This window comes from Cololabis saira, chromosome 13, assembly GCF_033807715.1.
Source record: "Cololabis saira isolate AMF1-May2022 chromosome 13, fColSai1.1, whole genome shotgun sequence".
In the NCBI taxonomy this organism is placed as follows: Eukaryota; Metazoa; Chordata; class Actinopteri; order Beloniformes; family Belonidae; genus Cololabis; species Cololabis saira.
This window is the reverse complement of record NC_084599.1, coordinates 30,940,468-31,175,604: the sequence shown is the minus strand read 5'-3', so window position 1 is coordinate 31,175,604 and position 235,137 is coordinate 30,940,468. Positions and strand designations below refer to the sequence as shown.

Below are 235,137 nucleotides of genomic sequence, written 5' to 3'. Positions count from 1 at the left end.
AAAAGAACAAATAATATAAAAGGAAAACATTTACGACATGTTGGTTTTAAAGTCCCGGAATAATGAGTCTGTACAGAGGTGACCTAGGATGTGCGTTAAGAGGACGCATAAGGACAGAAGTGGGGTCTTTGCGTTAATGTAACATAAAGTGGGGTGGGGGGACAGTCTGTGGTAGACGGGGGAGAGGGGGGTCCGGGGCCTTGTTAACAAGGCCAGCTGCAGTCGGGAAGAAACTGCAATTTACGGTGCTTAATATTTTTTTGCTATAAAAAAAATGTTCATTGGATTTAACAATCATTCATGGATGTATTACATGTTCTATTTTAACGCAGTCAAAAAGGGCTTACTTATATCAACTGAAATACTTCAAACAAAGAAAACATCTTTAAAACTTTCTTATCTTTTAATAAGATTTGATGATTTATAAAAGAGACTTTCCTTATACTTCTGATAGAACAAAAAAGTAACAACATTTCCAAGGTAAAGTAAAATGTTGATTACCAGTAAATTTTCAGTCTTACATTTGTGATTGGTGGAAAAACAAAACAGAATACATAGATTCATCAGAGTCAGAGTCAGAGTCATTTTTATTGTCCCTCGAGGGGAAATTCATTTAGCAGTATGGGAAACAGTCATCATACAAATACAGACATACAATAAGAACAATTAAAACATTAAAACATGACATAGTAACCATAATAAATGAGTAAAAGCAGAAGTGCTTCCAGCAGTGCAGGCAGAATGATAAAAATGTATTAAAAATATTAAAATTCATGTGAATTGATCATTTTAACAGCGGTTGGTATAAAAGAAAATGTACACCTATTGCTATTGGCCTTGGGAAGCCTATAGCGCCGCCCAGAAGGGAGAAGGACAAACTCTTCTGACAGAGGGTGATCAGGACTGGTCACAAGATATCTTGTGCCTTATTCAGGACTCGACCTTCGTAAATGTCAGTCAGAGATGTAGCAGTATCATCATTAATGTGTATACTAGTCATATGCAAATGAAAATATAACATTACCACAAAATAAGTGTTCTACACAATGTGAAATGATTTGTCGCAAAGCGAAATGAGGCTAAAATACATTTTCAGGTCAAGAAAGTGTTATTATACCAATCATTTAGAGGATTTTCTTCTTCTAATTCCATAATACAACATTCCATAATAACTTATTTGACTGCAGTAGCTCATAATCCAGTCGGATGTTTAAATATTATTCAACATCTTAAATGCATTTTGAGACAAGAAAGAAAAATGTGTCTGCATTTCTACTTTTTTCTCTCCCCGTCTTTTTCCACCGACATATCTTCAAGGGTTAGATCTGATACTTCAGTACTACGATCTTTCTTCTGATGTTCTGATGAAGAAAATACAACAATAATGCATTTTTTTTAAAGTGAAATGTATTTTGAAGAAAAATGTATAATTACTACTACTACTACTACTACTACTACTACTACTACTGCTGCTACTAATACTACTACTACTACTACTACTAATAATAATAATTATAATAATAATAATAATAATAATACGACTAATACTACTGCTACTAATACTACTAATAGAATAGAATAGAATAGAATAGAATAGAATAGAATAGAATAGAAGACTTTATTGATCTCCCAGAGGAGAAATTCAATTGTGCAGCAGCCAAACACACACACGCTCAACGGTTTATACAAAAAATTAAAATAGAAATAACCAATAAATAGCTAAATAATAAAAAAGAGCAATATAAAATGTAGAAAAATGAGTAATGTACAAGAGAAAAAATAGTAAACACAAAAAAAACGGATAATATAATAATACATAAATATAATACTACTACTACTACTACTACTACTACTACTAATACTACTACTACTAATAATAATAATTATAATACTGTCATTTATTTGAAACAATTTTTTTTTTTGCTCTCGGGTTTTACAGTCTCATAAGATTTGCAATTGTAATTTGGAATTTTTTTAAATAGTTAAAACGCAACATTACACGTAAAATCAAAATAAATAAATAAAACTCAAATCAAGATCCTCAAATCTCCTCTCCGGACTCTTTACGTGGTAACACCACTTCAACTGCATGCACATCCGCCTTCGGAGATTATTTTCCAGCTCACGTCCCCCTTTTTCTTTCATCCGTTCACTTTTGCACCCGGTGCGTTTTTCGGGTTTTCCGACCAGTTTCTGGAGCCATGCGGGTGCTGCTGCTGCTGGCGCTGGCGGGCTTGTCCCTGGTTGTGCGCGGAGCCGACAAGAAGAAGCTGCAGATCGGCATCAAGAAACGCGTGGACAACTGCGCCGTGAAGTCCCGTAAGGGCGACGTGCTGCACATGCACTACACCGGCAAGCTGGAGGACGGCACCGAGTTCGACAGCAGCATCCCCCGGGACAGGCCCTTCACCTTCACGCTGGGCACCGGCCAGGTGATCAAGGGCTGGGACCAGGGCCTGCTGGGCATGTGCGAGGGCGAGAAGAGGAAGCTGGTGATCCCCGCGGAGCTGGGCTACGGAGACCGCGGAGCTCCGCCCAAGATCCCCGGCGGAGCCACGCTCATCTTCGAGGTGGAGCTGCTCAGCATCGACCGGAGGTCCGACCTCTGACCGAGACACACGGGGAGAGGATGATGGGCTTTATTGTAAGTTCTGGTTACCAAGTGTCGCTCATAATCAGAGGTGGTGGGTAGAGTAGCCAAAAATTGTACTCAAGTAAAAGTACTGTTACTTCCAGAGGTGTCAAGTAACGAAGTACAAATACTTCGTTACCTTACTTAAGTAGAAATGTATACTTCACTGGAGTAATTATTTTTCAGACGACTTTTTACTTTTACTCCTTACATTTTCACACAATTATCTGTACTTTTTACTCCTTACATTTTAAAAACAGCCTCGTTACTCTATTTCATTTCGGCCTTTAAAACTAAACTATCCAGTTAAATTGCTCCATCCCGATAGAGTGAATTTGGTTGTGGTTGTTTCAGATGTTCTTGTCCAGTTTTGTTCTTACATCCGTTCCCTCAGATTCCTGCAACTAAACTTGGATGTACATTCCAATAAAGGTTAGGATAAATGATAACATGCCTCTGAAGTTTGACTTTTTGCACCATTACAATACTTATAGGCAACTAGTCATCATATCTTCTGCTCTCTGAAACCCATGTTAATGCTCAATAGTACACATATATGGTTCTTTAATATATTTGCATTATACTAAGATGCATTCATTTTCAATGGCTTTTGTCCTTAATGGCTTTTTTCCCCCTTACATTACTTTTACTTTTATACTTTAAGTAGTTTTGAAACCAGTACTTTTATACTTTTACTTGAGTAAAGCTCTATACATTTTGTTGTAGCAGCATGCCCATTATACATTTGAAAAGAACAAACGACAAAAAAAACGGGCAAAAATGTATTACAACAGTTAGAAAAAAACAAAAACATTTCATACAGGACTGTCTCAGAAAATTAGAATATTGTGATTTTCTGTAATGCAATTACAAAAACAAAAATGTCATACATTCTGGATTCATTACAAATCAACTGAAATATTGCAAGCCTTTTATTATTTTAATATTGTTGATCATGGCTTACAGCTTAAGAAAACTCAAATATCCTATCTCAAAAAATTAGAATATTCTGGGAATCTTAAACTGTAAACCATAATCAGCAATATTTAAATAATAAAAGGCTTGCAATATTTCAGTTAATTTGTAATGAATCCAGAATGTATGACATCTTTGTTTTTTTTAATTGCATTACAGAAAATAAAGAACTTTATCACAATATTCTAATTTTCTGAGACAGTCCTGTATACTGCACATATTTATACTTGTATGTCTCCTCCTGGACCCACATACGCGCTCTCACACAAACACACATTCACATCCACACGCACACCCTCGCATACACATCCCAATACTAGCAATTAATCAACAAAAACAAAAAGAAAAACCCTCCCACCCCAGTGAGTGAGCTGCACCATCCCCTCCCCCTTTATAGTCAAGACTTCACAGCTCTGATGGCTTCTGACCAGAGTTTAAGGTCTTTTCTTTTGCTCCATGAGGCCGTGCAACAGAGAGCTCAAGGGTTAAAATATCCATCAGAAGATGCCACCAGTGATCCAGCGATAGAGTATGTGGTGGTTTCCATCATACTACCAATATTTCTTTAGCAGCAGATATTTGGATTCTTGAAGACAAATGGACTTCAGAGAGGCTGAAATTGAAGGTGGAAACAGTGCAACACACTGGAGATGCCAGCTGCTGTAGAACACTAAAGATGAAAATAACCTGGCTTGAGAACCAGAGTTAAAAGAGCTTATCCACACTTGTTTATTCTTACTCAGAGGTCTGCTGGGGTTGATCCCAGCTTGCTTTAGGGTAAAGGCAAGTTTTAGAAATTTCTTTTCAAGTGAAAAATACCTCAGAATTTTGAAGGAAACACAATTTTAGTCTCTTCAGTCATATCATTTCTTTGGTATTTTGAAAACCTACTGGAGCCCTTTAACTGCACGTAAACATTACTGTTATTCCACTTTGTAGATGCATTTATTTATTTATTTATTTATTTATTTCGTGCATGGTAGTGCATAGTTTGACAATATTACAGTAGTACATTTGTACACTTCAATCTACACACCCATGACCGAAAAGGAGCAGGATGAAGACAAGTCTTATTTTACCTGCCCCTTATTCAATACCAAAACAAAAAGAACAGTCAATGTAACCAATATTTACAATAAAATATACACTTAAATAGAAACCAACCACATATATCAATAGTACTGTTTAAGTCCCAGCCTATTCATGATCATATAACTTAAATATTTTATCTTTATACATTTTTTTGAACCTAAGTAAATTTGTACATAGATGCATTGTGAAACAAAAACAATCTGCATGTTGCCTGTGACAGAAGTCCTGCTTAGTACAAGGCAATGTGTTAAATCAGAATCAGAATCAGGTTTAATTGACAGTTTAGAAAAACAATGGATTTGACTTCGGATACACCGTCGGTGACACAGATGTTATTATGCGCCTGTTTGCGGTTTGCCTTTGAGGCTTCTCATGGATCAGACTGAGATATGTTTATCATCTGTTAAGTTATTGTTTTATCTCCTGTCTTTCAGGTTCCAGGAGGTGCTGCAGCATTAGGTGGAGACCGTTTGATGAAGGGTGGAGGGAAAATCTCAGAGTCAAGTCAACACTGAGCCATTCTCTCCTTTTTTTATTGGCTTCGATCATTGTGACCTGATGTATTGGACTTTGGTTGTTTTATGATACGAGAACTGACGGCTGGTGTGGTAAACACGAGGAGAGCTGACAGTCAGCAGCTAAGTCCAGCCCTGCAGAGCCCTGGTGATCACAGTGCCCTGCTGCTTCATCATTGGCATCTTTATTTTCATGTGTTTTCTAAGCAGGTTAATTGACATCTCTGTTTTTTTCTTTTACAATGAATTTACACTGTTAACCAGACCGAGGTCAGGATAGTGAAAGGTCATTTTTCTCAATGAGTATGTGATTTAAAAATAAAACATTGACCTCATGGTGACCCTTAAACTAGTGTTGTTTTTTTATTTTTTGCCACAAACATCTACTGTTTGATAATTCATGTTGGATTTTAGACATGATTACTATGTCCCGGTTGTGAGGATGTTTTATACATGGTTTGAATTAATCTTATACAGTTTATATAAGCACTAATTGTGAAGCAATTTAGAAAGTGTTTTTCAGGAACTAAACTTTTTTGTTATCTACTATCAATGTACTATATTTCATGTATTATACTGACATCTACATTTCCTTTGAGAATCAAAGTATTGCTAGAAAACATTTAGCCATCAAAGGCAGATAAAATATTTGAAATACGTAAGACTACAGTATATCCAAAATATATGTAAATAAGTCACTTTCTACAGCAATATATTTGTAAAAATCAGAAAGATATACAAACATTATTGTATTATGTCAACTTCACAATTGTTTGTCAATATTAGTAAAACAAGCAAACAGAAAATATAGGTGGCGAATAAAAGTTAAATTGAAAGAAATTAAAACGGAGCAGTTTGCTTGGTAGTCAACTGCAGCCAGTAGCAAAGTTCCACATTTCACACACTTACTTTAAAGGTTCAAAAGTTATGTATCTTTACAAACTTGTACAAACTTTTTTCTTCTTTTATTTGATTAGTTGTAATATTAATTTTTCTACATATACATTCCTTCTGCATATGTCATTTGTATATTAATAATAGACTATGTTGTTCATTATACTGAGTTATTGGTTTAAATGTTATGAGTAAAAATCACAAAATGTTTAATAATGGTTTCGAGTTTTCAAATCGTAATAGTTTTTGAAGTAAAGCATAATAAGCGGGTCAACTTCAACGCGTGTAAAACATTGACTGGTTCCTACGAACACGTGACCAGCGCTAGTATTTTTATGAATAGAGCGACCAACAGGCGGAACTAACATCAGCCGATGAAATGGTTCCACCCGGAACCATTAAGTGGACGGAAAGTGAACCAGAAGGAGCTGCATAGCTTTTTTGTTAAAACTTCAGCATGTCTGCTAAACTAAACGCTTTAACTAGTGATTCTTATACTGAAATTAGCCAATATAGAGATCAACACTTTAAGGTAAGTGACAGATTGACCTTCATCTCCGCCTGTGCTGGATTAGTTTAACGGGAAGGTGAAGGTTTATCTCGCCTGCTAAAAGCAGCTGCACGTTTTACCGCCGAGCGACCAAAGGTTTAATTTTAAAGTTTACGTGTTAAAATTGAATATTGACTTTTTAATCGAAGATAGTCTTTTTCTTCACGGTTTAGTGTTTGAACTGTGGTCAGTGATAAAGGAGATGATTATCAGACTGAACCGTTATCCTGGTAACAGACTTCCCTCTTTTTTTATTTATTTTATAAGAATATATCACGTGTGCATTCTAATTATCTATAAACTTAAATCCTAATTACTATCTCCAGGGTTATGCCTTTTTAGTGAATGGATGTTGCCCTTAGAGCGAAATTATCACAATATTCCTAATTACTTTCTTCCCTTTAATAAGCTTGCAGTTTGAGATGAATCAAAAGAACCTTAAAGCATCATTTGAAACATTTTTACCCTTTTCAGTTTTATTTGGCCATGCATTTAAAAATATTTTTTAAATTTCCAGAGACGTCTTTCTGGAGAAGTGTTGTCATTCATTACAGATGTATAGATATTTTGGGACTTTTCCTTCATTACAATTCTTCACACTTGGTTTCTACATCACACGTTGTGCATTTATTTTACTCATATGTTTAAATACCCTTATTGGGCTCTTAAGAACACCTGTGAAACATAATGGACTGAATATGTGTACTGCAATTATTTCTGAGGTTGGAGTTATGGTTGTGTACTTGGAGGCCCTTACAGTTTTTATATTTTTTATAAAAAAAAATTATACATATATTTTTTTTTTATTTGATCTCAAAACAGACGAACCCATATTTAAAAAAAATAAATAAATATATATATATATATATATATATATATATATATATATATATATATGAATAAATAAATATATAATTTATGAAACACTTTTTCGTTTTGATAAAGTCCTGTCAACGTAACAGAAGTTTATCGAAGAATTTCAATGTGAGTTTGATAAAGTGGCAAAGAAAGACTGAGAAAAAGGAAAAAAAAACACCTGAAGATGAATATAGGGTTTAATGAGTATATTTCTCATGCTGATAAATTAATACAGTACTTCACTTTTTTCCATACTGATGTAGCTGAAACTTCATATAATTTTATAGAAATAAACATCATTATTGTATGTGTTGCAAGTTACCATCAAGACTGGAGACATTTGTGGTTTAGATGCCTCATTAAATAATGTTTTTAAAGATGGGATGAGCTAAATTTATCTCTTTTTTAACTTTGCTTGTGTGCCAGGGTAACCGCTATGACCAGGAGAAGCTGCTGAAGCAGAGCAACACGTTATATGTGGGGAATCTGTCCTTCTACACCACTGAGGAGCAGGTAAGATCATCCCTTTAAACTCGGTATCAAGGTTTGTGACAAATGGTTTAATTATCAAATCCAACTTTAGACTATTTAATGACATTTATGAATTAAAAATGTAGCTCTGCATTACTTGATATTCTGATGATTGAAAAGGTTTGTTAAATCTAAGCTGGATGTCCCTTTGAATTTTGTATTCACAATTAGAGACCGTTCTTATTGGATGATGTTGAAGTTAATATCAATCACAAACATTTTAATGAGGATGCCCATTGTGGTGTTTTTGTTCTGGTAACTAATAAACAGGTACATGAGCTGTTTGCTAAATGTGGAGATGTCAAACGCATCATCATTGGTCTGGATAAAGTCAAGAAGACGGCCTGTGGATTCTGCTTTGTTGAGTATCCTTTCAAACATCTGGGACAAATTAGATTATTTCAACTCCATCCACAGAAACAAAACCACCGATACAGAATCGACAATGTGTCTCCCTTTGTGTATAATGACCTAAAGTGTATATATATTACTATGTGAGATTACTGAGATTTGTCAATTCTAAAGCCAGGATTTCCAGGGAAACAAAGGTGGCTCTCTTTTGAAACTAGGTAGATCACCATAACTTGCAGTAAAGTTTTAACCGTAGCACATTGAGTTCAGGCGACTTTTGTGTGGAAGAAGCATTAATGTCTGTTTTTATTTGAGCATGCACAGACTGAATACACCCCCAATGAGGGCTTCACAATCTGCATACCTTGACTGCTGCTGTACCAGATACTACACACGAACGGGTGCCGAAAATGCCATGCGCTTCGTTAATGGCACACGGCTGGACGACCGCATCATTAGGACAGACTGGGATGCAGGTTTTAAGGAGGGTCGGCAGTACGGCCGTGGAAAATCAGGAGGACAGGTAAGAGTTATGACTCAGAAACCTTGAACAATTAGTGACCATTTGATCGCATATTGAAAAAAATTATATTTTTTGCACTGCAGCACTTTTGGCAAATATTGAAGCACAGTATTGTGTGTCATTAGAGTAATGACTCACTGTATTCACATTTAAATAATCAGTGCTCATGACATTTTTAAACATAAAAAATATCTTTTATAATAAACTACAACCTTTGAAAAATAACATTCTTACAGTGTTTGAAATAAAAATTAAAGTGTGTTCTGTGCACAAACATGCAGTCATGTCCACTTTCATAGTGCTACAAAATTCTCTTCCTTGTGGATTGTAAATGTAAGTAGTGGAGTAGTTTAATAAATATGAAGGGGAAAAAAATACTGGTTTGCTGAATTTACCTCTAAAGAAACTTGATCACAGACGGAAAGGACCTGTAAAACTAAAACAATTGTGCCTTTGTTCAATCAAGCGTTAACTTGACTGAAGTGAAAACATTCCTGAAATGAGATATTGGCTGGAAAGATCTGCTTATTTCTCACTGAAAGTCTTCTCGGATAACTTTCTTTTTCTTTATGGACCTGTTTAGAACTGGTATAAATATTAGTCTTAAATTTGCTGATAAAATACAGGCAACTGTCTTGTCTCACACCTGACATTAGCATGTCTGTAAGCATCTCAAATGGCTGCTGCCTGCAAATAAGCACGGACATGAAATATGCCTACAAAGACTTCTTTATTTTGTTTTTATTGGGCCTTATGAATAGGGATGGGAATTGATAAGATTTTTTCGATTCCGATTCTCTTATCGATTCTGCTTTTCGATTCTTTATCGATTCTCTTATCGATTCTCATTTGGAAAAAAGGAGAAGAAACAATTTTAGTATCAACTTTGTTTTAATAAAACAAAGTTGATACTAAAATACTAAAAAGAAACAATTTTAGTATCAACTTTGTTTTAATAAAACAAAGTTGATACTAAAATTGTTTCTTTGTTTCAATTTCTTTGTTTCTCCGATCTTTTTTGTTCAAAGATATAAAACTTTTATATCTTTGAACAAAAAAAATATAAGTGAGGTCTTAAGATGCCCCCAGCCTTGGGCTCCTCGATGGTGCCAGGGGGTCCCCACAAAATGATTTGTAATATACAGTAAAATATGTATTTAATATAAAATAATAATAAAATAAATATTCTTCTGTAGAAATTAACGAAGAACAACAAATTATTTTGTAGCAATTACACAAGAATATCCAGTAACATGTTCAACACCACAAACTTAGTCACTGCTGGTAACATTCATCTATTCTGGCCTGATACTCTTCCCTGCCTTGATGAAAGGAGAATCTAGCGGTATATGCTCTTTAACTTCTCCATAGATGAGCTGATGCTGCAGCTGTCAGGAGCTCCGCTGTCCGCCGGAGCCTCGGAGCGCCCGGCTCATCCGCTTGGCGCAGCTCTTCTAATATAAAGCATGATTTATGGTTCCGCGTTAAATCGACGCAGAGCCTACGGCGTAGGGTACGCGGCGACGCGCGCCGTACGGTGCGTGTTGGTGCGTTGGTTTAACGCGGAACCATAAATCAGCCTTACCACACGCCGGCTGACTCTGCGCTCCCAGCTCATCAGTCGGCCGAGTCCTAACGAGTCCCTTTGTTGAAATGTCCACATTGCAAGTACTGTCGCCCTGTTGTCATCCTTTTTGGTAAAATGTAACCAAACTTTCGAGCGTTTATGCCTCTTTGTCCCCGTGTTTTCCTGCTGTGCGCGAATGCGCACGTGGCGCAACGTGCTTGGTGACGTCATTCACGCCCACTGGAATCGATAAGGGAATCGTTTGGGGAAAAAGGCAAACGATTCCAAGGAATTGAAACACTGGGAACCGGTTCTCAACAAGAACCGGTTCTCGATTCCCATCCCTACTTATGAAACAGATTAACTTGTCTGTATACAACTGTTATGGCAACTAGCACACGTATAAAAACATAGAAGATAACAAGAGGCCTCGGACAGACTGGAACACAAAAGGAATGGGTCAGGAAATTAAAAGAACTAAGGTTGGAAAAATCAAAACAACACAATCGAATCAATGACATTGTTGTTCTGTGTCTTTATTGGCTGTTTTGGCTCCTGATTGTTTTGCACTTAAATGTGACGATGGTGCATGAATGCTCTCCAATGTGGACGAGGACACATGTTTACATTCTAAAAGTATTGGGGAACACGTGGCTGAGCCTGAGACCCCCCCCCAATGTCTGTGACCTGATCTCACTGTGTTCTCAAATGCATCTTAGGTTCCATCTTAAATCTGTCTCCTTTTGATCAGATAACTCTGAGCAAATGTTAATACCAGGCATAAGCCACATCTATATTCTATAATTTTGTCATTTGTTTGCCTTAAGTTACAATCTATCAAAGATGCAACTTTTGCAAAACAAAAGTTAGACATTTTAATGGTGTCTTTAAGAAGAACGAGCCCTCTCCGTCGCTCCTCCAGAAGATTATTTCATTGTTTTTCTTTGCCATGGTATTTGTGAAGCAGTTAATCATATCTAAAGGGTTTAAAGGAATGATTTAAGAGTTTTATATGCTGTGCATATTACAAAACTGTGGAGTTCATATTTTCTATCACATTATGTAAATACATCTGACTTTTGCATTGCTTTCTGTGATAATTTAACGCTGGCAATGAACAACGATTCCCATAAGTTAAGAGTAAACTATGTATGGAAGAGACGAGTAAAAGATTGAAGCCCTGTCTTAAGGTCATGTGTGATGTTGAAGTGTCTCACAGTGGAGACTATATCAGCATCCTAGGAAATAAACTACCATAGCAATACAATGTACTGTAATAAATACTTTTGAATCATCTGAAAGTTATTAAATCAACTAAATTGAGTCAGGTTCTGAAATAATTATAATATAAATGGAAAACTTTTTATTCTTTTCCCCCCCCCTTTGCTCATCTCTGTGCATTTAATCTTTCCTGTGGCTGTTTCCTTCTTGTGTAGGTGAGAGATGAGTACAGACAGGATTACGACCCAGCCAGAGGCGGCTACGGCAAACTGGCTATCCAGCATCGATCCACAGAATCACGCAATACTTTTTAGACTGATACCCAGCAGCTTCACTAAGCCTCCCTCCTGGACTGGATTAATTCTTCAACAAGCGGCTATGTGGAACCAGAACATTGTTTTTTTTTTTTTATTTATTTCTTTTTTTCCCCCTCTTCTGAAAACAACAAAACGACCACTGCATCCAGATCTGGGACATAAAAGCCAAGCCTCCATAATAAAGAACAGTTACTGTAGTTACCATACATACTGTATACAAGCTAAAATATTGCCATCTTGTGGCGGGCTGGAAAGATTATAGTCAAATATGTTGACATTTGCTCTGTTTCTGTTATAAATTGTGTGTACTTTTCTTTTTAAATAAAGATTTGTTTTTAAAGTTATCCAAATGGTGCATCATTTTGACTGTGCCATTTCAGGTCTCAGAATTTACACAGTTTTATGAGGATCTCTGTGGGGACTTCTCTTATCTGCAGCTGAACACCTAAAACGTTACTTAGTAGTCAAACAGAATATAAAATGGTGAAGATTTGCTCAGATTTAAATTTTGCATATCCACACTAGTTTTTCTTTACAGTAGTTAGTGTTTTATTCATATGCTCTCATTTTCAAGTTGAACACAAGGTGGCAGAAGAGGAGGTAGTTCCTTCAAGTAATTTGAGGGAACCTGCTGCTGTGCAGTTTTTATGTGGATATTAAGTCACGATAAATTCTCTACCCCGGCACAATTGACACACCTTTCCTCTTTCCAGAGCTACTTGAGCTCAGAAACCTTCCCAGCATTTCCCTTGAGGATGTTCTACAGTGTCATTGTGAGGTTGAGATCTAGGATCTGACTGGGCCACTCAGGTTTTCCTTTGCTAAACCTTTATCTGATTGTTTTACTACCATACAGTACCTCTGATCATTATCTTGGTTATGAGACATAATCACTTTTAACACACTAAAATTATTTCTATAATACAATAAAATGTGGCCAAATAAATGTTTTCAGTAACGGGTAAGCATGAGTTTCAAATTCTTTTGAAACTGTCTATAATTTGATTTCTTATCTCAAGCAGAGCCGTTTATTGTGCAGACTAAACAGATGCACAACCCCCTGTGGCCGCTAGGGGTCGCTAAAGCTACAGGGACACGATGTTTGGGTGGAAATCAAATAAAACGACCTGTCTTCATTTGTGACTAAATAAGCACAGTCAAATACTTCACTGTACTTCACCATTACTGTTTTGGACCAAATGGGTTTTATAATAAGTTTATAAAGTCAGAATTTTTTTCCCGCTCTTCTAAATTATACATTTATAAAGTCAGATTTGCTGTGTCTGTTTCATCACAGTACACTAAACCTAAAAATAGTTTTTCTATGTAATTTTTTTTTGTGAAGTATAACCCCTATATGTTTGAGATATGTGAACATATTTTACTGTGTTCCAGTATCTGATGGTTCAGCAAAATGCTGGGATAGCTTACCGATCATAACATTTACTACCTGAGTTCAAGTAGACGAGCAAATTACATCCTTCTGGGTCTTTCATTCCGTCAGCACTCTGTGATCTCTCTGAATTTGCAATCCTGCATCCCAAATCGATCGAGTAATTTTGTCTCATATCTCTCATGTGACATTTTAACTAGAACCTTCTGTGGGCATGGCCTTTTCAGGATCCCATTTACACATTTCAGAGCACCCTCGTTGTTAGCTTCTATGATCAGCTCATAAACCCTTATGACCAGGATTGCTTTTTCATTGTGCTTTGCTTTTTCATGCACACATTTATGAACTGTTCTGCAGAAAATAATTCTCAGTTAAACACGTATGCAACACAGCGTTCCAGTTCCCATTGGATGGATTTGGACCATTGAGGAAATTCTTGAACTTTCACATAATTGCTTGTTTCTGACTTTTTCTTTCCCTCACAGTTCTCCCATTGCTATTTAAAAATACCACAATTAATTGGTTCATGAAGTAAAAGAAGAAACTTTCTAAATGTCCATCTGGGGTTTTCAAAACCTGTATTTAAAGTCTTGCTCTGGTAATGGATTAAAACCATTAAAAAAAATCTCAGATGTGGGTTTTTTTTCCCCAAGTTAAAAAGAAAAATAAAACCTTTTATGTCAAAAATGACTTGCATGTGACACGTTTTTGGTGCCTCATTTATTATTCTTGTTTCAAATGCACATTAGCCCTGTTTCTCCCACTGCCCTCACTGGTTCCAAAAGAAACCGCTTTTTGGAAGATTTAATTCACATGAGAGAGGTATTGATTCATCAGAACTCGACATCCTCCTCTTGATGCAACTTTGGTAATTCGTGTTGAACTGGATGTTTCTATCAAGTATTTTCTTACATTGGAAAAAAAATAAAAGGACAGCATGAATAAAACAAGTTCAGTTACATCTTAGAAAAATAGGCTGGACAAAGATGTAAAATGTCCCTCTGTTTACCACTGTGAAAAGGGTCTAAACCTCTCTGTAGAAAACTGGTCTGTATTTGACTTGGAAAAGGTTGTTTTGCTTAAACTTGGGTTTGAAAAAGTTTTCTTTCATTTTAAAATTCTGCTTTTATTCAGTATTATCATGCTTCTAGTGATACCATATTTGTCTTGCCAGCTTGCCTGTGGGTTGCAGCAGTTAGCGCTGTCACCTCACAGCGAGAAGATTACTGGTTTGAACCTCGGCTTGAGCCTTTCTGTGTGGAGTTTCCATGTTCTTCATGTGTTTTTTCTGAAAGCTCCAGGTTTATGAAATCTTTCTGTTTTGTGATGGGTTGCAGACTGGTTAAGGGTTGACCTCAGCATCAACTAAACAGCTACTAAGATAAACCGTGGCTTCCTGCAGGTAATACCTGAATAAAATTGGAGTGAGGAAAAAGACAAGAGACACAACAGAAGAATGATTTTGTCATTACTAGTGTTTTTTAACATTGGTTTCTTTGTAGGAATGGAAAAAGCACAGATGACTGTGGTTGGAGGATTTGGAAAAAAACAACATCAAAGTAATAAAAGTAAATGCAGCTAAAACCTTGGATAGACAAACACTTCATTTGCCTCTCTTCAGTGTCATGAGAAATATGAACCATATTTTATTTGCTCTAGGACCAAGCTGCAAGAATTTCAAACCAGCCAGTGACATGCAGATTTCCTGTTACAGAGGAGGAACTTATTACAGGGAAGTAATTCACTTGTTTATTGGTAATTTGGAAGCATACCTACAATGAAGAGTTGCAAAGTGCCAATAAAGATGCTAAATTAGCACACGGTGGCTTGACAATTTGTGGCCATGTGGGAAATTTTTGTGAAAAATGAGGTGCTTTACCTGGTTGCATGCTGAAGCTCGCTCTAAATGTGACCATAATTGTCATGCTGATTCAGACTAAGTAGTTTTATGCGATAAGGCTGAATCACTGATAAGGGTTTGACAGGTACCTGCTCTGAGTCGAGCCTTGAAAAATGTTTTCCCTTTCACCAAGATTCTGTTGGGTTTCATCATCTGCTGCTGCATCACATTTGTCATCCGATACACTTTGAAGGGTGATGCACAGAATTTTTAAAATTCTGAGAAAATGAGCACTGCTCTCTTGTGCCGAGCGCTTTCCTCCAGAGGACGAACCTCGGGCGTGTCTAAATGAACCATTCTTAGATTTGAAATGACGCACTCAAGATATGAAATATTTCAGTGAATTTCCATATGTGGACTGAATAAAGAACATGTTCATTTAGTAATTTGCACTTTCGTTTTGCAACTGCTGCCAGTACTGTAGCTCCTCTGAGTTTGATTCTCTGAGTTGGTACAGAACACTAAAATATTGGCTCATCACCAGATTAACTAGAGGTGTGTAACTCACTGAGAACATAACTGATAACTGCAGTTGGTCGTGTTTCTTGTGTTATTTTGCTGTTAGATGTCTGCGTTGAGTTCCTGTTTTATCTTGAAAGTGCTTTCTCCTGTTTCTCTGTTGGTTCGATCCTCGATGATCAACATCCGTGTCTCGTTGAGTGTTTGTATGTTTCCAGTATTATTCCCTCTAATCGGCCCTCTAGAAGAAGAATAGAAAAATTGTTTTTATTGTCATTGTACCAGTACAACGAATTTAGCAGTGCAAAATAATTTAACTTAAAAAGCATAAAAAAGAATAGTCTAGACCTTTAAAAGACACATTTAAAAGGACAGGATTACACACACACAGTAGCAGCTTAAGGAGACAAAACAAAAAACAGAGACCCTGCGCAAAGATAGGCAATTACACAGACATTGAAATTCAGCAGCACATTTGGAGATTATAAGAAAAGGTTGGTGTTGAGTGCACGTACCTTGCATGTCATTACTATAACACAGATGGAGGTTTATAGGTAAAGGTATTTGCGATGTTAAGCACTGTTATAGCCTTTGGATAAAAACAGCTTTTAAGTCTATTAAACGCTGACAAACTCTAGTTCCCTCTGGTTTAGCCACAGGCGTAAATATCGGCGGTGCAGCTGCACCGGGGCCCAGACATAAAAGTTGTTGTGAATGGAATAGTCCAATCACCTTAATAGGCGACCTGTCAGTCATGTTATGTGCATGATGACACGATGATGTCATGTGGCTTTTCGGCAAAAGTAAAGGGAAGAACAAAGTTCATGTGAAGCTTTCCCAAACAAATTAGATACGTTTTTTTTTATTTTACTGCAACCGAGGAAAAGGCCAGCGTCCCGCCGGAGGATAGTTTGCCAGCCACCTCCATGAACCCGTTGACCCGACCGCCGGGAGGAGGCTTCCCCTGCTGTGCTGGGTGAGTGTGGCCAGTCACAACGTTAGTTTCTAAAGTGCCTGTGCCTGTGTGTGCTTTTGTTTAGGGCAGTGGTGGGCACAAAAAAAACCCCAAAACTGCACCAGGGCCTATCACCACGATGTTACGCCGCTGAGTTCAACCATGGTTCTCTGTTGCTTTATTCCGTCTTGCTCCCTGCACCCTTCTGCTGTTACCTGTTTTCTTTCTTTTTTGGACTTTTGGCTGTTAAACATCTTTCTTTATGCAGTGTTTTTGGGTTCATGAAATATGTTGTATGTAACTCCTACCCCCCACTGTCCTGCATTTGGCTCTACTGTCCATGAACCTTGACAACATTATGAAATTGTCCCCTTTATGACATCACAATGTTATGGTCAGAGTCACTTTTGGCTTTCCTCAACTTTCCATCATTTGTTCGTGGAGTTTGAATTTCAGACGACTTATACTTCCTGAAAGGAGATGGATATGGTGTCCTGTCGTTTTAAAAAAAGGGCTAAAAACTCTGCTGTGAAAATAGCGCTTTTAAATCCATGCAATATACTTGCTGCTCAGAATGAGTACGCGAACGCATCATGGCCGAGTTGCAGTTCTCGCTCTGCCCGCGAGGGGCGCTGCTCCGGGTCAGAGCACCAGCTGACCACAGTGACTTGACGCAGAGGTCGGAAAATAGCGGGCTGTTTTGAAGAGAAGCTGGCTGAGCAGGTGAGCTGTTATCCTCACATTTATGATGGGACATTGCCACTACACAGTGACAAACATGAGTGTCAAAACAGCTGATGGCAAATTGGCACAGTTCTGGGAGCAGATATGGACACTGGTCGGAAGATACAGGGCAAACACAGTGGTGATGGTCCTGATGGGGTGTTTTGTCCACAAGATCAAACGTCTGAGCTGGATGGAGGCTCGTCAGTCATCGCTCGACCTTCACCAACTTTGCTCCAGATATTTCGGTAAGTGCATCTCCTGACAACATGGACACTCCAAGCTAGTAACTGGCTGCTACAGTTCATTAGCTCGTCCCTGTCGCCATGTAGCACAGGATGACAGCCAGCTGCTCTGCTGGGGTCTCGTACTCGCCGTGTGTGGTTTTGTACTGAATTAGCGGGACAATCCCATGTAACAAGTCATCAAAAGAAACTGAGGAAATCTGGAAACATTGCTGCTGTTTCTCATCATCAATTGCTGAATCGGCAAATTGAGGGTAACGACCTCTCCCCTCACCCCTCCCCCGATGGCTTTGGTTGAACGGCCTGACAAACCATCTCTGATAGCGCCGTTTTGTTTACCGAGATCACAACCAAAGCAATGCAGCGATCTCCTCTTCATCCAGTGTTGCCGTCTTGTTTATTTATCCGTTGTTCCATCAGCTGGTTTATTATATTACCACTAAATATGTTATTACTTTTCCAACTATGGCTCTGCATACTGCCCCCAGCTGGTAACCTCCGGTACTGCATGCTCTCCTTGTGCGGCGCTTGAGCGAGGTCCGTTCACGATGCAGCTGGTTGTGAGCGCCAACGCAGGCTCAAACAGCAAGTATATTCCAGCCTTCCTGACTGCTAAATGAGCAAAGACATGAAGAAAAATGATTTTCAGCTGCGTCCTTGTGTAAAACAAACATTTGTGCATTTGATTGTTATGGGAATGAGACATGCTGTGAGAAAACAGTGACTCCAGTCACTTTTGTATCATACCTCATTTGATTTGCTGTCTAGTCACTCAGCATGACTAATGTCTGAATGGCATTAAATGCCATTACTTTAACAGACTGATTCTGTTGATAAAATGTATCTCATTTCTGAAAAGAACAGAAAACACCACATGAACCGAGTAGGTAAATACGTAGAGTCTGGATAAAGGGGTTCATGCTTGAGTCATGTCCTGTTTTTATTTTTCCAGTGAAGGATTAAAAAACAAAAAAAAACAAACTGAATATCAACTCTGAAATGTACTTTCTGAGTACTGCCATTTTTAGCTGATCCAAAAATTCCATAGATCCATAAATAACGCATCACAACACATCTTCTGCTGGTTATATGAAAGCATCAGTTTAAAATTATTGTTCAATGTGTCATTCATTTAAAAAATTAAAGCACTATCAGAAGGCAAGCAGCACACTAAAAGCATGTGAGAAGCAAAGACAGTCAGGTCACGTCTTTGCCTTCCCAGGAAATAAGTGTCTCCTCACACACTTCAAAATGCATCTCGAATCAGAGGGCATTTACACGTGGATATACTCTATAATTATTGAATGTTAAGAGGGTATACTATAATGAGCTTATACCCTTCGAAACACCAGTTTTTTGTCAGACTTGCACTGGTTTATGAATCGAAGGGCAAAGGAACAAATGAGTGTCATTTCTGAAAAAGCAGCTCAGTGCTCTTCCAGTACATTTTGAAATGCCAATATTATAAAACACCACTCCGCAGGATTAACTGGCAGTGATCATCATATTAAATGGTTGATTTTTTTTAAATTTTTGTTTTTATTTCGTATTCTTGGAAGTGGTTTTCATAGACCCACAGTTGCTATGCAGGTCTGTATTCAGGTGGACGCGTGATCAGAACAAGCTATAAGGAAGTATTAGATGTTTAAGTTTATAAACAAAAGTACTAGAGAGATTGACATGGGTGCTGAGATTAATTTATTTAAGGTAATCCATGTCAGCAGCATCGTAAATATTCACCCAGGAATTTCTAAAAGAAATATAAATGTATTCCATCATGAGGATTTATGATTGCTTTGAAATTACATTTTTTTTACTTTGGCAGTTTTTTAGTTTGCATTTTATCTCCCAGCAACTGTCTTCATTATTGAATAAATAAAGAATAGCGAGGCCAAAACAATACTGCGTTCAGCGTAGAGGAGAGACTAGTATCTTCAAAACAGAGTTTCTCATTACATTCAATAATTCTGTTGCAATTTCATCCCTCCATGGAACTTGCTTTAAAGATGTATAAAACTTACTAGATATTCATTTGAAAACTTCTGAAGATAGTTTGTGGTAATGATGCACAAAAGGTCTTCTTCTGTGAAGTTAATGTTTAAACAAATGACAGAAAAATGTTGCCTCACAACTTGAGTCGTATTCAATCATCTTTTAAAGCCTTTAAAGGTCTAAACGGGGGTTTTATTTTGCCTTTCTTCGTGAATCCTAGGCAGTTAAAGCTTTTGTCGTTAACTATATTTTCTTTCTTCTAAACAGAAGAGAACACCAACTGGCATTTGCTTGTTTTCCTTGGCCTACTATATTGCTCTGTGGATATCAGTTATTTTAATGTTCAATGTGCTTTTAAGCTTCTTGGAGAAGCCAACATGCTGATTCTTTTGAGCCTGTTTTGAAAATGTATAAGCCTGTAAAAAAGTCACATCACCGTGCCTTGAAAAATGGCGACGCTGTACAAGCCATAGTGGTTTATTAATAACTGAGAATGAGATTGTTTTGGCATCTTCACATTGAATTTAGCAAACACATTTTTTTAAAATCATTAAAAAATAAATATTTTTTTCAAAGGGAGTGTCAAATGAAATCTTGAGTAAAGATGGAAGAAACCTACTGTTTTAGAGCCACACCACAATGGTAGCTATACCAGGGCAAACAATCAAGACAAAATAGTGTAGTCTGGAAAACAGAAATATGTCTGACTCCCTGCACTCTGAACATAAAGATGGCAACCTGCATCTTGAAGCATCAAGATTTTGGCTGCAGATACCTGACGCTCTGGCGGTGTGAGGTGGAGGCATTGCTAATGAAATCTCTTTCAGCACATCCCCAACACCTCGCTTAACTGATATTGTGCATCCAGGTCTTGACACCTCTTTATAGACTTTGCATCTGCACCGCTGATGATAATTTATTTTTTTTGTGCGTCTTCTCAATAACCTGCATGTAGTTGTTGTACCCATTTCTCAAAACATTCTCTTCCTCATACAATCATTGCACTGACCACTAGAGGGCACATTGAGCTGCACGTGGTCTGCTGCCACAAGACAAACAACTGAGTAGTTACACAAGAGCCAGATATGAGCTGGAGAGCAGTATTGGAGTTCTGTGTGCCCAGCGGCTTCATACTAAAAGCTTGTGTATTTATCCTGGTCTTGCTCAGAGTGTTGCTCAGAGTTTGAGTGATGTAACACACCCAGCATGTCTTCAAGACACCACTACTCACTTTTTTTCAGATAGACCTTGGAATGTACCATTGTTCGGAGATATTCAGCTTTATTCACTTCAGCTGTCAAGTGGTTGGACGTTTCTGGCCAATGTTTTACAATACAGTACACCTTTTCTTTTTCTCCCATTTTTGTATCCCAAAGAACATTTTGGGTTCTATTGTGAAGCAGCAGCATGAAGTTAAATACTAAAATGGCCTAACAATAATTTATAATTGTTGCATTGTATTGATTATTGTATCTGATGGTCTTAACGTTTTAAAGATGCATTTGAAAAGCAACCGGGAAATCTAGACCTTTTGTTTGACTTTTGTAGTTGCTAACCTCTCAAGTTTAAAACTAAAATCTACCTGCTGCTGAATATCCAAGAGGATTAAAAACAGTGTGCTAGGCAGTCAGAATACAAACTAATTAAAGGGTGATAACGGACACATCCAGTATAGAAATGAACAAGGTATGACCTTCAAACTAAAGCATAAATATTAACTTCTAAGCTGAAAACTGAATTTAAGACTGTGTGAGTGCCTCTTTGATACAGTTTTACATAATTCATAATATTAAAAAGTTGATTATTTTCAAATCAGTTGCTCTCAAAGTCTTCATCCAACATTTTGTTGTAGCTCAGAGAACCTGTCTGTCATATATTCTGGTCTAGTGACACCACGGAGGTCCCTCAGTGGTAAATGCCGGCTTCAACATTACTCTATACAAACCCCTAAATACCCTGCAGCTTTCTAAAGACCTTCACTTCATCCTTGGTGTTAAAAACTGCGATATATATGAATATCATGCTCACTCAGTAAGGATAAATGTCAGCTGAGTGAGACCTCTATCAGGGTGACATTTGGGCTCTGCCTTACCTCTAAAGTTTATGATCTCCTTAGGCTGAGGTCTAAGTTTTGCAGTCGTTTCAAAGCTGAAGAAACAATACTGTTAACACCAGTCTTTTTCTGGTACCCTTGCTCTGCTTTTAGTGGAATTATGAGCAGAAATAACGTTCACGCTTGAGCTCCTGTTGCTTGAACCCCAGAGCACCAGTTCCATTCAGTAATAATGTTAAGGCTAATTGAACACAGTTATAATTAAAAGCAGAAATTTTCAGTCGGTTTCAATTTTGCACAGTCCATTTCCTTCCTCCAATCGATCCGCCTTCTCCCCTATGACGACTCTCTTTAAAAACCAGGAGCTGCAGGGGCCAGATGCAAGAAGCAGGTAAATGCCACTGATGGCCACTCTCACTCTCTTTCTGAGCAAACACCAGCAAGCAATCTGTCACTTGAGAAAATATAGATAACTGGAACAGAGACACAAATTGATTTTTTTAATTTTTACATTCAATTTCACCTCATAGTTGAGACCAATTCACCTTCATTACAAAATATTTTCATGTAACTCGGAAATAAACACCTGAGATTTACAGTTTAATTTCAGCAACATCTCTGCACAATGCCCCTTATTACATGGGGCAGTTAATGGCACGCAGTCACTAAATGTTGTCAAATTAATAACAATTAGGCAAATTCCAATTGAAAAATGTGGATGGTAATATTAAAATGCAAAATTGTTAGTGGCTTTTTAAATATATTATCCCAAAGACCCACTCTTTTCATTGTGCATCAATAAAATCCCTTGAAAATGATCCCTCTATTATACTGTAACCCCTTCGAGAGGTTGAGCCCCCTCGTAGTCATGAAAATTAATACCCATATGTTTGCTAATGGGTAAAGCTATTTTGTTGTTTTTTTTCACGAGTATAACATCTTTCTGGAAACAGGAGGTGGTACATTAGCAACTTCCTCCAGAAACAACTGAATCTATCAGAACTCAAACACTTACTTTGTTAATTCAACCGTGGTATTATTTTTCTTAATTTCCCCCGCTCTTCTGCTCGTACGTGGAGTAAATTCGATCAGGCCTGAGCTGTTGATGGGATGCTACTTCTCAGCATGCTACCGTCCCCCTTAACGGCCCCTCAGGTTAGCCAGTGATGTCCAGACCAAGCCTACAACTGACAAATGGATGGCATCCAGCAGAGCCCGTCTACAGCTTCATGACAAACGCTGTCAGACTCCACCTGCTCAGGATGCCAGAACTATTTTTATCCTACCCATAAGGCTTGACAGGGCATTTGTATTTCTGTCAGCTGTTGTGGGTGTTCATGTGAATTCACCTGAGTTACTGTTTTTACTTCACTGCCTTGATTCAAAACAATGAGCTCTTACTCATTTTTGATGCCATATGTATCAATAATGGATAAAGTTGAACTACAGACACATCAGTGTTTTTTCCTGAAAGATGAACAACTGGGCTTAAGAAAGGTGATGTTTGCAGAGGTGTGGTATTTGACTATTTCTGGGATAAAGCGGAGGAATACTGATATCACTTTTACAGACTGTTGCTTTATCCTCTCCTGTCTGACCTTGTTTTAGAAACAGGTCTCATAAGTAACACCTTGAGGCTGAGTTTGTTTTCATTGCAGGGGTGACTGGGTAGGGACGTGAAGGGGTTCTCGGCCAAATCACACATTCTTTCCAGGCCAGAATATTTTACAACGGTCCAGCTTTGGTCTTGCATTGTTCGGCTTCAATAACGCAAGACTCAAGTGGCAATAATAATTAAAGCTGCAAGCAGCGATGAACGGGCCCTCGCACTCAAGGCCACCGCCCCCCATAAGCATATCAGAAAAGACACCACCCACGACTTCCTATGTCAAACCATTCAAAAGTTATAGCAGAAAAAAGGGACAACCAATCAGAAGAAGGGGCGGGGCTAATTCAGGCCAATGAAGGTCAAGGACTCCATACAGAATCTGATGACACCACCCACGACTCTCTATGTCAAACCATTCCAAAGTTATAGCAGAAAATCGGGACAACCAATCAGAAGAAGGGGCGGGGCTAATTCAGGCCAATGAAGGTCAAGGACTCCATAAAGAATCTGATGACACCACCCACGACTCTCTATGTTAAACCATTCCAAAGTTATAGCAGAAAATCGGGACAACCAATCAGAAGAAGGGGTGGGGCTAATTAAGGCCAACGAAGCTTAAGAACTCAGTACAAAGTCCCATGACACCACCCACGACTTCCTATGTCAAACCATTAATAGGTTATAGCAGAAAAAAGGGACAACCAATCAGAAGAAGAGGCGGGGCTAATTCTGGCCAATGAAGGTCAAGGACTCCATAAAGAATCTGATGACACCACCCACGACTCTCTATGTCAAACCATTCCAATGTTATAGCAGAAAATCGGGACAACCAATCAGAAGAAGGGGCGGGGCTAATTAAGGCCAACGAAGCTTAAGGACTCATTACAGAGTCCCATGACACCACCCACAACTTCCTATGTCAAACCATTCAAAAGTTATGGCAGATAAAAGTATTCTAGGGGGCGCTGTTGAGCCGTTAGGCCACGCCCATTAATGCAAACCATGAAATATCAAATTTATCGCCACGTCTGGCTTGCATGCAAAATTTGGTGACTTTTGGAGAACTATCAAATATGGACCAATCACATGAAGGGGGGGCGCGCCTTTTGGCGTCTAGCGTCGCCACGGTAACACTTTTGAAAGAGAAAAGTAATGCGTGGTGTCGCAGGATGTAGACGCACATTTTGATGTATAACACACCTGGGTGCACGTTACGGTTCGGGCTGAATTAACTGCCGAAGGAATGGCATAAATTTCGCCAAAATGACACAATTTATTCAAAATGGCCGACATCCTGTTCGGTTTCGGCCATGGCTCCAAGAGACTTTTCTTTAAGTTGTGCCATGATACAGGTATGTAGCGATTTTCGTGCATGTACGTCAAACCGTATTGTGGGGCTTGAGGCACAAAGTTTTCCGGGGGGCGCTGTTGAGCCATTTTGCCACGCCCATTAATGCAAACCATGAAATATCAAATTTATCGCCAGGCCTGACTTGCATGCCAAATTTGGTGACTTTTGGGAAACTATTAAATATGGACCAATCAGATGAAGGGGGGGCGCGCTTTTTGGCGTCTAGTGTCGCCACGGTAACAGTTTTGAAAGAGAAAAGTAATGTGTGTAGTCGCAGGATGGAGACGCACATTTTGATGTATAACACACCTGGGTGCATGTTACGGTTGGGGCCGTATTAATTCTCGAAGGAATGGCATATCTTGCTCCAAAATTACGTGATTAATTCAGAATGTTCAAAATGGCCGACTTCCTGTTCGGTTTCGGCCATGGCGCCAAGAGACTTTTCTTTAAGTTGCGACATGATACAGGTGTGTACCGATTTTCGTTCATGTACGTCAAACCGTATTATGGGGCTTGAGGCACAAAGTTTTTTCTGTCTGAACCAATCAGATGAAGGGTGGGCTTGCTTTTTGGCGTCTAGCGTCGCCACGGTAACGCTTTTGAAAGAGAAAAGTAATGCGTGTTGTCGCAGGATGGAGACGCACATTTTGATGTATAACACACCTGGGGGTACGTTACGGTTCGGGCCGTATTAACTGCCGAAGGAATGGCATGAATTTCGCCAAAATGACACGATTAATTCAAAATGGCCGACATCCTGTTCGGTTTCGGCCATGACTCCAAGAGACTTTTCTTTAAGTTGCGACATGATACAGGTGTGTACCGATTTTCGTGCATGTACGTCAAACCGTATCGTGGGGCTTGAGGCACAAAGTTTTCCGGGGGGCGCTGTTGAGCCATTTTGCCACGCCCATTAATGCAAACCATTAAATATCAAATTTTTCGCCAGGCCTGGTTTGCATGCAAAATTTGGTGACTTTTTGGGCACGTTTAGGGGGGCAAAAAGGCCTTCCTTTCGTCAGAAGAAAGAAAGAAAGAAAGAAAGAAAAATTCCTACAGATACAATAGGGCCTTCGCACTGAAGGTGCTCGGGCCCTAATTACCGTAATGATCATATATAAGGCGCACTGCCGCTTTTTGAGAAAATTAAAGGCTTTTAGGTGCACCTTATAGTGCGGAAAATACGGTACATGCATTTATCTGTAAGTGTGAAACTGAAGCCCGGTGTTGAATTCTGGATATCCTTGTCAGTAGTGTAACTGATCCTTCTTCCAACTTTAATGACAAAGATTGTGCAGAGTTCAGGTGTAGAAGGGTAAAACCCCCTCTTTCAGTCGTGTGTGTGTGTGTGTGTGTGTGCAGAAAGTGGAAAAACTCTTCTGGTTATAGTAGATGGTAATTCTTGTGAAAATGACCAAGTATCCCCATGGTTACGTAGCATGTAGATCCTCTTAAAACCTGAAGTAGTTATTTCTTGTATGATTCAATCCGTCTTTGACATGGTTTTCGTAGAACTTTGGCCCATTCCTCTTTACAGCAGTGCTTCAGTTCATTAAAGTGTTTGCGTATTTGTTCATGCTCAGCTCTGTTAAGGTCCTGTGACAGCGGTTCAGGGTTGAGGTCTGCAGGATTGGACTTTCACTAAGCAATTCCAAGGTCACGATTTTCTTTTCTTTTTTTTGTTTTCAACCATTTCAATGTGGATTTGCTGTTGTGATTTAGATCAGGGTTCCATTGCATGACTCAGCTTTAGACCAGATGGCTTCACATTTGCCTCTACAATATTCCCGTATGAAGAGTTAGTTAATGGTCGACTTGGTGACTGTAAGGTTTGCAGGTGTTGTGGCTTCTAATCAACATTGTCACTGCTCCACTGCCGTGTTTGACAGTGAGCATGAGGTGTTTCTGCTGAAACGTTGTGCTTTTGTTGTTGCCTGACATGGTACGGGACATTAAGGTTAAACAACTCCACTGTTGTTATTCAATAATATTCCATTTTGCAAACCTCTGTGCTTGTTTCGTGTTTGTTTCAACATGACGAGGCTTTTTCCTGCTGACCCTTTCAAACAAATCATATTGGTTCAGTCTTCCTGCAATTGTGCTGTCATGGATTTTTAGATTATGCTCAGTGAGGCTTGTGGGGTCTGAGAAGTAGCTCTGTTTAAAAAAAAAAAAAAAAGAAAATGTTATTTATTTGTGCTATGAGCACACATAGTCTAATCCTGGGGTAAATTTGCTGGGAGACTGGGAACAATGTCGTATGCTTTTCATTAGTAAATAATCTTTCTCCTTTTAGAATGTTGAGCGCCAGATTGTTTGGAAATGGTAAGCTCTTTTCAGATGTAGTGCAACAATTCTCTGTCAAAGACCATGCACTATTTTCCAAGTCTTAAAATTAAGTAAAATGAAACCTCAGATGGACAAAAACCCACACCCCCTGACTGCCAGGGGAGAGATATTTTAGCTTTATAATGAGTGGCATGCCATCCATCTTTGCTTTTCAGCAATTTCTCAATTTTACTAGTTATATGGGAATAATTGCCATGCTTGGCTAAATTAGAATCAGGTTAAAGTGCAGAAAAAAGTAGCAGTTCTGCAGATGATATGACTATGAGCTTATCTGTAATCACAGGACGCCAGCTCATTTTAGGAGTGAACCAAGCAACTGACCAAGACCAGTTCAAATTAGTGCCGAGCTGCAGATAATCAGGTTTACAGTTTTTCTTGATTGCCTAAGCATGATTTTCAAAACAGGGCCCGTGGTTTCAAAACACTACACACAATTAGCACAACAACACACCAAATTAGCAAAACACTACAGATCCTTTGCAAAATTAAACACGCTTGTAAAAACTATACACTTCTTTTTAAAAACCACACTTTGTTACCATATGAAACAAACACGTTTCACATTACTATACTCTGTTTGCACGAGTTACACTCTGCTGTGATAAACCTAAAACACTTTTAGCACTTCTACGTCCCTATGATTAGAGTAGGCTACTATCAACAAAGTACAAATATACAGTTTTTCTTGATCGTTTTGGCCCATTTTTCCATTCACAGTTTACTTTTTCAAAACAGCTCACACAAAGCCCTTAACAGAAGCTGAAATAACCAAAACACTTTATGTTTGCAGAATGACACCACTTTCTCAAAACTTGTCACACATCCATCAAAACCAAACTTTTCCATCAAAACCTAGAATTTCTTCTCAATTGAACATGTGTGTTTTCTCATTTATTTACTGTAACGATGGATAACAAAATTGAAACTACAGCTATCAATATCAACTTTTGTTCAACACCCTCATAGTATTGACTATTTTACAACTGACAACATACTACAATTTGGGTTTTGTATTGAGCACTCTAACTTAGTTATATAACTTAGAAATATACTGTCACAGAGTATTTACAGTAAAATCAGAAAATGTGTATACAGTAAAATATTGTAGATCTGTTTTTGTATTGCTGAGGTTCCTGTCAACACCATTGATTTACATTTGTTCTACTGTATACAAAATGTCAAGATTCTGATTTATTGCAGTACTTGTCATATGCACATACTGTAAGCAACCAAAATGACAGGGTTCAATATGCAGTACAACAAAGGTCAATTCTCAAAGAAAGTTCTGTAAATGAAACACAATCAAATGAAACCCTGTAAATATGAAAAAAATAAAAATACAGGAAAATGACGCATTGTCGACACGGGCCTGACGATCAGTCCACATGTCCTCGTCCACGTCCTCCTCGATCTATGCTTGGTGTCAACTTCAAGCTATTGACCTCTTTGATAAGTTGAAGACTACTTGCTTTGTTTTGCAAAGAGAGTTCACACAGGTGCTGATCATTTTTTAGAATTGAGAGAGCAGTTCCAATTGGCTGCTACAAAGTGTCTGCAATGTGTTGCCATGGTAAATCAGTTATGTTTTGTGTCTCTTTGTGAGAAGTGTGTTAACTGTTTTGAAAAGTGTATTACAGTAAAAGTCAAAGAAAATTGTGTGAAAGCAATGAGAAATAGTTAACCGATTCGCCAGAGAGGACTCTTGCTGTGCAAAGAAGGTGTGAGCATTAGATAAAGTTGACCCATGATGTGCAAAATGTGTCAAAGAAATCGAGAAAAACTGTAGTCTTTCTCTGACTCTTGTGCTTGGAGACCAATGAGCTCACCTGCTGCTTTCTATAGTGTAGATACACCTGATTGGTGTGTCTACATTTAAGCAAACAAGTGTTTGCACACCTGATGACTGTGTTGAACCAACTGGTTGGACGGTGTGCTAATTTGACAGTCAGTGCTTTGGTATTGCAAAGAAGTGACTTTATGATAGATTTTTGTGTCTAATGTACGTTTAGTGTGTTTAGTGTTTTGAAAATCACTGTGTGTAGAGTTTTGCAACAAGTGTGAGGTTGACAATGTGCTTATAGTTGTGCAAATATGGGCTGATGTTTTGCTTCTTGAGTGTAAGGTTTTGCTAATAGTGTACTACTTTTAATTTTAGTGTGTAAGCAATCGAAAAAAACTGTAATAATAATGAAGAACTAGTGATTTATTGCTGACACATTCCTTGATTTAGAGCGGCGACCTGTCCAGGGTGTAAAGTGCCTTTCGCCTGTAATGAGCTGGGATAGGATCCAGCACATCCCTGTGACCCTGTACAGGATTAACTGGGTATAGAAAATGGATGAATGGACATTCATTGCTTTTTGGTGAAGACATAATGGTCCACAAGCATGATGATTATCATGATTGACACTTTAAATTGTTGGGATTATTTTAAGACGGACCGACTGAAAGCATCTCATACTTCATTCTTATTCCTTCTTTCACAGGGAAGTTACAAGATTTCAGTCTTCAGCAAATCTACATTCATATTTGAATGTGAGACAACACAGATGATGTTTATTAAAAATAATGTGACCAACAAAACAGAGGAAATACTGAAAAGCTACACGAGGCCCTGGTGCAACAAGTTTATAAAGATTGTCATACGTCCTGTTTAGGTATTACTTATGACATATTACTTTACAGAAATGAAGTCGTCTCCTTTTCAGGTTCAATGAAATATTTTCTAGGTCCACTTGTCAGGGAACTCCTAAATCATCTGTCATTCAACCAATTAAAATGATTTTGTCCAGCAAAAGTATAGAATAACGACCAAGTGATGATAAAACCAAATATAAAAGGAAATAGCTTGGTGTCCAGTGTGTGTGTGTGTGTGTGTGTGTGTGTGTGTGTGTGTGTGTGTGTGTGTGTGTGTTTCAGGAGGTAATGCTGGTGTTTGCTGGACGTTTAGTGGAATTCTAATGCCAGCTCAGACTGGATTAATGGTTGACAAACAAAAGAGAAACAGGGTACTGTTGCGATAAGAAAACAAATAAATGAATAAAATTATGTATCTCTTTGTTTGTGTGTAAATGTATTTGCGTCGTTGACAGCACAAGGGGGCTTAAATATGAGAGCATCTTTTTTACATGTTAATGAGAAAAAAGATTTCAATATCAAAGTGAAGCAGTTGTCTGGGTAAATGAGGCAATTATTGTCACATGTTCCACTGAGACTCATTTGCATTATACGATAACTGGGACTAACAGCGGGTGAGGAAACGAATGAATACCGACGGCGGATGTTCTGTGAAACAGCAGCTCAATTCTGTTGCTCGAAGAGTTTAAAAAGATCTAGATAATGTTGTGTGGACACAGGTTCCAGCAGGTTAAACGTAATAAATAGTTACCTGCTGAATCTTTATTATCATTCCCTTTTTACAGAGCCATTTGATCCCTTTTTTGTAAAGTAAAAGGAGTCACTTGTAAGCTCTCTCGCTGCAGTGTTTACTGCAGGTTCAGTAGGAAGTTTGTTCTTTTATCAACATTAAACATTGTCATACATTACCTTTTCACCAGCACAAATTTACATCTCAAATACGGTGTAAAATTGATGTAGAATTAGAGATAAAAAAAAGAATAAATTTGGATTTTAATGGCTTTGTCACATTTGAACAAGACATCGAAGTGACAGCAGAATTAAATCTTCTACAATTTAGCCCTTTAAAGCCTGACATATAAAATATCACATTTAAAAAAAAATTTGAAGTCTTTATCATATATTAAATCAAAAACACTTCAGATTATCCACTGACACTAATTATTTTTCTCATCATTTTGAATACATTACACAATTATGACTGTGTTACAGACGTCTTAGAAATGTATGCCTCATTAGATACATCTGGCATTGGAGGGTTAGGTAAAGACGATATTACTGTGTGTATAACAGAGAGAAAAATAATGCTGAAACTGCTGTTGGAAGAGTGGAGATATAAATGAAAGGATAATCAGGTAATGGATGGATGTGGAATTGTGGGGAAACATAAACTACATCCAGAGGTTGACATAATTGCTGTGAAGTCATTTCATTCTTGAGCCAATGGACCAAATGAGACAAGAGGATGAGCCTGGGGAGTGATGCTTTCAGCCTGATGGAACACAATTACCTCTCCTGGAGGCTTAATAGCTCTTATTTGAGGAACCCTCTTCAAATAGACCACTGGCACAGTGATCAAAATGGGTGAAATTGTTACTATTGTTATAACGTGGATCAAACTATTGACCCTGGCACCTCATAACTGAAGTTGGTGCTTTAAAACATTATTAGCTCACGTCATGGGCAGTTCAAGGGGCGGGACCACATGAACGTTAGGCCCCTGTTGAAATCTGATTGAATTCCTGGATCGTCCCGACCTGTCACTCACAGGCCCCCGAGTCTCGCACTCAGCACGCACGCCGATTTTTCCCAGTGGCCAGTCGCGGTACTGCAACAAAAAAATCACATGGGGCCCAAAAAGCTTTTTTCCCATAGACCGCAATAGTAAAGGAAAAGCCTTTTTAAACATTACATTCAAAAGAACAATTAAAGCCTGTATGTTAAGGAAATATAACGAAAAAATTTGAGTTTGATTGACATACCCCTAGGCGGTGGTAATTTTATTTTAATGTTATTTTAATTTTATTTTATTTTAGTTGTTTTTATTCACTTAGTTGTTGTTTTTTTATTATTATTTTTAATTTATGTTATTTGTGAAAGGGGCAGATCAGATAAGATTCTTCTTCTTTCTGCTCCCTTTTCATTCACAAGTTAGGAACATTTGTATTTGTGTTTGTATTGAATTGTTTTGTTTTTTGAATGAAATAAAGAATAAAATGAATGAAATGAAATGAAAAGCCTCTAAAACTGTTCACAGGACACCTCCAGCTGTGATCAACGTTAATTACTAATCTTTGTATTCTATATTTTTAAGTCATGGACTTTATATCCGTCAAAAATGTTTTATAACGGCCAGAAAATACAAAGAAAAGTCTCTTTCTGGGCGTGACGTCACGGCTGTGTCCGTGCACTCCATGGATGTATTATATAAATACATATTATATAATTATATTAATACATTAATAATATATGTAATAATATACATGTAATAATATACATTAATTCATATATTATATTAATACATATTATATTAATACTCGTTCTCATTGCCCCGGGGCATGATGGGAGGTGACTCAACTGCGCATGCTCTATGGGCCCCACAACGCATAAGTAAACCCGGAAGTCAGGAACCTTTTCGGCGTATGCGCCAGGCGAGCAACTTCCATTGAAATGAACGGCGGCCATTTTCCGGTCCGGTATCCAGGTTAATATAATACATCCAAGGTCACTCATCAGTCTTTTGTACGAGAAGGATATCTCTTTATGGATGGATGCAATTCAATAACCAAACAGTTAGTGGGACTAATGCACCAAACAGCCAAATGTCCACTGTCAACAGTTAACAGTTTGTTAACAGTAAATAGATAAAGTGTAAATAAACCTTAGCAAAGAGGGGCTGTGAGCGAGGATGTTGGACAAATACTTGTCTCCTCTGTGAGAAATGTGGCCCTTTGATGATATCTTAGGAAAATCCCAGATCTAGTGCCGGGTCATTTCTTTTTTGAAGTTAAGTAAACTATATTACTGTTGATGAATAAAATCAAAGCAAAAGGCTTTTTATTTAACGCTTCTAAGGCACTGCAAATGCAGCATCGTTTTAAGTTGATACGAGGTGTAGATCAAAGGTAAAGGTGGGAGAGCTGGATAAATCTACTCTGAGCTGATTTTAGCGATGTTACAGAACTCTACAAATTCAAACAGCTCACTGAATGAATTATTTTCAAAGTCAAGTGGCAGTAATTAAAGAGGTGGTCGGCTTTTTTGAGTTGGCAGTGATTTTAGAGCCCTGAGTGGATGCTTTCGACAAAAGAGAAGTTGTTTCCAATATATGCACAAACCGGACCAGAGTTTTTTTTCTTTCTTTCAACCTTCATCTTTCTGGAGTTTTCATGTTGACTTTATGTTGAAATAAAAGTATGAATATGCATTACTTATTTTGAAAAGGCAACATTTCCTGTATGGTATTCAGAAGAGCTGGCTGAGATTAGATCCCCACTCTTTTTCATGAGGATGCAACTGTAAGAAACATGGACAGAATAGAAATGTGATGTGCCACAGGTGTGTGATTTGACACAATTTACGAAATAAGAAAAAAATATATATATTTTGTGTAAACCCCAAGATATGTACAAGGAATTATATTTCTCATTACAGGTATGTCATTCATCTTTTTGGCTGCTAAAATTTAATGAGCTGTTTAGCATCATTTTGAAAAAGTCTGCCAACTGGTAATTTAGATCCTGCTTACGTTTGAAGTCTCGATTAGACGCTTTGTATTTCAGATTTTTATCTGAAATGGTTCGTGACATGATGACATGTGTGCACTGTTGTGGCACCTATGGACAGAATTTGTCAGCGTCTGACTCGTGTGTGTGCTGCCAGCTGGAGAGGCTCTGGGCGGCCGGCAGCTGTCCGCTGTGTGAGTGTGTGCACCGTAGACGAGTGTGCACGTGTGTAAACTGCTGTCGCTCCTACACCCCCACCCTCCCCGTGAGGGTGATAATGCCCGCTGTTTCTCGCTGCAGTTCTTCTCGTATCATTTCAGAGTCATTGTTCCTCGCCATCCCTCCTTCCCTGCAAACGAACCGATGCCTGCTCTTATTTCTGCAACCAGTTATCATTCCTTACCCTGCATGGGTTGCTGAATATGATCACGCAGAGGCATCATCAGTGTTGGCAGAGCACTGCATCAGTGGGGAAATGAACCAGGCGCCATGTAGCTCATTCTGGCTTACTGCTAAGGTCTTGTTAGTGCTCATTTGAGGGGTACAGTACAGCAGGGAAATAGAGCCATGCAGAGTAGATTTATGCCAAAATAATCCTCTTTGCACCTGTATAATCATGCATATGGAAATGACATGTAAATCAGCTTTGTTTGCCCACATTATGCTTATTTTGTTGATGGAGTGAGATCGTGATGGATTCCCTGTTGCTTGTAAACTCCCCCAGATTACTGCAAAACATCCAATTATAAAGAGTTTGCTTTTTCCATAAGCAATACTGTCCCCAAATGCAAGGCAAAGGCATGAGTCACTTGCTCAAATGTAAAAATCATGTGTTTTGAGGCGCCCCTGACAAACAACAGCTCAAAACATGTAAATAGTCGGACAAGCAGTTCTTAATCACAGTCCGTATCTGTCCCCATAAGAGTAGTTCAGAAGAGAAACGTATATGATGTTTAAGAGGAATTGCATAATAAAACTAACTGTGGGGTAGGGTGCCGATGCCACCAGCTGTATTCAAACAATCCTAGATGGAGACCTTGATGGTGCAGAAAGAGGGTTGAGCAACTCTGCTGAAGGCCTTCACAGGGTTTTTTATTATCACAGTGGAAGAACCCATAGATGCTGACTGTGATGCACCCGAGGGGAATAAAATAATAACAACAATCTAATCCTGAAATGGCTGCTTGAGCAGAAGCCAGCTCAAGTCTGTTTAATAAAAAGTCCAGGCAGAAATCCTGCTCAGACTCACAGACTTTACGACACGTTTCTTCACAGTGTATTTGGTTTCACAGATGTCCCACTATCAAATCATCACGAGAATAAAGGCCCTGATGCAGGATTTTATATTAGACACTCTTACTGTTAGTCTAGATAGTTGTACACTTCCTTAATGGACTTAGTTTTATCAAATTGAACATATACTTTATGAACATGGGACCTTTCTCAATAAGCGGTCTTGTTTGTACTTGTTTGAACATTTTCATTTGCAGTAACTCCTCTCTTTACATCCTCTAGAGTTCTCTTTAAAAGATATAAAAAAGCACTTGCGAAGCATCTCTAAGAGACTTTACATTTCAGGAACTTCTATGTTTCGGCAAGTATGATAAATTTGTATATACTTTGCAGAAAATAATACAAATTCTCAATGCTGATTCTGATCAATGACACTGAGAATGCGATCCCTTGAGTCCACCCTGTGCTGGGAACAAATATTTGCCATTTCTGGTCGAAAATCCATCTCCTTTTCAAAGAGACCTTCAACAAGCAGCGTCAACGCATGACCTTGATAAGAAACAGCATGTATAGATCACAGATAAAGGGGTTGTTTTATGAACCCTTGCGGCGCTGAATCACTGCCACACCTATTCATGACCTTCATAAGGAACAACAGAAGCTCCTCTGGCTTCTCTGCCTCCAACGAGTCAACAGCAAAACCTTCATACTTTGGCTTTTTGCCGTCCGAGGTCTTTGTATCTGACTGACATCTGCAGCCAATGCATTTGTTCTGCTGTACAACTTGCTCTGAGGTTTGATTCATTGAGGGGGATCTTATTTTGAAATTCAAGCTTTTTCTCAATGAATACCAGCTGAGAAGCAGACACATTAAAAACTGTTAAGGTACTTTGTGCCAAACAACCTAATTGGCATTTCACTTCGCTCCAACACATCAAAATGACTGATGAGGTGTATCAGACTTGAATATTCATTAACCTGAGGTCTGGCTAAATATGCAGGCCGGGTTTGTGAGCGGTTAAAGGGCGACAGTTTCTCCAGTTCTCAAGAGGAGTCTTTATTTGGCTCAGTGCTTTCAGCTGTGAGGTCTGTAGGTCAAAGCCAGCCTTCACTTTTTTGCTCCTTTTAATTCATTTAGATTTTCTTTTTACAGCAGAATTCTTTATTTTCTTTCTTTCTCTTTTTTTTAAATATCAATTTTAAAATTGTACTTTCCTAGAACCCCAAGGACAAGCTCTCTCTTAGTATTAAGCATCATTTTGGATTCTTTTGTGCCCTTGAGAAAAGAATAACAGTACTTTTATGTACTGCAGTATGTATTATGTATATACAGACAAGTATATTCACTTTAGTTTTTTTTTTTGTTCCTTTTTTTGAGGGAGAACATTTAACAAATTATGTATTTTGCAAACCCAGTTTTCAAACATTTTTTGAAATAAAAACGTGTTTTGAGAACTGAGGAGACCAGAGGGCTGTTTCACAAAGTAGGATTCAGAAATCCAGGATAAGAGATAAATCCAGGCTTGACATAGCGCCATCAGTTCATCCTGGCTTCATCCGTTTCACAAAGGCCAAACCAGGCTCAGGAGGTTCCACTATGTCGAGCCAGGTGTAGGTAATCCTGGTGAATGTGTGTCCACAGATTTCCTCAAAAGACCATGAGATCATTCACTGATTCACTGATTCTACGGATAAACTGCGTGCGCCTTACTTCTCACAGAATGAGCAACATCTTTTGATGGAGGCTTGAGAAGAAATAAAGCACATACTAAACGCAAACAATAGCAGATGGCCTGAATGCGTAAATAGCCTAAAATACACATTTTCTAACCACTACTCCCTGGCTGAAATTTGCTTAGATTAACAACTTTAAACTTATAAAATGAACAGTGAAAGTCTATAATGTAATGTGTGAATCTGACAGCAGATGAATTCATGTTATCCAGGATAAGTTATGCATGTCTAAGATAGCTCACTGAGTAAAGTGGCCACCATTTACAGAAGCCACTGCCCTTGTGCAGGCAGCAAAGGTTTGAATCCTAACCTGTTACTTTTTCCGGCGTGTCTTCCTACCTCTCTCTCTATAACCATTTCCTGTCCCCTTACTTTGAATAAGGACCACTAGTGACAAAAAAACTAATTCATGTTCGTCTTTTTTGTTACACATATTATCAATATTTATCCAGTACGAACATGACTGGACCAAAGAGCAACAAGTCAAGATTAAACATTAGGAAATTTTGCAGACAAATATCTGGAGAAATGTTGACAACAATGTACAAATGACTTGTACTGACTTAGAAGGTGCCTGCTCACATATTTCATCCCCGTATTTATTTTATTTGTTTTAAAAAAAGCCTAATGTGTCTGGCAGGGGGGGTGGCCCACCATCCCCAGAATTCACGCCAGTTGAAGAGCTCGCCCTTGATATAAATAAAGGGAGGCACATTTTTGAAGGTGTGCACATATTCTTTTAATGCCAAATACACTCTTTTGATGGTGCAGCAAATAGTGACTTTGCTAAGTGACTTTGCTTTCCGGCATCCATGAACTCTCGCCCTTCTCAATATAAGTGCATCATCATTGACAACATCATTCAAAAAGGGAAGGACGACACATGTGTTTGGAGGTACCTGTAAGGCTTGTCTTGATTACACTTTTGCTTCTTTATCAGTCATTTCTCTAACCCCCTCAACACATACGACCTTTCTGACAAACAAGTCTTCAGAAACATGATCGAACGGTAACAATGCCCACATGGATAATTATAACATTGATAATGATAACCATCATAATATTAAAATAATATTAATACTTGACTGAAAGCCAAAATGAATCAGAGATATATTATTGCAGGCTGATTTTAAAACAAACAAACAAAAAAGTCCAAAACCGACAGATTAGAAAATGTAATCGGAGACGAAACACGTTGGTTTCTGATCGGATCAATTAAACAGGCTTAACTAAGTCTGGAGCAGGCTAGCTGCACAGGATATATCGCCATGGAAACGTATGTGCTACTCATTCTGTGAAGCCGAATCGAGGTTTAATTCAAACAGGATAACCATAAAAATCCTGGCTTAATCCGCTATCTTGGTTTGGTGAAACAGCCCTGAGTTCCAGGTGTGAAAGGAAAGTTGCCCCATTATTATTTGATACTGGACTCAAACTGCTCAACAGTTCTGGGTCTTTTTTTGTTTGTTTCATGATGCAGTAAATGTTTTCATTCAGTTAAAGGGATGGACTGCAAGGAGGCCACTTCAACACCTGGACTTTGAAGCTTATTTCCGATTTTCCGTATAAGATGCAGTATATAGTTAGGGTTGTCTTGCTGCCTCTAATTGATTTGCAAGCTGCCCATTCCACAAACGCTAATGTAAACTTCAGGGATGTAGGCTTTTTGAACCGAGCACTGATAACATGCTGGATGGTCCGGTGTGGCGTCCATGGTTTCCAGAGAGAATTTCAAGTTTCAATTCTGCTGACCACAGGACAGCCTTGCACTTCCTCAGTTTATATTAGGTCAGGCAGATGCAACGAGTCAAGCGTTCTGTTCACTCATTAGTCCTTCCTCAAAGGCAGAATAAGAGAATTAAAAATTATCAAGTGGCCTTTTTTAATACCCAAACTCACACAATCATTTAGGGTAAAATTTGTGAATTAAAATAATAAAAATGCCAGTGACATGATAATAAAAAGCTTTCACCAGAGAAAAAGAGGACAAATCAACCTTGTAGGACTCAACTCTCTAATTAAGCTGACATGGAATGACCCGTGTGTATTTGCATGCAAGGAAGCGCCCCACATTTTATCAAAGAACTTTCAAGGAAATGAACATGGACAAAAATTATTCATTAAAGTGTAAAAGGGTACAGACACACAAAGGAAACAAGAACACCTGGGAACAGCATTTGATTGTGCATTATCCTCATTTACAAAAATGCCTCTTAAGCAGTGAAAAAATAAATAAATAATATTTTAATAATAAATCTAAAGCACACTTCAGCCAAAAATGGGGTTTGCTTGTTGTGACTAAACTTGGATGTTTGACCTCCACTGTGCAGAGTGATGTATATGCAGACTATGACACTATAAGGGTGTTACAAGGAGCATTCATCTGCTGAAGGGTGGAAAGTTTTTCTGTGCTCGCCATAAATCTTGCTGTAACTCTATCCACCCTGGACGTCCCTGCACCAAACCACAGCTGGCGGCCTGTTATTCAAACAAAACCCGGTTTCACCTAGAGGACTGCTGATGAGCAGATATGTAAGGATGAAATTAAATTGTTTTGCCTCTATTTTAATTGCATTCATATGTATTTATTTTTTATTATTATTTGCAGCTTATTCATCCACTTATGAAAATGTGTTTTACTTTCCAGTTTACACTCTTCTGTGAAACTCCACATCATCGTGGTGGAGGGGTTTGTGAGTCCATATGATCCCAGGAGCTACAGTATGTTGTCTGGGGCAGTTGCCCCAGGTAGGTTTTCCCAAGGCAAATTGATCCCGGGGGATGGCCCAGAACCAGAGCGATTCAACCCCAAATGCATGAGAAAAAAACAAGAAGCCATATGTCCTTCACCCAGTTGCAGGTCTCCAGGGTCCCCCCCTGGAGCCAGGCTTGGGGGAGGGGGGTAGTTGGGAGCAGGGGTGTAGCACCAAATTCTGGGCCCTGTACACTCTCATTGTCAGTGGGCCCCTATCCATGCCCGCGAGGCGCGTGAGAGAAAAAAAAAAGAGGGGGGGGGGGGGGGGGGGAGTGTATTTATACAATCTACTACAATCAACTACAATCAGATCATATTATATTGATGAGTGGTTCTGAATTGATGCATTTGGCCTACTTGTGCTCAAACATTAGGCTACATCTGGGCTACATCTGGCAAAAATAGCAAAAATGTTTTAAGCCATTTTTCAGCCAGATTGAGAAGAATAGCTAATTGTTTTTCTATGTTCTCACCACCCAGACCTATCTCTTTCTCTCTCTATCTATCTGTGGCAAACATCAGAATCACAATCATTTTTGATTGATAGTGAGATCACAGTTATTTAACATGATTATTCATTGGCTTTGGTAACATCATGAATTTATTGAACATTGACAATAGCTTTTAAGCACAGCACCTCACCGCAATGCTAAGGCTTTTTACCAGGCAAAAATAATAAATTGCATTATTGCTCAATTAATATATTACTAGTGTGCACTTGAGCCTACAGTGATATTGGTATGTTATTTACATGTTGATATATGCAGCAATATTGCTAGATGGATCATTCATTAAATCTCAGCACGGAGTTTCATTTTATTTTCTGTAATGCAAAAATGTCATACATTCTGGATTCATTAAAAATCAACTGAAATATTGCAAGCCTTTTATTATTTTAATATTGCTGATTATGGCTTACAGCTTAAGAAAACTCAAATATCCTATCTCAAAACTTAGAATATTCTGAGAATCTTAAACTGTAAGCCTTAATCAGCAATATTAAAATAACAAAAGGCTTGCAATATTTCAGTTGATTTGTAATGAATCCAGAATGTATGACATTTTTGTTTTTTTTAATTGCATTACAGAAAATAAAGGACTTTATCACAATTTTCTGAGACAGTCCTGTAAAGTTGCTGGCGTGGTTGTGCGGAGCAGCAGAGAGCAGCGTCTCGCTGGTGCAGGAAACTGCTGGACGCAGATGGGTGACAGACACTGGCTGATTTATGGTTCCGCGTTGCACCAACGCAGATCTCACGGCATAGGATACGCGGGGCGCGAACATACCGTGCGCGTCGCCGCGTACCCTACGCCGTAGGCTACGCCGTCGATTTAACGCGGAACCATAAATGAGGCTTAACGCGCGCGCATTTGTCAGTTTTCTTTTCGTCTTTTCAACTGAGCATGCAAACACATAAACTGAGGGTGCAATGCTTATGCACCCTCGTAGAAACCGGGCCTGAATAAGCAGCAGCTGTCTGGAGTGGACTATGTTAACTTTAATTGGACTTTGCATGACAAGCTAACTTGGTTCACCTTTGGGAAATGAAGCAGTCAGCAGCTGCCTCCCCTCGTTCTGCTGTCTTTCTTTTTGTTTCCCCTCTTTCTTTTTCTGATAGCCCGATTTATGTTTTTTGGGCAGCATGATGTCCTGCACACAGGTCTCTGATCTGGGCGCACTGTCTGACCCATACCTGTTGCCGGTCGCTGTTGGGCGGACTAAACCATTTTGCCGGGCTCAGCCTGAACGAGCATGGGTTCACCTTCCTGTGAGCCCAACATTTGCAGGAGGAGCCAGATGGGTCGGATGCTGTGTTATATGCGGTGACAGTGGCAAGTGTGGGCATTGGCCTACGAAACTGTCTCTCCCGACGACTCCCTCTGAAGGTGTTTCAGACGTGTCTTACTGGGAGGAAACCCCAGGAAAGACCCAGGACAAGCTGGAGAGAAATGATCTCCTGGCTGGCCTGGGAACACCTTGGTATTTCCCCCAGAGGTGCTGGAAGAGGTGGTTTTGGAGAGGGAGGGTTGTGGATTTCGTGAAAATGGAGGGATGGACTCTATAGTTCACAATTTTTCAAATTTTAAGCAGAATGTTTGTGTATTGGTTCAGTGATTGACTTATGGCATTTCAGAATGTTTCCAAGTAACCCATAAGCCAAAGTTTCTGATTATTTGGCAGCCCAGTCACCAAGGACGATGTTTGCAGTTTCTTGAAACCAGGGACAAGTCTCATCTCAACGCCTGTCTTCGGCTGGTATGTATTTTACGAAGGTTTCCAACCTCATCACACTGTGAAGCTTTGTAAAGAGAAAGTGGTACTTCAAACAAGCTCGACTCTCCTGGATGACAGAGCGATGAGACAAATGCAGCCGTTTTCATGTCAGACCACTCTAAAAAGAAATAAAAGGGGAGACCAAGGCATTTTTCTGTGACTGTGTATGCAGCCTAGGGCACTATGGGTTACGGTGCTCTCTCACCTGTAAACATGGTTTCTGCAAACAGATTCAAACAGAAATTGATCCAAAAAACGATTAAAAAAACTATTAATCATTAGGTGTAAGCTTTGTCTCAATTTGTCTACTAGGTTTAACTTTTATTTCTGGTTTAATTTACAGCAATTTGTATGTTCTTTTACTTTTATTTGACTGCAAGTTACAGCCTCGAACATCATGACAGCCACATGCTCACACTGGGCTGTGTTGTCGAACTCAGCCAGTCTTTGGACTCTCTCCAGGAACTCTGAGCTTCTTTAGGATCTGAGTGAGAGAGGTATAGGGCTGGACCCAGATTGGCGACAGCCTCATAAAAGCCCATCCTCTTCATTTCCCTGTTCTGTTCTCTTGTCTCCATCACTTGACAGAGGGCAGACTGCGTGAGAGCATCCTTCCTCCTCAGTAGGTGCCGGCCAGCATCTACACACTGCTGCAGGCTCTGCTGCTGCAGCGCAGCGCACCGGAGCGGAGCTGGAGAAGAGAGGAGAGGAGAGGAGGAGGAGGAGGTGGAAGGACGGAACGCGGAGAGTACACTCTGCAGAATCCCGTCGCTTAAACATGTCTCTGGGGAGTAAAAGACTCGGTGGGATTATTGCACTCATCGCCTCAGCGCTTCTCGGGTCTTGTGGGGCAGATGGAGAAGGTGAGCAGCTCTGTGCACTTTTGGTGCTGCCTGAGTGGGATGTTGAATGTGTTGTTTGATGAAGCAGACCCTTATGATTCATTTCTATTGATTAACACTGCTTATGCATATCCTACTTTATTTTTGGCTGCTTTCTAAAAGAGTTGTTGTAAAAAACAAGAGTTTTAAGCAATTAAGTAATTAGGACTTGAAAAAAGTAATGAAATATGTTTTTTTTCTTCATTGTATTCTTGATGATTGCTTTTACATAACTAGAAATACTAAAACTAGTGCAAAATTACTGAAATATGTATTAAGGCTTATAATTCACAATTTGTTAATTAATATGTAGGATCAATCCTCACAGCAAAAAAAAGCAAAATATGAATTCTCAGAGCAGAATATCTGCAACTTTGGTTTGACAAATGACTTAATCATAGTTCTTGCTCATTTCTGAAAAGTGTACCATTAAGGACAATTTAGTGACATTTTTCATCAGTTAAATAGAGACGCCTACTTACACACGTCAGAGCCAACCAGCTGCAGATCTGCTTTGTGACCTGTTTTCTCCATATTTGCACAGAAATTAATCAAGAAGATTAGTTGTGAATTGCAAATCTAGGGACAGTTGGTTTGAGTCTGATTCAAGCACATCGGGGCATGTCGTTGGACGCGAGCGCTTGTCCCTCGTGGCTGGTGTCTGTCAAGCTTTTAGAGGAACCAAATCCCACAAGTTGTTTCTTTTATTTTTTCCTTTTCCAGCATTTGATGTTTTCTCAAAAGCAAAAAAGCGAACGAGTGAGACTGTGTAGCGTCCAAGGAGATGCTGGAAGGATTCTCACAGTGGGGATGCTACGCGGCTTGCTCCAGTTTTCTACTCAAGTATGATTTCTGGGGGGGTGGGAGGTCCAAAAAGTGGGTTCTTGAGTTATTTAAATGATTATTTTTTTTAAACTACTGAAAATAATTAACTTGGTAGTTTCTGCAACAAGTGTGATGGATCTCCAATTCCCTGCATTTATTGAGTTGAGAGCAAGGAAGCTTTCGCTCCTCTTGGGGAGTTTAATGAACAGTTTCAGGAGCTGCAACATTTGAAGATGCAGAGTACAATCTCACATCTGTGTTCCTCGTTTCACAGCCCTCAAATCTTAAATTGGCTCAGGGACATTCAGAAATTGATTTTGGAAATCTGGATGGAGGACAGGGAAAAGAAACATCAGCAGGCACTCTTCTCGTCTGTATTGATTGTTTGGAAAAGCTCTAAAAAGGGGAAGATATTATTGGCTGGCAATGACCCAAACTCAAACCCAGTAGGTTTATTGTGTTGGCTTAAACACAATCTCCCCAGATACTTGAAGAGAAAGGCCAACAAGAAACATGTTCAGTGATGATTTCTGTCATATGCATGCAGACGCACGCACGCATGCACACACACACACACACACACACACACACGCACACACACACTACTTGTACATTTGAATAATTACTATGGGTTCTTAAGGCTCTTAATGGACAGGACTCATCTTTGATCAAAGGCATTATTCATCTTCACCGAGACCCCGGATCCGTCACGTCTGTGGGGAAAAGCCCTCTTAAATGTCCTTTGCTCACTGCAGAAACCTTTGATCCTTTGCCTTTGCTATACCTTCATTAAAAAGTGTCCCCTCCATCTCTGTTTCAAGACTCAAAACTCCCCTGTATTCAGCAGCTTCTCCCATCTGTTTAGGTAAAAATGAGCTCAAATGTCACATAGAAATGGACTCTTCATGATGGGGAACAAATTATGACCACTTTTTCAACACATCTAAAACTGTTATCATATCACAAGCAATTACACTCTTATTTCTTTTTTAAACCTACCAACATGTAATGTTCTCTTGGCAGCCAACTCTACCAGTGGAGGAAGGCCAAGAGAACGACACGTAGATTGTTCTCATCCCCTTCTTTGTCCACTGCATCAGTGTCCTCCTGTCAGGTCTGTCACTGGACTGGCCACCCAATTATCCAGATGTGTACCACGGCTTCAACCTTATCATATCATATTGGTTGTAGTTCTTATCTTAATTGTTGTCAACCGTTAACTGGGTCCTGTTGACATTTAGGAGCGCTTCGATTATCTATCATTCCCGTGAACTCAGACAGATGTTTGCTCATATACCCCATAATCCCAGTGGGATCAGAACAGCTTCTCTGTACCTGCTGCAGCCCGGCTCATGGGGGCCTTAATTTATCCAAACTATCACTGGGGAAGACATTTAATGTCGTTTAATGGGAAAGTTGTGGCCACTTTTCAAGTTAGTGTGATAAAGGTTTTATTGTTAAAAGTAAGTGTATGACCTATAAACATGGCCCACTTGACCCGATATTAACATGTGGGAGAAATGTTGCCGTTTGTCAGTTAAACTGCTTCAAACTAGAAAAAAAATCATTTAGATCCCCCCTGTGGCTTTACAGTCCCAAACTTCTGATGACATAAGGAAGCAAAACAGAAAGAATTACCGGTACATGTGATCTCAAACTTCTTACTCAGTTGAGAGTTGTTGCATGTTTAGACCTGATGTTTGGGAGGACTTTTTTAGATACCAATACTAAAATTAAAGCTGCAAGCAGCGATGAACGGGCCCTCATACGTGCAATATTCACCAATAAAAGTCAAGGACTCAAAACTAAGTCTGATGACACCACCCATGACTCTTTATGTCAAACCATTCAAAAGTTATGGCAGAAAGTAGGAACTATCAAATATGGACCAATCAGATGATGGGGGGGCGCCCTTTTTGGCGTCTATCGTCGCCACGGTAACGCTTTTGACTGAGAAAAGTAATGCCCATCGTCGCAGGATGGAGATGCACATTTTGATGTTTAACACACCTGGGTCCACGTTACGGTTCGGGCCGCATTAACGGCCGAATAAATGTCATAAATTGCGCCAAAAAAACACGATGAATTCAAAATGGCCGACTTCCTGTTTGGTTTCGGCCATGGCGCCAAGAGACTTTTCTTTAAGTTGCGACATGATACAGGTGTGTACCGATTTTCGTGCATGTACCGGTACATAAAACCGTATTGTGGGGTTTGAGGCACAAAGTTTTCTAGGGGGCGCTGTTGAGCCATTATGCCACGCCCATTAATGCAAACCATTAAATATCAAATTTTTCTCCAATTTTGGTGACTTTTGGGGCACGTTTAGGGGGGAAAAAAGGCCCTCATTTCGTCGGAAGAAAAACTGGGATAAAAACAATTCCTACAGATACAATAGGGCCTTCGCACTGTCAGTGCTTGGGCCCTAACAAGAGGCTTCCCACGGTAACAGGATGCTAAAGCGTGACAGTCTTTTAATATGTTTGGGTGTTTTAATAATTCACTCACTTTTAAATCTTTTAGAAACTGTCTTGCAACAAAACTGTGACTCAAACTTGCCCTCTAATTCAGAAACAATTTTTACTGCACGGCAGAGGCTTGTCGCTGCAAGATTTTTGCCCACACGGGACTTTGGGGACCTTTATGCACTATGCTCTAAGGACTACAGGCCATCCCTGGTGTTTATACATAATGTGGGGAAAAAGCTTCCTGGTATTTCCTTTTCACATTAGTTGAATTCTTAGTTTGTTCTATGTTCTCTGTTTTTACCTGTTTTTTTTTTACCTGTAACTCTCTGGTGTGGGGCATGTGCTGCTGCTGGGTCTTGACTCCCATGTAAAAGAGGACAGTGATCTTAGTGGGAGTTTCCTGGTTAAAGCTTGCTTAGATAAATCAGATAATAAGTTATTTCTTGTGACTAGTAAGTCACTGCTATAAGGGATGTTGAAAGGCAGTGCAGCTGAAAACTAGACACATTTAAGACGAACTGATGTAACAACTGACATCCAGTGGGACGAGTTTCATTGACTGCACCAGTTCCTGTGCTGTAGGAGTGGGGAATGGGTCATTACTTGCCTACATTGTGAGAAAATCATTTATCCAACATAAACGTTTGAAAAAGGGACCCCTGCTGTCATTTTACTGGCTAGAACCGTCAATAAATCCACACTATCACGGTTTGAATCAGTGCCATCATTTCCATATTCATGATGATGATTAGCAGTCATGGTCGTACCCCCGCATACATCCTGCCAGTCTATTTTTTTATTTTTTGTTATTATCATTTCATTTTGCAAATAATGCTGCCCAACCACAAGCAGGGTACAGGTATTTTCAATTTCTCTTTTTCTTTAATGTAAAAGAAAACAAAGTTTTGCTTTTATTTTGTATGATTGTAGCAGCAGAAGCTGCATGATTACTTGACTTTCGCTCCATCTCTGGTAGTCAGTGTTGGCTGAGTAGATGTTTGATTATTTAAGAAACCAAAGCTGAGGGGGAGGGGCTTTAAGGTGATGTTATTTCCTCAGAGTGTGTGCTCGAAATTCATCTCCACCGGTTTGCAGCTAGACTGAGAATAAGTTGATAAAAAATATGCGAGAGGAGAGGAGTTGATTTAAAATTTGGCCTATCTCACTGCTTCATAACCACCCTGTCTCATCAGAATTTATTACTTTTCAATGAGCTGGTGCTTTGCACTGAAAGAACATAAGCCTCAGAATAAAGCCTATTTGATTTGAATGTGAGAGACGTGATGTCGGCAAACCCTTCCTGTCCTTCAGCCTTCATCGTGAGATGGTGGCATTTTAGAGAATGGGCTTAAGGATAGAGCAAACTGGCAGAGGATAAATTGTCCTCATTTTTTTGTCATGTGTTCAGTAGATGTGGAGTCATAAAGAGGTTCTGATTAAGTCAAGGTTACCTAAAGGTGGCAGCAGCTGGTGGTATGAGCATCGAGCTGCCAGTCATGAATCTAGATTTATTAATTCAGGGACAAATACTTTAGCGATAAAAGTGACAGAGAACTGCAGTCCATCCATCTGCCTTTGTGACCTGTGGGATTTTGTGTTTGCCCAAGGCCAGCTCCCATGAGCAAGTCTGCCTCTCTAAAAACAGATCCATTCATCAAATGGCCCTGTCATTATATCAGATGACTTGTTATCAGTCCAAGAATCACCCACATTCTGCTGCAGTCACAATTCACTGTCACTCACTGAGGAAGCAGTAAAGTAAGAACTTTGGACATCAGCTATTAGCGACCACATACTATGCATTGATGTGGGGTGAGACTTTGAAGTGTAAATTATGTTTGGGATGACCTGTGAAGACCTGGCAGCATTTCACTGTAGGTCCAGCATTCATCTGGCCCTGGATAGCTCATTGGGCTGAGCAGGTGTCTTACAGAGGCTATCGCCCTCGTGCAGGCAGCGCAGGTTTGAATCCTGGTCTGTTTCCCTTTGCTGCATGTCTTCCCCCTTCTAGCTACTAGTTCCCTGTCCACCTACTGTCTCAATAAAGGCCACTATAGTGCCACATATATCTTAAAATAAAAAATAATCTCAGCAATGTTGTTTTATGCATCAAAAGCCACTAAACTAAAATCAGGAGTATCTCATACGTACAAACCCAAATAAGAAAGTTGGGATGATGGGGAAAAAAAGGCAAATAAAGTTAAAATCCAGTCATTCTTTTACGTTGACTTATTTTCATGCAAGGCACTTCACAAGTTCTCCCCCCAGCAAGTTCCTTTCTTTTGGTAAAATACATCTATTTTGCATTTCAGGCCTGCAGTGCACTACAAACTTTATTTCTTGCATCTCATTAGTTTGATTCTTTTTAACTTATGTCTGTCTCTCATTTCTGCTCTTAAACAATTTTACTTTTTAATGCATTTAAAAAAATCTTTTTATGTAAAGCCCTTTGAATTGTCTTGTACGTGTGCTATACAAATAAACTCAACTTGCCTTGCAAGACATTAAAAAAAAAAAGTAATTGAAAGATTCAATGTTTTGTTTTCATTTGCATTGTCCATTTCACCCCACTTTTTTCTTATTTGGGGAAGTATACATACTAATTAATCCCAGAAATGCATTATATAAATATGCTTTCTCCACAAACTCATAAACGTAAAAGAACACTCATAAAAGAAACTGAACCACAAGGTGCACTTAGTTGCAGTTCTGTAACGTTCAGTCAGACCCCATGATTTTCATAAACATTTAATTTGCCCAGCTTTGCTTTCTTTGCTTCCCCGGCTGTATACTTAGCTGCTTCCTCTTCTTTCTCTAAAGAAGACTCCAGACACTCTTTCCGCCTCACCCATCCTGCCCCATTGCTTTGAACAGTTGAACCACAGAATTTAAGCTCCTGTTCCCTCTTAGGCAGTTTTTTCTTGTATCCTCACCAGTCCACCAGATTCCCCCTTTGTTTGGACCTGTATTGTATCCCGCTCCAACTGACCTTCATTCCTCCTCTGTTTGGCACATAAGTCTACCACTCCAGGTTTTCTTCCACTTACTTCCTACTCTCACTACAGATCTCAATGTCATCTACAAAAATCTAAAATCAAGACCATGGAGACTCCTGTCTGACCTCATTTGTCAACCTGTCCATCACCATGACGAACAATAAGGGGCTCGGGGCTGATCCTTGATGCACTCCCACTTTCACCTGAAACCCATCCGTTACGCCTGCTGCTGTCATGCTGCCCTCACACATGCCCTGTGCCACTCCAGACCACAGTTCCTCCCTCAGTCATGCTCTTTCTTTTCTCCCGTTTTTCTTCTTCTGCATCAACATTCTCAAAGCAAACATTGCACCAGTACTGCTCTCTTGGCATGCAACCTAACTGCTGCTGGTTAATTGTAACTTTTTCTTAAACTATTGCACTACTGCACAAGGCCAGATCTTCTGTGTATTCTTGAAAATCAGTGCCAGTACACCAGTAATGCTCTCCATCACTTCACCTAAATGACTCCAGAAATGATCTTTTTCTTCAAATTCACCCATCTTGTTGGGTGTCAGCACTGTCATGGTTCGTCATCACCCCTCCGAGTTCAAATCCTCCTCCAACGCTTCTCGGCTTTCTGGGTTTCCACGTGGTTTCCTGGACTCAGTATGGCCACCCTCCTTCTCTGCATCATAGCAGTGCACTCTCCATCCTTTCCTTGTTCCAATATTGTAAATTCCAACTTTCACTTCTACCCTGCTGCTTTTCCTCATCTCTTGCCATTTCCTTCTACTTTTTCTTCAAGCAACAGTCCCATAATTTCCACTGACACCCTGTCGGCTAACAATGCCAGTGGTGGCCGTTGTTAATAGAAGCTATACTTGGCTGCAGTTTTCAATTAAGGTTTGCAAACTCAATGTTCAAGTCAGCTGGGGGAAGTGAAAGTAAAGAAAAACTTTCCGCCCACTGCTCAGAGACTACAAACCAGAAACATTCCTGCTCGTCCATGTAGTTCCCCTGCCAGAAGAGGACAATCCTGCTCAGCCCAGCTCATCTCTCCTAAGCTCTTTACACTTCCCAACATCCATTGATCCCTCCCATGCGGCACCTTATGAAACTTAATGAAAGTTTTCCCTGAAACACATTGGAATTAGCATTAGCAGTAAGATCCACATGGAGTGTGCAGATTACTTAAGTGTAATCTTACATGCCGTGTTTAATTACATGCTTTGAAGTCAGTTATTCGGTTTGAAGCTGTGATCATTATTTGATTATCTTATGTTTAGTTGATTATAGCTTATCTCAATAAAAGATCTTTCATGCAACTACTCCACTGTAAACCTGGCACCTGCCAACATTATTTATACACATGACGTTGTACTGGGTCTTTAAACAATTAATAAACACACATGATCCTTTATATAATTGTCACCATGTGTGAAGAACCAAGCACAAACTTACACACAAGACTAAACTTAATGAATTCTATGGGACCTATTGTGCAGAAAACACACCCACCATCTTGTACCTGTTTCTCTGGCTTGAAATAATTTAGTTTCCCCTCCCACTCAAACTTGAGGTTTGTGTTTTGGGTGCTGGTGCTACTTCAAGAGAACCCAGTTGATGGAACTGATCGCAACAGGTTCTTCTCTAAGAAGTTTAACAAGTGTCAGCTAAAATACTTAACTATTGAGAAAGGCATTGGCATTGGAGCATTGTGGACATTACAGCCCTTTAAAGTCGATGTTGGGTCCAGCTCTATCTGCATATATAGGTTTCACTTATCATAACCCATTAATGTTCCGTCCAGAATGTTCAAACCAAACTATTCACCATGTATTTCATTCACATTATGCACAAAAGGTTAATCCATGATGATGCCTACTGTCCTTATATGTTGAGGTGAATTGTACAATCATATGCCACAAGTTAGATTTTGAGGTTAAGCAACATACAGATGAGTTTATTGTTTTAAGTCTGCATGTTTCTCTGGATGCAGCTCTGTCTTTCAGGCACAGAATGAACAGAAGATGACGTCCACAGTCATCCAACCGCCACTTCCTGTGGCTACATACACCTGCGACTGATGAACTAATCACTTGCCTCACAGTGGTTGCAAGCTAACCCAGTTAATCTATGTTGATATAAAAGCAGTGTCATTTCTTCTGTTTGCTCCTATTTTCTTCTTAAATGATAAAGGGAAGCGAGAGGCCAAATTCTTCCACACTTCCTCACACATAAATGTGTTTACAGGCAGTTATAGGATTAGGGTTTCCTTTCCCATTGTTTTTGGTTTGGTTTAGACCGGGGGTCGGCAACCCGCGGCTCTAGAGCCGCATGAGGCTCTTTAGCGCCGCCCTAGTGGCTCCCTGGAGCTTTTTAAAAAATGTTTGAAAATTGAAATAGATGGGGGAGGGAAATATATTTTTTGTTTTAACATGGTTTCTGTAGGAGGGCAAACATGACACAAACATTCTGAACGTTTTCCAATGCTGCAAAAATGTGTACAATAAGTATTACATTTCAACATTTCCGTTAACGAAGATTTGTATGGAAGAGTATTAGGGCCATGCAGGAGAAAAAATATTTGAGAGGGGAAGATTTTTTTTATTGTGCACTTCGAGAAAAAAGTCGAAATGTCGAGAAAAAAGTTTAAATGTCGAGAAAAAAGTCGAAATGTCGAGAAAAAAGTTGAAATTCCGAGAAAAAAGTCGAAATGATGAGAAAAAAGTTGAAATGTCGAGAAAAAAGTTGAAATTTCGAGATTAATGTTGGAATACAATGTCGAGAAAAAGTCGAAATGTTGAGAAAAAAGTCAAACTTTCATGAATAAAGTTGACATTTTGAGAAAAAAGGCGAAATTTCAACTTTATTCTTGAAATTGTATTTCAACATTAATTTAGACTTTTTTCTCGATATTTCGACTTTTTTCTCGAAGTGCAAAATAAAAAAAAATCTTCCCCCCTCAAATATGTTTTCTCCTGCGTGGCCCTGATTCAGCGTTTCTCGGAGAGAATCATTTGCATTCCCAGTTATAACTAATATAGATACTGTACATGCAGCATGTGTTTGCCTTCATTCTAAGGCTTATACAAGACTTTTCATTTTTTGTGGCTCCAGACATATTTGTTTTTTGTGTTTTTGGTCCAATATGGCTCTTTCAACATTTTAGGTTGCCGACCCCTGGTTTAGACCCACATGACCTTTGCCGTATACAGTGTGTACTGTCTAATGGTACGGCAGTAGTCATAAGAATGTATCACACCATAAAAGAGAGTATGCCCTGGTATTAGTGGAAGCTGGTTTCATAACCGTTGCAACCAGCTTCTGCTGTGTTGGCACATCGCAGGATGGTGTTTGTGTGTGTATGTAATATGCAAGATAGACTGATCATTTGTACACTGGAAATGTTCCTAGAAAAAAAAAAAAAAATCAACTCTGAGTCCGGTGCAAAACAAACTATAGGCAGAGGTCCATGGTGTTCAGTGCAGTACAGAACAGTGAGGAATGTTGACATCATTGTTTTCTCCAGCGAGTGGGGTTAAAACAGCATGGTGTGGAGGAGGAAAGATTTCCTCGGTCTGCTAGTGGAGCAGGACAGCGATGACTGAAACTGCTCTGTCTGAAGACAGTGCTGCGCAGTGGATTCTCTATGATTGACAGGAACATAGTCTCAGAGACCGTATAGGACAAAATGCAATCTCAACTCACACACGTCTGAAATCATGCATAAACTACTTTAATCACTTGCAAATACATGTAAAATCAACTCAAAATGCAAACAATGTAAATAAAGAGAGAATCAGTCAAAGCAGCAGCTATTATAAATAGTATTTTCACATCGCCGGAGGCTAGCAGCAGTGTGGCCTCTGTTTTGACAGAGAATAAAATGAAATAATACATATTTGTTTTTGTCTTCCTTTTTTTTTTTTTGCTGATAAGGAACAGTCTTGATAAAGTGGCATTTTTGTAAACGTGTCTGGTGCTTATTTGTTTCCAGCTCAGAAAGAGAGGAGGGGGGCTTGCTCTTGTGGAAAAGATCTTGCTCTTTTTCAGAACTTTGCATCAAGGAAAGAAAGTAGATTGCCAAAACTAGGAACATTATGTTAAGAACTGACTGATAAAATAATAAAAATACATTTAAAAAATAAATAAATAAAACAGGGCATTAGGCATTCTGTATTTCACTTGGAGGCTGTGAATTTTTGTCCAGCTGCTCAGTTATTACTCACAATTTTACTGATGGAGAGGACAAGTGTCTGGTCTTCAGTTTATCACCTCACAGCAAAACGTTTTGTGGTTTCAATCTTGTCTAGTGAAAGATCTCCGTGTTCTTTTATCTGCCGCACCAAGAGTAAAACCAGCGGAAAGAATCAAATGTCAAATCAAGCTTTATTATATCATGCACAATATTTTTCAGCCCAAGGTACATTTGTCTGAAACCACAGAGGTAAGAGAAAAATGCACACGAGAAAAGTTCCTATACTGCCTTTTTATAACCAAACACGAGGAGTTCTGTTTTTATGAGTGGGAGTCTCTAGCCTTATCTGTTTGGGCCAGATGCTAAGAAAGACACCTAAACATGTCAATTTTAAGGAATCTGTTTCTGTTTATTGTCTTTTCTTAAAGAAGAAAACTCAGCAAAAAAGTCTAAACAGTCAGGACTCTGGATTGTGTATACTAGTGGGTATCTGTCTGCAGTTCTTTCTTTTATTCGTGTGTGTGACTCTGTGATGGACTGACAGCCTGGTTAGGGTGTACGCTGCTCTACTCCCAGTAAGACCTTGGAGAGGCTCCAGCCCCCACTTTCACCCTGAATGATCAACGGACAGTTGATGGATGGATTTGAACAAACTGCAGCCCCGTTTATGAGAGTTATTACTGTCTTAACACTGTCCATTTATATTAATATGATAAACCCCTCTGGCACTTATGGGAGTCGTGAATCTGTCCAGTTATTTAGTTCAATTTCATTCAATTAAAAATACTCTAAATTAATTGCTGCAGTAGTCATTATTTAAGTCAAGTCTTTAACTTTTTCGTAGAAACAACAAAGTTATGGACACAACAATGTTCCAATAAAGTTTTCCATTTAAGTTGATTTGTTCCTTTTAATACATATCCTAAAATCTGTGCACACAAGTCATTCACAAAGGTATTTTGTCTTCCAGAGAAATTGTAGTGTTTTACATGATTGCATGAGACACTTTTATGAATCTTCAGCTCCCCTTCACCCATAGGGAGACCCAACACCGAGTGCCAGAGGCAATGGAAAGGAAAGGCAGCATAATAATTTCTTCATATCTGCTTTCCTGCTATTGTTATTTATTTATTTTTTTAGATATAGGTACAGATTGTTCTCATTTTTAATGTCTGTAAAGATAAGTATGCATTCTGTGCATGTCCTTCACCTAAAACCAAATGTGATCCATGAATAATATTCTCATCCATAACTCCAAATATGCTCCATTTATAGTGAATCATTTAAAATATTCACATATTACTAATGTTCTCATTATGCCTGTTTTTAAATGCATCAGAAAAAAACATGTATAAATTTAGTTTTCCCTGAAGAAATATGACATTGCTTTAATAAAATGTTGGTAATCATGTTCAGAGGTCCGTTTATCAACGTAAAATAATGAAAGTTTTCCATGGTGAGAGTCGGCAGTATTACTCGGCTGCCTGGTGTGCGACTAGAAGAATGGAGAAAAGCTGGAAAGAAGGAAGACACGTCTTGCATTTTTAACTGTCAACCTTGCAGCAGAGCTTTCAGTTGAGCTCTTGGGCTGCAGTCTTTCCAGGTGAACTTCCACCACCATGAAGCAGCGGTATAAACTTCATTTTAGATGACTCAGCGGAGTAGAAGAAAATCAAGGAGAGGTGGAAAGTCATCAGTGGTAGAGCCGGGTTAAAACTTTATCACACAGCTCCATTAAGTCCACATAAACATAATGTGCCCCGTCTTGCTGTCGTCAGGGAAGCATTCACAGCCCGATCTGCTTCTGCATTGTGACAGAACTGCAAGCAGCTGCATCTGCCGGAGTTGCTCTGGTGGACAGTTAACAGGCTGTGTAATATCAAAAGGAAACTGGTTTGTAACCTTTTCCCAACACCAACACACATCTTCCCGAGTTTGGAATATTTAGCTCATGAAATTGGAATATCTGTTTTTACAACTGATGTTGTTGATGTTGAACAAATAGCTGGCATTAACTTTCACTGGGCCACTTCACTGTGCAGGCTGGCAGAAATCATGTCATCTAAGCATTTATTATAGACAACCTGACCAGTCGACTCGGGACATTGCTGCAGTTACTGAGACACGCTGACACGCAGAGATGACATTTCTTCTCGCTCACTCAGGGAGACTCTTCATTTCACTAGAAGTGCGAAAAAAAAACTTTCAGCGATTACTGGAAAGTATGCATGGCTTGTTGCTTGTTACGGATACAAAACCTGTTTTTTTTTTGTTTTTTTTTTAAAGTAAGACAAGAGTTAGAGTAGACCAAGTACCAGATGATTCATCTGGTTTTTCCTGACATCTCATAATACTTCTGGTACACATTATACACAATGTTTATTTTACTATATATGTGAGATGAGACAAGATCTGCATTTGTGGCTGTTTTGACCCCTTTTTTATGTGAGTGAGTCTGTTTGAGGAATAAAACATTTAGGAAGGGAGTGTCACAAAGTCTCAAGTTTTATTGAAATTGAATCAGTAAATAACTTCTATTTTTTTTTTGTTTTGTCTCATTACAAGAATACTTTAAAAATATTTTGTGATATTGTCACAAAATAAATGCTTTAAAAAATAAAAATTGCACATTGAGCAAAAACATTAAACCATACTTCATCAGTCAGCGTTTTTGTGCCAAATTAAATCAAATAATATAAAAATGTTTGCATGTTCTCCTTGTGCTTGCGTGGGTTTTCTCCAGGTGCTCTGGCTTCCTCCCACCGTGTAAAAACATGTGTGTTAGGTTTATTAATGATTCCAAATTGCCCGTAGGTCTGTAAATGAGCGAGCCGGTATGGTTTGTCTGTACATCCCCTGCGATGGGCAACCTGCCTTTCACCTGTAATACGCTGGAATAGCTTCCAGCGCAGGACTAAGCTGGTGTAAAAGATGGATGGATGGAACATAAAATGTTCAACAATCTTTCCAGAATGATAAAGTACAAAGAAAAAAAAATACAGAAGCTGCAAGGAGCCCATTTTCCAATGCCCATCTTTTAAAAAACTAAACAATGTTTTGCAAATCGCAGATATAGCTTGTAGTAAATACTAAATATATCTCATCTTCAAGCACACAACACTGAGGAGACACCCACTTGATGCACTTGAATAAGAAAACATCTAACATTATTGACAAGCTAACAGAGAAATGGCAGAATAGTAATTCATGTTTTGGGGGTTTTCTGGAAACTATATATCAAATATTAAAAGCATAGCAGCAAACAGATTTATTTGATATACGTATTTACATAAACATATACAGTGCATGCACATTTTAGTGCTGAAATTGTTCAAATTAAGTTTTCAATGTGATGTAGCTATTATAGAATGGCAGGAAATTGGCAACAACCCACATCTCCACGCGCCAATTACGCTTGCTCTGTAATTTACCATGTTTACTGTTGCCTACTGTTGACTACTTTCCTCGATAGTAAGTTGCTTTTGGATAAGAACATCAGTGTACGGTAATAAAATAATTTAAATATTTAAATAAAAGTAGCAGTCAGTTTGGAAGCTGAATAGAAATTAGCAAATTTTGAAACACTTGCAGATAAGAGCGGAGTCGGATGCACCAAGGTGGATATGACAGGCAATTCAAAACTTCCAGCAGCCTCTGGTTTAAAATCTCGAGTGCTGAAAATCCTTCTGAGCTCCAAATGAAGTGCAACAATGTTGACAATGTAATCTCTGCTAAAGCCTTGTTAGCACCGGGAGATGGGAGGAGGCACTTCTGTAAGGATTGTTAATTATTTGAGTGGAGGCTTGCAGTAGTAGAAATCCACGAGAAAAGAGGATTTGGTTGACATTTAGACAATAATTATAGACATGAATGAACATTTGTAATTATCTGTCAGTTTAGCCTTCAAGGAGCACTACTAAGTGAGAAAAGAGGAAGTCTTCTCGGTGGAGGGTGAAATGCCTTGAAAAAAAGAAGTCCAGTTGTCTTTGATGTAAGCCTTTGAGGAGAACTATTACCTGGATGACTGGAAATCTGCACTTGGAAGTGGCACTTACAACTATTTAATTCACAAAAAATTGGGATTTTAAAATTTAAAAAAAGTCAGTCTTTAAAGCAGCACAACGTAACTTTCAGCTTTTCTGAGTTTGGCGGCATCTTGTGGACAAAATCGGTAGTGTTTTACCAGAAAGAACACTACGTTTCCCATGAGCACTAGCGCGTACAGCCGGAAAACTCCTGTCCCGTCGCTGCATTTGTTTTGATGAGAGGAGACGGGATGCTTTTCTGTTTCACCAAGTGAACAGACAGAACGCAAAAAAAAAGATGTTAAACTGCTGGAAAGGAAGTGGAATTTACTTGGATACCTTAAACAAGGAAGCCAGGGAGCGGTATATGCAGAAAATAATGATTATTAACGGTCTGGATCCATATGAAATCCCTAAGAGATCCCTGAATCCCTTAAGAGCCATGTGTTTCAATAAATTTGTATAATAGTACAACATACACTACATGTTTTGTATCCCTCTTACGTCTCTTTTCTTTTTTTTGACTGCTATATTATGTGGAAGAGGCTCCGAAGCGTGAGCAATATTTTTGTTTTTCTCGTGAGATTATTTTTTTCCTCTGCAGCTACAAATAGAGTTAATATTTTTTCCTCAACAAACTCGTTTTTTTATCTGAAGATTGGGGTTAATTGCTCCGCAGAGAGCTGGCCAGCAACTGCGTTTAGCTGGAGAGTGGTGGAATAAAACCCGTGTTTTGATCCGACGCCCGTCTGTGTGAGTGTTTGTGGTTTAAGGCTGTTTATGGTTCTGCGTTAAATCGACGCAGAGCCTACGGCGTAGGGTACGCGGCGACACGCACCGTACGTTGCGCGTCGCCACGTACCCTATGCCGTGGGTCTGCGTCGATTTAACGCAGAACCATAAATCATGCTTTACTGTGTGTTTGGTCGTTACAGCCGCGATCCAAAGCGAGCCGACGGCTCTTTCACTCTTTTACTTTGTTATATCAGATACTTGGCCTCCGGGGTTCTGCCTCCGAGCAGGAAACCGTTGAAAAGTTAAACCATTAGGGTCTTTTCCCCACGTCTGTTGTGTGGAGCTGCTGCAGCCATAACGCAGCAACAGCTTCTGCGGAGCTCTGAGCTCCACGCCCCGCCCATTTTCGTCTCGACTGCGAATCGGGAAGGAGGGGGAAGTGACGTATGCCGTAAAGCAGTCAAAGTCGTAACGATTTGTAGTTTTTTAGTGTGGCAGGGTTCCTACCATGCTCCTCAAAGTTACATAGTGCCAGTGAAGGTGATACAGACTCCCTCAGACCATGACAGAGGTGTCATTAAACCTGTTGGAAGTTGATGTACCATCACAATGACTCTGGAAATATGATATTAAGGTGGAAAAGTTACGTAGTGTCGCTTTAAGAGAAGACTGACTTAATTTCAGCCTTTTTTGGTTACCCTACGTCAACATGGGCAGTTCACTCGTGTGTGACATGCTCTTGCTTACAGTATTAAAATGGTTAATGGTTAATTAATTAATTAATAAATAAAAAAGTTAATGAGAGCTTTTCATGAAACCAAAAAATGATATGGGAATGATACACCTGTGGGCACCAGTTCAAAAGGGGGGTTAGTCCTACACTCCTGTATTTCTGTGTAAGCCTAAACAATACCTGAACGGAGCCTAAACGGCAAAGCCAAATATGTTTCACAATTATAGTATCTCAAAACTTATCGTGTGAGTTGTCTCATTGAAGTGTAATCAATAGCAAGTCTTCTGAAAGTTTTACTCCAGAGGAGTGTAACCTGTTCCTGCATCTGTGACATACATTATAATAATTCATGAATTCAAAATATGTCCTTCATTCCTTTTATGCAATGCAGCAGTGATTCATTCTTGGAATAAGGGGAAATATAGGAACTTGCTTTCCATGAGTCACTTATTCTTATTAAATTTTTACTCAACTCAGTTTCTTGTCCTTGGCATTTATAAATATGGAAGTGTGTTAAGTATAAAAATATTTCACTCAATGTTCTTCTCTTAATGAAAGCATGCTTTTGTATCCTGCAATAGCCACAACGACTACTTCCAACCTATAATTACTCTAGTTTGAGCTATTTGAGAGGCATGTTCCTTAGATAAGAACAAAAACCTTAGCCCCGTCACCAGGAGAACCATGAGGAATAACACTGGCGTCCTGGTGTACATGATGCAAGTTTAATTAAATGATACTAATCCAATCCCTGTCTTTTTTGCTGTGTGATTGTTCGACAGAGGTATGCGACAACCCGCTGGTTTCCAGTCTGCCACCATCTTCCTTTAGAAGCTCCTCTCAGCTGTCCAGCAGTCATGGACCAGGATTTGCAAAAGTCAACAGGAGAGAAGGTGAGGAATTATTCATTTATCTGCAGTGAGAGATTAATGCTCTTGATGATGTCAAAAATGATGACTGAGCCGATCAAGAAGGAGTCTATACTTTTAAATTAATTCACGAGTTTTTCATTAGAAAGAAATAAAAAATCATAATTCATTCGCCAGGCTTATGCCAACAATTATTTATTACATTCCTTTGTCAAAAAGTTGGAGTCTTTCGGGAGTTTGACACTTTCATTTATTTGATTATTTTTGGCTTGTCAGCTGGCGGCAATGATAGATTTCAAAGATAAAACCCAGCAGAATTTGGTTTTGGATGACCTCCATAATAATTTCCATTTGCAAAAATGCAACCCACCACTCTGATGCAAGTGATATTTACGTGATGCAGTTGTTTCCTTTCCAGAAGTTCACTTAGTAGATAAAACCATCAATGTAGAAGCATTGTTATAGCTCCATTTGAGTGTGCTGTTTATCTTCTGTGGCCACAACGTGCATTACATTGCAACTGGCCTTAGAGGCACAACAGTTTTTTCTTAAAGGAACATTTTTTACATTTACTGTCAAATATTGACAGAGTAAGGCCCATATGAACCAGAAAGCACCATAACCTTGCAGCTAAATAACAATATAATGCAAGTCAATATAATTTAAAAAAGCAACTAAAAGTGGAAAAGTTAGAGCCAGGATTTGCAGCAAATATGTATCTGTAAACACTGACGCCTTGCATGTGACGTTTTATGCAACACTGATGCCATTTTAGACCAAATAGAAGAAAATATGATCCAGAGCACTCTGAAGAAATATTCTTTCAAAAGTCAGTGGGTGAATGGTGATTCTACAATAAAAATGTATTTTTAGTCAAAGTCAAGTAAAAAGATTCAATTATATAGCACATTTAAGACAAGGGTTGTCCAAAGTGCTGTATGTAAATTACACAGATGGAAAACAATAAATGAAAAATTAAAAGCAATGCAAAAAACAAAAAAAAAAAAACAGTGCAAAATAGTAAAATGAAGAAAACAAATAATAAAAATGTAATAGAAAAACAGCAGCCCCACTTGCATGACAAATGCTTGCATGCTGGTCCCCAGTCTGGTGGCTGCCACCTCTGACACGAGATCTCAGTGCTCTGGCTGGAGGAGTGTGAGTTTTTAAAAGTTTGCACAACTGGGCTGGTGATACACTTTTAAGGGACTCAAAAACAAGTAATCATAGTTTGGTATGGATCCTGAAAGGGGCAGGGAGCCATAGTAAAGACGCCTTAACAGCAGTGATGTAAAGTCATTGTTGAGCTGCTGCATTTGCACGGCCTGTAAACAGTGAAGTGATGACTGATAGAAAAAATACACTTATCTTGATAAAATGTAATAAAAGTATGAATAGTGCTTTCAAAGTCCCGTGAAGGGAGCCAGGCCCGTTATCTTACTGAGGAGTATTAAGTGAGAAAAAAGCTGGTCTTGATCACTGAGCTAAAATGCTGATCAAATGTAAAAAGGTAACGCTGCGTTAACCATCTGGAAGGTTCGGGTTTCCAGATGGAATATGTTCTACTTTTTTTAAATGTGATTTTTAAATTAATTTCCATTTCAATGGTTAAAAAAAACAACAAACAACCTTCTTGAGAACTCAAAATGTTGGTCCACAAAGCAAAACGATGCAGATTAGTAATGAATGTTTCATAATTGTACAGGTACATTTTTTCATTCATTTCCACACTGGCATGCATCTTACATCTTCTTATGTCATGGCGTGATTCTGGGGGGGTCTACAGTCTACAGGACAGGGTTAACAGTTCTTGGCATGGCATGTGGATCCTCCTATATAATATCTTAGACATGTATTACTATTTTCAGCTTAATAACCCCTGATTATTACCTTAAACTTCTTTGGAGATGGCTACAGTACATATTTTCCGGTTTCATGCTTTCTGCTGAGGCTCGGTTTATAGCAAACTGAGCTATGTGAATAACCATAAATGGTTTCAATTTTTGCAATCACTGCTTCTAAATCAACCATGAGACTCTCAGTGGTAAATAGAAAGAGAACATCAGGGTCACTCTGTTGGCTCCGAAATTGAGTTATGTTTTTTTTTCTTCTTTCTTAACTTATTCCTACTTTAATTTCCCCAAAATAATCGAAGCTGGAAACAGTCTATGTTGTGGAAACAGGAATGGCTCAACAATTTCTTAAATATTAGGTTGAAAGGGCTTAATTTATGAATAATTTATGAATAATAATAATTTATGAAGTCCCTGATTGCTTAAAGTGCATGGTTTTTACTCTTGACTACCCTTTTACCTTACAGCAGTGACCTTTAACATTTTTAACTGGTATATTTGAAGTATGAGCAGTGGACAGGTTCAAGATGCGAGCAATCCATTACAAGGTTTTTGTGCCACTTTAAACTTTTAAAAAGAACCTTTTGGCGTGTCTGAACAGATTTAGGGAAAAGCGATGTACCATAATGCATGCTGTCTTTTTTCTTGAGCTGAGCTCCCACCTGAAATGTGCAGTCATGCAGTTTCCCCTGGTGCCCCTTTACAGAATCTAAATCCTAAATCTCAGTTAGAGTCTCAAAGTCAGACAAATGCCTCTATTATCACTGTAGAGACAGAAGGGCTGGTATTGATATGGATGGATAGGCTGATACAACAGCATTCACTGCCAACACTTTTTGTATAAATATATGCATTAGAGTTATATTATATGATCATATATCAAAGTATTTTATACACTTGCATATCAAAGATTCCTCGGAGCTGCCACCTTTCAAAAAGGGACATAAAACTCGGCTTTGATTCACCGGCCACTGTAAAGCTTCAAGACTGAGCTCTCGACTGGGTGCTGATAGTCTTTCACGAAGCCCATCACGTTGTTTTGCAGCTTTCTGTGAGGGACCAGTTTGATTTTTTTTTTTCCCATTGACAAAGCTCAGTAGTAGGATCCGGTGTCACGGCACAGAATTCTCACCTGATCAAATAATATCCAATACTTTTGAATAATCAATATTCTTGTGATGTAGGCTATGTGCAATTTTTTTCTAGTTAACTCGTGTAAGAAATTAATGTTCCTCACTGCCTTGGGTCTGCAGCTGGACCAGTTCCAGCATGTTGCAACATGTAGTATGTAGCATATGGTGTGTTAGGGTGTTCTTGATTGAGTCTACCACTGAAGTACATGTTTTTGTTAATATAAGTAAAATGATACCCAATACCGGGGCTGTTGCAGCAAGTCTTATTCCCTCAACGGCAAACACCCTACAGTGATGATGACTCATAATACATATCTTATTTCTTGTGAAAACCAGAATAGACAAGGTATTTGCAGCTCAGGAGAGGCTAATGGAAGCAAAATGTTTCTCGAAATGGCATGGTTTTTAAAAACAGCTGCAGTTTTGTAGCACATTTGTACACACATTTTATAAAAGCTTATTGTAGGCTGTTGAGGATTCTGCCACATTCTCTGTTTTATACCAAAATACATCAAATACCATATCTCAAGGCGTTTAAACTTGCATCTTTCTTTTTCCCTCCAAAGTTTTGCAAACATACTTTGATCTCGGTGTAATGAAGTTTTATAAATCACCGTTAAAAGTTGGAGCCAATCGTGTGCATCACAATGTAATTAGAAGCTCTGTCAAACATGAAGGAGGCAGATGTGAAGTAAAGGTTAAAATCCTTTACTGGCCCCACTATTTCCCATTTACTTTCATCCTGGCTGGCTGACTGGCCGTCATGAAGATGAGCAGTGGTTGGACTGTTCACACACGGTGGCCTTTTAATCCTGTTTAGGCATCACAGCGCTGTCTCGTCTCTGTGCCCTGTCCTGTTTCAAAGCACTCCGAACACATCCAACAGCAAAAATGGGGCAGAAACCGCCCTACACATGGTCAGGCCATGACAAATGCTTTACATGTTTTTGACATCCTAAAAAGCAGTGGAGGAGGGCTGGTAGCGGGAGCGGTGACAGAGATCAGCCTAGCAAGCAGAGGGCTCTGGCTTAAATGGCAAGAAGCAACATGAACTTTTGCTCATCACGTTGGCCACGTCTTTGCCACCGATAAGGAAAGGAAAACAGATTTATACAGTGAAAACTGAAAGATTTCCGATATCCTTACATTTTCTACACATGTTCCATGTTTTCAGAAAAATTAATTCATTCATCACGATTTTATTTTTAATGCATCTGCATTTGATCTGCATTTGAGCTTACAGATCTTACATCTACCATCCTTAACAACTTTCAGATCCAGATATTCTGATACAAATATATACATTTTTAGATATCTGTTCACCATAACCAGTGTGTGTGGAACACTGAGAAATACGATCCATATCTAATATTATCATCATTATATTAAAATGAAGTTTAAAATAATTTGATGGGGATGCTTTTCTGTAACAGATATTACAAGGTGAGTAAGAATATGGAGAAATGATCAGTTGTTATCATTCTATTTAATTTATTTTTTACATTTTTGCCAGAGTAGTTTGGATTTCCTGGTGAGCAGGAACATTTATAGATGAAAATCACCTGAAACATACTACAAAACTACCATTCAGACTCACACATCCACAATACGAATTATGACCAAGTGGATCATCTGCAGTGTGACCTGAAGTTAATACTGTTGAGATGCTTCCCACCAAATGTGCTCAAATTTGATTCTTACTTGAAGTATGGGAGGGGGAGGAGTCAGAACTTCACCCTTCTGTGGTTTCCCCCATAGACATAATAAAGTAGACACTGCATTGACTGCTGCTAATAGGAGCCAACGAGCCGCGTAGACAGGTCGTCCGGTCCATGGATGCCATCTTGGACAGGTCATCAGCTCCATTCACTCACCTGTTTAAAAGCAAGAAAATTAGCCGGATATGCAATCAATTTTACAGAAGTCATACATCATTGCCTTGATATAGGACGCTTAATTACATTGTTTTATATGTATATATGTATATATATATATATATATATATATATATATATATATATATATATATATATATATATATATATATACAGTATATGCAACAGCTACTTTAGCTTTAATTTGTTTTAATTTCATCTCCGATATCTCTCATGAGGTATTTGAACATGCATTTAATAGTCCAGTGTATCTCTTATGTATGCACAATGCTGATTGATTTGTGACAGCCAATGAAAGTTGCTATTTTCAGCTTAATTGTAAGTTTAGTCTCATTTGGTTTTGAAACGGTGACTCCGCAGTCTGTGAGCCTCATAGATGAAAAAAGTTTTTTGTTTTTATTGGGTTTTTCAGTGGGGTGGATTTCACACTTATGAAATCAGCAGAATCAGTATTTCACTGATTGTGGAAATTGTGAAAAATTGAAAAAGAATCATGAGGAGTTCATACAGGGAGGAAAGAAAGCCCAAATAAGCAATTGTAACAAAATGTAACAAAATATATACAAATATATACATGTATTCCATCTAAAACTTGTATTTTATCTTATGTAATCCATCTAGCTAACATATCTTGTATATTATTTTATGAAAAAGTTGTGAGCTAAAACCCCTGAAAGTGGACAGTTCAGTTCAGTGCAGAGCCTCTTTCCTGTGCTGCCACTCTGTAAGTTAAGAGAGGTGAGTTTGGGAATCTGGTGAAGCCTTATCTTAAACACTGACACAACCAAAGGCAATAAGTTGGAATGATGGTTATCAATGCCAAACTGTGTCTGCGCAATGTGTTCCCTGAGCAAGAAAACATCCTCAGTGCCAATCTCTTCTGGAGCGATGTGTATGACTGCCGATACATTTGTGGATTGCTTTGATGAAGCCTGGCAAATCACCCGCTCTGCTGCTCTCCCCACCCTCACTATGCCCTCTGATGGAATCACCAGCCTGCAATTATTTTTCAAGGCACGAAGGTGGTAGTCCTCAACAAATGATGTTGAGACGGCATAATTTATCAAGCTGCCGCGGTGCACGTCACATGGAAGCTTTCTGACAACCTGCCGGACAACAAGTCCTGCAATGTAGAGAAGAGCGTTGTCTACAAGGCCTCCAAATAGAGTGGTAAGGTAACTGTGGTCACATATGATGGCTGAAATGTCTGCAAATGGAGATGGAAGCTCCTCAGCAACTTCAGCAACATGGACCCTACCTGAGACTCTGATAGAATTAAACAGAAGCTCCAAGTGATCCTGGCTGAACCTGTATGTGAAAACACACTGCTTACACTGGAGCAGTTCAGGAATCATCAGCATGATGACGAAGCCAATAACAGGTAAGTACCTGTGAAATAAAATATTTAATTACTCTGATCATGGATAACAAGACTCCCCAAGTAAGCACCCTGCAATTTTGTTGATTCAAAGATGTAAAGTGACTTGGAACAGTATAATAAGAGAACTGGGGGAGCAACAAAAACAAGAATATGCAATATATACCGTTTTGAGAGCAGCATGAACTTAGTGTACTATAATACTGTGTAAATAGCATACACAGTAGACACATCTGGGCTCAGAAACAGAGTGAAAGATTAAAAAAAACTGCACAATTAAAAACATTGAAACAAGGGAAGATTGTATAGTTTTCATACCTTCTTGACACTCATCAGACCTGGAAAAACACTAAATACAAGTGAATTGAGGAAAAATCTTTGTAAAGTAGCATCATTTGAACTTTATTACCAGAGAACCGAGCATCATATGAATTCAGATAAGGGGACTGAGTGACCAAATATTCACTGGCTCTTGAAAAGAGATAGCTCTCTTCATCCAATTCAAAGCACCAGAGGGAGCTTTCATTCCTTTGCTATGAGGATTGTGTCCATTCATTATGTTAGAAGAGTCTGTCAATCTACTATAAAGAAATAACCCCTGTTCCATTGTCATGAACAAAAGAATAATGATAATAATAATTGTATTACCTCAATGAACTCTGCAGTTGCTTCACAGTATGAATAAATGAAATTAAATATTGTTTTCATTACCAGGGCAGTGAGAGATTAGGGGAGGAAGAAACATAAATAAAAGAGGTTTTATAAAATACAAATGCATTCAGACCCAGTATAGGGCGCCCAGGGGTGGAAGGACTTGATCAAATTCACAACGGGGAAAAATTTTTTTCTTTAAACTTTGACAAGGTGACTACAAACAGTTTTTCTTTTCGAGAAGTTAATTCACAAAAACATGGTTTTGAGGTTTAACAAAAATATAAAACTTGACGGGTTCTTAAAACAGTGGGAATGCACTTGAATTATAAACTAAACTTTTCTCCTGGGATGATAAGACTGGATTCTATCATGCAATTTGGTGTCTGAAATAAAATGATATCAAGGCAATGCATTCTATACCCTTCAAAAACAAAAAAATGAGATTAGGCAGGCTAAAAAAATCTTTTGAAAAATGAAAGTCTGGTTAAAGAGTGTGCAGAGGGTAATGAATTAGTAGCAGGTGCTCTGTGCACAAGCTGGTCAGGGAATTTATAATTTCCCTCTCTGAGCTGTGTGTCTAGTACTTTAGGAGTCCCAAAAAGGTTTTTGCTTGTTAAAAGACAAAGCCTCCCAGTCCACACATGCGGATTTCCATCTGAGGTGAGAGGTTGCTCTGTGACTTAATATACTAAAAACTGGGGAGTGAGAATGAACACTTCCAATGGAAAAGGGTTTTCGATATAATAATGTAATATGTAATGTAATAAAAAAAATAAAAAAATAAATCACATCTTTCATGTGATTTCACCATTTTTTACTCAGAACTATCTGACTCACTGTTATGCCACTGTAATTATAACTCAGCCCAATTTGGACTGGATGGAAAATATAGCTTACTGCCATCTTTGGGCCAAATGTTAATGGCAGCATTTAACATTTATAGGCAAATGTTAATGGCAGCATTTAACATGTAAACCATTTCTGTTTTTCAGTGGGCCATATTGATAATTGCACATTGAAACCCTTTTAATTATGCAGAAATAGGCTTGGAACCCAGACCCCCTCCTCGGTAGAGCCATTTTCAGGAAGTGCTAATTTAGATTTCAAAAGGAGGCTTAACATTAGCAGCAGACTGGAGGTTTAAATTAACAGCACAGAAAAAGCCATAGAATCTGGCATTGATCTTTGTGGGATGTTTACGTGCCACCTCTGCCTCTCCAGGTGGCAATTTAATGTCACAATTAAACACCTTTTCTGGTGAAATTGCACTGCGCTTCCACTCAAAGCCTTTTAATGTCAGATAGTCAGCCTCTTTATAAATATAAATGCATGGATAAATATTGCCTAATGTCGATAGCAAATTGAGCTAAAAGCCTCTCTTCTTAGCTTTTTGCCAATATTGCTTCTCCATCCCTCACTCAGTTTACTGAAAATACCCAGAGCTGCAAATCCATGACAGCTCGTTAAAAATGCTGCAACTGTCCTCCAAGCTACAGCCGGTTCTAAACCATCTACGCTCCATATGTTTAACCACTCACATTAATGCAATTCAGAGATGAACATGTAAAGTGATTTATTGAGACAGCGAGAACATCCCAGATGGAGATCCCCACTGCAGTTAGAAATATGGATATTTCTGGTTTATTCCCAGCCCTCCATAATGAGTATTCTATGTGCAAACTAAGCCTGGTCCATAAGAGCCACAATACCCATATACTGCAGGGGGTCTGTGATCATTTTCCAGAAAGGATTCAGTATAGCTTGACATTGTTGAAGTCGCTGTACATTTACGGTAAAACATTCCCTCAATAAGTGTTTTAGTCTGTTTTGGAGAGAACCGTTGGATAACTCACGCCACACTCTTCCACGAGTATTGCACCTGATTTTAACTGTGAACATCATTGTACATTACTCATGTTCATTCTAACCAAACCATTCAGAAACTCCTCATGTCCTGTAGGCATTGTTATTTTGGAAAGAAACCATCTTTTTGTGGAAGAAATGTAAACAAACCAGGCAAAATACCTCCGACAGAAGCACCATCGCTATATTGGTGGCTTTAAGCTACACATGCCCTCGCCCACTTGTTGAGGACTTTGTGAAGGATGACTCACTAATCATGACGAATGTGTATTTACATCTGTTATTTGGTTTATGCATTGCAACCGTCACCTGATGAGACGGTTGCATGCATTTGTAAATGCATTTCTTGTATATCTAAATATAGACATAACTTTAGTCATTTTAAATTTCTGTTGCTAGTGTAACATCAGTCAGTTGAACATTTTTTGTGCTTGCAGCTCTTTGCATCAGGTCCCAATAATTAACCTTCACACAGAATCACTGAGCTGTTTCTATTTTTGTACCAAAGCAGAATTAACTAAGACTGTTTTGCATTTGTAATCTGCTTTATAGCAGGATTAGATTTTAATTGCTTAATTGTACCATCGGCCTGGAAACTGTCCTCCTTAAAGAACATAGGTTTATTTAAATGTTTAGTAAAAAACAGTTGATTCAAATTGTTTACTACTTTAACTGCAAAAACGTCATAATTACTGTACACTTTTTGAGCAGTTAAAATATGTAATTAAACACTGTACATCAGTACTTTTAAGTACTTTAAGTTTTTACACATAAGGAAATAAAATACAATCATCACCCAACATGGATCATGTATCATCTATCATCTACATGTAACTTGCACCAAGTATAATCTCATGTGTGTTATGTATCACCTAACACAGTGGTTCCCAAACTTTTTCTGGTGGACCTCCCTTTGGTTTTTCTGAAAAGGAAAAAAATATTTTGCACCTCACCAACCTTTTTTGAACAATTGAACAATTGAAAGTAAATTGCAATTACAGGTTGCAATAAAATAAACAAACCACATTTACAGTGTAACTATTTCAAGTGCAACTGTTTTTAATTATTGTGTAACAGTATGCTTTGCCATCAGTGATTGTAAATACGGTATGTTCAGTGACAGGTTCCTGTTTTTTTTTCCCCTTTACTGTGTGACAGCAATCAACGTTGCTATCAATACATTTTTCAAAAAATGCCTGTCTATGCAAAATGTGTTTAAAAACATTAACACCTTCTGTCAAAGTAGCCCCGTCAAAAACCTGGCCATTATACTCAGAGGCAAAAATCCATAGGGGGCCTCCAAACTAATTAATCAACCTTATAGTAAATAATCTGAAAATAATGAAAAATGTGAGAGAAAAGCCTTTTTTTAGCACATTTGTATTGTTTCGAAATAAAATATTAAACAACATTGGGACAAAAGACAAAATTATTTCCATGAATGCACCTTAGTAACATATTTTCTAAATTTCTTGCCAATTAAATATATAACTTCGCATTCTTAGCTTGACAGTTAAGTTTAACTGGACACAGCTTTAATTTGAAAGCTGAAGAACATGTTATTTTCAGCCTAGTAAACAAGTTAATTGCAGGTGTCTTTACTGTGACACTCAACATTAGCAGGACAGACTGAGCTGAATTAGCTTCTGCATTGTCTGCACTTCTTACCACTTTCTTGGTGCTTTTTTTGCTCCTCCTGTTGTTTTTATTTTGTGTCTTACTGCCAAATGGATAGCTCCTCCTCATTTTGATAGACCGGCTCTCATCAGGTTTGTTTATGGAAGACACAGGAAGAGCAAGATGTACAGGCGGGGGCCCCTTTAGGGAGTTCTCCACTGGCAGACCACTGTCATTGCACATTCTCCTCATTGTCACTGCTCTGTTGCGAATCATAGTTGGTCGGCCCCTTGGGTCCTCCCTTTTGGTTCAGAGCCCCAAGCTTTTGCCTGGTGTGGAAGCGGTGCATCTGATTATGTTAGCAGTGTCCAAGCCCTCATTTTTTTCATTCATTCATAGTACACCCCCCCACTCTGGGAACCACTGAGTCCTAACATACATCATCCATTATGTATCATGTATCATGCATCATGTATCACTTGGTGTATGTATCATCCATCATGTATCATCTAACATGTATTATGCATCACCATCAGGTATCAAGTTTTGGTCTCTACCAATGTGTAATAGAGATACTTTTTTTAAGTACTCTGAAATGAAGAGCTGAGTGTCCAAGATCTGCTCTTTGTGGCAGAGCAAGTTGTGGTCAGTTAGAGTTGACAAATGTCCTTAATATGTCCATGTGAGTGTGTCTACGTCAGTCAGTTCAGCATTTAGAATTGAAAATGTGTGAATATACCAATTTACCTTTCACCTGAATGTTCAAAAAGACTAGAAAATAAGGAAAATAAAAGAAAACAGAGATAATGTTATGGAAACCCCAGTGGCCTTATTTCTTTGATGTTACATCTAAGTTGAGATGACTTGTTGTCCTGTATGATGCTGCAGCTTTGTTATTTTCTGGGTGCCTCAGAATACTTCTGACTAGTTCTTTGTAAAATTCCCTCTTAGACTCCGGCCCATTATGTTGCACTTTACCACTAAAATTCCCTAAGGCACGTGTCTCTGTGGGCTAGACCTAATTTTACTTTGCTGCAGTTACTAAAGTTAGTTTTACAGTAGCCTACCTGCTTTTAAGAGTCTCATGACAAGCTTACAGCGCTATTGACCTGCGCTTTTGAGGCCTTGTGTCCAATATTAATTAGGTGCTTTTCAGAATCTTAACATTTCTTTTTACTTTGGTGCTAAGTCTCCTTTGTTTATACATAACCACGTACTATCTCTCAGGTTGCCAGAAAAACAGTTTAAGCTCAACCTCAAGTGTATTCATACATTTTTAGTGTGTGACTTTTTGAATAACTTTTGGTTTGCTGAGTATACAACAGTTTTTATCATTTCCCACCAAGTCCTGTTTTGTTTATTGTTATTCTCCCCATTTTAGCATCTTCATCTTTGGTTCACATGGCACTAGGTGGAAAAACCAGTGCTAACAAAACTCTACATTTATCCCCCACACATACACAATTTGTACTAAAACAATTTTCCTGAAAAGTATTGTCACTTTTTGTATGCTGGCTGACTAACATGGTTGAGTTTGCAATTAAAACAGGAAAACTAGAAATAGCTTGTTGGAAATTTTGTTCTTTTAGTGTCTTATTAGCAAAAGAACAACTGAAGTTAATTCTTCAAATGGCCATGGCCCTGTTTAACTCCAGATAAGACTTAATGTTCTTTTGTTTGTTGCTACTAAAGAGAGCTGGTAAGTTGAATAATTTCCCTGTGCAGGCTCCATTATTTAGAGAACAGATCCTAATCAGAGCATATTTGTAATGCTGCAGCTAAATAATACTGTTTCCCCATACCTTCTTTTTACATGTAACCTGTTATACAGTTTCAAGACAAATTTGCTGGTACTCTTCCTTTAAAAGCAAGAAAATGATGATGATGGTCACTGAAAACTGAAACTGATAAAAGTATTAATAATTTGCTAAGAAATTTACTAATGAAAATCAGATATTGCTTTAGACTGGTTTTTCCACAGAAGCATGTGAAATAAATAAATAAGCTAACAAAGCTATCCTTGACAAATGAGTTGGTCCACTCAACTTTATGTTTTGTTGCACAAGCTTTTGAGGCAATCCCTGATAGCATGTGATTTCTGCAACTCTTGGTGAGACTTCTGCCCCTATAGACAAGTAATGTATTTTGGCTCACTCATGTGCAACTGGCTCTAGCTGTCTCGGGTTTGAAGGGTTACTCTGTATGGGTAGGGTTTCTCCAGGCTGCATATTTCAGCTCTCTCAAAAGACTTTCAATATAATTCACTTCAGAATAATCCGATGTTTGGTTCTTAGCTATTCTTGAGTGTTTTGGGTCATTGTCCTGTTGGAGGACCCATGACCTGCGACCGACACCGTGCTTTCTGACACTGGGCAGCACATTTGACTCCAGTCTCCCTTGACAGATTTGAGATTTCATTGTACCTGCACAGATTCAAAACACCCAGTGCTTGATGCAGCAAAATAACCCCAGAATATAACTAGGCTTCCTCCATGTTTGACAGTAACTATAGTTTCTTTGAATGGTTAATTATTGCATCTGTGAACATAGAGCAAATGTAACTTCCCAAACAGCTCCAGTTTTGTCTCATCTGTCCAAAGGACATTCTTCCAGAAGCTTTGTGACTTCTCAAGAGGCATTTTGACAAGTACCAGTCAGGCTTTTTTCATGACTTGTTTTCAACAGTGGAATCCTCCTCTGTCGTCCAATTTGGCTCAAATAGTGATGGATGGTGTGACACTGATGTACATTGACCTTGGAGTTCACTTTAAATCTCTTTGGTAACCAAAGAACCCAAATAAAAAAATTCCATTGGTGGTATCCGTCTTTTTAATTTGTCATCAATTTTCCTCTTGTGCTCTTATCCAGGGAGATTGGCTACAGTCTCATGATCCCTGAACCTCTGAATGAAATGTTCAACTTTTGTCACATAACATGAAGCTGCTTGGAGATGAGCTTCTAGTCTTAAATATACTGGTCCCCCTCAGATGCCCAGTGAAAGGTGGCATAGGCTCCAGCAGACACCCGTGACCCTGCACAGGAATAAATGGATATAAAGAAATGGATGGATGGGATGTTCAGTGTTGTAAACACCATGATACCAAAGAGCAGAGTGAAAACGCTTAACCTTTAAGTCAGACAGTATTGACTGAAAATTGAGGACAGATGTCACTGTGGTCCAGTTATTTTCAATCTTTCCTAGCTGTACTAATTTGTTCATGATTCTGCAGATGCACAACTCAAAAAATGTTCTGGATTTTCTTTTAAACGGTACCCATAAATTATTCCAATTGTGTATATCCTCAAAATAAAACAGCTCCTTCTCAGTGCTAACCATATAATTTGTCAAAAGTCCCCGATGTCACAAACCAACACAGATGGTCATCACTATTCAACAGCTCGCGTTAACATAGTGAAATAGAACGGGGACTCAGACCAATGTAACAAAGTGTGGCATTTAAAACCCAAACATAATATTTTATTTTATAATATTTTATGTGGTTATATCAGAGGAACTAAATCAGAAATAAGAGTGAAAATGAGTGTATGAAAACAAAAAAGTTAGATGTCAGATTCTAATATCGCTGCAACCGGTGAAAAGGGACCCAAACCCCAAAGCATATTGTGTGGATACTGTACCTGCAGAGATATCAGGGAGTTTAAGCAGAAGCATTGAAACACATGGGAGGACAATGGTAGAAAAAACAATCCTGGAGACGTGCAACAGCAGTGGAACATCAAATGCAGTACTGTTTTACCAGGCTAAAGTGAAATTATAAAAAGCTAGTGAGTTCTTAGTCTGTTTATTCACTTTTGTGGATCAAACCCTCAGACCAATCACTTCCACAGCTTCAGTGTTTCTCAAATATACTGGAATGCATTCATTTAAAGGCAAGGCAGGTATATTTCAGGAACAAGGCAATTTGATGTGCTTTACATGATAAAAACATGAAAAGTAACGAGAGTGGAGAGGGGGGGGGGGGGGGGGGGGGAGTGAGTCACAGCACAATGGCATGATAAACAAAAGTTGGACTGGCACAGTTACAGTTAAGTACTGAAATTAACATAGTTCAAATTTAAATTCAGAAAGGTTTAAATAATTCAATCAAAAAAACCTGTAAACAGCTGACTTTTTAACCTCGATTTAAAGGAACGGATGTTTTTTCCAGACCTGTGGAACATAAAAGCTGATTCTGGGGACACACAGTGGACCTGAACCAGAAAACCTGAGTGGTCTGGATGGTTGATATGGCAACAACAAGTCTCTGGTATATTTTGGTCCTAAACCATTCAGTGATTATAAACTAACAAAAGTCTCTTTTCTGAGAGACGGTGTAAGGACCTCAGAACTGGAGCGATGTGGTCCACTTTCTTAGTTCTAGTGAGAACTCGGGTAGCAGCATTCTGGATCAACTGTAGCTGTCTGATTGACTTTTGTGGCATCTCTTTAGGCAACGCATGGATGGACTTTTAAATGCTATTCTTTTGGTCCAGAAATAAATCTTTTTAGGAATTCAAGTTCACTGAGAACTCCTTTTTACAACAATCAAATGTCTTCACATGTCTGCATGTGTTAACATCTTGGGCTTGAGATATGTGGGCTGTTGAGAGATATGTTTAAAAAAGTTGGTGGAGCCTAAAGTAGACTTTTGTTCTCACAGATATGACAAAGGAGAGTTTTTTTTTCTTTTTTGTTTGTATACAATGTCTATATCCATAAAGTGTTTTCCACTACAAAAACGTTGCATATTGCAGCTTATCACAGTATGATATTGAGGTTTTCCAGCTAGTAAAACTAATAAACAGGTCCCTACTCTGATTTCAAATGTGTTTTGACACTGAAATGGCATTGAATCACTGCTGTGGGAACTGAACTTGTTATTTTTGAGGTTCTCTTTTTACGTCATTTTACGTCTCTGGTGCCATAAGAACATCCTAATCCATTGCTGAAACCGTATGTCCTTGGCCTGTGTCCTAGCACTGAGGCAGGAGGAGGCATCCAAAATTACACTACTTTAAATTTAGCCCAAATAAATTCATATATGATCAGCAGCTTTGACATTTATTCATTTGAAGGAAAGCACTCATTTGGAAGTCTTGGTGAAGTGGAGCAAATGGATATGCTGAATCTCACTTGTTATGCAAAAGATTGACCTGTGGAAAAAAAAAAGATTTTCTTTAGAAGGTCTGCTACATCAATACATTACATACAATACATACGTTCAGACTGCAGGCAAATCTGATATATATCTGATTCCTTCTCATATCCGATTTTCAGGGCTGACTGTCCACACTGTTTTTAGCAAGTGTCCATATCGGATATGGCTCTGTTCAGACTGGGCCACATCATTGACTGATCTGACGGGTTGCCGTAGCAACGACGTCGGAGCGGAGGCGTCACCCAGCGCGTGTATTGTGTGAAGTCATGTATTTTTTTTATATATAAAAAAATCCCAAAATATCTGTACCGTTTCTGATTGGGTCGGCACTGCGCATCATTTTTAGACATAACAATGAACGCATACCGCAAAAGTTGTGTCTCGGTGGAGGGACCCGGCGTACCAGCAAAATGAGAAACAGAGAAGAGAAGTGTTCAGAACAAAACCACCAGCAAACTAACAAACCAACCAACAAAGCTCAGAGTTAACAAAACGAACCAGCAACTGGCAGCCCCGCTCCATAACCTCTCCTCCTAGGAGGAGAGGGGCTGACGGGCTGCAGGTTCAGGATAACAGCGCGACTGAAGGCTGATTTATGGTTCTGCGTTACACCAACGCAGAGCCTACGGCGTAGGGGACGCGGCGACCGTACGTGGAAATGCAGTCTTTTTTTCTGCTATTAAAACATGATTTGTAATGTGAATTTGCAACACTCAAACTACAAATAATAGTTTTTGACGTGACATCAGAGATTGTACATGCTCTCTCTGTGAAAGGATGAGTAGCTCCACAACTGGAAATGGGCGGGTGGTTTGGAGCGTCTGGGACAGTCATATCCGATCTGAGTGTTTGGAGCTGTTCAGACTGCGACGCATTGCCCAAATGAGATATGGATCGGATAAAAATCGGATATTTGCCTGCAGTCTGAACGCGGCCTAAGTTAATGAAGCATTCTGCATACAATAGCACACCTTAGCCATGTTTATTTTTAAATCTGTTCTTATTGTAATGAATTAATCTCAGCTGCAGCGTCTCACCAACTAACAAAATACATATTGTTGAATATGGCCCAAAAGCTTATATGTCTATGGATATTTTTCAAAATATTCAAGAGGAAAGTTATATTTTTGTTCATTTTCAATCATATTGATTAGACTTAGTATCATATTTCGTTTTTTGGTATTCTGTATGATGTTTGAAATGTCCAATAAAGATAAGCCTTCGGCAAGTGCAGTCACTGAAAGCTCTCTTTAATCATTAATCACATTCATATCTCTTGGTTCCTATCTGACTTCAATAAACTGCCCAATAACAGACTTTTAGGCAGAATTCGTACATTCTAAAATAGCATTTTGGAAAAGGTGAAGAACAGAGTTGAATAAAAATACTAGATCTCTCAAACTAAAATACTGTAAAATGTTCCTGGTTCATGAAGGCCTCCAAAGCATTTTTAGATTGACAGGGAATTACATAATATAAAGTGTAAGGGGTGACAAACTCCTAAGCTCTGTCATTTCATTGTCTTTACGTTGTTATTTAGACTCATTTTAAGATTTGCAAAGAAAGCTGTAATAGTGATGTTGTACATGACCTCATCAACATTAAATACAGAAATATATTAACAAAGAGTTAACTTACTTTTATCGGAATTGTCTTGTTTTTATCGTATTTCTACTTTTATTGTAGTCTTTTATTTGTGTTATTATTGATGTTTTATTTTTTGTGAAGCCCCGGAAGTGACATTCCGTTGTTTGTGAAAGGTGCTATTTGAATAAAATGTACTTACTTACTTTAATTCTGGTTTAAACCACACCTCAACTGCTTATTGTTCCCAATTTAAAAAAAGTTAACACATTTTGACTTGTAGTTGATAGTTTCTAAAACATTTGTTATCCTTGAGAGAATAAAATGACAATTTTTTTTAAAGTGTGTACAATATAACACATTTTATTAATGTGTCTTTACAGTTTTCCATCTCCTGTCATCATCTTTGTTTAGTGAATAAAAGGACACTGAGCAGGCAACAACCACCACCACAAAAGATTAACAAATTCTATAGAATCCTATCATTTTCTCTGGTGTTAGTTCAGCCTTAAATCATTTTCACACATCAACATTGGAGGAAAGTCTGGACCTCAGCAAACTGACTGAACTGCAGTTCCTTATTCACACATACACAGCAGTCCGAGCTTTCTCACAAGTGGTAATATAAAGTGGAGCTAATAATGCTTTTTGGTACTTGTCCAGTCCACAACATTATTCAAATGGTTATCCACTTAAAAAAGCAGATATTTTTTCTCTGGCCCATTGTGTAATTTATTTTGTTCTAAGTCTTATATTTTGCTGAGCTCTAGAGATGTTTGCTCACTTGAATGTGATGGAACCAAATAGCAGTCGCTTGCAGTGCTCAAAAGCACTCATTATAAACAAAAAAAAAAGAAAAAAGGTGGGTAAAACTCAAAATGATTTGTCAACAACTCATGGCTCAGTTACTAATACAGATAAATGTACAAGACAGTAATAATCAGTTACTTTTGTTTTTTTACTTTTAGGGGTAAGCACATTCTCTATTACCAAATTCATTTTTTTCCCCTCAGCACAAAATATAATACATCTGTTCATACACAATAATGTAATTACATTGTGTACCCCATCCATCCATCCATCCATCCATCCATCCATCCATCCATCCATCCATCCATCCATCCATCCATCCATCCATCCATCCATCCATCCATCCATCCATCCATCCATCCATCCATCCATCCATCCATCCATCCATCCATCCATCCATCCATCCATCCATCCACTTCAACTTGCTTTTTGGCTCACCTCTTTATTCACCACAACAGACTGGTTAAGATTCATTATTTCTGCCTAACCTAACCCCCTTTGCTCCATGTCAGGGCCTAGAAATTCTGTCCATAATACGTATGAACAGAATTGCTGACAAAGGGCAGCCCTTACAGAGTCCAAAACCCACTGGAAATGATCCAACTTCCGACTGGCACTGGGAACCAAACTCTCAGGGCGTTTGTAAAGTAAAGGGACTGAATAACCTGCAACAAGAGACCCAGTACCCCATACTCCTGGAGCACCCCCTCCCCCCCAAAGGATACTATCAAATGCTTTCTCGAAGTCCACATAGTACATACAGACTAGCTGAACAAACTTCAACGCCACCTCCAGGACCCCATCGAGGGTCCAGAGCAGAACCCACATTGTTCCTCCTAAAACTGTGGTTCAACTATCGATTGGACATGGTGGTACATGGTATCCCAAAAGTAAAAGAATAACACATTTAACAACTCCAAAGTAGGGAAATTTCTAACAAAATTTCTAACTTCTAATTTCTAAATTTCTAACTTCAGTTTCTTACTATTAAGAAAGTTCCGAGTTGCTGCTGAGCCGCTGCTAACCTCCTCAAGAGACAGGTCAGTTACAAAACCCATGTGACATCTACAGAAAATCATTGTCGACGGGTGTCTTATTTTTGAAAGTTCATACACTTTTTGTACCTCTTTGCGGGTCTTTTTCCAGAACACTTATAGCACAAATAAAAAACAAGTTTAAACATTGAAAATTATTCACACACACTTTGTAGATTGGTGACTTTCACATCTATTTTTTCACAACTTGGCCTATATGCCTCTCACTGTGACCGTCTGTTTGCTACAAAAGTCCTGATCAGTTTATTTATTGCAGAAATATGGTCATTTGAATGTTCAGTAGAGTGGTGTCTCAATGCTCCTGCTGTGACTTTAGCATTAATTTACAAAGTGCTAAAAATGGTTTGTCTTCATTACAGTTAGCTACAGAGAGAAAATAAGAATAAAGTGAATTGTATCAAGACTGACAAGCATCCTTGTCCAAAACTGAAGAAAAAAAGATGGTAGATATGAACTGTTTTTCTACAAAGATTTCCATATGTGAATTCATCCCTCATCTTTCATGTGTTTAGAATCTCCTCAAGTTGTTGAGCAGTCATTAACCTCACAACCCTCTCCTCCCATTTAATCCTCTGCAGTCCTGTAGATGTCAATTGATCGGCTTTACTGTGCCCACTGCCTCTCCATCTTTTCTTTGCATTCCTCAATTGTTTCTTCCCTAGTCTAGCTGCTATGAGTAAAGGTCATTGTGGGCTCTTCAGTTGTGCGGCTCATGTCTATTACTGGTGTACGTATTAGTTCTGGCCTTTAGCTGCTGCCATAATGAGCAGAAAGCACAGCAAGGGAAGAGAAAATGACCCCAGACAGAGCCAATTCCACCAAAGCTTGGTTCAGCAATTTATATACATGTTGGTGTGCTCTGTTCAGAAATGCTGGTGTTTACATGTATACTACAGCAAAGCGCTGTAATATCCATTACACAAGAGCACGAAAGACATGCCAGTATGTCCTAATGACTTGAAAAATGACTTTACAGCTTTAACAGTGGTACAAAACTACTCCACATCATTATAATGTTTCAACCAAGTCGGCCAAGACACGGATACACATAAGCTCAACAGAAATGTGGACAAGCTTTGCCTTACCTACGTGCATACAAGTCAACATCCAGAGAAGTAGTGGAATAGCCCAGCTCGATCCTTGTCAAGACACAGGAGTTCAATTACATTTTTTTCATTTTTAACCCCAGTCTCAGTTTCTCCTCAGACAAAAAGATTATAATTTTAATATTTTTACACACACACACAGATACACACACACACATACACACACAGTAAGACAATCGTTTCCCCTCCTAACTTTCTGACATAAAATTAAACAGCACTTCAGCTGTGTTGGGTCAGTTAGGATAACCAAAATGGATTTCATCTGCTAAGTGCCAGAACAATGAGAGCATTTTTGTATTAATTTCCTCAAAAGTCAGAAGTTTAAATACATATTGAACAATCTGGAAAGGCCCAAATGAAGATGTTACAGCTTTCAAAAGTTCTGATAGGTCAAGCAACAACATTTGCACACCTGGATGTATTTAAGGCACACATCTAGGCAATGCAAGTTTATTTGAATAGCACAACTCAACAACAAGGTGATTCAAAGTGATTAACAGACACATTAGAAATAGGGGTGTCAAATTAGTTAATTAATTAATTACAGGCATATTTAGCGCCTTATGTTTTTTAATCGCTTAATCTATTTTTTATTTTCTCATTTTACTTTTTCTGTTCGTACGGAAGAGTATTAAGGCCAGACAGGAGAAAAAATAAAAATCATATTTTAGAGGAGGACGTTTTTTTTTTCATTATGCACTTTGAGAAAAAAGTTGAAATGTCGAGAAAAAAGTCGAAAAGTCGAGATTAATTTTGAAGTACAATTTCAAGAAAAAAGTCGAAATGTTGAGAAAAAAGTCAACATTTCGTGAATAAAGTCGAAATGTTGAGAAAAAAGTCGAAATGTCGAAATGTCGCAAAAAAAGTCGAAATGTTGAGAAAAAAGTCGAAATGTCAAGTGGAAAGTCGAAATGTTGAGAAAAAAGTTGAAATGTCGAGAATATTGTTGAAGTATAATTTCGAGAAAAAAGTCAAAATGTCGTGGAAATGTCGAGAAAAAAGTCAAAATTTCGCAAATAAAGTTGAAATGTTGAGAAAAAAGGGGAAATTTCAACTTTATTCACAAAATTTCGACTTTTTTCTCAAAATTGTATTTCAACATTAATCTTGACATTTCTAATTTTTTCTCGACATTTTGACTTTTTCTCAACATTACGACTTTTTTCTCGAAGTGCACAATAAAAAAAAAACTTCCCCTCTCAAATATTTTTTCTCTTGCATGGCCCTAATACTCCGTATGTTCGCGAGTTGCCTTTATTGTGAAATCTGGGTTTGTGCCATGGATGTATTATATTTGTGCGGTGGGCTTCTTGTGCTTGAGTTGTGGGTGGAAAACAATGGTCAGTCACACCTTGAAGTGGAGGCTGATTGGCTGTCCCTGTGTGTGGGCGTGGTTAGCTCCGCTGGTAGACTGGTAGAGGAGAAGAGAAGAGAGAAGAGAAAATGGAGGAGCATGTGAAAGTTGTCGGTCCAGTGAATGGGGAATTTACATCTCTAAAACGCCCTGACGACACCATTGATAAAGGTATCGTGATATGTGTTCTTTGTTTAAAGGACTTTACTCATCACCAAACCAGCTCAAGTTTAGCCACATAAATGCAAAGCATCCGGTCGCGAACGCAGCCGCAGCTAACGTTAGCAGCAACCATGTTGCCACAGCAACGCTCGAGGAGAGCACCGCGCGCATGCGCACGTATGCAAAAGAGAGGCTGGCGAATGTTGATGGCAAGTGGATGTAAATGGACTGCATCTGCTCAAGTCTTTATAAAGCCACTTTTTGTTGTTGTTATATATCAGTCTTTTGATCTGTCAAAATAATGTAATTAATTTAAAGGAAAACACCTCAAGTTGAGGGCTTTTCTCTGCAATTTTTATGTGAGATTAAAAAAGCGATTCATTATTTACAGATCTCAATTAATTGCTCAATTTTTTTTAATCGCTTGACAGCACTAATTAGAACACCATCACATAGTAGAACAAAAAGCATGATCTAAAATTTAAACAAAAAGAAAGAAAGAAAAAAGTGCAAAAGATAGGTGGTAGTTAAAATCGAATGAAGATTTGCAACTCAAGCTTAAAGAGTAAGATTTGGAACTGGATTTAGATAAACAATGACTACGTTTATATGCAGTCAAAATTCGGGTTAAGGTCAATATTCTGTTTACTGAAAAATTTGGAATAATCTGTTTACATGCGTGAGCAAACAGGGTTATCCCTGTATACATGGTAATTAATCATTTGGGATATCTCGATCAAACCAGCGATGCAAGAAGAACGTCATGACGCAATTCCCGTCATTTCCGCTTCTTCTTCCTGTATCCAAATTCAAAACAACAAAAAATAACAGCAGACAGCAGCACGCGGATAATGAACAGCCCAGTAGAAGTCGTTTTGTTTCTCGGCCCTGTAGTACGCCTTTATCAGCATCTATCCCCGATTCCCCGTACTTTCTACCGTCTACAAATGCCAAAATGTTCATATCTTTCATTACATTTATGAAGTGATTAGTTTCCTCCTGGTCTTGCGTTTCGCCATGTTTATAAGTACTTCCTGGACTCAAAAGAGCAAGATTCCTTGCGAAAAGAACATGCAACTTGGTTATTGCTAATATTCCGGTTAGAAAAGGGTTATTGACTGCATGTAAACGTAGTCAGTGTGTCAGCTGTTCTAAAGCTTTCTGGGAGTTAACTAAACAAACTGCCTTCTTATGTGACATTATACCTCAAAATGCAAAACAAATCATCCTATGCCAGACATTGTCAGTCTTTTTTTCTCTAAAGAACAGCAGAAACTTTGCACTTTGATCTGTTTTTTAGCTGTCTTATGACAAAATCCAAGCCGTTTGAACACAGCAGTGAGATATCATTTCAGTTTTTGTTTTTACTTAAAAAAAAAAAAACAAACAATAAATAGTGATAATAGTTTCAGTATATTTACTTACCCCCATTCAAAGTGGAACAATTCCAATGGAACCCATTGAGTGGGTTGTGCTGCTACAATAAATCAATATAAACATGATTGATTATACAAACCCCAATTCTAAATAAGTTGGAACAGTGCTTGAAATGCAAAGAAAACCAGAATGCAATGATTTGTAGAACTCACAATCCTATATGTTATTCACAATACAACATACATAATGTATCAGAGACAAGATAAGAACAAAGACAGTATTTCAGAGAGGCCGAGCCTCACAGACGTTAAAGCAGGTAGAGGTTCACCAATCTGCAACCAGCTGTGTCTAATTGGAGTTTCAGGAGTTGCACTGGTAGATGTTGTCATGTTTGCTGTTTAATATATTTTACTTTATGAGACGTTATCTATAGTGGGAGGAGCTATTGTAACTGTGTCATACAGTCTCCAGCTTCATTCAACGCCACAGTCATTCTGCATGTTCTCATTTCAGATGTTCTTTCTTCTCCCCTTCGCTCAAGCATTATCTGTAAGTTTATTCATCTTGTTTCATTGGGTTAGTAAACATTTGCATCAGTATTTGAATATTCATATAACTATATTGGTGAGCTCTCATTATATATATCATTGTATTTTGTTAATACTGTATAACTTTATTGTATTTTCTGGAGTTTTACAAAAGTCTCAGTGAACTTCCTGGATTAAATCATCCGTCTGCTGGACTTTTTGGGAATGTTTATGCAGAGTGGAACTATAAGCCCACGACACATGTAATGGTTGACACATCTGGAAAGGCATCATCAACACTGTAAAGCAGTGGTCCCCAACCCCCGGGCCGCGGCCCGGTACCGGGCCGTGGGTCATTTGGTACCGGGCCGCACAGAGAGAAAAAAAAAAAAAAAAAAAAAATTTATTAAAAAATAAATTTTGTAGAATCCCTGACTGATGATGGATGACTCTCAAACTGATGGTTCACAATGTTTTTATTCCTTGGATGTAAATACACTGCAAACACACCGTAAGAGCTATAAAGGAATAAAATAAAATAAAATAGTTAGTCTTTCTACATTCATATAAGTTTAACTTAAATACAGACCGACGCAGCTGCTCGCTCGGTTGGCAATAAAGCTACCGTTAACCACAATACATGAGCGACCAAACTCAAGCTGGACATAAATACGGTATAAAATTTGCACAAATCCTCATCAGCAGGTGCTTTTTGTGTCAGTTAGGCTCCACTTTAGCATTCCCGACACTAGTTTAGTCTTTCAGACACACTTTCTACAGCCATTAAACTTTTACCCTTAAATTCCGAAGCGCCGGATGTTTACGAGGTCTCGGTGAGACGCCTTCAAAATAAAAGCACTAAATATCAGTCTACTTAATATATAACAATAAAATAAAATCCTGGCTTTAAATAACGTTAATGAGAAAACAAACATAAAAACACATTTATAGAAACACTGATATTATAAGTAATTTACAATTTCCATTATTTCATTTTATTTCTTCAAAAATGATGTTTTTTTATTATTATTATTATTATTATTATTATTATTATTATTATTATTATTACTAACTTTTTAATGCCGGTCATTTTATTTAGTTTTTATCTGCTACCCCTTTTAGATTGGGCCGTGAAAATATTGTCAGACCAGTGTTTCCCCTAGAATTTTTTTCAGGCCCGGTGGTACCCACCGAAAAAATCCTAAACAGACGAGGCGCGTGGGACGGCATATTGGACATGTGACATGCAGCAATATAACAAAGTTTTACATTAAAAATCATTGTAGGCCTATATTGCTGAATGATATCACTTCAATGAAATAATAAGATTTAATCTAACCTTTAACCAAAGTGTCATGGGCCTGAAAGGTCTGACCCATATGAGCATTGAGCACATCTTTTCTATACATTTCAGAGGGATCTCTATGAAAACCCTCTGGTCCTCTTTTAACGGCTGCTTGTGCTGACGGCATATGTGACAAAACATCCCTATTCACAATTGAGATTATATCAGTTATAAATAATTTAAACATTGTAGAAGATTTTTTTTCCCGTTTTGTTATAACAGAGTTACATGCATTTGACTGGGGAAAAAATGAACCTTTAGTGGTTCTAGTGGAAAGACAATCTATTGTCTGTTATTTTCGTCATTATTGCTTACCAAAAAAAGAAGCTCAATCAGAACAAAAATGTAAGCTAAACAACAAATTGGAAATTTACCATGGGGAGTGTGGTACAACTAAGGGCTGTATTTATGGTTATTAAGCAATTTGGGATCCCAGCCAGATGTTTAAATGCGTTGTTTTTTACTGGGTCACCAGTCGGACCGGTTCAGGCTCATACATGGCTGGCGCTAGGACCCCGCGGACGCCTGGTGCGCTGTTTTTTCCCTCATGCAGCGTCTCATGCAAACACAAACACACGGACCTGGCAGAAACATTTCTTTATATCATGTTGTCTGTCACCCGCGATATTTTTTCTTTTTTTTTTTGGCTAGCTACAAACTCTATACATCCCATAATATATAATAATATGCCTGCGCTCTCAGCAGCGTTACTAGGAACGAAGCAGGTTGACTCCCGTTGCAGAACAGCTGCAGAGGCTCCTAAACGCAAATGATCATTGATTTTTTTTTTAGGCCTGGCGGGGGGTCTCGTTGGCCTGGCGGCCCCGCCAGGCCTATATAATGGTAGGGGAAACACTGCAGACATTAAACCGGTCCGCGGTTCAGAAAAGGTTGGGGACCACTGCTGTAAAGTACATAGAGGTTTTCGAGCGACATACGGTATGTTCCCTTTTGTAACATCTCTTGCAGGAAAGATGGATCATATTCTGGATCCGTCAGAACTAGGGCTGCAACGATTCGTCGACGTTGTCGACAAAAATCGATAATCAAAATTGTCGACGATGAATTCCATTGTCGACAATTGTCGCCAGACGTGTTTCTCCAATGGAGTGAGGCGTCTCACTTCAACACAATCTCTGTCGAGAGTCGCGCATGCACGACAGTGTCTCAGTGCAGCTGCGGGTAATAAAACTTCAAAAGTTTGGGAGCATTTTAGCCTCGATACGGTGAATAAAAAGATACTTGCAAGGTTTGCAAAGCCGACGTTGCTTTTCACCGAAGCTTGAAGAGAAAGCAAGTCGGAGTGCTGAACGAAATGGACTCGCCTTGGTAAGATATTAAGCGTATTTTGGTTTTAAAAGAAAGCTTTAACGTTATGCCTGACAAAGTATTAAATTAAGTCAGATATTTGGAGAAACTGCGTTTAGTGTCTGTGGCGCATTTTGGAAGAGAGACGCACGGGACCGCAGTCGGTCAGCAGCATTCTCTCCCTCCACAGCAATGTAATGGCCAAACGATTCATTTGTTAAATGAATCGTTTCATTCTAAACTTTGTTTATTTTTATGTTATTTATTAGTATTATTTGAGCCACTCACAGCTACTCTCGTTGCTACAACCTCAATCACATAATTGATGCAGCGCGAAAGGCGAAAAAAGGCTTGTGCGCTGATGACAATGATGGATTTGTATCTAACTTTCAGTCAGGTGCTTATGAACTGTCAATTATTCATCAAGCTCCACAATGATCATGTTAACATTAAATCAGATATTATTGTCTGGACTTTTCTCTTGCGGGACAGGAGAAGACACTAAATCAATGCATCTTTATTTTGCGCCGTGCGGGCATGAATTCATGAGTTGTGCGGGAGGGGCGGGAGTGGAACACACACGTTGCAGGCGGTGATGGTCAGAAATTCAGCGGGAGCAGCATGAAGAAAACAGCCCCGCTATAGCAGGGCTCTAGTACGGAGCCCCTCTGGTGACATTTGAAAAAAATAAAATAATGCGTGGCCACGCATTAATAACTCGTGGCCACGCATTGATTATCTCGTGGCCACGCATTATGTATCATGACATGACAATACTCTTGCTCTTCAATATAAATAGACTATAATTACCGTTATTAATGATGATGAATAACCATCCCACCAAGGAAGTTGCATCCACAAGTCCAGACAGTAGGTTATAATGCCATCCACGAGTTATTAATGCATGGCCACACATTAATAACTCGTGACCACGCATTGATTATCTCGTGGCCACGAGTTATTAATGCGTGGCCACGCATTATTTAATTTTTTTCAAATGTCACCAAAGGGGCTCCGTACTCTAGTACCCATCTTTCTTGTGTTTATTATCATTTGCCACATAATTAATGGAACCTCATACTAAATTAAAAAAAAAATTACTAATTATCCGATTAGTCGACTAATCGTTTCAATAGTCGGTGACTAGTCGACCTATTAAAATAGTCGTTAGTTGCAGCCCTAGTCAGAACCCGTGGTTTTGCAGGAGAACAGCAGGTACTGAAATGACCTGCCTGCAGTTCAAGACCCTTCACTAACAGAAAACTTTAGGTACATCTAGAAACAAAAAAATCTTACAACAAAGAACCAGGTATGCATCACCAAAATTCTCTCCTGAAACTCAGTCAACTGCTCTCATCACTTCCCAGACATTTTAAAGACAGTTGTCAAAAGAAGAGAGTAGGCTCAAGAACAGTAAACATCACCTTGTTCCAACTTGTTAAAAGCATGTTGGTGCCAATGAGCAAATATTTTCCATTCAATGGCAAAATGTCTCAGTTTCAACACGTGATATTTGTTTGATTAGGACTGCAATATGGGTTTGAAAATCATCGAATTGTGTATCTTTACATTTAACACATCACAGCAACTTTTTAGGATTTGGGGTTGTAGATACGACACAATTATCGTTATGATGAAGGTGGGGAGAGGACCCAAATGCAGGAGATCCAGCGGCAGGAGTTTCAAAGAAAAAATCCTTTAGTTAAAACACAAAGGACCGCACAGGCAGGAAAAAAAGAACTGACACAACTCTCAATTTCTATTCCAAATAAATTACAAAGGGGACCACGTGGGCCGCCGAACAGATGGACGAGCAGGGAAGCTGTGTGACAATAAAGTCTCACAGGGACTGATGAGACACAGGTGTGAGCTATCGGGACAGACTGGGCCGAGAGAAGACAAACAGAACCAAACACACAAAGAAACTTTCAAACAAAAAGAGGAAACAAAGCACACAGAAACACCATCAAACAATACTAAATCAAGACTGAGAAAACCCCCAAGAAACACAAGAAAATAAAACCAAAACGATAACAGTCACACCACTGCATGTGTCCTGACTAGCGTTGCTTGACATTTGTAATATTGATCAAAATTATCCCCATGTCAGCATGACATCACCTTGGCAACACAATCTTTTCAAGCTGCTTGTTTTATTGTGTGTGTGTGTGTCTATAGGGGAGAAATCTCTCCATCTGGTTCAGTAGATTTCTTTTGCCCTGACTCAACTTTTTTTTTTTACATTTCTTTTTTTTTATTAAACATGCAGGCCTACATGCACACATACGTTCCCCACAATTTGGTATGTTATCATCTTGCAGCAGATGTTTTCCATTACTTTGTATGTTTCTTCACAGTCTTTTTTTTTTTTCATTATTCACACACACACACACACACACACACACACACACACACACACACACGCGCGCACACACACACACACACACACACACACACACACACACACACACACACACACACACACACACACACACACACGTTTGTGACGGGGATGTTGGCAGCATCCAAAGTAGGAATGAAACTGCAGTTGGCTGACTTTGGCACTCCCTCTGAAAAGGTGAGCAACTGTATTGAGGCAGAACTCTTGTGTCTGTCCATCTCTGCTCATCTCTTTGCCCCTACCCTGCAGCCCACCGATACTCTGCAACAGGTTAACTTTTCACTAATAAACCTCAACACCCGGAGAACAAATGTCAATTGTTAGACATTACAGTAGAGAGTTCAGACCGTGTACATCCTGGGGGCTGTATTGTTGGCGTCTTTCCTGTTCCCATCTGGGCTGCTTGTTGAGGTTAATTTAAGACTGAGACCTTTCAAATCCAGCTATTTTGTTCCTTTCATGTATTTTTGCTGAACCATCAGTTTACAATCTCTTAAACATGTATTTCAATTTTTAAAAGCATCCTGTGCCAAGATGGTATCAGAACCTTGAACTCAAGACATTATGTGAGACTGCGACCAGTTGTGCATATTGTCATGGATTTTGCCTTTTGTGTAGAAAAATATTGTGGAAATAGAAATATTTTTTCTAACAAGCTCATCTACTGTTCTCTTTCTAAATCTGATGATTTATGATCTAGATTGATTTTTCTTCCCCTGTATGTATCTTTCGCTACAATCTCTTTTACGGAAATATTTTCTCATCTATTCCCTTTGCAGAGTCAGTGAACACTCCTCTTCTCCATCAGAAAAGCAACAGCTGTTTGAACTTAGTGTGAAATCACTGTAAACTAATCAGCCCCTTTTATAGAAGAGAAAGGAAGTTAAAAGTCACATCAACAAAATCTAAAATCTGTAAGCTACATTGATATGGCTTTTTATAATAGCGACTTCATTTGAAAGTAAATCATTGCATTTATAATCAGCTCCAGAAATTCTGGAGTCTCAACATATTTGAAATGTTTGTGGCGCCAAAACATACAACAACATATCAATGGCTCTTTTAATTCAATTCAATTGCAATTAACTTTACTGGTATTGCACCAATTCACAACAAAGTCATCTAAAGCCACTTTACACAGAAAGCACTCAAGGTTTACAGTTTAAGTGAAATACAATCCAGTAAAATCCAGTTTATATTTTCATTCATCCATAATCCATTTCATTCCAACTTTGTCCAAAGACAGACAATAATAATGACTTCCAAGAAGAGTAGGCATATCATCAGTGCAGCTTCGCCTAACTATGATGAGCTTTATCAAAAAGAAATGTTTTTTAAAAACAGAGCCAATCTCTGCTTCTTGAACAACTGGGAGTTGAGAGAAGTCTGATAACAAAAGGCTCTGCCTGCCATAGGAGCCACAAATAAACCTGCAGTTTGAGGATTAAGTGAGAACTAGATTTACTCGGCTTTTCCACCAAATGACTCTGGTCCATTAGATTGACTCTGTCAGTGCTTGCAGGATGTGAATAGCTGGATGCATTCAAGACTCCTTCAATTAAATCAGGAGAAGACAGAAATAATATTTGGTAATAAAATAGAAAGAATAAAAGTTGATACCCAGCCTGTGTCCGAAGCGCTCAAGATAAAAGAACACATCAAGGCTGAAACTAAAACAGCTTTTTATCACTTCAAACAATATCAAGAGTCAGAGATGTGATGTCCAGAGGAGATTTAGAGAGGCTCACCCATGCTTTCATCTCCAGCAGACTTGACTACTGTAATGCTCCCCTGTCAGGTCTTCCCCCCAAAAAATGATAAGACAACTTCAACTCACCCAGAACTCTGCAGTGAAAGTTCTGACAAGAACCAAGAAAACAGAGGACGTTAATCACGTGCTGAGACTGGCTCCCAGATACCTACAGAATAGACCCTAAAATGTTGTTGTTGGTTTACAAATCGATAAACAATATGGGTCCAGAATACAATTCTGATCTTCCTGCAGATTTAAGACCATGTAGGGCTCTGAGATCTTTAGGAGGCAGTGAGCCGAAAGAACCACAAGTTAGAACCAAACAGGGTGAAACGGCATTTAGCTAATATGCTGCACACAGATGGAATAAACTTCCTATTGATATTAAATTTGCTCCAACTCTTTTAAAGTTAAACTGAAAATGCTGCTGTTTTCCCATGCTTTATTCTTTGTTTTTTTTCCCAAATGTATTCTTTTTCTGATTTTCATTATGTCTTTTAAAGTTTTATTTGCATTCTTATGTTCTTTTTTCATCTTTCTTTCATCTCAATGTCTTTGAAAAGCACTTTGAGTTGCTTTTGTGTATAAAGTGTGCCACGAAAATAAGATTGCCTTGCCTTCCTCTGTAGGAATAACATGGCAGTATAAATTCCTTAAGATGAGCGAGAGCTATAGGCCCTTGAGGGCTTTATACTGTGAAGAGAAGAATTTAAAATTCCAGCCTGAACTTAACAGGAAGCCAGTGAAGCTAAAATTGTGGAAGTACAATCTCTCATGCTAATCCTCTTCAGAACTCTGGCGGCACCTTTTTGGACCAGCTGGAGGCAGTTCAGAGTAACTTGAGGATTTCCTACTACCAAGGAATTGCAGTAGCCTATTCCTTGGTAGAAATAATTCCTTGTTAATTGACACATACATGGCTACTTCTTTTGCATTGTTTTAAGACATGATTTTCCATCTTTTTTCAGTATTGTTTAGGTGAAAGACATGTTATACAAACATGTTTTATTTTTGACCAGGATTTATCCTTTAAATCACACATAAATCCAAGGTTCTTCACAGTAGTGCTAGATGCTGAAGTCATGCCATCACTTTTAGTTATTAATCACTAGACTATTCATGAATTTTTATTTATTTATTTATGCATTTTTGCATTTATTCATGTTTAGTTGTAAAGGTAATTTCCAAAAGGTAAGGTCCAATATATTTTTATAACACATTTGAAAACAACAAATTTGATCAATGGATAACAGAAATTGTGGATATGTTAAGCTAAAACTCCAATAAAATGAAGTTAACATGACTAAATACTCATGCAATCTAGAATTTATTTGCATTTGCGTTTTTTCATTCCGAACGGAATTATAAAACAGTTCCTTTTTGTAGAAACTTGCCCTCTGGTGTCATTCTTCCTTCAATGATTAATATATTTCTATTCACCTTCTCGTATATTTACATTCTTTCTTTTGTCTGCAACTGTCAGCTATCGTGCCGTTCTGATGGGACTTTTTTCTGCTATATGAACACGGTATAAGTTAATCTCCTACAGCTCTGAGTGTCCTCTACAGCTGTTGCAACAGCTGTTGCCATGACTAAACTGGAGCACGGTACTCCTGAGAGACATGATCATGTTTTGCAAATCACTGTGGAAAAGACAAATGTTTCAGCTCAGTGATTTCAATCATATCAGTGCGGACATGTAAATAAACAAGATTTTAAATGATTTTGAAGCCCATTGTGCTCACTTGTGGCATCTGTGGATGAACTGAACTAAGCAGTTTTATAAACTGTGAATTATGCATAACTGCTGTGGTGGATTCCCAACAGAATAGAAATATAGAACTAGCGATATGCAAAAAAAAAACATTAAAAATCTCAACACGAAGTATCTGCTGCAAACTATAAATTAAAGTTTTAAAGTTTAATTTCAAGAAGATTAAAATATAATGAACCACATTTTACTCTAGTGGTTTGGCTCTTGATCCTTGCTCTCTCTTTTTCCAGCCTCCTTTCTGTAACAAACACACACAAACTTACACACTAATGTAAACTGGAAATAGCATGACCTTACTGTAAAATCTAGTCTGAATACCAACCAAAACGACAAATACTATTTGCCTAATCATAACCACTTAAATACTCACGCTACTTGTACAGATTCAGACGTGGACGTTTCCTGGCAATAAAAAACACTTTTTGTCTTTGTCCATGTTTCAGGAGCTGGGGGCTGGTCTCCTCTGCACTCGGACAAATACCAGTGGTTGGAGGTTGATCTGGGAAGGCGAACACAAATCACCGCTGTTGCCACGCAGGGTCGCTATGGCAGCTCTGACTGGCTGATGGCCTACCTGTTGATGTTCAGTGACACAGGACACAACTGGAGACAACACCGACAGGAAGACAGCTTAGGGGTATGTCGTCCACTAATAAATAAACACCTTAAAAATGGGCATATTAATCTTGGGTTAACATCATATACAGTATGTGTATATGTGTGTGTGTATATATACCGTATTTTTTGGACTATAAGCCGCACCTGTATATAAGCCGCGCCCGCTCTATTTTTAAAAAAATATCAAAAAAAGATATACAAGCCGCACCTGTATATAAGCCGCATCCGCTCTATTTAAAAAAAAAAAGATATGCAAGCTGCAGATATTTATGTTGTTAGATTAGATATTTACTACATGTACAGAAGGATTTTGAACTGTAAATGATGTACATGTTTGTACCTAAATAGATCCTTTCCTAACAGTGTCTTTTAACACAGCAGCAACTTTGCTGATTAAAACGGGACAGAACCAAGAGAAAATAACCAGTATTTATTTATCTATTTATCTGTTTGAAATCTGCTTCTACCTACTTCTATCTGCTAAAGAAGAAGTAACGTATTCTTCTTTGCATTTATTTTGTCTTAGTTTTGATTCTAATTCCGGTTAGAGCGTCCCGAGCGGTGGAAGAAAAATCCACAGAATAGCCGCACCTTTGTATAAGCCGCACGGTTGAAAACCTATGAAAAAAGTAGCGGCTTATAGTCCAGAAAATATGGTGTATATATATATATGTATATATATATATATATATATATATAGATATCGTTCACTCTTGGAGGTATATGTCAAAGTCAACACAGGAGATACCTGCAGTAGTGATGGATCCTGCGGGAGACCTGTGGGGCTTCCAGATCCAGACCGTTACACTGTTGACAGCTAACCAACCAACACTGTAGTTGTGTAGAGGTCAACTGACTCCAGAAAACTCTGCTAAATGACAGTAGTAGTAGTAGTAGTAGTAGTAGTAGAAGAGAGCAGCAGTGACTGATGTAGCAATCCCAAGTGACAGCAGTCACAAGAGGAAGAAACACAAGAAGTACCAGCGGTTAAAGGAAGAGATGAAGAAGATGTGTAACCCTGCATTCACACTGAAAGCACCACGTGCATCATGGGCAGCCGGCTGCCATTCATTTTCTATAAAAACGCGTGTCGAGAGGCAGCGGGAGCAGCGAGAGCAACAGAGGCAGCGGAAGCAGCGAGAGCAGCAGAGGCAGCGGAGGCCTCGGGAGCAGCCGGAGCAGCGCGTCAATTTGAATTTGAAAAATCTGAACTTTATGCAAATGAGCAGCAGCGCTGCCGAGGCAACATCCAATCACAGACCGGGATTCCCGAAGCGAGAACCCTCAATGCAGATTGTACTTTCGTGTACACACAAACGTACACTCATTCAGATGCGTACATGAGCAGAGCTGTGCACTGACAAACTTATTTTATCAGGAATTAATATATTTCATCCAGCAAACTGACATTTTTGCTGGTTTGACTGCCGTTTTTACATGAACTGGTCATGTGAAACATGTAACTGATGGTTGAGGGGCTGGATGGTCCAAACGATTTTATTTGCTACATCGATCCAGCGCGAAATAATTAAAAACCGTGCTTATTAATCACAAAACACAGTTTAAACATCATGACCAAATCCGCTCCGACCCAGTGTGTCAGTGTTTACTGCAGACAGACTGCAGCTTCACTGGGACCAACGGTTCTGATGGTTGCTGTTGATCCAGGACCAACCTTGTTAAAGAGATCATCAAACTCACTCTTATCTGTGCGGAAATAACGCTAAAATATAAAGAAGGCTTCCCAAAGTGTGATCCTCTTTAAAGTGAAACTATAGAGGGATGGGTCAGGGTGGTAATCTAAAGGAGCAATGGCAAAGCAACATGTTTCAGAAACATGCAGTTTTGCTCAGGAGGAATGCCTAGTTTTGTTTTGACTTATTATAAAATAATATTTTATTATATATTTAAAATGTAATATTTTTTCAGCTTCACTGGGACTACTGGTTCTGTGATTGCTTAATACACAAAAGGATTATTGATTATTTCATTACTGACTCAGTTGAACCTTTCAATCTGGGCTGCTTTCAGAAATTACTTTTTGGAGGGTTTTGAAGACACAAACAGACAAAGAAAAATATAACCATTCAAGTGTTAAAATGTCATGTCAAATTTAGTCTATTTTTAAATGATGTATTAGTATTTTGCATATTTGGATATTCTGTTGCTGCAAAGCCTATCCTTTATATGAAAACAATATCTTAATTTCTAATTAGCCACTAGATTCATGTATTGTGTTGCATTTTAAGATACAAGTTGTATCCCTGCTGTTTCATTTAAAATTGTCAAGATAACTAAACTGGGGCTTTTAAGTTATAAAATAGATTTCAATTGATTGAATCCTCTTCGATTATGAACTTGCACATCTCTCTCAGTCAGTCTCACCTGTGAACCTTTTTTGGTCTCTTTCATTTCAGTCCAACTTTTTTCTTTGCAAAACTTCAGTGAAAATTACCTTTATTGTTGCGTTTGAAAAGAAAAAGATACATCTTCTTCTGTCTTTCTCTGACTCTTTTAATGTCCACCACGTCCACAGGTGCAGGTTGAAGAGGTAGCTATACCTTCTTACCCTCAAAACTAGGGCTGAACGATTTTTGAAAATAATCTAATTGCGATTTCTTTCCTCAATATTGCGATTGCGATTTAATATGCGATTATTTTTTTCAAGGTCCTGTTCTCATGTATTTTTCAACTACACAAGCAATAAATCAGTCTGTTTTATAATAAACAATGCCAGATTTATTTAAAGCACAGATTACAACAATAAAGAAAACAAATTTGTGCCTTTACCTGCACGTCTACACATGGGTCGTTCTCTCTGAACCCAAACCGGGTTAAACTTTAGCCAAAACGAGGCGTAGTTTAATAGAAAAACACAGAAAAACTCCCACAGGGAACAAAAACCCTTCCTCACAGGCAGTACTCGAAAGAAAATCAGGGGGGATGGTGGATTTTATCATATGGGGACAGATAATTTGTGCTGATTACAAATAATAAAATATATAACAAATAATAGCACTGACCTGCAGAAATACTGCAGGAATGGCATAGCAGCAGTTAAATGCAGCCTTCTGTAAGCTTTAAAATATCCACTGGACTTACATCAAATACATCAAAACACAACAATAAAAAACAGTTTTCTGAACTTATCAATATGACTCTGTCCTTCACAGGATAAGTCAAATGGATCACTGCAAAAACTCAAAATCTTAACAAGAATATTTGTCTTATTTCTAGTTAAAATGTCTCATTTTAGTCAAAAGAAATCTCATTACACTTAAAACAAGACTCATCACTGGAAAAAACAACAATTTTCACCTGTTTCAAGTAGATTTTCACTTGAAATAAGTAGAAAAATCTGCCAGTGGAACAAGATTTTTTTGCTTGTAATAAGAAGATAAATCTTATCCCACTGGCAGATTTTCCTACTTATTTCAGGTGAAAATTTACTTGAAACAGGTGAAAATTGTCAAATAAGTTATTTTTCTGGTGATGAGTCTAAATGTTGAAATAGCAGTAAAACCACATTCATTGATGAAATGACATAAGGGATGGAAAGGAGGGATGGCAGTTTTACAGGGGGGGATGATTTTGACCGTTTTTATTTCAGGGGGGGGTGATTTTGACCGTTTTTTATTTCATCCCTCTTCAACTTTAGTACTGCTCACAGGGAACTCAGAACATCTTCATAAATAACTCAAAAATCACAGAGAGAAAAAAAAAACACCAGCAAACTAACAAACAAACCAATAAAGCTTAACGAAACGAACCAGCAATTAACAACTCACAGCCGCTCTTTAACTTCTCCTGATGAGCTGAAAGGGCTGCAGCTGGTTTAAGGCTGATTTATGGTTCCGCGTTACACCAACGCAGAGCCATCGCCGTAAGGTACGCGGTACGCGCATCTTACGGAGCGCGTCGCCGCGTAACCTACGGCGTAAGCTCTGCGTCGATTTAACGCGGGACCATAAATCAGGCTTCACAGCGCAACTGTCCGCCCGGCTCGTGCTCTGCGCCGCACGCAGCTCCTCGCCACGCCGACTCCGCGTTCATATATTTAATACATTTATAAAGCCCATATATTTATAAAGCCCTGCCTGGCGGAGCCCCAACCCTGAGGCCACGGTAGATACAGTAGGTTACAGGCGGACACGCGGCACTGTTGACTTTTTTTCTCCGCCGGCAACGTGACCAGATCACGTGACTGGTCAAATCGCAGCCTTTGCGGTTAGAAAATCTCGTTTTATCACATCGCGATATTATCGCAAATGCAATTAATCGTTCAGCCCTACTCAAAACCCTAAAGTCCGTAGATCTGGGGACGTTGATAAGAGAATGCATGTATGAGCAAAATAGGTTTAGGGTTCAAAGGGCTAATATGCTTGTTCTCGGTAGGGGATTTGTGCTAATTATAAGCAATGAGAGCGCTGCGAATCTGAAGATGACTGACATTTATGAAGATGCACATGTTCTTACAATCAAATCCAAATCAGTATTTTAATACTATTCAATTCTATTTTAAATTGAATTTTATTGATGTGGCATATATTACAACATAAATTTGCCATGAGAGTTTCAGAACATGACCAAATATTAAAAGAATCACTGGCAAGTAAGAAACTCCCCTTGCAGGAGAACATCTTTAAGCCAAACAGTATCTTGGCTTAAGGGTAGAAATGTTCCCTTTTAAGAGGCATAAAAACCTTGATCAGGATCTGGATCGTACGAGGGGACCATCCTGTTGAAGACCAGCCGGATAGAGGAAGAAAGCAGGAGGGAGGAAGGGCAGAGAGGATGAAGAACAGAGAGACAGGGGAGGCATACATATATTGTCACTATTACATCAGATAAAATCCAGTTTTAGTAATTATCCGTTAGCTGGAGAACTGAGGTCGGGTTCACACTGTACAAATTTGGCAGTCCTATGAGATCAATCAAAGCTACACTGTACGATTTGGATCTGCATAATCTTGGCTAAGACATACAGAGCAGAGTGTGCAGTCTGTAGGATGTTGCCCTCTTGTGTTATAGGCCACGACCTGGTGCGGCGATGTTGCTTCATCAGTGTAAACAAACAAAAGTAAAAATAATGTGTGCCAAAAATGCGGTTAAGAACTAATCAGTGAAGTAGAATGTGTTCCTGGTCATGATTCAGAAGAAGAATCGAGCTTCTGATGTTAGTTTAGCAAAGATTTTTTTGATTTTTTTTTTCTTTCTTCCCCACAATTGCATATTTTTTCATCTTAGACAGCTAAATTTGCACCTTGTGAACCCACCATAAGAGTTGTACGTACTTATAGCATGATTGACATATGGTTAGTTGATGTACCACTTCTGTATTTACACAGTGGAGACTGCCTAGAAGATATCAGCCTTTAATAATTATTTTTTTTACATGAAGTTTGGCAGGCTCTGGCCTTATCACTCCACACAGATAATACTTACATATATTGGGAGTAATGAGCAACAGCTTAACTCCTCTGACATGATCCTTAGAGTTGGAGCCTAGAGGTGTTGGGCTGGTGGTGGGAATTTTGAGTGGCAGCAATCTTGATAGCTGTGAAGTGGTTGGCAAGGCCCCAAAGTGACAAAAAGAAAATACAGTGCGTACCTGGAATGAGCCATATAGGGGGATGTTTTTGAGCTAAACTGTTGCTCTTGTTGGCTGCCTGAACAACTTTGGGAGTCACCACGATTGCATTTACAGACCATCTGATATTGTAGCCTCATAAATGTTACAACAAATTATCAGAATGTACTTCCCTGGGATGTATGTGTCAGACGTGAAGGGATAAATAAAGTTGACATAGTGGTCTCTTGTCCAGGGTGTAAACTGACGTGCTACTTGAGCCAGTGAAATCAAATGAACACATTTTTTCTTTGGGGTTCTTTCGCCTTTTTGTTAATAATTGATGGAACAATGAAGAGAAGCGAGGCAAGGTTCTGCCAATGGCACAGAGCTTTGTTCAGCTAGTTTAACCTCTGTTGACACAAGGCTGCTGCTGTTGCCAGAAAGACTGTCTCTGTTAGCTGCAGAAAATGTCACAGCTTTGAATCCAGCAGCAGCAAACGCCAGCCCAAAAAAATCAGCCCAGACCAACATCATCAGACTCTCAGAAACTTTGTCAAATATGAGCCCGTCTTCACACATGGTGTCAGCTCAGTGTCTACTCTAGAACTTAAATGTGAAGGAGAAAGGGCTGAGTGTACTGCTTGCTTCATTTCTGCATATGCTTCCCATTTTATCTTTGTCTTGTAAACCCATTTTTCCAACGTTCAATCATTGTTTCTCTACAAATAGAAATACTTGTCAGTGACAAGCAAACCATTAATGTCAGGATCACAGCAAGGCAAGCACAAAAAAGAAGTAAGGCATCTCCTTTGTCCTTCATCAGAAAAAAGGTGCAGCCTGCAACTTGGGATTCATATTTGACAATATATAGGTTTCTCACAGCGTGAACCATTACAAAAAAAAAATGTGATGACTCCTTGCAAGTCTTTCTAGTCCTGATGCTTTGGAAGAAATAGTTACATAGTGTGCATCTTTCTACGGCTTAAAAACTGTCAAGCTGACACTCAACATAAAAGTTGATGCATCCAAATAAGCCGTCATTTGAAACTCCATGTATTAGTCAGGGTAGCTTAGCATCTATGTGACGGTAGACATTTCAAAGCAATAATATCTCCATTCATCATTACTTTCCAATGACTTTTGGAACTTTTTTCTTTAACTTTTGTCCAAGGTGAAAATACTTTGAGTGCTGTTTGTAGGTGCCCTTACCCCAGCCCTGTACTCAAGCAATTTAATTGTATATATACTGTAGTACTTCCACTCTATACTGTCTTTCAATGGGCTGACTCATAATTCACATTTTGAATGTGGTGATCGTTTTAGTAATACAGTATTAACCTAGAGAGTCCAACATTTGTTTTTTGGCAAAGATGTCCTTGTAAGGCCGATTGGCATCTCTCGTCTCAGTAAATTCCAGCAGTAAGCAACAGATCAGGAAGAGGTTCCATCTTCCCCAAGTCAAAAACAGCAGTTGTGGCAGAAAATAAAAATAAAAGGAGGCATTTGTCCGCTGAGATGTGTGGCAATGAAATCATCTTGGTTCCTCATACATTTTTTTTTACACAAAACTTAGCCTGCAGGTTTTCAAACACAGGTACCTGCAATAAAACAAAGTGATTAAATTCCTCCCAACTGTCGGTAGCAGCAGGATTACCCTCAACATGCTGGAGGCGGTGCATGCAGACTTATTTGTAGAATTTAGGTTACATCCAGTAATTACTTTATTATTTCCGCAGGGTAAGACTGACTGTATGCTCATGGGCTTCAACGTGCAGAGATGGAGTTATGTATCCTCATACCTAATTTGGTGGACGAAGTTTATGATCAACCCAATTTGTTAAAATCCATCTGTCACTTCTGATTTTTTTGCAGGTTGGTGATTTAATTTTCATGTATCCAGGTGAGAGTTGCAGCTCCAATTGTATCAGAACATTGGCGTGTAATCTTAACTGAAACTCAACACTGGTATTGAGTTCAGGTTCACCGATGCCTATCTCAGGTGGAACCATCATAGATAAATACTGATTCAACCTTTTCCTTCTGCAGACAAAAGCCAAATCATAGCAAGTACTTCAAGAGTCTTCTTTTTATCAGTTAATAAGTTTGGAGTGTATATTATTACTGTGTGGAAAAACTGAAAAACTCAAACAAAAGAAAATAACTGGGAAAAAAAATGATAGCGCTGACTCACTTTACAACATAGGGGGAGACACTTAATATGTACACTTCAGGTGTACAAATGATGTGTTGTCACCAAGGATAGAAATATTAAAAAAAAAAACCAACTTCTTAGCATAATTACCAAGGTGAGCAGATTTTACGTGCATTAAACATATCAATAAAAGCCTAAAAAACACGGGTGTTGCTTTTCATCTTTGGTAAGATTTACCTTTTTTTTTTCTCCATGTGCTTGCTAGAGTTGCCTTTTTAAAGGAGTTTGACGTGAGCATTTTCATGTAATTGTGTTGGATGGACTCAGTGTTTCTTCAGAGCTAAATTTGCTCTCTAGTTCATTCTTGTGTGCTCCTCCCTCCTTCTTCATCTCCTTGTAAACCTGCGTCTCCGTCCTGGACTGAAGGCTTGTCACAGGCTTCTCATATTTCAAATAGTGCTCAGGCGAGTAAATGAGATGCCGTTCTCCTCGGCGCCCTCAGCAGGAAACAGGGCCATTTGTTGAGCTTAACGCTCCGCTGCTCAGCCACCTCGGCCAGCTCAGCCCTTCAAAGCGCTGAAGACGGCCCGGAAATCACAATTATGCAATGCCAGGGAAGCCAATCTCACTCGCAAAGCCTCATCAGTACACATTCAGTATACTCAAACACACACAGGCAATGTCACACACGCCACTGAATAATGCAGATGCACACACGCAAAAGACATGCACTTGACTGCATGAGCACATAACTGCAAATGTAGCAAATGTAGCCTGTTGTGTGTGTGTGTGTGTCCTGCTTTGCTTACAGATGAGGATGTTGGTTCTTGTCTACTTGTGCCTGTCACTCAGAGAACCTCACTAGATCTTCACAAAAAGCAGATCAATTAGAAGGCATTCGTTTTTGGGAGAGGGTTTGCTATGGATACATAATAACACCCAGGGTTATTGATTATTGGACACTGATGGAGTAGTGGGAGAGACATCATCGGAGATAATCAGTTTAAAAATGCAGCAGGACTCAGGACTTTTAGGGAGACTTTTTCTCTACTGATTAAAGTAATGACAAATAGACTGGCCTCTATTTAATCTATTGATCTTAATGTGAGTCTGTCTGTATATTCTGCTTTTCTTTCTCAAGACGTTTACACATTTTTACATCTTAGTTTTATTAACCTTAACATCGGATGTTAAAAACAGTGCATACATACAAGAAAGGAAAAAAGCCTTTTTTTTAAAATAAAATAAGTAGACAATGTTCGATTATTTTGCTGGTTTTAAGGAATTGTTACCCCATTGGCAAAGACATTTTTGCTTAAAATAAGAACATTTTCACTACATTTATGGACTATTAGGTTTATTTCAAGAGGTGCGTTACATTTTTTTTACTGACTGTCATATCAAATTAAAGTTGGAAAACTTTTTTCCTTTTTATTTCAGGCTTTCCCTGGTAACACTAACGCCGACACCGTGGTCCAGTACAAACTGGAGCAGCCAGTGATTACTCGCTACCTTCGTCTGATCCCGCTCGACTGGAACCCCGCTGGGAGAATTGGACTCAGGCTGGAAATTTATGGCTGTGGATATTGTAAGTATTATTCCTGTGTTTGCAGCAGTTTTGGCCTGTGTTCAACAAAATCAACATACCTCCATAAAGAGGCTGAATAAATACATGAAATTTCAAGTGCTCAATTTGTTTGTATTTCAACAAAATTTGATACAATAAACGTTCTTCATTTTACAACAGCTTGGCATTCAGTAACATTCAGTGATTAGTCATTTATATTACTTTGAATGCAGGACTGAATTTGGCAGCATTTTAGTTAATTGTTTTATTGTACAACGCTTTTTACAACATTTTTTATCAGTTCCTCTACCTTGTTTACACAGCAGAGAAAATGAGACTGCTCATATTTGTAATATTTATCATAAGTATTGACAAAAGAAGTCTCATTTAACAACCAAGTATCTGAAATGCCTGCAGATGTTGATGGGGAAAATGTATTATCAGATCAGGAAATTAATAAGCTAAGGAAACCTGCAATTTCTCATGACTTTTTCTTTTATTTAGGGCCCACCACAATGTATCATTGTGTTCCTTGTGTTGATTAAGCATAGGTTTTACATCAGATGCTTTCTGACACAACCCTCCCCTTTAATCCAGGTTTGGGAACCAACAATACGAGAACATAAGCTTGTGGCCCTTTAGGGCCTGAGTTTTTGCTGTGTGTTTTCAATGTGAGGCTCTTTATTCTGGAAATAATCCAACTTTTGTGCATTAAATACTGCATTAATGATCCTTTTAAAAATTCATCATGCAAGGATTCAGAAAGAACCTTGTTAATGTTTCTTACCAAGTTGAATAAGCACTTTTGTATCGGGATCATTCGTTTCACACAAGTCTATCTCATTTAAAGTTGTGTACAATGTGTGTAGATATTGTTTACTGCATTCTGTTCTGTCCTAAAGCTTCTGATGTGACAAGTTTTGACGGCAACAGCAGCTTGGTCTTCAGACTGAGCGCCAGGCCGAGCAGGACAGCGATGGAGATCATTGCTCTAAAGTTTAAAACTCTGAAGAATTCAGGGACGCTGCTGCATGCAGAGGGACAGAGAGACCACAGCCTCAACCTGGTGCTGGAGAAAGGAAAGCTGCTGCTCTACCACCAGCAAGGTTAGGGTTAGCGACACTGACCTCCCACTCGCATTGTGCAGAACAAAAGTCCATGAGTGGTGGTTTAAAGCAATGGTATTCCAACCCTGGTCCTCGGGACCCCCTGTCCTGCATATTTTAGATGTTTCCCTGCACCAACGCACCTGATTCTAATTAATGGTCCTCATTAGCTTGTCACCAAGGTCTGCACAACTCTGTTGATGACACATGTACTTCATCACGGTGTGCTGAAGCAGGGTCGCATCTAAAACATGCAGGTCGCTGGCCTCCGAGGACCAGGGTTGGGAAACACTGGTTTAAAAGCATTTTTGGTTAATGTCTTATTGCAAAAAAAAAAAAAAAAAACTGCTGTGAAATAAAGTTTGTTTACTAAAAAAAAGTTACATTTGCACCTCCGTGCAATTCCATGCTAATCTTGTTTTTCCAGCATTTACCCCACTGAATCTGTGAATGTTGTGTCCCTTTCACCTCAAGACAGGTAAAAACATATTTATTTTGCCCTAAATGACAGCTTTAACCAAACTTAAAACAAGTTAATGCCATTTTGAATCCAAAACAACAGCCTGGTTCTCAATAATTCTCACCATTGCTGAGAAGCTGTCTGCAAACAGCTTCTTCTAATTCTTAAAATTTGAAGAAATACTCCTTGTGACGATCAGTTCAAATTACAATCACTTTTGCTCAGATTGCCCTTTAGTGTGATGTTGTTCTTGCCCTTTTCATCCGCAAATTACAATAAAGAAATTCCAAGAAAAGCTAAGAAAAATCAACGCTGAAACCCTTTGAACTCTAAATGAAAAGGTTATTATGGTCAAACTTGAGATTATTTATAAAAAAAGGAACTACAATGTAAATAGAACAATGTGACATTTCTCATTACAAAGAAAAATATGTATGCATTATACCAAGATCAGAACACATTTTTTCCCCAAAACAGGGCATTATTAGCTAAAATGTACCTTATTAATCAAGCCCTTCAGCAAAGGTTGAAAGCTGTATTAATGACAGGAATTGAAAACTTCGGATGCAAATAGACTGAAAATTTTAATATTTTGATTCAAGTCTGGAAATTCTCTATCACAAATTGCGCAGCTCAATCCGTCTTTTTATTTATATTTCAGTCATTATTCTTTGCTCTGAATAAATGTCAGCTAAATACTCAAACTGTAAGGCATAATTATGCTCTCACTCAGGCTCCACAGCTTCCCCAATCTTGTCTCCGTAGATAGAATTTATATCTGGCACATTTTGTCCCCTAAATAAAATGAAGTGTGCCTCGTGTCAGTCCCCATCCATCTGCTGGTATGCTGTTTGTCAGATGTGATTTTGTCAGATACCACTGATCCAATTATGGGGAAACGCAGGGGACTTGTGCCGCTTCCTACTTTTCCATTTAGTTCAGTATAGTGTTTCTGTTTATTCACATGTCACAAGCAATGTTTCAAAGAAAATTAATACGTTTTTTATAAGATTTGGGGTAAATGGCACATTTCACCATCAATCAGATGAAGTTACAAGTTGGTGTATTGTAGTTGATCGAGGATGAGTGAGGTGTGAGTGATTTAAAGATGTGAGAAAAACATAACTCTTTTCTTATTTTTGTTGTTTTTAAGTCTTTTTCATTATTTTTTTTCAATTTTTTTCTCTCAATCTAGTGGACTTTGTCTTTCTTGCGGTTTCTCTCACAGCTTGACACCCCTCTGACAGATTACCTCTCTCTCTCTCTTAAAGTCTGATGGATTCAGCATGTGTTGAAGATGAACTCTACATTTTGTGTACTAGCCATAAAATAATTTTAGCATGGGCTGAAAGGTTGTTTTGTCATTCAAAACTAAAAAGTCTCACCGAAAAACAATACATGTAGTTGTGCTTGTTTATGATAGCGGATAAATAAAATGCAGTGGGTTTATACATGATTGGGATTAAACAGTTTCAGGCCAATTATTTGGCTCATTTTGACAATTATTCAACTCAATTATGAGACTAACTAATGTTATGTAGACCAAATGAGGCTAAGAGTTTATTATCTGGCCTTAAATTGAGTTATTGGGTGTTCCATGGGCCAGATGTGGCCCAAATATCATTAACTGGCTTCGGCACAGGTTATATCTGGTGTTGTGACAGGTGCAAGGAAAATGCTGATGTAGGAGATGTACAGCTGAGTTTAGGAAGCTATATTTATCCTCTTTCATTGGCAAATTATAGGCTAACGTCAGAAAAATGGAGATACGTACCATTTTCTGGCCAAACACTGCGTCGACCTTTCTTTGACCTACATAATAGGAGACACGCTAAGTAGTTTTTAAATTTTATTTTTGGTTTGGTTTTGTTTATTTATTCTATTTTGTGAAACTAGTGGAACAAAACGAAAATTAATAGTGTGGTTAGAAAAGTCAGCGGTTCATGTAATTCCAAAGCTGCTGATCTCACATCTAAAGCAATCAGCAGAGTTTTGCTATTTTTCCATCTCAGGAGTCCAAAGAAACATGTCGCTGCAAGATTTCTGCATTTTCTCAGCTATCAGCAAGCATACAAGCATGCGTCAGGAGATTAGAAGTGTGAAATGCAATGTATTCACCAGAGGAGTAAATATGAAGCAAGATAAATGAACTGGTGAGGTCTAACATGGCTAGGCCACCATGGGACCCTGAGGAGTAAGCGGGTGTAGATAATGAATGTGGCAATCAACATAGTAATTTGCACTAAACGTATAGCTCCAAAGGAGGTTATGTTTACAGCTTCAGATTAAATTCTAATATCCTTTGTTGATTTTTTTATGTGATCATATTTTCCGACCAAAATATGGTGAAACAGAATTCAAATACCACCAGGGAGAAGTATTGGATGTTTTTGTCTCACATCAAACCAATTCAACAGTTATTGATTAAATTTGAATAAATGTTGCATTTATGAAAAATGACAAAAAGTCAATAATTCACAAAATCAGTAAGTGCATTTATATGCTGATTTTATTACACAAATGTGATTATGTTGATCCTTTCTTTTCACCACAGAATCTGATGAATAGTTGTTCCTGCAGGTATTAGACTTGAATACAGAATCAACCCTTTAGATCAGACATTGATATTGAGCTTGTAAATTCCCAGGTAGGCCTAATGTGTCGATTATCCAAGCCTGCTAAGTTAGCGTGAAAACGATGCATCAAACTGAAAGTGTATGAGCTGCGCCACGTAAAGGAAAAACTGGACAGTGATTTGTTTTACACTAAATACAGAAACCTATACACTGCACAACTTGTTGAACGGACTGCTCTGCTGTTTGACCGACAGGATGGATTACTGTATGTGTCAGGACATCTCTGAGTTTTGTGTTGATGGAGCATGTAACTTATTCAGTTGTTCACTGTAAATGTCCCAAATATGTCAGATTTTCTTTTCTCTTCTTGTCTTTATCTTTTACTGACACCACAACGAATCTAGCAGTAAAGATACTAGAGAGAAACTGAAGAGTCAAAGGGCCTAAGCGTTGCTATAGGGGCAAATAAGTGTCTGTATAATATAACACTTGTGTTTTCAGACTACTGGACCTTTTACTAAAAAGCTTATATACACTGATTTTTGGCCCGGTGCCATCGATATAGTGATGTAGGTTCAGAAGTCTGCACAGGATGCAAGGGAGACTTAATTCTCAATTCTTATATCTAAATTCTCGTCTGACTCATGTGCTCCATTCAGTGGCTTCCATCAAATATACAATTTGTACAGGAGAGAGGAGCAAGACAAGACACTTCTCAGATGCTTATGAAACGCAACATGGGGCATCAGGTGAAGTGAAATACACTGTCTGGAGTGGGTGCAATCAGCTAAGGCGACTGTGTGGAGTCTGGGGGTCAGCACAGTTCATGTGGGCTGTCATTAGAGCTTTCAATAAACTCCTGCAGTGGACATCATTACCGCAGCATCTCAGAGCAGAGAATGGCTCATTGTTATCATTAACTGGACCACTTTGTTATAAAGATTCATACTTGTAGCTGCAGGACTTCCCCAGAATATATCCTCTCTTCTCAATAACCTCCTTTTAACAGCTGAATTAGTAACGTACAGTAATGAGAGCAGCAGCATGACTGGCAGGTCAGGATGTCGACGCAGGGTCCATCGCCTGTGTGTCTGTGCTTTGCATATAAGAGAATATAATTCAAACTGGAATTTGTTCAATGAAAGTAAAACAGTGATGTGACCTGTCAGATATTCAGGTATGATACCATAGTTTGATGTGCCGCCGTCTGCTTTAGAAATGCATCATGATACTCATTAAATTGGGGTTTCACCTTTTTCTCAACACTGGGACCTTTTTACTGTGTAAAAATACGGAGCATACGGAATTTATGCAGTGGGAAACATGGCAGATTCACTTGTGCTAATATTTGGCATTTCATTCTGAAAATCATTAACTTGGAAATTTATGAAACCGTGGCTTTACTTTCTCTCTTTCCATTTTTCACTGCATTTTTAATTTAAAACTTCTTAGGAGGTCACAGATAGGTGAATTTACACTACTTTAATAACAGTGTTTTAAAAGTCATGTTTTTAGTATCCTTGCATAGTGTACTGTATATATTCATTTTTAGTATTTGAGCTCATAAGTGCATACATGTTGAAAATTGATTTACAAATAGCTTTATTTTGATTGTTCACACACAAAATTAAATAAGTTTGACACTTACTATAGTAGGCAAACCCTGAATCTGTCCTAAGATGCTTTTGTGTTTTATGAAAGGAATGTCACCTTCAAAGCTACTGGGGGGCTCTTTAGGTCAGGTTGATGAGTTGGCGCCCCATATTCGAAGGTTTCTGTCCTCCAACGGTCTATGATTCAAATCCCAGCCTGTGACCCTTTGCTGCATGTCTTCCCAGTCTCTTGCTGCCTCCTTATCCTGTCTCCACACTAGCCAAAGCATCCTGAGTGATTAGATCAGAACTCTGGTGCTTTCCTCTTAATAAATAATTGAAATGAAACTGATGGCTTCATGCTATTCCATCCTCCAAACCTCCCTTAAGTTAGCTGTGTTATACTCTTCCTTGAAACAAAATTATAATAGTGTGAAATATTCTGTAATTGTTGATGTTGTCTTGTTTATATAATATGGTGTCATCTGCATAAGCAATCAGAAATTAGATTTAGCTATGATAATTGTACAATATCTAAAAAAAAACTCAACTAAAAAAAAAGCTAAATCCTCATTTACAGTGCATGTGTTTTTTTCCCCCATTGTCTCAACATAGTTAGCGTTTCTCATATGTTACTCCTTATTTTTGCAATTGCGTGTTCTATATCTTCTTTTTTCTCATTGCTGCCAAAAACTCCCTCCCTGCTTCTGGCCCTCCCTGGAGTCTGCGGTCTGCAGACTGTGTACTTTCAATGAATGGCTCTGAGTATCTACCCTAAGCCTTAGTATGTTTCTCTATTGGTCAACTGTTAGACAGGACAGGACAGGACAGGATCAAAATAACAGAGCAAAAAAAAGAACCATTTAGAAGTGTTATCTCCGGGCTTCCGGCTTAGCTGTACATGGGGTGAGACGTGATTAGCGGAGCTCCTGCAGAGTTAATTTTAATTCAACATTTATAGGCACTTTTTGCATCACTCCCACGGCTTTGGTTTTAACTAAATTATTTTCAACGCGGTTACTTCGACAACTTACCACGGAAATGCCTCCAAAGTCCATTAAAGCGGGGAATAACCCTCCAGCTAACCCGCGGCCTGCTGCTCATGCTGTCTCCTCGCCCCGCGGTGATTCTCCTCCTCCGGAGAGCACCTGCGCTGCGCAGGTTCCAGCTGCGGAGTTCAGCCGGCTTAAAACCGAACTCCTCTCCGCTCTCCGCAATGATGTTGCAGCTATATTTCGGTCAGAGCTTCAGGCAGCACTTACCGAGAATTTAACGTCCATTAAGTCCGAGCTGCTTTCCCTTAAAGCCGATCTTTCTGGCAGTATTTCCTCCATGAAGGCGGACGTCGCGGGTCTCGCGACCACGGTCGCTGGGATCGAGCTCTCGCTCTCAAGCTGCTCAGACGACATCGTTGCTCTCCAGAAAAAAGTGGATCACTTGTCGAAAGAATATGTGAGGCTGGAGGACAGATGCGAGGATTTGGAGTCAAGGTCTCGTCGGCAGAACGTACGGATTATTGGCGTCCCGGAGGAGGATCCTGACTCTTCATCTGCAGCCGGTGTTTCCAGGCTATTGGCGGAAGCCTTCTCCCTCGACGCAGAGCCGGTGGTGGATAGAGCCCACCGCACCCTCATGCCGAGACCGAAGCCCGGGGAGCGGCCCCGCGCAATAGTGGCAAGGCTCCATTATTACACCGACTGCGCTGACATCCTGAGAAAGGCGAGAGAGCGGCAGCAGAACAAAGTCCGGGGTATGAGCATCTCCGTGTTCCCGGACCACACAGCCAAGACAGCGCGGGCGCGCGCTGCCTTTAATGACGTGCGCCGTCAGCTGCGGGAGATTGAAGGAGTCCGGTATGGATTGCTGTACCCCGCCCGGCTGCGTGTAACCCATGACGGCCAGCAGCGGGACTTCACGTCGCCAGATGAAGCCCTGGCATTCATCAGGAAAATAAAAAAAGTGACTACCAGCTAGTTTTCTGGGACGATTTATCCAGCTTGATGTCCGTGCGGGACTCTGGCCCGGGGTGAGTGACTGAGTCAATTCAGAAAATGGGACTTTATGTCGTAATTTTTTATTTTTTATTTTTTATTTATTTATTAATTTTTTTTTCTTTTCTCTTCTAACTATCAATGGGAACAACACCGTTTTAAATTGATGGCCTAATCATTTCTCTGGTATGATGCCTTGATTAGAAAATATGCACACACCCCTGTCTTTGCTTAAATTGTGTGCATGTGTGTGCGTGTCTGTGTGGGTGTGTGAGTGCATATATGTATATATTATTGTTCTATAGGCCAAAGATCTCCTTAATTTACGTTTGTTGTTACCCTGACAAGACAGCGATCGTCAGAATGCCTCAGATTGATGGTTTCATATGCCTCATATTTTATTTTATTTTTTTTTAAGGTTTTAACTCTGCAGGAGCTAATTTTGTTTTTGTTTTTGTATTTAGCTTTATAGTCGAAAGCATCTCTTTTCGAGAATGGCTTCCTTTGAAGCCAGCACGGCTGTTTCCATCGTTTGGGGATGGGATCATCTAATGTGCGTTGGGTGGGTGGGCGGGGGTTATGGGATGTTGGCTTTTTGTCTCTGTAGGTATGTATATACTCCTGAGTTTTGTTTGTTTTGGTTTTCCCTTTTACCTCTTTTCCTTATATCTCCTCTGGTGGTGGGTGAGTCGGTCTTATTTTCTCTCAGAGAATGCCTATGAACGATCGTAATCTGCGCAAGCCTGATACTGGATCAAACATTACATTCACTAGCTGGAATGTGAAAGGTGTGAATAATCCAATTAAGCGATCAAAGATTTTTTCACATTTGAAACGCCTGGACACTGACATAGCTTTCCTTCAGGAAACTCATTTGCGAAATAAAGATCATTTCAGACTCAAACGAGCTTGGGTGGGTGATATTTTTCATTCAAATTTTGATTCTAGGTCTAGAGGAGTAGCAATTTTGATCAACAAAAGAGTCAATTTCTCCGTCTCCAGGACAATATCCGATAAGAATGGTAGATATCTTATTGTTGCGGGCACTCTATACTGTAACCCTGTATTGTTGGTGAATATATATGCCCCTAATTTTGATGACCCCAATTTTACGGATAGGCTGTTTGGCAACCTCCCTTTCTTAAATACGCATATTACAATACTGGGCGGTGATCTGAATTGTGTTATTAATCCTTCTTTGGACCGTTCGAATCCTCGTACTTTGACTCAATCCTCTATGTCAAAATCTATTACCGATTTTACAGTCAAGAACGGGCTTGTTGATCCGTGGAGGTTCTCACATCCTGGAGATAAGGAATTCTCTTTTTTTTCACAAGTACATCAGTCATATTCACGTATTGACTATTTTTTTGTTGATGGCTCTCTTCTCCCCAAAGTTACTTCTGTCGTATACCACCCAATTGTTATTTCGGATCACGCCCCTCTAACTTTGAATATAACATGGTCTGAGCGCCCCCGTTTTTCTTCTCCCTGGAGGTTTAATCCATTGCTTTTATCCGACGATGCATTTAATGTTTCTATATCTGCTTCAATAGATGATTTCATTGCATTAAACAAAACAGATTCTACCAGTTTTTCGCTAGTATGGGAATCACTCAAAGCATATTTGCGAGGACAGATTATCTCTTATTCAGCATACGCCAGTAAAATCCGCAGGGCTAAATTACAGGAGCTCACATCTAAAATTCAGGACACAGACAGACTAAACTCAGTTAACCCGAGTCCGAGTTTACTGAAACAACGGCTTGATTTGCAGTCAAAATTCGATCTTATAGCGACAGCCGATTCTGAACGGCTCCTATTACGCGCTCATGCCAACTATTATGAACACGGCGATAAACCAAGCAGGTTATTGGCTCACCAATTAAAAAGGCAAGCAACGTCGAGACTGATTCCCAGCATTAGAGATTCTAATGGCACACTTACCACCGATCCAATCGCCATCAACACAATTTTTAAATCATACTACTCCTCTCTCTATGAGTCAGAATCTCCACTTGACACAGCAGAAATGACCTCCTTTCTTGATAATATCACTGTCCCTACTATTAATTTGGATGTGGCTAATGGCCTCGATGCTCCTTTCAGCTTGCAAGAAATTGCTGCCGCCATTGAAGCTACGCAAAGCAACAAGGCCCCTGGTCCCGATGGGTTCGGAGCTGAGTTTTTCAAAAAATTCAAAGACAAATTAGCCCCCCTTTTACTTTCAATGTACAATGAGTCCCTTGATCATGGCTCATTGCCTCCCTCTTTAATGCAGGCGTCTATTGCCCTCCTTTTGAAGAAGGACAAGGACCCTGAATCATGCACTTCTTATAGGCCCTTGTCTTTACTGAATGTAGATGTCAAAATTTTAGCCAAAGCACTAGCAATTCGTCTTGATAAGATCCTTCCTAGCATCATATCTGAGGAGCAGAATGGTTTCATCAAGGGACGCCAGCTCTTCTATAATGTTCGTACACTTCTTAATGTGATTCTCTCTAAAGATTCTTCTCCACTCCCTGAAGTTGTTATCGCAATTGATGCTGAGAAAGCTTTTGATCATGTCGAATTTAACTATCTTTTTGCAACACTTCATAAATTCGGATTTGGACACAGGTTTATATCGTGGATTAGACTTCTTTACACTTCCCCTCAGGCCAGCATTCACACCAATGACAACTACTCCACTTATTTTACATTATCACGTGGCACGAGACAGGGCTGCCCTCTCTCCCCTTTGCTATTCGCTCTATCCGTCGAACCACTTTCAATTGCTTTAAGAATTCTTCCTCTATTTCGCGGAGTCTCTAGGTCCAATGTGGAACTTAAATTGTCACTTTATGCAGACGACCTCCTTTTATATGTATCTGACCCTTTAACCAGCATCGCACCAATATTATCTCTGTTGAAGAATTATGGATCCTTCTCCGGCTATAAGGTCAATCTTCACAAGTGTGAATGCTTCCCCATAAACTCCTCTGCTTTACAACTCAAACAATCTGATATCCCCTTTAAACTCAGCCCGTCAGGCTTTAGATACTTAGGGATTAATGTGACCCGCACTCTGCCCTCTCTTTTCACCGCTAATTTTTCCTCACTGGTAACTCGAGTGAAGGCGGACTTACAGAGGTGGAACTCCCTACCATTGTCACTGATAGGAAGAATTAACACAGTGAAAATGACTGTATTGCCTAAATTTCTTTTTTTGTTCCAATGCACTCCTTTATTTCTACCAAAATCTTTTTTTAAATCACTTGACCAAATTGTTTCCAACTTTTTATGGGCCGGTAAGACACCCAGAGTGAGGTATTCGCTTCTCCAAAAATTTAAATTTAATGGGGGTCTAGCACTACCAAACTTTATGCTTTACTATTGGTCAGCGCATATTCACAAACTAATTTATTGGCTTCAGTCTCCTGAGTTATTATGGTGCAGATTGGAGGCTCAGTCACTCTCTTCATCCTCTGTAACGGCCCTACTCTCCTCCTCTTTACCATTGAATCCCTCTAAGTTTACAAATAGCCCTGTGGTGCTTTCCTCCCTTAAGATTTGGTCACAGTTTAGGCGCCACTTTAAATTTGCTTCTCCATCCATCTATACACCTGTTACTAAGAATCATCTGTTCCCTCCATCACTAGTAGACACCACTTTTATGATTTGGTACAACCGTGGCATTAAGCACTTCAGGGATCTATATAAGGATGGTATCTTTTCCACATTTTCAGATCTGAGGTCAAAGTTCAATTTGCCTGCCTCCCATTTGTTTCGCTACTTCCAGCTTCGACACTGCGCCTCTGCTCTGTTTCCATGCTTCCCTTCCCTTCCTGCTAACCAACCGTGGGATGATCTTCTAACAATGAAACTCAGTCAAAAGTCTCTGATATCTAAGATATATGCACTGTGTATGACATTTGATGATCATTCTGTAGATAAAGCTCGGGAGGGTTGGGGACGAGAGTTGGGCCTTGACTTCACAGGGGAGCTGTGGGATAAAGCTATCCGTAGCATACGATCTAGCACGCCTTGCGCTAGATTTGAACTTATTCAATTTAAGGTGCTGCATAGAGCCCACCTATCAAAATCCCGATTATCGGAAATATATCCGAATGTTGCAGACCTATGCGACAGATGCCAGGGTTCTCCATGCAATTTAAGTCATATGTTTTTCTCCTGTCCTAGGTTACAGAAATTTTGGAGTGATTATTCTGTGATCATGTCTAAAGTTCTGGGTAAAAAAGTTGTTATGGCCCCTCTCTTAGCAATATTCGGACTCACTGTTGACTCCTCACATATCAGCCCCACACAGTCAGAAGTATTGGCTTTCACATCCCTTTTAGCAAGACGTCGTATCTTACTTCTATGGAAATCCCCCAAGTCCCCGTCTATTTCTATTTGGCTTAGTGATGTTATGTTTTTTCTTAAATTGGAGAAGGTGAGATACTCTTTAAAAGGCAACGCAGCTAAATTCGTTCGCAAATGGCAATCTTTCATAGACCACTTTACCGCGTTGAAGACTCTACCCACCGACTGACCCCCCCCTCCCTTAATTTTCTTTTCATCTCCTTAATTTGTTTTTTTTTATGTTTTATTTATTTCCAGTTAATGGGATATCACTTATGGGCATCTACATTCACCACTGCATTTGTTTTTTGTATGCATTTTTGCTCATACATTACTTTCCTCCTTTGATCATTTCTTGCTCATCTGTTTATTTATTATTTAACGCTACAGAGACTCTGTTCCTTAGTTAGGTTTTGTGTGTTTTAAAAAAAAAAAAAAAAAAGGAGACAATGTATAATGCGTGTGTTTGACTACAGATTTCCATGTTTTCATTGTATGTTGTTTCCTATAAAAAGATCAATAAAAAAAAAAAAAAAAAAAAGAAGTGTTATCTCCATGGGAGAGTATGTAATGTTGAATTTCTCTTTATTCATCGCTCCCATTTGACAACCCGGTCTTGCCAGTTGCGCTCTTCCTTTTAACAGAGACGTGTCAATTACTACGAAAACAAGCTAACTGAGGTCCGGAGAAGTTAAAGATGGATAATGATGGTTAAGATAAGAATCACAGACCTAAAACTTTTAAACACATAAAGAACTCAGCCAGAGGTGATGTCTTATGGTTGGTAACACATATTTGCATAAACATTTGCATAGATAATTTGCACGGACAGACTAACACACAATGAGCAAGCAGACAAACAGACGAGCAAACAAATATATACAGTGAGACAGTTAGACCCTCTCTGTTGGCCTGAGGCTGCCCAGGCAGGAAGAATAAATTGACTGGCTCATTAAGATTTATGTCTGCTTTCCAAAACTACCTCATTTCCTTTATGCTTTGCATTTATCAAAATGTCAGCATGCTATAATGTAGCCTGCTGCTTCATAATTTAGTTCAATTGTGAACTGTCACAAGGCAGCTGTAATACACAGCAGTAAATGCACTGAGGGCCACTGTGTCCTGCTCCAGTGCCTTCTGGACAAATGGTGTTAAGTATTGCTGACTAAATTAGGAAGGCATCAGAAAGGCATGCATGGCAGGCTGAATGTTAAATGAATGGCTTTCTTTTCTCTACATTGTTGCTATTTAGGATATGCTGGAAGGTTGCTGACTAGAAAGAGTATATCAGACATTATCCTAATTAAACCTGCAAAATCCGATTTTTTTTTTCTCATTGTAAAGAGTGACAGAACCTGTAACTAGATCCTCTCCCAGATATCTGAATATTGACTGTTTGTGGACTGTTATACCACCTCAGGAAGACAGTAGAAGACAATGAACCGTGGTGATTACCTTTAAATGTGCTTACTCTGTACCACTTTGTCTTGATTGATTTATATTGAGAATTTGGAATGTTCACTTTCAAAGAGCCCTATAATAATTTCAGTGTAGCTTGAAACTGCAAATGACAATTACTGTACTTCTTTGTATAATAAGCGGCATACTGCTGATTCCATCTGTGGCACAGTACAGTATATATGTGTTTCAAAAAGAAATGTGAGGGAAAAAGACTTGGAAAGCGGAAAATGGAGAGTTGTCGTAACACAGAAAAAAACAGGAAGTGAGGGAAGGTATTATATGCACTATAATGCACATGAAAGTCAGATAAAGGTAACAGACAAGTCCATGATCAATATGAAAAGATCCAGAGCTTCTTTATGGAGACGGGAGAGCTTTAAAGGAGCTTGAGGCTCCTTTTAAGAAATGAGACTCTCTAGCGCCACCCTTCGCCACGACAGCCGTCGGGGGTACTGCAGTCAACAGTGAAGCCGGCACGGGAGAACGTGCATGCAGCGTCATGTGACGTCACATCCGCAGGACAGCGCGGGAAATTCCGGCCCGGAATTGCAGCACATTTTGCAGCACACAGCCTGTTCAAGGCAACGGAGAGATACACTAGAGGGCTCATTCTTTTTGGTTTGGAACGCTTCATCTGACATTATTACTAGAAAACTTAAAACGTATACAAATTTTTTTCATAAATCCTGCCTCAATCCTGCCTCAAGCTCCTTTAAAGACAAAAAAACCAATCCTCACAAATCAGGACTGTCTAGTACAGCGCCCAGACGGTAACTATTAAACACTAAATACCCAGGCCTGACACTTCGTATCCATCGTATCTTCCCTGCTAAGCGAAATTATGGAATAATCTAATATAAAGGTGTACAAGGTTTATTTTTTGAATTATTTTATTTCGTCTAACATCCAGAGGTTTAACCACGTCAGACCCGATGCATTTTGTTTTTCTTGTTGCTTTGGCACTTTGTTAAGAAATTATATATTATGATGTACCTGATGTAGATAAGTCCACACATGTTTACGCCAGGTTTTAGGAGGTTAATTAAGTTCTAAAGTTCTGCATCTCAAATGCTTCAATCAAGACGACTGAACTTCATTTTCTTTTTAGTGGACACCAGAGAATGACTGAATACTAACGTGAATTTATGTCCATTTTGAAAAAAGATGTCCTATTTAGCCCACAAATTATGGCATTGTGTCCTCAAATCATTTATTATATTGATTTATAAGCTCACAGTAGTTTTCTTTCTATTTTACTGTTGCATCTTAAACTAAAGTGTTGATTTTTATTGCGACTATTAAAAGAAGTAACAGTTGCTATGGTTTTTGGCTCAGGTGAGCAGCTTTGCTTGACACTGCTGATATGGCTAAGTTGGCTTCATGGAGCTGTGAGCTCAGTATGCGCTGGGTACGTTTGCAGCTCTGTAAGAAGGGGTTTTGATGACAAATAGCACTTATAACTCTGAGACCTGGCTTCTTAGTTGGAAATAAGGGGATTGTTGCTTTTAGTTTGCTGGTGCTGCGTCTGCACTGATGCAGCTTCTGCTGCTTCTGTTCTGTTGAGGTGGAAGGAAAAAGGCATGGCCGTCGATTTATCAGTCTACTTGATGTTGCTACACTCCACTTGCGGTGGTTCAAGTATCTAATTAAGACATTTGACGGTGGCCTCCGATGTGAAATGCTTTGAATGTGTCCGACTTTAAAGAGGCACTGAGGCAGAATACGGATCTACTGGCTAGTTTAGGAACAACTTGGTGCTCCTCAGAAAAGTTGAAGGAGATGCCTGAGGTTCTGCTTGTGACTGTGAAAGTATCCTCTATGATTGATCACCAGGTGTATATCTCTCTGTCTGATGTCCGTTGTTTCATCAGCAGAAACTCTTTCCTCTGACAGATCAGTGCATGCAGAGATGGAACCGCCAATTTAGACCTGCTGATGTTGAGTCTGCATTAATTATGTTCTAGTAGCAGTTTGCGGTATCATCATTTCTTGCACTCTGTCCTCCTCCCTTTCAGCACGCAGATATGAGCTCTCTAATGAGAGGGGGTGACCTCGGTGGTGGGCACCCTGTCTGAAATAAAAATGATCTAATTTCATGCAAGCTGTTGAGTGTGTGACTTATATTGTTTTGACAGGTGTAACAAAAACCCTCCTAAATTTTCTCACTTCTAGAAATAAGACATTTTATACAGGTTTAGTCATGCTTCATTAAGGGTGGACACTCAGGATTTTATATTAGAATAGGATTGAGATGTCACACTTCAGAAAAATAAATCATACACTCATCAGAAAGTACACAATAGAGTTTTTAGCATTTTGTATTTGCAAAATCCAACATGACAAAGCTGTTTTTCTCTTTTTTGCATCTGTGTCACAGGTGTGAGTTCCCTCTCTGGTGGTCAGCTTCTTGTTTCTCTGGGTAGCTTGCTGGATGACCAGCACTGGCACCATGTAAAGCTGGAGCGGCTTAGCACTCACCTCAACCTCACTGTGGATAAAAACACCCAGCAGGTTCACGTACCAGCTGAGCTGAGCCACTGGCACGTCCACACGGTGAGGATGCCTCTCCGGCACCGACTCTATTGTTGTTTATCTCTTGTTTCATTCATATATGGAATCAAACAAAGATAGTCAGGTCAACCACCTGCTTATCTTCAACTCTGTTCAGACATTGCAAACCTTTTCTTGAATAGTAAAAAGATTTGTAGGTCCATTTTAGCATCAACCAACAAGAGCCTTTACTGTGAGCTAAAAAGGGACATATTATAAAAAAAAAGTTTTTTGTTTAGGTAGTTGAGGTGGATAACAGCTCAGAAGCTGTGGCATAACATAACCCTTTGACATTTTTTGGCCACCCTAACCCTAAGTCTAAAAAAAAAAAAAGAAAAGTAAAAATCGTTCAGTATTCTGATCAGATTTGTAGGCTACTGAAAAAAAAACAGTTCTCCAAAAGCCTATCTTGTCATCAAATGTGTGAGTAAAAAATGTTAAACATGCAAAAGCAAAACATTGGAAGATATATGTATATTTCTCTCTCTCTGCAGTGCACTGTATCATTAACAATTCAATAAATCAGAAAAATTCCAGCGCATGGAAAAAACCAACATTCATTAGTGGATGATGTGGATGAGCAAGGGATAATGATGGGACTTTTTGTTTTAGGACTACAATATGAAGTTATATTCACAAATGTCTGACAAAACTGTCCTGTGCCTAAAAAACACCTAAAATGTTAACTTCGTAGAGGCGAGTTGATGGTCAAAATAACAAAATATAAGTTATTTAATGGTTACATAGACATTTTTTTATGGAGTTTCTCATCATCAGAAAATACCATTGAAAAAGCTAGGACTTGTGAAGGTATGGGGTGGTATCAGTGTCCTTGGAAAAAGAGGATTTTAACTCATCTGATGGCAACATTAATGCATAAAAGCACAATGAGACTTCAGAGCTCCACATGATGCCTTTAAAACCACATCTCTTCCAGAGACATCTACTTTTTCTTATTTTTGGAATTGACAATGCAAAGTCCCATTCAAATTGACAAAGACATAGCAACACTCTGGAAGAAGATAGGGACTAGGACTCGGCCTGGCCTGTCCAAAATTTTGTAAGGGAAAAATATAACTCGTATTGATCCACATGTTTGGATATTTTTTGTTGAAAAGAATGGGACAAAATAAAAAAGTATTGATTTATCTCTTTGTGTCCTCAGTGCCAGTATCTGTTTGTGCATTATGAGAAGACTGTGACTATATATTTACTACGTATTGCAGACCTAAAATGAACAATGGAAGTAAATATCCTCACCCTCTAAAAATAATAGCCTGAGTCATATTTTCTCAAGTTTGACTGTTATGCACATAATGGTGTAGCAGGATTTGGTGAACTTAGCCAATTTTTATAAAAGATTAAAAAAAATAATGTTAACAAAGCAACCTTTAAATCTCTCTGATGGTGAATGTTATTTTTTTGTTATTGCTTTTAATTCATCATTTGTGCTGCTGTCTTGTGTAGCTGAGTGTGGCAGCTGTCCAGAGCCACGGACTACAGAAACCCATCCTCCCCAACAGGAACTTTCACGGCTGCCTCGAAAACCTGATTTATAATGATCTTAACCTGATAGACCTGGCCAAGCGGAGCAGTACACAGGTCATTGTAGTGGTAAGTGCTGTGTGTCTCAACATTTTTGAGACATCAAACTTTGAATCACACAGATAAGTAATGGGTTAAGTGTCATGTCAGGTTATTGTGCTGGACCCTTGTGCCATGAGGTCCTTGTGGTCCTGATAAATTCCTTTGTCAAGATGTTTAACCCTGTAATGCTGGATGTATCATATTTGATAAATGCATTTCTGAGACTTCTGAAACTCCCCCATAATCGAAAAAAGGAAAAAAAAAAAGGTTTTATACAAACTGAAAAATAATGAAAAAGATAAGCAACTAAATTAAAAAAAACATACACATTCCTTATTTATTTATTCATAATGATGGAAAAAAAGAATCATTTACAAATTGTTAAATACAAAATTAGAAGTGTTTTTCATTTCAATATATAATTAACACTTAAATGTTTAAAACCGTGTGTTATTTCCAAATGTCAGGCATTAAAAGTATAAGCTCTCAGCTTAGTGATATTGCTTCTGTAAATTGTTTCATTTTCAGGCTTTTTTTATTCAACTATAAATTGCTCTAGAGATCAGTCTTTCAGTAAAACAAAAGGAATTGTGTTTTATATCTGCTGCTGCTATGTACATTTGTTAAACAAACCTTTGGCATTTCACAGTCTGTCATCAAAGACAATGCTTGCTGCCATTCATTCTGCTGCTTCATTTGCACACCGCTTTTCTTGCTGAATCTGCGGGGGTAAAAATAACCTTGATTTAAAAAAAAAAAAAAAAAGACATGATATAGTTTGAATAAAAGAAAGAGTCCAAAAGAAAGTCCAACGATGCCTTTAGGGCTTGAAGAATATAGAAGCTGATCTATGAACGGAAACAGAATGTGTTTACTTCCAGATTCAGCTCTGTAAACCTCAGTTTGTACATTTACAAGCTTAAAATCGGTTCAATTTTGACATTTGTATTGGTAACTGGTAGTTACCCCCCGACTATTAAAAGCATTCTGAACAGTACAGAATTATATTTTGGCTCTGAGGCTCATGGGAATCATGGAAATGAGCCCTAGTTGCAATCAGAAATTGAAAAGAAACCATGTTAAACATCACAGTGAATAAATTAGAATATTTGTCTTGTATAACCACACAATATGCTGCCACTATGACTATAAAATTCACAACAGTGACAGAGAGATATCTATAATACAAGATGATCTGTGGTATTTTCTCAAGACTGAACATTATAAAACATCAGACCTAAAATCTATTTGATTCATTTTGTTGTAACAACTGTGGTTTGTTGGATGGGAGCAGCTAAAATATCCTTTTCTACATTTTTAAACTTGAAAGAGCTAATAATGAGATAAAGGGATCTTATGGCTTATTGGCTTCTTACTCAAAAAAAGGTTTTATTGTATTAACGGTAAGGTTGTCAACTCTTCACTTGACATCACTAGACTACACTGTCTACACATTGAGTTGTTCCTGTTCATACCGTTCTAGTGCTGTAATAACCTCCTTACAATGCAGATATGGATGGTGTAGAACTGTGTTCTATATTTATTAAATTACAAAACCTACAATATTCTGGTTAAAAGCACATAAGACCCATCCCATCCCTTCATGTGTCAGCATGCAGCTCAAACTGTGACATGTTGAAACTAATGACCTGAGCATAACATCCAATCATCACCTGTCTCTATTTGTACTTTCTTACCTCATATGTTTTAGTGTAGACTCAGAACAGACCCGTTAGGGGTGGAAGTAACAAAAATTTAACAGTAAAAATAGTTGGAATACGGTAAACATATGCATGACATTTTTCAAGACGGATGCCCAAGTAATGAAAGTACCAAAAAGTGCTTGCAATTTTAGAAAAAGTTGTAATGAAAATATGTGTGTATTGAAAAATAAAGTGTTAAATTGTTAGGTGATTTGATTAAATTTACTTAAATTTAAATTTACTTTTGTTTTTTTTATTTGTGATTATTGCTACTTCGAACCTGAAAAAAACTCACAATGCTGAAAATCACATCCATTCTGCAAAGCTTGACATTCAACTTACTAAAGTTAAACCCTTTTCACAAGGAGATTGCACCATATCAACGCAAAAGATCAATCCTTGTTAAACCACCGTCAGAAGCTCACACAGACCAAGCAGAGGTGGCTCAGTGCTGCATCAGTGTGTAATTACACACAACAAAGCAGCATCATAAGAGCAGTGGGTTTGTGGCTCTCCTTGACACACAGGGCTCATCTCACCACTGTCTCACCTCTTTACCACCTCCGAGAAAGGAGAAAAACATTTTACATCTTAAATGTTTCCTTTGTGTGTGTGCTTGGCTGCAACGTGAACACCGCTATGGACACTGACTCTTGTGGCTGTTTTCCTGAGTGCACTTTGCTTTCTGCTTTGTGATTCACAGAAGTTACATGTTGCCATAAAATAAAGCCTCAATGTGGGTTTTTCAAAAAGCATTGCCAATGTCTTGTCTTGTCCATTGTGATGAATTTGTCATTCAGGTATAATCTTTGATCAGTACATCAATTTGTATTGAGTGAAACTTAGAATATCTTCTTTTATATTCAGATTTTTTTATGACTTTTTTTTGCACCATGTGTCTCTATGGTGCTGATGATCACTGTCATGAATATTTCTGTCTGCCTGATTGTTTTCATCATTTGCATCATTGAGGTCTCTGATTTTACACCCACTGCCTTCATCAGCATCATTTGCATTATCATAATCTCCTTTCTTATCATCTGCAGCATCATCACATCTACATTTCTTGAATTATAAAGCCTGAAGCACAAGAAGATGAGAAGTAGGACAGAAAAAACTTGAATGAGGAAAGTTCATATGATGTGATTTGTCCTGATTATGTAAACGTGACAGATTTCATGTAAATTATTCTGTCTACACCTGTTCACTGCTTGTTTCTCTTTATATTCAGCCAAAATAAGGATTTGAGTATAATTGTTTAAAGAAAAGTTTAATTTGTTGCATAATTTAGCTTTCCAAATGCAACGTGGGAAAGTGAAGTAAGTACAGAAACTGTGTCACCCTGATGCTTTAAGTTTTAATGGAAAATAATCTAAATATATTAATAAACAGGTGTCCCTTTTCTGTTATCTTCTCATCGGACCTCTGACATTCAGTCAAACTGGATCAGCTGCCGTATGAATATTCATGTTTTATCATCTCTCCATCATCATTTCTTAACCATGGTTTTTTTCTCAATCCCCCATGCCTCCTTTCTTTTTTTTTCAGGGCAATGTGACCTTTTCTTGTTCCGAGCCAGTTTCAGTTGCTGTGACATTCACTGACTCCAGCAGCTTCCTCCAGCTGCCTGGACTGACATCAGAGTCATCGGGGATTGTTTCTATAACACTACAGTTCAGGACATGGAACAGGGCAGGCCTGCTCCTGACCTTTTTCCAAATTCAGCAAGAAAGCTCGGTCTTCCTGTACCTAAGTGAGGCCCGGCTTCGCCTTCAGATCAATAAAGCTGGCAGGACACTCCTGGAGCTCAGCGCTGGTACGTCAAGTTATGATCAGTTGTGACTGCACAATTAATTTTTTACTAATTTTAATTAAATTTTTGCACTTTTATTTTAAACTTGTTTTTTTTCGTTTAGTAGTTTTTAGGTCAGTACAGTAGCAGGTTTAAGGATGACAAACTCCCTCTAAGCATTTGGAGAATACCGTAACATTTTGTAAATTGTAAAATTGAATTTGGAAAATTCCTCCATCTGTCCCCTTCACCAGGGCTCTTCAAGTCTTGTGCTTGTGGGCCAGTGTCCCGCATCTTTTAGATGATTCCCTGCAACACCACACCCTGAGATGACCAATGACTCAGGAAAGCATTCAAACAAATAAATAAATTAGTAATTATTGCCAACTGTCTTACTACTGTATTGCTAAAGCAGGCTGAATCCAATCTGTAAGGTGGAAGGTGTGGTGATCCAAAATGCGTAGGACTGGGAGCCACGAGAAGCAAAAAATAAATAAATAAAAAATCCACTTAAAAGACCAGAAGCCTGTATTATTTTTTTCCTTTAGCAGATCCTGTATTGTGTCATTTTGAATGAGTTTTGGTAAAAGTTTTTTTTTTTTTTTTTTTTTAAACTCATTCTTATTCATCAAATCACTATCTTGCACCTAGAAAATTAAATCCTGGGCTACTGTACTTACCAAGTGTCGGTTTGATGTGATCTATGTTATGTGTTCATGCGTTCAGGTTCAGGTCTGAACGATGGTCAGTGGCATTCTGTGGAGCTGACATCCAAACAAGATCATCTGGGCATCACTGTAGACAAGGACGAAGGAGCCACAGCACACACCAGCATCCCACTTCCTCTGACCTCAGACAGCCAGCTCTTCTTTGGTGGTAAGACATTAGAATATTTCAAGACAAAAGACTTAAAGGCTATATACACGTGTGTACAATAAATTGTATACAATGTAGGTGCTGAAATACTTTTCTGTGAAATATGGGAAAATTTGCTGATATGAACAGTTAGAGCTGGTTAAAATTCATACAAATGCTTAAATAATAATTACCTTGTCTAACTTTTCTTCTTAGTGCTGCCCTGAGAGGAATGAACTCTGCCCATCTCTCCACTGTGTTCCCTCCTCTCCTATCCTTGTCCTTATGACTTCTACTCATCCACTATGGCATATATTTTTGTAAAAAATGGTCTACATCCTCTTTCCTTGTTTTAACTCTGTATACTTTTTTTTTTTTTTTGCTCTTCATTACTCGGTACACTAATTATTCACACAGTGAATTAATGATTTATTTATTTCTTTCTTCAAGTCACTTTTACATGTTCACACATGCAAGTAAAAATACATGGCTTGCTTTAGCTATACCATAAACAGCACATCAGGACTCTCAAGTTGAATTGTAATCACTACATGGTGACCTGTAAAAAAAATGCTAACATGAGCACTTTGTCATAAGTGTCATAAGGTGAGGTGTTGAGAAAATGTGAGGAGGCAGGAGTAACGAGTAAAGTTCTTTAAAGGAGCATGAGGCAGGATTGAGGCAGGATTTATGAAAAAAATTCATATACGTTTTAAGTTTTCTAGTAATAATGTCAGATGAAGCGTTCCAAACCAAAAAGAATGAGCCCTCTAGTGTATCTCTCCGTTGCCTTGAACAGGCTGTGTGCTGCAAAATGTGCTGCAATTCCGGGCCGGAATTTCCCGCGCTGTCCTGTGGATGTGACGTCACATGACGCTGCATGTACGTTCTCCCCGTTCTCCCGTGCTGGCTTCGCTGTTGGCTGCAGTACCCCCGACGGCCGTCGTGGCGAAGGGTGGCGCTAGAGAGTCTCATTTCTTAAAAGGAGCCTCATGCTCCTTTAACATGCTGTCTTAGCAGGAACCCAACAACTAACACCAAATCCTCCACTACAAGAAAAAAAATAAACAAAACATACAAACAAAGAAAATACACACACAAAGGAACACTGAAGCACAACATGAAAACGAAACAAGAAGATGACTAATGGGAAGATAAACAGACGAGCCAGTAGGGAAGTTAGGAAAGACAAAGGGCGCTCATTAGACACAGGTGTGGAGACTGAGGCGGAACTGGACCCAGGGGAGTCAAGCCAGAACTAAACATAACAAACCAAAAAATAAAGAAAGAAAACTAAACAAGAACTAACCAAGTCCAACAAACCAAAACCTGGCTGAAACTCATAACCATGACACATAAGTAGGAGAAATATGGATAATGCCTGAAGTTCTGTTGTGTGCATAATTATACTACAGCAGAATTGTATGGAGTTTGATATCACATTATCATTATGAATATAGTATCAGTTATTAGCTGTTAATATAGCCTCTGAAATGAAAATAATCTAAAATAATAATGATAATCATTATTGTGGCCGGGAAAATATATTGCTGTTTTTTGTGTCTGGAAACCAGTTAGATATATACTGAAAAACCGATTTGAGGACCATTTTACTTCTATCTTTTTGCTTTTTATTTGCTTTACTGTGGACTTTACCAGCCTACAAACCAGGGGTTTTAAGAACAGCGAAGGGCTGTTGCATTTGTAATAATCCAGCAGCGTATATTAGTTACTTATTGTCACCCAATCAAAATATTGTAAGTTATAATTTAATTTAAAAAAAAAAACTGAAAACCTTAACCAAACCCATAACCAAAATTTTGTGTTACTTTTTTCGGTTGGAAGATGAATGTCAGGAGATAAAAGAATCTTGGTAATCCACTTAGATTCCAGGATCATTTTCAGTTAATAGAGGGCTGAACTCACATAGAAAGAGTTGTAGCTGTATTTGCAATAGTTTAAATCTGCTTCTGTTTTAAGAAGCATTTTTTATCACAGTATTAGGTCTAGGCAATAGTGAAATTTTGGCACAGTCTCACAGTTTGGGAAAATTTCTTCAGTACTCTGGGTAAAGAGTGTGTTTAGAGTATTGTTGTTCTCTTTCAAATAATCTCTTCAAAGATCCTCAGTTTAATAAATGAAAAAAATTCCCCTTTGTTATTTTATGAGTTTTGGATGAGCCTGACACGTGTGGACACCTGTACTGTAAGGCCCAATGTAACTGTGAGCACTTTACGACAGTGAGTACTTCTGTTTTTATGCAGTAAATATTAATACTCATTCACACGTTTCGAGTTTGATTGACAGTTTAGCTTGATTCACGCTGTATCTACCGCTATACCATACTCTGGCATGCACTACCCCAAAAATGTTTCTATGCATCTGGTCAACATTGTGATTGGTTGATTTTGTATTTCCTAAAATGTTTCAGGCTACTACACTTCCACTATAATTAAACCGTGATGGATAAATGAATGAAATTTCACTAAATTACATTGTTGTATTTATCAGGTCCACCTCACATCAATACTACTACTTTCTGAGTTGCCATGTCGGACATACATGAAGGAAAGAAAGAAAAGGCTGCTCTTCAATGCAAGCGACTACGCTGCAAATAAAAAAAATAGAATAAAAAACGCCACCTAGTGTTAGGTTGTGTAATTACAGAGCAATGCAAACGTGACAGCTAACAAGTGTCATGTCAAATACAGTGTACTTAACAGTAATATTAATACATTAGATTCATATAGGGCTTTTCAAGGCACTCAGAGGCGCTGAGGAATACAGCAAAAGAGAGGGGAATAAAGGGGTCAAATCAGTACAAAAAAGTAAAACTATTACAGACAATGGAAAAGCCAGTTGTAATAGGTGGGTTTTGAGCAATGATTTGAAGGTCCGTGGTGAGTTAGCATTTCTGAATTGTGGTGGAAGGGATATCCAGAGGGTAAGGGCAGCAGGAGCTAAGGCTCAGCCCCCCCGAAGGGAACTGGTGATAGTTGTTAGAAGGTTGGAGTCAGCAGATTGGAGACATTGGTCAGGGGAATGGCAGCACAGAAAGTCGGCGAGATGGGGGGAGCAAGGTTTTTTTTTCAGGTTCTGTAGATGATGAGGAGGAGTTTGAAATGCATATGGTAGTAGACAGGGAGCCAGTAAAGGTGACAGAGGATGGAGGTAATGTGGTCTCTGGGGCGAGTGTGGGTGAGTAACTGGGCATCTGAATTCTGTATGTATTGCAGTTTTTGTATGCTGGTAGTGGGAAGTCCATAAAGAATGCTATTACAGTAATTGAATCTGGAGGTTATGAATGAGTATTTCTGCAGTGCATCAAGAAAGGGGGCTACAAAAACGGGTGAAGGCGATATTAGGGAGATGGAAAAATGATGTCCCGGTGATTTGAAGGATATTGTGGAGTTCACTTTAGCCCCGTTTCCACTGGTTTGGTCCGGGCCAGTACGGTTTGGAAGGACTAGAATGATTCAGTCAGTTCAGGTGAGATTCCTACTGCAAGTCAGACCGCCACAGGTCATGCAGGGTTTAGATTAAATACCTAGCGTGACTTCATTCTAGTGCAACGACAACAAACGTGACACTTCAAACAACAACAACGAAGGTCATTCCAGCAGGTTCTCTTTGCTCTGCTGGATTCATGGTTCTTTGTATGTACAATATGCCACACTGTATGAGAGAAGGTTGTGGTCGGCAAAGAGAAACATAGCCTAAAAGACACGAAAACTGCTGGCGTCGACTGAAAGACAACTTGGTGCTTGTTTCGTTCTTGCTTTTGTCATGGGCAGTGACATTTTTCTGTCCACCAATCAACCGAGTGTATCGTATGACGCCAGTAGCTCTGCCCTAACCACACTATACCATTTTCCTATGGACATACAACTGAGGCACTTTGGATGGAAATGTGGCCAGTTATCAAACTTGTCAGATCTAATTCTTTCGGGGGGTGACACCTACTTTCATTTCCGTGTCATGCTCTCATGCTGCCCAAACAAACCTTCACCTCTTAATAGGAAGAAGCCTGGAAGCCAGTCCTGCTTTTGATGAAACTTTGGGAACTTTGGGACTATGGGAAACTTTTTGAACACAGTGCTTTCCCTCAAGAAAGCAACTCAATAAACACTGAAATTAATGCAACATATAGAGTTCACATTTTGATATTGCCGAGGGCACATGTTCAGGTTTGTCTATAAGAAATTGCAAATGAGACTTGCAATGTTATCTAGATTTTTGTCAGGAGCAGAAGTTGTGCCACTGATTTCTGCTGTTTTTTCCTCCGAGTTCATGAATTACATACTTCATCAGTGACAAACAGCAGCTTCCCCATCACAAAGCAGTAATTATTCATATTTATTGATTATTCCTGGCACAGAACCATGATCAGTCAAAACCTGACTATAAATCAAAAGATGCATTTTCCTACATTTGAGACACATATGCTGTCAAAGTTTACTGACACTGTGGGTAATGTTTTGAACAGCAGCTTTCCTCAGCTTGACTTCTGAACTCCATCACAGCTGTCAGGATAGTTTAGTTTATTATTATCATCGTTTTTATCTCATATATTTAACACCTGTTAAGATATTTTACCTGAAACAGAGACAGAAACTGTCTCTATTTACAGTCATGATTACTGTATATTTGTACCTGATATCTCATATGAAGAAGAGTGATATCATGACGAAATGTGAACTGGAGCAAAAAGACATTCTACTGAATTGTGTCCAAAGACCGTAATGTTTTTCTTGCTTATTTTTCTGTGATACTCAAAACAAAAATACCATTTAAAAACCCACTCATGTGGATTAAAAAAAAATCAGGTATTTCCTTGTCATTGCTGGTTTATAATAGAAATGTTTTAATAATCATCAGCTCATCAACAAACACACTTTTGGCTGAGTATTGCCATGTGTTTCCATCCTCAGGTTGTCCTGCTCAGGGAAGCAGTCTGGAGTGTAGGAACCCCTTCCGAGGCTTTCAGGGCTGTTTGCGTCTGTTGACTCTGGACGGCCATGCGGTTGATCTGATCAAAGTGCAGCAAAGACTGCTGGGAAACTACAGCCACCTGCAGATTGATATGTGTGGCATTATTGACAGGTTAGTCTCCAAGAGTGCCATTTTATTTGTCTTGTCTATTGTTTTTGGCATTTGTATTAAAAAGTGGATGGTAGAAAGTTGACGTAATTATAGGAGACATAATATGACTTATTTTCAAATTCCTCAATTAGTAAAATGTCTCTTGCATACTGTACTGTGGTCAAAATATCGCTGAGATACCGTATGAAGGCACCCTTTCCACCCATGTCTTTGCATCTTTGTTCAAAACAGCTAGTGAGCAACTCATATTTTCAACCATCTTCTAAGAGCGTTGAACGTAGGTGAAATTGTGCCTTTCTTGAAATCAGTGTTACAGCTTTGCACTATCCACTTCCAGGTTACAGTAAATACGGCATGTCAGTGAAAAGGTAAAAAAAAAAATGTCAAAATTGACTGAAGCACAGAAAACCAAAATGAGCTTTGGGTGTTGCAATCCATATAACTCAAGCAACTTGTAATTCAGAATGTGATGTGGTAGCCAGACTTTAAATTGGTTGCTATTTTAAACCAATGTACTTTAAATCCAGTAGTCTGAACATGTTATGCTATTTGAAGCGCAGTTGCTTGATTGGTTGGTAAATTGATAGTGTGTCACCTCATTGTTCAGGAGATTATCGGAAAAACAAGACAAGTATTGTAGATCCTTACAAAGTTATCTTGAAAAGAATTATTAGCTGTGTGCTGCTGAACAGTTAGGAATTAGTGTCATAGGGGATTAGCAAAACCAACATGTCTTGCTGTATTATCAGCTAATATCAAGAAAAACTTACTTTGGGAATATTTTGTTGACGTTGTCTCTGACGAGCTTTTTGTGTGAAGAATATAAGCTACAATTGCTTTTCCAAGTATGAGATTTTTCTGAACTCACTGCCTTTCCCCCTGGCCTTTGTCCTCAGTTTGTCTGAGAGTGCAAGAATGAAGGATTTGAAACTTGATAGATGAAGCTGTCAGAATGCTGTAATTCTGACCTCTTTGCCTCTGTCAGCAACTTGACAGCTTAATAACAAGACATGTCAGAAAACATACTCACTTCCACAAATAAAAAGAAACACAGGTCACCAAAGGGCCCACTTTGGGTCCGAGTGTGCATCTGTTGGTGTGCAAGCAACTCACTTAATAACATGCCTGTTGTTTAGTATGATTATTCTGTAGAACCGTCTATGCTGTGTGATTGTGTACCAGTGAAATGTGGCAGCGAACCCAGGTGCTGGTGAAAAATATAGACTCAAAGGACAGAGGTACATACCTTTAAAGCCCATCTTCCTGATCCTGTTCAGTAGGCTATATTGCAGTCATTTGAAATTAAAAGCATCTCGGTCTTACATTTCAAAAATAGTGTGGTGTTCAGAGAAGCTGCTGTGCTGTGTTAGTTTAGTTAGAGCAGTAATAGAGATAAGGAAGATTTTATGCCTAAAAACCTTGTGATCTAAGGTACATAATAGCACACCATCATATAATATTCTTCTGAGTCATGGTGTGGCATGTTGGCACATTTAATTGATAACTAATAATTAGGAGTCAGTGTGAAGATTTACAGCTGATTAAAGTTTTTTTTTTTTTTTTTTAATATATTTTTATCCCGATTTTTTTCCTAATTTTATCACCCAGTGCTCCTACCTAAGTGACAGTCCTGGGCATTGCCATCCTCTACCAATCCCGGGAGGGCCCTGCACTGAGCTCAGGTCTCCTTCTTAACCTGAGGAGTGAGCAGGCCACTTCTTCAGCTGATTTTTTAAAGTTCTGCAATGCTTTATGGCAGATTTGCTGGTGACATCGTAGCGCAGCTCACTTTTTAACCAAGAATGACCAAGAAAGCCTGTTTTTCCTATCCCTGGCAGGTAAACGGCCACTGCATGTCAATCAAAGTGAGCTTGCTCCCAGCTTCTTCATCCAAACTCCACCAAAATATCAGCAGAGCTGCTGGCACACATTTACAGCGGAATATAACATTTAACATGTTGACATGTTGTGTTTAGCCGACGCTGGGTTCATAACAGTGGCTGGTTGCTCCACTGAGCGCAATAGAATGTCGTTTAAGGATGAGGAAGTGATAACAATTAGCCAATGGCTGAGCCGACTGTCAATCTGTCATGATCACAGTTCATGGTTTTTTTGCTGTGTTACTGACTCTCCTGTCATCTGGATCCTGCCACCCTCATCAGCCTCATTCCCTTCACCTGTGCTTCCCTGGCCCAGCTCCACACCTGGTTTCCCTCATCAGTTTCCCCTTCATAAACCGGCCCATTCCCTCATACCTGTTGCCAGATTGTCGTGTGCTTTTGCCTCGCTTTCCAGCCTTCCTGATTTTTGTCCTGTTCCTGCCTGCCTGCCTGTAACCCTGCATGATTCTTAGTTTATGGATTTTTGCCTGCCCGTTTTGGTTTTGTTTGCCTGATCTGCCTGACTACCCGGTTTGACCCCTGCCTGCCTTTTGACAAAGATTAAAGCCTCTTGGACTCTGATCCTGCCTGGTGTTGTGCTTTTGGGTTCTCTGTCCTGTCTGAGCCGTGACAGTACAATCTGGACAAGACTGAACCCAGCCAACATGGACCTACCACGTAAGGAAGAGGATTTGTGGGATTTTTTTTATGGGGACCAAGTGGCGTTCTACCACCGTACGGTGAAGGGGACAGAGACATGCCCCCAGTTCCAGCCTGTTGCTGTTCCCGAGGTGGCCCCGGACACACCCCAGTCTCTTCCCCCTTTCTGGGGAACACGCCTGGCTCTGGGTGGGCCCAGAGGCCTGCAGGCTCAGGGGAGACAACGACGGCGTCGGCCCCAGCCCCAGCTTGTTCCTGCTCCCCGAGAATCGGCTGATAACATGCGCTGGGCCAAGGAGGAGGAGTATTGGGACCCCTTTTGGGGAACACGCCTGGCTCTGGGTGGGCCCAGGAGCCTTCAGGGCAGGCAACGACGACGGCGTCAGCGCCAGCCCCAGCTTGCTCCGGCTCCTGTTCCAGCTGCTGCTCCGGCTCCTGTTCCAGCTCCAGCTCCTGCTCCGGCTCCTGTTCCAGCTCCAGCTCCTGCTCCGGCTCCTGTTCCGGCCCCCCGCATCCTGTCTGCTCCTGTTCCGGCCCCCCGCATCCTGTCTGCTCCTGTTCCGGCCCCCCGCATCCTGTCTGCTCCTGTTCCGGCCCCCCGCATCCTGTCTGCTCCGGTTCCGGCCCCCCGCATCCTGTCTGCCCCGGTTCCGGCCCCCCGCATCCTGTCTGCCCCGGTTCCGGCCCCCCGCATCCTGTCTGCCCCGGTTCCGGCCCCCCGCCTCCTGTCTGCCCCGGTTCCGGCTCCCCGCCTCCTGTCTGCCCCGGTTCCGGCTCCCCGCCTCCTGTCTGCCCCGGTTCCGGCTCCCCGCCTCCTGTCTGCCCCGGTTCCGGCTCCCCGCCTCCGGTCAGCCCCGACTCTTGTTCCTGAGGCGGTCCCGCAGCCCTCGGTTCCTGAGGCGGTCCGGCCGGTCTCTGTTCTGGAGGTGGTCTCTGTTCCCCTTCCTGAGGCGATCCTGGATGGATCTGCCGCAGTCCCAGACCGACCCCCTGACCAGCCTGCCGCAATCCCAGACCGACCCTCTGACCAGCCTGCCGCAGTCCCAGACCGACCCTCTGACCAGCCTGCCGCAGTCCCAGACCGACCCTCTGACCAGCCTGCCGCAATCCCAGACCGACCCCCTGACCAGCCTGCCGCAGTCCCAGACCGACCCCCTGACCAGCCTGCCGCAGTCCCAGACCGACCCCCTGACCAGCCTGCCGCAGTCCCAGACCGACCCCCTGACCAGCCTGCCGCAGTCCCAGACCGACCCCCTGACCAGCCTGCCGCAGTCCCAGACCGACCCCCTGACCAGTCTGCCGCAGTCCCAGACCGACCCCCTGACCAGTCTGCCGCAGTCCCAGACCGACCCCCTGACCAGTCTGCCAAGCCCCCAGACCGACCCTCTGACCAGTCTGCCGCAGTCCCAGACCGACCCCCTGACCAGTCTGCCGCAGTCCCGGACCGACCCCCTGACCAGTCTGCCAAGCCCCCAGACCGACCCTCTGACCAGCCTGCCGCAGTGCCAGACCGACCCTCTGACCAGCCTGCCGCAGCCCCAGACCTACCCCCTGACCAGCCTGCCGCAGTCCCAGACCTACCCCCTGACCAGCCTGCCCCAGTCCCAGACCGACCCCCTGACCAGCCTGCCGCAGTCCCAAACCGACCCCCTGACCAGTCTACCAAGCCCCCAGACCGACCCCCTGACCAGCCTGCCGCAGTCCCAGACCGACCCCCTGACCAGCCTGCCGCAGTCCCAAACCGACCCCCTGACCAGTCTGCCAAGCCCCCAGACCGACCCCCTGACCAGCCTGCCAAGCCCCCAGACCGACCCCCTGACCAGCCTGCCAAGCCCCCAGACCGACCCCCGGACCTGCCTGCCGCAGTCCCAGACCGACCCCCTGACCAGCCTGCCGCAGTCCCAAACCGACCCCCTGACCAGTCTGCCAAGCCCCCAGACCTACCCCCTGACCAGTCTGCCGCAATCCCAGACCGACCCCCTGACCAGCCTGCCAAGCCCCCAGACCGACCCCCTGACCAGCCTGCCGCAGTCCCAGACCGACCCCCTGACCAGCCTGCCGCAATCCCAGACCGACCCCCTGACCCGCCTGCCAAGCCCCCAGACCGACCCCCTGACCCGCCTGCCAAGCCCCCAGACCGACCCCCTGACCCGCCTGCCAAGCCCCCAGACCGACGCCCGGACCAGCCTGCCAAGCCCCCAGACCGACCCCCGGACCAGCCTGCCAAGCCCCCAGACCGACCCCCTGACCAGCCTGCCAAGCCCCCAGACCGACCCCCGGACCCGCCTGCCAAGCCCCCAGACCGACCCCCGGACCCGCCTGCCAAGCCCCCAGACCCACCCCCGGACCAGCCTGCCAAGCCCCCAGACCCACCCCCGGGACTGCCTGCCAAGCCCCCAGACCGAACCCCGGATCCGCCTGCCAAGTCCCCAGACCGACCCCCGGAAGACCTGCCTCGCTGGTCTGCCCGGCACCGAGGACGGCCCCCGGAGCTTTGGCCATGTGTTGGCCGGGGCCCTCCTCCGGACTCCCTCCGCCCACCCTGGGTGGGGGGGTTTTGGGACATCTGGAATCTGTCCCTTGAGGGGGGGGTTCTGTCATGATCACAGTTCATGGTTTTTTTGCTGTGTTACTGACTCTCCTGTCATCTGGATCCTGCCACCCTCATCAGCCTCATTCCCTTCACCTGTGCTTCCCTGGCCCAGCTCCACACCTGGTTTCCCTCATCAGTTTCCCCTTCATAAACCGGCCCATTCCCTCATACCTGTTGCCAGATTGTCGTGTGCTTTTGCCTCGCTTTCCAGCCTTCCTGATTTTTGTCCTGTTCCTGCCTGCCTGCCTGTAACCCTGCATGATTCTTAGTTTATGGATTTTTGCCTGCCCGTTTTGGTTTTGTTTGCCTGATCTGCCTGACTACCCGGTTTGACCCCTGCCTGCCTTTTGACAAAGATTAAAGCCTCTTGGACTCTGATCCTGCCTGGTGTTGTGCTTTTGGGTTCTCTGTCCTGTCTGAGCCGTGACTTCAATCAATCATATTAGAACTTCATATAAAATTCTTATAAACCAAAAGTTTGAGAACCCCTGGTTTAGCTTTTTTTTTTAAGTGATCCAAAAAAAAGACTGTTAATGTTTGCAATTATTTATTTATTTATTTTCCTTTCTTCTCATGGTTATGGTGGGTATGGTGTGTATTGAAAAAAGAGGTTAATAGCATTACAAAGACCTTTTGACGAAGAACATTCATGTGCAATTTGAAGCAAGACTGATTCTTTCAAGCATGTTTAAAGACATGTTAATTCTAGAATATACCAAAATCTCACTTAAAACAATGTATTTTATGTTAAATGTTGTTCACAGCTTATTGCTGTGAGGTAGCAACGCCATCCACTACGCCACCGTGCCGCACCTTAACAATGACGTCATAATAGCATTATTTAATCTCCAACTTCATTCTTCAATTTATTGAAACTGTTTTCCAGGGACACTGCTGAAGAGGCAGCTCATACATTAGTAACAGGAAATTACAATTGATTTCTGACTGGGTACTTTTTATTTCTTTTCAGTCACAAACACAAAGTTGTCCCTAAATGTTTATTTTAAGTGAAATGCTTTGGAGTTTTGTGAAATGTCATTGTGCTTTATTATATTCTGTGACATGAATAGATTCAGCAAAAAATATTTACTGGTGACCTGTTATGGAACCACTGAGAATATAACTTATATAATAGTCATCTTAATTAAACAGAGTTTCACAAATAATTGTTTATTCTGTTCTCTGTGAAATTGCAGGGATACAGGTAGCAAAGGGAGAACAGCCTTTGCTTTGTCTGTCTGCTGTTCTTTGGAGTCCTTTCCATCATTTTGGAAATCAAACAGTCTTAATATTGAGTCATTGATTAATTCCCTTCTTTTCCCTCTTTGTTCCACCACCACCTTGCCCCATTTATACATTTAAGTTTCCAAATCCTCACATTGCATCCTCTCCGATGGCTTTACCATAGGAAGATTTTATATCATTGGTCTTACACCTCTATCTTTCTGAGACCCAATGATTACTTTGAAATTTAGCTTCACATATGTACCCTGGTAACATGCATCATACCTTAGCTTAAAACGTCCCTTGCACCATTTCACAGTAAAGTATTCTAGTAAAGTGCAGCCTTATTTCCTGCTTTTATAACTAATATTTGTACTCAGTGTCTCCAAATAAAGAGATAAAACACTCAAGAATGAGCAAGTTGCTTACACTATCCTTGTAAGTCTCATGTTAGTTCACGTTAACCAAACAGAACACATATCAAATAACAGCAATAATGAACCAGTCTTTTGACCTGCGTTTCCTTCACTCAAAGCTCTGCTGGACTAGCTGCAATAACCAGTGATGTTTTGGAGCAGCTTTCATAAATGCCTCTTATTATTTACAACGGTCAATTAACATAACAATTTAACAATTACACTATTTAAATGCCGGTCTCCGATTATCAGCTATGTGCTGTGCTCATAATGTCACTGTCATGTCATTGAAGTATTTGTTTTATCCTGTTTCATGCACACGTTATGTTTCCTCCATTGTCCAATATTTTAATATTCAAATTGCCAAAGGGCCGATGCTATTACCATGGGGAAACCCATACTCATTTATCCAACACAATCCTCTCAAAAGTCATCATACTTATCATGCATATCTTGAAAAAAAAAAAAACAATCCATCCAAAAGTATCACTGGGTTCTTACAACCTGTCACCCCCCCCCAGACGCCTAGATTGCCCTCCCAGGGTTGTAGCACAAGGCAGGTGGCAAGACAAATCATAAAAAAGTTTTTTAAAAAACTGTGGATAGTCTGTGTGTCATTATGCCTGGACCCATAGGTAAATCCAGCAAAACATAATAACACAGCTTTGTTGTTCACACAAGCACTAAAACACAATTACCCCAGGAAAAACACAGCAGAAAAAAGTTCATCAAACCACAAAAAACACAATACAATTCACTCAGCCAGCCATCGACCTGTGCATAGCCAGCATTCGAAGCAGAATATAACAAAACAGTCTCTCAAGTTACGCAGGCAGTCTCCCAGGGCTGTCCATTCTGCTACGGGACAAATACACAGACAATGTGCTTTGATGGTTGGCAAATTGTTATGGAAAAAAATAACCCATGGTACCTCTGTATATATTTTTAACCACCAGGTGACTATAATATCTCAGTAATACTGAATAATAACACTCAAGGAATAAAGAGTTGGCGACAGCGAGACTGATTACCACTGAATGCAAGGGGTCAAACATATCTCAGGAGACTGATGAAGAAATGACATTGAAGAATCAATAGTACAATAGTTTTAATAGAGCAGAGCAAAATGCCTTAGAACAGGGGTCTTCAACCTTTTTTAGCCCAGGGACCCCTTGGATGAGGAAAAACAGAGCAGGGAGCCCCGCTTGTAATTAGGGCCCGAGCACTGACAGTGCAAAGGGTTTTTTTTTCCGACAAAATGAAGGCCTTTTTGCCCCCCTAAACGTGCCCCAAAAGTCACCAAATTTTGCACGCAAGCCAGGCCTGGCGAAAAATTTGATATTTAATGGTTTGCATTAATGGGCGTGGCCTAATGGCTCCACAAGCGCCCCTAGAAAACTTTGTGCCTCAAGCCCCACAATACGGTTTGACGTACATGCACGAAAATCGCTAGACACCTGTCAACTTAGAGAAAAGTCTCTTGGCGCCATGGCCGAAACCGAGCAGGAAGTCGGCCATTTTGAATTAATCATGTAATTTTGGTGAAATTTATGCCATTTATGCCATATGCCGTAACGTGCACCCAGGTGTGTTATACATCAAAATGTGCGTCTCGATCCTGCGACGATGGGCATTACTTTTCTCAGTCAAAAGCATTACCGTGGCAAAACGATGCAACTAGCGGTCACGTGACCGGCCGGACAAGATGGCAGCTTAGGCTCTTCGCGCTTGCCCTAACCTCCCCGTTTTTACCTAGTTTATCCCTTTAAGTCTATTTTTACCCGGATATTTGTGACGTTTTTAATTGCTTGTGACAAAATGACGGAGGCTGGGAAGAAGAACAGTACAGGTGGAGGCTCTACGAAGTCGAACAAAGGAGCTTGTGTTTCCGAACAGGAAGCTATGGCAGACATGCTAATGGAGAGACAACGTGAATATCTAGAGCCGCGGTTCGTACAACTCAACGAGACGGCTAAATCCACAGAGGACAAGCTGGACACGATTCAATCTGAGCTGACCTCACTATCGGCCAGTATTGGTGTGGTGAAAGCGGATATTTTGACTCTGAAAAGCACCGTCAATGATAACTCGAGGACGGTTGCAAACCACGAGGCGGCGCTGGGCGCACTGGAACTCAAGATGGCGGACATGGAGGACAGGAATAGACGCTGCAACATACGCATCATCGGCTTGAAAGAGGGTGTCGAGGGATCGAACGGCGTGCAATACCTGAACCGCACACTCCCGAAGTGGTTCCCGTCTCTTCAGCCTGGGCAACCGGAGATCATGCGGGCCCACCGCATATACAATGGACGTCCTGCAGGAGACCGGCCCCGCACTCTCATCTTCAACGTACTCCGCTACACGACACGGCAGGATATTCTCCGGGCGGCGAGGAAAGACCCGGTCACCATTGACGGCAGGAGAGTGAGATTTGCCGCCGATTATAGTAATTACACAGTCAAGCGGCGTCAGGCTTTCACCCAGGCGATGGACACCGCGCGCGAGAGAGGGGTTGAATTTTTCCTCCTCTATCCAGCGACCCTCAAAGTCAAGGATGGTTCGGATTATCGTGTCTTCAACAACCCCAGAGAAGCGGAGGATTTCCTCAACTCTCAGCCGAGAACGACGCAGGAGAGGTCCCCTCGGGCTCTGGCTGGCGGGGCTGTGAGCCGACACACGCGGGCCGGCGCCGCGCAGGCGGCGGCGGCGGATCTATAGCGTCCCCGTCACATCGCCTGGATGGATGTGGGACTCATCAGCTGATAATATTCCTGAACGATGTATGCCGCAACGGATCACGGTGAATGGACATCTCTTTTTCTTTCACGCTTCATATTCCATTTAACTTTATGCACTTGCTCTAGTGGTGGAACAAGGTAATTCGCATATAAGACTTTATTTCTGCATTTTGAACATTCTTAAAGTGACTGTTTAGTTTAAAGACTGGATTTCTCCAGATGCGGGTTTAATCCCTCTTATATATTTTTTTTTTTTTTTCTACTGCTCTTATTGACAGTCTGAGTTGCTCTAATATTTTAATTTATTTTATTTATTTTTAATTGATTGATTTATTTATTTTTTCTTTCTAAAGTGTCAGTCACTGCTGTCATAGTTATAAGTTGGCGTCGTATATGCTCAGCATTTTGAACTTTCTTGAAGGGACTGTTTAGCTTCAAGGCTGGACATTTTTTTTTTTTTTTTTTTTTTTTTTTTTTTAATTGATTGATTTATTTATTTATTTATTTTTTTAATTGATTTATTAATTTTTTCTTTCTAAAATGTCACTCACTGCTAGTTATAAGTTGGCGACGTATATGCTCAGCATTTTGAACTTTCTTGAAGGGACTGTTTAGCTTCAAGGCTGGACATTTTTTATTTATTTTTATTTTATTTTTTTTTAAATTGATTTATTTATTTATTTATTATTTTTTTTTTATTTTTTTTTTTTATTAATTTTTTTTATTTTTTCTTTCTAAAATGTCAGTCACTGCTGTCATAGTTATAAGTTGGCGACGTATATGCTCAACATTTTGAACATTCTTAAAGTGACTGTTTAGTATAAAGATTGGATTTCTCCAGATGCGGGTTTAATCCCTTTTATAAGGCGAAAATCCCCCTTTTTTTATTTCTACTGCTCTTATTAACAGTCTGAGTTGTTCTAATATTTTAATTTATTTTATTTATTTATTTATTTTTAATTGATTTATTTATTTATTTTTTCTTTCTAAAGTGTCAGTCACTGCTGTCATAGTTATAAGTTGGCGTCGTATATGCTCAGCATTTTGAACTTTCTTGAAGGGACTGTTTAGCTTCAAGGCTGGACATTTTATTTATTTATTTATTTTTTTTTTTTAATTGATTTATTAATTTTTTCTTTCTAAAATGTCACTCACTGCTGTCATAGTTATAAGTTGGCGACGTATATGCTCAACATTTTGAACTTCTTAAAGTGACTGTTTAGCTTCAAGACTGGATAGATTTTTTTTTTCTTTTTTTTTATTTATTTATTTATTTTTTTTTCTCTTTCTCTCTCTTCTAATAATATCAGTCACTGCTGTCATGGTTATGTGCAATGTCAACAACTTTGATCTTCATGAGTGTTATAAGTTACCGTTGTCACCACAGAATTCCTGCTGGATTTGATTTATCTTTAGTTTTATGGTATATTGCAGCCTTAGCAGAGGGGCATTTCTGTTTTTACACGCTCAAGAGATTTTCTCACATCAGGGGGTAGATCTCAGTTTTGCCCTTGGTGTAGCCAACACTTTAATGGTAAGGCAGCTACCTCAGTCTTATAGTTTTAATTATGGCTATTGTGTTGTATCTCATGCATCATAAATAGGTCGGTACATTTTTACACGCAGCTCCTTGTGCACGGTTCATGCATGTAGTTCTAAGTATTGAAGGGATGACTTCTTTGACATGTTTTTCGTTATTGATACAGTCTGGGAGGGGAGGGGCTGGCTGCTGCTGCCCTACTGCTGCCCTATTTCCGACTATGGTCACGGAATCAAGTATTAGGGAAGGTTTGTTAGTTAGGGCATATTTCTGGCCCTTTCGGGGGGTGGGTTGGGTGGGGGGTGGGTTTAAACGTTTATTTTATTTTTTCACTATTTGTTTTGATGTGGAGCGGCTCACATCGTGGATTTTGTGTTCACATTCTGTTTGTGTGGTGGGAGAGAGGCTTGACTGTTTTAAGTTATACTCACATCTGCTTGGGTTCATCATTTCAGAGGGTCGCAGGGGCTGTTTTCATGTCTCTGTCCGCATCCGCTATAGAGGCTTCATTCTAAATTATGCCTGAACTTAATATTTTGAGCTGGAACGCGGGCGGCCTGAATAGCCCTCACAAGAGGATTAGCACCTTGAGTTTATTTCGCAGAAGGAGAATAGATGTTGCATTGGTACAGGAGACGCATCTCTTGGCTGCTGATGTCAGACGCCTGGCAGATAAACATTATCATGTGATAGCTTCCTCCTCGTCTGGTACGAAGACCAAGGGTGTGGCAGTTGTTGCCAGACGTAACTTTAAAGTTAAAATCCATGACACATGCTCTGACAAGGAGGGCAGGCTGGCAATTGTGAAGACAGAAATTAGCAGCAGGAAAGTTGCCTTCATATCGGTGTATGCGCCAAACTGTTTTGATAGGGTCTTTTACGAAAACTTGACAAATAGTATGCTGGAACTGAATGATTATTCGTTAGTGGTGGGGGGAGACTTTAACGCTGTTTGGAGTGCAGCCAATGACAGGTCAAGTAAATCCGAGACAAGGGATCAGAAACTAGCGTCCACAGCTTTACAGACGTGGGCTAGCAGCTTGGGGCTCACAGATCTGTGGCGTTCGACTAATCCATCAATCAAAGACTACTCCTTTTTCTCTGCTCGACACAAATCTTGCTCAAGAATTGACTACATATTTGCGTCCCCTAAACTCTTCTCTAATATTCACAGTGTTTCTCTGCTTCCCATGGCCCTCTCCGATCATAAAGGTGTGCTTTGTTCATCGGTGCTCATTAACGCTTCCCCTCGTGCACCAAAATGGCGCCTTAACACGACCCTGTTAAGACAAGAAGAGTTTGGGGCACAATTTACAGAAAAACTTAAGGAATTCTTGGAGTTCAATGTTGGTTCAGTCGACGATCCTAGAATACTTTGGGACTCAATTAAAGGTTTTATCAGGGGTAATGCCACATGGTTTTCCTCCAACCAGCGCAAGATGCAAATTTCTAAATTACATGAATTGGAAAACAAACTTGCAAAACTAGAATCCGCATTGTCTGCTAATTACTCAGAACAGATAGTCTTGCAGCGTGAGGTGATCAAAAAAGAAATCAATGCCATCCTCAGACGCCGATCAGAATTCTTAATCCACAGGACTAGGCAGCGTTATTATTTTCATGGGTCAAGGCCCAGCCACCTTTTGGCGATGAAGATTAGGTCAAATGAGCAGTTTTCAGATATCTCCTCTATCAAATTACAGTCAGGAGCTATTACCACCGACCCAATGCAGATTAATGACTCTTTTCGCAGTTTTTACTCTGACCTGTATGAATCAGACATACTTTTCGACAAAGATAAATGTGACGATTATTTGGCCCAATTAAAGTTACCTCGTCTTGCGGTGGAGGCGGCAAATGAGTTGGCAAAACCCTTTTCTCTTGAAGAACTTAAGAGGGCTGTGCTCAGTATGCAAAGGGGCAAATCACCGGGTCTCGATGGCATTCCGCCAGAATTTTACGCGGCCTTCTGGGACCTTCTTGGCCCGCTGCTTCTCAGTATGATCCATTTTTCGATGGAGAAGGGCTCTTTTTCTAGGGATGTGAATACAGCTGTAATCACCTTACTACTGAAAAAGGATAAAAACCCGACGGAATGTGGTAATTACAGGCCCCTTAGTCTGTTGAACGCCGACGTAAAAATTTATGCCAAGGCTCTCTCTCGACGTCTGCAACCGCATATCTCGTCACTGGTTCACTGTGACCAGACAGGCTTTATGAAATCGCGTCTAGCCTCTGACAATGTCCGCCGACTGTTGCACGTAATCGACGCCGCAACAGACATCAAACATCCGGCAGCTGTTTTATCCCTTGACGCGATGAAGGCGTTCGATCGCCTTGAGTGGTCCTTTTTGTGGTCGGTGTTGGGGGTGATGGGTTTTGGAGACGATTTTGTGAAAATGGTACAGCTATTATACTCAAACCCCTCTGCAATGGTTCTTACAGGTAACATTTGCTCCACTCTGTTCCCAGTAACTAGATCATCTCGTCAGGGCTGTCCTTTGAGCCCGACGCTGTTTGCTCTGTCTCTTGAACCCCTAGCGCAGATGATCCGATTATCACTGGTTATTAAGCCCATAACTGTTCATAACACACTCCACCACCTGGCGCTTTACGCTGACGATATTTTAATCTTTCTTGGCGACCCGTTACAGTCTGCCCCCCACCTCTTATCAATGTTGGATGAATTTGGCTCGCTATCAGGGTTCAAAATTAATTGGTCAAAGTCGGCTCTGCTGCCATTGAACAAAGTGACTAGGGACTCTGTTTTACCTCCTAATATTCCCTCGGTTCCACATTTCAAATATTTGGGCATTGAGATATTTCCCTCTTTACACCTTATTGTGAAGCACAATTATACTGAGGTACTGAATAAGGTCTTGAGTGATTTGGAGAGATGGTCCAGCCTGCCCAACTCCCTTCAGGCTCGCATTTCTATTGTCAAAATGAATGTATTGCCCAGAATAAACTTTGTTAGCTCTATGGTCCCCCTCCCTCCCCCTACTGGATACTGGGGTAAACTGCAGGCGGCTGTTTCAAGATTTATCTGGAATGGCAAGAGACCCCGCCTCAGATCTGCCACTGTCCAGCGCAAGAGATTAGATGGAGGTTTAGCAGTTCCCAACTTCAAATTTTATCATTGGTCTTTCTCTCTCAGACCCCTGGTCACATGGTTTGACTCTCAGACGTCGGTTTCCTGGCGCACGATGGAAGAAAGAATGGTGCACCCTTGGTCTTTGGCAGATGTTTTATTTGCGAATATCTCTGTGAGGCAGTGTCAGCTGCGCTGCGGCCCCATTGTGTCCCATCTGATTCGGGTTTGGCGCTCTGTAGAAAGGATTTGTAATATATCTTGTAGATGGCACCTACAATCACCAATTTTCAATAATAAGGACTTGCTGATCGGGGGGAGACCTATCACCTATTCTCAGTGGGAAAGGGGAGGTGTACAGTTTTTGGGTGATATATTCAGCTTAGATGGTTTACGCTCTTTTCAGGACATTAAGAATAACTTCAATTTACCAGGCACTTCCTTTTTTTTTTATTTGCAGCTGAGAGCTTCTCTTAAAGCACACGGTGTACCTTGGCAGCACCCGCTACCTACACATCCACTTCACGAGTTGATCATTACTAATAGACCCTCGAGGGGAATGGTATCCACTTTGTATTTGTACATGCTCGAGGCCTCCTACAAAACGCTTCCAGTAGACAGGTTGTGGAGGGGTGATGTCCCCGGACTGGTTCAGGATTTTGACTGGGACGAGGTGTGGGCCAATATCAAACTTGCCTCTCGAAATCCTGACCATCAACAGATCCATCATAATTTTGTGCATAGGACCTACCTGACCCCTCGTAGGCTACATTTTATGAAAGTTATCAGTGATCCCTCATGCACCCTGTGTACATTAAAAACTCCTGGCACTTTTCTCCACATGGTGTGGGAGTGCCCCCCCGTCGCTCGGTTTTGGCAGGGCGTGGCCGCTGAGCTGACGACACTCATATCAGAGACATTACCTGTGACCATACCAGTGTTATTACTGAATGATCTTTACGCACTTCCAGTCCCTGAACGTCAGAAACGGGTCATATTAGCAGGTCTAACAGCTGCTAAGAAAATGATAGCAGTACGTTGGAAGCCCCCTCATACTTTGTCCATCAAACAATGGATCTTGACTTTTCTTGATGTTACTTACATGGAGTTATCGACAGCCCGTATAAATGGGGCCAAAGAGGCGAATGTGAATATGTGGCTCACCACAGCTGAAGCACTGAAGCGCTTGCTTTGATCCTCGTGTCTTTTTTTTTTGTTGTGTATTTGACTTAACTTGCTTAGCACCGTGAGGTTCTATATTCACTGTTTCACAAATCCGCGACTCTCTCTTTTTTTTTTTTTTTTTTGTTGCTTGCTTTAGCCGCCCTGTCTCGATTTTATTTTGACTTCATATACAGACGTCAGATAATTGTCCTGGTCTGTAATAGTTTATTTCATTTTGTGTGTGTCCGGGTGGGTAGGGTGGGGGTGGGGGGATTGATGTAACATATTCAGTGCCTGTACATCATTGATTGTTGGTTTTCTGTTTGAGTGAAAATAAAATAAAAATTTGATCAAAAAAAAAAAAAAAGCATTACCGTGGCGACGAAAGACGCCAAAAAGCGCGCCCCCCCCCCTTCATCTGATTGGTCCATATTTGATAGTTCCTATTTTCTGCCATAACTTTTGAATGGTTTGATATAAAGAGTCGTGGGTGGTGTCATCAGACACGGTTTTGACTCCTTCACCTTAATTGGTGCAAATTAGCCCCGCCCCTTCTTCTCATTGGTCGATATGTGATAGTTCCTATTTTCTACCATAACTTTTGAATGGTTTGACATAAAGAGCCGTGGGTGGTGTCATCGGACTTAGTTTTGAGTCCTTGACTTTTATTGGTGAAAATTGCACGTGCGAGGGCCCGTTCATCGCTGCTTGCAGCTTTAATTCTTATTTTTTCCCTTTTTTTTAAATGTGTCACAATTTAAGCCTGGCTTATAATAACTTTTGAATGTGTTTTATTCTGCTTAGCCTACATGTGTTTATGGTTGATAAAACTTTCATGTATATCATTATTAGTAGTACTTTTAGTTGGTAATCAGGCAATATTTTCCATTATTGTTATTTTCCAACAATGAAACGTTTAACTTCAGGATGCCAGGTATGCCTACCTTAGTGAGATGACTGGCCCTGGTGGGTGGTACACAGTTGTCTATTCTGGGGGAGATGGAGGTTGTCAGGCAGAGCATCCTCAGGCTGTATTTGCTCTTCAGGTAGGTGAGGGAAGAGAATCCACTTTCACAAAGGTAGGTAGTTGCGAAGGGCAAGAGGCTGAGCATGGCCTTTGCTGATAGCTGGGGGCAGTAATTTCATTTTATACTCTGGAAGGAAAAATATGATGACAAGCCAACCTTTTTATAGAAAGGAATAAAATTAATAAGGTATCTTCAGCTCGATTTTTGGGTGTAATTGTCGACAAAAAATGTTGGAAAGATCATATCGACTCTATATATGTATTACCGTCTTGTTTATCCATATCTCTTGTATTGTAATGTTGTCTGGGCCAGCACCTGTTTCACATATCTCCACAAACTTTATTTACTTCAAAAAAAGACTTGTTAGAACAGTCACAAGGTCAGATTCCCAGGCCCCATCTTTTCCCCTTTTTTCTAAACTCAAGATTATAAATATTTTTGATATCAATAAAATGCAAATCTCTATTTTTATTTACAAAATCCTGTATTTAAGCCAATCACTACCACTCCACTTCCAACAACACTTTTGTATAAAATCCAATATTCACAGTTATCCAACTAGATCAGCATCTCATCTCCATCCACCCCGATGTCGCACCATTAGAGGGCAATATAATATTAAATACAGAGGGGTCGCCCTGTGGAATAACTTCTCAAATCTTAGATGTAAACAACTGCTGACCCAGTACCACTCAACGTCTGCGTGTAGCTTGTGTGTTTGTACATACATACAAGTACACTGTATATACTATATATCTAGATGCTCTTTGTTTGGGTTTATGCTACAGTCTGCTCCTTTTATCATATTTTTTAAGATGTGTATTTTAACTATTATTTAATTATCTTGTTTTTTTTTCCTAAAGTATTTTTTGTTTTACTGTCTAAAGTGTATTATAGAGGGAAGGTCACTCGATAAGCCCTGAGAGGGCATATTTTCTTCTATGATGTTTTTTTTATTTCTTTTTAATTTTCTCTAAACTCACTTCATTGTATTTTTTTCTTTTCTTCTTTCAAAAATGTGCAAATAAATTAAAAAAAAAAAAAATCTGTATGGTTGGCAATGGATCCAGAACTGGGGGAGGGGCTTGGACTCATACACATTCTTGTGTACACCGTCTGTAGATAAGTCAATCAGCTGATCTTCCTCGACGGGTGTCAGGTTTGAGCCGTCACATGCATTCTCTTTGAATGGAAACTGTATCCACGTCTTGTCCTTTCTCCAGGACTCAGCCTCAGAAAAGTACTTTTCAAATTGGCTTTCCAGTGCTTCCAAGTGATCAATAATTGCACAATTCACGTCAGGCGATAGCACAAAAAATGTTGTTGGAAAGCGAGCTCTTCCACTGATGGAAACATGGAGATGTTGTCTCCCCTGACGCGCTCTCTCCATCTTTTGTTTTCTTCAGAAAGCCTTCCATTTTGTCATAGAGTTGGATGGCGTGTGTGTTGCGTCCCTGCGTAGAACTGTTCAGGCGGTTCAACTCTGAGAAAATGTCCGCTAGATAGACTAGTTTAGTCACCCACACATTATCATCGAAAGGCGCAGCCAGCTCCGTGCGCTTTTGGCTCACTAGAAAGTCGTGGATAGCTGTGCGTAATTCAAAGACGCGTGCCAATACTGATCCACGGGAAAGCCACCTGACTTCAGAATGGTAAAGGAGCGTGTTGTGTTCCTCTCCTGTAGCGGCACACAGAGACGCAAAGAGGCGAGTTAAGGCACTCTTCTTAAAGGGGACCTATTATAGCATCTAATACGTATTTTAAACAGGCCTTGAATGTCTTAAAAACAAGCTTTTGATTGTTTTTCCTAAATAAATTAGAAATTCATTCTCTGAGCCATGTCTTTATCTTCCCAGAGGGAGGCTATGATAATGAGGCACTGTGCTTATTGGCTGCCTGATTGACGCGTAGAAAATGGCGGAAGCTCCAGCCGGCGGAGTTGTTGTTGTTCCGGCCAGAGTTAGTTGTGGGCATGATTTCACGCATCGGAGGCCAACTTATGTAAATCTCGCCCTTCGTTACGTAACGACGGGCGCAGAATCTGAATGGCTTGTAGAAGCCACATCAGACTGGATGGCTCATCCGGGCGGCTGTACAGACACGGAGGAATTTGGTTGCTTTCCTCCTTCCCTGAGTTGGCAGGCTGAGGGGAGACCACTTTATATATGTTAAAGCAAGAAAAAACGTGTTTTTCATAATAGGTCCCCTTTAATACCATTGACAGCTTTTACAACAGCGTCCATAATGTTGGCAAAGTCAGCACTTATTTATTTGGTGGCGAGGGATTCTCTGTGTAGCATGCAATGAGTCCATATAACTTTGGTGGCGACTTTTTTGACAAGCATCATTAGACCACTTTTCTGACCAGTCATGGCGCGCGTGCCGTCTGTACACACCGCGACACATTTTTCCCAGCTTATTTCGTTCTTGTGAAAAAAGTCATCAATCACTTTGAAGAACTCCTCGCACATTTCCTTTTTGTCCACAAAGCGCAGAAAAGCCAAGAGCTGTGCGTCTTTGGACATGTCCACTGACTCATCCCACTGGAGTGCAAATCCCACCACTGTTTGCAGTTTTTAACTGCACCCTCACATCCGATGCCATATCAGCAATTTGCCGAGCAATTGTTGTGTCTGACAAGGGGACCGTCTTCAATTTATTTGCACATTCATCATTCCCAAGCATGGTCGTGCACATATCAGTGGCTGCAGGCAATATTTGCTCAGCGATTGTGTATGTTTTTTTACACTGAGCAACGCGAAGAGCAACTTCATATGATGCTTTCAAAGCAAGCTCACTAACTTTCGCTAACTTTCTCATCATTGTCTGTTGGCCTTGGAGAGATTGCAGACGGTTTTGAAAGTAGTCCAGTGGTTTATCTTGCAAGTGGCCATGATTCTTCTCCAAATGTCGTTGCAGCTTTGATGGCTTCATGCCCTCGTTTGAAAGCGTCGCTGCACAAACAACACACACCAGCAATTCCACTCCTTCAGTTTCTTTAAAAGTGAATCCAAACTTCAGGTACATTTCTGAATATTTACGAGTCTTATCTCTTTTGCGTTTAACATTAACGTTATCCTCTGCTCCTGGAGCAGGTGCCAGGGAGCCAACCGCACCCCAAGCATCTTTGGCCTCGTCAGACGTGGAAGGAGTAACGTTAGGCCGAGCTGTAAAATTACAATCTCGAGCTTTAGGCTTCGTTATTGTCACAAATTTATCCATCAGGTCTAACTAGCGTTAAATATGAAATAGCCAAGTCAATTTCGCAACAAATTTTCTTTTCTTAAACAGCTAGCTAGCTTGTTTTTCGCTCTAAAGTTGACATTAGTCACGTGACTCACGTCATGGGAATCATTTATGTAGAGTTGTAGACTAAATAGTTATTGTCAAAAGTAGATTATTATTGCCTGTTAATGGAGTTTTCTCAATCATACATACATATATATATTTGGTATATTGGTTAAAATTGCCTTTATTTCTTTTTAAGTTGGAGGACCCCCTGCAGTACCTCTGCGCCCCCCCTAGGGGTCGCGGACCCCCGGTTGAAGACCCCTGCCTTAGAACAAAATAGTAGATGGTTCTCATTAGAACCCAAATGTGACACACAATACTAGTAACAGAACCTGAATTTACTCACAATGGACTCATAAATGAAAGAAGATTTGAGTAAATAAATTGAAATGACAAATTTCCGTCACACAAGTGACCCAAGCCGTTTACAGAAAATGCATTTATGAAATGCTGTGAACAAATAAATAAATAAAAATAAAATACATACATAAGGATTTGTTATGAATTATATTTTTTTTTATCTCACATATTTTAAATTAAAATTATTTTAAAATTCATTTGAATATGAACAAAAATGTCATAGTTATGGATCAATGCACATGTCATACAACAGAAAAATACTCGGGCAATAACTCCAGCAGTGCAGGCCATTGAGGATTATGGAGTCTAAATCCAAAGTGTCTTATTAGTGTTAATTAATTGCAATTGGCAATGTCTAATTATACACAAAATTACTATTTGCCAACTGACTTTCAGATGCTGCAGTCTCCCAACACCTAATTACTTCTAATAGCACTGCCACACAAGGTGCAATTCATTAGCTGAAATGGGTACCCATTACTGTTGTGGTTGCAAGCTGTGTCAGGCTTTGGTAGTAACAAAGAATAAACCAATGTCAAGGTTTGGGTCTTGAAAATATTTTTATAGAACATGCCCCTGTGTTCCACTTGTCATTGAACTGCATATTGCTTTTATTCAGGCCTCTGCCACTCGGCAGGCCCTCAGCAATCATGAATGTTCTGGTGAAGATGTATTTATTTCTGATCAATGTCCTTGAGAAACCTTGAGAGTGCTTTTGATGAAAAATGCTCTTTACTCTTTCCTATATCTCTTTTTCTCATAGGTGTTCCCCCAGTCACTGTGAACATGGAGGTAAATGTACTCAGTCATGGAGCACCTTCCATTGTAACTGCTCCAGCAGCGGCTACAGAGGAGCCACCTGCCACAGCTGTAAGCATGTACTAGAAAGATGCATAAATCAAGTCTTGGGAGTGGGCACAACAGCCACATAATGACACTTACAGTATTAAGATGCGTAAGTTGTAGTGATGATGGATGGATGGATGGATGGATGGATGGATGGATGGATGGATGGATGGATGGATGGATGGATGGATGGATGGATGGACGGACAAACAAACAAATGGGTGGATGGACTTACAAAATATGAAATTTTTTCCGTATTTTGTGATTCTTTTAATGATTTCATATATTGTATCACCATATGGTTTTATATGACTAACCTATGGACAGCCTAAGATGCTATATTCAGTGTTTCTCACACGGTTAACTGCACACCATCTTACTAATCAGTGTTGTTTACCTTGTCCTTGAAGTGTCTTAGCTTTCCCGTCTCTGACTTGTATTCACATCCTTATATATATATATATATATATATATATATACATATATATATTGTGTGTGTGTGTGTGTGTGTGTGTGTGTGTGTGTGTGTGTGTGTGTGTGTGTGTGTGTGTGTGTGTGTGTGTGTGTGTGTGTGTGTGTGTGTGTGTGTGTGTGTGTGTGTGTGTGTGTGAATTTCTATTGCTACAGGTATTTACAGTACACTATGACTATATGGTATATTTGACAAAATGTTCAGTGGTGCAGATTGATTGCTAAAAAAAGATTACACAGACTACACAGCAGTAATTTACAAAATGTACCAGAAAAATTCAGATTTTCATGCAAAGTAGGGCAAGTGAATGATGATGAAGGAAAGCAAATACTGGTAATAGCATGATAATTATAACACAATACTGTATGGCGGTGCAATAATAGAGTAAAGGCAGTTCAGTCCAGGCGGTTGGTGTGTGTATATGTGTGTGTGATGATAGAGGGAAAAGGGAAAGATGGGGGGAGGTGCAAAAGAGCCAGACAGGTGAGCACTAAAATGGACTTTATTAACTTACTCAGTGAACCAGCTGACTAGTGAATTGTCAGTCATCCAGGCCGTACATGTTATGGTAATCCTAAAAAATTTGACAAGAAGGCAAATGAACCAGGAGGTGAAGTAGTGAAGTAAAGTTGCCTTCTATTCAAGCGTTCCAGGATCGCCCCACTTTGCATATAAAATGGCAGAGAATCCCCAGAACAAGTGCAAACATTTCTTAGATGCAGTTCTTGGATCAGAGTAAAATTGATGATATGGCAATGAAAAACAGACACCCAGGGGAGTAAACAGGCACTGGCCACTTTAAGTACACCTGGTATACATAATAAAGTTAAAAAGACTATATACTCAATAATCTTACATAGAAGTATAATTGAGAGATAATTTTCCACTTGATCAGGATTAGGCTTTTTGAGCTGAGATGTTGCCGGGGCCACTTTGAATTCAACACTAAACTTGTCTGAGGTTGGAAAAGCATTTATGACATGTCTGAATGCTGGTACTGACAGACATTGCTGGGAACATGTAGTAAGATTGCTGGATGAGAGGTATGATATATTGCATTCAGTAAGAAAAGGAAATCGCAAAAATAATGTCACGTTGACCTCAGAGGATGGAGAGCAGATATTAGCACCATGTTTGGCATGTGGATGCCTTATTCTTTGAAAGGGTTCGCCTGGAAGACTGATGTGCCTTTAATCACTTCGTATTGCCTCTGTAAAGCGGAGGCAGAGAAATTTGTGGCTAGAGGATGTAGAGGAAAATTAAATAATGCTTTGGAGGTTGAGAATTGTTTTCAGGTCTCGGTGGCAGTGCTGAGCATTTCATTATAAAATGCATTTTAACAGATAATTGATTAGCATAGGCAGCAGTAAAGTCAGCTTAGTTAACTGCAGAGTGGCACTTTCATAACTGCTCAGAGAGGGTAATGTGTTTGGGAGGGGTTCACTCTAATGACTGCAGATAAACCAGATTTTTTTGCCTTCTGTCACTGTATTTTCTGTGTATGTTGGAGATGAAAGGACTGAAGTGGATGCACATTGCTTAGAATGCTACTGTTCTTGCAGATTCCTGTTCACTCAGCCTTTAACACAGCAAAGTGAAATCGAATCATAACCCACCGCATCTTCTTGGTCAAATTAGCTGCTCATGAACTAAGAACACATTCTTATTAAGATGATTACTCTGAAATACCAATATTTTCTCTTCCTTCTATTTGCCTGCAGCAGAGTTGAGTGTCATAAGGGCCTGTTTTGCACAGATGGTAATTAATGAATCTTCAAAATGTTGTTGCATTTTTGCCTCAGTACTTCCTTTGAATAAATCTCTGAAAGTAAAAAGTTGCTAAATCACACACTCAAGTTACTTGTGTGTGTGTGTTTGTGTGTGTGAGAGAGCAAGAGAGAGAAAGACAGATGGCAAAAAGCAAAATAAACAACGGAAAATCAAAAATAGACGTATAAATATACAAGTCTTTTCTTTACTCATCCCAACTTGTTTGAAATCGGTTGGTGGCATCAAAATGGGTTATATTTTCAAAGAAGTGTCATTTTCAATATGCATGCTTTTTCTTTGAAATCTTTCACTTCAATTTAAGAGTTTTAATTTAACTAATCTGCATTTTCTTCTATTTACGTTCATATTTTATATAGCATCCGAGCAGTGGGACCATTGTTTCAAATGCACCCAATTTATCTTTATTTTTTTCTACGACATTTAAATAGAATATTATTTGTCTCAAATGAGTGAATGCACACAGCTTGGTTCAAAATAGCTAGAATGTTTGGATCTAAACCTACACTAGCCTAAACCCCAAGAATCACGCAGTTTCATTCAAGGAAATAAGGTTAATATTCCATGCATGCTTTTATTGGGCTTGCTTTAATAAAACAGAGGCTGCATGTTCCCCAGTCACTTTCCTTGTGTGTCTGCATGTGTTTCTAATGCCATTGTTGCAGAACTTTAATTAGCTGTGTACAATCGGGAATAGACAAACAGATTCGTGGCACTTCATTATTCTTACTAAATTAGAGTTCCGTTTAATTTGAAAGTCCTTAAAGCTTTCATTTTGTTTTTTGGCAACTACAACTGGACCACAGTCAAGGCTTATCATTTTATTTATTTATTTTTCTAAGTTATTATTTTTGATGTATTTTGAAGGTGTGTTTGTAAGTCCATCCATTTTTTATACTTTCTTCATTCTGTTCAGCTGTGAGGGGGCTGCAGACAATCCCAGCTGTCATTGGTAGGATGAGGTGTACACTCTGAAAGGCCAATTTATTGCAAGGGGTTCTTGTTCAGTGTCTTATTTACATGTCTGTCTATGATGGGGAAAAAATGTGAAATTCTACTCGTCATTCATGTCCCATGGGACACAATGATGCAAAGGCTCATTCTGAAATCAGCAGCCGAAAAAGCAAATCTGGGTAGTTTTTGTTGTATTTTAAGGCACATATTGAGAACTATAATCTTTTTTTGTGTATTTTGTGTTTCAGCTGAGCATTTTTTAACGTATCTATATTTTCAGGTGTTCAAAGCATCCATATATTGTCCTTTTAACTCAGAAAAACTGGAACAAGAATACTTATGTTGCAGTGTCTTTTTTTTTTATTACATACTGTTAATATTCTCGAGGCACCATAATTTGATTTGGGTTCAGTGGACAACAGAGTCCAGATCATGGTCAAAGTCAGGGTGAACTTGTGGAAGTGAAAGACCAAATTGTTAATTGTTTAGGCTCAGGGTTAAAGACCCAGTCAAGCCCAAGAAAATGGGGAAAAAAAGGAAAAAGTGTAGAATTTGACAATTCATTGATTCAACAAATGAAGGCATTTCAGCTACAGTGACAGGCAATACAGTAAATCCTTTGAATGTGTGTGTGTGTGTGTGTGTGTGTGTGTGTGTGTGTGTGTGTGTGTGTGTGTGTGTGTGTGTGTGTGTATGTGTGTATATATATATATATAAGAATAGATTTCTGAGTAGAAAGCGTGTCATAAACCATGCATTAGAAGGCAGAATGTTCTTTTAACATAAATGGATCTAATCTTTGAAGTTATGAGTTTTAAGGGAGTCGCATTAGAAATGAAAGTATACTGGGTGTAAGATCCATTTTTATTTGGATGAGGACCATTTTACAAATCAATGCACTTTAAATGTCCAGAAGAGAAATAAAAATGCAAAAGTTTATTTTACAGATCAATGTCCCAATATTATCTTCAACATGGTTTATTCCAATTATTCCAAAAACTTAACACAGTTTTTAAAGTGATAAATATTTCTCTTTTATAGTAACAAAAGCTTTGTTTTTAGTAATCATAAAGTATAGATACTACATTATTATGATTTAAAGCGATGCCTCGGTTCTTCTTTTGGATTCTAAAAATTGTCCCTTTATACATCACATGTGTTCTATCTCCGGAAAGTTCAAGAAAAATAATAAAACCTGTAAAACGGTGAAGTAAACCTGGAACGCGTTATGTTCACAAAGCTCAGGTTAAGTGACTCTTTCCATGGACTTACATCCTTGTGAAGGATTCTGATTGGAGATGACCTCCAATGATGGTATCGTTTCAATTAGCTTCAAAGAGTTTAAGTTCATTTGTAGTGTTCACATTTGATCAAAAGTTACTGATGAATCACTCTTACTTGGTTCTGACAGCTAAAAGGGACCAAGAGCGAAAACACCCCATCAACAGATGAAAGACACATTAATTATACTTACTTCCCTTTGAAGTCTGAAGATGTCCAGGAGAGGTATCAGCTCTGAACTCGCAGGAATCAGTGGGACGCCAACTACTTTCTTGAAAAATCTGCCCAGGGGTGGTCTTTGTAGGAGAATTCAGGCCAAAAATCCATACCTCAAACATGAAAACAAGGCCAAGCAACTTATGTATGATAATAATTTGAATGCAAAAAAATGGTAACAAGTGCTTTGAAGTTATGAGTAACCCCTCGTTCACACTGAAAGAGTCACGGGCGTCCCGACGCCAGCATCTCGCCGCTTGGTGCATTCACACTGAAAGCGTCAGTGCCTGCAGCGGGGCGGCGGTGGGCGTGGTTTCAAGCTGCGCTGCAGAACTGAAGGGAACAGTGGGAACAGCCTACACATATAACTACACATCTTAATTTTCATATTTCACCATAGATCTCACTTTGGGACGCCTTCTTTATATTTTAGCGTTATTTCCGCGTAGATAAGAGTGAGTTTGATGCTCCTTTAACAAGTTTGGTCCGCGGATCAACATCAACCCAGCGAGCACTTGCGCCCGGTGGATGATTTATGGTTCCGCGTCACACCAACGCAGAACCTACGGCGTAGGATACGCGGCGACGCACACCGCACCGCGTCCCTACGCCGTCAGCTACGCCGTCGATTTAACGCAGAACCATAATTCAGGTGAAGCTGCAGTCTGTCTGCGCTGATCACTACACACCGGGTCGGAGCGGATTTAGTCATGATGTTTAACCTGAGTTTTGTGATTAATAAGCACGGGTTTTAATTATTTTTCGTTGGATCAATGTAGCAAATAAAATCGTTGGGACCATCCAGCTCCTCACCCATCAGATATGTGTTTCACGTGATCAGTTCAGGTAAAACGGCAGTCAAACCAGCAAAATGTCATTTTGCTGGATGAAATATATTAATTCCTGATAGAATAAGTGTATTAGTGCACAGCTCTGCTCCTGTACGCATGTGAATGAGTGTACGTTTGTGTCTACATGAAAGTACAATCTGCATTGAGAGTTCTCGCTTCGGGAATCCCTAGCCCCTTTCACACAGCCAGTTCGAGGCGGGAACGTTGCGCCTTTAAGCCGCCTCGCTGTTCTGTGTGAAAGTCACGGAGGCGGAATGGGGGGGCCAAGTGGCCCCACCAATAAGCTGGCAGCGGAGGTAGTCACAGAGCCGTCACAGAGACGAAACGGGGTCTGTGTGAATGACACAGCCGGCATGCCGGGGCCAGCCGGGGCCAGCGCTGACGCTGTCGTCACGCCTCTGATTGCGGAACGCCGGCATGCTGTGTGAATTTACAGACGGGAGCGGCGTTATGCCGGCGTTGTATGGTTCTGTGTGAACCAACAAAGGCGGCGTATTGGCAGGACTTCTTTACACCAATATTGCGGAATCTCTGTGTGAAAGGGGCTCCTGTGTGTGATTGGACGACGCCTCGGCGTCGCCGCTGCTCATTTGCATAAAGTTCAGATTTTTCAACTTTCAAATTGACGCGCCGCGCCCGCCGCCCGACGCTCCTGCCGCTCCCGCCGGTCCCGCCGCCCCCGCCGCCTCTCGACGCCCGTTTTTCATAGACAATGAATGGCAGCCAGACGCCTATGACTCCCGTGACGCTTTCAGTGTGAACGCAGGGTAAAACGTATTTGGCTGCACAGAAGGAACTTGGTTTGCTAAACGGCTGCACAATGAGTGTCTGCTGCCAACAGTGAAGCAAGGTGGCGGTTCCTTGCAAGTTTGTAGCTTTATTTCTGGAAACTCATTGTTCTCAATGCTGAGAAACACATACAGACACATATCCATCCTGCAATGACATCCAAAGACATTTATAATCGGCCCCAAATTTATTCTGCGGCAGGACAAGGACCCTAAACACACAGCTGATGTCATTAGGGAATTATCTTTAGCATAAACAAAGAATAAAGACTCCTTGGAGGTCGGATCCCAACATCTTGGAGTCGGTCTGAGATTAAACAAGTACCGTAAATAGGACCATAGCCTAACAGCTGCATTGCTGCGTTTTTTTTTTTTTTTTTTTACCACAGCATGTCACACACATTCTGTTAACATCCTGAAAACTGTGACAACTTTTCAAAAAAAGGGCATAATCATCTAAGTGACATGAGTGTTGGTAAGAGCACCATTTTCCATTGTATTTTCTTCATCTTTGCACACAGAGGTCATTTCCTGTGTGTTTCACCTCTGCTATTACCAGGGCTGCACATAAGTGGGCCGCCAGAGCGCATGCGCCGTCAAAATCCACAGTGCGCTGTCAATCTTGTGCTGCGAAGCGCTTTTGCGTACCACCAGCTGGGGCTCATATTATTGGTTGTGGCCAGACCAGAATACTAATATTAAAAAATCTGGCCAATCACAGCGCGTCCTTACTCCCCCTCCATACTCGTTGCGGCGGTGAGGAAGAGAGGTAAGGATCAGCTTTACTGAACAAACCCCCGACACGTCTCGTCAAAATGTCCAAGAAGCAAGCGCCATTAAGTAATTATTTTGGCGTTCCACCACCATCAACTACAAATAGACGCCAAACTGAACCACTACCCGAATCGAACAGAAAACGTGTGTTCGCCGAGAAGTGGCTGCATGATGTTACGCGGCGACGCAGTCCCGCGTATCCTACCCCGTAGCTCTGCGTTGGTGCAACGCGGAACCATAAATCAGCCAGTGTCCGTCACTGCGTGCAGCATTTCCTGCACCAGCAAGACGCTGCTCTCTGATTATGGCTCAAAGTTTATGAAAACCCCAAATAAAAAATAAATTAGAGAATATTTTATGAAATCAATAAACAATTCCATCATCAAAATTGTAACAAATAAAGGTTCAACATATCTTGCTTTGCATGTACAGTAATAAGACTAGGTAATATATTAGTTTCACCTTTTAAGTTATTATTATTGAAATAGATTAACTTTTACACCATATTCTAGTTGAATTATTGAAATAAATTAACTTTTACACCATATTCTAGTTGAATTATTGAAATAAGTTAACTTTTACACCATATTCTAGTTTAGTTATTGAAATAAATTAACTTTTACACCATATTCTAGTTGAATTATTGAAATAAATTAACTTGTACACCATATTCTAGTTGAATTATTGAAATAAGTTAACTTTTACACCATATTCTAGTTGAATTATTGAAATAAGTTAACTTTTACACCATATTCTAGTTTAGTTATTGAAATAAATTAACTTTTACACCATATTCTAGTTGAATTATTGAAATAAATTAACTTGTACACCATATTCTAGTTGAATTATTGAAATAAGTTAACTTTTACACCATATTCTAGTTGAATTATTGAAATAAATTAACTTGTACACCATATTCTAGTTGAATTATTGAAATAAGTTAACTTTTACACCATATTCTACACCTTGGCTGATGTGGACATACAGAGCATAGGCGGCTATTTCAGCTGCTATATGGTTGGCTGTCTGTACAGTCATGCAAGTTAGTTTAGAAGTTTTGGGGCTTTTTTTTGGCTCCTGCGCTGCTGAAATCGGGGCGTCCTTTATTTCTATTTGTGAAAGTTGGCAACCCTAGGTGCAAAATATGCCGTGAGCATCCCAATCTGGCCGATAAAAACTGTAACTTACTTATACTGACTCTACAGACTAACACGCACCATGAATAAATATCGTTTTGCCTATAACTTATTCCTGCATCCCTCTTTTATCGATCGGGCGAGACGGGTCACCGCGTTTTTGGAGGCCCAAGTCACATATCCAGGGGCTCCTCTGAGCACCAGACCAAAATAATTATGTGCAGCCCTGGCTATTACAGTACCTCTCAAGATGGGACAGAGGCATAACAAAAATGCCCTGTTGATCTGCTTAAGCCGTGCACCTACAGAAGACAAAAACTGATCTGAAACTAGTGGGAAAGTCCCGCTTTGAAAATGGAGTATGTTATAGACTCTCTAGTTTGAATTCTGTCATGTTTTCCTCTCCAGCAACGTATGAACAATCGTGTGAGATATATAAACATAAAGGCAACACATCGGGACATTATTACATAGACGTGGATGGCAGCGGACCAGTTAAACCCCAGTTGGTCTATTGTAACGTCACAGGTAAAAGAAATGATATTTCTTTTCATACAAATTGCTGCCATTTGTTAGTCTGCATGATTGCTTGTGGCCCACGCAGTCTGCTTATACATACTTTGTGTTTCTATTTCTGCCAGAGGACGAGACTTGGGTGGTTATTCATCACAATAACACAGACATGACAAGAATTCAGTCCTCGGATGAGAGAAATCAACACTTTACCCACTTTAACTACTCTTCTGAAGAGGAGCAGCTGGCGGCCATCATCAGTCAGTCAGAGCACTGTGAGCAGGAGCTATCCTACCACTGCAGGAGGTCCCGCCTTTTCAACACCCTCGGTAAGGTCTAGTGAAAAAGCTCTTTCACATTTTACGCTTACTTTAGGATAGCAAGTTTTGAGGAGAGTCAAGCTGTTTAATCATAATTTTACTCTTTTGTTGGGCAAGCTTTTTTGAAGGAAAATGTAGTCAAAATTGCTGGAGGCAAGTTCTTCAGAAAGCAAGTTTTTCTGCTTCTGTATGATCTATATCTGGAAGTAGAGCGCGGTTGTGTGAATTGCTGATTTAGTCAATTTAACTCTAATTCAGCCATCAGTTAGATATCTATAGAGCATTATCTCCCTCTCACTCAGCCACAGCACAACATTTTACTGTTTTTGGATACTTGGAACTTTGGCTACTTTGTTTTTAAACCCTTTATGAATATGCAACACAAAGTGATTCAAAATGAGGCAAAAGGCTGTGAAATACCACTGTATTGGCTAAAAAGCTTTCTTTGGAGGATGCATCTGGAAGGGAGAAGTATTGAGAACATAACTGCTTATGATCTGGCCAGTCTTATCAGGAAAGCAGCAGTAGAGGTACCTGATCAAAGGTGGGTAGACACATGCATGAGAGCCTTATTATTATCCTTGGGAGGTGTATCCTGTTTGGCGTTCGGAAGGAAAAAGAAGGAAAATAGAAGCTGATGTCAGATTTGATATGAAAGTTAATGAGAAGAAAGTCAGCTACAAAAGCTGTCAGATCAGTGATTTAGATGAGTGACAATTCAACATCAGAGGACTTTTACAATCATCTGTCAGTTTGAGAATGATCGTTGTGTTGCAGAGATAATCTCTCCCTGCAGAACAAAAAAAAGGTTAATCTTGTTTATGTTTGTGTTTAAGATGGTACTCCGTTCAGCTGGTGGGTGGGAGGCCCAGGTCCAGGTCAGGTCCAGACCCACTGGGGTGGCGCTCTGCCTGGCAGCCGGCAGTGTTGGTGCAGTCTGCAGGACAAATGTCTAGACTCCAGTTACTACTGCAACTGTGATGCTGACTACGACCAATGGTACTGCACCCGACCATGCAGCAGCCACATGTGTAGAAGAATCACTCAAGCTGCAGTACATTTACTCAGGAAAAACGTTTTCAGAACTTTGTTTTAGGCATTTTGTGATTGTTGCTTTTCTTTTCTCTGTGACCACATCCAAAATCCAAAATATGAAACTAAGTAGACCCAGTTGAGGAGTTGAGGGGGGTGGTAGTCTGGTGGCTACAGAGGTGGGCTTGGCTCTGGAGGACCAGGTTCAAGCCCAGAATGCCAACCCAGATGAACCACCTTGGGCCCATGAGCAAGGCCTTAAAGGAGCATGAGGCTCCTTTTAAGAAATGAGACTCATTAGCGCCACCTTCGCCACAACAGCCGTTGGGGGTACTGCAGACAACAGCGAAGCCGGCACGGGAGAACGGGGAGAACGTGCATGCAGCGTCATTTGACGTCACATCCGCAGCCCAGCGCGGGAAATTCCGGTCACAATTGCAGCACATTTTGCAGCACACAGCCTGTTCAAGGCAACGGAGAGATACACTAGAGGGCTCATTCTTTTTGGTTTGGAACGCTTCATCTGACATTATCACTAGAAAACTTAAAACGTATATGAATTTTTTTCATAAATCCTGCCTCAATCCTGCCTCATGCTCCTTTAACCATAATTGCTCCATGGTGTGTGTCTCAGATGTAAGTTGCTTTGGATAAAAGCGTCTGCTAAATGACAGTAGTAGTAGTAGTAGTAGTGTTCTTAATGCTGAATGTAGTGTGGGTCCAAGTAGGCACACGTACACTGTCTTTTGTGACTTTTCCACTGCTTGTCTCCTTGTCTCATTTCTGTTCATCTCTTGTTACTTACTCACTGCATTTCTGTCCTTTATCTTATCTTTATCTTTTCCCTCTCTTTCTCAGGACCAATGACTCGGGCCTGATCACCCATAAGGAGACCCTCCCAGTCCGGTCTCTGGTGCTGGGTGACATCCATCGGCCAGGGTCAGAAGCTGCCTACAGGGTGGGACCACTGCGTTGTCATGGAGACAGTAAGTCTTTTTCAACTGCTTGTTGATTTGTACAAAGTTGCTGTCATAAATGACACTTCTGTTGGTCCTCATATAAATTCTCCGTGGTTTGGCGGGAGATAATGTGAGGAATAAGTTTTTTTTCTCAACCATACAATAGTTTAATTTAAAAGTATCTTTGTATCAAGTGTCCTTCCTGCCATTTTAAATTGTGGAAAACTATTGTGCAGTAAATCACACTAGCTAATTAGCACAATGACTGCTAAAATATGACTTGCTTATTCTCTTTAATGACAGCTTGTAATAGGAAAATATATCAATAAATTAATTTGATAGAGCTTAACAGTTTAATTGCTTATAATTCCAACATTAAGTTTAATGAGAAAGTAAGAACAAAGATAAATCAACTAAAATAGTTACCATAGCTAGTATTATGTTTTTTGCATTCAGCTAATTAGCTGAACAGTTGGATCATTTGTTTACCACATGGTTTTCATTATGCAGACATCATAATGAGTTTTCTTTAATGAGCTTTGTTCCAGAGTTATACATGCAGTGGCCAAAAAAAAAAAAAAAGGTTTTACATATCTTCTTGCAAGTATGCAAAGCTTTTCAGTCTTTATGTCTTTCAGAAAACTTTTGGAATGCCGCATTTTTTGATAGGAAGACATCCTACCTTCACTTCCCCACCTTTCATGGAGAGCTGAATGCTGACATCGCTTTTCTGTTTAAAACAACATTCTCTTCTGGGGTCTTTCTGGAAAATCTGGGCATCAAGGACTTCATACGGATCGAGCTGAGCTGTAAGTAAATATATAAGTGCTTTTTGTCCCATTGCTTTGAATAGGTTTACCCCCCCCAAGCTGGTACTGGGAGTAGGTGAAAACAGTAGTCATGTGATATATTCTTGTGTTTTTTGGTTTATTTAATTTTTTCTTCCTGGTCATTTACATTAAAACGCAAAATTGAGTGACCGGTTAAGCGGTGAACACACTGAAATTTTTACACACTGTGAGCAGTCTGCGGTATTGTAATATTTTCATTCTCCTCTTCCATTATATTGTGTAATACAGTGTATGATAGTTGCCTTTGCATTTAGTTGCTAATAGAAAAGAGGAGTGATAAAACTCAAAATGAAATATTCCCAAACTATTTAGTTTGTGTAGTTATTTCAGCACTCCATAGTCCAGGGAACTCCAGAAGTAAAGGTCAATTCTCCCTATTTTAGTAGGTTTTGGGCACATTGGGGTCAGTGCATCCATGATCATTTCTGATATTAAGAAGTTGGGTCTAGGCCAAGAGGTGTCAGAATTTTAAATCAGATATTTAATAAACAAGACTGCCAGTGACGGAGGAGTGATTATTTTCTGTTTGTGTCGATTAAACTGGCAACAAGCCAGAACCGAGTACGTTTCCCATCTGCCTTTTCACTGGTGAAAGCTCACTAAAGAACAGCGAAAAAAATCATGTAGATGGGTATTTTTGAAGTGGTTCAGTAGTGCTATTGCTTGATGATAACTGACCTGCAAATGTCACATTTAATTTTCCTTACAATAACACAGTAAAAAACATGCAAATTCTAACTACATTTCTGGTTGAGCCCACAGATGTATCACTGAATGTCAAAATGATTAAAATCAAATGAGATTTCAGAGATTGCAGCTGATGTGTTTCAAGTGTGTTTTCACAGTGCAGAGCTGGAAGGAGGTTTTTACAAGCATGTTTGACAGTGAGCATCCTATTGATCTTACCATGGTCCTGGCACTTGGCTTAACACTCATAAACACACACGCACGCACAGAAACAAATGGGTTTGTAGCTGCATTCCTGCATTACTGCCCCAAAGCTAGTTTTCTAAATGATCCCAGATCTGTGTCCAGCTGTCTGTCCAAGCTACCAACAGATGGAAGTCAGTTCAGTCCTCTGCCAACATATGATGATTGAGGAACACAACTAGCTAATGGGTTTATTGAATAATGGCACAATCTGGACCCAGGCTGGAAAAGACTAAACCTCTGCTTTAACAACATTACTAAAGGAACAAAAAAAAGGCAAATTGTTACTATTATCGTTTTAGACAAATAGAATAAGAAGTAAAAGCTCCTCTTCTGTTTGGAATTTTTAAAAACAAAGAATATGATGTGTCTCTGTTACTTATTACACCCACATTGTGCATTTTCTGTGATTAATTTGCACAACAGTCTGGGCTGCATTATTTTGGTTTAGATCTCCCTTCCCAGTAAAATAGTCATTTACCCATTGATTTTCCAAGTTTAGCCAATATCAGACCACAGTGTGATTTTCATAGGCTCTGTTGTTGTTTTTAAGTTCCATTTGGCAGCAGTAACACAGTTGAGTTACCTTCATGTATTCTACCTGCTATTATCCATGTCAGCAGTGAACTGGCATGTTACAGTTAGTACTCCCGCTGTACGGCAAAACATTTTAGCTTGGAATGACAATAAAACACGAGAACAATGGAAGAAAAATGAAAGATGAGATTCCTTTAGTTGCTTTTGGTGTTACTTAAGCCACTGTACATACATTCAAACCACCAGTCACCAACAATCAGTCTTCTTCCACGTATAAGATGATGCTAGGCGGCACGTTAACTGTAAGATTTGTGTAAATGGAGCTGCAGCACATCAGAGAGGGAGCAGGTGGAATTTGTTTAAATTTTCAAACCAAATCTGGTTAGCAAGATTACCAAGCTTTACTTCCTAGTAGGGCTGTGCGATTAATCGATTTTAAATCTAAATCGGATTTATTAATCAAGACGATGTTAAAAAAAGGAAAATCGGAAAATCGATTTTCCTTTTTTGCAGCTTGCTGCATTACAGACAGAGCTCGTCTAGTCATCTTTGTTTGGTCAAGAAAATTGTAAATGTTGTCACTTTACTAAACTCAAGGAGGATTTACAGTATCTTTCAATTGCACTTCATTCCCAATAGGGAAATTTGTTTGCTATTTTTCTTTAAAAATAAAGATAAAATATTTGAAACAATTTATTCCATTGTCTTTTGTAGTTTTACCAAAAAAATCGAAATCGAAATCGAAAATCGGGTTTTCAGAGAAAAAAATCGGGATTTTATTTTTGTATTTAAAAAAAAACATAAATATTTTCCATCCAAAAATATAGATCCATCTAAAAAATACAGTATTAAATGTACATTGTACGTTGAATTGTGCTATATAAATAAATTTGCCTTGCCTTGCCTTGCCTTACATTATTAGTATACATAGTGCCACTAAAGTTTGTTTGTGTTTTTTCCATCAGTACAAATATCAATATATTATCGTAGTCACAGCCTCTGACTTATATTATGAAACAACTATTCGTTTTTAAGGGAATTCATTAAGAAGTCCTTCCCAATTCCACAGTTTCTTAGTTTGTATTTATCTCATCCTCTGTAAAATTACCCTTCATCAGCTTCCACAGAGATCGTCTTCTCCTTCGACGTGGGAAACGGACCTCTGGAGGTTCGCGTGAAGACGGGCCTCCCAATGAATGACAACCGTTGGCACAGTGTGCGAGCTGAGCGAAACGTGAAAGAGGCATCACTCCGTGTCGACGGTTTCCCTACCGCCACACAGGAAGCGCCGGCCGACGGACTCATCCATCTGCAGCTAAACAGCCAGTTATTCATAGGTGAGAAGTAAAAGTGTGAACATTTCCATGTGTCTCCAAAAGGGTGAGACAGGGCTATTTCAGATTACATGGAGTAACAGTTAGTCTTAACAATTAAGATTCCACAGTTATGGAAAGTTAGTGTACAGTGCCTGAGCATTAACATCAATAACAGCTAAGGGGTTAATGATATGTGCTGCAATGTTTCATCTCACGTTATCTCCAGTTCACAAGCAAACACCTATGTACACCTATGTAAATTCTTGCACAAACACCCAAACCCGAAGACCATGTTAAAAGACTCAACATTTAGATTCAGAAACCGTATCTTTAAGTATTGCAGTGTCAGACAGCCAAATTGACCACTGCTTATTAAGCAGACGTAAGGAGATGCTCACTGGTAGTCTCTGGGGCTTAGACGGTCGAGAACTTTGTTAATTAGAGTTGATTATGCTAGTTGCATTGACAGAAATGTCTGTTTTACTGTGCAAAGGACATGTCAAGTCTTTGCTTTTTGTTTTACGCTGATCAATAATTACCTTAAAGGAGCATGAGGCTCCTTTTAAGAAATGAAACTCTCTAGCGCCACCCTTCTCCACGATGGCCGCCGGGGGTACTGCAGCCAACAGCGAAGCCGGCACGGGAGAACGGGGAGAACGCGCATGCAGCGTCATGTGACGTCACATCCGCAGCCCAGCGCGGGAAATTTGGGCCCGAATTGCAGCACATTTTGCAGCACACAGCCTGTTCAAGGCAACGGAGAGATACACTAGAGGGCTCATTCTTTTGGGTTTGGAACGCTTCATCTGACATTATTACTAGAAAACTTAAAACGTATACGAATTTTTTTCATAAATCCTGCCTCAATCCTGCCTCAAGCTCCTTTAAATAAATAATGATCTGATACGGTGAATTATGCAGCTTGCTGCCTTTAAAAGTGTGCAACAATGTCAACAAAGCCATTTTGATTTAAAATCTTTAACTGTGAACAAAATTCACAGAATCAGGCAGAATTTCAGTCACATCCACCTAATGCTAAGCCTTTACAGTATTGTACATGATGCCAAACTAACTTCGGCACTTTGATAGTTAAAATGTCAGGCTATTATCTTTCAATTTTTTATCATGAACAAATTTCCATTGAAGAGACATTTCAGAGTTAAATCATATCGAGGTCTTTTACTAGATGATAATGAGTGTAAACTTTTGTTGAAGACCAAAACAACTTGAGTCAAAGCATGTTTGAGCTAGAACAGAATATACATTTGGAGCGTGATGGTCATTAAAGTCAGCCCAGAGGGCAAGCAGCCGATGTAAGAATATTTGCTTTTTTCAGCCTTTGACAAGACGTAAAAATGTAATTCATCTTAATTGGTATTGTGGATAGGGTTTCTACGGACAAACTAAGGGTAATTTGAACTTTTAGTGGACATAAAATCCATGGAAAGGACTGTGTGTACTTACTAGACATCATGTTCAGGTCACTGCCATCTAAAATCTGTTGGATATGCTACTGCCAATTGACACAAATTGAGGAGGATGTTTCACGGTTACTGCTTCCTTATAACAGGATCAGAATGACAGTAATGGACCTGTCCCTTTAAGAATTGAAACATAATAATATCTTGGTCGTTTTTTTTCTATGCTTTTTGATTTCAGAACTCCATCTGCTTCATGTTTTTTTCAACTGAAAAGGTAAATCTTTCAAAATGGGTCATGAAGGATATGGCTCATTAATTCACCGGGGCTCTTAAAGGTTTTTAGTGAAATGAACCATGGAATTGTTTTGACTCTGTGGATGACTAACAGACATTTTTTTGTTGTATTTATTAAGAGAGAATAATGTTTGTGAGTCTGACAGCAAACAGGATCCCCGTTTGGCATAACAGAGGGCCACGTTGCCCAGTGTTAGTGTTGCGATAGGGCTCATTGATGTGTTTTGGACAGCACCACAGTGTTATGACATAGAGGTCACACGTTAATTTTGTCTGGCTGTTGGTCAGTCCAGAATGTTTTAGCTTTCTGAGGCTTTCTGACATCCTGTGAGTGATGATTATTGACTGCAGCTGTGTGCTTTTCTTGCCAATTTAAAAAGTATTTGATTAACTGCTTTCATTGGATTACTAAACAAACACACTACAGTGAAGGCTGAAGATGAGGCATTCACAAGAACACAGATCACTAGTTGTGGTGTGTAGAGGTGGTAGTATCATGCTCTGGGGCTGCTTTGCTGCCAGTGGTGAAAAAAGATTGAACAAAGTGGGAAGAATAATGGATTATGAAATGTTTGGCTGCTTAAACTTCATTACCGTTGTGTCTCTTAACTGCTCATTGATCGTAAACACACATTCAAGTTGTTTTTGAGGATGAATATTGCACTTATAGATGTTCTTGACTTATTTCAAGGTGTATTTGTGATATATCTACTTAGAATTCTGCCCAAAGCTCTGTTTCAGTAACTAATATGGATATTTTGTGTTTAAATTTAACAATGTATCCTGTCCAGGGGAGCTGATGCAGGTCTTTACTAAAACTAAAACAAAAAAACAAAACAAACAGATACAAATAAAAAACAGTCCATATGCAACAGTGTGGGCAGTTTTTCTGTGTCTGCTCAATAAGAACCTCTGTCATTGTTCTCCCTGTGATTGACTACCAGCACCACTGATATCAAAATAAAATCAAATGCATTCAGAATTATTGATCTTAATGTGCTTCTAATACTTGCTTTAATAAAGAAAACAGGGGCGTATTTTTTCTACAGAAATACCAAAAGTGTTAATTTAATTAGTCTCTGTTAAGAAATGATAAGCCATTGAACTTTAAGATTTTCTTTTCTATTATAACACTGCTTCATGCTGACATTTTCCTTTTAAAATAAAAAAATGTTTGATAATTTCTATAAGTCTCTCACTCAAGTGACTGGCTCATTCTCCTCAAATGGGCAGGACTATTTTAATAGTTTATAAAAATCACATTTCTCTGCAATACAATGGAAATAGTAAATGGATATGTGAGGATTATGTGCAGGGATTATGAAAGACACAGATTCGGGGATGTTCTTCCTAAATAATTGTTTTTCATTCTGCAATTACAGAGTTATCAGCATTAAACCAGTATTTCAAAATACTCAAAAGGGAGACCAGGAAAGAACCAGGTTCAGGAGAAATATAAGCAGTCAGAGATAAATCAAATTATGAAGAAAACCAATGGCGAATCAATGTACAGCATTGTTGTACAGTGATGCCAAGTTTATCATCAAATATTAGATTCAAGGTAGCTTTTTAATGCGGGCATATTGAACAGAACACAGAGCAGAACCTAATGCAAAACCATCAGCTGGAGGGCTTTTACTCATATTTCACACTGTACAATGCACTAATGCAGTGTTTCACAAAGGGAGAAACATCTGTGCAAGGGAGGGAGATTAAATCAAAAGAAATGAAAGAAGAACTGTGGAATTAGTTGCATAAAATCTGCACTTCGGGAACTGTTAGGTTCTATCAGTCTCGCTCAGCTTCAACATGCCATGTCAAAATTAATCAAATATCCTTGCACATAATCCTCCCCATATAAAAGGAGCGCACCACACACATTTGTCTTTGTTACTACCGAAGTGTTGATCCCATCTCTTCACCTGCAAGACATTTACTGAGGCAGGAAAGTGAGCTCTATTAGGTCTGAAAAAATGAAGACTGAAAAGCTTTAGTTCAGTAAGTACATCTCTCACACTGAAGATTTCAAATGCTTTTTTAATGATAAAACACTTCAGTTTTGAGGTCTGGGCTACAGTCCAATCAACCTCCACTTAATAGGCATACGCAACGATACTGGGAGTGATTGTCAACTTAACCTTGGCCTCCACAGAATCAGAGCGTGCAGGTGAAAGCTGGGGAGGACGCAGGATCTACAAATGAGATTAAACTAATTAGAACAAACCATGCAGAGGGCTGAGAGTGAGCATAAAATACTTGCATGTCCTCCTGTACTAGCTCCCAAGGGGATCGCCTCATTTGTGATACCTGCACATTACGCTCTGGGATGAAAATGGCCCCCAAAAAAAGACCAGCTGGCACTAATGCGGCGCCGTACATCATTGCTCAACTGAGTCATGTTTTGTGTGTGCTACCAAACTGTCTGCATCTCATCCATCTCTGAGAACAAGTTATTAGTTACTGCAAACTGTGAGACTGAATGAAGGGGTCAACTAACAGTGGTTAGAGAGAAGCTGGTTTTCTTGTAGCAATAGAAGGGCAGCTCTCCTGACAAATGGATAACCTCTGCTCTTAGCTGACACTGTAAAAGATGTGGGTCTGAGCATAAACCACCTGAGTTGAGGAGATCGCTCCGTACTGTACGAGGAGTTGGTTAATCCTAGAGGAGTTTCTGATTAGTATGTTTCTCATTATTACAATATACAGTAGTTACAGTTATTATATGTCAGGGAAAATATCAATATCATTAACATTGAACATTACCGCACTGTATAAGCATGGCATATACCTGGCATATGAAATGAAACATTAAATATGACATGACATGACTTTATCAGGCCATTGATCATGACCATGATCACAGGGCAAGGGACAAGCTGATCATTCAGAGCAACAGAAACGAGTCAACAGGAGAGTGACTTGTGTAGAAAAGTAAATTCAACTTTTGCTGTAGTCATTCAGCAAAACAGTAAATACATCTACTTAGCAAAGGAATGTTTTGAGTGCTGTCTTCTGGTTAATGTATAGTTATTTATAAGAGTATTTTTAACTGTCAATGCCAAAGCCATTACTCATCTGCAGTCATCTACACTGTTGACATCGCCAATCTGTTATCATTGTGTTAAATCTGCTCAGAGACTCTACAAGGATAACATTATTTGATTGGCTCCCTGAGACTTTTGAGTATAGTTCATGAGCTCCAATGGGTGGTGGCTACACCTGGAAACCGTGCCTGCACAATTTTAATTTGAACATACAGCACCTCCTCTGGCTGCATATTTGTTGAGTTTGAGAGCATCCCGGGCTCCACTATGACTGGGAAAGCTGCTGCAATGATATGGCGGGAAAAACTCTCAATATATTTATCTCAGTATCCTTTTGTAGCAGGGCGAGTGCTACCGGGGCCGACCGAAGGATGGAGAGACACGGAGTTTCGTGCAGACCCCTTTATTAGACCATGAAAACACCGCCAACACGTGAACAAGCACCTTCACAGCAGCTTCACAGCTTCAGTCTGAACCCTTGCTGCTGGGCAGCCATGCCTTATGAAGGCTGGCAGAGTGGAGAGGCTGATTGGGCCCACCTGTGCCCTAATCAGCCTGAGTGGCTGCAGCTCCTCCACCCTGCCACACACCCCCAACGCCAACCTCAAGCCGGGGTCCATCCGGCCGAGCCTACTCCCCCCTCCGCCTCCTCGGAGCGGGAGAGGAACCCTCTGGGCTTCCTGGTCGGGTGGTCGCCCACGGCGTCGGCCTGAGCCGCGGAACGGTCGGGGTGGTCGCCCCCGGCGTCGGCCCACCCGCCGTGGAGGATGCGCTCGGGGCCGGGCCCATGGTGGCCTCGGGCCACCCGGTGCGCGCACGACTGCCTCCTTCACCTCCGCGGGCTGCTGGTCCGCCTCCAGGACCGCCTCTTCCCCCACACTCTGCTCTGGCCGCAGGTCCGGCCCCGTCTCCGCGGGACCCGCCGTCGCTGGCGGCTGCGCCTCCGAAGCCGCCTCCCCCGCCAACTCCGCCTCCGCCTCCGTCTCCGCCTCCGCCTCGGGAGCCGTCGCCTGGCGGCCTGCAGCCACTGCCTCACGGCCGGTCGGCTGCAGCGCCACCAGCGCCGCCGCGGCGAACCTCAGACGGGCTGCAGGGATGGGTCGCTCCGCGGGTCCCGCCGCCTCGGGAGCCGTCGCTTGGCGGCCCGCAGCTTCTGCCTCCCGGCCTCTCAGCTGCGGCGCCGCCAGCTCCTCCCGCGTTGCTGCCGTGGCCCTCAGACGGGGCGCAGGGGCGGTGGGTCGCCCCGCGGCCACCAGGGCTTCCATGGCGGCCAGCTGCCGCTTGCCCTGGTCCCGGAAGGCGGCCGCCATGCCCGCCATGGCCCGGGCGAGCGTGTCCAGGGCCCGCTCCATGCCTCTCTCCTCCATCCTTCGCGCCCCACGTTGGGAGCCAGATGTAGCAGGGCGAGTGCTACCGGGGCCGACCGAAGGATGGAGAGACACGGAGTTTCGTGCAGACCCCTTTATTAGACCATGAAAACACCGCCAACACGTGAACAAGCACCTTCACAGCAGCTTCACAGCTTCAGTCTGAACCCTTGCTGCTGGGCAGCCATGCCTTATGAAGGCTGGCAGAGTGGAGAGGCTGATTGGGCCCACCTGTGCCCTAATCAGCCTGAGTGGCTGCAGCTCCTCCACCCTGCCACACCTTTGATTTAAATCCTTTCAGCTAACTAAATTTCAGATTACTCAGCTGCTCCAACATGGGTTTATGTACCGAGACCTACTGCTGCACACTTGCAGAACAAAGTAAAAATACTTAAATTTATTTATTGATTTGCTATTATGCCAGAACCAGGATGCAGGACTGCTTTCTTTGGCAGCTCCAGTCCCTTGTGTCTTTCACTTACTGTATTCAGAGGTTGCATCTCTCAGGACGCTTCCGTTGGTCTTTTATTAAAACTGGGATTTAAACATTTCTCTATTTACACTCATGAATAGCAGTTCCTTTCAGTTAATACTTTGCATTTTAGCTTTTGATGATTAAGTCACCAAAAAGAAGTAATCTATGAGTGCATTTGTTGTCTTTGTTAGACTTGTCTGTACTGAGTTGTTTACAGCAAACGTAATTAAATATCTTGCTATGTTTTCTCTTGATGTTCCTTCCTTCCTTAAGAAGAAAGCTGTTGGTGTTTTGTGGAATGAAAAGCTGATGGCCGAATTTTTGAAAACTTAAACTGGGAGACAAATAGCTATTTTGCCAATTGCAATCTGTGAAAACAAGTGCAATACATAAAATGAGATGTTGACACTTTCCGGGGGGAATGTAATTTGTCGAGGACCTATGTAAGTATGCTGTTTTAAAATCTTACTTTCATTTTCCCTTTTTCCCTTTGGGAAAGCAGAGTATCTGCAGATTATCTGTTTTCATTTTACACCATGTTCTGCGTCATTCTTTGTCCCACAAACCAACTGCATCTTCTCTTTCACTTCAGTAATCGTATCTCTGTTTTCCCATTTTACTCCTGCCTGGCATTTACATTTTGAACATTATTCTACCAATGTATCACTATCACTATCCCTCCCTTTGTGTCCGAAAATCTCAGTCTAGCCTTATTTTTTTCTCAGATACATGACCCTGGCTATTCCTGTAACGTGCTTGTTTTTAATCCTATCTATCCTCATCACTGCCAAAGATGTTTGATTCTGCCACCTCCAGCTATTCTTTCTGTCTCTTGCTCAGTGCTGGTGTTTCAAAGCCGTAGAGAGGTGTGATGTATTGTAATCCTTTCCCTTTACTCTTGCTGCAATAGATAACTCCAGAAGCTCTTTTCTTTCCACTCCACCCTAACCAAACTCTCTGCTTCACCTTTTTTTTCTACATTCCCCATTGCTCTGCAGAGTTCTGCCCAATTATTTAAGCGTCTGCACCTTCTTAATCTCTACTGCTACTGCCGACCACAGATCACAATGTCATCTGCAAACATGGTAGATGCTCCTGTCTGATCTCATCAGTAGTCGCATTTGCATCACTCCTACATTTTTTTTAGGTTCGGTTTTTGGGCTGTTAGACTTTCCTTTTTCCTTTTGTTTCTTGTGTTCCCTGAAGGCGGCTCGTGGGTGTGGCTTGATTCCCACACCTGCAGCTCATCTTCAGGAAGTGTTAAAACTGCCTATGGCATCTGTTCTTTGCCAGATAACATTCTGCATGTTTGGTCTGAGCCAGTGTACATAACTTTTTTTTCTCAAGTCTTTTTCGATTAACCTATCTTGTTAACATTTTGTTTATACTTTGATTACTTTTCAGATGTTGTTTTTTCCCAGAGTTGCCTGCGTAAGCAGAGTTTTATGTTAACCAGTTTTTCTCTCCTGCTTTGCAGTGATTTTCTGTTGCTACTTGTTTCATTGGTTTTCTTCCCCTGCCTCAGTGCAGCGCTTTTTGTTCACGGCAGTAAAAAAAAAGGATTGTTTTTTGAAAACTCAAATATTCTGTCGATTCTGTTTCTGTGAGTGGATCCAGCCCACCGCAGATCCTAACAAGATTTGCGCAAAACCCAAATATCGAAAAAGTAAACCTGCGATGGAAAGTGCTCTAATTTGAAACAACTCCCAAATATTGCAAAAACCTCTCTAACGCTTTCACAAGGTGGTTTTTCAGGCCATTCCATAATCCAGTTTATTGCAAAAGTGTAATGGAAATGCCTTTAGCACATTTCCACGTCGCTGGCAGTGCCGGATGTGATGTAGCCAATCAATCTAAAGCCATCGAAACCTAGTTTCCAGCTGTTTTTGGCCTCATTATACAATGTGGTTGTGCTATAACATTACTTAATTATTATGCATTACATAAGGGCTTTGCCTCTGAATAATCGTTTGAATGATCATCCACTGCCTTCATCATCTGGCTATTTTCTCAATAGCAGTAGCGAAAATTGCAATAACTTGTCCAAGACTAAAGATTTTTTTCTCCATTTTCTTAAACGTTGACATTTTCTTTTTAGTTATTATGAAGAGAAGTCTCAGAGGATGAGATTGACGAGAGTTACGCTTATTCGGAAACCCCATTCACTTGAAACACCAACCCCCTGCAGCGCTACCTTTATCACAAATTCAGAAGTTTGATTTTCTTTTGTTATTGAAACGCAACTTGACGACCTATTCATCACCATGACAAACAAGAAGAAGCTTGAGACCGATCCTTGCTGCAGTCTCACTTTAAACTGAAACCCATTACTCCTATACACCTCACTGTGGAACCAGCTTGGTGTAAAAGGGGTATGTATGTCCTGTACCACTCCAACATACTTTTCTGTTACTTCAGGCTTCCTTATGCAATACCACAATTCCTCTTTCAGTTCCCTGTCATACGCTCTCTTTCTCTAGTAAGACACAATGCAGCACTTGCCCTGTAATTCTCCATCGACTTTCTTAAAGCAAAATTTGCATCTGTTTTACTCTTTTTATTTTTTATTTTTTTGGGGCGGTGATGCCTTACTGCTGCTCACTAGGTCTCACTACTCTTTCCAAGATCTCAATTGTCAGATGTAAAAGCAAACTGTTGGTCCATCTCCCCTGTCAGTGCAAAAAATGAGTATGCCAATCAAAAGTATTACCAGGGCCAAGCATTGTTTATGCCCTCTAGAATAGGCATTGGCAAGATATGGCTTTTTAATCAAAATTTATGTCAGCGAAAACAAAAAATGCCCCAACATGCAGAAATATAACTGTTGAAGTTTATTTTATAAGATGAAAAAAATTAAAGAGCAATCTAATGAATGTACTTTTTTCCTAGATCTGTTGTTAAGTGTTGTCAAGATGGCTTCAGTTTGTGTCAGTCAAAGCTGGCAGTAGGCTACTGCATATATCATACAGAAATAGGCAACAAGTGTATCACCTGTTGTTTTGTTTCTGTTGGCAGGAGGCACTGCGTCCAGACAGAGAGGCTTTCTGGGTTGCATCCGTTCTCTGCAGCTGAATGGCGTCACTCTGGACCTGGAGGAGAGGGCAAAGATCACTCCAGGAGTTCGACCTGGATGCCCGGGCCACTGCAGCAGCTACGGTGGGCTCTGCCAGAACCAAGGACACTGTATGGAAAAAAACAACGGGTTCTCATGTGACTGCAGCCAGTCTGCCTTCACCGGAGCCTTCTGTCATGAAGGTACAGCCACTGACACTTAACACTGCCAAACAGTTAATGAGGAGAGCATTATGCATTGTGCTTTTATACGCTATTCTGTTGTGTGAAGGAGAACTTTTGTCTTCACAGTTTGGAATTAGTCAGGAAGTCATTTAAGGTAAAAAACCTTTTGACTTGGGTTGACTTATTTATGTTTTTTGTTCCTGGAGTTTCCTTGAAATACAGGTTTAATATAGTTTTGTGTCTAAGGAAGGCAGAGTAATGCCAGAATTTGGAAACTTCTGTAGATTATTAACGGTGACTTTAATGAGGGAAAGAAATGGTAGAACTGGATGCTTTGAAAAATGTTCCTATAACATTAAAACTTAAAGACAGTTATTTAGAAAAGAGGAAACTCAGGGTGATTTATAGTTTCTTTCAATTCAATTCAATTCAATTTTATTTATATAGCGTCTAATACAACAGAGTTGTCTCTAGACGCTTTACAGAGACCCATACCCAGAACATGACCCCCGAGCAATTATTACATAAACAATGGCAGGTAAAAACTCCCCTAGTGGGAGAAAAACCTTAAGCCAAACAGTGGCAAGGAAAAACTCCCCTTTAGGAGGGAAGAAACCTTGAGCAGGACCAGGCTCATCAGGGGGGACCCTCCTGCCGAGGGCCAGACTGGTGGGTCAGGGACGGCAACAGCACAGCAGGCAGGTGGAAGCAGCAACGGGATGACCGGGGGTGGGGACCGCAGGCCAGCACACAGCTCCCGAAGCTCCGGCCCAATCAGCAAGTCCCAGGTTGGGGTGCAGGGTCAGGAAAAGACTTGTGCTCCGTAATGCAAGCTACAGCCACCCACGGCCACCTGCAGGACAAAAGAGAGAAAAGGGAGGAGAAGGGGGGGGCAGCAACGGGATGACCAGGGGTGGGGACCGCAGGCCAGCACGCAGCTCCCGAAGCTCCGGCCCAATCAGCAAGTCCCAGGTTGGGGTGCAGGGTCGGGGAAAGACTTGTGCTCCGTAATGCAAGCTACAAGCCACCCACGACCACCTGCAGGTTCCGGTGTCCGGCAAAGGATGCTGCAACATGGACAAAAGAGAGAAAAGGGAGGAGAAGGGGGGGGCCAGCACAAGAAACCACAGGAGCGACTCTGACACACTAAAGTTTACACTACCTAGAGATTTACCAACACCAGCTAGAGGTTTACTAAACACTAACTATAGGCTTTACTAAACAGAAATGTTTTAAGTTTAGTTTTAAAGGTGGAGGTGGTGTCAGCCCCCTTAACCCAGATTGGAAGTTGGTTCCATAGTAGTGGCGCCTGATAGCAGAACGCCCGCCCTCCAAATCTACATTTAGATACTCTAGGAACTACAAGTAAACCTGCACTCTGAGAACGGAGAGCTCTGACAGGAACATAAGGCACTATCAGGTCTTGCAAATAATGCGGAGCTAAGCCGTTTTGGGCTTTATACGCAAGTAATACAATTTTAAATTGGATTCTGAATTTTACGGGTAACCAATGGAGCGACGCTAACACTGGAGAGACGTGGTCTCTCCTGCTAATTCCTGTCAGTACTCGTGCTGCTGCATTTTGGATCAGCTGGAGCCTATTCAGCAAATTACTTGGACATCCTGCTAACAACACATTACAGTAATCTAGTCTAGAAGATACAAACGCATGAACTAGTTTTTCTGCATCACTCTGTGAGAGGATTTTCCTAATCTTTGCAATATTACGGAGATGGAAAAAGGCTATTTTACAAACCTGATTGACATATGGTTTAAACGACAAATCCTGATCGAAAATAACACCAAGATTTCTCACAGTTGCACTGGAAGCCATCGCAACACCATCTAATCCCTTCCTAAGATGCTCTGGACCAAGAATGATAACCTCTGTTTTATCTGAATTTAGAAGCAGGAAATTTCTGGACATCCAGTCCTTGATGTCCCTAAGACATGCCTGAAGTTTAACTAACGGTTCTGTTTCATCCGGCTTCATAGACAAATAGAGCTGCGTATCATCAGCATAACAATGAAAGTGTATGCCGTGATTCTGGATTATACTTCCCAACGGCTGCATGTATAAACTGAACAAGATTGGCCCTAGCACTGAACCCTGCGGAACACCATAACAGACCCTTGACTGTTCTGAAGAAACCTCATGTACATGAACAAATTGGAACCTGTCAGATAGGTATGATTTAAACCAACATAGAGCTGTCCCTTTAATCCCAACAACATGCTCTAACCTGTGCAGTAAAATGCCATGATCTATAGTGTCAAAAGCAGCACTGAGGTCCAGTAGAACCAGTATGGACACTAATCCCTTATCTGAGGCCATAAGGAGGTCATTCGTGACTCGAACAAGTGCTGTCTCTGTGCTATGATGCATTCTGAACCCTGACTGAAAGACTTCAAACAGATCATTTCTATACAAATAGTCACATAACTGGCTTGAAACTGCCTTTTCCAGAATTTTAGACACAAATGGAAGGTTAGAAATTGGCCTATAATTAGCTAAGGTGTCTGGGTCAAGAGAAGGTTTTTTAAGTAAAGGTTTAATTACTGCGACTTTGAAAACCTGTGGTACATATCCTAAACTTAGGGATAAGTTAATTTGGTCCAGTATTGTCGTACCAATAAGAGAAAAAATATGTTTGAATAGACGAGTCGGGATGGGGTCTAACATACATGTGGTTGACTTAGCTCTATTAACGAGTGAAGTCAGCTCAGGGAGGTCTATAGGATCAAAACAGTCTAGAGACAAGTCAGAGCCTAGGGAAGTCGCTAAAGCTGAAGAAACACCCACAACCGGCTGGTTGATTTCTTCTCTAATTCTCGCGATTTTACTGTTGAAGAAGCCCATAAAGTCCTCACTACTGAGAGCTGCAGGAATGCACGGCTCAACAGAGTTGTGACTCTTTGTCAGCCTGGCTACAGTGCTGGACAGAAAACGTGGGTTACTTTTGTTATCCTCTATCAACGTTGAATAATAAGCTGTTCTGGCTTTGCGAATGGCTTTTTTATATACTATTAGAATATCTTTCCATTCACTTTCCTTTGTGAAATATTGAATTCATACCTTAGCAATCTTTTATCGTTTTCTTCAGCGTGTTATCAACACCAGTTTGTTTTTGACACATCATTTTATTACTCTCATTCTGGTTGGACATGACTGCTTATTTTTGTAAACCACTTTTTCTACTGCGTGTTATTGCATTTTATTTTAAAAACTCAGTCAGTAGGTGCTACCCAGAGGCTCTCTAAATAAAGATTTGTTTGCCAGTTTGACATGGCATTCACAGGCTGCGACATAAGTCAACGTCTCAGAGGAACTACACGTGTACCACATCCACCATGATACCTGTTTCTCTTTTTGCTGATCCGGTAACCCTTTGCTTCTGCTACAGATGTCTTCTTGTTCGCTGTTATTATGGCTGTACCTCATCATTTAAAAACTTTAGTTTGTTCTTTAAAGCAGTGTTTTTGGCTTCAGAATTGTTTTTTTCTGCCAAGAAAAACTAATTCTTATAAACTGTAATTGGCTATTTGGTTTCATTTTAACATGAACATGGAAATAATAAAAAAAAAGTATATGCATTTACAGTTGTATATGTTCATAAAACAGTTACATTTCTAATATTATCTCATACCAGAAAAGATTAATACTTTTTGTTTTATAAATATTGTAAAAAGGCCAATCATTTCTGAACAACCTGGCAGAACCATCTACATTCCCTTACTGTGTACTAAAAGTACCATCCAGGGCAAATGAGAGGAAAAGAAGTCACATGATGTGGATGGAGATTCTAAATGCAAACACAGAAGATAATGTCGCTGGCCTTGGGAGTTAAAATAAAAAATACTCTATTAATCCCAAAAGGGAAATTAATTGTTGCAGTAGTCATGATTAAAGTCAGATTAAAGTTCAGAGATTCATTGTAGAGGTTTAAAGCTGTGGGCAGGAAGGCTCTCCTGTAGCAGTTTGTGTTGCAGCAGACCTGAAGAAGCCTCTGATTGAAGACACTCTGTGCTCAATCGATGTGTTGTGGAGAGGAAACTCAGGGTTGTCCATGATCTTCACTGTATGAAGCATCCTCCTTTGCACAATCAGCTCCAGAACAGTCCCCAGGACAGAGTCTTTATTCACTTGTTCAGCTTCTTTAAGTCACTAGCTCAATGCTGCTCCCCTAACAGATGACTGCAGATGTGATTGCACTCTCCACAACAGACTTATAGAAGATCCACAGCATATTGCTGCAAATGTTTAAGGGCCTAAGCTTCCTCAAGAAGTAAAGTCTGCCGTGTCCTTTCTTACAAACAGCATCAATGTTGTATCTCCAGTCCAGTCTGTTGTCCATGTGACGCTGAAATATTGATCACCACCTCCACTTATTCACCCATGTTGGAAAAACTATTTTACTTAATCCTGGCACTTCTAAAATCCTCAATCATACTGTATAATGTGTCTTTCTCACATTCAAGATGAGATGATTGTTCCCACACCATGCCACAAACCGGTCCACCAGTTCTCTGTACTCAGTCTCTCGTCCATTACTGATTACAGGACACTGACTTGTACTGGAGTCTGAGTCTGTGTACAGTGTGAAGAGGAATGGAGAGAATACGCTCCCCGTGGAGCTCTTGTGCTGCTGGGCACCTGGTCAGGCTCACAACAAAAGCTGTGGTCTGTTTGTCAGGTAGTCATTAATCCAGGTGATTGTGGAGGCATCCATCTGTGTCTGCTGGGGTTTCTTACATACAGTAGTAATGCAGGGTGGATGGTGTCAAATGTGCTGGAAGATTTGAGAAACATGATCCTCACAGTACTGCCTGCTTCTTTAGTCCAGATGACTGTGGGGTGGTTGAAGCAGGTGTATGATAGCATCATCAACTCCAGTCCCACAACGATAAGCAAACTGCAGTGGGCCCTGGAAAGTGTGCTTTTGCTTATTCAGCTGGGCCAATAAAAGTTTATCCACACTTTCATGATGTGGGATGCAGAGCTGGGTTGAGTAGCCAAAAATTGTACTCAAGTAAAAGTACTGTTACTTCAGAATAATATGACTCAAGTAGAAGTAAAAAGTAGTCATCCAAATAATTACTTGAGTAAAAGCAAAAAAGTACTTGGTGAAAAAACTACTCAAGTACTGAGTAACTGTTGAGTAACGTCTGATTTATTTTTTTAACACAGCCATTCAAACAGACAAAAGTACAAAATGATCATCTTCAGGCAAATTAATAAAATAAAATAATAAAATAAATTAAAATGAATAAAAAATGAAAAATAGCTTAAATTAAAATAATCTTAAAGTAAATTCAAGTACTTTAATAAATAATAAAATAAATAAAATAATAAGAAATTAAGCACAAGTAGCACAAAATTTCAAGCCTTTGTCCTTTTCTTTTTTAACCAGGCTCTGCAGGCAGAACTAGAACAAGCCCATGAACTCATATAAATATAATGTGTGTGTTTGAGTCTGTGTATATGTGATAAAACATGCAAAAACAAACATTTTTCCCAAAGAATCACCCAGTGATGTCATGAGATTGATGCGTACGCGGATAAAAGGGGATAAAAGGGGATAAAAGAAAAGTAACAGCTCAACGTAGCCTAATGTAGCGGAGTAAGAGTAACAGTTTCTTCTTCACAAATCTACTCAAGTAAAGGTAATTCAAAACTACTCCTAAAAGTACAAAATGTCCCTAAACTTACTCAAGTAAATGTAACGGAGTAAATGTAACTCGTTACTACCCACCCCTGGTGGGATGTTAGGGCTACAGGTTTATATCAGGGGCTGACGCCATCCAGACCTGCAGCCCTGTTCCTTTTCAATCTCTCCAGTTACCTCTTCACCCGACTGCTAGAGACAGACAGGTTGGAGGAAGAGGGGGAGGGTGGAAATTTAAATGCAAATAAATATGAGTGATGCAGATTTCAGCTATGATGAAGATCAGCATGATCAGTTAGCAGACATAAAACTGACCTTTACTCTGTTGTGGTTAGTATCTGCACAGATCAGACTCCTTGGGTTCATTTTGAAAGGATGATGAGTCCAACAAATCCATAACTCCTCTTCTATTCCACTGTGACTTTGTCCATTGCGTGATGCATCTGGAAAGAGTCAGATCAATTCAGACTCAAACACTGAAATACAGTATATCAGCTTAAATAGTGAAACTCAGTATAGTCCTGTATGGTGATCCGTAAAGGCAAGAAAAAAAGGAAGAGTGATTCAGAAGAGGAAATATTCTAAATTAAATGTAATTATTACTGTGCAATACAAGAATATATAAGGAAACTGCAGATGTGGATCCTACTCATTCCTACTCACAAAAGCAAAATCATTTGGATAGAGAATGATGATAGCGGCTTCACAGTAGCTCTTTGCACTGATAATTGCAATTCCTTTGCTTTTCCATTTGCAGAGAGAGAGTCCATTTAAAACCACATTCTCAATGATCATAATTTCTTGAACACTCAACCCACCAAGACATGGAAATGCATTTAGAGTAAAGCTGCAAGAAATTGTCTGGAATGGTGAAAGCACTCATAGATCATTGCAGAATCAAAGGGCTTCACAAATAAAAACCATGGGAAAATATTTAAAAAAGGTTTGCTCTTTTAAGTGACTATCAATTTAAATGTTTACTTTGAATATTACTAATATTACTATAACTGCAGAAGCATTACATTACACAGCTTTTGTTACATGAATCAAACCATGTGTTACTCAGAATTAACAGTTCTGAAATGTTCAACGTCCGTCTATTCCACATTCTCAGAGTTGGCAATCATAAAAAAAAAAATTGGAATTTTATATTTTTAGTGGATGCAATCAAAATAAAACTCTTAATGCAAATTTGCAGTTTTCACAATTTGGGATTTGTATAGTCGGGGTGCATGAACCGTTGATTTTGTTCAGATTTTTCAAATTTTTATCCTGCAAACCTCTTTGTCCCACAGCAAGAATGTTCAAGGTCCAGATCCCAGCTGGACCTTTCTGTGTGGTTTTTTTTTTAACATATTTTCAACACAATTGCATGTTTCTTTTTCTTCGCTTACTCTGCCCCTCCCCCAAAAAGGATTATTAAATCATTCTAAATTTCTTGTCAGAATGAGTGTGAGCGTGTGTATTTGTTCATCTATATTTGGACTGGTGACCTTTGTACCCCCCTGCCTTTCATCTGAACAGCGCTGGGTTGGCTCCAGCAAAGGCTTAGATAATTGATGGATGGCTCTCAAAAGCAGAGAAAATCAGGATGAAAAGCAAAGAGATGAATTATGATTTTTTTTAGAATTATTAAGAATTGCTTTAAAGGAGCTTGAGGCTCCTTTTAAGAAATGAGACTCTCTAGCGCCACCCTTCACCACGACGGCCGTTGGGGGTACTGCATCCAACAGCGAAGCCGGCACGGGAGAACGGGGAGAACGCGCATGCAGCGTCATGTGACGTCACATCCGCAGCCCAGCGCGGGAAATTCGGGACCGAATTGCAGCACATTTTGCAGCACACAGCCTGTTCAAGGCAAAGGAGAGATACACTAGAGGGCTCATTCTTTTAGCTTTGGAACGCTTCATCTGACATTATTACTAGAATCAAATCAAATCAAATCAAACTTTATTTATATAGCACTTTTCCTACAAATAATGAAACACAAAGTGCTTAACAGAAGAAAAAAAAACAAGAAAAAACAAATAAACATAAAACTTATTAATGCCCCCCCCCTCCCCGCAGACAAAAGCACACTACAATTCACCTAAATTCCTAAATTACACACACAGACACGCACGCAGACACACGGTGCAGACATGGCTAGGCACAGAGGATCCAGGTGAGGAAACGGTAACAGGGAGCCGTCCACGCCAGGAGGTCTCATAGCCCGCAGCTACAAGGGGGGGGGGCCCACAGAGACCATCCCGGCCCGGACGGAAAGAGGAGTCCACACCACAGCGGTGAAGCCGTGGTGCAGAGCTCCACAACCATCCAGGCCAGAACGACCCCCAGGACGACCCCCTGCAGGCCAGAGTCACTCCCAGCATGGAGGCTCCCCATGAGGAAACACTGGAGATAAAAGCTACAAGAAAACAGGATAAAATACACTAAAGGAGTTTATAAAAAACATAAAACATACAAACATAAAATCCTAAAAGTATGTCTAGAAAGTAAGACATTAAAAACTAAAATAATAAAACAGTAAAATGTATAAAATAGACCATAAATAACAACTAAAATATTTAGATAAAACATTGAGATTAAACAAAAATAAAATACGATAAGAAAGGATAAACTAAATATAAAACAGAGCAGTAAGATTCAATAAAAATAAGGGTGAGCATAAGAAATGTAAAAGAGTTAAATGAGTCAGTTAAAAGCCTGATTAAAGAGATGGGTCTTGAGCCTCTTTTTAAAAACATCAACAGTCTCTGCGGCCCTGAGGTTCTCCGGGAGGCTGTTCCACAATCGGGGACCATAAAAACTGAATGCCGCCTCCCCGTGTGTCCTGGTTCTAACTTTTGGTATGGTTAAAAGGCCAGCACCGGAGGACCTCAGGGTCCGCGAGGGTCGATAGGGTAAAAGTAGTGCAGACAAATAAGAAGGCCCAAGACCATTAAGACACTTAAAAACTAGTAAAAGAACCTTAAAATCGATCCTGAAGCGCACGGGGAGCCAATGCAGCGATTTTAAAACAGGTGTAATGTGCTCCCGCCCTCTGGTCCTCGTCAGCACGCGTGCGGCTGAATTCTGTAATAATTGTAGGTTGTACATGTTCTTTTTAGGAAGACCAGAGAGCAGGGCGTTACAATAATCTAAACGACATGAGATAAAAGCATGCATCAGCACCTCCGTACTGGCCTGAGAGAGAAAACTTCAAATGTGTACGGATTTTTTTCATAAATCTTGCCACAATCCGGCCTCAAGCTCCTTTAAATTAAAAAAGAATTGTCACTTTCATGAAAAAAGTTTCAAAAGTAATGAAAAGTGATTGGTATCCACTCATAATGCAGTGTTGTTAATTTCATCGTTTGCATTACAGACTCCATAAAGTTGTGTGAGGACAGCATTGTCCCAACAAAAAAGGTTCACGTCTTTCCAAACGATAAGCCATGGATAAATAAAGACATTAAAGGCCTTTTTAACAGGAACAATAAGGCTTGCAAGCCAAAGATCACCAGGAGCTCAGGGCTGTTTAGAAGGAGCTGAAGAGGAAACTGAGGGAGGCCAAAAACACCTACAAGGAGAAGATCGAGGCCAAGATAGGGCAGAACAACACAGAACCTCCAGCCAGGTACAGAGGGAGGAACAAAGCCAGCGGGCCAGACGACATCGGGTCCTCAGGGCGAGTGCTGGACAGCTGGTGGGAGTCTTTCAGCACCTCTTTAACCCCTCCCTGAGATTGGAGAAGGTGCCTGGTGTCTGGGAGACCTCCTGCTTTGCCCCATTACCAACGAATTGACGTCCCAGCACTCTCAATGACTACAGGCCGGTGGCGCTCATGTCACACATGAAGACACTCGAGAGGTTTGATCCCCATCACCTGAAGTCACTGCTCTCTGCCGTCCTGGCCCCCCTTCAGTTTGCATACCGGCAGCACATCAGTGTGGAAGATGCAATCATCTTCCTCCCTCATAGGACTCTGTCTCACCTTGAGGCTGCAGGAAGCTCTGTGAAAGTAACTTCCTTTGATTTCTCCAGTGGCTTCAACAGCATCCACCCCAGCCTCCTGACAGACAAGCTGCTGGTTATGTAGCTTCACCCGGACATCCCTGCCTGGATTCTGAACTACCTCACAGGCCGACCGCAGTCCGTCAGGGTGGACGGCTGCGTATCTGAGACTATTTCTAGCAGCACCGGGGTTCCTCAAGGATCTGTTCTATCTCCATTACAAACCTTTAAAACTGCATCACATCAGTCCAACCCTCACTCAACATTTGAGTCTTCCTCACTAGATTCAGTTTTTCCAGTTCCAAAGAGAAATGTTCCATAATTAGTCTCTGTTTTTTGCTCAAAGTGTATTTGGGTCTTGAAAAAAGGTGGAGAAAAATCCTCTTCCAATGCTTACACCCACTTATGCAATAACTCAAAAATGACAGACAAGTAAATATTTCATCTGAGTACATTTAATGACATCCCTCGCCAGTGTAAGGGTCAAAGTGGACTCTGGTTATTTGTCCGTATATTATTCCCCTCTGAAGGTCAGCTACTAATTTTACAAAAGACGGCATGTACAGGACTCTCCGCCTGTCTCTAGGCGTACACTATGAAGTAAATCCTCCGTGTTCCTTGACTCTCTTGATTGCAAAATAGGTGCACAGACTCAGTACTTTAAGATAATTATTATAGAGCTGCTTCTTCCCACACGTTTTCTTTGATGCATGTATTTTTTTCCAGTTTGTGTAAAACCATGTCTTAATGCTGCAGTCAGAAAACCATCTTCCCTGAGAATACAGAGCTCTAAAGGTTTAGATATTGAGGTGCTGATGTGCAGGTGCAGGGTTTGTATGCAAGTGATGTGTCTTCAAGTGTTTAGAGGAGTGAACAAAATCTAATATTTGACATTTCAGGAAACCTACTGGGTACCAGTCCACTCTACTACTGAAAACTCCTGACATTTTTTTCTTTTATTTTTTTTTATCTCTCAGAGGTTTCAGCTGCCTTTAAGTCAACAACATCCATCACCTATATCCTCAAGGAGCCAAATGAGCTGAGCGGGAAAAAACCTGGCACCCTACCCCCATCTATCCATTCAGATATCACGCTGAGAGGAGAAAACATCTCCCTGAGCTTCAGGACCAGTCAGACTCCTGCTCTGCTGCTCTACGTCAGCTCTTTCTACAAAGAGTACCTGATGCTGCTCATCAATGAACGTGGTGAGAAATGTACTTTTTCTAATTCTGCAATCCTTTTTTAAATTTTATTCATAGTATTTATTTCATTCTTTACAAAACAAAACATCATACATTTCACACACTTGAATGAAAAGGAGCAGAAAAAAGAAAATCTCAAAAAACCTGCCCTTTTTAAATCTTGTTACTGTAGATATTTTAATTTGACCTTTCTTTTAACCCTGTTCCTTCCATGAATAAATGATGTTACTTACTTGTAACAGTGTGCTGGACACTTCATTGATTGTCCTGACTACTGTTTGTTTGACTATGATGGTTCCTGAATCATTATAAAAATAAAAATGGTATTACATAACAATTCAAGTAAATTAACTTTATATCACAGTGTTATTGTGAAACATGTCATATTTAAATGATTTTTGAGTTTCTGAATTGAGCTTCTGGCAGATTTGACCATTCAATTAATTTATGTGATATCAAATTATCTTTAGTTAAATCAGTCAGCTGGTTAGATGTTTACAGCTACAAATGTTAACTATATCATATTCAAATTCCTTCTGAATTTCCCTTCTGGCGCACAACTTTCCTGTTATAGCAGGGCTTTTATTGTGAAAGATTTGCACACATGCAGCCAAACGGACTAAATGGCTCAGTATGAACGAATTCCCTTTCAGGATTGTAGGATAATAATATGTTGCATTGGACAAATGCTAAATCCAGCACAACATAATCTTTAAAAAAATTATATGATATATGATATTTGATTAAAGTGGAAAAATTTAAATTGACTCTTTCCGGCATGAATATTTGTAATAAGCATGGATTTATTTTTTTTCTCCCCCATTTCCTCCCTGCACAGATTACATTCAGCGGTTGGGCTTTATTTGTTCATGATGGCAACTTGGCTTACCTTTTTTTTTTTTTTTTTTTTTTTTTTTTTTTACATACTGAAATACATAATATTGTAAAATAAATAACCTGGGTTAAGGAATATTGTGTGTCACTTTTCTAATGTTATTGGCACATGTTATCAAACAAATAAATACATTTGCAATAGTCATAGAATGACAGACTTTAACTCACCTGGCTGTGTTCGTTCTATTTCATCCCGTGTCAAGCTAATCTAGCCCCTCTGTTTCTCTATGGTCATCAGTGGCATGTGTCAAACATTTCCTTCTGGTCTTTTTAAAGCCCTGAACACACACTTAATTTCAGAGTGCTCAAAACATTTGTTCCCTCACATGAAAGGCTGGTAGTGTTCGGTTGTATCGACACGCCTTCATAATTATTTTCTCTCCCAAGTCAGTCAAGTGGAACAGCAGTATGTACCATTCAGCTTTTTGAAAATTTCTCTTAGTAGATGAGTAAAATATTGAAGTCACCAAAGGTGTATCAATATTTTATGGTCAGTTACGGTGGTATTTTTTAATTTGTAATTTGTATTCTTTAATTCAATAAAAGGAAATCTAGATTGCAGTCAGCTATTTATCCACTGTCAATAACAGAAATTGACCAAGTCTTGGATCCGTAAACAAATGTACAAATGCAAATTAACCTGTTCATTCTCAATTTTAAACTCATGCCCTTTAATATTTCTGAAACTTGTGCTTCAAGAACATCAAATTATTTAATAATTGGGAAAATTGTAAGATGTAGTTGTGCCTTGACTCACATCGCCAGACTAGAGAGAGATCTCAAAATATCATGTAGGTCTACTAAACATGTTGCAATAAAAATGCAACACAATGAATATTACAAGTGTTCTGGGGAAAAGACGTTACGTGTTATTACATATAGGTTACAAAATCCCTGAAGGCAATAAGTTCAACCAAACAGATCACTACTTATTAATGATCCTCAATGCCACCATCTTCACTACACAGAAGATCAAACGCTAGTTCTCAGAATCATGTGGTAACCAGTTAAAAATGATCACCTGATGACGATAAAGGTCTTCTCTCTGCTGCATGAATATAGTGAATTTTCTTCCGTTATGCTGATGTATACTGCAACGGAAGGTCCTGCAGGTTTGTTCACCAGTTTCAGAGGAATTACTCTGAGATTACAATTTCATTTTGCAGAATATAATTGCATATTTGTTTTGTGTGTTTTTTTTTTATAAAGGTGAGCTGGAACTCAGGTACAAGTTGCACAGCAGCAGGGATGTAGAGGTGTTCAGCAGCAGAGTCATGAACTTAGCTGACAGGTGTCTGCACGCGGTTATTATCAGACGACAGGCAGAGGCCGTGTCTGTGCAGGTAAACGCACTCACACACATATATGTAACACTTTGTCACACAGGTCAGGGCTGTGCTAAATATAGCCTGTGGGCTGTCAGCACTAGCTGGAGCTATAGCAAATAAGTTTTCTTTTTCGAAATATTTGTTCGAGCTTCAACTTTCTGTCAGACTAAGATTCAAACTGTGCTTTAAGATGCAAAATAAACCATTGCTCATTCTGCTCTAACATCGAGTCTGCCTTCAGAAACTGATACGGGCTGATGCCTGTGCTCAGGACCTGAAACTGCTGCCTTATGCTTATTCTACAACCCGCAGGTCTGTTCCCTGTGCTGTAAATGAAGATAAATGTGCATGCAGCTTACTTAAGTTCTTCACAGTCAGATCTTCGTATCGTACAATCTGGTATGCTTCGTGCATATTTGAAATTAGATGAGTAACCATTTACAACCTGGAGTGGAAACTAAGGATGTGAAGAGTGACTACAGGAAATTAACTTGGACTAATGCGCACCGTATTGTAAGGCGCAATTTCAATGAACAGGTCTGTTTTCATACATTAGTCATGCCGGGTTATAAGGCGCACGATAAAATGTATATAAAGCGCAACAAACATTCTGGTAAGTTGAACTTTATTCAACTCATTCACAATAACTGATAATATTGTTTAGTTGTAACAAATACAGAAAAATACACTCACATTTTTAAATCATTTGTCTTCCACGAATCCACAAATAAAAAATGGCAGAGGTAACCGCACTATGTCCTGTTCGCTGATTGGTTCATTGTTGCCAGCGATGGCAGACACCTGAAGTTAGTGTGAGGTTGGACAGCGTTGTATTCTAACATTTGATTAGAATTGGATCATGATATAGATTTGAAAATTGGGGTTACGCTTAAACTCTTGACGTCTAATTATAATAAGGTAACATGGACTAGATGTTGAATGACGGTTGCTTGCCAGCGCCACAAAATTAGTTAACTAACGTTGTCTGACGTTAACCCGTATCCAACCAAGGACCGACTTTAATGTGTCAGCTGAATGGTCCGACAATCAGTCAAGCGGAGAAGCTTCGTCGCTACCGAAGTAGCACTAAAACATTTTGACAGATTTTTGAGCGCAGCCGATTATAGGGCAGATTTTTGATAAAAATTAAGGATTTTAACTGCCCCTAATAGTGTGGAATACGGTATTTAGCTGTCATCTCTAGATGTTTGACTGAGCTGTCTAATAACTGACTCCAAACACAGATTCAGCTCATGATCGGTAAAAATGTATTTGAAGAACTTTTTAAATTATCTGGCAGTAACATATTTATCAGTTAACAGTAGTTCTTATTTAGTTCCGTAGTTCTTATCTCTGCAAACATGTATGTGGATAATATGATGGTAATATTGATCATGGAGAGCAATGATACTCGTACTTCTGTAAAATACAGTATATGAAAGAGTCAAATACCACCAGCGCTTTTATTACTAGCCAAGCAGGTATTTCTGTGACTTGTTCAGTAACAGCTTGTATTTAAGTGCTGGAACTACAAATAATCACATCCTCCACTCTTGGAGTCAGCGTTACTGGCGGGTGCCAGCTGACTGGCGCCAGGATTGGACTTTGTAACTAAAGTTTGTGCAGTTAAAACTACTTTGCTCTCCATGGTTATCTCCTTATAAGTGTTTTTCTGGCATAAATTGGAAAACATTATTGTCACAAAAACTTCAAAATGCCTATTACTCACTAAGAAAGTACATTTTTCAGATTTTTATGCAGAGCTAAAGGATTCACTCAAAATAGTTTAAAACTAATAGATGTGCTATTTCCCAAAACATCTCTGCATATATTAGAAGAAACAGCACTGTTGTCCTAAAAATGTGTATAACTTGCTTTGTAGAGTGAAATTATTCACTTCAAATCAGTTAAGAGAGGAGACATGAAGTATCAAAGTATCAAAAATCAACAGGGTTCAGGACCAAGCTGTGTTTTTTTCACAGCCCTGTGCTTGTGGGTTCATATTTGTTCATCCAGAGAAGCCATACTTCCCTATAATCGTGTCATTTCCCCTGCTGGCTGTTTTGTACTTTGTATCAGGAACATAAAAGGGGCAATCATGTTTGTACAATTAATGAAACCTTCACAAAAGGTTAAACCCATTATTTTTACAGCCTCTTGTGTCATCTGTCCTGTGACCATAAAACTCATTTTGGCTGAATACTTTGAATGATGCCTGAGTTCCTGGGCGGCACCTGGAGGGGAGAAGAGCTGTGTGCAAGGAAAACAAGTGTTTCTATTGCAGAAGACGTTTCAGCTTTAGCAACGTTCAAAGCAGCTGTGACATTTTAATTCTCCGTTGTGAATAGGAAAGTTGTCACAAACACCTGTCAGATAAACATATTACTTGGCAAATGATGTAGTTGTGTCACATATAATATTTTATTGACACCAATTTCAAATGAGGGCTCAGAAGCACGAACATCTAATACTGACAGGCGGCTGTTAACTCGCCTCCTCCCTCCTTGACCGTCCTCGGTTCCTCCGCTTTGCATCCCAGGTGTACCGGACACAAATGCAAAGAGAGGAGTTGAGGATGTACGTTTTGGGAAATAAGTGGAAAAAGTGATTTGTCTCAATCTCTTTTCAATCTACAAATCAGAGCAAGGGATTAGTCTCTTGCCAGGTTTCTATGTTCATTTGTTCTTCTGCACCTCTGCACCTGCTGTAAACAGCACAATATTATTAAGGAGTCCTTCACTGGTTGTTGTTGTTGTTATCAGGCTTTGTTTGAGATAAATCATCTTTCAGATTGACCAGAATCCAAGAGAGGACTTTAACCTGACATCTGATGTGGAGTTCAACAGCATCACATCAGTCATCCTGGGCAGATTGCAGGGTAAGTGATGCTCTCTCAACAAATTGGCTGACACTTTGAAAGGCTCGCCTAAATAACAGTGCTAAAATTTTTGGTTTTGAATTACAAAATAATACTCTAAGGGGCCTCTGCTGCTTTCCGTTTATCATTCTGAGTGGACCAGATGGAAAGCTGTGGCCTGCGCAACAAATGCATCTTCACACAATCTGACATTCATTTTTGAGAGGTTGTAAAAGGAGTCATTTCTCAGAGAGATGCAAACTGATAACACCCTGGGGAATGTCTCAGGAGCCACCCACTCACAGCCTGCTATGTAGCATTAGATGAGAGTGGGTTACATATCTGTTTAATCCACAACATATGTCTTATTTTAACTTGTGAACAACGTATGTGCGGGCACTTTTATTTGACTTATTGAAGCAGTGTGATATCCAGTCTGAGTGGAAAGTAAAATGGTAATAATTTCAGAAGCGGCCCTTCACTTTGTATGCTAATGAGAGTGTTTGAAAAGAAGAAATTACTTTGAAGATTGGAATTACTTAGAAGATTGGAATCAGCACCCTGTGATTTGGCATAACAACCAATAACTCTCGCCTGCTGGTGGTTGGGTCAAAACAAACCAGAAGGTCAGACACTTCCATTCACCCGCTGTCTCCAAGACAGAATACTTCACTCTGAGCATCATCTCTGCCATTGTCCTGCTGGCCTCTCCTGCTGAATTGATTTAAAGAAAGAAAGGCTTTGCAACTCCTTTGGTGACTCACTCCACAGCCAATACCTGGTCTTTTTGTTTAGATAGCATCTTTTAGGAAAAATTGAGAAAGGAAAACCTGGTTATAAACATCTGTAGCTGAGACACATCTTTGCATTTCAAAGGAACTCGTCCATTGAAATGGTTTTAATTGAGAAGCTATTTGAATTGAAGTTGTTAATCAACAAACTTCACACATCTCACCATTTTTATCTACTGCCACTATCTACTGCCACTAATGAAAAGGATCCCATTTGAATTTTGTTGAAACAAATGCAAGCATGATTGCATGATAAAAAGGTTGAAATTAAGCCAATAATGGCCTGGAAGGGCGGAGAGGAGCTGACTCTCCACAACAACATTCAAAGCCAGTGACGGCAGAAATCTGCTAACATTATGCCATCATCATCATTATTCATTGCTAAATTACCTTTGAGTTGCCCAAACCCATGTTGCTATAATCCATTACAGCTACATGAAGCTGTCCACCAGAAAGTGAAACAGAATTTTAGCGTAAAAGTTACTGCGGTAACAGGCATCTGAAATTTCTGTATTCCAAGTAACAGCACACTCATAGACATCCTATCAGATGGATCTAAAGGGTTTTTCTGGAGTGAAATAAATCCTATGTCTTTTACTAGATTGGTAATAAGGGATCATTTTAATTAGGGAGCAGAATGTCTACATTTGCAGCTTAACAGCAGTTTTAAGCCCCTAACGAGATTAAAAAAAGTAATTCCACTTCTGCGATGGTGTGAACCGGGGCCCTACTGACAAACCCAGGTCCTTTAACTCTGAGTAAAAAATGAAAATGTGTAAACAATGAAATATTAGTACTATTTGTACCAGACATCAGTTTCAGGTCTCATGGCCACCGCTTTCTTAGAAATGGCATATAGATCAGTTATGATGAAGCACTGGCCATGAACTCACCTCCTCATTTTGTGTGTGTGGGGGGGTACATTTCATATAATGATGCATGTAATATAATATGTGTTTTTGGCAGTTCTTGCAAATGTTTGGGGTTTGTTTAAACTGCCAGTTTTATTTTGGGTTTTCATTTTATACCTCTGTCAGCATTCCTTCCTGCTTTTGTTTCACAGCAGGGTTCATGTTTCTGGGCTCCACTGCTGTTGTTTATATTGCCATTTCTTCACTCCGTATTTAAACTCAGTGCTCCTTTTTTCAGGGTAAGATCCTTATAAGTGACTTTTTTTGTTATGATATTCTGTCATCGTCGACTCCCAGGTTGTTTCTCCTGCCAGTTGTGTTTTCATATTACCTGCGACTGTTTTTTCGAGTGGCTGCTTTTGGGTCGATCACCTACAAACTTGAAAGTGAAACTACGACCTTTGGTCGACCTCTGCAGCTGTCACTTCACAGCATCTTTTCCTGCCGCTCAGGGGTTCACCTGCAGGTTAAAACTTAAAGCCTCATCAGGTATTCCTGCTATTAAAGTCCAATGAGGCTATATGCTGCAGTGTCACATTTATGTGTTGGAAGTTGTTTCTCAGCCTAGTAATAACTTAGATGGCTGGTAGTGATGTGCTGAGCAATCAAATTCCTCTGCAGGGATAATTGCGGTTCATTTTATTATTTATACAGTAGCTGTGCTACTTAGAATTTTATTTAGGACCAACCATCACAAGTCGTTGGATTCTGATTACATTTGCCATCAGTTAGACTCTCTGGAAGGTTCTTAAGGAGGAACGCTACACTAAATGTGTAATTCGAGTAGTCATCGCACTGTATATGCTTGCAACTTTCTCTCTTCATACAATTTTCAGATGTTTCTTCATGCCCACATCATCGCACTCTCAGCATGCAGTATCACGTGTTCCTGTCCTTCTGTATTCCTCTTTACTGCAAAATGTATGTTTACCAAAATATCAGTATAAATTATATTTCTCTAAGGTCAAACTGAAGTTTGACATTTTTCTGCTAATTGCTCCAAAATGAAGTCCTTCAAGTACCATTATGCCTGAAAAGAGTTGTTGTTGCCCTTGCATTTATCAATTACGCATACAAAAAGAAAGAAAAGCGTAATCTGCTCATACAATCTGCTCAGTAATTACAATGTTATGAAATTTGAACGATGACAAATAAAGAATGTTGAATCCATTACCATTTCCCTGCTAAAGCCGGGCATACACTGTGCGATTATCGGCTCGTTTTGAGCCGATTTTCCAGTCATGCAACTATTTTTTGGATCGGGCCAGATTTTGACCCAATCGTTGGTCATGACTCGTGCAGTAAACGTGGGGTAACGACGAGAGATGAACACCTCATGACGAGCTCCCGATCACAAATCGTGTGCTCGCAAGAAAATCAAACTTGTTTGAAATCCTGGTCGCTCCTCGTGAAGGTATCGCACAGTTGAAGCAGCTACGACCCGATTGGCCTCATCCTTTCGCAGAGAGCATGCGCAATCTCTGATATCACGTCAAAAACTATTATTTGTAGTTTAAAGTGTTGCAAATTCACATTACAAATCATGTTTTAATAGCAGAAAAAAAGACTGCATTTCCCACGTCTGCCCAGCCAATTCCTTGTCCAATCACGACGTTGTCAAATCTTTTTTCATTTATGGCCACACAGAACGGCACTAAAGGCTGATTTATGGTTACGCGTTACACCAACGCAGAGCCTACGGCGTAGGTTACGCAGCGACCCGCACCGTACAGTTACGCCGTCGATTTAACGCGGAGCCATAATTCAGGCTTAAGGTTTGTTTTTGCTGAGCATCTTTTGTGTCTCCCACTTCGGGGTTCCTCCTCTTCCACTTCTTTTTGGCGTTGCAGTTCCAGTACACAGAGGTCCGACGTGAGGATTATGAACGTACAGTGTGAGCAGACGGGTCGCATCCAAGCATCGGGACGTACAGTGTGAGACCATGAATCGTGGGCTGTGAACTTTTGAACTCAGCGATCTAGTCATGCAGTGTGAGATGGGGATGAATCAAACAATTTAAAAAATCTCACAGTGTATGCCCAGCTTAAGTGAGGTTCCTGTCGAGGAGCAAATTCAGGGCTGTTTCATAAAATTGGATTGGTTTGGTTGTATTTTGATTTTCTTTTTCATTATTACCAATAAAGTCCCACTTGTGTTTAAGTTAAATGAAACCATAAAAAGATATATTATGGACTCATATCTTCTCAATAACGGGAGTATTAAAAGTCCAAGTACTTGTCCAGGTAATTCTATGAGAAATTAGGTTTATATTGGTAGTTCCTGAGGGAAATGACCAGTGCTAATACCTGCACATGCAGGGAGTATTTCAGGCAGATTTCAGAATTAAGTTGCACCTACTTTGTAATTATTTTTGTGTTCTTCTTGCACCTTGTCCTTTAAATAGATTATATTTAATACTCAATAGATCTTTTTTTTTTTATTTGACTGAAATAATTTGACAAACTATAAGTTAAACCAGGTCTGGACACCAACAAGCCTCTGGAGGGAAGATCAAAATGTCTTCATGAACCAAGGATGTGGTTTCAGGGTTCCCAAACCACATAATACATCATACCTCATGGAACATTTACTGTATAAAAGCTGTCAGTTTATGGTTACTCATCATGGCCCACTGTTACGGTTTTCATTTGGCAATGCTTCAGTTTCATCAGGTTCCTCCTGTTTTGCATCAAAATGAATGTAACTTCATTGATTATACCAACTGCTCATCAAGATGAACATTAGCATTCCTCGCTGCTGTGTTTCAAACTTGCACTAATAAGTATGTTTCCTCGCTCTGTTTTTGTTGTGCTCAGAGACTGACGGAGTCGACGCAGAGTCGGCCTCTCTCGGGTTCACCGGCTGCCTGTCAGGCGTTCAGTTTAACTCCATCAGTCCTCTTAAAGCTGCTCTGCTCCACGGTGACAGCCGTGTCGTTGTCACTGGCCTGCTGGTAGAATCAAGCTGCGTTTCCTCCTCTCTGGCTGATCCCTACGCAGCGGAAACCACACACTCCTTATCAGGTACCGCTGAGCACACGTAACCCTCACATCTCATCCTAGCCTACCCTTAGATCAGCGGGGGAGCGTGCCACGCTTCTGCAGTGTGGGAATCCTTTTTGTGCCTTTTTAAAATCATTCTTATGACTGTTTATTAGACTTTCTTATGGGCTCATTAAGGATGCTCTGCAGTCAGGAGACGGACTGATGGCACAGCTGCCAGTGAGATTAGTAAGACAACTGTGGAGATATCTATTAGGCTGTGCTGGGGCTTAAATAAGGTCTGTGTACCAGCTAATGGTTTTCACACTAACTCTACTTTCTGTTCCTACTCTACGACTTAATCTTTTTTTACCATTTCCCTGAAATCTTTTCCCCCCACTCTTGCTCTTTGTCCTTTCTCCCTTTTTATCTGTTTGCAGATCAGCCTGGCTCAGGAGATCCGGGTCAGCCTTTAGTCAATGCCATCAGGAGCGACTCGGCTCTAATTGGAGGTAATGCTGTCCACCGTAGAAGAGTAGTGCATTGGCATTATATGAAACTTGAATTTTAAAGTCAATTTTAATTAATAGACATGGTTATGCAAATTTTTTATTCAATGCAAAGGTCAGCCAATTACCTTTTTTAATGAATGTTAAAATTGGATTCTGATTCATGAGAGGATATATAACAAATAATTAAGAAACTAGGCAATTATCAAGATAAATTTAGATTTATTTCAAGACACCTTCTCTTTTGTGTTTTCTAGGTGTGATTGCGGTGGTGATTTTTCTCACGGTGGCTGCATTAGCGATCATGGCCAAATTCATCTGCAGCAGGAAAGAGACGTATCGGGACCGGGAAGTAAAAGCTGCACAGCCCGAAGATTTCAACGAGTTCCCATTCAGCAGCCAAGCGGACTCTCTGAGCATTCCCAGTGAAAACCAAAAGGAGTTTTTTATTTAAGAGCAGACCTGTCTCACCTGACAGGACAGAATCGGTGCTGCTGACTTGACTTTTTCTGTTTGTTTTGTTTGGAAATATTGCAGAGTTTGTGAAAAGAACTGGCAAATTTGTTGGACTCCGTCCCCCTAAATGGAAGTCAGTGAAGCGTTTATTTTCATGTAAATAGTTAAAATGTACAGCAGATGGTATTTTGTGTGCTTATGATTACATTTCTCTGGCACTCGGAAATATTCAAATCTACTAGAGACGATGGAGGATAGACACGACCATTAAAACAGAAACTTTTGTGCTTGATTTATAAGAAGCACTTTTCTATGAGGAAAATGAACCTTTGAAATCTGAAATTTGAGACATCAGAGCTATGAAAACACATCACTTTACTAGAGTCACTTCAGTCCCAGAATGATATAAAATCCATTTCCTTGTAGTGAAAATGATTCCAGCACCTGCTGTATATATGAATACTATGTTAAAACCTCTAAAAGTTCGCCTCTACACTTTGTCACTGAGTTAGTCGGATACCTTTTATGCTACGTACTGTGGTTTTTCTCTATATGGTGACAAAAATAAAAAAAATAACTTTACAATGAGACCAAGATGATCTTTCTCTTTTTGTCTTCTTCTTCCGGCTGTACTGTACCACCTGCAGTGAGCAGCTCCAGGAATCTCTCAAACAGCTTTAAGCAGCAGACATAAAACAAAGCTCTCCGCCACCCTCTCCGCTCGGCACGCATTTCATGTTTTTCCGCTGAAGCACAAATCTGTCTTTGCCTGATGGAGACTGAGACACTCAGCAATTCAATAAAACCTGAACTCCACTTTCTTTTCAAACTTCAGTTCATAAGCAGGATTCATTTTAATGAGAGGAACTGTTAATAATAATAAAAAAACAAGACTATCAATCTATTTTCTATTTTTCATCATCCACCATTGTAACTCAGCGATGGCTTCATATTTGCTTTTTGGTTCATTTCTCTCAAACGTTCCAGTATTTTCAGCACTGATCACTTACTGTTTTATTTTTCATTCATCAGTTCGTTTTGTGTTCGTGATTGCAGAACTGAGACCACCTAATACGTTCGATTTCTTTGTGTCAGTGTGTCAGTGACTAGTCCTGTGAGTTTCACTCCTATGTTTTGTTTTTAGTTGTGATGTAGATTGTTTTTAGTTTTTTCAAGGATCTGCATCTGCATTCATGGCTAAAAACATCATCATCCAACCCCCTGACTCAGTTTGACAAGTATTGTCACCTCATTTCAGCATTAGACTCCAGAAAATTGAACAGGATTGTAAAGTAAATAAAATAGAAACTATACTGTAGGAGATACATGCAACATATCAAAAGAGTCAAGATTCCCCCTCAAGCTGTTTTCTTTCACCACAGAAGTTTCACAGCAGCAGAGCTATCTGCCACACTGAACCTGGACACTCGTACCAACTCAACGCCGTGTGAAGATCTCCAGAACGTTTCATCCCTGGCGGCAAAATGAGAAATGCATGTAAACAGATTCATATTACCTGAATCAAGCCTATTACACTCAAAGATTTTAGTACTTCCAGATTATTACATTAAAGAAACCTGAAAAACCTCTTATTATGTAATAAATGTGGTCAGTTGATGTAGCAGCTTTACAGCCCTGTGACCCCCTGAGGAGGTTTAAAGGCTGTGTCTGACGGCAGAATTACCAGTGAGAGGATGTTTTAGGATTTCTTTTAACCTGACCAGACCAGTATAACTTCACATGGTGAGTTGTTTGCAAAGCTGAACATTAAGAATGGAGAGTTTGACTTGTGTGACTTGGTGGGACAGACGGAGAGGGATGGAAAGGGTCTGCAGCAGATCAGGGTGATAAAAGATACAGATGGAAAATGTAGTGACAAGTGCGTGTTGAGCAGTGTTGGGTAGTAACGCTTTACAATACTGTAACACCGAACTTTTGTCAGTTACTTAGTTACTGAACCCTGTAGTCCGTTTCTCCGTTACTGGCTCCGCTCCTTTACCGTCAGCCTGAGCGATGACCCGGGGAGAAGAGATGAAGTTGGGGAGGAGAGGTTTGTTGCTTACACGATCAGAGATGAAACAGAAAGCCTCATTTAGTTGACGATCACTGTTGTTGAGCATATTTGTTCTGCTTTGTGTTACTCTAACCCGCTTTCTTGATGAAAGCTTGGGTATGTTGAAGTTTTTATGGATCCCTTTGATATTTTTCTGCTTTTTACTTTTTTTATCCGAATGTGTTTTGCTTTTATTTCCGGTTTTGTTATTCTATCATTGCTAATTTTAACTTGCTCCCTGTATTTGTGATGTAGTGCTTTCCTTCGTTTGCTTGTCTGTATGTTCCATATTTCTGTTTGCCCCCTTTTCCACCAACGTGAATTTTCTTTCTTTCATTTTAACTGCTTGTGTCTTGCCGTGTAGCAGAGTGGCCACGCTCCAAAAAGTAGACTGTTTGTTTGATCACAAACCATTCTGTAAATCAGTTTCCTCGAGCAAAAGATTGAACCACCACATTGTAGAAGATATGTCGCGGCTTGTGATAAGATATGTCGACAGAGTGTGATTATCTGATTATATCTGTGAGACGACTCGTGGGAAGGAAGGAGTAGGTGGCACTGGTGAGAAGAAAAGACGTCTGTTTTTATTTCATTGCTGGAAAGCTGGCAAAATTAGAGTCGGGGGCTTTCACAGTAAATACATTCAAGTAAAACTGAAAAATCATTAGTAACACTTCCACCACTAACGGCATGAACTGAACACATTTTTATGCAGAATTTAATATTTTTAGAAAGTCCACAATTGGATTTGATGTGTACCAGTGTAGGTGGAAGATAAAACAATGCACAGGAAATGAATTAAGGATAAAAAAGAATAAAGATGAGGGGCAAATAATAACTAAAGGTGCAGAAGCAATTCAGCAATTGAAGAATGCTACTAGGGCACTTACCACTGAGATATGTATATATATATATATATATATATATATAGTTTTCTAGCTTTCCCCTTATGATTAAAATATGCTGCTCTCAGTGCATTGTTGTAAGAACATCTGCGTGTCAAAGTGTCCTCAGGAAAGACGTTGCACTTGTTCTGTACACATCATCCCCATTTAGTAAAGTGATTTGTTTTAATACTGGCTATGTGAGTGTGGATGGAGATACAGATGGATTGTGCTAAAAAACTATAAACTTTTAATCAGTATATTTAAAGCTAAATCTGAATTGTAAGCATATATTATTCTACTACTTCAACTGGACACTCGGGTGAAGAGAGGGGCTGAGCTGTCAACTGATCACCACCTGGTGGTGAGTTGGATGCGCTGGCGGAGGGAGAGGTTGGACAGACCGGGCAGACCCAAACGGATTGTGAGGGTCTGTTGGGAACGTCTGGCTGAGCCCTCTGTCAGGGACATCTTCAACTCCCACCTCCGGGAGAGCTTCTCTCAGATCCCGGGGGAGGCGGGGGACATCGAGTCCGAGTGGACCATGTTCTCTGCCTCCATTGTCAACGCGGCGGCTCGAAGCTGTGGACGCAAGGTCTCCGGTGCCTGTCGTGGCGGCAATCCTAGAACCCGGTGGTGGACACCGGAAGTACAGGATGCCGTCAGACTGAAGAAGGAGTCCTACCGGGCTATGTTGGCCGGTGGGACTCCTGACGCAGTAGATAGGTACCGGCAGGCCAAGCGGGCCGCGGCTCGGGCAGTCTTGGAGGCAAAAACTCGGGTCTGGGAGGAGTTCGGGGAGGCCATGGAGAAGGACTTTCGGTCGGCCTCGAGGAAATTCTGGAGGACCGTTCGGCGCCTCAGAAGGGGGAAGCAGTACTCTGCCGGCACCGTTTATGGTGCTGGTGGGGAGCTGTTGACCTCGACTGGGGACATTGTCGGACGGTGGAAGGAATACTTTGAGGATCTCCTTAACCCGACTGACATGCCTTCCACTGAGGAAGCAGAGGGTTGGGGCTTGGAGGCGTGCTCATCCATCACCCAAGCCGAGGTCACTGAGGTGGTTCGTAAGCTCCTCGGTGGCCGGGCACCGGGGGTGGATGAGATTCGCCCTGAGTACCTCAAGTCTCTGGATGTCGTAGGGCTGTCTTGGCTGACACGCCTGTGCAACATTGCATGGAGGAAGGGGACAGTACCGCTGGGGTGGCAAACCGGGGTGGTGGTCCCTCTGTTTAAAAAGGGGGACAGGAGAGTGTGTTCCAACTACAGGGGGATCACACTTCTCAGCCTCCCCGGGAAAGTCTACGCCAGGGTACTGGAGAGGAGATTACGGCCGATAGTCGAACCTCGGATTCAGGAGGAACAATGCGGTTTTCGTCCCGGTCGTGGAACACTGGACCAGCTCTATACCCTCCGCAGGGTGCTCGAGGGTTCATGGGAATTTGCCCAACCAGTCTACATGTGCTTTGTGGATCTGGAGAAGGCATTTGACCGTGTCCCTCGTGCCATTCTGTGGGGGGTGCTGAGTGAGTATGGAGTCCGGGGCCCTCTACTAAGGGCTGTCCGGTCTCTGTATGATCGAAGCAAGAGTCTGGTTCGCATTGCCGGCAGTAAGTCAGACTTGTTCCCGGTGCATGTTGGACTCCGGCAGGGCTGCCCTTTGTCACCGGTCCTGTTCATAATTTTTATGGACAGGATTTCTAGGCGCAGCCAGGGGCCGGAGGGGATCCGGTTTGGGAACCTCAGGATTTCATCTCTGCTTTTTGCAGTGTGGTGGCAAAAATTGTTGTTCAAAAAGAATGTCAGGACACCTCAGCTGTCTTTCGAAGATTTAATGAAAAGAGGACAAACATTCAATTGAACGGAGCCACACAGTCCAACCGGTCACATGAACCGACAGTCCTGAGTGCGCTGAAGAAGATTAGCGACACGTTATTTTATAATTGGGAGCAGGAAAAGACAAAACATCACCCATCACCCTGGCAACCGTGCCAGGGTCTGTGTCAAAGGAACATGACCTCGGCATTGGAATGAAAACAGGCAACAGACAGTGTTATACCAAAATGTTCCATTACATTCCACCCCTTTTAGCATTTTATGCTAAACCATAATAAAATAGGAAATTTTGCACTGACCTACCCCGCGACCAATATGCTCTGTCGCGCACCAGCCAAACGCTAGCACACCCATTCTCCAACGCGGGAGTCACAGAAACCCCGACAGAGGATCTTAGGCCACGGGTACAGAAGAGCCAAAACCTCTCCCTCCACTAGAAAAAGGGGGAGAGTCAAAAGACTCAATCTGTCTAGCTACCCTATCATAGATAAGGAAGGAAAAAACCCCCGTAGGGGAAAAACCCATCATGGAATATAAACTAATCTACTTCAAACAATACCAAAACAAATCACATTCAGCACAATAGTCCATGAAGGGAAAAGGAGAAGAGAAAAAAATCAAAGGCACTGTGTGACTATGCAGTTCAAGGATAAAATGAGATAACATGTAAAATAATAATAATAATAATAATAATAATAATAATAATCAAAAAATGACAAAATTCTCCACATGTCCTGGCAAAACCCTCCATGTTTTAACCCACCGTACCACGGGGCTAATGCTTGATTCCCTCACAACCTGTCAACAGGACATAACAGCTCATAATCAGTTCAAAACAGCATAAATGAAAAAAAACATCATCAACCTGAGGAAGGATTAATGCAGAATATAAATTAAAGTAGCTCTGGATCCTCCATGGAAGGAGGAACCCACTCATCATTGTGGTCCATCTCCTGGGCAAACCGTCCAGGTGCGGTGGGAATGGCAGAAGCTACTAGTTTCTTCACCCATGGCACAATAAAATACAGAAAAACACACAAACCCAAAAGAATAGTCAGTTCAGGGGCAAAGAGGTTGAACAGTGCAGTTTCCCACCCTGAAATGGAAAACAAGGACCTCCTCTGCAAATGCAACAATTCATTCAGGTGTCCGACAACATGTGTCACATCGATCTCGTTGGTCAGCTGCCTCGTCACAGTGGTCATGGTACGGAACCATATGTTGTCCTGTAGCTGCAACGCCGTGTTGGTCATGTTGGTCGTGTTAACAGCAGCCCTTCTCACCAGCCAATGAGGGGCAAGTGCCGCCTCAGAATCGTGGTCTGGGGGAGGTGAGATTGTCGTGCAGTTGGTCTGTGACGTGTGATCGTGCAGGCTCTCCAACAGCAGCAGAAGCAACCTCACCCCTATGGAGACGACCAGCAGGACGCTGGTCGCCACCCTTAGGCCGCATCCGAGCCGCCTAAGGGGATGGTACGGCCGTGGCCTCTCGATCAGGTGCATGGCGTGCGCGTGGATCAGGAACCCGTCGGCAGTGGCTGGCGTGGATCCACGTGGTACGTCTCTCTGCAACCTCGACTGCTGTCTCCGTCACCAGAAGCACTTGGAACGGTCTGTTCCACCTCCGAGCTTTCCAGTGTTTACGTCTGAAGTCTTTGACCACGATGTAGTCTCCACTCCGAGGTCATGGAGTTTCGTCTCTGCCGGTTTGGGGAGGGCCGCCTTAACCTGCTTGTTGATATCAGACAAAACAGACGACAAGGTTGCACAATATCGTAACATTTCGTCTTCACAAAGGCCCGTCTCTTGCTGCTGCCTCTTAAACGGGCCCAATCCCTGTTTAAAGGTCTCTTGAAACAGGATTTCAAAGGGGCTCAGGCCATTTTTGCTTCTCTGGCGCGCCACATTAGCACCACATTAGGCTGGGTGGTAGGCGCAATGTTGTCGTATATATCTACGCCCATGTACTCACCGACCTGTTTCAGTGCCGCGCTCACAAACGGAGCGCCATTGTCTGAACTGATTTTTTCGCCAGAATCCCCCGGGAATCCCTGGGAATTATCAGGTTCATCAAAGCCTTGGCCACTGCGGCGGAGTCCTGTCTTGTTGTGGGAAAAGCTTCAATCCATTTAGAAAACATGCAAATGATAACCAAAAACAAACTTTTTGCCTTCACTGGGTGTAAGTTCAATGAAATCCATCTGCAAATGTTGAAACGTCTGTCTGGTGGGGGCGAGTTGTGTCTTCATATTCACTCCTATTGCGTATTTCACTCACCATCCCCCACCCCTTGACACATGAAACCGTGTGTCAATTAAGCAAAGTGAGGGAAAAATTCTTGGGGAGACATGCCCGCCGTCGGGCCCCATTCACACCCTGTTAATTACCCTGCAGTCCGCATCCTCCCAGGACCATATTTCAGTGTGCAAAGCCCTTAGTTACAATTCACCAATCTCAACCGAGGTCACAGCCGAGGACGGAAGTAGCAGGGAGACAGATCGTACTTTGAGAGACAAGGGTTGTTTGGACGCAGCATCTTTTGCAGCTGCGTCAGCTTGAACATTTCATTGAGAGACAAAATCAGATTGTTAGTGTGATCATCACATTTACACACAGCAATTTGTGTAGGCAGGAACATTGTATCCACGTGATGCGCTATGGGTCTACCTGTGGAAAAATAAAAAAAACGTATCGGGGACAAAAGCCCCAAAAGCAAAACCTGCAATGTTAACTCACGTAGCAGGAGCCCTGGAAGCAGAACCAACAACAAAAAAGATCAAAGTCAGCATTGTCAATTGCAACATCACTCAAATTCAGGTCTTGGGGAACAAAGACAACATCATTACAACAGCATCATCACTCAAATTCAGGTCTTGGGGAACAAATGGATGTTAGCGCTGCGAGTGGTTCTCCATCATCCGCTGTTGGCAAAAGGGTAAGGGTTAAGAACTTGCTGTAGCACTTGAAGTCATGTAACCCCCCATTCCGTCCACAGTCTGGGCGAAAAGTCGTGAACAGTCAGGCAGTCCAGGTAGTGGAGGCGTCTGTAACGTCAGTTTCAGGTCGTCAGCCTCGTCAGTCCAGGTACCAGGGTCTGATGCTTGTAGGCCTTCTCCATGGGCAATTGCTGCCAATGGTGCCTCAATTTCCGCATAATGCGAGACCCACTGTCGACAATAACTGGTGGAGCCCAGAACTTACATAATTTGTTTCTTAATGACCAGTTCTGGCGTTTCTCCTTTTGAATGGCCGTAATTCTGCCAGGTGAGAGGGATCTGCCCTCCCCCGAAATGACATGACCCAGAAACGCAACCTTTGCGGCCCCAAACTGCAGTTCGGACAGGCCGGCTTGATGCCCCTGTTCAGCCAAAATGGTTCAACAGGTCCAGAGAAGCTTTTACGCACTCGTCTCAGGACTCACTCGCAACCAAGATAACAACAACATACTGCAATAAGTACTTCCAAACTGCCCCTCAGAGCCAATGACAGTAGGCTCATGAACACTATATGGGTCAACGACATGGCATGCATATTTTGGTGTCCGGGTGCATTATTTCCCTTTAAAATAATGTTAATCAATTTATGACATATATCACTTTATTCTATAAAACCTATTTAGTTTGAATACCTTCCAGGTACATTCAGATAATATATGTTACTTTACATTTTGGCATCTCAAACCCCCAAAATGTCAAATGGTACAACCAATGTAAAACCAGGAAAATGTGATTTTATCATAAAACTCTCTATTCTATTTAAAAATGATATGTATGAACTTGACAGCCAAGGTAGCCAATACAGGTGTCCAAGTAGAAGCCCGTCTAATTTAAAATTAGCTGTAAAAGTCAGGTGGCACAACTGATGTCAGGTGGTGCGACCACATAAAACATTCATTTAAACCAATAAATAATAGGTTAAAGTGAACAAATGGTTGACAACTATGATGTGAATAGATATTGTATTAAATGCATGCATTTGTATATTTGTATAATTATTATTCCGTCTTTAGTAAAATTGGACGCTAGAGATACTAAATACCTGGCCACTGGAATGCAATAATCTTAAAATATTGTAGATACAACAGAGTTCTTTTAAAAATACCTTCTGCGGAAGCCTTATTTGTCATTGACCCATATCCAAAAAAAAACACAGGGCACTCATTTTACGGGACGAAACCCACTCCTGACGAAACCGTCAATCAACAGTATGTGACTTCACGACAGACAAAATAAAGGAAAATGATTGATATGTAACATGCTTTTCACAATCATACACAGCTCAACGGCAAGAATCCAATTTCCATACAACAAAAACCAGGGTCGTTGCCCTATAGATGTAGGTTTAAAAACACTAAAATACCTTTGTTTGAAGCTTTCACATACATGTACGTGTACACTACATTTCAAATGTTTGGAAAATGGCCAAAAATATCTTTATTTTAAGTATTTTAAAAATGGGCTACTCAAAGGCCTTATACGTCCTTGACCCACAATCCGGTTCAAATATAGTATCACAAAAGTAACCTGCAACCATTCGAACAGTAAATCAACCCAATTCTGACAATTCCACATCATCAATTCCCCACACAGGGAAAAGAATGAGTAAAAAACTATTTTACTTGTATCAATTTAACAAAAAAAAAAAAAAATGTCAACAGAAAGGAAAACGAGACAACATCTCTCTCCCATTCACGCAGCCTCACGTGAACGCTCCCTGCGTGAACGCGCAGTCAGACAAGCGACACGGAGCTTACACACCCACACACACCCACGCGTTTACACACGCACACACAGAGCGCAGGCGCATCAGCAGGTAATGCTGAATTTCACATACATGAGGGGGTTCACAATCTCAACATCTCTGTTTATGTTTTTCAGGCCCATGTCAACATAGTAAAGTATCAACATAGTATCTTCACGAAGCCACGCCATCAACATCCAAGTTTATCTGGCAATTTAAATCCCTAGCTAAAAAAGGGGGGGTCCCAGACCCCCGAAGGTCCCTGACCTTCAACTCAACCCCTCAGCGGGACTCAAACCCACTTTAATGCATTTACAGGAATCCCAATTCAATAAACAGTTCCAGTCATGAACACTAGACAAAAACATTGGACAGGAGAACCATTAGCCAAAACAGGCAAACAAAAATTCCCATTCCACTAGATCCATCGAGAGGAGTGTCTCTTACATCAGTTACCCCTCCTCCTTGCTGGTCACCAGGTCTATTGACCCCCGGTCGAGCCGACCCCACACGAGTGAACGTATAACATATTACCATCAAAACAACAGTGTAACATTTTACCATCAAAACAAACGTGTAACATTTTACCATCAAAACAACAGCAAACAAAATTTTACCATCAAAACAACAGCAAACAAAATTTTACCATCAAAACAACAGCAAACAAAATTTTACCATCAAAACAACAGCAAACAAAATTGACTGTTAGGATGGACTGGAATGCCGAGCAAAAAATAAATAAAACTAAAACGTTCTACCGGAACCTGACAGAAAATAGTGTGTGAATTCAGGTCGAATCCATTTCACTTCTAGTCCATTTATATCACCTCATCTTATTTGTACCTCATTTTTAATTAACCGTGAATGAGGCGTTCCAGTCTGGCATGTGATGCAAGAGTTTTCCTGCTGTAGAATAAACAAAAAGTATAAACCAGCCCCTGCAACATTGTTCTAACAGCTGAAACTATTATAATGAAGCCTTTAACTCACTAATAGTTCGGCATGAGTAAAATTACCGATACTTATTTAATTGTACTATTGCATTCACGTAACTTGAAGTGCACTATTCATTAATAACCACGTCTGAGAAGATACTAATCACGGGCAAGCAGCTACAACAGCATTGGGGTGTGTACCCACACGTCATGAATAACCTCTCCTGACACAATACTCAATTCCAACGTCTATTAATAAATTACGTTGTAATCTTAAATCATAATCTAATCTTAAACAGACAACTGCTGATTTCCCTTCCCTTCGGACATTAAACATAAAATCCAGACCTATTAAATGAAAAACAAGGTTCTTGTGTGTATGTGTATTAGTATTCAGGTGCTCACGTGTTCTGCAGACTTCACAGTCGGCCTCCGCGTGTCCACCGGACACCTCACCGGCTCTCCTCGCCACCCCTAGACAGTCCGGCCCCCCTTTTCGCGCGGGCCCGCACTGTGTTCTGCCCCCCCGTTGCCTCTTTCAGCCTTTTGCAGCAATAGTCTCACAATTTTCCTGGCGAAACGCAGGCTTTCTGCCAGTCAAAAATGTCCTTGAGACAGCCAGTCTTCCCAGCACTTTTCCTCATCTCTCCGATGGGTGAAACGGGTGAAGATGGGGGAGGGGTGCTCCCACGGGTGGAGTTGGGGGCAGTGGGGGGCAAACGGACGCAGCTGGTTGAAGTCCAGGCGCTGGTGAGCTCTGCCTGAGGTCCCCGCGCTAGTTGGGGGGGCGGGTGGGGCGGGGGGCGCAGAGTCCAGACCGGGTCCAGCTTCACACACCGGGGCACAGTCTGTTTGGGTGTCTGCCTCACTCAGCAACATTCCAATCTATCTAAATTTGTTTTTCATTTTTCTTTTTAGCGAGTGATAACTGGTCTAACCTGCAAAGCCTCCAGCTGTTTAACGCTCAGGCTTCCCGTTTCTCGTGTTTTCTTTATTTTGGGAATTTAAGTTGTCTGACCCACAGCTCCGACAAAGGTTGTGGGTTCTATTCTTTTCCATAATTAACTATCATATATCTCACATTTAGTGCTGAAAAATCTGGTCCTTCGGAAAAATTACTCCCAGAAGGCTTATTGAAAAACTGGCCTCCACAACTGATTATTTGATCCTCTCAGACATGTTGCGAGTCTAAATTTTCAGAAGGAGAGAGGAAGAGAAAAAAAAAAAAAAAAACACAAAAAAAACAACACCATGGATAACCAAGGTCTTACGCTTATCAGGGTTTGTGACGTCACAACAGCCGGAACACTTGCGCAGCTCTTTCACAGAGAAAGTTGGATGAAAAAATATATTAGAAAAAGTCACAGTTCAGATTTGACTGGAGTCCTGCATCTTTTAAATCCTACAGAAGAGTAGTACTTCGGATTACCCACTTAACTCAAACCGGATTCTAGACGCAGAAGCCCACGACATAATCAACAGGAAAACATTCCAACTCCAATTATTTCTCAAAATTATTTGTTATCCTCCAGACAGTCAAGATTGTTAGCCAGACATTAACAGACAGCTCAGAGCACAAACACAAAACCTCCGCTCCTTCTAGGATTGAATGAGGCATCCTAGCCGCCCCCAGACCCCGTCTGGCACACTCGGATTCCCCGAATCCAGAGCCCTCAAGTTCCCGACTTGAAGTAGTCTCCCTCTCAAACCACGGCTACAGGAGCACTCGTGATCCGTCACGTCTGGCGACCTACAGCTGATGTCGTACCGAAAGGCAAGTCTTTTTCTCTTAAACAAAATTCCCTCATCACCTAGAATTGAAAGGCATTCTACGACGCCCCCAGACAAATCTGGCCCCTCGATCACTAACTCCTAGGTTAGTAACAAACAAAATTCCTTCATCACCTAGAATTGAAAGGCATTCTACGACGCCCCCAGACAAATCTGGCCCCTCGATCACTAACTCCTAGGTTAGTAACAAACAAAATTCCTTCATCACCTAGAATTGAAAGGCATTCTACGACGCCCCCAGACAAATCTGGCCCCTCGATCACTAACTCCTAGGTTAGTAACAAACAAAATTCCTTCATCACCTAGAATTGAAAGGCATTCTACGACGCCCCCAGACAAATCTGGCCCCTCGATCACTAACTCCTAGGTTAGTAACAAACAAAATTCCTTCATCACCTAGAATTGAAAGGCATTCTACGACGCCCCCAGACAAATCTGGCCCCTCGATCACTAACTCCTAGGTTAGTAACAAACAAAATTCCTTCATCACCTAGAATTGAAAGGCATTCTACGACGCCCCCAGACCTAGTCTGGCCCCTCGATCACTAACTCCTAGGTCAGTAATAAAACAGCCCAAGGTCCTCAGACCCTGGCTGGACCAGCCCTCCCCGGTTCCAAATACTTGGACTACCGGCCACATCAGCTGAATAGGCAGAGAGGAGACGTTAGCGCGCAACTTATTTCGGCCGTTTTCTTTCCAAAACTCACCCAAAAGAACAGCGAGGCGTTTCTGAAGCCACCGGGTTCGTTCGACCCCAGTCGGTGCGGGGACCTTCCCAACCCCCCTCCGGACGAGAGGCCCTCACTCGACCTTCACTTGATGGGGGAGTACGAGGTTGTTGCATGCTTAAAACACCTTCGTTTCCGGAGGAGAGAAGGAAAAAATCCGGCACAGATGAGGTCCCTTCGTGGTCGCCAAATTGTGGTGGCAAAAATTGTTGTTCAAAAAGAATGTCGGGACACCTCAGCTGTCTTTCGAAGATTTAATGAAAAGAGGACAAACATTCAATTGAACGGAGCCACACAGTCCAACCGGTCACATGAACCGACAGTCCTGAGTGCGCTGAAGAAGATTAGCGACACGTTATTTTATAGTTGGGAGCAGGAAAAGACAAAACATCACCCATCACCCTGGCAACCGTGCCAGGGTCTGTGTCAAAGGAACATGACTTCGGCATTGGAATGAAAACAGGCAACAGACAGTGTTATACCAAAATGTTCCATTACAGCAGATGATGTTGTCCTGTTGGCTTCATCAGACCGGGACCTCCAGCATGTGCTGGGGTGGTTTGCGGCCGAGTGCGACGCGGCAGGGATGAGAATCAGCACCTCCAAGACCAAGCCATGGTTCTCGACCAGAAAAGGGTGGCATGCCTTCTCCGGGTGGGTGGAGAAGTCCTGCCTCAGGTGGAGGAGTTCAAGTATCTCGGGATCTTGTTCACGAGTGAGGGAACGATGGAGCGTGAGATTGACAGGCGGATCGGTGCAGCGTCCGCAGTTATGCGGTCGATGTACTGGACCGTCGTGGTAAAGAGGGAGCTGAGTCGAAAGGCGAAGCTCTCGATTTACCGGTCAATCTACGCCCCTACCCTCACCTATGGTCATGAACTTTGGGTAGTGACCGAAAGGACAAGATCGCGGATACAAGCGGCCGAGATGAGTTTCCTCCGCAGGGTGGCTGGACGCTCCCTTAGAGATAGGGTGAGGAGTTCGGTCACCCGGGAGGAGCTCGGAGTCGAGCCGCTGCTCCTTCACGTTGAGAGGAGTCAGCTGAGGTGGCTTGGGCATCTGTACCGGATGCCTCCTGGACGCCTCCCTAGGGAGGTGTTCCAGGCATGTCCCTCCTCCCTAGGGAGGTGTTCCAGGCATGTCCCACCAGGAGGAGACCCCGGGGAAGACCCAGGACACGCTGGAGAGACTATGTCTCTTGGCTGGCCTGGGAACGCCTCGGACTCCCCCCGGAAGAGCTGGAGGAAGTGTCTGGGGTGAGGGAAGTCTGGGCATCCCTGCTGAGGCTGCTGCCTCCGCGACCCGGGAACGGATAAAGCGGGAGAAGATGAGTGAGTGAGTGAGTACTTCAACTGTGCATTGTCTTCTAGTTCTTAATCTTAAAGTTACTTAAACATCAAACTTAGTCAAAACTGTTGAGATGTGCCATGTTGACGACAGTCCTTAAGTCTCACTTTTTAAGTTGTTTTTGTAGTTTTCGAACAGAAAAAGAAGAAAGATGATCTTTATTTTATGAGAGAGCTACACCACAGGTATCGCACCCGCCAGGTGGAAAAGCCACCAACCATCAAACTGCCGTATTTAATTAGATTTCAAGCATTAAACATTTTCCCAGAAGCAACAGGCTCACTGGCTTCTTTCCACACGAAGCACGGTGTATATCTCTGAACACAAAGCTCTTTTTTTCCTGCTTGTTCTAGGTCTCTGAGTCATTTTTGGAAACCAAACCACACGCTTCTTACCCGGCAGTTATCCCTCAGAACTGCAGGTTATCAGCCTCACCAAAGCCAATCAATTATAAAACTCTTCCGGTCGTCTCTCAGGATTAACATAATTGGACATTCAGATTATCAGAAACGCAAATCATGATTGAAAATGTTTATTTATTTATTTATTTATTTATTTAATTCATTAATTCAATCATTTTCCCGAGGGTATGCATTTTGTAATATTAACTAAAATTCTATAACCCAAACCAATGCTTATGCATTAATTAAGCGAGCGATAATTGCATGCCTCGTAACGGTCTGCCTGTGGGGCCTGCTAACTAGAAATAAAAGAATAAATGCCAGCGAATCCATATCCTTCTCATTTTCAGGGAATCAATTACTGCCGTTGAGTCAAAGTCTCTGGCATCTCTGACTGACGCACAAGGTGACCTTTGGTTCTGCAGCAGCGATTCACCGGCTGCAGCAGGGAGATTTTAGAGTAAAGTCCCGGTTTAAGCATAAGACCAGAGGGTAAGACCAGTTTGTTTCCTTTCATGTATGCCTTTCCTTTCCCTTTCACTCGTTTGTTGTGAAAGATTTTTCATTGGCTAAGACTCGGCTGTGTCGCTGATGCAAACTTTTAGGCCTGAACTTTCAAAGTTGAATTTTTGAAATAACATTTTTTCGACATCTACCGTAAGCAACTCATGCAAGATGCGGGAGTTAGTGTTTTGTTCCCTGGTGGTCATTTACCTGGTCAGCTTGTGATGTGTTTTTGTCACATCAATGAATTGCAAAATAGCTAAATGTCTTACTCCTCTCTCAAACTATTTGTCTTATCTTTCTCAAATGTGTAAACTGTCCTCTAAAGTCTGTCTTCAGGGTCTCCAAAGTCCATTGTGAACCAGTTTTTCTCTGAGGGCGATGATAGACTTAAAGTGCACCAGCATGTCATGTTTGGGAAAGACCTTTTCTCTGACATTCTCTCCACATTGCAAATGATCATATGACAGCTCCCCACCAGTTACTTTGAATCAAGAAAGCCTAGAAGGTGACATATCTTCATAGGTGTCAAAAGTATTCACATTCCTTACTCAGGTAGAAGTATAGATACTAGAGTTTAAAAATACTCCTGTAGAAGTTGAAGTATCAACTCAAGTTTTTACCCAAGTAAAAGAATAAAAGTACTGGTTTCAAAACTACTTAAAGTATAAAAGTAAAGGTAATGTAAGGGGGAAAAAAGCCATTAAGGACAAAAGCCATTGGAAATGAATGCATCTTAGTATAATGCAAATATATTAAAGAACCATATATGTGTACTATTGAGCATTAACATGTGTTTCAGAGAGCAGAAGATATGATGACTAGTTGCCTATAAGTATTGTAATGGTGCAAAAAGTCAAACTTCAGAGGCATGTTATCATTTATCCTAACCTTTATTGGAATGTACATCCAAGTTTAGTTGCAGGAATCTGAGGGAACGGATGTAAGAACAAAACTGGACAAGAACATCTGAAACAACCACAACCAAATTCACTCTATCCGGATGGAGCAATTTAACTGGATAGTTTTTATTTAAAGGCCAAAATGAAATAGAGTAACGAGGCTGTTTTTAAAATGTAAGGAGTAAAAAGTACAGATAATTGCGTGAAAATGTAAGGAGTAAAAGTAAAAAGTCGTCTGAAAAATAATTACTCCAGTGAAGTATAGATAACCAAAATTTCTACTTAAGTAAGGTAACGAAGTATTTGTACTTCGTTACTTGACACCTCTGCATATTTTCAAGAAGCTGGAAAATGTTTCCAGTTGGATTTGATTCAAGCCTCTGAGGATTACCATGACCTGGACGACTGACACTTTACACCAGCAGAAAGGGGGCACAGTCAAAATAGCAGGTGTAGCCCCAAAGGTGGGAGCAGTGCCCATCAAGGGAGTGCATAAGAGATAGCAACTCTATAGAAATCAGGTAATTTTCCTGTTTAACAGATTTTGTGATACAAAAAACACAGGTATGCTGCATTTGAACTATCAACAATGAAGACAGCAAAATGAAACACATCTGAGCTCAAAGTAATTTTGTTCATATATTCATGCTGTGTATGCTTTTGTTTGACAACAAAGATAATGTGTTGGACCCACAAGAAAGGACAGCAGATGGGAGATAATGGACACCAATTAGCCTTCACAGGATGTTTTTTTTTCTTTTTTCTTTCTTTCTTTCTTTTTTTTGGGCCAGTGCAGCCTCAATCAGTCTATTTATCATCCTACACATACACCACAGTTCAATGCTATCTAACCTCTGGAGTGAAATTTTTGAAAATCCAGAGACAGAGCTCCGTGAGATGTGCTGACACGTCTGTTTATCACAGCAAACAGAAGGTCTGCGGCTCCCAACCCTGAAGCTGTTGTCACACTCATTTTTTTGTACGTCCGTCCAGGTAAGTATACATCACCTTCTGCCATCCTCGTCCCTGATTTATAAAATAGACATGCATGGTACTCTGTTATAAAGAAAGACTTTGTAAATAAACATCTGACTTATTTGTGTCATTAATCAAGGGGTGTATGCAAAAATAACAGCAACATAGGATAGTGATGGATAGAGTTTGTCACAATTCACCCTTTGCTCATCATAATACCTTCCAAAGGAAAACATAAAGGAAAATAAGCGTGAGGATGCTATTTATCTAAAACAGGCCCCAAATTGGATGACAGAATCCTCCATCTTTTCATCCAGACGTCTAGATGTGCAAAAACATATTAAATATTTTATGGTCTTTGGAATCTTTAAATCCTGAAACAAGTTGGACGATGAAAGCTGGAAATAACAAAAACATTTTCCCTTCCTTTTTGGGGGTAAACAAAAAGCACCTTTTGTCCCATTCTCCATTGCACCCGACCTGAGAGGACAAGGGTCAATGGAAAAATGTTTTGTCGGCACAGAGAGGAAAATTAAAGCAGCTGGTCGGAGGTTCAGCTGACTCCCTGCAGAGCAGGCTAAGTGTAGGGCCGAAGGTTAAATTGGAGCTTGAGATCAAACTGGGACTGGGAGAGAAAACAAAGAACCTGCGCAGGTAGTAGGAGAAAAGGCTGATTGGAAAACTGCTGAGAAAGATTTTTGGTGCCATTACTGAGGCCAGGGGCGGGAGATGAAGATGTGGTTTGTGAAGGTTCCACATCCCCCATATCTCTTTGAATGACTTTGAAGTTGATCAGACGTGAGCCAAGAAGCAAAACCTCAAATGTTTTATCATGAGGAAAGCACATCAAGCACCCAAAAGCTTTTTTTTGCTAATTAGCAGACACCCAACTGACAAAAAAGAGGGGGAAAAAAATTACTTTTTAACAATTCTTTTGCTGAATGCATTCTGGAAAAAAATCTCTACCCTCCCACTGGAAGTTATGCAGGTTGGAAAAATGAATTCACATTTTCAACAAAACTCACATAGCTTCTCAAATATTTACAGTTTGCAGTTACGAAATACATTTGAGACTGACTCTCTTTCAGTCAAAAACTCATCACGTCATATTTGGAAATGGATCCCAATTAGTAAAACGGGTTAAAAAGTATTTAGCTTGAATGCACAAACGTTTTCACAGGTTTACCCTCTTGACTCTTATATTTTCTTGACTTTTTGGGAAAAACCTGCTTCTGGGTTCCAGACTGATAAATAGCCAGTGTTGGGGAGTAACAGATTACATGTAGCGCCGTTACTATTTAATACAAATTTTGAAACTGTATTCCGGTACAGTTACCATTTTAAATTGGGGTATTTAAAATACAGTTACTTTCGTAATACCATTTGAATACTTTCATATTTACTACTTTCCCACCAAATATAAATAATATAGATCAATAATAAATATTTATAGCAATTGTCTACAATGTTGCATGCTTTCAATAATTCACATAATTCCCAGTAAATAACCTGCCACCGGGCGCCTAAACACTCCCGGGTAGCAGATGATAAATCAGTATTTTAGAGACATACACTGGGACAATGTTTTTGTTTTCGTATTATTGTTTGTTTTATCTTTTTCTCCTGAAATCAGTAGCACTAAATGAGCATCACCAGCCAAAGTCATCACAGACAGCTGTTATGGTTGTATTTTTTATAGGGCCGAGGCAAGAAGCAGTGGTCACGTTGGAGGAGATATTTCTAATATCACAAAGACTTTATATGTTGACTCAGGGCTTTCTGAATAAGCAACTGTTCTGCACTTTGAGTTGCTGTGCTTTCTTTGAGTTTTTACAAATCGCTGTCCATATTGAACCTACTATCTTGAGCTCAGTAAGGACAGCTAACTCAATATTTTGAGTTCAGTAAGTGGCACCATCACAATGCTTTGTGCAGACAATCCATAATCAAAAGGAATATCAAAAAACCTGAGTGAGTGCGCATGTTTTTGAGTACAGCTTTAATTCTATAAATTTTAGTTTATTCATATGGAGATTTATATACAATCTAACTTTTATATGGCATTGAATCACAAGTTATTACACCACGTATACATAGCTCTTTATAAATTGTAAAGGATTTAATACATTGTCAAATGACAGACAAATGTGGTGAAATAGACAATTTTTTTTGTCTAATATGTTGCAGTATTTGCCAAGTTTCATCTGCTTTGCTCAGATCTGTTGAAAGTTCAGGGCTCTTCACTATTAGCAGAATTAGAAACACATTGGAAATATGTGGAGCACAGCACATGACGCAGCGGTACTCTGGAGTTGCTTAAAGTCAGACTGAAGAATGTAGCTGCATCTTGTGGATTATTCACTGAGACAGATCAAAATACTAAATCCAGTCGGACCAGATTTATTATAAATTGTTCTGTCAAACACTGAAGCTCATATATAAAAGCGATACCAGGAGACGCGACAGACTGCAGTGACTGATTGCAAACATACAAACACAAAACCAGGCACGTAGACAGCCAGGTAAAAAATGTGCAAACACAAAGGGTCATAAATACATTTGTGAATTTATACAAACACGCACACACATACAAAAAGAAATTCTCAAGATGCACACAGCTGTCTCAGCTGCTGATATGGCATATATGCCAACTGCCTATAAGAGTAATGACTGGCTTTCATGAGCTTCACAGATACTTTTAGTCACCACTTATTCTCATACTTGGGCACAGTTCATCCTTCTTTCCTGTTAAGGATTTCAGGATTTGTTCCTCCGCAGGCGGAAATAAAGTCTGAGTGTCGAAGTAAGACAAGGTGGCTCATCTGCCTCTGTGTAATCCGCTACTCCTTTTTTTTCATGGAAGTTATTTGAAAGAAATTTTCAGAAAAGTGCTGATGAGTCATTGTGGACCTATGATACCAAAACTTGTGAATCTGTGAAGCAATTTTCTGCTGCTCTGATATTCAGCCTGAATTTACATTACTCTGCTTAACCCAGTATCTGAAAGACTGTTTTTTATAGCCACAAAACTATTTTCAGTAACTATAGAAGCTGCATATGTGGTTTATGTAGAGATTAGATTTCGCATGGTAATCAATTTACCTGCATGCAGTTAAATGCCAGGTTGTAATGATCTTAGTTAGAAGCCAAACTTCAAATTGTGAACCAACCCAACCCCGTCAGGGGGTTCACAATTTTTGTCGATTCTGATGAAAAGTTACCTATTGATGCAAAGTATTTCCTGTCCTTTGAGAACAAAAACTCCACTGAGATTTATTCTTACCAGAGAGGACTTTCACCTTGGTGGAATCAATGATATCTGAAATTTTAGAGTGGAAGTTATCGCGTGGTTTATTTACAGAGTTACAGGAGCAGTGGTGGACAGTAACGGAGTAAATTTACTTGAGTACTGTACTTAAGTACATATCCAGAGGATTTGTACTTTACTTGAGTATTAGATTTCTTTGGTACTTATTACTCTTACTTGAATACATTTCCAAGACAAATATTTTTACTTTTACTCGAGTACATTTCTAGGAAGGCTGAAAAGTACTCGTTACTTTCAGGTCTGCTCTTATTTCTTCTTCCCTAAAATCCTATTGGACACAAGTTGTTTTTGTCAAAGGAGGAGACCTATCACAGTGCACGCTCTCCACTGGGATGTACGTAAAGCGGAAATACGTCAAGCCTCCTCAAAACGATACCGCCAAAGTAGCCTGCGTTTGTCAAGACAGAGCCGCAACAAGTCAAGACAGAGCCGCAACAATGTCTACGCCTGCGTCAGGAGAAGAAAGACAATCCGCTGAGTCGTCTGAGTCTGATAATGAGCCGGACTCGGAGCAGGGACTTTCACAAAATCCTTGGCCGTATCTTAACTCAATGTTTGAGTTCGACCGAGTAAAAAACGAGGGCACAGACAAACCACAGACAAAATTAAAAAATGTAATTAAATCAAAATTAAATTAAAATTAAAAAACTTAGTAATTTACTGATGTGGAAAATAAGAAATTTACTCTTATTCTTACTCTTACTTTTACTTAAAGTAAATTTAAAAGCATTTACTTTTGGATACTTAAGTACCTTTAAAAGCAAGTACTTTTCTACTCTTACTCGAGTAATATTTTGACTGAGCTACTTTTACTTGTAACGGAGTAAATTTTGACCAGTAGTATTTGTACTCTTACTCAAGTACTGGGGTCGAGTACTCTGTCCACCTCTGTACAGGACAGAGTGGAGGTTGAAGAGTAGACTTGGTTAAAGGTTTCAGCTGAGTTGTCCTTAAAAACGCGTTTCTTTTCATGACTTCTTTTTGGCTCCTTGAGTGGGTGGAAATGGTGCTTTCAGAGTAAACAGAAAAATGGTCAGATAGGGCCACATCACTCACAAAGACCTTGGAAATTCTAGGATGCTTATTGATGAAATAGCACTCCAAACCGTAGTTCTACCTCTCACAATCCACTCTATCATTGTTTCTCTTTTACACGTGAAATGTGGATGGTAATTCACTTATGTGACAGTAATCTGTATTTCCAGTTTGTGTAGTCAGTATCATCCTGTTGAAACAGTATTAGTAAGCGTGATGGGAAGTAGAATAAGCCTTCAAGAATAAGAATAAGAATTGCTTTTATTAGTCCCACTGTGAGGGAAGTGATGGTTAGCAGCAATAGAAGTAATCAAATTTGTAAAAATAGAGAAGAAGAAGGTGATGAAAGCATTATAAAGTGTAAGAAACTAACAATAGGGATATTGCACATTAGTCATTTATGACATGGTAATGTCCTTGTATTTGTGTGTGTGCGTGTGCATGCATGTCTGTGTGTGTGTGTGTGTGTGTGTGGTCTATTGTGAGCAGAACTGATGGAACAGTCTGATGACAGCTGGAAGCAAAGACCTGCTTCGTCTCCGCTCTCAACCCAGAGAAATCTGCAGAGTTACTGCAGCAGCAATTTAACAGAAACAAAGATCAAGAGTCTTCATGGCATCTCTTATTTCTGACCTCTGTGTTCTACTGGGACTTGGCTTAATCAAAAAGTCTGACATTTTGAGGGAGCAAAGAAAGCGTATTTCCCTGTCACACATCACAAATAAAGCAGCCTGTGACTGAAAAAGCCCCCCATGCTGCTACAGTGTTCTTCACATGTTCTTCATTGAGGGCAGGAGCTTCGTCATCATCCTTCAGTCTCCCAACACTGCTGCAGGATCAACAAGGCCTTATAGGACACAGCTGGCCGTCCTTAGCATCCATCCACTGTCTTTATTCCAAGATGCTGCTGCATCCTAGAGATCATAGAAGTTGCTGGAGCCACCACGTGTTCATAGAAGGTCGTCAGAGGTCGACCCTGGACTCCAAACACCTGAAATTCCTCAGCAGTTGCTCGGTCCTTTCTTGAAAAAATGCCTGCATTTGCTTTGTCAAGACACATTGAATGTTTAGATAAACACTGTCTCAGTGACTGATTTATCTGTGTTCACTCGTGTGGGAGAAGACATCCACCACACTATGGGGGATTTCCATCAACACAAAGTTCTGCATCAGCTCAGAGGATTTGCAAGAGACAAGTGAAATGTTAAAGGGGACCTATTATAAAAAACACGTTTTTTCTTGCTTTAACATATATAAAGTGGTCTCCCCTCAGCCTGCCAACTCAGAGAAGGAGGAAAGCAACCAAATTCTGCAGTGTCTGTACAGCCGCCCGGATGAGCCGTCAGCCAGCAGCCAGCACAGCTGTGGCTGATTCCAATCAGCCCAGCTGCTCCACCATCATCATCAAGGGCTGCCTTCATAAGCTGCTGAGAGACGGCGCTCAGCGCTTAGACGTTGACTACTGTGGCAAGTACCTGCAGCAGAAAGTTTAGGCTCTAGTGTGTGGTTTTGTAGATCTGCTATTTTTGTCCTAACTGTTCTTTCCTTATGTTCCAGGCTCCCTCCAGCCAATCCAGTGTCTCCCCGCTCCACCGCTCCGTCCACCTCCCCCGGATTGAGTTACTTATTAAATCCTTTGTTTGCAACTCCAGTCTCAGTGTCTTTGCTTTTGGGGTCCCTGGCATATTTGGCTATTTAAATTCTCGAGTGAGCCTAACAGTAACGACGGCCACAACTAACATAGTTTTCGTAGCAGTGTATCGTGTCATCGCGTCAGGCAGCCAATCAGCACAGTGCCTCATCATCATAGCCCCGCCCACTCAGAATCCCTCATAGAGATGGAGGTTAGAAACTGGAATACTAAAGACATGGCTCAGAGGCTGAATTTCTATTTTTCTTTAGCAAAAACAATCAAAAGCTTGTTTTTAAAACATTCAAGGCCTGTTTAAAGGGGACCTATTATGGCATCTAATACCTATTTTAAACAGGCCTTGAATGTCTTAAAAACAAGTGTTGACGTGACTGACGCAATACATCGCTACGAAAAAATGGCGGAAGCTCCAGCCGGCAGAGTTAGTTGTGGGCGTGGTTTCACGCATCGCTCCTGTCGTGACGTCACGACGGGAGCAGAATCTGAACGGCTCTGTCATGACCGGCTCTAAGTCATGGCAAAATAGGGGACAAGAGACGGAAGTGAAACAAATAATATTTATTAAGCTTACCGAAAAACAAACAACTGAGGTACCATAACCAACAGAAAAAGCCATAAGGATCCTATGGAGTGTGGAGTCAGTAAGTCAGTAGTGTGTGTGAGTGATGGCTGAGTGAAACATAGTGTAGTGCAGGGTGTGTGGATGGAAAGAATACAGAAGAACTAGAACACAAACAAAGACATGGAGAGCTGAGGGAAGGTGTTCTCTCCTAGAGATCTTCTCAGACTGAGGTGCAGGCTGCTTATATACTCAGGGGTGGAGACACCGGGCCCAGGTGAATCCAATGAGCACAAGCAGGCAATCAACCTTCAATGAGCAGGTTCTCCAGTTTCAGGACTACCTGGAATGTTAGCTTGCATGATGCTCCATATTAGGAGTAATCTATATAGGGGCATCACACCTCCCCCCCCAAGGTCGTGGTCCCTGTAGGAGGATCCACGGCTCCCCAATTTAGAATAAATTTAAATTAGAAGACCATTAACCCAAAACTCAAGAAAGTACATTCATATTTAACAATTTTAACATTAACTTTAAAATTACAAATTTCCCCATAGCAAAATTTTAGATTTCAAACACTGGTGTTAAACAACCCCTTTAGAAGCCTGGCTTGCCCCGCTGGGCTATCCTCCCCCCTCAACAGCTGGATCCAGGTGTTTCAGCTAGCAATATGGGCTGTAAGGAGCAGGACAGACCAGGGACCACAATGCCAGGATCTAAAAAAAAAAACAAAGGACAAAGTATTAGGGACACATTTAAACCGGAGCACGAGACAATGCATCCGCCACCACATTATCTTTCCCTTTTATGTGCCTAATGTCCAGTGAAAAAGACTGCAACAGCAAAGACCACCTAATGAGTCTTTGGTTAGGACATTTTAGTGAACTAAGGAACGTGAGTGGATTGTGATCTGTGTCAACTATTACAGGCACGCCAGACCCCACATACACACTGAAATGCACCAAAGCCCACACCAGTGCCAAAGCCTCTTTCTCAATGACAGAGTAATTAAGCTGATGCTTATTAAACTTTTTAGAAAAGAAACTGACTGGCCTGTCCACCCCCCCACTGTCAGCCTGCAACAATACTGCACCTGCCCCAACATGACTCGCATCGACCTGCAACTTGAATTGTTGATCCATGCAAGGAGTTGCCAATACTGGGGCAGAGCACAACAAGATTTTGGCATTTTGAAACGCATGCTGACACCGGGAGGACCAGACAAACTTCACATTGTCCTTAAGAAGATCAGTTAGAGGAGAGACAACAGATGAGAAATTTTTACAGAAACTTCTATAATACCCAATCATCCCCAGGAACCTCATGAGTTCCTTTTTCGTAGTGGGAGCTGGATAACTCTCAATAGCAACGACTTTTGCGTGCACAGGACGGACCTCCCCCTGGCCGACCACACAACCAAGGTACGTGACCGTAGCACGAGCAAATTCACATTTAGCAAGATTGACTGTTAACCGTGCATCAGCCAAACGCTGAAAGAGAGAGTGAATGCGGGCAATGTGGCTCGGCCAGGTGTCACTATAGACGACAGCATCATCTAAATAGACAGCCACGCCCTCGAGGCCACCAACAACCCTATTCATAAGGCGTTGAAATGTCGCTGGTGCATTTCGCAAACCAAATGACTTTATATGAATAGAGACCGGATGGAGTGATAAAGGATGCCACCTCACAAGCTCTCTTTGACAATGGGACCTGCCAGTATCCTTTTAACAAATCAAATTTGCTGACAAATTTTGCAGATCCAACCTCATCTATACAGTCATCCATTCTAGGCAATGGAAATGCATCTGGTTTTGTCACATTATTAACTTTCCTAAAGTCTGTACAGAACCGAAATGATCCGTCAGGCTTTGGAACTAGAATGCATGGTGATGCCCAGCCAGATGATGATGGCTCTGCAATGTCATTCTCCAGCATATACCGGACCTCTGCATCCAACACCCGGCGTTTGTCAGCAGAGACACGATAAAAACGCTGTAGAATGGGTTTTGAATCAATCAATTCAATGTCATGCTCGATGAGATGTGTTTGAGACGGTGTATTACCAAATAAACCTGGAAAATTAGCAATTAAATCAGCCAACTCTGACCGTTGAGGCCTGGGGAGATGACCCAAAAGGTTGTCTAAACTATTCAGAGTCTCAGTGTTTTTCAACCGGCCATACACCAAGGTCTCGTCAAATGTGTTGGTATCCCCGCTCTCAGCCACCGACCGAAAGGTAGGACCAACACCGGCTGCCAAACACACAGGTAAAACCTCGCCCGAGTCCCGACCATAATAAGGTTTTAACAGGTTTACATGACACAGTTGAGTAGCTTTACGACGGTTGGGAGTTGAAATGACATAATTTTCATCTGAAATTTTCTCCACAACAGTGTGTGGACCTGAAAATTTAGCTTGAAAAGGAGAAGTTACAATAGGCAAAAGAGCCATCACCTGATCGCCTGGACTGAACTCCCTGCGTTCAGCCCTTCGATCATAGGATCGTTTCATTTTAACTTGAGCTTTAGCAAGATTTTCTCTGGCCAAAGTACCAGCTACATACAAGCGTTGCCTGAACCCATTGACATAGTCAATTCGATTTTTAGGTGGGTCAGGGGGTGTAAAGTTGTCGTGAAGCTGTGCAAGTGGACCACGAACTAAATGCCCAAAAACTAACTGATTAGGACTAAATCCAGTACTTTCTTGCACCACCTCACGAGCAGCCAGCAGTAACCAGGGCAAGCCCTCCTCCCAGTCTTTGCCCAACTCTGTACAATATGCCCTTAACAATGATTTCAGGGTCTGGTGGAAGCGCTCTAGCGCCCCCTGACTTTCAGCATGGTACGCTGAGGATTGAGAGTGTTTCACCTGTAGTTGCTTCAGAACCTGAGCAAACTGATGGGAGGAGAAGTTGGAACCAAGGTCACTCTGGAGAACCCGTGGAATTCCAAATATGGAGATGAACTGGGAGAGTGCCTTAATCACAGCCCTAGTAGTTATTGAACGTAGAGGATAAGCAGCTGGATATCTGGTCGCCTGGCACATCACAGTTAATAGGTACTTGGCACCTGACCTAGAAGGAGGAAGAGGACCAACACAATCTATTATGATGTGCTCAAATGGCTGTCCTATAGCAGGTATGGGGTGTAATGGAGCAGGCTTAATGACCTGATTTGGCTTACCAGTCATTTGACATGTGTGGCATGTTTTAATGTATGCAGCAACATCTTTCTTTAACCTAGGCCAAAAGAAATACTGCAAAATGTGGTGGTAAGTTTTCTTAACCCCCAAATGCCCCGACTGGTCATGAGAGAGTTTCAGAACTAAATCTCTGTATTTAGCTGGAATTACCACCTGGAAAACTGGTTCCCCTGCCCCAAGTTCCCCACAAGGCACCCACTTCCTCACTAGCAACCCATTATCCAAAAAATACCCATTTGCGCTATGCTGCACCTCACTACCTGTCAGAACTCCCTCAAAGAGACCTCTGATGGACGGATCAACCTGCTGCTCTGCAATAAGTTCTGCCTGGGACACAGAAATAGGCACGTCAGACAAAGAAAAAACACTTTCAAGATTTTCATTCTTTTCATCTCCAATTTCACGAGACCTGGCACGTGTCACTGCCGCTGCCGCAAATACCTGCGGAAAGTCTCGCTCATTCTCATCTGGCTCACTGTTCACAATAGGATCAGGACTTACTAATGGTGACGGCAGCACTTTTGACCACACCCGACCACCCGCATGCATGTTTCCCAGGAGAACATCGACACCAGCCATCGGGAACGCCCTGCGCAATGCCACCTCCACCTCACCATGGACAAGTCCAGAGTCAAGTTCAATTCTGTGTGTAGGAGAAGAGATTATGGACATACCCATACCACGGCTCAACATGGCATCTCCGGTCGCCGACTTACTCGAGAATGGAAGAACAGACTCAAGGACATATGTGCCCAGCGCCGCTGTGTCTCGCAGAATTGTCACGGGCACCTTTTCTTTGGACCCGACCAGAGAGACAAAGCCCCTCTCAACAAATGGTTGATACGCCTCATCTACACCGCCGAAACTCCTCTCGCTCTCATGTAGAGAACCTACCAACCTGACATCTGCCACAACAGGCGCCACAAACGCTGCCGACTCCACATGCATGTTCTTCCTTTTGAGTGAGTAACAGTCTGCCTTAATATGGCCCTTTTTGCCACAGTAATGACATGTTTTGTCACCATCACGGGCAGCCCGACTTTTCTCATTCTCCATTTTAACCAACGGGGTGAAAGGTGCACTGCTATCGTGACCTGGTGTGTTGGAATGATGGCTGGGTGCAGTGTTCTCCCGGTACACATGCTTATGTTGGATACCCCTCGGTACCCAATCACGGTGTGTCAAAACATACTGGTCAGCCAACGCGGCTGCCTCTGCTACAGTTTTCACCTGCTGTTCAGTGAGATACGTTGCTATACGACCTGGAATGGCGTTTTTGAACTGTTCTAGCAACATTAAGTGGCACAAGCCTTCAAAAGTATTTCCACCTGAAGCGATACACCAGCGATTAAAGTTGTTAACCAGTTCTCGTGAAAACTCAAGATATGACTGTTTATCATCTTTTCTCACATTCCTAAAACGCTGACGGTAAACCTCAGGCACCATTTCATACACTTTAAGAACAGCAGATTTAACCTTAGCATAGCTTACACTGTCAGTTACAGACAAAGCTGAATACGCTTCTTGTGCCTTCCCAGTCAGAACACACTGCAGCATTACAGTCTGATCCGCATCAGGCCAGCCTCTAGACTCTGCTAGTCGTTCAAACAATGAGAAAAAGGTTTCGGGGTCTTTCTCATTAAATTTGGGCATTAATCTCAAACTGCCCACCAAATCAAAACTCTTCTTACCTGAAGCCACATCTCCTTCACCTTCCAAAAGTCTCTGGTCAATCTTACCTTCTTTTACCAGCTCTAACTTCTCCCTCTGCAAGTTGATCTTTGCCAGTTCAATTTGTTGCTTGTTCCTATCCATTTCTAACTGAATTAACATCAATTCTTTTTGCTGTTCAAATGAAAGATTTGGTTTTTGGATTGGCAACGGCAGCTGCTCTTCATCTTCTTTACCAGATAATACCTCAATGTCTTCCAAATTCGCAATCAGTATTGTTTTTATAGTCTCAGTTCTCCGTCTCTTATCCCCAACATCTATTTTGTAATGTTCTGCAATCTCAAAAAGTTGGTCCTTTGAACAACAATCTAAAAAATGCACTGATGGATTCTCAATAAAATCCTTGACTTGAGCCATTTTTTACTCGTTTGGATGCAAATGGGAATAAAGCCCAAAGTGACACAAAAGTAAAGTGATCTATTAATTTGGGAGTGTCCCCCCTAACTGCCTACAACAAACTTATCTAACTCAACCTTCTCTTCTTGTGGCCCTCCCGAGTCTCCCTGCCAGCCAGGTATCCCGGTGGTATCCACGTGCCCAGCTTTTGTGGAACACACTATGAAAAACAGGCCTTGAATGTCTTAAAAACAAGTGTTGACGTGACTGACGCAATATATCGCTACGAAAAAATGGCGGAAGCTCCGGCCGGCAGAGTTAGTTGTGGGCGTGGTTTCAAGCATCGCTCCTGTCGTGACGTCACGACGGGAGCAGAATCTGAACGGCTCGTAGAAGCCACATCACACTGGATGGCTCATCCGGGCGGCTGTACAGACACTGCAGAATTTGGTTGCTTTCCTCCTTCTCTGAGTTGGCAGGCTGAGGGGAGACCACTTTATATATGTTAAAGCAAGAGAAAATGTGTTTTCCATAATAGGTCCCCTTTAATATAGGTATTAGATGCCAAAATAGGTCCCCTTTAAGTCCAGATAACCAGGGTCAAAGAAAAGGGTTACATGTTGCAGTGAGCTTCGTCGTAGTCACCTGTCATACTGGAGTACAAACTGTGGTCAGGGAGTCCAGTATCAACAGTGTGAGGTGATTATCCACTCCAGTGCTCACCAGTTTGTCACTTTGTTGGGGTGGCTCTATGGTACTGAAAGCACTGGTGGGATCAAACAGGAATCCCACCATGCCCCCACCTTTTCTCCTGGTGGGAGCGACCCGTACAGGACGTAGATGACAGCATTGTTTGCTCCACAGCTTAATGGGCAAACTGTGGATCCACTGACCCGTCTGTGGAAAGGAGCAAGCTCTCCAGAGTCTTCATCAGGTGGGGAGTCAGCTCACTGGCTTGTAGTTAATGAGGTCCTTGGGGAGAGATTTTCAGCACCGGGGCCATGAAGTAAACTCTGCATAGTACTCCAGACAGTACTGATGGTTCTGTGGCTACTTTATTGAATCCAATATCATTTAAAGAGATACAAGAGATGGTTTCAGTAATCAATCTGCACACTAGAGTAAGCCTGCTGAGAGTCTCTCATACAAAATTGTGCCTCCTATATATCCGTTAAAAAGGGAAATTTACATCCATCCATTAAAATATAAATAAAATCTCAATTTTATTTAAAAAAAACACAATGATTTTCCAACCACAATCCCTGTAATGCGTATAAACATTTGGACTGATCCTAACTTTACTGGTTGTATAAGAACTTTAGATTGTGAAAAATGCAGTTCACTTGTTAAAGAAAATAAAATGGATAATATCTCTACAATCATATCAGACAAAAGATAGTCTAAGAAAGAGGCATTTTCCCAAGATCATGCTTGCATTGCGATAGTAAGGAGAGTCAGACATGAACTACACTTAATGGCTTTGGAGTCTGCTACAGTGGAAATCGAATTTCCTCTGCAAAGGCTGTTTTAATGATGGCAAGAAACTGAAAGTTTGGGGAACAAAATAAAACACACACGGTCCACAGCAGGTATCTGCCATCTAATCTTCGAGTAGTGCTCCCTGCTGAGATATAACTCAAGCTTTCATTTGTAGTATGAGAGTTCATGGTGTGCAACGTTGTACAGTATGCCTGTGTGTTTTCTTCAAAATGATGGTACAGTCATAGGAAAAAATAATTATAATGTATGAACTTTTCACGGGGAACCTTTGCTGGTATCATAGAGTAAAAAAAAGAAAAAAAATTAGTATGAGCTATGGAAAACAATAGAGTAGATCATGAGTACTACAGAATACGATTTATTCATAATACATGTTCCAATATGACTAACTTCACCTTGCGTGACAGATTAATGCAACATCTTCAACACGTTTATTTCTTAGTCAAAATCTCTAACTTTTCCATCACTTCAGGCTCCAAAAACCCAGGGTGGTGGTTAAATCACAAACACGAGGCTTTAAATACCTCTCCACAAACCAGTAGGTAATAATAAAGTAGCAACTCCCACCTCATAAAGTCGGTCTGATGTCTACAAACCAATCAATTCATTGTAACTTCTGTACAGAAGTGAGTTACAGTAAATATGATCTACTGTGCATTCTAGCCAGGCGATGCATACAACAAACAAACTCCAAGGCCCACAGCTGTTCATGCGCACATCTGCAGGCAAGTATAATCAGGCCCCATGTTTACATAATGGTGGTTTTACTGCATAAAAAGACACTGGTTTTCAATTTCTATCTAACAATAGCCAAGCTGCCTGAGAGCATCATGCTGTTATCTGAACTAATGAGAACTCCAAATGCTACAACACAGCCGTGAATGTCATCTTAAAATCATTATTTTATTTGTAATGTGGTCAAAAATGTGCAGCTTCAGGCTGACCAGCTACAAGCTAGTTGGTTTCATCTATAAGCAGAACGCAGACCTAAGTACATGGATGAAAGCTTTTTTCACAATGAGAGTGAAAGGAATATTAAAAAGAACTTATCACCATCATTCTTAAAAAGATATAACAACAGGAAAGGTTAAAATACTTAGGCCAGTTGTGACAGATATACAGAGGTGTCAAGTAACGAAGTACAAATACTTCATTACCTTACTTAAGTAGAAATTTTTATACTTCACTGGAGTAATTCTTTTTCAGACGACTTTTTACTTTTACTCCTTACATTTTCACGCAATTATCTGTATTTTTTACTCCTTACATTTTAAAAACATTTCATTTCGGCCTTTAAAAAAAAACTATCCAGTTAAATTGCTCCATCCGGATAGAGTGAATTTGGTTGTGGTTGTTTCAGATGTTCTTGTCCAGTTTTGTTCTTACATCCGTTCCCTCAGATTCCTGCAACTAAACTTGGATGTACATTCCAATAAAGGTTAGGATAAATGATAACATGCCTCTGAAGTTTGACTTTTTGCACCATTACAATACTTATAGGCAACTAGTCATCATATCTCCTGCTCTCTGAAACACATGTTAATGCTCAATAGTACACATATATGGTTCTTTAATATATTTGCATTATACTAAGATGCATTCATTTTCAATGGCTTTTGTCCTTAATGGCTTTTTTCCCCCTTACATTACTTTTCCTTTATACTTTAAGTAGTTTTGAAACCAGTACTTTTATACTTTTACTTGAGTAAAACACTTGAGTTGATACTTCAACTTCTACAGGAGTATTTTTAAATTCTAGTATCTATACTTCTACCTGAGTAATGAATATGAATACTTTTGACACCTCTGCAGATATACTATAAGTTAAGACAGAAACAGCCATCTGTCTCATTATTTCATGGCACTTTAAAACCTCCTCAAGCGTGAAACACACAGATTTTTGCTCTTCAAGTATTAAAAGGCTGTTAACAAACAGGATGATGAGTTTTATCAGTTATAAGGAGAACTGGCTTGTGCTGGGTGGTCCCTTTTGAGGGCTGTCTGTCAGTTAAGTGGTACACGAGGGCCTTCTCCATGACACTTTCCCAGAGGAAGACTATTTGAGTCGGCGGCTTCCAGACTGGAAAAGCTTGGTGAAAGTCCTTGTGGTCCCTTCATTTTGGCCGGTGGCGTCAGGCTCGTAAGTGAGTTCCTGCCGGTCCGCTCAGCAGTGCCGACGAGAGGCTGCGGCTCGGCTTCTGGGCCAGAAGTGGCCTGCAGATTGATAGGTCTGGAGGGCATCTGAGTGTCTAAACTAATTATGATTAATGCCTCGGCGTCTGCTAGATCACAAACTGCAGATGCGTGAAATTAACTTTAATTACTCCGTTTGTACAGCTGAGTTGGTCTCGTTTTGTTTATTCGCTGATAGAACACTCAGCTATTTTTATGGATAAGCCAAATACTTCAACCATTTCAAAAGATCTCGTGGTGTGCATTCAAATGTATTATGTAAATTATACATAGCTCCTTGTTTCAGTGTATTTTCATCAGAGATTAGACAAATAAGTGCGTATTTTTAAACATTTTACTGCATTTAATATTTTATGCCAGCCTTTCTTTTGTAGTTTTAGTTTCTACTGTGTTTTACATTCATCTTACCAAGCTCCGGCAACATTTTTTTATTTATACATTTTTTTTAATTAGAGTTTTAAATGTTCTTCTAGAAACCTCCTTCCCTCTTTCAGCTGTATCTGGGTTTAAAACCCCCTGCTTGTGGCTTTCTGTCTTCTAACAGCTCCACCTTTTAGTTGCACTCCCTGACGTGAACATGATAAATACTCTTTTAAGCTGTATTAAACTGCATCATTTCATGCTGCCTGACTCAGAGTTGCATATATCACACTTAATGGAGTCATAAGATCCTATGCAATATTCATAAGCTGTTCTCACATTCATGCAGTGTTATCAAAATACTTCTCAACTTTTAGGACATCTGCTTTCTCTCTCTGTGGAAGTTTTCTTGTGAGCAACCAGAAAATGATGGATGTGATGGTTTAAAGTTAATAGCTTGTTATATTACAATTAGTGACCCGATATCCCAGAGCTTAATTCAGAAGAACCCTTCTATTTATTTGTTTCTTTTTTACTCTTTTAGGGTGCCATAGGAGTTTATAAACATAGTTTGGATTTGCATTAATGTCAGCAATTTTGTCGCTCGTGTAGCCATCCAGCTTGAAGATTTATTAAGTTTCTGTCTTATCCCGAGATAATCCCTGTTGGAAGTAAATTAGGCATCATATCAAGTCCTGAATTAATTTGGGTCCACTGTATTTAGAGCAGGCAGTGCTGCTGTTAAGGTCACCCAATCCTTTAATATCTGCTTGTGCAATGATTAGTAATTTAAAACCGTTTAAAAATAATGATTAAGTCATCTATGAATTTACTTCAAATGTCCAAAATGTGCCCCATCTCCTCTCTGACAGTAATGCTGACTAAGGCATTCATAATATTTGTGTGTATTATTTCTTTGGTAAAGTTTTACGTATGTGCATACCTGAGTTTGAACGCAGTAACACATTTCAGCCTCCGGAGCGTGTGTTCTTCACTGCTTGAGTTAGGATGAGCATATTTCAGGAGGATTTTGGTGCACCACCTTAAGAGAGGAGCAGTGCAATGCAGGGAGGTGTTAACACTGTTTACTGTTGAGCTCAGTGTGTTAAAAGCAGAAGTCCGTGGAAAAGCTGCCGCAGTGACCACAATGATTTGCTGTCATGAAGAACCCACCCTTGGTTAATGTTTTGGAATAAAAGCTCCGAGGCAACGGTGTGGACCAGCTGTGAGTTTATGGACACCAAATGCAGTGGAAGGCCTTTCCTTTAAAGAGTTATTGTTGTGCTGCATCTGGTGAAGTTAGTGACCGCCATTAGGGTTCTGGAGCTAAAATAGACTCCTGTGGTTCGGTGCACTGAAGCTAGAGACTGTGCTTTGTTTGGATTTCACTGCTTGCATAATATCGGAGAAGGCGATGCAATCTTTGCGATATTTGCTTGGATGTCTGGACATTAATGTTACGTGCAACATCTATGATGAAAAAAACAACTAATTCAAACTAGACTTTTATAACTATCTAATTCAGGGGTCGGCAACCCAAAATGTTGAAAGAGCCATATTGGACCAAAAACACAAAAAACTAATATGTCTGGAGCCGCAAAAAATGAAAAGTCTTGTATCAGAATTAGAATGAAGGAAACACATGCTGCATGTTTCTATATTAGTTATAACTGGGGGGAGATTTTTTTTTCATTATGCACTTCGAGAAAAAAGTCGAAATGTCGAGAAAAAAGTCCAAATTTCGAGAAAAAAGTTGAAATGTCAAGATTATTTGTTGAAGTACAATCTTGAGACAAAAGTCGAAATGTCGAGAAAAAAGTTGAAATGTTGAGAAAAAAGTCAAAATGTCGAGAAAAAAAGTCAAAATGTCGAGAAAAAAATCTAAATATTGAGAAAAAAGTCGAAATTTTGAGAAAAAAGTCGAAATTTTGAAGAAAAAGTTGAAATATCGAGATTAAAAAGGAAAGGAAAAAGTAAGAAAAAAGAGAAAAAAAGGAAAAAGGGAAAAAAGAAGAAAGAAAAGGAAAAAAAAGGGAAAAAAGGTCAAACATTTTTTTTAAAGCTCTAGGAGCCACTAGGGCGGCACTAAAGAGCCACATGCGGCTCTGGAGCCGCGGGTTGCCGACCCCTGATCTAATTGAATTGCTATGGGACTAGGTTTTGAATTATGAAATATCATTTATCTTCATTACCATAGACTGGCGTGGAATTTCTCTTCACAAACTTACAGGAGCTGCTGCATTGTAACAGGTGATATTGTCTTGACCTTCAACATTGTTTTTAATTGAACATACAGCAACTTTGAAAATCTGTACATTATTAATTATTGTTCCTTTTTTTATTCTCAAATTAAAGATTTTTTTAAAGTTCATCTCTTTTTTTGCGGGCTCTCACTCTCACAGAAAAACTAATCTTTACTGTAAAAACAAAGGTGTAGACACCAATTCAACATGCCAGCTACTAGAAGACAACAGATTGTATGAAGTGAGAAAAGATCCAACATTATAGTTTATGTTTCTAGAGATTCTAATAAAATCTAGCTTATCTATCCGGTACATGCGTACAATCTGGATATACTCTTAATTTACGTCCACTAGTTCTTTGCCCTTGTGTTTCAAAGTACCATCCTACAAGATAAGCAATAAGGCAAGGCAAATTTATTTATATAGCACAATTCAACACAAGGTAATTCAAAGTGCTTTACATTGACATTAAAAGCGGCAAGACATAATTAGACAGTAAATAACAAATAGGTAAGAATAAGAAAAGCTGTTAAAAATAATAAATATATAAAAATAATAAATATAAGTAAATAAATAAAAATAACCCTAAAAGTGCATGAGCTCTCAGTGTGAGATGGAAAATCGTGAGAGACTCACCAAGAATTATCACAGTGAACAAACCCTTTGGCTATTTATCGTGGATTTCTCTGACTTCTATGCTGTATTTTTAATCTTTCATAGCTGATTAAGTCTTAATTTAATTTAAATTAGTCCCACTGAGATTAAAAAAGTTCAATCAAGGAAGACCTGGATGAGTCAACAGCAGCCGATTGCATATGCCCGTGATTACAGCCTTATTCTTCTGCACTTGTTCTATCTGTGGTTTGGCTTTATACCGTGAGTGGCATCTACATTTGACAAAACACCAGAATTTTATCAGGCAAGGGGTGCTGTTGTGTTATACAGCCCATAATTTGTAATTTAAACTAATAGGCGTGAGAGCTTTTGTTCCACTATGATTACAATTCAGGGTCGGCTACAGAGGCCTACGTCCCAGCATGCCATCAACTGCAGATCATTCAGTATTTGTCTCAATCATTTCATTAGGGGAGATGTTTATTACACCAAACTGATTACAGAATCGTGCTGAAATTTGTATAGTTCCCCCCTGAAATGTGTTATTTTATGTGAACAGCTTTGTGTGTTTGTAGCACCTCTGTAGAGTGCCTTGAAATGTAATAACAGGGACTTTCTGATAGTGATGAATCTGCTGAAAAGAATTATTTGAATCTGTCTTCTTGTCAGAGCTTTTTACTGAATTTGAAACTTTTCCATTTTGATAAACGGCTAGTAATCTTGTGTCTTTTTTACTCTGCAACAAACAGTTGCTTTCAGAAAAAATGTAAAATAAATACATGAATCAAAAAAACTTTGCAAATGTTCCTGCTCTGCATTTAATAGCTGACAGACTAATTGAACTGGCTGGTGAATAAAGTGAAGCATTCATCAGCTAAAGAGCCAGGTACGTCCCCCGGGGCTGAATACAGTCCTGAAACAAAATGGGCCGTTTATGCATTCAAATCGACAGTAAACTGCAAATTCATGTAGGCTTTGAGGAATTTTCTGCATGAATTTGTCTTTAAAAAATCCTCACATTTTTACAGATTAAAAAAAAAAAACATGGCCAATATACCAGCGAAATATGTTTTGCTCTAGGACAATTTTTCATTTTCATTCTTTTCATTGTATTGATTCATTCCAGACATGTCAAAACCATTAGAGGATAACAACGTTAACACTAGTATGAATCTATGAATCTACATATAAATAGATATACATACACATATACATACACATTTTGAACATATAGAATCCCTTGTAAATAAATGTATATAAATAAATTAATCAATTTTAACTGAATGTACACAAAAAAAACACATCTATCTATATATACATTCCTATTTACATGCACACGCATAACAATACACATAACACATAAATCCTGTTTAACATACAGTAGCAGGGAGAAGTAAAACTTATTTAATCCTACCCCTTCTCCAATATTCCATAACTACACTTTATGTCCATCTGGTTTATGAGAATGAAAAGTTAAGAAGCTGTGGTCATAACACAAAATCTTTAAAAAAGAACTGATGTAAAACATCAGGTTATTCTGTCCCTTCTATTCGTTAATTTTCTTGTTTTAATTAAGAACATTTTTAGCCTTTATGGCAGCCGTCTGTAGGAGCGGCTGTGTGCAATCCTATATGAAAGTGTTGTGCAGGTTTTTCTATTCAACCCGCTCAACATTCATGTCTGTATTTTAGCCGATAGTTATGTGTGAACTGTCCTTGACTTGTACTGATGTGCACTTGTGGCCAGCGCATTACGTACACTGTTGCCCATGAAGTTGGAATAAAACATGTTTTGACTTCTTCCCGTGAGATAGTTGTACATGAAAAGAGGAATGTTTCTGAAAACAAAAATCCAGTTTAATGGGCAAACAGGTTTTTTAACCGCTGAACTTTCATTGAACTTTACGCTTGTGCTTTTTGAACAACTATATTTTATGAAAAAGCTGGAGTCAAAATTTAATAACATTTCAGTCCAGCAGCCAGCTCATTTCCCACTGATCCTGGAAACAAAAGTGATGAATTATTTCATGAGGTCATTGCATGTTGATGTTTTGAATTCTGGCTGTATGCGCTTTGCCTGTGGGGTCTTTTTGCACACCTTTGTTCAGTATTTACCTGACCATAGACTAATTGGCCAAGTCTTAGTTCTCTACAGACTGTTTTGTAATCTTTTCCAGCTCAATGAGCAGCTACTCTTTTCCTGTGCTCCTTTCAAATCGTCACCTGTGTTGTAAAGTTCAGGCTTTGATCCTCTATGAAAATCTTGTTAACTGCACAGCCCAAAAATGCACTGTGAAAAACTCGATTGTCACACACAGCTCTGGTTCTGTGAGCTGGAAACTAACAATCGGGGCAGCCAACCAACAATTGTGCACATGTACTTGGATGGGAGAGAGAGATCATTATGGGAATGTTTCCTCGGGGTGCACTGGGCAAATGATGGAGGATGAGCTGGAGCTCCATGTTTTGTTCATGTTTTGTTTCACATATCAACAGAGATAATTTTGTCCAGATATCCCTTATTCTCCCTTTAAGTGACAACTTCCTCTAATTTTACCCACATATCTACCGTGAATCCAACAACTCTGCATGATTTTATACTATGTACCTTAACATACTTTGGCCAGTGCCAGTAAAGGCTACAAAGGTGCAGGCATGTGGAGCAATTAGGATGGCCTAGATGCTTCGGGGCATGGAAGTTTAATTTCAGTGGAGGATTTTCGGGATAGTGTTGTTGGAGACAGAAGGGATAACCAGTCAGCCCCTGAATTTAGATTAAACAGTGGTAGTTTGAGACATCAGTATTCTTGTTGCTAACCTAATGTCTGCTTCCCCCCCCCAAAAAAAGAACACCAGAGACTCTCCATCTTACAGAAGCAAAATAATTGTGTTTGAGCACCATCAAGAAAAAGTTTGCCACCTCATAGGTTTTCAATGAATGTCAATGAGGGGGTGGCAGGAGGTGAAGTGGTGGCTGCAGCACCACTCAAGGCAGCAGAAGACACTGTGAAGATGGCAGTCTGTGTGTGCTTTCATGATGAAGAATATGATTAAGCACTACGGAATCACTGATGTATTCAGTGACCTCTCTGACTCCTGCAGCCCTTCCAGCTGTGTTCATTCATTCTTATGAATCAATATATCAGTAGCCGACAACAGAGTGAGACCCATGAATCACACATGAATTCTGCATGCCAGTGATTTCTGCCCTTTTTGTGTTATTTTTTAATTTTTTTTTCCTAATAGGGAGAGGAGACAGGCATCAATCAGAGAGAGGAGCTGGCACACTGTTTTGTTAGAGGTTTATAATGAATCCTTATGAGACCACCGTTGACCGTCCTCCTGACCAGTAAAGAGATAAGGATACGCATGAGCCAAATGTACGGTATACATTATGCTCTCCTGGAGCACAGATAGCTCATGTATATTCAGAGGATGAAGTAGTGCCTGCACATGTTCAAATACTTACTAGTTTTAATAGTTAAGGGGATGGCAATTTCAGAATCCTTCACCTCTCACAGCCTTGTACTGCTTTGACGTTTGCACAACAGCCAGGTGATTAGATTTCAGTGTCGTAACTCTGCTTTTAGCAAGCAAGACATACGAAGGTGTCGCTATTTAAATTGAATTTGTTAAAAAGCTTATAACAGAATGCCCCTCTGTTTAAGGTTCAGACTTGTGACCAGACTTGTAATTCTTAACGGCCACCAGTGGGGACTTATTGATCGGGAAACCTTCCAGGAAGGAGGTGGAACGAAAGATTAACAAAATATTGTGATCTGAGATAGTGACTGATTCTTATGTTTGTAAATGTCACTTTTGCTTTCTTTAAAACCTGCATTGAAGCTATAAAGACTTATATATTTGCGCCTGTTTATTTCATTACATTTATTCAACTTCCTATCATATCTCTTTTTTTCTTTACTTTTGCTCAAGTGTAACAGTGTCAGGCGTTATGCAATTAAAAATTTTACATGGGAGGAGATTTCAATGCTTTATTTGGCTTACATTTGTAAATAAATGCGCTAAAATTGCAC

The 235,137-nt window shown here is 40.3% G+C and overlaps 3 protein-coding genes across 4 annotated transcripts; all 3 read left to right on the top strand.

Moving 5' to 3' along the window:
- The first annotated feature begins 2,079 nt into the window (after positions 1–2,079).
- On the top strand, positions 2,080–5,563 carry fkbp2 (FKBP prolyl isomerase 2). Of its 2 annotated transcripts, none has more exons than XM_061737220.1 (2): positions 2,080–2,596; positions 5,134–5,563. In XM_061737220.1, exons 1-2 carry the CDS (start codon positions 2,202–2,204, stop codon positions 5,156–5,158), a joined length of 420 nt encoding a protein of 139 aa, XP_061593204.1. In that variant the 5' UTR covers positions 2,080–2,201; the 3' UTR covers positions 5,159–5,563. The 2 variants fall into 2 exon arrangements, with proteins under 2 accessions (XP_061593204.1, XP_061593206.1); XM_061737222.1 differs by having other exon boundaries at positions 2,081–2,644.
- A 928-nt stretch (positions 5,564–6,491) lies between these two features.
- Positions 6,492–12,370, top strand: ncbp2 (nuclear cap binding protein subunit 2). The gene is made up of 5 exons (XM_061737219.1): positions 6,492–6,640; positions 7,943–8,029; positions 8,318–8,412; positions 8,783–8,921; positions 11,925–12,370. Exons 1-5 carry the CDS (start codon positions 6,566–6,568, stop codon positions 12,021–12,023), a joined length of 495 nt encoding a protein of 164 aa, XP_061593203.1. The 5' UTR covers positions 6,492–6,565; the 3' UTR covers positions 12,024–12,370.
- Positions 12,371–41,294: 28,924 nt separating this feature from the next.
- On the top strand, positions 41,295–195,801 carry LOC133458594 (contactin-associated protein-like 4). Its single transcript, XM_061738655.1, has 25 exons — positions 41,295–41,399; positions 42,006–42,280; positions 59,046–59,156; positions 91,684–91,877; positions 101,023–101,170; positions 102,052–102,255; positions 117,057–117,232; positions 118,697–118,843; positions 122,068–122,335; positions 123,038–123,187; positions 128,098–128,269; positions 149,021–149,127; positions 157,772–157,891; positions 158,005–158,205; positions 159,033–159,195; positions 160,087–160,214; positions 160,826–160,996; positions 163,624–163,842; positions 173,438–173,677; positions 184,299–184,526; positions 186,627–186,760; positions 189,536–189,623; positions 194,121–194,327; positions 194,726–194,797; positions 195,052–195,801. Exons 2-25 carry the CDS (start codon positions 42,196–42,198, stop codon positions 195,246–195,248), a joined length of 3,930 nt encoding a protein of 1,309 aa, XP_061594639.1. The 5' UTR covers positions 41,295–41,399; positions 42,006–42,195; the 3' UTR covers positions 195,249–195,801.
- The last annotated feature ends 39,336 nt before the right edge of the window (positions 195,802–235,137 follow it).

What these genes read in the sequence shown, in the direction of transcription:
- fkbp2 (XM_061737220.1), top strand. Translation starts at nt 2,202, where the DNA reads ATGCGGGTGCTGCTGCTGCTGGCGCTGGCGGGCTTGTCCCTGGTTGTG. An exon ending in CTGCTCAGCATCGACCGGAG is followed by an intron (nt 2,597 to 5,133) that starts GTCCGACCTCTG and finishes CCTGTCTTTCAG; the next exon opens with GTTCCAGGAGGTGCTGCAGC.
- ncbp2 (XM_061737219.1), top strand. Translation starts at nt 6,566, where the DNA reads ATGTCTGCTAAACTAAACGCTTTAACTAGTGATTCTTATACTGAAATT. An exon ending in TGTGGATTCTGCTTTGTTGA is followed by an intron (nt 8,413 to 8,782) that starts GTATCCTTTCAA and finishes CTGCTGTACCAG; the next exon opens with ATACTACACACGAACGGGTG. An exon ending in GTGGAAAATCAGGAGGACAG is followed by an intron (nt 8,922 to 11,924) that starts GTAAGAGTTATG and finishes CTTCTTGTGTAG; the next exon opens with GTGAGAGATGAGTACAGACA.
- LOC133458594 (XM_061738655.1), top strand. Translation starts at nt 42,196, where the DNA reads ATGTCTCTGGGGAGTAAAAGACTCGGTGGGATTATTGCACTCATCGCC. An exon ending in GTACACAGGTCATTGTAGTG is followed by an intron (nt 118,844 to 122,067) that starts GTAAGTGCTGTG and finishes TTTTTTTTTCAG; the next exon opens with GGCAATGTGACCTTTTCTTG. An exon ending in ACTGCGTTGTCATGGAGACA is followed by an intron (nt 160,215 to 160,825) that starts GTAAGTCTTTTT and finishes TATGTCTTTCAG; the next exon opens with AAAACTTTTGGAATGCCGCA.